This window comes from Budorcas taxicolor, chromosome 12, assembly GCF_023091745.1.
Source record: "Budorcas taxicolor isolate Tak-1 chromosome 12, Takin1.1, whole genome shotgun sequence".
In the NCBI taxonomy this organism is placed as follows: domain Eukaryota; kingdom Metazoa; phylum Chordata; class Mammalia; order Artiodactyla; family Bovidae; genus Budorcas; species Budorcas taxicolor.
This window is the reverse complement of record NC_068921.1, coordinates 14,877,403-15,165,760: the sequence shown is the minus strand read 5'-3', so window position 1 is coordinate 15,165,760 and position 288,358 is coordinate 14,877,403. Positions and strand designations below refer to the sequence as shown.

General features: G+C 41.2%; 1 protein-coding gene and 1 long non-coding RNA gene across 4 annotated transcripts; both read left to right on the top strand.

Moving 5' to 3' along the window:
* The first annotated feature begins 132,746 nt into the window (after positions 1-132,746).
* Positions 132,747-256,577, top strand: TSC22D1 (TSC22 domain family member 1). Of its 2 annotated transcripts, XM_052650206.1 has the most exons (4): positions 132,747-135,542; positions 135,906-135,949; positions 253,973-254,024; positions 255,192-256,577. In XM_052650206.1, exons 1-4 carry the CDS (start codon positions 133,083-133,085, stop codon positions 255,447-255,449), a joined length of 2,814 nt encoding a protein of 937 aa, XP_052506166.1. In that variant the 5' UTR covers positions 132,747-133,082; the 3' UTR covers positions 255,450-256,577. The 2 variants fall into 2 exon arrangements, with proteins under 2 accessions (XP_052506166.1, XP_052506165.1); XM_052650205.1 differs by having other exon boundaries at positions 132,748-135,949.
* On the top strand, positions 161,788-164,919 carry LOC128057715 (uncharacterized). Of its 2 annotated transcripts, none has more exons than XR_008200334.1 (3): positions 161,788-161,933; positions 163,105-163,251; positions 164,151-164,919. It is a non-coding gene; the product is annotated as an uncharacterized LOC128057715 (long non-coding RNA). The 2 variants fall into 2 exon arrangements; XR_008200333.1 differs by having other exon boundaries at positions 163,092-163,251.
* Positions 256,578-288,358: the final 31,781 nt, after the last annotated feature.

Sequence of the window (288,358 nt, the reverse complement as noted above, 5' to 3'; positions counted from 1 at the left end):
GGTGTGTGGTATCTTAGTTCCCCGACCAGGGATTGAACTCGTGCCCCCTGCATAGGGAGTGAGGAGTGTTAACCACTGGACAGCCAGGAAAGTCCTATTTATCTTGATTTACACGTAGACGTTCACACAATAAGGTCATGTTCTTTGCATGATGGCTTGACTGAAAGCAAGGAGAGGTAGATTACTTCCACCATCCTTTCTCTGCCCACTCAGAACGCACTCAGATGTCTTCCATTTTTCTTATGCAAAGCAATACCACACCCAAGGATTTACAAATGCTTTGGGGTTTCACTTTAGAGTTTACTAATTTCTTAGCATTCTGATTAAGGGCTATCTCTTCTCTAGTCTCTACTGGGGAGAGAGATGGTTTTACTTAGATATAGATAGACTATGGGTATAAATAAAAACATGTTTTTACACAAACAAATACATGTATATATATTGCTAGTTAAAAAATGACATTATGCTCTGTACTTTTTATGGCCTACTCTTTTTCCATTATAAATATATTTAAAGCATTTTCAGTGCCAATAAGTCTGTTAGAACATGCTTTTTAATGGTTACTTATTATTCCAGCTTATGGCTATAACGCAATTTTCAGATGCAGTTTCGACATTTATGTTTTTTTTTAATGTTTCACCAGCATAAATAATTCAGTGGAGTCTATACACTGCCGTATCCCTGACACCTATGACAGTTTCTGGCACTTGGTAAACGCTCAATAAAATATTCGTTGAGTGATTGAGTGGATGTGTCCATTCAATTTCTGTTTCAAGCACTAGCATTTGTTTTCATACTCCGTATTATGTTTTTAATGTGTTTTTAATGACTGCAGTTATTAAAAATCAAGGTCACAGTTCCAACGAGCAGAGTTTCAGTTAACATGACGCTGCACAAGGCAAAGACCGCTTTGTTTCCTGAGTTCAAAAGCAATGCATGTTGACTGCAGAGGATTTGGGAAACACGTGTGAAGAAGGGAAGAAAGGTAAAATTACCTGTAGTTACAACACTAGTCAGAGCTAACATTTTGATATACATCTAGTTAGTCCTTTTTTTCTGTGCAAATACATGGTTTTAATTTTTTTTTTAACAAAAAGGGGGAAATTATACTGAACATACTGTTTTGTTATCTGCTGTTTCTTATTAATAAATGTCTTGTGAACATTTCCTTATGAAATTAAATGTTTTTCTTTTACATGGTTTCTTTCTTTTTTTCTATACTTTTCATTTAATTGAAGGATAATTGCTTTACAATGTTTTGTTGGTTTTTGCCATACAACAATGCGAATCAGTAGTGACTATCAGTTCAGTTCAGTTCAGTTCAGTTCAATTGCTCAGTCGTGTCTGACTCTTTGTGACCCCATGAATCGCAGCACGCCAGGCCTCCCTGTCCATCACCATCTCCCGGAGTTCACTCAGACTCATGTCCATCAAGTCCGTGATGCCATCCAGCCATCTCATCCTCGGCCGACCCCTTCTCTTCCTGCCCCGAGTCCCTCCCAGCATCAGAGTCTTTTCCAATGAGTCAACTCTTTGCATGAGGTGGCCAAAGTACTGGAGTTTCAGCTTTAGCATCATTCCTTCCAAAGAAATCCCAGGGCTGACCTCCTTCAGAATGGACTTGTTGGATCTCCTTGTAGTGACTATGTATGTAGGTATGTATGTATGTATGTATGTATGTAAGTATGTATGTATATATATCTCCTCCCTCTTGAGCTTCCCTCCCTTCCCAGCCCTCTACAGGATCACTGAGTGCCAGGCTGGGCTCCCTGTGTGATACAGTAGCGTCCCATTCCCTCTGTTTCACACGGTGGTGTGTGTATATCAATGATACTTTCTCAATCCGTCCCACCCTCTCCTTCCCGGGCTTCCCTCACAAGTTTCCTTCTCCACATCTGCATCTCCATTCCTTCCCTGCGGGTAGGAATTTACATGGTTTTTGTTGTTCTTAGGATTACATTTTATGGATGGAATGAAATATTTTCAACTAAATCCCCCATTTGTTGGTGAAGTATGACATTTCCAATTTTTCTCATTATAAATACAAATATTAAAAAATCCTATTAATTTAGGTACTTGAGTAGTTTTCAAATCTTGTCCTATAAGTATACACTAATTTATAAATTTTTAAAAACCAGGAATATACTCCATATTATAGTTTTGAAAAGTAAATTAGGGAAAACTTAGGTGGCACATTTTTATGTCTTACTTGATACATTTCTGTACTGCTTGAAAATTTTTTCCAACAATGTATATTAATTTATAATGAAAAACACTAAAAAGTGTTTTTTACTTATTTATTTATTTGTGGTCTTGTCTTACGGCTTGCAGAATCTTCATACCCCAATGTACCCCAACGTACACCCCAGAGAGTGAAGCCATGCCCTTGGCAGTGAAAGTGAAGAGTCCTAACCCATGGATTGTCAAGGAATTCCTTACAAAGTGTCTTAAAATTCTAAATAATTTTCATTCAATGACCAGACCTTGGTTTCGAATACCATTCTCCAACAAAAGGAACCAGAGATCCTTGGGAAAATAGCCAATTCTAGGCCTGCGGCAAGGAAAATTCTAGATGAACCTACAATATCTTGTGATGCTAGAAAATAAAAAAAAGTTCAAAAAATAAAAGGATAGGGCAGAGGCTTCCCTGGTGGCTCAGCGATAAGAAATCTGCCTATCAAGACAGGAGCCACAGGAGCTGTGGGTTCTACCCCTGGTTCTGGAAGATTCCTTGGAGGAGGAAGTGGCAACCCACTCCTGAAAAATCCCACAGATAGAGGAGCCTGGCAGGCTACAGTCCATGGGATCGCAAAGAGTCGGACAAGACTGAGCGACTGAGCACGTATCATATGTATGTCTATCTAGCTGGATATCTATTATTTATCTACATTAGTGTGTATATGTATTTGTCTATATAAATAAAATATATAGAACAAAATGTATGAACATTAAAAAAAAAGAATAGGGCATGTCAAAGTGACACAAATGCCCATCTTAAAGAACTTCCAGTGACCAAAGCTGGAGTAATTTGAGTGACAGATAGTAGTGGATTGTAATCCAAGCTATAAAATAAATGTCCATCAATCTATTTTACTATAAATAAGTGGTTGAAGAAATAAACAAATGAGGAAGAGGGAAAAGAGGCAAGGCCCCCTCACAGATGAATTCCAAATAATTCACACAGCTACTCCCCCCTCCAGGAGGTGGAGCTTAAACCCACCCCAACCCCTAACACACACTACACTTTCAGTGTGGAGAGAGACCTATCCTTAGTGACTTGATTTCAAAATATATAGCAAGAAGTAACTTTATGGTGGAGAAGTCTAGCAAGTACTACCTCCAAAAGGCAACCAGTGTTGATTGGCATAAACAATGGTAAGTTGGGACTTCCCTGATGGCCCAGTGGCTAAGCCTCTGTGCTCCCAATGCAGAGGGCCGGGTTTGATCCCTGGACAGGGAGCTGGATCCCACATGCTGCAACTAAGACCCTGTGCCGCCAAATAAATAAATATTTAAAAGCAAACAAACAATAAGAACTCATGTTGCTAGCATGTACCCTTGACAGGTGTGATGAAAATAGTACTTCCTGTCTGTGGTCTTCCTCCCCAGACACCCTTATTAGGTTCTAGATTCCTATAATCCAGTCTAATCACGAGAAAGCATCAGACAAACCCCACCTGAGGGACTTTCGATGAATCACCTGACCAGTCCTTCCCAAAACTATTAAGGTTGTCAAAAACAAGGAAAATCTGAAAAATAGTCATGGATCAGAAGAGAGCAAAGAGACAGGACATCTAAACACAACGTGGAATCCTGAATTAGATCTGGATCAGAAAAAGGACGTTCATGGAAAAACTGGTGGAATCTGAATAAAGTCCGGAGTTTAGTATTGAGCCAACACTGGTTTCTTACATTTGATAAATGTGGCCAAGTTTAGTAAGAATGATATTAGGGGCAAGCAGGTCAGGGGTCTACAGGAACCCTCTAGACTGTTTCTGTAACTTTTCTGTAAATATAAAACTGTCATAAAATAAAAGTTTATTTAAAAAAATGGAAAATGTTTCCATCAATAAAAATGCCTATCAGCAAAAATCTTTACATATTAAAAAATACTTTTAAGCCTTTAGGTGATATTTAATCATGGTGTTATAAACACTACAAATTAGAATCTTTTCTTTAGGTCTACATAGTCCAGAGCCTACATTTTTAATACTATCTTTTTATCTTTTTCCAATAGGGTTGCCTCAGGCATGCCTGTGAGATCAAGGCTTTGTTTTTAATCCTGCCCTACAACCAGTTGAGACTTCTGTGCAGCATCTTTGCTGCCTTGACTCCCAAGGGCTAGAGTTAAGCCGAGTGGATTTTTACTGGACAAGCAACCATACTATGGATGTTTTGCATTTCAATCTACCTTCTCTCAGAGTCAATCAAGGTCTTGGTAAGGAAAAGAGTTAGTTTTGTTAAGGATCTTTGTATTCTAAGAACAACAGGAAGCTTTTGAAGGTTTTAAGTGAGAGGGTTGCATTATCAGCAGAGTATGAGATGGAAGGGGAAGGAGGGAAGAGCTTGTTTAGGAGGAAGTATTAGAGTTACCCAGTCAAGATATACAGTCGCTTAGACTACGGTGCTGGCACCATGGGTAGGGACTTGTGATATTAATACCATGACAGCTAATAATTCTTGTACTTTCTTGCATGCTCAGTCATGTCCGACTCTTTGCAACCCCATGGACTGTAGCCTGCCAGGTTCCTGTGTCTGTGCGAGTTTTTAGGCAAGAATACTGGAGTGGGTAGCCATTTTTTCCTGCAGGGGATCCTCCCGATCCAAGGATCAAACCTGTGTCACCATTGGCAGATGGATTCTTTACCACTATGCCACCTGGGAAACTCCATGATAATAATAAAAAACCATTTGTACCAATCCTGTAGCGTTTACTTTGCAAATGCTCTGACATTCTTTGTCTATTAATATTTACAACTCAGGGTAGAATTTTCATTTTGCAAATGAGGAAAATTGGAGCTGTAAGAAATTAAGTGAATTGCTCAAGGCTAAGTAGCCTAACTTTAACCCAAGCATTTTGAGTCCAAATCTGATGTGCTTTACAGTGAAGTGAAGTGAAAGTTGTTCTGCTGTGTCTGACTCTTTGTGAGCCCTACCACGCTACCCTGTCCATGGGATTCTTCAGGACAGAATACTGGAGTGGGTAGCCTTTCCCTTTTCCTGGAGATCTTCCCAACCCAGGGATCAAACTCAGGTCTCCCACATTGCGAGTAGATTCTTTACCAGATGAGCCACCAGGGAAGCCCAAGAATACTGGAGTGGGTAGCCTATCCGCTCTGCAGCAGATCTTCCTGTCCCAGGAATTGAACCAGGGTCTTCTGCATTGCAGGCAGATTCTTTACAAGCTGAGCTATGCCTGACTGCAAATTGCATGTAGGGGTGGGGGAGTGATAAATGTTCAGAATTTCTTTTTTTACCCTTTTGGGTTAATGGTTTTCAAAATTACTTAAACAAACTTAAAAAACACAGATTTCTGGGCCCTGCTCTCAGAGCTTCTGACTCAGTAGTTCTGAGCAGGGCCCAGAACTCTGTGGCACCCTTGAGTCAAGGGAAAAGCTTTGTGGACCACACTTTGAAAACCAGCACCGCTGTGGGTCTCTGTTCTTTTTCTCAATTCCCACACACAAGCGACATTGAACCTGGGCAATTGTTCTCCAAGCACATGTTTTGATGATTTGAAAGTGGATATCAGGCTTCCCTGCTGGCTCAGTGGTAAAGAATCCACCTGCCAATGCAGGAGACACGGGTTCCGTCTTTGACACGGAAAGATCCCAGGTGCTGTGCAGCAGCCAAACCCATGTGCCTGTGCTTTAGAGCCTGGGAGCCGCAGCTACTGAGTCCACGTGCCACACCTCCTAAAGTCCGAGGGCCCTAGAGCCCGTGCTCCGTAACAGAAGAAACCACAGCAATGAGAACCCTGCACACCACAAATAGAGAGTCGCCCCTGCTCGCCGCAGCTAGAGAAAAGCCCGAGGAGCAATGAAGACTCAACACACCCATAAATAAATAAATAAAACTATTTTTTTAAAGCAGATGTCGATTTTGAAAAACTATTGTTTGAGCGGTCATCTTTTCTTATCTGGACAGCATTTGCAAACTTTGCTTTGAAATGATCTTTGCTGTTTCATAATTACCTTGTCCCTTTCGCTTCTGCCTTGTATGAAGTCTCTCCCGTGGTTGCTGTCCACGTGGCCTCAGCCATTCCCTCTGTGGTTTCCGGGCAGCAGGCCTGTAACCCACAGGACTGGCCAGGGCGCCCAGGCCTCCCTAGCCTCAGCCCAGCATCACCTGCCCTGCAGTCACTTTTTCACAGCAGAAACCTCAGCCCGTAAGAGTCGGTGCTTGAGTCTTTTTGGTCACCACAGAGGAAAGAGGATGGGAAAGGCAGATTTGGGTGTTCTTCCATCTTAAAGCCCTCAGGCCACACAGAAGGTTAGGACTTCAGTGTGCCTGCCATTCTTCTTTTAATAAAAATAACTCTCCTGTCCATAATCACTCCCTGTCTTATTTTGCCTAAATAATGGATTTCCTTTCTATTTTGTTTAGCTTTCCAGCACATCTAAAATCAAATGGAGTCCTTTATGTAATGACTCTTTTTTTACTGCTCCACTGGAAGGGAGGCACGCAGCACACTGTTGATGAATTTTATCTGCTTTTCCATCACTACGTGGAAATAAATTCCCATACACTTGCACCTGAGGTTACAGAAGAGGGGCCCGGCTCATGCTATTGAGATGCTCTGGAAGAACAAGACTGCAGTGACCGTCACTGTTTTATTCTCTCACCGTTTGCCTCGGCCTCTGTCGGCTCGCTTCCCCTTTGTGGCCCATAGGAATGTTTTCCTGGAAGGCAGAGTTGGGGAGAAGTAGGAACCCGGAGAAAACTGTTCCGCGTGGCGATGGCTTTTCAGAGTCTCTCCCAGAGCCATGGCCTCAGCAGAGGTGTAGAGGGGCACAGTGCCAGCTTACCCCGAGGAGCCCTGGGTGCCATATGCTGCATGTGCCAACTCAGGGGGTGGTTCCCTCTTTCCACCGCAGCCCCTCAACTTCTGGTGGGTGGTAGCTGTGAATGTTTATTGAATGCCCTCTGTGGACTGAGCGAGGCTTCCCTGGTGGCTTAGTGGTGAAGAATTCTCCTGCCAATGCAGGAGATTCGGGTTCGATCCCTGGGAAAATCCCCCGGAGGAGGGTATGGCAGCCCACTCCAGTAGTCGTGCCTGGAGAAGAATGGGGTCACACAGAGTCAGTCCATGGGGTCACACAGAGTCAGACATGACTGAGTGACTCAACAACAGCAAAATGGACCAGGCACTGTAGACCTGCTTTGATCAGTTCCAGATATCTCTTTCTTTCAAGCAGATGGGGCTCAAGCTGTGTCTGTCTTGGTGGTTGGTTGGTTGTTTGGTTCTCTGGGATGCTTCAGCCCCAGGGAGCACACAGCTCCTCACCTGGGCTTGGCAGGATTCCCCGATGGGATCCCGAAGATCACATCTCCTGGTCATGTCCATGGCTGGGGGCACCTGTAGCCTCTACTTCAGAACATAATTGGCCCTTATAGTCCCACAGTTCCCCTGCCTCCAGCCTTGGATTTAGCTAAAAACCTACCACAAAGTGTTTTCCTCTTATAGAAAGCCCCTCAGGGTCCAGAAATAGCTCATCCCTTCCTCTGGCTCTTGCTTACCCTAAAGGGTGCAACAGGAAGGCAACTTTTCCCTGTATTTCCCTCCAAAGAATGGTCCCAGGGACACAGCCTCAGTCTCTCCATGGCAGCCTGGCCAGGAGAAGTCAGCAAACCGTGTTCACTCCAATGCAATGTGTAATTTTGGACCCTTTTCAATCCCTCCTACCTGCACGTAAGGTTGAATAACAGCCCCCCACAAACACCCCGCTTGTCTGGAGGCCTGGACACACCCTCTCTGTGGGCTACTCTCTAGGAAAGATGAGACCTCCATCGGCTGTCACAACCTTTTTAAAAAATATATTTATTTCTTTGTTTGACGGCACCAGGTCCTAGCTGCAGCTCCCAGGGTCTTCGATCTTTGTTGCCACATGTGGTATCTTTAGTTGTGGCATGCTCACTCTTAGTTGCAGCATGAAGGATCTAGTTCCCTGACCAGGGATCGAACCTGGGCCCCCTGCATTGGGAGCGTGGATCTGCTGGATCACTAGGGAAGTCCCTGCAGTCATAACCTGTTTAAGAAATGACTCAGTGGGGAGAGGGGAGGAGCCAGGGGTTGAGCTGGGCTGACCTCTTAGGGGGACAGGCTGAAATCAACATCTGATTCCCCAAGGGGTTTGGTGAACGAGGAGGGTGTAACCTTCCAGGGTATTTGAACAAAGATGTGGAGAAGTGGGATGGTTAGGTTTTCCCGGCTGAGCAACATTCATGACAGGCAAGTGGCTAGATGGGGGAAGAATGTCTGGGCCATGAGGGCAGAAGCAGGACCCCTGGGAGCAGCAGAGGAGAGGGTGTGATGAAGACTCCAGCCCTGCGGAGAGAGCGAGAGTACTCTGGAAGGAGTGGGCAGACTGTCAGGCCCCATGCCAGGCAGCTGTGGTTTGGGGCAGGGTTCCAGGGCCGGCAGGCAGCGGCGGTGCCAAGTGGGAGCCGAGCAGGCGCCCAGTCATATGCCAGGCTTGGCCCACGGGGTGCATTCAGACACAGATGCTTTGGCTGCAGGGCACCTGGGTGCCAACGAGCTTTCCTGAGGCACCTGGATCCTGGCCGTAGGGCAGCAAGGCTGACCACTGCCCCTTCCCCCACTAGTGGCCAAAGGTCCCAGATTATGAAGCAGTAGGCTTGTGTAGGGGCTTCCCGGGTGGCTCAGTGGTAAAGAATCCGTCTGCAATTCAGGAGCCGCTGGAGACACAGCTTCCATCTCTGGGTCGGGAAGATCCCCTGGAGAAGGGAATGGCAACCCACTCCAGTATTCTTGCCTGGAGAATCCTGTGGACAGAGGAGTGTGGCGGGCTACAGTTCATGGGAAAGGGCCGGACGTGACTGAAGCGACTTAGCAAGAACTCAGGCTTGTGTAGGATCAGCTCAACTACTTAACAGGACAAAGGAAGTGTGCAGGTGTCCTGGGGCTACGGGACACCATTGCCCCCATCTTTCCCACCAGTCTCTTTCTCATGACAGGCAGCCATTTCTACAAATTGAAACAGATGAAGCCTTGCAAAGGCTCCTGACAGATTTTTTTTTAAATCAACTAAATACACAGACACACAAAGAGCTGAGGGGTGATGGACAGATAGATATATGCATCCATACACACACAGAGACACTTGCACGTGCAGATAGGTCTCAAACACACAGTAGATGAATTCCTAAAAAGCCGCATTTAAATCCAGTTTTTGCTAATAACCCCTTGCTTGAAATTTATCATGACAACATCTCCTAATGAGTGTATATGTTCTCTTTAATTAAATAATGGAACTGACGCAGCCTAACTTCTTTTTTTTTTTCTTTTCTCTTTCATTGCCAGGAAGCTAGAGCTAAACTTCATTTGTAATTTCATTACTTCCTTAGCTTAAATCTCCTAGGATAATTGCTTCCTTCTTTCTTTCTTTTTTTTTTTTGCTTCCTTCTTTCAACCCATTTTATCACTTGACTTCTATATCTAGGTCCTTGATGTGATAATCTCAAGGCTATTTGTCAGATGTAATTTTTGATGGTTTCAAAAGTGAATAATGAGTAAGTAATAGATGTGCCTGTGTGCATGCTCAGTCGTGTCTGACTCTTTGTGACCCTTATGGACTGTAGCCCACCAGACTCCTCTGTCCATGGGATTCTCCAGGCAAGAACACTGGAGTGGGTTGCCATTTCCTCCTCCAGGGATCTTCCCGACCCAGGGATTTAACCTGCCTCTTCTGTGTCTCCTGCATTGGCAGGCGGATTCTTTACCCCTGAGCCACTTGGGAAGCCCAAGTAATAGACATCTGAGATGAATTTTTTAGAATCTGAAAAATACATATCAGGGAAATTTGTCCATTGATAGCTTTCTAAGTTCTGGAAAAGCAGAGTTCTGTTGTAACGGACAATATCCTATTAGAGAGCCCACCCTGATAAGAGTTTGGAGTGTAGAATCCTCTTTCGCCCTGGAGTGTGAAATGCCTGTCCATCTGGGTTGGAAGGATACATCAGAAATACTTTGGGGCGGGAGGGAAGTACTGGGCTCCGGATACGGGCATGTTCTGCCAGCATCTCTGTCCTGACACCTCTTCTCTGGGCCACATTTGCAAACAAACCTAGGAATGTTGGCCACATCCTCCCTCGGCAGTTGGGACAAAGCTTTTTGCAGCCCTGCACCTGACCTGTTTGGTCACCGCGGCGCCTGGACTCCAAGATAGCAGAGAAGAAAAAGGCCTGCACTGTCACTGAGTCCATTCCTCGGGGTGGGGCAGGAGCGGGGAGCAACCTGATCGCCGCCTCCTCCTCTGGGGAGAAGTGAGGGGTGATGTCTCCTCTTTCTACCAGGGGCAAGCCACCAGCCCCGGCCATTCCGGGAGTAACCCATTCAGTTTCTCACTCCGGCTTCTCTCCTTTACATCTCTGCATCCTTACTGCATTCTGGGAGATAATTTGTGGAGGTGTGAATGGATGTTCAGAAACCTTTCGTAGGGCTAGTGGCTGTGGGCTCCCAGCTGGATTACCACCGGTTGGGGAGACAGGTGGAAGCTGTACCTGGCTGGGGGAGGGTGGTGGAGTGGGTATCTGGGAGATTCTGCTGACCCTCTATGCTTTGGGGTGAGTGCGGTAGACAGGACGCTGTGAAATGAGTCACCCCCTTGAGCAGCTCTCCAGGTAGGGGGCCCTTGATGTGCGGTGATGGGCTGAAGATCCCCCATCCTCGGGGCAGAGAATGAATGGGCGGAGGTGTCTCCCTCTGAAGCAGCTCCTCCAGCACTGGATGTTTGTTCTCAGGCCTCATCTCGTAGATCATAGAATCAACTTGGCTTTGTTTTAAGGTAATAGAGAACTGACATGGAGAAGGGGATTCACCTTATTTTGTGTAAGTTTGAGAGCCAGAGCTAGGATCTGTGAACACAGGTTAGAAGGAAACAGAATTGGATTCAAAAGAAGGAAGGGTTTTCTAACCCAGAGAGTTGTTCAAAAGTGGGTTGGGTCCATGCACAAATGAATGAATTAAAAAAGTGTGTACATATAACTGAATATTATTCAGTCTTAAAAAGGAAGGGAATTCTGACACATGCTTTAATGTGGATTAACTTTGTGACGTCATGCAAATGAAATATGTCACAGATTATTTCCACTCAAATGAGGTGTCTGCAGTAATCAAATTCATAGAGACAGAAAGTAAGATGGTGGCTTTTCAGGTTTAGGGGGTTTGGGGAATGGGCTGATACTGTTTAATGGGTACAGTAACGCTTCAGTTTGGGCAGTCTTATGGTGGGGCATAAATTGGGAGGCGGGGATTGACACACACACTGCTATCTATAAAATACATAACTAATAAGGACCTACCGCATAGCACGGGAACTCTATTCAATATTCTGTAATGGTCCATATGTGAAAAGAACCTAATAAAGAGAGCATATATGTATATGTATATGTATAACTGGTTTACTTTGCTCTATAGCAGAAACTAACACAGCATTGTAAATTAACTATATTCCAAGTATAATTAAAAAATAAAACAAAACATCAGTTTGGGAAGATGAAAAAGCTCTGTGGATAAATGGTGAAGATGGCTGCACAACAGTGTCGACATGCTCAGTACACTGGATGGTACACTTGGAAAACGTTTAAAGGGGAATTTGTCTTTTTAATTGGCTGTGCTGGGTCTTTGTTGCTGCATGGGTTTTTCTCTAGTTGCTGCAAGTGGGGGCTACTCTCTAGATGCGGGATGCAAGCCTCTCACTGCAGTCTCTTCTCTTGCTGTGGAGTGCGGGCTCTAGGGCTCATGAGCTTCAGTAGTTGCAGTTCCCAGGCTCTGGAGCACAGGCTTGGTGATTGTGGTACATGGATTTAGTTTTTCCACAGCGTGTGGGATCTTCCCAGACCAGGGACTGAACCCATGTTTCTTGCATTGGCAGGCAGATTCTCTACCACTGAGCCACCAGGGAATTTTTATGTTACATATATTTTATCACAGTAAAAAAGTTAACCATTTGGCGATTAAAGGGCCCTGTGATACTGAAAGAAAAGTGGTTATTAGCCAGCTTATCTCATTGTCATGAATGTGCCTGTTTGGTAGTTTCCCCTGGTTTGGTTTTGGTGAAACAGTGCTAGATACCACAGCCTACTATGGAGAGGAAGAGGCCCTTTGTTCAGAGTTTTAAAGACAACTAGAAAGTGGAGTCAGAAGGCCAAGTTCCTATAGTAAAGGCGTCTCAGTTGCTTTCCTTAAGTACATGTGTGTGAGTGGCAGGAGTGGGGTGGTCATTAACCTTTGAAAGGTAGCATGGTATAGTGATGGAAGGCAGCATGCACTCTGATGAAGAAGAAAGATTCTTCCTGGGCATTCTAAGTGCTAGTTTTGTGGTTATTCAACCTCTTTGAGCCTCACTTCATATCTATAAAATGGGAATAATAGCTTTTTTTTTCTTTTTTTTGAGAAATAAAGAAGTACTCTATGAAAGAATTCGCCATGTAGTGATTTCCCACAAAAAGGGTCACTATTATTGGTCTCTCTATAATATTCATTTTTAAATATTTTACATTGAAACAGTTTTACCATGATTTGTCTGTCAGTGATGTGGTTCTTGCCAAATTCATCAACCAGGAAATGAAGTTGATACTGCAAAATATATTATCCTTGCTCTGTATTGACCTGTCAGTGTCACTTTGCATTGTTTTGGACACCCTGGAGTGTTTCACAAAAGGAAAGGTGATTTCTTCTTGTTTTGGTTTCATTGAGACTCCCCCTAGGGGTCCATCAGCTGCAGAGCTACAACGTGGTCTCCTGACCCAGGAGACCCTTGGCCCCACTGCAGGACTCACTACAGTGCACTCCAGCTCTCACCTAATTGCCTTAATTAGAGACTCTTCTGGCAGGAATCCAAGTGCTACCTCATCAGCATTCAGCACCTCTGCCAAAGTACAAGTGGGAAGGAGAGTCCAAAGCCAGCCAGGGGAAATGAAGGCAGCAACAGTTTTCCCTAATTAATCCAGCAGCAGCTTGAGGCTGTGGGTGCTCCCATGTCATAACCAATCTCTGTATATACCTGCTGGTAGTTACCCAGGGCTTGAACTGGTAAACTGGTAGATCACAGTTAAACTTCCACAAGGACTGGAGGAGTGGAAACACTGTGAAATGTGAAGCCACCACTCTGCCTTTTCTACACCTTGGAGCCACGGAGGTATTTGCCACCAAGGCACAGGAAAGGAGATTCTGGTTTGTGTTCAGGACAGCATGAAGTACCTCTGCCCATTTCCCTGCCTCCACTGACATACATTTGGCAGCTCATGGAAATGATAGAAACCTGTAGGTAGGGTTATCCAGCTGTGGCCCTCCAGTGTTCCTGGCTTGAATTTTGCCAGGTCCTTACCATCTGAGGCTCAGGTCCACTTGCCGTCTCTCAGATGAGCATAGCAGCAAGCCGTGGGGGGGCAACATCTTCAAAGTGATGAAAGAAAAGCTGTCAATCTTGGATATAATACCTAGTGAACATGTTTCAAAGAGAAAAGCGAGATAAAAACTTCTCAAAGGTAAAAAAACTCATCACTAGAAGTTCTTTGCTGCATGAAATATTAATGGAAGTTTTTCAGGAAGGATACCATACAAGAGTCTAGAATGATGGTAGAGTCCAGAACGGTAAATAGATATGTAATTTCTTTAAACAGTGATTGGCTATTTAAAGCAAAAATAGTCAGAGTGTATATAGAATTCATAACATATGTTCAGGCAAAATATATGAAAATAGCACAAAGGCAAGAAGGAAGAAATAGAAACATACTGTTATAAGATTTTTATACTATACTTCAAGTGGAATGATATTATTTGAAGTTAGACTGTGATAGTTGAAAAGTATAACTATAGAGGACCAAATTATATTACACAGATTGAGTCCTGTTAAACTCCAAAGTGCTATTTCAATGACTTTGTTATTCTCAAATTGGTGTCTTTCATTTGGATTTAATTAGTTATAATAACATGTGTAATTTCAAAATTTAACCTGCCTCTGTAGTTCAACATCTGCTCCACTTTTATTAAACATTGCCAAGCAACAGCAGAGGAAGTATTTTCAGCATTGTGCTGGCCTCACCAAGCTAAATTTGGTATTGCAGAATTTATTGGTGAGGATAAACTATGTGAGAATTCCTATGCTTGAAGTAATACTGGCTTTGAGCCATTTCTATTTAAATGATGGACTTGGAGAAAAAAGTGTGTTTTCAAACAGATTCTGCCATTTACAAACTGCACTACCTTCTGTTGGGGAAAATATGTAAAGTCTCTGTGACTTGGAGGTCCCGTGTATAGCACATAGCTAAGAAAAGAACATACATTACTCTGGTGCCCTTCGTTTATTTATTGTGAAATGAATAAGACTTTTGGACACCACGATGGAAAACTTGATTACTTAATAAGTAACCATTCTTGTCAGATGAGTAGAAGGCAATACTGACCTCATTGATTTTTTCCACCAATTTTTCTCCCTGTTCAGGGCTACAAGCGGTTCATATTTGGAACTATGAGCTTTAAACAAAGACTATTACTTAGTGGCTGGATGATTTGATAATGGCATGACATGGTAAATGCTAGTAAAGAGCTAAAGAAGTAAGGTGTATAATTAACAAGTGCATCTAGATAGAGGCTCAGGCAGCCTGGCTTACTGATAAGAACAAATAAGGGATTCAGGAGAGCCAAAGAATGTCCTAGTTCTGCCTCTTGTTTGACCTAAAGCACATAACCTCCCTGGACCTTAGTTTTTACTCTAGACCAGAGTGATGTTTCCATATGTGGAGTAAACACCACTGGTGGTATACCAGATTTTTAAAAAAATATATGTAAGTGTATTTTAGAAAATCTATTTTAGAAAATATAATTATACCCAATCATAATTTCATGAATATTATTCAATAGGATGAATTAAAATACAGAAATCAAGTCAATGGAAAGAAAACTACTAAGGAAGCAATATTCCAAACAATTTCCATCGGGAAAAAATGGAAAAGACTTTTCAGTCTAAAATGATGTATTTATTCTACTCTATATAAAATAAATAACTGATAAGGACCTACTGTATAGCATAGGAACTCTACGCAATTCTCTGTAATGACCTATATGGCAAAATCACCTTTAAAAAAAGTAGATACATGTAGAACCAACTCGTCTTGCTGCACAGCAGAAGCTAACACAACATTGTAAATCAACTACACTCCAGTAAAAATGCGTTTTAATGCTTAGAGAAAGGTAAAATAAAGTAAAATGACATGCTTAGAAGGATTTAGTTTTTGAAATTTTTATTTCGGGTATAAAGTGATTCAGTTGTATATATTCTTTTTTTGTTTTCTGTTTCATTACTGGTTATTACAAGATGTTAAGCATAGTTCCTTGTGCTATATAGTAGGCCCTGTTGGTCATCTATTTTATATATAGTAGTGTGTATATGTTAATCCCAAGCTCCTAATTTACCCCTTCCTCCCTTTCCCCACTGGCTAACCATAATTTTGTTTTCTATGGTTGCGAGTCTGTTTTGTTTTGTAAATAAGTTCATTTGTATTATATTTTAGAATCCACATATAGGCGATAGCATATGATATATGTGTTTCTCTGATTTACTTAGCTTAGTAGGATAACCTCTAGATGCATCTATGTTGCTGCAAATGGCTTTATTTCATTCCTTTTTCTGGCTGCGTAATAGTCCGTTGTGTGTGTGTGTGTTCACACACTGCATCTTCTTTATCCATTCATCTGTCTGTGGACACGGGTTGCTTTCACGGCTTGCATACTGTAAATAGTGCTACTATGAACACTGGGGCGCATGTGTTTTTGAACTACGTTTCTTTCCAGACACATGCCCAGGAGTGGGACTGCTGGATCATATACACACAGGCAAAGTTGTGTCTGACTCTGTGACCCCATGGACTGTAGCCTCCCAGGCTCCTCTATCCATGGAATTCTCCAGGCAAGAATACTGGAGTGGGCTGGCATTCCCTTCTCCAGGAGATCTTCCCAATCCAGGGATCGAACCCAGGTCGCTGGATCATATTGTAACTGTTTTCAGTTTTTTAAGGAACTTCCATACTGTTCTCCATAATGGCTGTACCGATATGCATTCCTACCAACAGTGCAAAAAGGTTTAGAAGGATTTGTTTTAAAGCATATACAATAGCACAAAATTTGCACCTAATAATGATACAAATGATCTAATGCACCTAATGATACAAATAAAATGAGAGAGATATTATGGCAACAAAATCTTAGAAACTAGACATCTAGGATGGACACTGGGTAATTGATGAGCTGGTCTGGGAAAGTTGAATCCTAAGCCAGCAGTGGGTGAAGTTGACAGGCAACCTGATTTGCATCTCAGAACTTCTGAAAGGCCTAGGGATTTGTACGATCAATTACCTCTGGAAGCAGAGGCGGGGAGGTAAGATGAAAAGCGTTTAAAAGTCTGCTCAGATCTCTCTTGGTAAATGTCACATTGCACTTGAAAATATGTGGGTTATTTTCAAGTATCTTTTGATATTCATTTCTAACATAATTCCACAGTGATAGGAGAACAGATTCTGTATGATTTCAATACCTTTAGGCCATGAAATTTTTGTACCTTCTTTTTATGTTCCGGTGTCTCCTAGTTTATAGTCTATGGAAACTTGAATAGAATTTGTACCCTACTGTCCTGTGAAAATTATATCAATCTTAGTTATCTTGGATTGGTTCAGAGTGCTTTCTAGGTCTACCATATCCATCTACTTCTCCGTACATTCATTCTATTAATTTTTGAGAGCTTGATATTGAAACTCTAACTAAAAAGCTTAATTTATCTACTTAAAAAATAATTGTGATATATAGTGTAACTACGTGTAATCTTGTTCTGTATTTTCCAAGTCTCCAGTAAATGTGTTAGCATACTTTCATAATTTAATTTTTTTAATTAATTAATTTTAAACAAAAGGAAAAAAATCTGTTTAGGAAGGAGTAGAACTCCAAACGGCCAGAAAACTGCCCACCCCCCCCCATCCAGCTGTTCAGAAGACTCCAGAAGAGAAGTCTTCAAGAAGATCAAACTGTTGTGATACCAAGAATATAAATGCAGAGAGATTTATGCAACTAAGGGAAAGTTTGGAGGTGTATTAGGGAAAACGGTATAAGAAATCTTATCCAACTCTGATACTGTTATCAACACTGCAAAATGTTTCCCAAGGAAAACAAAATTTGTCCAGAAAAGGAAAAGGAAACACACTTTACTACATGGCTCAGATGTCAATAGTGTTTTCATCCTTAAAGTAACGTCAACTGAATATTGATTTTATCCAAATGCTTCTATTGAAAGAACGGGGAAGGTTGGAAAGTAGGGTAAGGGATATTGAAATTAAGCTTGATCTGAATCTACCACAAAAGTCAATCAATAAATAATGCTAACATTAAAAGAAAAATCAAAGAGAAACATCAGGACTTGTAAAAAATAAAGAATTGGAGGTAAACAGAAAAATAATTTAGAAGTGCTAAAAGTGATAACTTCTAGATATATAGAATTAGTCAGACATGACAAATACAGAAATCTTTAACTGTTTGCGCAATATCATTTTGATACAATTTTCAAAATTCCATTGAAAAAGGTATGAAGATTTATGCACATGACTGAGCTTTGAAAAATATTAGCCTGGAAGAGTGACGTTCCAACAGTCTGTGAGCTGATCCAAAGAAACAGCGAGTAAACGCTCAATCGCCATGGGTGTTGTCACAATACTCAGACAGTTTGTCACATGCATTTGTCATTTAAATGATGGTGAATTGCTTTGGAGCTGGTGGTATAGAGGATTATAATCTGGAGACATTACAGAGTTTCATAAACCAGGGCTGAAAGACCCCTGGGACATTTGAAAAACCTCAAGTGGTCATTTGTAACAGTGTATGTATACATTTTTGCCCACGTGTTTGTGTGCTCAGTTGCTCAGTCGTGTCTTTTGCAACCCCACGGACTGTAGCCCATCAGGCTCCTGTATCCATGGAATTTTCCAGGCAAGAATACCTGAGTGGGTTGCCATTGTCTACTCCAGGGGATATTCCCGACCCAGGAATCCAGCTTGAGTCTCCTGCATCTCCTGCATAGCAGGCAGATTCTTTAGCACTGAGCCAACTGGGAAGCCCACATTTTTGCCTAGTAAATACTATTTCACACCCCATTTCTTCCCCACGCCTTCAAGCTAGAGATGATTTCTGGAATGGTGAGGACCAGGATATATACACCATAGCTGCAAGTCTTTAACAGTTTCATTTCGTGACATTTGTTACATTGAAAATATAAGAGGAGTGGGTGGGCATCTGTTATTAAATGAGATAAAGCATGTGATATATCAGTTACTGAAAGAACTTTTGCTACCCTCTTTCTCTCTCACCCCCTGGGAAAGGAGATTAGCTGGCAACCACTTAAATTATGACACATCACTCCTTGGGTTCCTGGAATCTGGGATGTGAGGAACTTCTTCCATAAAGCAGAGTCTAATGGCTGGGAGAGTCTAGAACCATATCCAAAGACAGGAAAATTTAATGAGAAATGGCTAGACTTTACATCTGATTGTTTGGAACATTCCAGAGCCAAGAAAAATCCTTCTTGTCACATGTGACCTCATAATAATTAGGGTGAGCTGTGCCTGGGCAATTCAGGTCAAACCAGATGCCAAACTCTAACTCAAGTACTTATATAAAGATCCTCAGCATCAAAAGCCGCCAAACATTCAGTAGATAATCAAAAGAAGGGGAGTTATGTTATCTCTTCGCATTCCGTCAAAATATTTTCCTCCTAAGTACTGGTAACTTCTACGGTTTTTCCTTGTGCTTCCTATCAGGGGATGATGCTACTGATGTTATTATATTGTGCATACATGAAATAATCCTTAAAAAAAAAGTGCTTCTTTAACAACTTTTCATTTCTACTAGAATTTGTTCTTGGATTACTGTCTGTCCTCATAAGCCAGACCAATTCACCCATAAGTCACACATTTGTTGGCCGATAAAGATGAAAGGGGATGACAGGATGAGATGCTTAGATAGCATCTCCGACTCAATGAACAGGAGTTTGAACAAACTCTGGGCAATAGCGAAGGACAGGGAAGCCTGGTAAGCCGCGGTCCATGAGGTTGAAAAGTGTCAGACACAACTTAGCAACTGAACAACAACATCAACAAAAGACGAACTGTCTCAGCATCTCTCTGAATTGGAGAGGAATTAAGTGGCTGAGAGGATGGGTTGTCAGAAGGGAGACTTTTATTAGGCTCTGTTGCAAGTTGTGAATTTAAATGAAAATGTGTACAATAATTTCTCATTCCAAATATTAAGCCCTATTAAAACTTTTTTAGTAGAATATGTGTATTTTTTTGCTGACTGACTCACCTTAGCTGTTGAAGTTCTAGTGGACACGAACTCTACTTTAGAAACTAAAAATGTCCTTTCCTCCAGGTCTTTTAAATTATGTTCTTGCCATTGAATTGTGGATTTCTTGGAGTACTTTAAATTGCAGGTCCTTTCATCATATGTTTCTTTTACTTCTCCTATTGCAAGACTATTTTTTTTTAAAGCAATAGCTGAGAGAGACACCCAATAAAGCCATACAGCCTTTTGCCTCGGTGTTGGGGGCTTGCCTGGTCCCAGGGCTTCCACTTAACTCACGGTAACCTGCTCCTTCTCCAACCCTTGTTCTCACCAGTCACTTTGTTGCAGCTGAAAAGGAGGTCGAACAAAAGCCGTGGCTCTACCACTTTTGCCGTGATGACTAATTTTGGGCTAAATGTAGAATTCACTGCATTCCTAAAGTTGACTCACTTTCATCCCAAGCCCTTGGGTTAGAGTTAGAACTCAGCTCAGGCTCTCCACGGGGCTGCTCCTGTAAGCTGGCCTTAAGTTATCTTACTTGGACCAGTCTGGGATTTTTCTCTACCTTGGGGACCTGAGTCCAGCTTGTTCTAAGCCAGATTGATTTTTAAAAGGTTTATATATTCTGAGATGGGAGAGAGAATTCAGAGAAGGAGACTCTGAATGGGTCATAGGCTCATCTGAGTTCCTTGACCAGAAGAAACGTCAACAAAGTAGCTTTCTCCATCTTCCTAGGACCGACCCCAGTGTCAAAGGTACAGCAGGAAGCAGGCCATCTTCAGAAGTGCAGAAAACTCACATTTAATGTGAGCCCCAGTTTCGGTTAACATCATCCTCCCCCTTAGATGTCCTCAATTCCTGCAGCAAAATTACTTTAGAGATGCAATAATATTTTTCTTAAAGGCATTTTAGCCCTTCCTCTGAATAATTCAACAATGTTAAATGGAACTCATACCATTGACCCCTAGGTTTTCTCTGCTTGGAGGGAACACAAACTCATTTTATAGATCAGTGGGCCCTAAAATGCAGTCTTTGTACCTGGTAGACGTGCAAGACAATGCTTTTGAACAGAATAAGAAAATATTCCAGCTTAGATTTATTTTTATCTAAAACAAACAAAAATTAAGCTTTAATTAGTGCTTAATAAATGAGTTGACAGAGGTCTCCTCTCTCAGCCCTCCTGTCAGAAGTTCAGGTGCTCTGGACGACAGAGGAGAAAACCTGAGGGAATCCCATAATTTGGAGACATTAATAGCATCCCCATAACATATTTGTTTTTATTGTGGGACACACTGCAGTTTATGTGTGGCAGTTTGCATGGATTTATAGATTTCTAAGCTAGTTTTGATAAAACTAACCCTGATAAAAATAGGCTAATGGCTTAAAATTATTTCTCTAATGGAATCAGAGAGTAAAGCTAATAAGAGCTGCAAACAGATGTAAAGAGCAGGAATATGGCAGAGCAGGCGCCTCGATTCCTCATTTGTCACATGAGGTGAAAACAAGAGCAATCTAATGCATCACATGGTCCCAAGTAAAAATAGTAGTGAGAGCAGAGTTTGAAATTTCTATATGAGTAAATGTTTTAAAAACATACATGAATATTAGTGGAGCTTTATATGTATATAATTTTATAAATAGGTAAACACTTTATAAGCAAGCATGCCATAACATTTTTTTTTTTTTAACCAAGGAGATGTGCAATAAAAACAGTTTGGAGACCACAGATCAAGATAGGCAAACTAAAGCAAAATAATGTTGGATTACTTCTCCAAATTCACACAGCAAATGAGTAAAGGCCAGAAATAAGTTCTGTCCCAGCCATAGCCAGCTCCCACCTCTCAGAGTCTCTGTGATTCTCTAAACTGCCACTTTCTTAGAATACTATTTCTGATATTATTTCTAATACTAATTTCTAAAAAGAAATTTATAATATTTCTAATATTAGACCCCTGAGGCAGTAAAATAAAACTGTGGAAAGAGTGAAAGCCCTGGAGTTTGAGCCCAGGGATGTAGGCCAGGCTCTGGAATATCAGTCTTCTCATTTGTCAACTGGGAGAAAATGACCTCTCAAAATGTGAGGATTAAATGAATGAATGAGTACCAAGACTCTGGCACAGGGGAACCTGCCTTCCTTCCTTCATATTATTTTAATTATAATTGATGACATTTCACTGTAGAGTGTGAGGTTGATCCAAACACTTAAAAAAACATATATTTATTGGACTGCACCATATCTTAGCTGCGGCATGTAAGGTCTTCAATCTTCACTGTGGCATGTGGGGTCTTAGAGTTGCAGCATATGGGATCTAGTTCCCTGACCAGGGATCAAACTCAGGCCTCCTGCATTGGGAGCTTGGAGTCTTACCCACTAGAGCACCAGGGAAGTCCCCAAATACTTTATAAAGTCAGGAAACCTGTGGAAATAAATCATTCCCTTCATCCTCAACATACTTACATACTTACCATCTGCTCTACCTGAGGAACCTGTATGGAAATCCTCCTAACGCCCAACATTAAGTCCCTTGAAGACGCTTCACTCTGCTGAAGGGCATGTCTAATTTCCATTAAGTCTCTTGGCAACACTAATGGGCCGTGTCACTGGGAGACAGATGCTAGAACAATATCCCTGAGGGACTCATGTCAGAATCTTAGGGGTGGTGGTTTGACAAAGTAGACCAATATGAAAGTATAGTTCTACAGTTGCAAATTTAAAATGCTTGCATGATATATACCGCAAAGAGTAAAATTCACCAAACCATCTTGGCCGATGGGGGGATACCTAAAAAGAATCTGTGATTATAATGGGGGAAAGGTAGAGACAAGGCAGCCCCCATGGGTGGGGGTGAAGAGAGACAGAAGTCGGGGTGAGACTTTCAGGTCCATAAGGTGATGAGGAAATGGACAGACAAAAGATTTGAACAGACATTTCACCAAAAAGCCATTCAGGTGGCAAATAGCCTGTGTGTGTGTGTGCCATTCCTTCTGTTGTGTCTGACTCTTTGGGACCCCATGGACTATAGCCCCAGGCTCCTCTGTCCATGGCATTCTCCAGGCAAGAATGCTGGAGTGGATTGCCATGCCCTCCTCCAGGCATCTTCCCAACCCAGGGATCAAACCCGTGTCCCCTGCATCGCAGGTGGATTCTTTACTGCTGAACCACCGGGGAAGCCCGCTAATACGTGATTGTTGAAACATGCTCAATGTCATTAGTCTTTCAGTTCAGTTCAGTTCAGTTCAGTTCAGTCGCTCAGTGGTGTCCGACTCTTTGCGACCCCATGAATTGCAGCACACCAGGCCTCCCTGTCCATCACCAGCTCCCGGAGTTCACTCAGACTCACATCCATCGAGTCCGTGATACCATCCAGCCATCTCATCCTCGGTCGTCCCCTTCTCCTCCTGCCCCCAATCCCTCCCAGCATCAGAGTCTTTTCCAATGAGTCAACTCTTCGCATGAGGTGGCCAAAGTACTGGAGTTTCAGCTTTAGCATCATTCCTTCCAAAGAAATCCCAGGGCTGATCTCCTTCAGAATGGACTGGTTGGATCTCCTTGCAGTCAAGGGACTCTCAAGAGTCTTCTCCAACACCACAATTCAAAAGCATCAACTCTTCAGAGCTCAGCCTTCTTCACAGAGATGGGCAAATTAAAATCACAGTGAGAATTACTACACACTTTTAGAATGGTTTTAAACAGAACAAGAAAAAAACTGACACCTTTATGTGCTGATAAGGATGAACTCTTACACTTCATTGGTAGAAATTCACAATGGTGCAGCCACTTTGGAAGACAGTTTGCCAGTTTCTTATGAAGTTAAATATATACTTACCATACAACCCAGCAACCCCACTCCTAGATATTTACTCATGACTGAAACCTTAATGCTTCCACAAAACCTATGCATGGATATTTACACAGCAGTTATACTGATAATTTCCCTAAACGAAACATCTGATGTTCTTCAACTGGTGAATAGATAAATGAACTGTGATGTATCCATATGTGGAATACTACTCAGTAGTTAAAAGGAACGGACTTGTGGTCCATGTAAGAACATGGATGAATCTTTTTATTATTTTTATTGAAACATAATTGCTTTACCACTTTGTTAGTTTCTGCTGTACAATGAAGTGAATCAGCCATATGTACACACATATCCCTTCCCTCTTGAGCCTCTCTCCCACCCTCCCAATCCATCTAGGTCACCACATGGGCATCCCAGGTAGCCCTAGGCATCCCATTGATTTCAGGAGCGGGGCAGTGATGATGTAAAATGAGCCTGAAACGTCTCGTAGGGCTATAAAACAAGGAAGTGCTCAAACACCAAGGTTGGGGGCTTGTTGAAACCTGAAAGTGCTTCCAATAGCCAAAGCTGAAACAATTGGAACAACAAAATAAATAACAATAACATGGGATTACAATGCAAAGAACAAAGTAAATATCCATGAGTTTATAGTGTTGTAAATGAATAAAGGAAAGAGAAAGGGCAACTCTTCCTTCCAGAATTTAAATTTATAAATTCAAAATTTTTCCTGCCTTTGAATCTGTAAGTTTTATTTTTAAAACTTACTCAGAAACATGTATACACTCCAGTAAGATATTCAGTTCAGTTCAGTCATTCAGTCGTTTCCGACTCTTTGCGACCCCATGAACCACAGCACACCAAGCCTCCCTGTCCATCACCAACTCCTGGAGTCCACCCAAACCCATGTCCATTGAGTCTGTGATGCCATCCAACCTTCTCATCCTCTGTCGTCCCCTTCTCCTCCTGCCTTCAATCTTTCCCAGCAATGGGATCTTTTCAAGTGAGTCAGCTCTTCATATCAGGTGGCCAAAGTATTGGAGTTTCAGCTTCAGCATCAGTCCTTCCAAATTAGAACCGTATTAAATTTTACATGTTGATCACCAACAGAGAAACGACCATTAAGAGGGCATTTTTATAAAGCTGAGATTTTTATAATTCTAGAAGCAAGTATAATTTCCTTATCAAGTATCTAAATGTTTCAAATGTCAAGGGCTTGAAGCAATGATCTGCTGGAAATTTTGTAATTAAAGATAAACCACCAATGAAGAGAGGTAGCTTCTAATAATAAATACTTAATTTTTGTTGTTAAACTAATGTTTGTTTTTATTTGCTTACAGATTTTAAGTTTATTAGTTTGAGGCCAATTTTGTTTGTTAAAAATTATTTGTCAGAGAGAGACTCACAGACTTAGAAAACAAACTTATGGTGGTTGGGTGGAAAGGATAGTTATGGAGTTTGGGAAGGTCATGTACACACTGCTATATTTAAAATGGGTAACCAACAAGGACCTACTGCAGAGCACAGGGAACTCTGCTCAGTGTTATGTGGCAGCCTGGATGGGAAGTGGGGTTTGGGGAAGTAGGGATACATGCTTATGTATGGCTGAGTCCCTTCGTTGCTCACCTGAAACTACCACAACGTTGTTAATGGGCTATACCCCAATACAAAATTAAAAATTCAAAAAAAAATTTTATTTACCATTTTGAAGTCTTAAAAATATCATTTTGTCAGTTTTAGATTTTCACTTTCCTGGTTAAGGCTACTTCAGATAGGATCATTTGAACACCACAGAAATAACTGCAACAGGCACAAACCACTTATGGATGCTAAAATTAGTGAGTGAAAGTTTGAGGAGAAACAGATAGTAGAGAACCCTGGCAGACAAACGATAAGGGGCAACATCACCGGGAATTAAGACATACCAATAATATCTAGTCCCTGACACGGTACAATGAGAAGGGCACATCTCATGGTGTGTTCTTCCCCAAAATTTATAACCTTAAGCTACTCAAGAAGCATCAGAAAAACCCCAATTAAAGGACATTTTACAACATACTTTACTGCTGCCGCTGCTGCTGCTAAGTCGCTTCAGTCGTGTCCGACTCTGTGCGACCCCATAGACGGCAGCCCACCAGGCTCCCCCGTCCCTGGGATTATCCAGGCAGGAACACTGGAGTGGGTTGCCATTGCCTTCTCCAATGCATGAAAGTGAAAAGTGAAAGGGAAGTCACTCAGTCGCGTCTGACTCTTCGCGACCCCATGGACTGCAGCCCACCAGGCTCCTCCATCCATGGGATTTTCCAGGCGAGAGTATTGGAGTGGGCTGCCATTGCCTTCTCCGACATACTTGACTAGTATAGTTCAAAACTGTTAAGATCACAAAAGATAAGGAAACATCAAGAGATTGTGACATATTGGAAGGGACTAAGGAGCCATGAAAACTAACTGTGCTGTGGCCTCCTGGACTAGAAAAAGGTGTAAATGGGAAAACTGGGGAAATTTGATTCAAGTCTGTGCATTACTCACTCAGTCCCGTCCAACACTGTGGTCCCACAAACACCTCTGTCCAAGGGATTTTCCAGGCAAGTTTACTGGAGTGGGTTGCCATTCCCTTCCTTAGGGGATATTCCTGATCCAGGGATTGAACCCAGGTCTCCTGCATGGCAGGTAGATGCTTTACTACCTGAGCCACTTGGGAATAAAGTCTACGGCTAAGTTAACAGTATTATAATTAGATCAATGTTTAGACAACATTGTTAGTCACATCCTGATTATGTAAAGTGTTAATATTAGAGGAAGCTAATTGTAGTTTATCTGAGAACTTGCTGGATGGACTTTTGGCAACATTTTTTTGTCAGTCTAAAATTATACAGAAAGAATAAGCCTTTTTAAAAGATGAGAATCTTGGACGTATTCCTCTGCTTGATTCCTCAGTCCAATCACAACACCTAAATTACATTCCACATGCTATTCACCATCACCACTTTTCCTCAAGTCCTGTAAGAGGTCAGATGCATACATCTTCTAGAACTGGCTACCAAAGGTCCGTGGAGGTAGCTAAGTGACTCTGGGGGGTAAACCCTGTGCACCGTATATTCTTTGGTGTCAATTATTTCTAAGGAATTGAACGTTCCATCTTATTACTTATAGATCTATAAAGTGTACCATAATTTTCCTATAAACTGAGAGCTTGATATAACCTCAAAAAGAGGATGTGGCACCAAAGGTGTGGATAGACTCATTTTGAGTGAAAATGAAAAGAGATGGACAACGTGGTTCTTTTTCCTGGTAAACCCACTTCTCCTCCTCCTCCTGTATTTTTCATCAGGTTTTCACATGGTCCACCGGAAATGTGCAACATTGCAAGAGCACACGTGGGAGAGGGGACCTGGAACCAGCAGACAAGCAGGGCAGAAGGGCAGAGGCAGAGGAGTGGAAGACTGGGGAGAACAGCCCTCTTCGCAGTTTACTTCTGCTGAGCATCCACCTCTCCAGACACTGCCCAGGGAGCTCTATGCCCATTTCACCCTTATTCTTCACTATGGGAACTTACCTCGTGGTCCAGTGGCTGAGACTCCTTGCTCCCAATGCAGCAGGTTTGGGTTCAACCCCTGGTCGGGGAACTAAGATCCCATGTGCCATGTGGTATGGCCTAAAACTAAACTAAAATAAAAATATTCCTCATAACAGCCCAGGAGGTGCTGTTGGTATTGTCCCAGTTTGGTAGACAAGAAACTGCTTCCCAGGTGGGGCTAGTGGTAAAGAACCTGCCTGCCAATTTCAGGAGACTTGAGACTCGGGTTCGATCTCTGGGTCTGGAAGATCCCCTGGGAGAGAGCATGGCAACCCACTCCAGTATTCTTGCCTGAGAAATGCCGTGGACAGAGGAGGCTGGCAGGCTAGAGTCCATAGGGTTGCAAAGAGTAGGACACGACTGAAGCGACTTAGCACTCAGAAGAGCTAAGTGACTTGCCCAGGGCCACACAGCTATGAGCAGCAGAGCCAGGTCGTAAGACCAAACAATGTCAAGCCACAATGAACACCACCACCACTTTTCCTCAAGTCCTGTAAGAGGCCATGGAGATTAAATAATCTAAGGCCAGAAACTAGAAAGTAATTCTAGAAGCTGAGTGAGTGTCTGGCCCATTAGGCTCAGAAGGAAGGCAAGGATCAGAAGTCAGATGAGACAGGAAGAGGCAAGGCTGGCCGAGGTCCTGGAGCTCAGAGGTCAAGAGAACGACTCCAGGGGCTTCCCTGTGGTCCAGTGGCTAGGACTCCGCACTTCCAATACAGGGGTCCTGGGTTCTATCCTGACCAGGGAACTAGATCCTGCATGTTGCAACTAAGAGTTCGCATGCCGCAACTAAGACCTAGTGCAGCCAAACAAATAAATACTTTAAAATTTAAAAAAATAAGAGAGAGAGAGAATGACTCCAGCGGCAGGGTGCAAGAATGGGTCTTCTCTTCAGGCAGGGAACACGTGCGCCGGAGACTTTTTTTCCTGCTGGCATCAGACTCTGCTTGGAGGTGCAAGTGTGAGCTATGCTCACACTGTAGATGTGTAAGGAAGGAGGCAGGAAGGCAGATGGTCAGGAGCATAGGGCTACACTTATGTTGACATGATGGAGCTCAGGGTCTGCGATTTCCAGCTGTGTGACATGGGGCAACTTCCTTACCCCTCTCAGCCTCAGATTTCCCATCTGTAACACCAGGATCATAATTGTGAGCCAGACCGTCACTCCTCTACCCTAAACTCACTTTAGATGTCTGCTCGCACCCAGAAAAAAATCTCTGAAACTCTAAGACCCCCATATGACTGGCCCCTGGGTCCTTCCCACCCCCTCATCCTACTTCTTGCTCATGTTGTTCCAGCCATGCCAGCCTCCTTGCTTTTCCTCCTACCCTTGGTAGGCGTTCTTGGAAGTCTCACCTTGGTAGACAGGTTAGAAGCCTACTATTCAGGTGGTCTTGTGCAGGAGACTAATGGACATGGGTTTGATCGCTGGGTTGGGAAGATCCCCTGGAGGAGGGCATGGCAATCCAGCCCAGTATTGTTGCCTGGAGAATCCTATGGACAGAGGAGCTGGTGGGCTGTGGTCCATGGAGTCACAAAGATAGGACACCACTGAAGCAGCTTAGCCCGCGCAGCATGCACGCAGGCCATAGGTGTTACCTCTGCGAGGAAGGCATGGTTCATTTCTTCATTCATCCAGGATCAGTTCAGAGGGTCCTTCCCAGCCCACCTTTACCCATCTTCTGCTGTCTCCCTTTCCTCTACTTTATACTCATCTCTTCATTTGGTACAGCAAGCTACTTAACTAGTCCAGAACTGAAATGCAATCATTTATATCAGGACTGAGATACGGAAGTGAGTTTATATAACTGAGCTCAAAGCAGGGGGTGAGAGAAAGAATAATTAAGAAAGTTACCTGGCGAGTTCCCTGGTGGTCCAGAGGTTAAGAATCCATCTGCCGACGCAGGGGGCACAGGTTGGATCCCTGGTCTGAGAAGATCCCACGTGCCTTGGGTCAACTGAGCCTGTGAGCCACAACTACTGAGCCTGCACGCCTAGAGCCTGGGCTCCTCAGCAAGAGATTCCACTGCGGTGAGAGGCCCATACACCGCAGCACGACAAAGAGTAGCCCCCTGGTCGTTACGAGTAGCTCCCTGGTCGTTACACTAAGATCCCGCGTGCCTGGGAACAGCGAACCTCATGGACCGCAACTTCTGAGCTCCTGTGCTCGGAAGCCTGATCACCACAACTTGTGAGAAGCCCTCGAAGACCCAACACAACCAAATAAATAAGTACAAGCAAATAAAAGATAAATAAAAAAGGACAATATTCTCTTTAAAAGAAAGTTACCTAATGCTAATTGGATGTTCTTTATAAAAGTAAAGAATTGTAAACAACCTAAATGTTCACCAACTGGGTCCTGATTAAATAAACTGGAGTATATTCATACCTTGCAACACACGGCACCATCATGGGAAAATCTGCAAGATAAGTAGTTTAGTGAAAAGGGCAAGTTACAAAACAAAATATGGTGTGATACAATTTTTGTTGGAAAAAAATTCTGTATATGTGCATATAAATGTAAATTAAAAGTATTAATTGGGTATACAGAAACACATATATATACAACTGTTTTTTTTTTTCCTTGAAAGAATATATATATTTTTCATATACTTTATTTTAATTTCTGTCAGATAACTACCCCAGACTGAAACCGTAGGTTTCGAAACCTGGAGAGACACAGCGAGAGCTGAAGCCACTGTCCTCAGAATGTCTCCCTCCCGCCCTGGAAGGTGAGCTCGTCACCGGTGACCCCACGGTAACGTAATCCTAGGGAGGAACCCGAGTGTTCACCTGCCGGTCACCTTTATTCCTAAATTGGGGACGAATGGTCTTCTCTCCTGTTGGAAATAGTTTCAGGAGAGAATCTGAGGGTCCACTTGGGAGGGCAGGCTGGAATTCACCCACCATTCCTCCCCTTGTCTAATCCAGGTCACTCTGCCTGGATTTCAGTGTGTTCAGTTCACACTGAAGCCTCGAGAAGGGACATCTAATCAAGACTTTTCAAAAGAAGCATTCATAAACAATTGAGAAAGATATCTCCTTAAGTTACTGTTTGGTCTTCTGTGTTTTAGGTAAAGCTATCTTGATTCATCTTTTCTCCTAATACACATCTATTGACTCTCAAGCTGTTTCTCCTCAAAGCAAAAGTTTGTCAGTTGTATTGTGTAAAGTTGGTGCACGAGTCTGACCCTGGAGGCTGACTGTGCCCAGAGTCTTCTGGACAACTGTGAATAGAGCTGTTTTCTTCTCCAGCCTTCAGTTCTCTTCTGTTACACAGAAGAGTTGTACTGGGTGATTTCCAGCATCTCTGTAAGAGCTGACATTTATATTCCAGCCTATGAACCTTTAAGTGAACATATACCCACTGCCAGACTGTGTGGGACACCATGAACCCATAAGTTTATAGGATAAATGTAGTTTAAACTTTTTTTCTTTTGACTGCTCCCCTCAAGAATATGCCTGCAATGTAGGAGACCTGGGTTCGATCCTTGGGTTGGGAAGATCCCCAGGAGAAGGGAATGGCAACCCACTCCTGTATTCTTGCCTGGAGAATTCCATGGACAGAGGAGCCTGGTGGGCAACACTCCATGGGGTCACAGAGAGTCGGACCCTACTGAGCACACACGCATGCGCACATATTAGTGCATAAATGACATCACCAGCTGAGAGACAGGCCAATGTGGTTAGAGAAAATGCTAGCTGCCTGATGGACTTTGCGGGCCATCTCCAAGGCTCTCTTGAAACCCACAGCTCTCTGATGGCCTTGAATTGCTTCCTCCTCCTAGAAGTTCTCCCAGATTGACTGAGAGTTTCCTAAGGTGCAGGAAGTAAGAAAAAGAACACTTGCCATCCTCTGAGTTGGCTATACCCCTCCACAGAATGTTCTCTAAGAGAGGCAGTTTTAACCCACCCTGAAATAGAGCCCTTTATTTTTTAATTATGGTTGGGAGGTGAAGGAATGCTACTGAAAAGGTACAGATGAAGGTTTTTCATTTTAGCAAGTAGAAGTTACTCGTTTAAAGGCAGTACACTGCATTTTATAAAAGTATTTTGAATAATACTTGAAAGTTATTTTGTTAGATTTAAGTACGTTAAACTAATCTGTCTGTATTTTGTTCATCCTTTAGTTATTTTAATAAGTTCTCTCTTCAAAGACAACACAAAGATAAATTTGAGTCAACTTAAATTTTTTTTAATTGAAGTATAATAGGAAAAAGAGTACGTCAAGGCTGTATATTGTCACCCTGCTTATTTAACTTCTATGCAGAGTACATCATGAGAAACGCTGGGCTGGAAGAAGCACAAGCTGGAATCAAGATTGCCAGGAGAAATATCAATAACCTCAGATATGCAGATGACACCCCCCTTATGGCAGAAAGTGAAGAACTAAAGAGTCTCTTGATGAAAGTGAAGGAAGAGAGTGAAAAAGTTGGCTTAAAGCTCAACATTCAGGAAACGAAGATCATGGCATCTGGTCCCATCACTTCACGGGAAACAGATGGGGAAACAGTGGAAACAGTGTCAGACTTTATTTGTTTTGGCTCCAAAATCACTGAAGATGGTGATTGCAGCTATGAAATCAAGAGACAATTACTCTTTGGAAGGAAAGTGATGACCAACCTAGAAAGCATATTAAAAAGCAGAGACATTACTTTGCCAACAAAGTCCATCTAGTCAAGGCTATGGTTTTTCTAGTGGTCATGTATGGATGTGAGAATTGGACTATAAAGAAAGCTGAGCGCCGAAGAATTGACGCTTTTGAACTGAGGTGTTGGAGAAGACTCTTGAGAGTCCCTTGGACTGCAAGGAGATCCAACCAGTCCATCCTAAAGGAGATCAGTCCTGGGTGTTCATTGGGAGGACTGATGTTGAAGCTGAAACTCCAATACTTTGGCCACCTGATGCGAAGAGCTGACCCATTTCAAAACACCCTGATGATGGGAAAGATTGAGGGCAGGAGGAGAAGGGAACGACAGAGGATGAGATGGTTGGATGGCATCACTGACTCAATGGACATGAGTTTGGGTAGACTCCGGGAGTTGGTGATGGACAGGGAGGCCTGGCGTGCTGCGGTTCATGGGGTTGCAAAGAGTTGGACATGACTGAGTGACTGAACTGAACTGAACTGATAGTTGGTTTACAATGCTATGTTAGTTTCTGGTGTACAATAAAATGATTCATATATATCAATCTATATATTCTTTACATATATACAAATAGTATATCCCTTTACAAATTCTTTTCCATTGTAGGTTATTACTGGATGTGGAATATAGTTCCCTGTGCTATATAGTAGGTCCCTTGGTTATCTATTTTATATACAGCAGTGTGTATATTTTAATCTCTTAAGTGAAATGAAATCCCTTAGTCATGTCTGATTCTTTGTGACCCCATGGGCTGTAGCCTACCAGGCTCCTCTGTCCATGGGATTTTCAGGCAAGAATACTGAAGTAGGTTGCCATTTCCTTCTCCAGGGCATCTTCCCGACCCAGGGACTGAGCCCAAGTCTCCCTCGTTGCAGGCAGACAGAAGCCTTACTGGCTGGGCCACCAGGGAAGCCTGTAAACACTGAAGTTCGTGGAGAAAGAGCAACAACCTTGAATACATATCAACATGATATGTATCTGTTAGTGTGCGTGTGTTACTTTCTCAGTCATGTCCGACTTTTCGCATCCCCGTGGACTGTAGCCTCTCAGGCTCCTCTGTCAGTGGGATCCTCCAGGCAAGAACACTGGAATGGACTGCCATTCCTTTCTTCAGAGGATCTTCCCGACCCAGGGATCAAACCCTGGTCTCACGCATTGCAGACAGATTCTTTACCATTTGAGCTACAGGGAAGTCTCTTTAATCCCCTACTCCTAATTTATTCCTTCTTCTGTCCCCCTTTGGTAACCATAAAATTGTTTTCTATGCCTGTGAGTCTACTTCTATTTTATAAATAAGTTCATTTGTATCATCATTTTAGATTCCACACCTAAGTGGTAACACGTGATATTTGTCCTTGTCTAATACTTCACTTAGTATGATAATCTCCAGATCCATCCATTTGGCTGCAAATTTCATCCTTATTGAGTAATACTCCATTGCATAGATGTACCGCATCTTATTTATCCATTCATCTGTTGAGGGACACCTAGGTTGCTTCCGTGTCTTGGCTGTGGTAAATAGTTCTGCCAATTTTCAGTTCAGTTCAGTCGCTCAGTCGTGTCCGATTCTTTATGACCCCATGAATCGCAGCACGCCAGGCCTCCCTGTCCATCACCATTTTAATGATCACAAACCCTTAAATTCAGTCATTCAAATAAACCTGTTAGAATCATTATTAGCTTTCACATCTGATTCTTCCAGAAGCTCCTACTGATTTGTGACATCAGTCTGTGTCAACTCATATTTTTCTGGAAACTCTCTGATTTCAATGTCTTTTCTTTTCCTGCTAATCCTTGTTCCTGCTAGATTTTCTAGTTTTAACTCCTAATATTTCATTGGCAAGTGGCACCAAGCTTCTATGCTCCTGGTATTTCTGAAACATCGAGTCCCCCCTCCTCACTACACTTGTGTGCTCCCAGAAAATCAAGACACATGAAGGAGGATCAAATGTAGTTTGGTCTCTTTCGAATGCCTCTTTGGGTCATGGTCAAAGTGAGAAAGAGCTGAGCAACAGGGTAGTACAGCCTAGAGGGGGAACAAGCTTGACTGATGGTCACTAGAGCAGGCCTATGCTTTTTTTTTTTTTTTTTTTGCTGAGTTGTGGCATGTGGGATCTTAGTTCCCTGACCAGGGATTGAACACATGCCCCCTTCAGTACTGCAGAGTTCCAACCACTGGACCACCAGGAAAGTTCCAGGCCTGTGCTTTAAGGACATGGGACACCTTTCCAAGTCTCACTTTCCCATTGGCCAAAAAAAAAAAAGGCTATTGAAGCTGACTGGTCACCTTGTTTTCAGTTCTGACTTTCCACTGTGTTGCAAGAGGCAGCATTTGGAAGTAGTGGGTATGATTTACAGGCCGTTTTAGGTCAATCAGAAAGAGATCATGTAAATCTTGAGAAGTACAATGACCAGGGTGCCCATGAGACTCTTGTAATCACGTCTTTTCCTGGAGAGATTGGGAAATTGTGGTTGAAAATCAAAAAGCCCTAAGTTGCATTCCTGCTTTCGTTGATTTGCCAAAGAAAAAAGCTGTCAGTATTTTCATTTTCAAAAAAGAGTATAAACAGCATGTTTTGAAGTGAAAGAAAACAAGAATAAAAAAATGTTTATTCACATTAAAAAAATTTTCAGTCCCATGATTGTTCCAGAACACAAAAGCCTTCTCTGTTTTTGTTACTAAGTGGCCTGTGATTTAAAGCTGCTGACAACACCAGCCGCTCACAATGCCCGGGTCCCCCTTTTCCTCCCTGTGCAGCCCTAACAGACATTCATTTGTATGTATGGGCTCAGCCTGTCTGCAGCGTCTGGCCAAAGGGACAGATACTAATGGCATATGTTAATTACTATCCAACAACTTCCTTTCATCAGAGTGTTTATTAACATTCTCACTTCTGCCCATTGAACCAGCTGGCACGAGGCTACGCTGGCAGCCCCAAGTTCACGGGCTGGTTTCATTCGGGGCTTATAAAACAGAATAGATGTTTCCTTTTGGATAACAAAACCTTTCCTGTTCCTTTCTCAGTCGAGAGCTTTCTGAGATGACACCAAAATAGCAGCTTGGGGGAAAAATGTCTTGTTGTTGGGGCCCATCTTCAGAACTGTTCCAGATAAATTTTGCTGCTGTAATTTGATAGGTATCCATCTGTTTAGACATCTTTGTTTTTTTAAAGCATCATTAACGGGCACCGAATAACCGTCATTCCAATCGTGGACACTCAGAAGGTATGAAATAATTTACGTATGAGTGAGAGTATGAACTATTTTAGGAGGAGTACTCAACTTCTCTAAATACATTTCTAGGCTACATTTCTCAATAGCATGACCAGATGCAGTTCACTAAAATTTAGGTGGCTGGGGAGTATAGGCAAAGTAAAATAGCTGAGGAAATGATCTGAAAAGCCAAAACTTTGGAAAGAATGATGAACTATGAAGGGACATACCTATTTTTTCTTTTTTTTAATAAATTTTTTTTAAACTGTTTTTTCGTATTGGAGTATAGCTGATTAACAATGTTGTGGTAGTTTCAGGTGAAGGGACTCTGCCATACATATACGCGTACCCATTCTCCCCCAAACACCCCTCCCATTCACATGTCATTGAGCAGAGTTCCATGTGCTATACAGTAGGTCCTTGTTGGTTATCCATTTTAAATATAGTGGTGTGTACATGTCCATGAAGGGACATATTTTTACATCGAGCAGTGACAACACCATTCACCATAAAGAACTCTAGATCTTGGATTTTCTTTGCAGTCCAATGGTTAAGACTTTACCTTCCAGTGCAGGAGATACCTGTTTAACCCCTGATCAGGGAACCGAGATCCCACATGCTACAGGGTGTGGCCAAAAAATAAAGAATAAATAAGCAAACACAACATTGGAAATCAATTTTATTTCAATTTTTAAAAATCTTTGAGAAAGAGCTCTAGATCTTTCTGTTTCGTTGGTTGCTCATGTCCCTTTAAGGTGGCCCGAGGTGGGAAGTGGACTAGTCCCCATGAAGACGACAAAGCAAGAATGATGTGGTAAACAAGCATTTTCCAGTGTTCTCACCCAGTGAGACCCCCCGACCCCCAACTAACGATCACTTGTAGAAGATCAAATGTAGGAAAAAAGAGCAGAAAGCTAAAGAGAAAGTTCTTGGTCACTTTGTCGGGAAATTACAGTAGATTCCGCTTTCAAGGGGATCAGAAGTGTTGTTGACATCTGATCAAGCCATATATGTTAGACTAATGGGCTTTTTTTGCTTTTGTATTAGAGTATAGCTTTTGAATATCACACAAAGAACAGGGGTTTTGCCAGGGAGTTTCACAGCTGTAAAAGATATGAGCTTCTGTAACTTATTTTTTTATAAGCTTTTTTTTTTTAATCTGGAGCATTTTAAAAATCTTTATGGAATTTGTTACAATATTGTTTCTGTTTTTATGTTCTGTTTTTTAATGGAGTCTTGGCTCCCTGACCAGGGATCAAATCCTTACCTCCTGGGTTGGATGGCAAAGTCTTAACCACTGGACTCTCAGGGAAGTCCCTATAATTTCTTTTCTGAAATTTATTTATTTATTTTTGGCTACACTGGGTCTTCATTGCTGCGTGAGCTTTCTCGAGTTGTGGCAAGTTGCGACAACTGGGCTTCTCATTGGTGGCTTTGGTAGTTGCGACATGCAGGCTTAGTTGCCCGTGGCATGTGGGATCTTCTGAGAGCAGGGACTGGGAATTCCCTGGCTTCCCAGTGGTTAGGACGCTGTGCTCTCACTGCAGAGGGCCCAGGTTCAATCCTTGGTTAGGGAACTAAGAGCCTGCAAGCTGCTCGGTGCACCTAATAAGTAAATAAATCAGTAAGTAAACCAGAGCAGGGATTGAACCTGTGTCCCTGCATTGGCAGGTGGATTCTCAATCCCTGCACCACCAGGGGAGAACCCTATAACTTCTTTTTAAATTAAAAGGAGAGCAGGGCTCCTTCCTCCTCTGCCCCCTCACATCCCAGTCACCAGACCAATCAGCTCCTGAGGTTATGTGTCCTGAAGCTAAGACCATGCTTACTCACTCTGCACGGGTCCAATGTCAAGGAGCTCTGGGAAGCAAAGTCTTTGGCATTTGCTGGGGGGTTGGGGGGAACAGATAATGGAGTGCCAACCACCATGAGAAGGATGCTTTAGTGAGAGGCGTTCATTTCATCAGCAAATATTTGTTATCTACAAACAAGGCTGCTATTTAGCTGTTCAGCACCAGGATGGCCACACATACCAGTTTTCGAAATATCAAAATACTTTCATACTGATTGGTAAAATGTCACTACCCTAAACCTCTCCAGTGTTCCCTTCTGCCCCAGACATGCCAAGACCGCTATACCTCCTGAATTCCCTAAGACCCAAGCACCCCCCAGGATTCTGGACCTGGGATTCACACCTCACAGATCAAGGACCTATGACATTCACACCTGGCCCCACAGGGACCTTCAAGACTCTGCTCCAGCATCAAGACTCATATTACGTGGAAAGGACAGTGCCACGGACATGGGTATAAATATTTAGACTATCACCCCTGCCTATAATATCCCAGGGCTTCCTTGGTGGCTCAGATGGTAAAGAATCTGCCTGCAACGCAGGAGACCCAGGTTGGATCCCTGGGTTGGGAAGAACCCCTGGAGAAGAAATGGCTACCCCCTCCAGTATTCATGCCTGGAGAATCGGTGGGCTATAGTCCCTGGGGTTGCAAAGAGTGGGACACGACTGAGTGACTAACACTTTCACTTTTCACCATAATGTCCCAGCACTGACCTGGGTATAGAGGATACACAGAAGAAGACAATATTGATCTCTGTCTGCCAGGATCACCTGGTGGAGATTATCATGAAAAAGGTTCTAGGGATTTTCCTAGTGGTCTAGTAGTTAAGAATCTGCCTTTCAACTCAGGGGACACAGGTTTGATCCCTGGCCAGACAAGTAAGATCCCAGATGCCCTGGGGCAATTAAGTGTGTGTACTACAACTACCGAGATTTTGAGCTCTGGAGCCCCCTTGCCACAAATTGAGGGATGCTCATGCATTGCAGTGAAAGATCCCTTGTGTTGCAACTAAGACCTGAAGCAGCTAAATATATATATGTACGTATATTTTTAAGTTCTCTGCTAAGCAACAGGAATTTTGAGGTGGTGTCGCTTTGGTGCATTGATTTGCAGACTTACTAACCAGCGAGAGTGGATCTCAGGGACAGATACACATAAGTCAAATCTCTGAGAGACAGCCATATGAACCCAAGTCACAATTTATTACTTTGCAGGGAGAAACAAGCACATCTAAGCAGAGTGGACATTTGTGTCACCTTGACTAACACGTTCTCTCCCAGCAGGAAACTAAATAGGAAGGCAAGTGGTAATGAGAACACAGCTTGAGTACACAGCCTGAGCGGGGATATTAGAGGGATGGTTGTCATGTCAAAGGTGTCAAATGTTCTTAAGCCCATGCTCTCACTCACTCTTTGGAGATGGACCTGCCAAACAGAAAGGACTGGATGTTCCTGTCAGCTCACCCGTGCCCTCTCCCCTTGGCGAGTCCTTCCCCCTGACTCCCAGGTTCTCTCTCCACGCAGACAGCCCCCTCTGGTTGACACCTTCTATCTTTAGATTTGTTACTACCACCCAGAAAGCTCCAGCCAGACTCTGCTGCTTTCCTGGCCCTGGCTTGGAAGACATTCTACCTTTTGGGTGCCCTACACAGACCCTTGGTGTTTGGGTTGGATTGTTATCGTTTAATTTATTGGTGCTCAGATTTGGCTTTGGAAGCATCTGGGAAATTTGAAAAATACCAGTGCCTGGTTCCCTCTCCCAAAAATTCTAATTTAGTGGATACAGGGAGCAATCCAGGCATTGTTTATTTTGTTTTTTTCAATTTTTAATTGGAGGGTAATTGCTTTACAATGTTGTGTTGGTTTTTCCCAGATATCAATATGAATTACCCATAGGTATACACATGTCCCCTTCCTCCTGAACCTCCTTCCCACCCCCAACCCCATCCCACCCCTCTAGGTTGCCACAGAGCCCCAGCCTGAGCTCTCTGCGCTATACAGCAGCTTCCCATTAGCTATCTATTTTACACATGGTAATGTACATATTTCAGTTCTACTGTCTCGATTCATCCCCCACCTCCAGCTCCTTCCCCCACTGGGTCCACAATTCTGTTCTCTATGTCTGCTCTGTAAATAGGATCATCAGTACCATTTTTCTAGATTCCATATATATGCACTGAGTGGTAGTTGCTCAGTCACGCCTGGTTCTGTGCAACCCCATGCACTGTAGCCTGCCAGGCTTCTCTGTCCATGGGGTTCTCCAGGTAAGAATACTGGAGTGGGTTGCCATTTCCTTTCCCAGGGAATCTTCCCTACCCAGCAATCAAACATGGGTCTCCTGCATTGTAGGTGATTCTTTACCAACTGAGCTACAAGAGAAGCCTGAACACTGGGGTACATGAGTCTTTTTAAATTATGGGCAATGGGTTTTATTAAACCTCTCTAAGCTATGCAACCAAATCTGGGGCTCCTAAAGAGTTGAAATTCAAAGAAAAGAGCTTTGAAGTTGAGCCAAATTTGAGAATCACTGATTTCACTCAGAGTTGGAGGCTGCCTCGAACTGTGCTAGCTTCTAATGCTTCTCCATGCTGTTTTCAGCCCGGGATGATGATTTATCTGGTCTGAAGTGGGGTGGGACATGGGCATTTTTACAAAGCTCCCCAGATGATTCCGTTGTGCAGTAAAGAGTTGAGATATTCAATGGTCTAAGCATTCACTTGACTGAGTTTTTGTTATCAATTCGTCCTTGGACAAGGCATTGTACAGAAGGGAACATAGAAGAAAAACTGAAGGCAAGGTCCATAGGGATGAGGTTTCCCAGAGAAAGAGCAGGAGCCCAAACACAAGAGCAAGCCCCGGGGCACCAGCAGGGGAACCATGTGGGCGGGGTGGATTGGGATGTACAGTCTTTGAGCCATTTTCTCCCGTATCTTAGAGTAACTTCAATAGAAGCCAAAGAAGTCAGTGAGCATGAATTGGTCTGTTGTATGCTTTTCTACAAGAAATCTGACTCCTTGTCTTCTCTGAGTGATCTTTTGGCTTGCTCCTCCTACCCTCCACCTGAGTCCCCTGCTGTCTGAAGGCCACCACCTTGAAAGAGGCTGAGCTATTTTTGGTCCACATTCTCCTTAGCAGCAGCTAGGTTTAGCTGAGAAGCTGGAGGCTGGAAAATCCCAGCCTGTTCTCTTCCTAAATAAGCTGAGGATTTTTCCATTTTCTTCATGATTCCCTAACTTCCTGCTGTCATTTCTAACCTTGCTGACATGCGTTAAAATCCACTGGAGTTTTCTGGGGTGTTTGCAGTCTTGTCTGATTGCAGGACATCTGGGAAAACCATCAACTCCACTTTATAAGCAACTTGGGGGAAAAAAAAATAGCATTCCTGGGAGAGGAAAAGGCAGTGGGAAGGGCAGAGTTTCACTCCAGTGCCTCCACCCGTCCTTCTCCAGGGACTGCTGGTCTTAGGACTTGGAAGTAAACGATTCTGAGTAGGGAGAAGGAGGACAGAGTAGGGCCGCCATGTGCGGCTGGGCAGGTGGCACGCAGCCCAAGACTAGGCGAGCCACTGGCACTCTTTCTTTGCTCACAGTGACTACAGCCGCCTCCTTCCATTGCCGCACTCAGCACCTATGGCAGAAGCGCTGTTCTTTGAATTTCAGCTCTTCAGCAGCTCCAGATTTTGGTGGCGCTTGTGCTTCTGAGACACGCAGCATCAGAGAAGTCCCTTGCTTTCTCTAGCCTTCACTTCGTTCATTTACAAATTGATAGGTGCTTTCCAGGTCTCAGCATGATTTCAAACGTCACTTTGTCTTGGTGTGTGAAAGCAAAAGTGTTAGTCACTCAGTCGTCTCTGACTCTCCCTGACCCCGTGGACTGTAGCCCACCAGGTTCCTCTGTCCATGAAATTCTCCAGACAAGAATACTGGACTGGGTAGTCATTCCCTTTGCCAGGGATCTTCCTGGGATTGAACCAGGGTCTCCTGCATTGCAGGCAGACTCTTTCCCATCTGAGCCACCAAATGAGGCAGCATGTGGGGGCCCAGCTATTTGTATGCCTGAAATAATTTGTGCATAATCTTGCTGGTAGAATAAAGAGAACATTAATTTGAAGATGTCGATAGCCAGATCTGAGGCTGGATTCTTCCCTCTGGCCCTCTGTTTTGCCCATCTGATAATCCCTTGGAGCCATGTCCCAGTTTATTCAAATGAAGATCCAGTATCTCTCAGAAATGGAAAAATGAAAGTCAAAGTCGCTCAGTCATGTCTGACTCTTTGTGACCCCATGGACTATAGCCTACCAGGTTCCTCCATCCATGGAATTTTCTAGGCCAGAATACTGGAGTGGATAGCCTGTCCCTTTTCCAGCGGATCTTCCCGACCCAGGAATCGAACCAGGGTCTCTTGCATTGCAGGTGGATTCTTTACCAACTGATCTATCAGGGAAGCCCCTCAGAAATGGAAGAAACCTCCATTATAAGACATCTTCTTATATCATTCAAAGAGCAGCCATGCTCAGCTCTCTATGATCATCTAAATATCCACAATTAAATGTGGTCTTTTAACATAGAGAACAGATTTCTGGCTGCCAAGGAGGGTGGTGGGTTGGGGGAGAGATGGATTGGGAGTTTGGGATTAGCAGATGCAAACTACTATGTATGGGATGGATAAATAACAAGGCCTTCCTCAATATAGCACAGGGAATTATACTCAATATCCTGTGATAAATCATAATGGAAAAGAATATGAAGAAGTGTATACATATGTATAACTGAGTCATTTGCTGTATAGCAGAAATTAACACCACACTGTAAATCAACTACACTTGAATAAAATAAATTTTTAATAAAATATGATCATTTAAGCTATTCCTCTCTCTCACCAGAACTCATAAGCTGTAAATCAGGATTGTCTTTGTCTTCAGAATGTACATATAGGTTTGTTCTCCTGGGGTAGGGTGGAGGTGGGAGTGGGGGAGGGTGGGTTTCAATGTGCCATTGTCTCATAGATCTTGTCTTTGGCCACAGGTAGATACTTTTCAAACTTCTAGATGCTGCAATGAATGGTAAGCCCAGATGAAAAAGAATCACATCTTTATATTATATTGATGGATACCCAGGGCAGGGCCTATTTGCGTGGGCCCAAGAGAGAGACTTCGACTTTTGTTACTTGATGACATTTATTTGCTCTTTATTGAATAATCTACCAAAAACGTCCAGGAGGCAGCTGTGCTGGGGGGGGTCCTGGGAGGGTTCCATGCAAGTGAAGGGTCCTGAAGCTTAAGCCTCCTGACCCTCCAGCGCTGGCTCCTCTGGGCTCACTCACCAAATCCCCCCTTTCCTTCCCACCCCTCCCTCCACTAGGCCAAAGGTTGCTCAGATAAAACTAGAACCTAGAGTGTGAGGGTGCATGGCTACTGTGGAGAGATTTTAAAAACTGGACTCGGGGTCCCAACCGACTTCTCTGTGATGCTCGCGGCATTTCCAGTTAATAAGTGGATACGTTTATGTTGGATCAAGTCACTAAGCAAATGTTAGGAATGAATGAAAGTTCCTGCGGTGTCACGCTCGCCATGTCACTCTCCTTGAATGAGCGGTTTTCAAACACAGACCCCTCAGTTTTCACAGAGTTCCTTAGGGGCTGCCTAGAGTTGGGAGGCAGGGAAGGTGGTGAAATACTCAGGGAGGGTGTGGAGGCTTTATGAGAAGGGCTCTGTCCCCCTCCAAACCCAACCAGATTCCATCAGATTCAACTGTTTTATGTACTGAGGCTCTATGAGAGATTTCCATTCAATGAAAACATTCTGTTTAAAAGAAAAGTTTGAAAATGTTTTCCAATCAGCTTATTTTCATTAGGAACAATCTTATGCATCCCTGATTTGTACTCTTTGCCATTTAGAAATATCATCAGCTTCTTTGCCAATGATTGCTAGTCAAAACTCTTACATAAATGCAATTAAATAATGTTTTTTTCTGTTTTGTGTTTCACTATTACATATTCACATAATATCTATGTCAGTTCCTTTCAGGATTGCATTATTTCTGCCTTACTTTCAGTTTCCCATTCAAAAGGCAAATGGTTGACTAGAAAACATTTTTTTTCAGTTATTTAACACAAATTCTCTGGGAATACCAGCAATTTCTCGGTACAGCGGGGACACATCCACTGGCTGGCATTTAATAAGCTTTTTTTTTTTAACTTTCCTTTTTAGCTCTCAGAGTTATTCTTGTATTCATTTGAGGTTTGCCCTAGTATTTTTCTCTGGATTTCTTTATCAAACTCTACGTTCTGCCAAGTCTCCCATTTAGGTGTTTGCTTTTGGAAGATTATTTGCGAATGAGTAATGATAAGCATTTTTCAGATATTGTTTGTTACTTTTATGCTATATCTTATTCTCTATTTTTATAAAGGTCATAGTACATGTATTACCTTTCTCTTTTTCTTCTTTCTTATCTTCAAGAACTAGTCAGGAATTACATGCCTCGGGCAATTAGTAAGTCAATTTAGACTTGAATGAGCAGATAGCTACCTGAACAACTTGGTATTTCTGATCCCAAGTTTTCCTTCCTGTTTTTGTTTTTTTTTCTCTTCTGTGGCTTCCTTGGGAGCTAATTTGAGTTCCTTCTCTTATTCTACCCTTCCTACCTGGGAAATCCTACCTACAACCATTGCTCCAGTATCATAGCTTGAGGATGACAGCTGTTGATCTCTAAGGCTCTGCCTACTTTCCTGAGTTCAAGGTCTATTTTGAAAAATTGTTTATTTAAATAGACATGTATGGATACGAGAGTTGGACCATAAAGAAGGCTGAGCACTGAAGAATTGATGCTTTTGAACTGTGGTGTTGGAGACTACTCCTGAGAGTCCCTTGGACTGCAAGGAGATCAAACCGGTCAATCTTAAAGGAAATCAACTCTGACCATTTCATTGGAAGGACTGATGCTAAAGATGAAGCTACAATACTTTGGCCACCTGATGCGAAGAGCTGACTCATTGGAAAAGACCCTGATGCTGGGAAAGATTGAAGGCAGGAGGAGAAGGGGATGACAGAGGATGAGATGGTTGGATGGCATCACTGATTCAATGGACAGGGGTTTGAGCAAACTCCAGGAGATAGTGAAGGACAGGGAAGCCTGGCGTGCTGCAGTCCATGGGGTCACAAAGAGTCAAACACAACTTAGTGACTGAACAAACAAAACACAAACAATTTAAATAAAGACCAGTCTGCATGGGGGTCTTAACTGCAGCATGCATTGCAGCATGTGGGATCTAGTTCTCTGACAAGGGATTAAATCCAGGCCCCCTGCAATGGGAGGGTAACCTTAGCCACTGAACTTCCAGGCAAGTTCCTTGAGATCCATATTTTTAATGGCTCATGAGCTATCACCACAAAGTCCTCCAGAGCCTCAAACATATGTCTAATACTAAGCCTCTTCTTGTGATAAAGGATTAATTTGCCTCCACAAAATGTGAAAAACCATCATGCTTGCTCTGTAATATTACTTTCTTTTGAGTGAAGCATAATACCAAGTCCATGAAATTTCCTTTTCAAGGTCAACCAAATTCAAAATGGTAAGAGCAAGTGTAAAAGAAAACAGCTATTATTAGAAGTAAGCTGTTATACTGGAATTGAGGTAATCAAACCAAGTCATTACTCATTGTAATGAAGGTTTGCCAACTTTCTGGTAGTCTAACAGTCAATCCTCTGGTTAAGGATCCAGGCACATGCCCACATGTGTCATAAACCATATTTATAAGACTATAAAATAAGGAACACAATTTTCTGTTAGAAATCTGATTTGGGGGAAAAAAAAGATTGAAAACCTGTAGAGATATGTTTATTTTGATTGGAGTTTGGAACAAACCTCTCTGTCTGAGAGATATACTTTTCTATGTCTGAAAGTCTAGACTGTGGGACTTTCTTGATGGTCCAGTGGTGAAGACTCCATACTCCCCCCAGTGTAGAGGGCCAGGGTTCAATCCCCGGCCAGCAAAATAGAGTGTGTACACAGCAACTTAAAAAAAAAAAAAGATCCCACATGCTGAACGAAGATTCCATGTGCCACAAGTAAGACCTGGTGCAGTCAAATAAATAAAAATCAATAAATATTTTAAAATAAAATCAAAGTCTAGACCATGTTCATCCCTTGATGACCATTTACTCATCCCACAGAGATTTGCTAGGTGCTCTCTTAAAAAAGGGGGCTTCCCTGGTGGCTCAGTGGTAAAGAAACCACCTGCAATGCAGGAAATGTGGGTACAATCCCTGGGTCAGGAAGATCCCCTGGAGAAGGGAATAGCAATCCACTCCAGTATTCCTGTCTAGAGAATCCCATAGACAGAGGAGCCTGGCAGACTTCAGTCCAAGGGGTCCCAAAGAGGCAGACATTACTGAGAGACTAAAAACCAATAACTCTTGTGCCAGGTTCCACCTTACCTGCAGGAAGCCAGTGAACAAGCAAAGAAGCACATAAGCAACACGCCTCAAAGGGTGATAGGTAAGGTGAGAAAAGATGGAGCAGAACAAGGGAAGGGGTGTGACTGGTGGACTGGGGGTGCTGTCTTCCCTAGGGGGTGAGGCCAGGACTCTCTGAGAAAGCTGCCTTTGGACTGAAGCTTGGACGGGGTGAGAGTGAGCTATGCAGAGATCTGGGGGGAGAGCATTCCAGGGGAGGAAATAGTAAGTGTAAAGTCCCAGAGGCAGGGATTTCCCTGGTGTCCAGTGGTGAGGTCTCCATGCTTCTACTGCAGGGGCCATGGGTTCAATCCCTGGTGAGGGAACTAAGTAAGGTTCCCACGAGTTGTGTGGCCAAAATTTAAAAAAAACAAAACAAAAAAACCCTCAACACACACACACAGATACAGAACATTACCTTAAAAAAATAAATAAGTTAATAAAGTTCCAGAGGTATAAAGGAGCTTGACATGTTAAGCAAGGGTTCTTCACTGAGGAGGGCCCATGGATAGAATCGGGGATCCCTGACTCAAAAGGGAGAAGAAAAATTATATCATTATTTTTACTAACTTCTAACTGAAATGTAGCATTTCCTCCACTAAGAATACAGACAAATGAACTGAAGTAGTATGAGCAGCATCTGTGACCCTGTCATTGTAGAAAGTGTGGACATTTTCATATCACGTTACAGCTCTTGCTGAGGTTTGCGTATGTCATTTGCGCACATCATGACTTTGAAATTACGATCATTTTCAGAGCTGCTGCTAGATCCTGTTATTTAACAGGTGGATGAAGAAACACAGATTTGATCTTTAATATTCTATATCACAAATTTGATCTTTAATATTCTGATAACCATATTTCAATGTAATATTATCTTTCATAATCTTCTGGAGTTTCTTTTATGCACTGAAAAGCTTTCTTCTGAGAGGCAAATCCATTGGCTTTACCAGACTGCTGAAGGGATCCATGGCATGGAAAAGGGGGAGAACTCTGGTGTTAACAGAAAGCAGGGAGGCCAGTGTGGCTAGAGCGAAGTCATGGCTTAGTAGTGGAGCTGGATAGGGTAGGTGAGGACCAGGTCACGAGGGCTGCAGAGGCCACAGTGGAGAGCTGAGGTTCTAAGATAAAGGCAACAGGAAGTTATCAGAGGCATCCGAGCCAAGAGGCAACATATTTAAGTATTAGGTCACTCTGGATGCTGAGTGGGAAAGAGATTATTGAGGTGAAGAGTGGCCTCCTGGATGGAAATCCTAACAGGCTGGGCAGCTGGGAGATGATGGTTGAGGTGGAGGTGGTCAAAGAAGTCGCTATGATGAACGTATTTTTTTAATTTTTAAAATTTTTAGATTTTTTTATGCAGACCATTTTTAGTCTATATTGAATTCGTTACAACGTTGGTTCTGTATTATGTTTTGGTTTTTTGGCTATGAGGCATATGGGACCTTAGTTTCCCTGACTAGGGATAGAACTCACACCCCCTACGTTGGAAGGCAAAGTCTTAATCACTGGACCACAAAGGAAGTCCAATGAGTAAAGTATTTTGAAGATAGTACCAACAGAATTTGGTGGGATGTGGGTGTGTGAGGGCAAAGAATCTTAGGTTTAGAGCTGCTGCTGCCAAGTCGCTTCAGTCATGTTCGACCCTGTGCAACCCCATAGCCGGCAGCCCACCAGGCTCCCCCGTCCCTGGGATTCTCCAGGCAAGAACACTGGAGTGGGTTGCCATTTCCTTCTCCAATGCATGAAAGTGAAAAGTGAAAGTGAAGTCGCTCAGTCGTGTCTGACCCTCAGCGACCCCATGGACTGCAGCCCACCAGGCTCCTCCATCCATGGGATTTTCCAGGCAGGAGTACTGGAGTGGGGTGCCATTGCCTTCTCCAAATGGAATACTACTCAGCCATAAAAAAGAATGGAATAATGCCATTTGCAGCAACATGGATGGACCTGGAGGTTATCATACTAAGTCAAATAAGTCAGACAGAGAAATACAAATATCCTATGATATCACTTATATGTGGAATCTACAATATTTTCAAATGAACTTATTTATAAAACAGAAACAGACTTATAGACATAGCAAAAAAATTAAGGTTACAAAAAGGGGAAAGAGGAAAAGACAGGGGAGGGATAAATTAGGAGTTTGGGATTATCAGATACAAACTATTACATATAAAATATATAAACAAAAAGGTCCTACTGTATAGCATGAGGACCTATATACACTATTTTGTAATGAATTATAATTGAAAATAACATGAAAAAGAATATATATATTAATATATAAAACAGAATCACTTTGCTGTACGCCAAGAACTAACACAACATTGTAAATCAACTATCCTTCAATAAAAAAAAGAATTTTAATGAAAAAATGTGCTTTATTGTGTACTTAAAAAAACCTAATTTTGTAACACAATAATAGAAGAGCAGAGTCTCCTACAACTACCAGAACTCCACTCGCAACTATGGTTTAGCCACGGATAAAGGTCTGGATTTCAGGACTTGAAGTATAGACCACGGCAGGCCTTCAAGCATTTCATGTTCTTGGGTAAGTTGTTTAGCCACTGTTTTTTTTTTTTTTCTCTCTCTTTTTCTGTCTATAAGTTGAAATCCATACTTCTGACGTATTTCACAGGAAGACTGTGTGAAAAATCCCGCAGAAGAGCCAACAGATCATGCTTTGCTTTACCATTTTAAGGTGTTTAGCATCATATGTTAACATATCAAAACATACTCAGTTCTGGGTTCAGTATGGCTCTTATTCAGATCCTGCAAGCTCATTCCAAGTCTTTATTATATGACTTAAATAGGCCCCGTTCTAGACAAAAATGTGGGAGAGTCATTGATTATGAGCTACTTTATGTCTTTTTTTCTTTTTAGTGTTTATTGGAGTATAGTTGCTTTACAATGTTGTGTTAGTTTCTGCTGTATAGCACAGTGAATCAGCTATGGGTATACCTATATCCCTCTCTTTTTTGGATATCCTTCCCATTTAGGTCACCACAGAGCACTGGGTAGAGTTCCCCGTGCTTACAGTAGGTTTTCAATAGTCATCTATTTCACACATAGTAGTTTAAGTATGTCTACAGCAGTCTCCCAACTCATCCCCTCCCTTCCCCCCTTGGTATCTATAAGTTTGTTCTCTATATCTGTGTCTCTATTTCTGCTTTGCAAATAAGTTCATCTGTACTATTTTTCTAGAGTCCACATACCAGCATTAGTAGTAGTAGTATTTGATTCTTTGTGACCCCATAGACTGTAGCCTGCCAGGTTCCATGGGATTTGCCAGGCAAGAATACTGGAGTGCGTTGCCATTTCCTTCTCCAGGGGATCTTCCTGACCCAGGGATAGAACTCGTGTAAAAAAATGTTAGTGGGTATTAACAGGGCTAACACATTTCCTCTTCCAGGTCACATTTTTGAACTTTACCTGAGGTGCCCTGGGGAATTTTGTCTTCCTTTAATCCAAAAGGTTTATTTCAATATCAGTTGTATATAAATGTTGAGACAGGTCTGTGGGAGTATATTATCTCAGGTGGTTTGGCCTTTAGTGGTCTTCAAGCCACCTTCTTCATTTGCATCCATTGCACTCCTGACTGTGAGGACCAGTAAGGGATTTGGGGATAGGTCAGTGAGAACGACCCACTAAAGTAGCATCATTCTTCAGGCGCATGGGCTACGTCTCATTCCAGAGGGGGCCCAGTTGATGGAAAAATGAAAGACTGCGATTAAGTGACTGTGAACCCCCTGCTCCACTGGCCTAAGAATAACCATCCTAGGGTCCTCTCCCATGGATGAGGGTGCAGAGTCAAGGTAATCGGAAGGTCATTCCAGACATTGCACCTGTATTCTAGCTCCCAGAGGGCAGAAAGATCCTCCGGTCTCTGTGAAATCCAGAGGGATATCTAAGCTCTTCAGAGGCTGCCAGCATCAGCATCATGACCTAAGAGGAAACGTATCAAAAGCAAGGATTTATAAGTCCCACCACTATCCTTCTCACTGCATCTCCTTGGCACAGGATGACTCCTGTGGCCTTTTTAAGGCTGGATTGTGGTGTCATTTCCAAACGTGCATAGTCTAGAGAGAAGCCCCATGGAGGAGAATGAGGAGGAAAATGTCACCTCACTCCCTCTCTTTCAAATGGGAAGTGGAATTGTAGACATTGAGCAGTGTCCTCAGGAAGAGAGAAGACATTTACCATCTCACTGGCTTTGAACTTTGGAGAGTCCAAGATCAGACAAAATGTGCCTGAGAGATAAGATAGATCACTTGAATATTCAGTTCTCTGAAATATCTACAACTTGATTAAACAACAGGGTTAATCTTGGAGCTCTTTTTAATTAAACTTTGCATCTCTTCTCTTTGCTCTGTGGAGGCATTCCAGGGTACCATTTGGCTTGGAATGAGCAGTCATTCTGGCCACCCACCATGGTTCAGAAAAGCCCCATTGCTGAGTTAACAGAATTCTTAAATGTGAATATCATCGACTTCATTTTCACCCACATTCAGAAACTTGCATTAGGGTTAATGAAACTCATGTGTTATTTCATTTATTCTTTTGTGGGCTGTCTGAATAAAATATCTGATTCTACATAGAAATCAGATGTTGATTAAGTTTCAGGTCAAATTTCAGTCCTTTCATTATAAAATGGTGTCACAGTTCTCACTTTTAATACAAAATTATGTTACACTTTGGGTTAGGACATGACAAAAAGAAAAGTTTATGACCATGTGTGGCGTGATGTCTAAAGCACGGTAGCCAGAATTCACGACAGCTGGGATACCGATTGCCCTGAACAAAAGTGAGGGCTCTGCCGCTGCAGAAATTGCTTGGGTCTAAAGTAAGTTTTACTCGTTTATTTTTTTGGCCATGTTGTGTGGCTTTCGGGATCTTAGTTCCCCAACCAGGAACTGAGCTTCTGTGGTCAAAGTGCCAAGTCCTAAGCACTGGACTGCCAGGGAATTCCCGGAAGTATCGATTTTAAAGGTTAGAGTGGAGAGAACCCCATGAGGGTAAAAAGAACATCAAATTATTACGTGGATGTTATTCTCATAAACTACTCATGCTTTTAACTGGGAGAGGGCTTTGTACACATGTAGATTACTGATTGAATCTCTGGTGGCTCAGCTGTAAAGAATCTGCCGGCAGTGCAGGGGACATTGGGGTCAATCCCTTGGCTGGGAAGATCCCCTGGAGAAGGAAATGGCAACCCACTCCAGTATTCTTGCCTGGAAAATCCCATGTATGACCATTTTCTGCTCCATAAAAACGTACTTCACCAAAACCCCATTTCAGTCAAATCCCCTACACATATATACATAATTCAAATGCCTCTGTCTAAACTCTTAGGGAAAAAGTGAATCAGGACAGCATAGATTTCAGGTTGGAAACAAAAATACCTCAAAGTAATTCAGATTATTAAACTACAAGGTCAACCACAATGCAGTTAAAAATATTACTGTAACTTTCCCAACAGATTTTGTTATAGAATGTCCTTTCAGAGTGTGGCAAAGCAAACTCCTTAAAATTGACCACCAGAATTAAAAAAAAAAATTTGCTACATGGGAAGTCTGGCAAAACTCTTTTGCTTTACTGTATGTTGGGAAACTTCATTTATTTTACAGCTGATGCTAAATACATCAGCAGTAATTGCATTACTGTATATATATATACACATACACCTCCCTGGTGGCTCAGACAGTAAAGAATCTGCCTGCATGCAGGAGACACAGACTTGATTCCTGGGCCAGGAAGATCCCCTGGAGAAGGGAGTGGCTACCCACTCCAGTAGTCTAGCCTGAGAAATCCCTTAAACAGAGGAGCCCGGTGGACTACAGTCCATAGGGTCGCAAGTATATATAAGAAATAAGAAATTTTAAGTTAGGAAGGAACCAAGAGGGTTTTCAAAGCTGAGTTTCTTCTTTCTGAATACAATCACATGATTCATATGTCTTTTTCCTTCTCCATATGAAAATAGAGTAATTCTTGCTGCTCTGTGTTACTGTCCTTGAGAGTTTGCTTCTAATCACTAGTCATAAGTAATTAAAAAAAAATTATTTTTATTTCTATGGGAAAACAATGGCCTCTCTAGAGTGTGTTTTGCTTCAAAACTGTCAAGATTATCTACATCATTAATGAACACAAGTGGCTTGAAATGTTATACAGGGAAATCTGTTCTTCTTAAGAGCAAGATCAGGAACATAGCAACAAAGAAGATAAACCCTTTCATAATAATAAATGAACAACCATGGGAGAAAAAGGCTGAGATCTCTTTCTAGTGCAAAACAAGGAACTTAGCTATTAAAGGAAAAGAGCTATTGTTAATCCTACAACCTGAAATGTAAAGTGGATCATTTTACTGAGCCTCACCTTCACGCTAATTTTCCAAACTTTTGGAAAATGGAGTTTCTAAGGAAGGCATTCTGAGTGCACAGATGTAGCAGACGTTACTGAGTAGATGCAATCAATGTTAGGATTACTCATCAACACCTTTAGCTAGTGAAGATCTGGGTAGCATTTTTACTTTATGTAGGTCAAAGCCCATTAAAAATGAACTCCAAAGTCAAATAACAAAACACAAGTGATAAATACTTTACTGTTAAAAATGCAATGTGAATGTAAGAAAGCATTATGTTATATCAAATATAGGGAGAATGAGAACGTACGGCCTGAGCTTGGGATTCATTTTTAGATGAAATTCCAGGGATATTTATTCTAAATGAAAATGACCAGCACCTTTGCCCTTTGCCATTGAATTAGAAGAAAAAGAATGAGAGGAGAAAAGCAATTAAAATTTGTATGAGTTGGGACTCTATTGGCAGATAACAGAAATTCAACTCCAACTAACTCAAGCACAAGGGGAATTTATTGGCTCATGTCAAAGTGAAAGTCCAGGAGAGCTAGGCCCACGAACACAATCACATATCATTTGACCCCTCTCTCTCTGTTGAACTTCTTTTCCACTACCAATGCCCTTTCTTCAAGAGATAGGAAAGATGGTGTGCCAGGCTTCTCCAGAGAAACAGAACTAATGAAGTGTGTGTTCAGAATCTGAAGGACGGGCTGGTAGCCAATGTTGAAGTTCACATTTCTCTTTCTTGGGGGAGGTCAGTCTTTTTTCTATTCAGCCTCTCAACTAATTGGACGAGTACCCCCTACATTCTGGGGGGTAATCTGCTTTACTCAAGTTCACCTATTTAAATGTTAATATCACCTGGAAATACCCACACAGAAACTTCCAGAGTGATATTTGACCATATATTTGCTCACTGTGGTCCCGCCAAGTAAAATTAATCATCACAGGTGGCTTCCAACAATTCTTAGTATTCCAAATTAGCAATTCAGGAAGATAAAGCATCTTCTTTCTCCTAGTATCCAGACAAATCTCAAGGAAAGACTCTGATTAGTCATGCTTTTATCCCAGGACTATCTTTGAGCCCAGAAATGCCCACTCCTGTGATCGACAGTCCCAGCAGAACCTCATGGAATGGCAAAGGGGAATTGCAAGTACTTTGTAACTGTTCGGTCATATTACTCACTGAGCACAAGATCGTCAGGACATACCGAGCCAACCTGTACGTGGGCTGGTGCTATGTAAATTTCCATCCTGTGCAGAGGTCACATTTTGGGGAAAGGTATATGCGGCTAAGGTTGTAGGATAAGAAGAGATAGGTGGTAAGGAATAGGCAAGGAAGAGCACATCTTTAAGTAAGGAGGAAGAAAGTGTGTTGCAATTATAGAATCTATAACCCATATACTGCTCACCACCAAAACTCATCCCAATAGGAAAGCTTGACAATAATGGATGCCCTTCTCAAATTAGATAAAATTATTTATATTCTTCTTTAGTCAAAAATCCCCAGGTTGATTCTTCCCTGCTGGTCCAGTGGCTAAGACTCCATGACTCACTGCAGGGGCAGGGCTTCCATCCCTGGTTGGGGAACTGAGATCCCATATGCTTCATGATACAGCCAAAAAAAAGAAAAAAAAGTTAAAAAATAGAGTCCCAAGTTTCAACATGTGGATAATTTGGGCTATAGTCTAAATTATATGTTCTTATCTCACTAGCTATCAGTTCAGTTCAGTTCAGTTCAGTCGCTCAGTCGTGTCCGACTCTTTGCGACCCCATGAATTGCAGCACGCCAGGCCTCTTGGTATATCTGGAAGGTTGTTTAAATTTAGCTATTGATCTCTATTTAAAAGTGATATAGAGATCAATGGTTTTGGAAAACTCAGCAGTGGCCACAGGACTGGAAAATGTCAGTTTTCATTCCATTCCCAAAGAAAGGCAATGTCAAAGAATGTTCAAACTACTGCACAATTGCACTCGTTTCACATGCCAGCAAAGTAATGCTCAAGATTCTCCAAGCTAGGTTTCAATAGTACATGAACTGAGAATGTCCAGATGTTCAAGCTGGATTGAGAAAAGGCAAACAAACCAGCCAACACCTGTTGGATCAAGAAGAAGCAACAGAATTCCAGAAAAGCATCTACTTCTGCTTCATGGACTACGCTAAAGTCTTTGACTGTGGATCACAATCAACTGTGGAAAATTCTTAAAGAGATGGGAATACTGGACCACTTTACCTGTCTCCTGAGAAATCTATATGCAGGTCAAGAAGCAACAGTTAGAACTGGACATGAAACAACAGACTGGTTCCAAATTGGGAAAGGAGTATGTCAAGGCTGTATATTGTCACCTTGCTTATTTAACTTCTATGTAGAGTACATCATGGCATCTGGTCCCATCACTTCATGACAAATAGATGGGGAAACAATGGAAACAATGACAGACTTTATTTTCTTGGGCTCCAAAATCACTGCAGATGGTGACTGCAGCCATGAAATTAAAAGACACCAGCTCCTTGGAAGAAAAGCTATGACCAATCTAGATATTAAAAAGCAGAGACATTACTTTACTTGTCTGTCTAGTCAAAGCTATGATTTTTCCAGTAGTCATGTATGGATGTGAGAGTTAGACCATAAAAAAAAGCTGGAGGACCAAGAACTGATGCTTTTGAAGTGTGGTGTTGGAGAAGACTCTTGAGAGTCCCTTGGACTGCAAGGAGATCAAACCAGTCCATCCTAAAGGAAATCAGTCCTGAATATTCATTGGAAGGACTGATGCTGAAGCTGAAGTATTTTGGCCACCTGATGTGAAGAACTGACTCCTTAGAAAGACCCTGAAGCTGGGCAAGACTGAAGGCAGCAGGAGAAGGGGACGACAGAGGATGAAATGGTTGGATGACATCATCAACTTGATGGACATGAGTTTGAGCAAGCTCTGGGAGTTGGTGTTGGACAGGGAGGCTTGGTGTGCTGCAGTCCATGGTTTGCAAAGTGTCGGACATGACTGAGCCACTGAACTGAAATGAACTGATGGTCATCCATGGAAAAAAATTTCCCTCTCAATTTCAGACATATATCTGCTGAACAATAGATATATTTCTATCTTGACAACTTTTCTCATCTTTCTTTTGTGACCCACCTCTCTTATTCATTGATTCATTCAATAACTTATTGAATAAAAGGCTCTGTGAAAGATACTAGGGATAAGTGGGTAAAGACCACATGGTTCAAACATATCCTATCAAGAAAGCCACATTGGAACAACCTAGTCTATGCATGTATTAGGATCTCAGGGCACATATTTGTGTGCAGTGGCCTTCTATCCACAGGTTCCACATCTGCAGATTCAACTAACTACACAGTGAAAATATTCTAAAAAAAAGGAGAAAGAAAATTTCAGAAAATACCAAAAACAAACTGAAATTTGCTCATTTGATGGCAACTATTTGTATAGCATTTACATTGTATCAAGTACTATTAGTAATACAGAGACGACTTAAACTATACAGGTGAATGTTGTAGGTTACATGCAAATCTACATCATTGCACATAGAGGACTTGAGCATCCACAGAATTTGTTATCCGCGAGGGTCCTGGAAGCATCCCCAGGACCCTGAGAGAGGACTCAACCAACCTCAATCAGGCTCCCTCTGGCTCTTACACGCTCATTTTTTTTTTTTTTTTTTTTTTGCTTTACTCTTCTCTTCTATTTTACTTTTATCTTGCAGTGTTTTACCTACATTTGAAAACTGCCTAAATCCCTTTTGGAAGAAGACAGAGCATAAATGAAAGAACAGTTCTTATTTTACAGGATGAGGTCAGCTATTATAGCCAATGCATTTTGTTCTCTTAATGAAATGCCCATGAAAGAACTCTCTGAAGGAACCTTGTAGGTAAATACATGCACCAGGTAGAACCTGCCTCACTCTTCATTCTAGATGTTAGATTCTAGATCCCAGAATGGGCAAATCAGACAAACAGCTCTCTTACAGGAATGCTTTTCAAATTTAAATAACAGATGCCTCTCTTTTGAAAGGAAGTCATTATCATAAACTTTTGTTACTGACATTTTTATTATAATATTACCTAAATATGTAAAGTCATACAATGAGATAAAAGCTCTTCAGTTATATAGTTAGTATATAACAATAAAGCCAGAACAAATATATTAATTAAATATAAGCAAAGTTACACACCTCAAATATTAACAATTTTAATGTGATTGTGATTGAAGAATGCCATTTGCAGAAATTAAATTTCAAGTGCAGTTTTATGTCTAATTTATATATCTTTTTGGTTTCCTTCCTGTGACTTCAGTAGTACTAATGTGGCTTCAATAATACTACTGTTAATAACTGTTCACCTAAGTAGATTTTTCATGACAGTATTAACATTTTCAAAACTTTAGTTTTTACTTCAATAAAATCTTATCCCATACAGAAGCAAAACTGTCAGTGAGAATCCCATGGATGCCAAATTTCACGTGCAACCGTGACTGATTCATGTCAATGTATGGCAAAAACCATATTGTAAAGCATGCTTTACACAATATTGTAAAGTAATTCTCCTCCAGTTAAAATAATTAATTAAAAAAAAGAGCAGTTCTGTAAAACAATCCACCTCTGTTGAAGATACAATTACCATCACAGAGAAATTGGAATATGTGTTAAATGGGTAAAAAAACCAGTTACTGCTTGACTAAGGAGCAGGAAAATGCTTCACTATATATTTAGTATTGTGCTGGCTACTAATGAATTTTTGCAAGTTGGTACATAGAATGAGGGGATCTGCTTACAAGAGGAATATATACTGACTGCAGTGGAGCAGATTCTTTTGAATGTAAAACTTTGACCATGGGATTAATGAATTGACTCTCTCAGCACTTTCCTCTTTTCAAACTCCTGCAGGATTTTTGTCCGCATAGCATCCTCACTGGAAGTAGACATGCTGCATGGAGATGTTCGGAGTTCCATGTGATTCTGATAATGAATTTGTGATTCTGTGATTTTTTTTTTAAGATTATCAATGAAATTAAAATGTAATATTAAAAAAAAAAAAAAAGACTCAAGACCCTAAAGAAACACACGCAGCCTACAGCTGGAGAAATACTGCCTTGCAGAATGCTTCTACATCAGACTGACTCCTGGGCGGCAGAACAGCAACATCCCTGGGTTGAGACAGAAAAGCTATTCCAAGCACCAAGTCCAGGTTTCTTCCCTTCTTTCCCTCTTCACCATTTGTCCCCGTGTGTGGATGGGCCACCCACAGCCCATCAGCCCCTGCCCTGGATGCAGAGGGCTCCTTGTCCACCTTTCCTGGAGGATCTGACGAGAGAGGGCTGAGGAGCCCTCCGGCGGTGTTGCTCATGATTGAACATGCAGGCAGATCCTATAGCTTGGGCTCAAATGCAGACTCTGACTCCATAGGTCTGGAGTGGGGCATTTCTTCTTCTCTTTTTGGCTACGCTGAGTCTGTTGCAGGACACAGGCTTCTCAAGTTGCAGCTCCTGGGCTTAGTTGCCCCAAGGCATGAGGGATCCTGGCTCCCCAATCAGGAATCGAACCCGCGTCCCCTGCATTGGCAGGCTGAGTCTTAATTGCTAGATCAGCAAGGAAGTCCCCTGAAACTGCAGTTCTAACAAGCTCCCAGGATCCCTCCAATGCTCCTGACTTGTGGCCCACGCTTCGAGAAGCCTGAGTCTAAGCCCTGCTGGCCCTTAGAGGATGTGAAATTTCCGTCATTGACTCTAAGTTACTGGAAAGTTGTCTTAAACCTATGTTTTTGCTGGGACTATGGCATTTCGGCTTCTATAAATGGAGCAGAGACTTGCTAAGCAGATTTCACAGATTACAACAGTCTCATTTCAACTGAGAGAAAGAATGTTTCAGCCCACCCAAAGGATCTTTCTATTATAGGGATTTTTCATTCCCTGGTGGCTCAGGTCTGCCTGCAATGCGGGAGACTCGGGTTTGATCCCTGGATCAGGAAGATCCCCTGGAGAAGGAAATGGCAACCCACTCCAGTATTCTTGCCTGGAGAACCCATGGATGGAGGAGCCTGACAGGCTACAGTCCACGGTGTGGCAAAGAGTCGGACACGACTGAGTGACTTCACTCACTATGAGAAGGTTAATTACCAAAGACTCAATATAGATAATTATAGAAACTCTGAATTAATTTTAATTCTACTTAGTGGTAAATCAAAAATTGGAACAATTTAGAAGTGAATTGAGTGATCTTATTTTCCTTTCTTGTTGGATTTCAGTGACTGCTGGGTAGCCTTCATATACTATTATATCAGCCTGCTCGCAGACTGATATTCATGGTTAAGAAGTATTCTTATTTTTAATTAAATGTTCTGCAGTATTAGAAGAAACTCATGACAAGTTATCTCCCTTCTGTGAAGCCTATGAAAATCTCCTGTGTCAGTTATAAATGTTAGTTGGCTGTGAGTGACAGACAATTCAACCCATTGTGATTTGGATGGTAGCTTACTGTGGTTAGCAGATGGTAGATTACTTTTCTCACATGCCAAGAAGCCTGGATGTAGGTGGCTTAGCATCAGTTGAACAACTCAGTGATGTCAGGGTCCTGTCTTGGCGATTCTCCTGGTCTTTTCCTCCTCATCACAAGATGACTGCCTCTGTTTTTGACATCAAATCTGCACTGAAGGAAGGAAGAAGGAAGATCTAAAAGCATCAGCCTTATACATTGATTAAACCACGAAAGCCAAACATTTCTCAAAAGCCCCCTGCAGACTTTGGCTGACACATCATTGGCCAAAACTATGTCACGAGACCTCTCCCTCCCCAACTCCCAGTGACGAGGCAGAATTCTGAAAAGCAAAATGCTGTTTATCTCCTTCTTAGGGTACCTCTCTGTTGGCAGAAGTTGTGATGATTTATAAAGTATGACAGATACATGAATTCCCAAAAGGAACCAGAGTCCAGAGATTTCTAATGGATAGGAAAAGTGGAACATAAAAGAATTCCCTTACTTGGCACGCCTTCTAAGAATGTGGGACCAACCCCTAAGGTCATTGGGTCATCATTAAATTCAAAGCATTCTTATGGTTTCATCCCCCTAAATCTTTCACCAAGATTACAGAATTTAGCAGAGAAGATTTTCTTTTTTTATTCAGAGCAGTGTTGGAGCTTCTAGAATGAGAACTTCCAGAAGTGAAACGGAGTGGAATGCAATGGTATAGAGCTCCCGTCTCTGGCTGCACTGTCCTCCCCTGGTCTTATCACGGCAAGTCCCTGCTCCCAGAGGGTTTGCCTACTGCTGGAGACCTCAGTGCAGTGCCTCCCCTCTTCCTGCCTGCCCATATTATTATGCAACCAAGAAAGAACATTGCAAAGATTCCAGGACCTGTTCAGTCTTTACCTCCTCTTTGTTTTGATCCGTTGATATGATACAGTAGTTTGTGACATTAAATTTTGCATATTTGAGTAATTTGTTTTGAACTAGCCAGAGACTCTTGGCTTTAACTCTCCTTAATTTCAATTTTTGTTTTTAAACACCAGGGTTCTTAGTGACTCTTTCTAAGGAAGGAGCAATTTGGGTGCTATGCATTAGTGTGTTAGGGGAGACTTCTGTTTTCGAATTTTACTAGGAATTCTGCAATTGCTATCTTTTTTTGCAGAACTGAGATGTTGAATGACTGCTCTTACGATGTGAGGCTGAGCTATCAATGGATTTCTTAGTTTACTTGTATCAATAATTCAGGTGGTGCCATACAGGATGCTGGTGCTCTAGATTATAATTTTTACCCTGGTGCCCACCACCTCCAGACGTCAGCCTCAAACAGGATGAGAAATAGGTAACCATATTTCCAACCTTATTTTCATTGTTTCTAAGGACCTCTGTTACTGAAGAAGTACTAGACTATAATCATGCAAAATTATAGCTTTAATAAAAGAAACACATTAATATGTTAATATCAATATATATTAATAAAAATTTACACAATATTTATTAACTATATTGCATTATTTTAATATATTTAATATATAACATAGTTTTGAGATTTACTTGAATGAGTTATTCTTTTTTTAAGATTTATTTATTATCTTTCGCTGCACTGGGTCTTTGTTGGGAAGAATACAGGAAATAGCTACCCACTCCAGTGTTCTTGCCTAGGAAATCTCATGGACAGACGAACCTGGTGGGCTACACAGTCCTTGAGGTCGAAAAGAGTCTGAGGCAATTGAATGACTAAACAGCGACAAATATACAACATATTTTTGAGACTTACTTGAATACGCTCTTTTGAAATATTTCTTTCTTTGAATTTCTGGCTGCGCTGGGTCTTTGTGGCTGTGTGAGTCTCTCCGGTTGTGGCGAGTGGGGTCTGCTGTCTATTTGCGGTGCGCAGGCTTCTCACTGTGGCGGCTTCTCTCTGTGGCGGCTTCTCCGGTTGTGGAGTGGCCTCTAGAGCAGGCGGGCTCCAGTAGTTGTGGTGCGCAGGTTTAGCTGCGCTGAAGCACATGGGATCTTCCTGAACCGGGAATCAAACCCCTGTCCCCCTGGCCCCATATCCCCTGCATTGGCAGGTGGATTCATAACCGCTGGGCCACCAGGCAAGGCCAATGAGTTATTCGTTCAGAGGTCTTTCAAAGAAGACAAGGGGAAAGAATCCAAAGATAGGACCCTGTCTGTAAAGGACTCAGGTCTTGGAGCATCTGTATTTAAAGCGTTGCAGGCAGGGAGTCTGATCTGGGCCACGTAAAGCATACAGCGTGGATGGAGCTGAGTCTGCCTTCTTCACCAGTTTTTTGCAAGACATGGCAACACACACATAGGATGAGCAAAACAAATGCTGCATGAGGGACCCTACCATGGAATAGCTTGAAATACCACAAGTGTCTGGGGTAGCGGGGAGGGTAGGGAGACAAGGCAATAGCATGGAAGGAGGAGGTGAGGAGCTCCCAGAAAAACTGAATCTGCCCCTCTGTTTTCCTTGGAGGGAACCCCAATATCTTCTATCACTAAATACTTTCAAAGGAGGATTTCCCTGGTGGTCCAGTGGCTAAGACTCTGCACTCCCAATGCAGGGGGCCTGGGTTTGATCCCTGATCAAGAAACTAGATCCCACATGCCCTAACTAAGACATGATGCAGCTAAATAAAGTAAATAAATAGATATAAATAAATACTAAAAAAAATACTTTCAGAGAGTAAAGACTATCATTTCTGTGGAGAGAAAATAAAATTATGAATAAAAAATCAGATTTTCCTGTTTTGTCAACTCTATTTCAATAAAAAAGAAAAATGCATAAGAAAATCAGATTTTATTTCAATTATCTGATGTAATAATTTTTCAAAAAGAGCATATTCGGGGCCCAAACTTTCTGCTATACTTAGCAACAGAAAATATCCCCATTTAGTAAATGCTTATGATGGTGATAGCGGTGAAGACGTGAGTACTTCTTTCTAAACAAAAAAACATTTCAGTAGGAAAGCAATTGAAAAGAGTATGAACCAGATATTTACAGACTGAAAGAAGCATAGAAAGGGTAGTGTCAGGATATTTGGAAATGACATAAATGGGATGACTGCCTAAATACATACAGTGGCAAAAATATACCCTTGTTCTTTGGAGCAGCAAAGATATGTCAGCTTATGGAACAAGGAAATGATGGGTCTCTAAACACTACTTTGATGAGACACAGCTGGTTGGTGACTCTGTTCTGTGGATAGTATCTCAGAGTATTTTTATGTGTATGTGTGTGTGCATGTGCTAAAGTGTTGGGAGCTGAATGTAACCACCTGCTAGGGCTTGGGGAATTTTCCTCCAAAATCCAACTGTGGCCCTCAGAACCCCTAGGAGTTGTGAAATCACACTCTTTGCACTGGAAAAGACTTTTAAATTTCTCCAGTGAAGTCTTTCCTGACCTTTTTTGAGAAACAGGGCTCCTTTCAACCTTAAAAGATAAAAATAAAAAAGCTTCAAGGACCTCCATGTACTAGTGGTTGTACTTTTAATACCTGTTCTTTGAGAAAATGCAAAGTGGCAAAAGACTTTATAGATTTATTGACAATTCATAATCAATTGGTACTCTATTGACATGACTTAGCAACTAAATAGCAACAACCCACCACTGATCATAAGATCAACTGCAAAATTTGAAAAAGAATAGTATATATACTTGCCAGACATATTTTTCATTGCATCTAAAGCAAAACTTGTCTCTGTGGCTTCAGACTCTTTTATAATAACTCCACTGCTCACCAGCGGAGAAGGTGATGGCACCCCACTCCAGTGCTCTTGCCTGGAAAATCCCATGGACGGAGGAGCCTGGTGGGCTGCAGTCCATGGGGTCGCTGAGGGTCGGACATGACTGAGCGACTTCACTTTCATGTTTCACTTTCATGCACTGGAGAAGGCAATGGCAACCCACTCCAGTGTTTTTGCCTGGAGAATCCCAGGGACGGGGGAGCCTGGTGGGCTGCCGTCTATGGGGTCGCACAGAGTCGGACACTACTGAAGCGACTTAGCAGCAGCAGCAGCCGCAGCAGCTGCTCAGCAGCCTATCCCTGGAGGCCTTTCATTCACAAACGGGGAAATCCAGCTCCAAGAAAATTACCCTGTTGTTGCTCTACAACAGTCTTGCCACAGCCAGTTATTGTCCAGCCTGTACTTGAAACCCTTCAGTGATGGGCAACTCACCACTTGAAAAAGTACCTCATTCTGTCTCCGAATCAAGACTATTAGGTGATTAGACTTCATTATCTTGAACTCAAATTCTTACTACCTACATTACTTGTTTCTAACTATTGGGTTGGCCAAAATGTTTCTTCGGGATTTTCCATAAGATCTTACAAAACACAAGCGAACTCTTTGGCCAACTTGATACTTTCTTAGGTCATGCAGACAAATCTAGTCCCTCTTCCATATACAGCCCTTCAAAAACTATAGAAAGTGCTGCTACATTCTCTGAGCTGTCTCTTCTCCAAGCTAAATGTATCTGGTTCCATCGACTATTTCTGAGCTAGCTTTTTTTTTTTAATTTGTTAAATTTGAAATCAATATTGTAACGATACTACCTCTAAATCAAGTCATTGTCCCTTTCCGCCATTTTTCATTTCACCCTGTTGTAACAGCCCATTTGTTCTCTGGGTTACTGGGGACTACTCCAGAAAGGGAAAAATTTAAATGCTGAAGGTAGGAAATAGATATGATTTTATTTTTCTAGGAACAAGAATTAAAAGGAAGAAAAGGGGGTTTGTTTGTTTTGGGTTTTTTCCACCTTGTACGTGTGTGCGTGCTAAGTTGCTTCAGTCGTGTCCGACTCTTGTGACCCCTGTGAACTGAAGCCCTTCAGGCTCCTCTGTCCATGGGATTCTCCAGGCAAGAAGACTGGAGTGGGTTGCCATGCCCTCGTCCAGGGGATCTTTCCCACCCAGAGATGGAACCTGCATCTCTTATGCCTTCTGCAGGCAGGCAGGTTCCTTACCCTGCTGCCACAAATTTCATTTACTGATTGATGCATTGTGTAGAAGTGGATATGATGGGAACATGGAGGCTGGGGCCGGAAGGTCTGTGTTCAAGTCCAGCTGCTGCCTTGATGACCTTGGATGATCTTGGGCAACCTTGAGGGAAGCTCTTAACTTCCTTGCAATCTGTTTCATTGTCTGTAAAGTCAATGGAGTAATTCAGATGCTTTCAACCCACCTAATGGTTTTGTATTATAACCTCTTGCCCTACGAGCTCTCTTACCTAAGGCTTGGTTACCGCCCTATGTCCCCCCTGAGCTGCTGGGAGGTGCAGGGAGATACTGAAATTGTGCTACCTCCTCCCTGGCGACTCATTTCTTGACTGCTGGCTCCTCGATGCATGTTCTCCTGCTCTGTTTTCACATTCCCTGACACTTTGGTTTGCATTTTTTATCATTTTCCTTAAGTGTTCTACATCTCACTGCCTCTCCTCCAGAAAAACAAAACAAAACAAAACAAACAGAGGTTGTTTTGTCAAAACTTTATCAATTTCCTTCCCCTTCATCATCAAAATGAATGATGTCTTTACCTATCTGTCCCTCCTCCTTGTCTTGGAGGAGGTTACATCTTTAACTCCTTCCAGGCCAATCCATCTCCCTGTGGTCTTGATCCTTCATTTATAGCTCACCTCTTCTCTCTCTTGCTGGCATTTCTCTAATTCATGTACATACTACACACATTTCCACCAGCCCTAAATAGAACATGCCACCTTTTCATGGCAACTGCCCCTTGCCCCCACCTGTCACTGCTGCTGATCAGACCTGGGTCCCCGCGTCTCTGGGAAGCAGCTGATGCTGGGGCTGGATGCCCTGTGGCCTCACGTGCCTTTTCGAACTTTCTCCCTAGGCCTGGACCTTGCTTCTGTTTAATTCCATTGGCAAAGGCCTGCTGCCTGAGGACAGATCCCTGACATAAGGTGGAATATGACGGAAGAAAGAACAAAGTGGCGGGGAGTGGGGGGGGTGGAGAAAGAACAAGGGCTTTGAGGCTCCACAAGTGTTCAAATCTACTCTGACATCCTGCTGGCTCCAGACAGGCAAGTGACCTTTCCGAGCCTCAGTCTCCTCATTGTCAAGCGGTACCTTGAGAAGGTGTCCAAAAGATGAAAAAAGATAATGACACGAAACCACATGAAAAGCACATTACTTTTGTTAGTGATAACTGCTCTGGGATGAAGGATTTTAGTTCCTGGACCAGGGATCAAACCTGTGCCCCCTGCAATGGAAGGGTGGAGTCTTAACCACTGGACAGCAGGGAAGTCCTTCCTGCTCCCTTCCTTCCTTGTGTGTTCCCCAGCTCTGAGAATGGAACCACCACCCCACCAGGGACACCCAAAACAGAAAATTCATTTACCATGACCCTGCAGTCCCCTGCTTCCCTCCCAACTCTCACTCCATCTGACTCTCCATGTTATCCATTTTACGTCTTCCCTGTTTTTTCACTATGCTTAGTTCAAACTCTCACATTGCTTCACCCAATTTTTATAAACTCCAAACTGATCTCTCTTGTAGCCGCCCTCCCTTCTGGGCCAGAGATAATCTTTTTCAAATAGAGAATTCACATTGCTGCCTTGCTTAAGTCTTTGACAAATGTCCTTTGCCAAAACCATCAGTGAAGAATCCCACCTCCTTCACAATTTGTCCTTTGATGCTCACCCCTTGCTGAACGTCCCCGGGTCTCTGGTGAGGGCCTGTATGGCTTCTTTTTAGTTTGCAGTTCAGTTCATCAACTGATCACTTTCACTCACACGGTCCCTCTTCCTCCAAACAGCCCAGCTTTGCTTGAATTGTCTAGCATATGTAGGTGATTCAATCCCAGGAAATTTTTTTTGGTGGCTATTTTTAGCCATCAAATGATATAAATACTGGAGTAGGAAATGGCAATCCACTCCAGTTTTCTTGTCTGGGAAATCCCATGGACAGAGGAGACTAGTGGGCTACAGTCCATGGGGTTGAAAACGAATTGTACACGATTAAGCGCACACACATACACACACACACCCCCTAATATACATGTAAGGTATTTTTTTACATGGATGGCTTTAAGTGGTCTGACTTGCAAATATACCCATTGTTTGCTGTTTTCTGTAAAGATACAAATGCCAGATCAATGCTGTGTTTCTAAGGCACATAACTCAACAGTTTCTCTTTCTTCCTACCCTTGATACTCTTTGCCTCTGTCTTCAACAAAGAGAGAAATAAGAATTATGAGCATCACTTAATGTAACTAACTTGAAAATAAAGACTATACTGTTGGTCACATCTTAAAAAAAGATATAAATACTCTACACATTAGTCATCAGTTCAGTTCAGTTCAGTTCAGTCGCTCAGTTGTGTCCGACTGTTTGCGACCCCATGAATCGCAGCACGCCGGGCCTCCCTGTCCATCACCAACTCCCAGAGTTCCTCAGACTCACGTCCATCGAGTCAGTGATGCCATCCAGCCATCTCATCCTCGGTCGTCCCCTTCTCCTCCTGCCTCCAATCCCTCCCAGCATCACAGTCTTTTCCAATGAGTCAACTCTTCGCATGAGGTGGCCAAAGGACTGGAGTTTCAGCTTTAGCATCATTCCTTCCAAAGAAATCCCAGGGCTGATCTCCTTCAGAATGGACTGGTTGGATCTCCTTGCAGTCCAAGGGACTCTCAAGAGTCTTCTCCAACATCACAGTTCAAAACCATCAATTCTAAATGGAACTTATTCAGCAAAGTAATGTCTCTGCTTTTAAATATGCTATCTAGGTTGGTCATAATTTTTCTTCCAAGGAGTAAGCGTCTTTTAATTTCATGGCTGTAATCACCATCTACAATTTTAGAGCAAACTTTTAACAATCTGACGGCATCTCAGAAATATTTGAAAGGATCATGGAATAATGATATTAGCAGAGCAATTCTGAACACATATTCTAGTTAACATTTAACTCTCTTTTTTTTCCAGGCTAAGGGAAGAGTATAGCACAAATAACTTACAGCATCAAGTATAAAAATACACCTATTTTGTTGTATATATTATGCTTTTTCCCAAGTTGCAGAGTAACTTTTCTAAGGAAGCTTTTGTTAAAGTTGGGTGAATAAAAAATTAATTCCTAATCTCAGATATCAAGCAGTTAATGCTAAATTGGCGAGTGACTCAAAAGTATGGGAATTTCAAACATCAAGCTAACTGGGAGAACCACTTTAGTTGCAGATAAGTTTACAACTATAATTTGGATGGAGAATGTGTCTTTCTGTCCCCACTTGACTGTTGATTTACTTCTTTCATACAGTCACATCTTATGTCTAAACAAAAAATGATCATTAAGGTGACACCAGCAGCTTGCTCCCTGATAGGTATACCCTGATAGGTATATAGCGAGAAGTGTAGAATGTGTGATCTGGGAGTTTTTCGATCATTACATTTGGGTCAGATGTAAAGCACATTCATAGACCAGAGTCTACAAAATATACTCATTGTTGAAATGAGAGGTCATTCTATTTTTACTCACTTTCACTTTAATTGCAAATTGTTAGTGCAGGAATTTCCACAAAAGGCTTATGCAAGCATGCCCAAATTGCTTGAAATATTTTCCACTTCTCTGACTTCCCATGGGAAAAGCCACTAGGTTGCATTTGTGGCATCTCAGTTGGTTCTAGCAGCCTAATTGGGATTTAGAAGTTTTAAACTGTACGGGTTTACAAAGGGACATCCAGGATTGGAACTCCTGTCTCCATGCCCTCCCTGGAATCTGTAAATGTGTAAATTACTGGTGGAAAATACAATGTGAATGATGGTGGCTAACATCCAAATTTCGTTTGCTTGTTCACGATCTCATTTTTACATTTATTCCTTAAAATGATTTTTTTCAAAAGATTTGAACAGTTTGCCAGGAATTTCATCAGGAAGAAAAGTACACTGTTATGTTCTTTTAGAAAAAAAAAAAAACGAATTCACATGTCATATGGGAGAAATATACTCTTGGGCACAGGTAACTTTCTTGTCTCTTGGGCAGAAACACCTAATCATTCTGTCCCATCTGTCAGAGCCACTTAATTGCAAACACAGGCCCCTCTTGCAACACAGTGAACCAATGCAAAACAATTAATTAAAGCTTGGAGGAAAGTAGCTGTTTAAAGGTATATACTAACTCAAGAAGTAAAACTCTTGCTGCAATTTAGCTTTGACTCTCTCTTGTGCTTTGTTATATTCCCCCCCATCCCTGTACCTATGAAATTTTATTTGTCTTGCTTGTCAATTTCTGCTAACATTCAGTGTGATTTAAACTAGTCAGGGAAAAGAGCCGGAGTAAGCGATCCATTGTTTGCCTCTCAAACTTCAGCCTGCAGATAAATCGCCAGGCGATTTCATCAGAATCCAAGTTCTGATTCGATTTCGTCAGAATCCAAGTTCTGATTCGGTGGGTCTGAGGAGGTGACCAGGAAGCTGCATTTCCAAAAAGCTCCCAGATGTTCTGACGCTGCTAGTTCCAGACCACAATTCGAGTAAGAAGGATCTAGACCAGTGGTCTCTAATTTTTGGGTACCAGGGACTGGTTTCATGGAAGACAATTTTTCCATGGACCAGGGTTGGGGGTGGGAGAGAGTGGGGATGGTTTCAGGATGATTCAAGTGTATCACACTTATTGTGTACTTTATTTCTATTGTCATTACATCAGCTCCTCCTCAGATCATCAGGCATTAGGTCCTGGAGGTTAGGGACCCCATGTCTAGACTATTAGGTCCTCACTCTTCCTGTTGTGAATTTAGACTTCATCTCTTCAGGTTTGCTATACAAGTTCATCTCCATCTTATCTGCTTTATACAGTACGCACAGCTCAGATTTACCTTGCCTGCTTCACCCCTATTCAAACCCATACTTATCCTTGCACCTGTGGCTATTTCCTCGGGAATCCTTAAGGACACACATCAGTGTCTGTTGCTGTTCAGTAGCTCAGTCATGTCCGACTCTTGATGACCCCTTGGACTGCAGCATGCCAGGCCTCCCTGTTCCTCACCATCTCCCGGAGCTTGCTCAAACTCATGTCCATTGGGTCGGTGATGCCATCCAACCATCTCATCCTCTGTTATCCCGTTCTCCTCTTTCCTTCAGTCTTTTCCAGCATCAGGGTGTAGGACTCTGATAGATCACACAAGGAATATGTTCATGATGTGGTCCCTCCAGGCAGTTTATACACAAAATGACACACATCTATTTTTCCTTTCCTTTTATAATTGAACTGTCATGCAGCTGTTCACTGTTTGGAAAAATGTGTTGGGCAGGTAGGAATCTGTCAAAAACTCCCTGTGGGTCTTAAGATCATGTGCCTCCATTTTCTTCACAGTGAAAAATGCCAAGGCTGAATTTGAAAGCCTCTTCCTGCTTTCATCCTTTATGATTCTAAGAGTTAGTCATTTAATCATCTGGAAGAATCTGTACTGGTTTAAACCAATGGATGCTCCTTTGGGGAGGTAGTCCTATTAATGTAGGACCCTGTTGAATTCACCAGGTTCTGCTGAGTTCATCCTTTTCTGTGCTCCCAAGAGCATATCACTCGCCCCTTAAGAATAGGGCAATGGCTCCGCATCTTCATTGGTTTACACCCACTTGTCTTTATGGCTGGACTCTGGATGTCTGGGTCTGGACCCTTTGGGTGGAAGGGAGGCAGCCAGGAAGATTGTGCCAAGTTGCTGAGACTTCAGGGCTTGGCTGGCCTGGGCAAGGCTTTCCCCAAAGTACATGAAATCAGCCTAACGCCAAACAGGAACTAGGAAGTGAATGTAAGAAGTGAACCCAGAGATGAAAGCTGGAGTGCTGCCAAGGGAGTGAGGTGGAACCATAGTCAAGAAAACGAGATGTGACCAGAAATTGGTAGGTTAGGAAGCAGAATTTGAAAGGATGTCAAGTGAATGGGTCTGGTGGAAGGCTGTCATCACTCATAGGAAGTGGAAAGAGTTAGTCACTCAGTTGTTACCTACTTTGTGACTCCATGGATTGTAGCCCACCAGACTCCCCTGTCCATGGGATTCTCCAGGCAAGAATACTGGAGTGGGTAGACATTCCCTTCTCCAGGGGATCTTTCCAACCCAGGGATAAAACCTGGGGTCTCCTGCATTGCAGGCAGATTCTTCCCTGTCTGAACCACTAGGGAGGCCCATCCCTCATCGGGGTGGGACTAATTTTTGAATTGCTAGATTAGAGGAGCCACTCAGGACTGGTCAGAGAGCTTTGTGAGCACAGACACTCTACATTACTCACTTTTTTGCTGAGTATCTCTAACAAGTGTCTGATACAATGAAAGAGATGAATTAAAGTAAGAAAGAACAAATGAATGGATGAATAAAACAAGTCTAATTGTAATTTATCTATTCTCTTCATTTTCTTTGCCACTCTCCAAGTTCATAGTCTCATTATTTCTCAAGCAAACCAAAAGGACTCCCCAATTCGCCAGTCTTTCCCAATTTCAATTCATATTTTAGACTGCAGCAGTTTTGGTCCTCTTGTTTGTAGGTTAGTTATTTGTTTATTCTGTTCTATCAAGGAAAGTAAGTCCCTCGAGATGGTTAGAAATGGTGTCTTACCAAGTTTTCTATGTCCAAAATAGCTAGCTGTGAAGAAATATTTGCTGAAGCGAATTATTACAGTCATATGTCAAGCCAGTATGAGGATTCAATGTCCTGAACATTTAAGACAAACACTTGTTTGAGTTTTTGGCTGCGCTGGGCCTTCACTGACAGGCATGGGCTTTCCCTAACTGTGGCGCGAGGGGGCTGCTGTCCAGGTGCCGTGCGCAGGCTTCTCACTGCAGTGGATTCTCTCGTGGAGCACAGACTTTGGGCACAGGCTTCGGCAGCTGTGCTGCTCAGGCTCAGTAGTTGCGACACACAGGCTTAGTTGCCCCATGGCAGGCAGAATCCTCCCAGACTAGGGATCGAACCCATGGCTCCTGCACTGGCAGGCAGAATCCCAACCACTGGGCTACCAGGGGAGTCCCTGAACATTTAAAGCAATATCTTCCTTTCCATATTATTTTTTAATATTCAAACACTCAAGAGTTACACTTGACTAAAATGTCCTCATAAAGTCTATCTCATAGAAACTTTCGTGTTCATTATTACATCAGATTTATGACTTTGAGGTTAAATTCATACTGTTTAAGAGAACTTTTTATGAAGCAGTATTTTCTTTTTTTTTTTTTAGTAGCAGACTCTATGACAGCTATTGAACCTCTTCCCCACAAATGCACATATGCATGAATGCACAATATGATTTTGAGGGATTTAGGAATTCCCTGAAGCCCCTAGGAGATCCCGAATATTGATGGAAGTCAAGCCTGGAATTTCTGCTGGAGAAGAATAAAGATTTTCTGCAGCTAAGAGAGAGGCTTCCCTGGTAGCTCAGATGGCAAAGAATCTGCCTGCAAGTCGGGAGACCTGGGTTCAATCCCTGGGTCAAGAAGATCCCCTGGAGAAGGGAATGGAAACCAACTCCAGTATTCTTGCCTGGAGAATCCCATGAACAGAGACGGAGGAACCTGGTGGGTTACAGTCCATGGGGTTGCAAAGAGTCAGACACGAGATTCCACCCTATTCCTCCCTCTCACTCTGTCCCCAGCCCTGTTACCTAGTCCTTAGGAACACAGATGACCAGTCCATCAATACCCATTTTGAGATCAAAAACAGAAAACACACAGGAGGCACCATGTATTCTGTGATCTTTTCAACAAGGGTCTTTATTCTGGGATTCTGGAAAATGAGCGAGGATTGGCTGGATGGCCACTCTTGAAACCAGGAGAAATAGACAGGTGCTTTTGAAATTGCCAGCTGATGAAAGAGAAGACACAGGGTTACTTCCATTCAACGCCGTTGGCCCCCGGGAGTTCCTAGCTGTCCTTGGAGTATCTGTTGATAGCAAGGGCTGCTTTTGAGCCTGAGGAACCCTTTCTTCCTTTGAAGATTCCTTTCCTCATTCTTTCAGCTTCAAACTTGTGTGTGGATCTGACACGTGGGAAAGTTTGCTAGGAGAAGGGTGATTAGGTCCTCAAAAATTGAAAAAAAAAAAAAAAAGAAAATAGTCTGTCAAAGGTTGATTCTAGTTTAATTTCCTGGCAGCTTTATCCCAGAAATTAGGGCTTCTAAATTTCTGTTTCGAGAGATTTCAATATCCTTTGCAATTTTGAAATAAGAGATTTCTCTGATGTAGATTGCCATGGCATGATGGAAGACGACAGAAAAATCTGCTAAGATCTCACTCACCCTTTCATGCTTTTTTCTTTTCACTCTTTTCATGGGTACTACTACTACTACTACTAAGTCGCTTCAGTCGTGTCCGACTCTGTGCGACCCCATAGACGGCAATCACCAGGCTCCGCTGTCCGTGGGATTCTCCAGGCAAGAACACTGGAGTGGGTTGCCATTTCCTTCTCCAATGCATGAAAGTGAAAAGTGAAAGTGAAGTTGCTCAGTCGTGACTGACTCTTAGCGACCCCATGGACTGCAGCCCACCAGGCTCTTCCGTCCGTGGGATTTTCCAGGCGAAAGTACTGGAGTGGGGTGCCATTGCCTTCCCCTTTCATGGGTAATCTGCCATTTTAAAGTGACGGTTTCCCCAAGATCCATCCAGTATTTGAAATAAGATCCTCGGTCTCTTTATAGAGTGGACGTAACCTTTCCTGGGCTCCACCTGTTCAGCTCATGACTGATTTCTCAACGTGTTTAGAGACATCGAGTTGGATGAGCAGCATGTTATTGCATACAAAGCACAACCATTGATGATCAATTATATAATAAAATCATGGTTTAACAGACATCATCAGTTTTGACTTAAACGCCACCAGAATAGGTATAACTAGGGGCAGGAAGAGAAAGCATTTCATCTGATAAACCTGGGAAGAAACCGAGCATTCTGATGCAGAATTCACGCTATCATTTCAAAACAAGAGGAAAACAAGTTGCAATAAGAATTGCAGGCATCAAGAGATGTACATAAGCTGAGGATTCTGCATTTGGGAGGAATATGGATTTAAAATTAATCCAAGCATCATCTAATAATAGCACGCAGAGAATATCTGTGCACAGAAAGCAGAGATTTTCCAGTAGCCTCTTCATATATATTCTGCTCAATAATTAGTGCTCTTAATTATAATGTTGTTAACAAATAATTATACCATTCTTAAGCAAAGAAATTTAATTCTGTGCCAAAAAAAATTTTAAAAAAAAGGAGAGATGGTTTACTTTAAGATATGGCTTAGTTACCTGTGGATGGAAAAAACTTCAGAGATCCCACTCCTGAAATTCAAAGTCTCTGCCTACAGAACAGCAATAAGCAAAACAAACAAACAGAAACAAAGCACCGCTGAATTAATGCCATCACCCTAATTGTTCTCCTAAGCAATGACAGGCGAGACATTGTATACACAGAACTAGACATGAACCTATCTGGGTTTGGGGCGGAAAGTTGTTGTTATTTAACTATGTGGGTTTAGACAGGCACTTGTCATGTCTGGATCCAAGTTCCCCATTTGGAAAAGGAGAGGTTTATGACTGTTAAGACCTAATGCTTATTGAAAACAGTGTCAACCACTGTGCCTGACATTTTAATATATAATCTTTAATTCTTCAAGCAATTTTCCAAAATAAATGTTACTGTATCCATATTACTGAGGAGAAAGTTGAAGTTCAGAAAGGTAAATTAACTTTCCAGAAGTGAGATTAGTAACCAGTGATGGATCTGTATTTGGAACCCTACTCCAAGAGGCTCCAAGATAGGGTTCTTGTCCCTAAGGCGCTTGCACTCATTTATTTAGGGCCGGCCATAGAAAGCCTCACAGATGGACTGGCTTACATGACAGGAATCGATTGTCTCACTGTTCTGGAAGCCAGAAGTCTGTGCTCGATCAGTGTGCTGGCAAGGTCGGTTTCTTCTGAAACTATGAGAGAGACGGTTCCATGCCTCTCTCCTAGCTTCTGGTGGTTTCTGTTCATCTTTGACATTCCTTGGCTTGTGGCAGGACAGCTATGCTCTTTTTAAAATGCTTTCCTTTGGACTGTGCTGGGTCTTCATTGCTGTACAAGCTTTTCTCTAGTTGCGGTGCTCAGGGGGTACTTTCTGTTGGCGGTGCGTGGGCTTCTTACTGAGATGGCTTCTCTTGTTCTGGGGCACAAGCTCTCGGGCAGGCAGGCTCCAGCAGAAGCGGCTCCCGGGCTCTAGGGCACAGGTTCAGTCGCTGTGGGTCATGGGCTTCGTTGGTCCATGCCATGTGGGATCTTCCCAGACCAGGGATTGAACGCATGTCTCCTACACTGGCAGGTGGATTCTTTACCACTGAGCCACCAGGGAAGCCCAGGATAACTAGGGTCTTCATGTGGCATCCTTCCTGCATGTGTGTCTGGGTCTAAATTCTCCGCTCCCCCACCCAACACACCCATATTTTTTAATAAAGATACTAGTTGTATTGAATTTGGGGTCCACTCTAACTCCAGGATTGTTACTGAAAGTGGGGTCCCACTGCTCACCTCTCAGAAGCCAATAAAAATGCAAGGTTGGTGGAAAGGAAAGTTTGCTTTATTTTGGGCATCAGCAGCCAGGGAGGAGTGTGGACTCCTGCCCAAAGGCTGACTGCCCCCACTGGCAGCCAGTGGGTAAGAGCCTTTGTAGATGGAGGAAGAGCACTGTCAGCTCTGACCATCATCTTGAAATTAGTCATTGGTGCTCTGATCAACGTCATCTTGGCTGTTTTAAGTACAGTTAGTCTTTAGCTCCAGGGTCAGCATGTTCCCATTTCTTTGAGGTCAGTTCTTAGAATTGCGGCAGCTTATGTCATAACTGTGGTCTGGTTGTCATGTAACTTCTTCCACCTGGTGGGACTTTCAGTATCTACAATACGGCTCAAAGGATGTGGCTTAGAATCTTACCTAGAGCCCTTGAAGAGGAACTAAAAGTCGTTGACTTTGCCTGATGACTGAACTATCATTTAGTCTTGTGGGGCTGTTTCCCTTTGTTTCTGCAGTTTCTTACTTCTCTCATTAAACTTATTCTTTGGCTGAAGTTTTTCCACAGACAAAAGGTAGGCTGAGGACATGGGGAGCAAGGACCATAGGGGCCGGCTCTGTTTCAGTATGACTTCAATTTCATTAATTTCATCTGCAACAACCTTATTTCCAAGTAAGGTCATATTTAGGGGAACTGGGGACTAGGGCGTCAGCATATGAACTTGGTTGGGGGATGCAGTTCAACCCGTAACAGTTGGGGGTTTAAATTTAATGTATTTATTTTTAAGTGGAGGATCATTGCTTTGCAATAGTGTGTTGGTTTCTGCCATACATCAGTGTAAATCAGGTCTAGGTACACACATGTTCCCTCCTTCCGGTTGGGTTTTTAAACTTGTTAAAGCTCCAAGAAAGAAGTATGCTGCTGCTGCTGCTGCTGCTAAGTCGCTTCAGTCGTGTCCGACTCTGTGCGACCCCATAGATGGCAGCCCACCAGGCTCCCCCGTCCCTGGGATTCTCCAGGCAAAAACACTGGAGTGGGTTGCCATTTCCTTCTCCAATGCATGAAAGTGAAAAGTGAAAGTGAAGTCACTGAGTCGTGTCCAACTCTCAGTGACCCCATGGACTGGAGCCTACCAGGCTCCTCCGTCCATGGGATTTTCCAGGCAAGAGTACTGGAGTGGGGTGCCATTGCCTTCTCCGAAGAAAGAAGTATACAAAGAAGTAATTAATAATCGGTCATGAGTAATAGTTCCAGGTGACACTTGATTTCAGAGTGCATGAGTGTTTTCTCTGGTGGATAATGAGCGCTAGCCCTCAGAAGCCTAAGGAAATCCCCTTTGGTATGGATGACCAGGGAATGCTTTATACCATGATGGGATTTTAACTGGCTGTGAAAAAATGATGTATCCCTGGGGTCAGTAGAGACAAGAAGGAGGAGGGGGTGTGTTTTTGTGTAGGGATCTTGTCCCTGTTGTCAAGGAGCTTACAATCTAGCTCTGGAAATACAGATCAAACTTGTGAGAAGTTAACTATCAAGACAAAAGTTTAAAACATGACCTTCACCAACACGTGTGAGTAGTCACGCAATACAGCAAGCTGCAACGGCCGCGTGAGTGACAAAGTGAGCTCCAGCACTTTGGGGAATGTTCATGGCAGCAGGGGTGTATGGTGATGTGAATTGTTTTTTGTTATATATATATTTTTAAGAACGGGCTTTGGATAGAAGAAGAGCAGGGAGAGGGGTTCCCAGGGAGAGAAGGGGCTGTACACCAAGGTTGTAAAGCCTGAGACCTAACTAAAAGCCAGTAGACCATGCCAGTTGGGTGGAAAAATCACATTCTTATACAGGAATGCTCCAGGGTAAGAGTGGAAAAGGCGGGAGAAGCCCCAGCAGAATTAAAGCTGCTTCTTTGAATTTTCAATTCAACGTGTAAATTCACCCTATTGGTCTCCTTTATTAAGTTATTTACTCATCTGGCGGCATCATCAGGGCTTAGTTGCAGCACACGGGATATTTCGCTGCCTGGGGAGGCTCAGTAGTCGTGGCTCTCAGGCTTAGCTCTTCCTCGGCATGTGGGATCCTAGTTCCCCGACCAGGGATTGAACCCAAGTCCCCTGCCTTGGAAAGCAGACTCTTAACCACTGGACCACCAGGAAGTCCCTAGGCTACCTTTATCTTTTCAGAATCCTGTACCAAAGCCCTTGCCTAGGAAGGCATTTACCAAAGTATATGGTCAAAATCTGTGATTCCGCAGTCTTGCGGGTGCTCCTCAACTTAGGAAAAAAGTTATGGGCTTAATAAATTAGGAGGTGATGAATAATTAACATTAATACTAGGTCAGGTCCTCAGGTACTGGTGGGAAACAGACGACACACTCAAAATTAAGGCAGGGTTAGTAAATGACTGAGCAGTGTTTGAGGAAGCCACAAAGGAGAGGTGAGTAGTCCAGGGCTGGGTCATTAACCATCCCGAGGCTTGGGGACTTCCCTGGTAGGCCAGTGGTTAAGAATCTGCCTTCCAATGCAGGGGACACAGGTTTGATCCCTGGCCCGGGAACTAAGATCCCATGTGTCTCAGGGCAACTAAGCTTGCACACCATCACTGCTGAGGCCGAGTTCTCTAAAGCCCACACCACGACTAGAGAGAAGCCTGTGCAACAAAGGGCCTGGGCGCCACAATGAAGATCTCAGGTGCAGCAACTAAGACCCGAAGTAGCCAATTAAGTATTTTAAAAATAAATAAATAAAAACTATCCATAGGCTTGAAGAGAGGGAGAGAGGAAGGTTACTGTACCAGGAGAGGGACCCTGGACAGGACCTGTATCCTTGAATTGAGGAATACAGCAGCCCACGGTCACCAGGCAGAGAGCAGGGGATAAAGTCTCCCATCTCACTCTCCTGCCTCCCCAGCTTCCTGTTCAATCCCAGCTAAGGCCAAAGGCAAGGGAGTTCACCGATAGAGAAAGTCAAGTCTTCCTCCTAGGGCACACAGCAGAGTGGGGACAATACATGAGGCAGGGATGGACAAGTGAGGGCAAATGGGAGCTTTCCTGCACAGTTACTTGGCAAGAGGACTTCTTTGAATACTTAATATGTTAATGACCCTACAAAGGAGGCTTTGGAAGGCAATATTCCTAAACTAGCTTATTAGCTTTATCAAAAAATTCCATTTTTGAAGGCTTCCTAGGACCAGTGATCAAAGGAAACCAAATTGGGAGGCTTTAATAGGTGGGATGAAATCCAAACCTCTTCTATCAGTCAACCTTCTTTCAAATGAAGGTGTCAGAAACCAATCTCAAGGTAAAGGAGAAATTTTGGCTTTCACATAATTTGTGAGTCAGAAAGAAGCTTTTGATTCAGGCAAGGATGGACGCAGGAGCTCTCAGGATGGTGAGACCTCTGTCTGTCCCTTCAGCATTCCACTCTGTCCATCACAGCTAAGCTTTATTCTGCATGCTGGCTTTCACCATGAGGTGGGCAGTACCCCTACTGACTGGCCCCCATCATATCCTCCCAGCTCAGCAATACCAGTGAAGTAAAGACTTCTCTCCCCAAGTTCATATCCCAACCCCATGATGATTCTAAGTGCTTCTGCCTAAGGTAGAGCATCCATCCCCAAACAATATTGGATTATTCACTGAGGTCCTTTGATTGACATTGCTCAGCCCTTGGGAGTTGGGGAGGGTACTGACCCTATTTTCACAGACTCACCAGGACATATTTCCCCAGAGTTTAGGGAAGAAATAAGATAGAAGTTCATAAAAAGCATGAAAATATACTACCATCTAAAACTATAGCTACCATGATCTATCATATTTCTCTACTGGATATTCATGGCTTCCCGCAAATCTGGCCTAAACAATAAGTTCCAATACCCAGTGTTCTCCTATATAACCACTCTGATTCAGTCAGACTGACTGACTTACTGTTTTTTGAAGAAGAAGTGAAGTCGCTCAATTGTGTCTGACTCTTTGTGACCACACGGACTGTAACTTACCACGCTCTTCCATCCATGGGATTTTCCAGGCAAGGATACTGGAGTGGGTTGCCATTTCCTTCTCCAGGGGATCTTCACACCCCAGGGATCGAACCTGGGTCTCCCGCACTGCAGGGAGACTCTTTACCATCTGAGCCACCAGGGAAGAACACACCATAAATTCCCATTGTTCCTCAGCCCTTTCGATTTGAATCCTGCTTCATGGGAGTCAAGTCTCAAGGCTGCAATGAAATGTGTCCACAGTGTCCCAATTTCCTTATTTCAAGCTGTAGATTTTGTTTTCCATCCTCTTAACTCCGACTGCATTAAAATGTCTGCACCATCCATTTGATCTTTATGACCCACTGCCTTTTCGTGTGTGTGTGTGTATGTATATCCCGTATCCCTGTAGACATAACTAAGCTGTAAACAACCTGAGTTCCATGACATCATTGCCATATCTTCATATACTTTGTATCTACCTGGCCTAGTACACTATAGATGTTAATCAAATGTATTTTGCTCGCTATTTCGGAGGTTCAAGGTTAGCATCCCACCTCTTCTTGCTTGCTTGCATTTTCATCAGTCTTTCACGTCTTCTATGCTAACATGTAGAGTGGCATTGAAAAATGCTGTTACCTTAGTCAGGTCCCAGGTTCTTGTCAAGTGGGTCAACAATGTTGATATGGTGGAAAAGAATAGCCCATTAATTCATTTATTCATTCATTTACTCACTCATTCAACACTTAATTGAGAACTTTCTATGAACAACACACTGTGTTAGGTATTGTGGAGCACATGAAGATAAATACATAGATTGTGCCTTGAGGGTATTCAAAACAATATGGGAAATATAAAATAAGAATAAAATTTCTAAGAGACAAGATAGACTTATTGCATGTCAAAACATTTTACCAGTCCCTGTGGAAGGGAATTTGAGAATATCTAGCAATACCTTTACCCCCAACCCAGCAATGCCAATTCTAGGAATTCACCCTAAAAATGGACCTCCATCTATATGAAACAACATACGTACAACGTTTTTCAATGTGGCAATTCTGTAGTAGAAAAATTAGGGAACAACATAACAATCCACCCTTAGAAGACTAGTAGAATAGATTATCTACCTAAAAAGACTGAGGAAGATCATTACACGTTGAGTGAAGTGATTTCCAATATAATATTAAGAGAGAAAGGGAGGTAAGGAACAAAAGTGTATATGTGGTCGCTCTTGTCTATAAAAGGAAGAAAGATTTTAAATATGTTTTTCCCACGATGAAACACAGAAGGAATGAACTAGAAATTAATTAAAATGGCTACTAATAATGTCTCTCTCCCTCTCTTTTTTTTTTTTTTTTTTTCCCTCTCTTTTTTTGAAAGAGATTTCCTGATTTGCCCTGTCCACTGAAAGGGGCTAAAAACAATGACTTCCTGGTTGAAATGAGCAAATCTAACACTCAGATTTTTTTTTTCTAATTACCACTCCCCAGTAAAAAGAACCAGGGTTTCTTGAGAAATGGCTCATTTCAAGTCTGTACAATAGAAGTTTAAGGTAAACATGGAACATCTAGTAGTGCCATAAAAGCAAAGAAATACTCAAACTTTAATGGGGTTAAGGTCAAAATACCATAGGAATGAACTTCAGGGTTTCCTGAATACATTCATTAAGCACAGAACACACAAAGCGTAAAAAAGCAAATGGAATATAACATTTTGAATAAGAGGGTGGGACGAATTGAGAGAGTAATGTTGACATACACACCACCGTGTTCTTTTAAATAGTATATTGTCATTTTCAAATAGACTCATTAACGGTTGATGTTTTCCCTCTACACATTAAGAAACAGCAACTTCTACTCTATCCATGTGCGAGTCGTTACTTCCAATTTCAGCACTTGATCATGTTGAATATTTACTGAGTTCTGCAATAAATCATGGAGCTTGTAAATACTGTCACAAGAAAACAAATTTATAAACTCATGTTATCACAGAGATTTCTGGAGCGTTCTGCTGTGTGGAGAACCCATCTCATCAGTCACTCAGGAATGTTATATATAAGACTTACAGCCCTTGAAAATGGAGCTTTAGAGGTTTTCATAGGTGTCCATCCATTATAGCTGTACAGATGGTGCTGTTGGCTGAGTGGCAAGGTGAGTGGGGACCCAAAGGCACTCTCCTGGTGTCTGCAGAGGTCAACACGTGTGCTTGTGAACAGAGTAGGAGAAGAGAACGCAGCCAAATTCAAGGTCTGACCCTTCAATCAGCATGTATCCTGTTCAATAGAGGAGTGCGGCAATACACTGTCTTCAAGGTTTTAGATTGATCAGTGCCCCTAAGGGAACATTAGCTGCACTGTGACCGTGACCACTGTAACTGAGCCCACCCATGAGGTAAACCGCTCTAAGTTCTCTTGTAGCAGAGGTGGGTCATCCACCAGGGCTCTTCTAGATCTTTCCCACAGAAATATGGGCTTTCACCTCTGTGCGTCTGTCTCCTCCCTGGGAAATGTAGGACAGCACTTGCAGGAGGAAATAGCAGCTTCTCCTTTTTCTGCTTCACTTTTAAAAACAGTCGGGGGCGGGGGTGGAGTATCAGTTCAGTTCAGTTCAGTTGCTCAGTTGTGTCCGACTCTTTGCCACCCCATGGACTGCAGCACGCCAGGCTTCCCTGTCCATCATCAACCCCCGGAGCTTACTCAAACTCGTGTCCTTTGAGTCGGTGATGCCATCCAGCCATCTCATCCTTTGTCATCCCCTTCTTCTCCTCCTGCCTTTAATCTTGCCCAGCATCAGGGTCTTTTCCATTGAGTCAGTTCTTTGCATCAGGTGGCCAAAGTATTGGAGTTTCAGCTTCAGCATCAGTCCTTCCAATGAACACCCAGGGCTGACCTCCTTTAGAATGGACTGGTTGGATCTCCTTGCAGTCCAAGGGACTCTCAAGAGTCTTCTCCAACACCACAGTTCAAAAACATCAATTCTTCGGCACTCAGCTTTCTTTATAGTTCAAGTCTCACATCCATACATGACCACTGGAAAAGCCATAGCTTCGACTAGACAGACCTTTGTTGGCAAAGTAATGTCTTTGCTTTTTAATATGCTATTTACGTTGGTCATAGCTTTTCTTCCAAGGAGCAGGGGGTTGGGGGGGAAGTATAGTTGCTTTAAAATGTTGCATTAGTTTCTGCAATACAAAGAAGTGATTCAGTTATATGTATACATATATCCCTTCCCTCTCGAACCTCCTCCCAACCCACCTCCCCATCCTACCTCTCTAAAATCGTCACAGAGTGCCGAGCCAAGCTCCCTATGCTATACAGCAGGTTCCCACTGGTGATCTGTTTTACACACGGTAGTGTATATATGTCAATCTTAATCTCCCAGTTCATCCCACCCACACCTACCTTCTCTATGTCCAAATGTCTGTTCTATAAGTCTGTGTCGCTATACCTGCCTGGCCAAAAGGTTCATCAGTAACATTTTTCTAGATTCCACATACATGCATTAATAGACTATATTTGTCTTTCTCTTTCTGACTTACTTCACTCTGTATGACAAACTCTAGGTCTGTCCATATCTCGATGAATGGATGCATACAGAGGAATATAAAATGGAATGAAATTCAGTCATTTGTAGAGACCTGCTTCACTTCTTAACCCATCACTCTCTTTGATAAGATACACACTCCTCTTTCATTCAGATTGTTATTGAACGACAGTGCACAAATCTAATCTTTAAAGTCTAGCTTATTTAAAGTCCCTGGGGAATACTTAGGATTGGAGGAAAGCAAGTGGCAAATCCTCGAAAAACATGAATAATTACAACATTATTGACTTATTCTGTAAACTCACATCTTATTGCACTTATCATGAGGCTGGAGTGAACAGCTGTCTTTTTCATTTAATTTTCAAAAGCAGAAACTAGTTCATTCTTTCCCAGGATGGCAAGTTGTTGATCAGGAGATGACAGTCGCCCTGACAAGTGAGCTGAGCTTTCTTCCTGTTGCCCTCTGTTGCCAGGATATTTCCTTTGGGTTTGGGGCAACCATCCCCAGCTTGCTTGTCTTTCCCCTCTTCCTACATGACACAGTGACTTAACAACCTCCAAGGGGGAATTTGGGAGGAGTTGAGAGTGTTTAAATGGGGCTTTGTACTCATAATTCATATCCATTAGCCTTACATAGATGATGGATGGCACCAAATATATCCAATTTTTGAGGCTTGATATTTGCTAACTATAACCATAGCCAAGGCCCTTTGGCTCTCACTGAAGGGGAAACTTAAGCTATTAACTGAGATTAAGTGACTCATTTTGAGGTCAAACAGTAAATCTGGGATAGACCGGGAATTAGAACCACAGCTCCAAAGAGCTACAAAAACAAAGACTTAAAGAGGCGGGGGAAAAGGATACAATTTAGGAAGATGACCCTTTCTCCTCCGGCTATAGTGACAGACAACCCTGGCTCTGGATTATTCCCAGGGATTCATAACTCTTTTCGAACCTCAATAACGAATTCGAGTGTCACTCACACATCTTTGTGAGACAGTTCTGTGCCCTGCTCTAGAAGAAAACGGAAATGGATTGGAACGGCTCGCCGACCCCCTCCCACTCTGCTGTCTGCGGTGTGTGGATGCAGTTCAGTTTATTTCAGCAAGAATTTATTCAGCACACACTGAGTGCCAAGCATGGTGTCCATCCTCCAAATGAATATCGGGGAATTGAAACAAGACCCACTTCCCACAGGAACTCGGAGTCCAGTGGTCTATTCACTTACTGCCTTAAATGATTATTTGTACCCTTCTCTTTCTGACTAGCAAAATTACAAGAAGAACACAAATTAGACTTTAACTGAAAAGTATCAAGAACACGCGATGTTCCTGAGGACACGACTGGTTATTTTTCATTCAACCAGATGAAGCAGTGAAAGCCAGCACAGTGACATCGGCGGCTGCCCTTCAGTTGTAGACGTGGAAAGCAGATCCGAAATCCTCCAGTGAAATGTTTTGGCAGGCATTTCATCCAGATATTATTAACAACAAAACGAAAACAATCCATTTATCAGTTCTGTGTCCCAGGGAGGTCCCTGATGGGAATGTTAGCAACTGCAGCTTCGAATGTTCCTGCCCCACGAAATCTCATTTCCCAATCAGTCATAATCTTTTAAGTAGCTTTTCTGTTTGAGGATAAATAAAGCATATGCATGTCCTTGTCCAGCCACTTCTTGCATTTTTCAGTAGTGTGACATTCTGGGGGGTTATGACTGACCCATGACTCAATGACATAAGGACAGTCTCAATAGGGAAAAGGCTGTTTGGCAAAAACATCACACAAGTACACAACCCACTGGAGATGAAAAAGAGCATGATAAGGGCAGTCCATTCATTCAACAAATAATGAGTACTCCGCTAGACCTACATCTTAGACTAATGACTCCATCTCTTAGAGCCTCAGTTTTTCTCATCTGTGAAATGGGAATAATGACATCTACTTCAAAGGATGGTGCTGGGGATTCAGGACAGCAACCAGGTGAAAGTTCACAGCCCAGGGCCCACCCAGGGGAGGTGCTCAGTGAATCTGGATTTACTTCACTGCTAGGGGAGAAGAGGAAAATGTATGTTTTCTTCAAGTTGCCTACTTCACCTCTGCCCTCTTCATCTTTAATAGCTGCAATCTTGGGGTCTTCGTTAGAGACAAAACAGATAGAGGGCATTGCTTGGGACTGCCTTCACGTTTCTGTCTTGTGACCCCTCCTCAATGTATCCTCATCCTTACTTCAGTGGTCTCAAGAGTATCACCATCCTTTCCATTGATTAACTCACCCTTCTGTGAGTTAACCCAAAAATCACTTAGCCCATTCCTTGACAGTTCCTGAAAACATCTTGCTATCCAAAACTTTCTCTTCCTGTCCTCAGGCATTGTACTTTCTGCATACAAACAAACTTGACTTTCTTCTTGGCCTGAACCCTCTGTGTCCACGGGTCTCTCTCCCTTGGACGTCAAAGCCAAGTCAAGGATGGAAGATGGCTCCCTCTATTCACTTTCTCAACCACCATTCACTTCTCAAGCCCTCCTCCTCTGACGTCTGTCTTCCCCACAACACAGAGAGCGCTCTTGTCAAAGTCATCAGTCATTTCCAAGCCTACTGAATATCTTTTCATCTTTTTTTAACGGTTTCTTTAAAAAAATATGTATCTTTGGCTGCACGCAGGCTTTCTCTAGTTGTGACAAGAGGGGGGCTCCTCTCCAGTTGCAGTATGAGACCTTCTCATTGCAGTGACTTCTCTAGCTGTGCAACACAGGCTTAGCTGCCTCATGGCACGTGGAGTCTTCCCAGACCAGAGACCAAACCCGCATCCTCCACACTGGCTGGTAGATTCCTAACTAATGGACCACCAGGGAAGTCCAGTATTTTTTTTTTTTTTTCCCACTTCATTCTTCATGGCTGTTTATGACTTTTGAAACTGTTTTCCTTCTTGAAACTGCTGCTCCCCCGGCTTTGTGGTGCAAGATTCTGGTCCTCCTCTTCTTTTCCTGGATACTGCTGCCTGCTCTAGGGGCCCCTCATCCATTACGCCTGATGATAATAGCCAGGGTTTTTTTTTTTTTTAACCTTTTATTGGAGTGTAGTTGATTTACAATGTTGTGTTAGTTTCAGGTGTACAGCATAGTGATTAAGTTTTACATAATTTCATTTTTATTCAGATTCGTTTCCGATATAGGCTAACAAATTTTACAGAGACCTCAATATATAAAAGTAGTTTTCTAACTACTTTCACAAGAAATCTTTAACAAATATGAATATCCCCCCTCTCCTTTTACATACAAGGAAAGAGGAGCTTAGAAGGGCTAAGCAATCTGCCTAGAGGGTCATGCTAATAATAAGTGGTCACTGTCGTTCTTGTTTAGTCACTAAGTCATGTCCTATTCTTTGTGACCCCATGGACTGTAGCCTGCTAGGCTCCTCTGTCCATGGGATTTCCCAGGCGAGAATACTGGAGTGGGCTGCCATTTCCCAGCCTTATTCAAACCCAGGCAGCCTAGCCCCAGAGCCCCTCTTATCACTACCTAAAGGTTAGTATTCTCTGTAACCCTTTCTTTCATTTTAACATTTCAATGATTTTTTTTTTACCCCTCATTCTGTAGGTTCTTCCAGATATGTCTAATTCACTCCCGTTCTTTTAATAATTACTTACCTGTATATTGGAGAAGGAAATGGTAACCCACTCCAGTATTCTTGCCTGGAGAAGTCCATGGACAGAGGAGCTTAGCAGGCTCTTTATGGGGTCATAAAGAGTTGGACACGACTGAAGCGACTTAGCATGCACATATATTGATGACTCCTAGGTTGCTGCAGGACCTCCAAGAAGCACACACTCAGATGGAATTAGATGTGCAATAAATCTGTTGGAAGAAATGCCTGTAAGGGTTAAAGGAGAGAGGGAGAGCCTTAGGCCTTTGTGCTGATGGACTTCAATGCAAGAAAGAATAAGAAGGAAGGAGGTTGGGTAGAAAGAGCCTCAGCTCCCAGTACAGCCCTGAGGAAGCCTGTGTTAGAGAAGCCTGCAGGCCATGGCCAGGCTCGGTCACTGGTGGCTGGGAGCCGCCCCAGGAGAGTGGAGGGTGTGAACATTGTCCCTCTTGAAGGTGAAGGAGCAGAGGGCAGTCCGCCAGCCTAGGTTCCCATTCTCGATGGGAAATCTGAGCAGTACCGATTTCCAATCACTGCCAAGCCCCAGTCCCCAGTTTCTGTCCTATTCTTGTTTCCTTTTGTTTTTTATTTTTGGCCGCACCATGCGACATGTGGGATCTTAGTTCCCAGACCAGGGATCAAACCTGTGCCCCCTGTGTTGGAAGTGTGGAGTCTTCACCTCTGGACTTCCAGAGAAGTCCCCTAACCTGTCTTTGAACTTCAGTCTTAACCCCACCTGCTTGCCTTCTGTGTCCATCCTTCCCCCCATGGCACCTCAAACTGAGCACATCCAACACTGAACTCCTCGGAGGGCCTCGTCCTTTTCATATTCTCTACACCCCCTGCCTCAGTGTGGTCCTACCATCCACTCGTCATCCAAGTCACCCCCTTCCTTTCCCTCACGTCTGCATGTACAACCAGGAACCAAGTTCTGTGCATTTTAGGTCCTACATTTCTGTTAAATTTGTGGGTCAGTTCTCTCCATATCTACTGCTGCCGCCTTTGTTTAGACCCTCAACCCTCTCTGTTGTAAGATCTTTATATCTTGCTGGTCTCCTCGTTGCCACCATCTTCCCATGATGCTGCCAACAGAGCAAGCTTCCTCCACAAAACTGACCTCATGGGGAGAGGAGAGGGTGGGATGAATCGAGAGAGCAGCATGGAAACAAATACATGACCATGTGTGAAGTTACAGCCGTGAGAACTTGCTGTGTGACATAGGGAGCTCAACCCAGTGCTCGTGACAACCTAGAGGGGTGCGATGGGGTGGGCGAGGGGAGGGGGGTTCACGAGGGGGGGACCTGTGGTTGATTCATGCTGATGTATGGCGGAAACCAGCACAATACTGCAAAGCAATTCTCCTCCGATGGAAAATTAAGAGAAAAAAACTGACCTCATGACCTAGTCATCTCCATGTGACATAGTGCAGTTTAAAGCTGAGCTCTGAATACTTGAAGAGTTCAGACAGGTGATGATGGGCCTCTGTTGGAAATACAAGGAAGACTTTCTAGACGAAGTCACCTGAAAAAAAAAAACACAGAGTAGATGACCAGTCCCTGGTTTTCTTTGTTGAATATTTATTTATTTAGCTGTGCCAGGTCTTAGTTGTGGCACCCAGGATCTTCATTGCATCATGGGGAATCTTTCCTTATGCCCACAGACTAGTTGTGGTGTGCAGGTGTGCAGGCTTAGTTGCCCCGGGGCAGGTGGAACCTTTCTCCCCTGACCACGGATTGAACCCACGTCCTCCATACTGCAAGGCGGATTCTCAACCACTCGACCACCAAGGAAGTCCTCACCAGTCCCCGTTTAACAAGATAATTATTCACTCGGTCATGGCTGCTCATGGCCAAGAAAAGTCTAGTCGGAAAGAAGTTTCATGCTGCTATGAAAACAGTGATTTGTTGACGACAAAGAAGGAACTCTTCATTTTCCCTGAAATGTGAGGATCTTAAGGTTTGGGATTTCTGTCTTTCAAGTACAGCTGACATTGACACGTATCTGTTGGCTGGCCTTCAAGTTCAGCCACGGCCTTTGCCCTGGTGCCCCCTGACCTCGCCTCACACCTCCCATCTCCTTTTAACTTGAGAGGCAGAGGCATTCTCACTTCTCTTCAGGGAGGGATTGTTTCTTGTCTCTTCAAAGAGAAACTTGAGAAGGCCAACAGTGTGGGCCTCTCCTGCAGGTACAGTGCATTCTAGATGAGTCTGAGAAACAGCGGAGTCGATTTCAGTTTTCAAGAATATCAAAGAACTTTAGGAAAGCACCCAATTTTGGGGTATTTTGAGTTCAATTTCTGGACATGTCGATAGAGATATGACTACAAAATGCTCTGAAGGACAGTAGATATTTTGCTCGGTAAACTGACTTGTGAAAGTTTAATCAGCTAATTTATCCTTCCTCCACCTCAGCCCATCCAGGATGTAGAAATGAACATTTTCCTTCTTTCAGAAGAAATTTACTCCACATGCTCTGTGAGACAATGTAAGAGAAACTATAGTAGATCAGATAAACTGATCCACAAGAAGATGCTGTCAGCTACAAATGATACCTTTTAATTGTGATACCTAAACATAATTTCCCTAGAAGATATCATTTTACTTAAAAATTATTTATTTATATATTTGGCTGAAATATATATATATATTATGTATATATTTGGCTAAAATATAATATATATTTATATATTTAGTTGTGCATGTGAGCTCTTAGCTGCAGCATGTGGGATCCAGTTCCCCCGAGCAGGGACCGAATCCAGGCTCCCTGCATTGGGAGCGGGGAGTCTTAGTCACTGGACAACCAGGGAAGTCCCCAAGGAGGTCAATTTAGTAACAGTTTTATACTTGCTTTGTATGAGTGTTTACTTTCTAAAGGCAATGATCCCATTGCCATCCTTTTGCCTGTAGGAGAGGAGGGGCAGCAGGAGAAAGACAGCTTAAGGAAAAGGTTGTGGAAATGGATCCGATGGTTTGGGCAGATGATTAACTGCCTCTGCACAGGCAGCCCTGAGGGCTACAAAAGCCCTTCCTCAATTTAAGACTTTCCCCGTTTCCCTCCTGATTGTTGAAATCTGATCTTTGTTTCATAGTCATACATCAGTAGCTTGATAACTTTAATTTGTTGACTGTAATTTTCCTCCTGTATTCAAAACTAGAGAAGCAGGTAAAAGCTCTAGGCCAGGGTTGCCTTTTTTTGCCGGTCTTCATCTTCATGTGTTAAGGTGGAAAGAACAAGAGCTGGGAAAGGATCCCCAGAGAGCTCAGACCACGGAGAAGAGAGGAGACGCAACTGCCTCCTTTGGGGGCCACTCATTGATGCTTTTGAACTGTGGTGTTGGAGAAGACTCTTGAGAGTCCCTTGGACTGCAAGGAGATCCAACCAGTCCATTCTGAAGGAGATCAGCCCTGGGATTTCTTTGGAAGGAATGATGCTAAAGCTGAAACTCCAGGACTTTGGCCACCTTATGTGAAGAGTTGACTCATTGGAAAAGACTCTGATGCTGGGAGGGATTGGGGGTAGGAGGAGAAGGGGACGACCGAGGATGAGATGGCTGGATGGCATCACGGACTCGATGGACGTGAGTCTGAGTGAACTCCAGGAGTTGGTGATGGACAAGGAGGCCTGGCGTGCTGCGATTCATGGGGCTGCAAAGAGTCGGACACGACTGAGCGACTGAACTGAACTGAATTGAACATCATCTTTTGGAGTACTGGATTAACCCTAGTATAAAGGGGCACTTTGCCAGTTAAACCAAACTCTCGGTTTTCTATTGGGTTGGCCCAAAAGTTCATTTGGGCTTCTCCATAAGACGTTACAGGAATACCTAAACAGAGTTTTTGGTCAATTCAACATGATCCTGGGTGTCAGGATCAGTTGTGAAATGTGTGTCACAAACACATTACTAATAATAAAGTGGTAGAGTTTTCTTAGTAGCAATGGTTATTATTCCTCAAGAAATGTGAGTGGATTAAGGGTTAATCTTTATGTTCATTGCAGCACTGTTTATAATAGCCAGGACATGGAAGCAACCTAGATGCCCATCAGCAGATGAATGGATAAGAAAGTTGTGGTACATATACATAATGGAGTATTACTCAGCTATTAAAAAGAATACATTTGAATCAGTTCTACTGAGGTGGATGAAACTGGAGCCGATTATACAGAGTGAAGTAAGCCAGAAAGAAAAACACCAATACAGTATACTAACGCATATATATGGAATTTAGAAAGATGGTAATGATAACCCTGTATGCGAGACAGCAAAAGAGACACAGATGTGTAGAACAGTCTTTTGGACTCTGTGGGAGAGGGAGAGGGTGGGATGATTTGGGAGAATGGCATTGAAACATGTATAATATCATATAGGAAACGAATCGCCAGTCTAGGTTCAATGCAGGATATAGGATGCTTGGGGCTGGTGCAATGGGATGACCCAGAGAGATGGTGCTGGGAAGGTGGTGGGGGGGAGGGGGGGGTTCAGTATTGGGAACATATGTACACCTGTGGCAGATTTGTGTTGATGTATGGCAAAACCAATACAGTATTATAAAGTAAAATAAAAAAATAAAAATAAAAATAATAAAAAACGTCTTCCTCACTCAGGTCCATTCTAACGCGTTTTCCTGGGGGAGAAGCCGAGGGAGGGAGATTACTAATGAGTTACTAATGAGACACAGGGGTCACTCTACGGCAGCTCCAGTGGTTCGTGCCCAAGGACCTCCTTTGTGTTGGGCGCCATGACTAGATGAGGCTGAGAAATACTGGTCCCAGAACCATCTCTCAGGGAGACCTCTGGGCCTCTAAGTTGGTGAACGACTGTGCTTGCACGTGGCATCTTTCTCCCCTCTTCCTTCCCACCTTGCAGTTCAACCCCAGGTACTAACACAACACAGTGTTTGCTTGGTTCTTACATGTCACGTGGGCTTCCTCTGAAACCTTTCGTCGAGTTCTCATGGACCAAGCTGCTCCCTCCAACTTGTCCAGCTCTGCCATCACAGCTCCAAGCATCTACGGAGGAATGGGGAAACAGACTCCATCACCCACCCATCTGTTAAAAAATCCACCAGTCTTGGGTACATAGCACACCAAGAAAATTGGCTGTGTTTTTCTTTTTTTCAAGTCATCAGCATTTAAAGCCCACCTCTGCTGTTTAATTTCTGTGTGACCTTGGAAACTTTCTTAACCTCTCCAAGGCTCAGTTTTTCTCACCTGGAAAAAGGGAATACAATAGGGTTGTTGTAAGTATTAAGTTAAGTTGATGTTATTTGGAGGAAAAACTTCCTTTTCCAACTTGAGTTCAGCTTGTCAGGAGAAAACACAAAGCTTGCTTACGTTCAGTGGAGGTTTTAAATGAAATGACTCCCAGAGCAGGGAGAGATAGGAGTGTATAAACGAACTAAATGGGAGAGGGAGGGAAGAGAAAGAGGTTCTGTGGAAGAACAAAGGGAAGGCCTGACAGTTTCAGATCAAGTTTGTTAAGCAGTTACTCATCCCAGTGATAATGATTAGTCTCCTTTCCGGCTGTAAGTCTCCTGGACAGGGAATTGATGACAGCTGTATTTTTCAAGAGTGCTGGCTAAGTCCCCAAAAGAAGCTTAGGGAAGGTTACTTTCTGTGGCTGCTATTTGTTCAGATGTTTTTAGCTTACAATAATCTTTACGCTATTGAGGCACATGTTGGATTCCTTCAGTGAAAGACACAGGGTATAATTAGGTGTTGTTACAGAAGAGGTGAATCTTTCAGAGATCAGAGACATTACTCAAAAGGAACATCATCACCCTTGGGGGTCAATGGCTCCCTTCTGGGCACTGAGGAAGAGGTACCATAGAAATCCTAACAGCGAAGGCAGCAATGAAAAGAAGTGCTCTTCTTCTCTCAAGGGGAGAAAAGAAATCCCCACTCTCCACTCTTAGACCACAAACACAGATGACAGGTTCCTGCCCCCACATAGGATCAGCCTCTTCTTTGATCCCCAGCAAAGCAAACTCAAGCTGAATAAAAATCATTTTCCTTCTGAAGCTTTTGCTCCTGGCGTCTGTTGTTGTTCAGTCACTCAGTTGTGTCCAGCTCTTTGCCACCCCATGGACTGCAACACTCCAGGCTTCCCTGTCCTTCACCATCTCCGGGAGCTTGCTTAAACTCATGTCCATTGAGTTGGTGATACCATCCAACCATCTCGCCCTCTGTCATCCCTTCTCCTCTTGCCTCCAATCTTTCCCAGCATCAGAGTCTTTTCCAATGATTCAGCTCTTTGCATCAGGTGGCCAAAGTATTGGAGCTTCAGTTTCAGCATCAGTTCTTCCAATGAATATACAGGGTTGATTTCCTTTAGGATGGACTGGTTGTATCTCCTTGCAGTCTAAGGGACTCTCAAGAGTCTTCTCCAACACCACAGTTCAAAAGCATCAGTTCTTTGGTGCTCAGCTTTCTTTATGGTCCAATTCTCACATTCATACACAACTACTGGAAAAACCATAGATTCGACTAGATGGACTTTGTTGGCAAAGTAATGTCTCTGTTTTTTAATATGCTGTCTAGGTTTCTAACAAATTTTCTTCTAAGGAATGTCTTTTAATTTCATGGCTGCAGTCACCAACTGCAGTGATTTTGGAGCCCAAGAAAATAAAGTCTGTCACTGTTTCCATTGTTTCCCCATCTATTTGTCATGAAGGGATGGAAGCAGATGCCATGATCTTAGTTTTTTGAATGTTGAGTTTTAAGCCAGCAATTTCACTCTCCTCTTTCACCTTCTTCAAGAGGCTCTCTAGTTCCTCTTTGCTTTCTGTCATAAAGGTGGCATCATCTGCATATTTGAGGTTGTTGATGTTTCTCCTGGCAATCTTGATTCTAGCTTGAGCTTCATCCAGCTTGCCATTTTGCATGATGTACTCTGCATATAAGTTAAATAAGCAGAGTGACAATATTCAGCTTTGACATACTCCTTTCCCAGTTGAGGGCTTCCCTTGTGGCTCAGCTGGTAAAGAATCCACCTGCAATGTGGGAGACCTGGGTTCGATCCCTGGGTTGGGAAGATCCTCTGGAGAAGGGAAAAGCTACCCACTCCAGTATTCTGGCCTGGAGAATTCCATGGACTGTATAATCCAGGGGTCCCAAAGAGTTGGACACGACTGACCGACTTTCACTCACTCACTTTCCCAATTTTGAAGCTGGTGTCTGAGAGATGGTCAAAATGAGGCAAGGGATGTGGGAGAGGGCTTATAGAGTCAAGGCAGAAATTACAATCACTTAACAAGGACCAGGGGGCTTCCCTCGTGGCTCAGATGATAAAGAATCTGCCTGCAATTTGGAAGACACAGGTTCAGTCCCTGGGTTGGGAAGATTCCCTGGAGAAGGAAATGGCAACCCACTCCAGTATTCTTGCCTGGAGAACCCCCATGGACAGAGGAGCCTGGCAGGCTACAGTCAATGGGGTCACAAAGAGTCACACATGACTGAGTGACTAAACAACAACAGTGAGGAACAGATGAAAATCTACATCCAGGTGTGTGTATTTTTAAGTCCAAGGACACAGACTGTGTCAAAGTAAATAGCTTTATATAAAGGTGTGATAAATCTTTAAAAATAAGAGATAAATCTCTACTTGGCTTGTTAGAGAACAGAATAGTGGAATACTTCATATTGCATAGATTTTCAGGATTTTTAATTCCATTTTTTTGGGGGGTCTAATTCCATTCTATGTGTGGTACATGTAACTCTAGGAGTGAAAACTCATTAGAAAATTTTATGTAATACATAATTGCATTGACGATGGCTATACCAAAAGAGACTGACTCCCAGTGAGAACTATTTTTTAATTTTACTATTTATTTTATTAATGATTTATTAATTGCATGTATTACGAAAGGGACTGCTCCAAACCTATGAATATTATTCTTATATAATTGTGCAAATTATAAAAATGATTTATGCAAAATAACTCAAAATGGCTAAATCTGAAAGTTTAATTTGGAACATATGACCAATATTTTCTTTGGTAAGGTATATTTTCCCTCCCCCAGTCCAAGTGGTACTTAAATAAGAAACAAGGGGAGTAAGGTACACTGGAGGTTAGAAAATGAAGTTTAATTTTCATTTTATTTATTTATTTACTAATTTTTAAATTTTTGGCCCTGCCCTGTGGCATGTGGGATCTTAGTGCCCCAGCCAGGGAAACCAGAGTTGCCCAAAATAAAAATAAATAAAACAAATAATAAATAAATAAATTCATAACATTTTTATTAAATCTGAATTTTCAAAATTATTGAAAACCATGTCTGTTTTCTTTTTTTTTAATTTTTATTTTTACAATACTGTATTGGTTTAGCCATACATTGACATGAATCCACCACAGGTATACATGAGTTCCCATATCTGTTTTCTATATCCATTCATTGTGTCATTCAGTGACTGTTCCATTACCTTTTACTATGGTCTTGTGGTGAAGGACATAATGAAACAGAATATCCAGCAGTGACTTAGTTCTTCAACATTTGCCAAGAGCTTTACACACACTAGTTGAGGCCCACAAGAATTCGCTGAAATGAGTATTATCATTACCATTTTACCAATGACAAATCTTAGGCTCAAAATGATTGTCCAAATGTCCATAACCTGATTCCAAGTCCAGGGTTCTTTCCACCAAAACATGAACTGTATCTTACCCTTGTACCTTGCCTTTAGATCTCAAGTCTGGGAGAGGAGGTATCCATACATTTAAAAGGAAAAAAATAAGATTTAGTCAGCAATGCAAAATAGGGATTTGGAAAATATTATGGGGTAGTAAGTGGTTAAATGGTTAATATGCAAGGCAGAAAGAAAGGATCACTCAGGAGGAACATATCACTCTTGATGGAGAAAGCAGAGTGTATGTTTATTACAAGTGGAAAATAATCTTTACCACACAAGGACTAACAGCCTGTATGTGGAATCTGATGTAATCATATAAAAACTATTGTTAACTTCAAACAAGCAAAAAATGCATAAATCAGATCCATGTTTCTTATCAGATCTGTGGTACCTACTTTTGGCACCTGCAAATAATTCTAAGTGTGAAAAGCTTTGATAAACTAACTTCATTTGAAAAGCAAAAACATACAGATGGTGAGACTATCAGAGGAAAAAAGATTTAGGGTAATCTCAATTTGCCCCAATATCAACTGAAGTGAACGAAATGGATTAACAACAGACACTTACCTTTACTAATCCACAGAATTCATGATATGTACTCAGGTCCTTTAAAACTCTCTGTTTCAGTAGTCAGTGTCCACTAGATGTGACTATTTGAATTTTAATTCATTATAAGTTAAATTTAAAATTCAGTTTCTCAGTTGCAGCAACCACCTCTGACATACTCAATAGCCATATATGGTGATTGGCTGCCATATTGGACAGTGCAAACATAGGACATGAGTTCATCTTTGCAGAAAGGTCTGCTGAACGTGGCTGCTCTAGACTCTGGCAAAGGATAGATTTTGATGAGGATGTAAAATTATTTTTTAAAGGAAAAAGGGGGAAAATAAGGAGTTCTTATTATTATACTTTTGCCTTGTTTTATACAATGGTAGCACTAGAGTTGCTGTATTCATTCATTTTCGAACAAATATTTGCATTTTGCTAGGCATTGTGTAATTGCACCATTTCAGTTCTGCTAGGGATTAGCAGTTGTTTCTCCCAGAACCTAGCACCTAGAGTTGTGCAGGAAAATAGTTCTACTCAATAATCATTTATTGCTGGAACAATGCAGGCCTTCAAACTCCTTCCTTTGTCCTTGTACAGGTCAGGAGTGAGACGAGCAACTCCAGTGCTGAAGATAAGGCAAATTCTTAATTATCTACCCGGTATCTCTTCCCTTCTTCTTTGTGCAGAGAATTCCAGTTTTATTACAGTCATGTCCCCAGCCAGGGCGATGGATCAAGACTTTTTTGTGGAGGTTGTGCACCGCACAAAGGTGTCAGGCCCAAAAGTTGAGTGATGGCTGAAAAATAAGTCTTTTTTAAAGTTTACATAAATGTTTTATTAGCCTACTGGCTGTCCTGCCTGAGGCAGTCAGTTTCTCAAATTTTTCAGTCTATCAGCTCTCTTTGCTGATATTTCATTGCATATTCAGTGTACAATGCTACCCTTCACCCCATTTTCTTTTTTTTTTTTTTTCATCTTTGATGCCTTAAATCATTGTCCCTAATCCAACTCTTGGGTCACTCTTCCCCCCTTCCTCTTTTAATAGACTCTTCTTTCCTGTCTCTCAACAGAAATAGCTTTTCCTCATTATATACAATAATTGCCTATTAAAAAAAATTAAACTATACATAAAAGTATAAAGGAGAAAGAAAAATACCTGAAATCTCATTTTTGGGATAACATTAACATTTTGGTGACTTTTTTTTTCATGTCTGTATATACAAGGGATTTTCTGGCTCATTTTGTCTGCTTCCTCCAGTCTTTTCCCCACATGATAAATTAAGAACCATCTCATTAGAGCCCACTACAAATTTAGTTGTCAGACTTTGCTTGGATGCTTACACTGCTTGGCAATGTTTTAAAATCTGTCGCATTTCCTTTTTACTACATTGGATTAATGGACATCTTCCCAGTTCTCCTCAAGCTCTACCCACTTGGCCGCAAAGAGTGAGTCCCTCCTCAACTCCCCTTCACCTCGGCGGACTTCTGTCATGGCCCATGCGTAAAAAAAAAAAAAAAAAAAGATGAAGAGGGGCAAGGAGAAAGGAGGCAAGTCATGGTTACTTTGGGATGGACAGCTGGCACGCTTAGGAAACAGAAGCTGGGAAGGCAAAACGTAACAGACCAGGAAGGCACGTTCACCGAGAAAGGCCAAGTCCGGATGCAAGAGCCAGAAAGGAAGGTTGCAATGGAAGCCAAAGAAGAGCCTTAGAGATTAGTCACCTGAGTGTGGCTCCTGGTTTTTTTTTTTTTTTTTTTTTAAATTATTTCTTTATTTTTGGCCCCACCAGGTCTTCATTGTTGCATGTGGGCTTTCTCTAGTTGTGGCGAGAGGGGGCCCCTCTCTAGGTGCGGTGCACAGGCTTCTCATTGCAGTGGCCTCTGTTGTTACAGAGCACAGGCTCTAGGAGCATGGGCTTAGTTGCTCTGTGGCATGTGGGGTCTTTCCAGACCGGGGATCAAAGCTGGCTCTCCTGCATTGGCAGCCAGACGACTCCTGTTAACAGGGCATTATGACAACCAACTCCAGGTGCTAAAGTAGCTCGAGGTGTCATGTGGCTCCTGATAGGTTGGAGTTCTGGCCCCCAAAGAACAAACCCCACATGCACCCTTGGCCATTTGGTCCACTCACTCCACTTGCCCGACTGTGAACCTTGGAAGCAGCTCATGTCCGCATGAAGGTTAAGCCAGTGCCAGTTTATGTACGATGGCTTGTCTACAGAACTTCTCCTTCCAGGCCAGAGCTGCTCAGGGTCCTGCTCCGTCCTGATGAGTTGTTCCCTTGAAGCAGTCTTCTTGATATTCCTAAAACCCTCACCAAGCTCTGGTGAAAGATACTACGTTTATTACCAGAAGCCATGTTCTAAGATGGGAAGGCATCCTATGTTTTGATGCTGTTGTGTAGAAAAGAGAGGGGAACAAAGCCTTTCAGAGTCCTGGCAAGATTGAAAGGCTGCCAGGATGGGTACAGAGGGGAGAGTTGGGGAGAGGATCTGAGGTTCTAGCGGCTTCTTATGTGGACTTTAAAGCAACTGACTCATTTTTCAGCTGCATGTTCATTGTCAAAGCCCAGGGTGCTGTGATTCCAGTTCCTAGGCATTTCAGAGATACTATGCCATAAGTCAGGTCACTTCTAGACTTCCTTCACTGCTGGTTTCGGGTTCAGTTTTCATGAATTTCCTGTCAGTTATGGCTCATCCACCTGCTTAATGGTTTTCAAAATGCTGATGATGTTTGTCTTCGTGGACATATGCCTATCTTTTAAATTTATTTATTTTTAACCTTTTTCTGTCAGTTTTGGGGCTGGGGAAAGTGACTGAAGTAAAATGCCCTTAGTTCATCATCTTAAACCAGAAGTTAGTATGAGAGTATTTGCCAAGGAGAGCAATATTGTAAAAACATTATTTTAAGGAAGCTCAGATCATCTGTAAAATGCAGGACAAATTAGATGGGCAGAAACTTAAGTCACAGAGTTAGGAGGGCCCCACAAAAATCCCAAAGGGAGAAAGTTAAAGGTTTAAAACGTGGTTATGGCAAGGAGAATGAAAAGAAAGAGCCAAACCTTTGAAAAAAGAGAGAGGAATTTGTTGACCAATTGACTACAAGAAAGAAAGAGGAGTCCATGTACTTGGGAGAGGATGACTGAAAGAATCCATGGAATTTATGAGAAGGAATAAGGAAGAAGAAGCATGGAAGAATTTTGAGGGGCAGTTCCTGGCTTCTGTTTTTATAATGGTCTAAGTGTTGAGAATGAGGGAAAAGTGTGTTTTCTCAGAGCAACTAAAATGTAACAGAAATTCTGCCAAAAGTCATCAAACTTGTTAAAGAAATTAGTTAATTTATTTGGTGCAGTGCTGGGTCTTTGTTCCTGTGTGCAGGGTTTCCCTAGTTGTGGCCAGAGGAGGCTACTCTCTAGTAGCTGGAGCACATGGACTTAGTTGTCCAGAATCTTCCCTGGACAATACAGGGATCAAACCTGTATTGCCTGCATTGGCATTCAAATTCTTAACCACTGGACTACCAGGGAAGCCCTTAAATTATAGCTTGTTTAAAGATATTTGGAATAGATATTCAAGAACTTCTAAATGTAACATTGGGAGCGAATGACCTCAGAGATTCAGGAAGTGATGTCCTCTCTCTCTCCACTGGAAGGTCACATCTTTTTAGGAAAAGGTTTCTTATTCTCTGGAGGGAGTAAATCAGAGGGGTTCTGATTTGGGAGTTACTAGGCATAGTTTCCCTGGAGAAGGAAATGGCAACCCACTCCAGTATTCTTGCCTGGAGAATCCCATAAAGCCTGGCAGGCTACAGTCTATGGGGTCACAAGAGTTGGACACAACTGAGTGACTAAGCACACACAGGCACAGTTTAAGTTTGGGGGTACCACAAAGTTATTTTAGGGGAAATAAGAACTCTGCAGCCTTCTTACCTCACAGGTAGCCAGGCTGTCGTTTTTAGTCAAGAGACCACAAGAGGCTTTTTAAAGAAATCTGGGGACCTCCCTGGTGGTCTAGTGGCTAAGACTCCCTGCTCTCACTGCAGGGGTTCTGGGTTTGATTCCTGGTCAGAGAACTAGATCCCCTCTGCCACAGTGAAGACTGAAGGCCAAGAGGGCTGCAACTAAGACCCAGTGCAGCCAAATAAATTAAAAAAAAATTTTTTTTTTTTAAATAAATCTGACTAAGCTAGGAGGAGAAGTCTAAATATACAGACAACAGGAGCCCCTGTGCCAGTCAAGGATCTCCAGGGAAACATAGAATCAATAGGATATAGGTATATTTGCATTAAGAGATTTGTTTTAAGGGATTGGCCTTTGCAATTATGGGGACCAGAAAATCCAACATCTATAGGGCAGGTCAACAGGCTAGAAAGTGAGGCAGGATTTCTTTGTTACAGTCTTGAAGAAAAATCACTTTTCTTGGGAAACCTGTTTTTTTCCCTCTTAAGGGCTTCAACTGATTGGATGAGGTCCATCCACATGATTGAGAGTAATCTCCTTTAGAATCAACTGGCTGTAGATGTTACTTATACCTACAAAATACCTTCACATCATGTCTAGAATAGTGCTTGATGAAACAACTGGGCTAGGCAAATTGACACATAAAACTCAGTGCTCACATTCCCTGAAGCAACTTTCCATCCAGATGGGCCCAGCACCAAAGCCTGCCATCAACAAGGCCCACTTATGGAAGAGGCCTCTCAGTCCCCCTTTCCAAATGTCCCATGCTAAAGAAAGAATCAGTAGACAACCAAGAATCAGTAGACATCTGAGCAAAGTCATTTGTGGAAATAAAAACAATTCAGGCAGAAGGAAAAAACTGAAAAACTATCATGGATATCTTTAGAGAGATAACAGAAGACAAGTCTATCATGAAACAAGAAAGAAGCTACTGGAGAAAAAAATGACTTCAGAGATCAAAAAAAGCTCTTAGAAATTACAAAAATTATAACACAAATGAAAAACTTGGTAAGAGGTTTATAAGATAAAGATAAGGAAATCACTAAGAAAGTAAAACAAAATGACAAAAAGATGGAAAACAGATAAGAGAAAAAGAGAGAGAGAGATCAGTTTGGGGGAACTGATACCTAAATGAGGTTTTCAGAAAGAGAGAACAGAGAAAATGGAGGAGGGGAAAATATCAAAGAAACAATTCAAAGAAGTTTCCAAGCATTAAAGGTCAGGAGTTTCCAGGTTGAAAAGGTTTACCCAGTTCCGCTCAGGGGTTAAATCTATATCTACACAAAGCTACCTCATCATGAAACTGAAGAAAACAGGGAGTGAAGTCTGGGTGAGAAGGAAGGACAGATTACACACCCATGATCAAAAATCAGGCTGACTTCGGACTTCTCAACAGCATCAGCAGAGAGCAATGGAAAAATGCCTTCAAAGCTCTAACTGGAAAATAATATTTTAACCTGGTATTCTAATCCCAACCAAACCTAGCAAACTGAAGGGCGCAAGGATGATATTTTCAGAAATTAAAGTTCTCCACAAATTCACTTCCCAACCATTTTTTCTCAGCAAAGAGTGAAGGATATATTCCTCCCAAATAAAGGAGTAAATAAAGAAAGAGGAGGAAATGAAATTCAGGAATCAAGGGATGTAAGGAAGGAGAGAGGGGAAAAGAATACTCAAGGACATGGTGAGGGGAGATCTCAGAACACAGCCAGAGTAGTCAGTCCAAACTGAATAAGATCAAAGGGTTCTGGGAGAAATGTCTCCAAGAATAAATTGATTGGTGGGACTTCCCTGGTGGTCCAGAGTTTAAGAATCTGCCTTCTGATACAGGGGATACAGGTTTGATCCCTGGTCTGGAAACTAAGGTCCCACATATGTGTGTGTGTGCTTAGTCGTGTCCAACTCTTTGCAGCCATGGGACAACTGAGCCCTCACACAGCAACGACTGAACCTTAGCACTCCAGAGCCTGTGCTCTGCAACAGGAGCCCACTCGATGCAATGAAGACCCAGCATGGAAAAAAATTTTTTTTAATTAAAAAAAAAGAAATTGATTGGGCACTTGGCATGTTTGAACATATTAAAAGGAGAGTTATACCTCTTGGAACAATTTGGAGACAGAAAACTAAGCAATAAAATAAAAAAACAAACCAAGAAATTATCAAATCCAGGAAAACCAAAAGGTTATTGAAGAAAGTAAAAGCAATCATGTCACTGAGAACTACTCGATTCAATTATAAACAGTATTTACCTAGTTAAAATAATGTAAATATTAAACATTGTTTAACCAAATGACATATTTGTTTAGAGGATTTATACTTGCAGTGCAGGCCAAGAAGTGGGGAAAGAGCTAAACCCTTATCTTGTATAATAAATAGAAATACGGATAATAGGCAACACTGAAAAATCAAGTAATGGTATTTATTTCCGTAGCATCCCAGGAAGGTTATTTAAAGATTTAAAGATAAATACGTTAAAAACAAAACCAAAAACAGAAAGTTAAAAGGCTTGTGTCTGGGAGGAAAAAATTAATGGTAGAAACAAGGAAAAGATTATTGTTTTTCATTATAAGCTTTGTAGAACTGTTTGATTCTTGTCCTACACACACAGTTTTAACAAAAACAAAAACTTAGGAAAAAATTTTCCAGAATAGCATAAAACCCAAACTCCTGGCTATGGAGTCAGAATCCTGGATTCCCCTTACTAGCTTTGCCATTCACCAGCTATGTAACCTTGGGCAAGTTTTCTAAGTTCTCCAAATTCTGTGAAAAGGGGATGGTAATAGTTCTCATGGGCTTCCCAGGTGGCTCTGTGGTAAGGAATCCACCTGCCAAGCGGGAGTTCCATCCCTGGGTCAGGAAGATCCCCTGGAAAAGGAAATGACCATCTGCTCTAATGTTCTTGCCTGGGAAATCCCATGGACAGAGGAGCCTGGTGGGCTACAGTCCATGGGGTTGCAAAAGAGCTGGACGCGACTTAGAGACGATGCAACAACAACAATTGTTCTCATGGTAACGGTACATACTTACTGATTCACAGCCCTGCTTGTAAACTATGAATGAAATAACCCATGTGAAGTCTAAGCACTATGATTGCTACACTTAGTGCGTTGCATAAACTTTGGCTAATTTTTTAGCCATTATCAGGCTGATATCAAAGGCTCTTTGTATGAATAATCTCTCCCATCTGCTTTTCCAACCTCAAGTTCTACACTCTTCAATACAAAGTCTATGCAAACTATAAGCGTGGCCTGCAGTGTTCATCCTTTGGGAAATACACCACACTCCTTTCTGCCTCCTTGCTCTTGCTTGTGCAATTGTGTGTTTTCCTATTCCACAACCTATTTTGGTTGAAATAACAATAGAAAAGAAATGCGTTACACCCTGTAAATAACTGGACGATATTTGCATTCATAGGGTGAAAATCCAAGATGTAAATATTTCCTCTAGGAGCTGAAAGCTGAAAGAAGGAGCTCCATTTTTGTTTGAGACATGTTAATCTTGTCATTGCTCAAGGTTGCCATGGTTCCTGTTTCGGTGCTTCCAGGACTTAAGCTTAAACCACTACATCTGAACAAGTGAAAATAACCCTATTCGATTGAGACAGAGTCAGGCAGGGTGAGATTCTTGGGAGATAGGTCAATGCTGTAACTAGAAATATAAGCCAGGATTTTTGTGTTTCTGTGACACACCAATTCTGGCTGCCCCTGACACTGCCTATTTCTAGCTTTGTATTTTCCAGGGAATCAAGGAGAAATTTATTTTGTAAACCAGGGAGATTCTTTTCCCTTTCCTGTGGCACAATTTAAATGGAAAAAAAAAGTTACCATTTGCTTCTAGTTTTCTAAACTAGTTGTCTAATTTATTAATATGAGTCAATTATTTCATTAGTGAGAGAAAGAGGCTTCATTAAAAAAATAAAGATTAAGCCAATGAAAATAAAGCTATTTGACTTTGGTAAATCATACTCTTCTGTCCACTTCACAATCATTTTCAAATTCACAGTCATAGACAGAACTGTTCCTTGAACAGAAATGAAAATTGCGTTTGTATGAGACTCACTAAGAAATGGCAACCCGCTCCAGTAATCTTGCCTGGAGAATCCCAAGGACAGAGGAGCCTGGCAGGCTATAGTCCATGGGGTCACAAAGACTGAGCAACTAACACTAACACAACAAGTCATTTCTGATGACATTTAAGTACTTTCTTAGAGACTTTTGTTTGCTGCTGTATACAGGAAATAAACAGCATTATAATATGTGTATATTGTTCATTGCTCTTCATTGTTTCAAATGGTCACAAGATTTCAAATTTTATGATTGCATAAATCATTTTATGCTTTTGCAGATTTAAAGTAAGAAGATGCATAATATTATCTTCTTTCTAACCATCATTCCAAGTTGAATTCAGATAGACTATCCAGAAGCTTATGCAAATTCATCAGCATTTCATCATTTATTATCGTCACCAACAATATTTTACTGATATCTGCTAATACTTTATCAATGTCCCTAAGGCATATGAGGATAAATCAGGGGTACTTTTGTATGGACTAGGAATATTCTCTGTTCTTAAAAGGTAAATAATTCGTGAAAGGTTGTTTCTTGCCAGCTGTATTAGGTTTTCAGGTAAGGAAGTGAGAGATGAGAAAATTTTCATGTAAAATAGAAAACCTGAAACTCTCAGGTTAGGTTTTGAAAACTCTGATTCCCTTAGCTTGAAGGAAGGATAAAGTAGAAGACATTTAGATGAGCCAAGGACTTCCAAAATGCACACTTTGGTTTCACCTTCTCTGTATCTTTCCTATGTCTTCTCTTCCAAGCCAAATACTATTGCTTAGGACACCTGGGGAACAATTAGAGCACCACTGAATCTCTATTTTAGATAATTTCTTATAAACTGAGTTTTAACTCATGACCTCCCTTAATTTCTAAATACATTCTTGCTTATTAGTATCTATGTTAATTTAAACGTACATGGGGACTTCCCTGGTGTTCTTGTGGTTAAGAATCTGCCTTTCAGTCTAGGGGATATGGGTTCGATCTCTGGTCAGGAAACTAAGATCCTACATGCCATAGGGTGACTAAGCCTGTGTGCCATAACTACTGAGCCTGCATGCTGCAATGAAGATCCAGTGCAGCCACAATAAATAAATAGAAATAAACATACATGGCTGCTAAATCTCATGGAAACAGTCCTAGACGATGGACAAGATATGTTGCCAAGGCAAAGTTGCCAACTACAGGGTGGGACTGTTCTCAAAACAAGAAGGTCAAGTCCAGAAAAGTACCCATGAACCAAGTCTCTGGGACCCTCTAGTATGTGCTGGATACCAGCAATTAAACATGGAAGTAATAGCAACCTGTTAGGCTTCTAAAATTTCATCAGATAATGACATCTTCCTTGGATTCAAAACTACAATGGCTTCAAACACTATGGTTGCCAACTTTTCAATTAACAGATTGACGGGTATATTGAAAAACTGGGCTGCTCTCAAGTGGTAATCTCACTAATGAATATTATGCTTGATAAATTAATTCTGAGGCTTAATTTCCAGTGTGGAATGGAAAACAAGGAGAAAATCAAAGAGAAAACAAAAATGAAATGACAATAGCACAAGATACAGATTTCAAAGAAATAGTTTGTAGCCTCTCCTATAGAAGAGAATAAGAAGAAATAGGTATTTCCAGAAATGTAGCAGGTGACATAAGAAGACGACCTTATCAGTTTGCCTTGACTGGCATGCAATGTCGTCTCGCACACGCACGTGACTTGGGTGCAAAAGCTTTTTGTTTAATGATGGTTTTATTGGTATCCCTGCAGGACTCAGTCAATTACATGTGATGCTGCTGCTGCTGCTGCTAAGTTGCTTCAGTCGTGTCCGACTGTGCGACCCCATAGACGGCAGCCCACCAGGCTCCCCGATCCTTGAGGTTCTCCAGGCAAGAACACTGGAGTGGGTTGCCATTTCCTTCTCCAATGCATGAAAGTGAAAAGTGAAGTTGCTCAGTCGTGTCTGACTCTTAGTGACCCCATGGACTGCAGCCTACCAGGCTCCTCTGTCCATGGGATTTTCCAGGCAAGAGTATTGGAGTGGGGTGCCATTGCCTTCTCCGTTACATGTGATGACCATGTGCTTTTTCCATAGCAATGTCTATAAGAATGTTTAATTTGAATTTTCCAGGACAACAGTCTAATGGCTAACAAGGCCTCACACCCTTTCCCACTGAGTGGTGCCCAGGGAACCCCTAGTCCTGATTGTGGTTGATAACTGACACTAGGTTTAATATTTTCTCAATTTCTTTACTTTTCTCATTCTACTCCCTCCCCCTTTTCAACTACATGTCATATACAGATTGGGGTAAAACACTTCACAAATGATTTCTGGTTTAATATTTCTCATTTTCAAATGCGCTTTTCAGACTTTAATTAAACCAAGTCTCCCTAGGGGGCTACTAGGAAGCACTGTTTTTTTTCTGCTTTCCAGAAAGGGACAAAGAAATAGGAATAATGACTTCAGACAGTAAAAGTGGACAGAGACAATAAAGAAGAAACTCTCCTGACTGTGTCTGAATTTAGAAGCTTTTCTGTGTTTCCTCAGAGCTCAGTTCATACTATTACACCTTTTAGGGAAATCTGATTCCTTGAAGAGGTTGATAGGTATTATATTCTATTTCATGATATGTGGGAAAATATCACTTACTTAACTTTTTTAGGTGTAATATCACATGTAAAGTAAACTTTGAAAATATGTCTTCCTTCAGCTTATTTGCTTAGACAAAAATCGTTATTTATTATGAAGCAATAAGATCATTATTTTTCAGCTTTAGGCAAAATTCATTCATAATTTGGCCAAAAATAATTATAATTTTACATACTGTCCTTAAAGTCACATAATTTGATAATCTTGTATTAGAAAAATTTATTGAGATAATTTAAAATATAACAACTTGGGGAAGTTCCCTGGTTATCCAGTGGCTAATACTCTGTGCTCCTAGTGCAGGGGGCCTGGGTTCAGTCCCTCGTCAGGGAAGTAGATAATCACATGCTGCAATTGAGACTGCATGTGCGGCTAAAGATTCCATGTGCTGCAAATAAGACCTGGCACACCAAATAGATAAAAAAAAAAATTTTAATGTTGTACTTTACATATACATACACACACACACAGATGTGTGTGTGTATATATATATAACCAGTTTGTCTTTAAAATGCAGCCACTTAGTTTTGACTGCATTTACTGAGGCCAAAGAGAACATCTGCAGTCAGCATATATTAAAAATACATCATAGAAAACTTGTGGAAGAATAATAAAGTAGATCTTTGAAGAAGCACTTATCCTTTCTTCCAAATTCCACAGCAAGGTAAAGAGAAGTTTATTTTTAAAGGCAGATGCTGTAGATTTTTTTTACAGAAAATGCTAAAGAGTTCCCCTCCTTGAGGTGTTGTTATTGTTGTTCAGTCACTATGTCATGTCTGACTCTTTACAACCCCACGGACTGCAGCATGCCTGGCGTCCTTGTCCTTCCCTATTTCTCAGAGTTTGCTCAAATACATGCTCATTGAGTCGATTAGGCAATCTAATCATCTCATCCTCTGTTGTCCCCTTCTCTTGCCCTCAATTTTTCCCAGCATCAGGGTCTTTTCCAATGATTTGGCTCTTCACATCAGGTGGCCAAAGCATTGGAGCATCAGCATCAGTCCTTCCAATGAAAATTCAGGACTGATTTCCTTTAGGATGGACTGGTTGGATCTCCTTGCAGTCCAAGGGACTCTCAAGAGTCTTCTCCAGCACCACAATTCAAAAGCATCTATTCTTTGGTACCCATCCTTCTTTATGATCCAGCTCTCACTATCTGTACACAACTAGTGGAAAAAGCATAGCTTTGCTGTGCAGACTTTTGCTGGCAAAGTGATGTCTCTATTTTTTAACACAGTATCTGGGTTTGTCAAAGCTTTTCTTCCAAGTAGTCTTTTAATTTCATGGCTGCAGTCACCGTCCACCATGATTTCGGAGTCTAAGAAAATAAAATCTGTCACTGCTCCCAATTTTTCTCCTTCTATTTGCTGTGAAGTGATGGGACTGGATGCCACCATCTTAGTTTTTTGAATGATGGCTTAGTTTTAAGCCAATTTTTTCACTCCTCTTTCACCTCTTCAAGAGGCTCTTTAGTTGCTCTTCAATTTTGGCCATTAGAATAGTGTCATCTGCATATTTGAGGTTATTGATAGTTCTCCTGGCAATCTTGATTCCAGCTTATGAGTCTTCCAGTCCAAAATTTTGCATGATGTACTCTGCATATAAGTTAAATAAGCAGGGTGACAATATAAAGCCTTGATGTACTCCTTTCCCAATGTCTGTCCTTTCCATGTCTGATTCTAACTGTTGCTTCTTGGCCTGCATAAAGATTTCTCAGGAGACAGATCAGGTGGTCTGGTATGCCCATCTCTTTAAGAATTTTCCACAGTTTGTTGTGATCCACACTGTCACTTTCCTTGCTTTTTCTTTGATCCAACGAATGCTGGCTATTTGATCTCTGGTTCTGCGTTTTCTAAACCCAGCTGGAAGTTCTCGGTTCCTGCACTGCTGAAACTTAGATTGAAGGATTTTGAGCATAAACTTATTAGCATGAGAAATGAGCACAGTTGTTCAGTAGTTTGAATATTCTTTGGCACTGACTTTCCTTGGGATTGGAATGAAAACTGACATTTTCTAGTCCCATGGCCACTGCTGAGTTTTCCAAATTTGCTGGCATATTGAGTGAAGTACTTTAACGGCATCATCTTTTAGGACTGGAAATAGCTCAGCTGGAATTCCATCACCTCCACTAGCTTTGTTTGTAATAATGCTTCCTAAGGCCCATTTGGCTTCATACTCCAGGATGTCTGGCTTTAGGTGTGACCACACCATCATGTTTATCCAAGTCATTAGGACTTTTTTTTGGTTAGAGTTCTTCTGTGTATTCTTCTTAATTTCTTCTGCTTCTGTTAGGTCCTTCCTGTTTCTGTCCTCTATCATGCCCATCCTTTTAATGTTCCCTTGATATGTCCAAGTTTCCTGAAGGGATCTCTAGTCTTCCCATTCTTTTAACTCGACTTCTTTGCGTTGTTCATTTAAGAAATCAAAAAAAGAGGGGATATATACATATACATGTATGTGTATATTGGATTTCCTTCCCATTTGGGGGGTGATACAATTTTTATGTTAGGGTCTCTGCTAAAGAAGCAAGAGCAATGAGAAAAGTTCTAGCCAAGATAACAAGTTTTAAAGGGCAAGGAAAAGGAAGAGACAAGAAAGACAGAGAAGATAAAGGAGAAATGAAGAGAGGAAAACATACAAAAGGAGAAGAAAAAGAATAGAATGGGAAGGGAGGGAATGGTACTCATTTGTTCTGTTGTCGTTGTTGTTGTTATTTGGGGTTTATTTCTTTTAGCTTTCAGTCCACGTTGTTTCAGTAATAGCATCCTCCATTTACCCTTTGCGATTACATCCTCCCATTCGGATACCATCTGCTGGGACTATTGTTCAGAAGGGAGGTGCCTTCCCCCAACCAACGAAAGAAGAGTTGACCCTAGTTAAGCCAGATTCTTTGGAATCTGAACCATTGCTCCTAGATGCAGCTGTTGAGACTTTCTTGCTGGGGAGACTCATGTGAGCTGCTTGGTTCAGTCCCTTCCAACACTGGATCTTCAGTCTTCTCTCTTCAGTCCTTTCCCGACTTAGCCTGATAAATTTCTTTCTTTCTTTCCTTTTTTTTTTTTTTTTGACCTTGCTACTCAGCATATGGAACTTCCCTGCCCAGGGATCGAACCCATGCCCCCTGCATTGGAAGCATGGAGTCTTAACCACTGGACCACCAGAGAAATCCCAATAAATTCCTTTCTTGCTTAGATTTACCAGAGGCAATTACTGTTGCTTGCAACCAAAGAACTCTACCTGGTATAGTCAAGGAAGAAGATAAGTGAAAATACATGAGGAAAATAAGATCTGAGTGAGATCCACTGAGAATATATTTTCACATCCTGAATCCATAGGTACTGGGGAAAACAATTTTAGCTTAAACCTGAAAAAGATGTGCAAATTTGTATTCAGTCACTGCAGCTCTCTAGAAGCACATATAATCACACTGTAAAGTAGCAAAGGGTTTCTAAAAGGTGAGGGTAATATTCTCTTTCAAGGATAACCTGCTGCAAGATTGACATCACAATTTTGAGCAATGAAAAGAGAATGTGCTTCCTGCAAGGCAGAGGTTTACCTGTTTTTACTGTGTATGATCTTTCTGTCTTTGATGATTTCACATCTTTGGCATGACTAAAGGATTTTTCAATTCAAATCGAACTCCTTCAACTTAGCTAGTCCCTCCCACCTCCCCCCACTTGCCCCCTGGGATTCTTTCTTTTCACTGCCAAGGATTAAATTCTCTGTGAAAGCCATGAAGGCAATAGAAATCTGTACGAGAAATGAGACACAAAACTGTCTGAAAAGAGAGACGCAAGCCCAAAGCTTGAGTGAGAAAAATAATCGAACTCTTATTCATACTGGAAAAAAGTCTAGTTTCAAACCGAGTTTTTTATCGACTTTTTTTGTCCAGAAAAGTATCATTTATGAATAAGAAATTATTATTCTTCTGCTTTACCAAAGATGCTAAGTTTTGCATGTTTTAAACACCAAACAAACATATCCATAGAAAATGGCTTGCTGCCAGTTTCTGGTGAGCATGCCAGACTTTCAAAACAGCCCAGATATAGCAGAGTCGGACACGACTGAGCGACTGAACTGAACTGAACTGAACTTAACTGTGTTGATGGGTGAGTGATTCAAGACAGAAGGCTGAATTAGAACTCTGTCCTGATCCTGCCTGAGATGCTGGTTTTATTGGGTCATAGCTTGGTGATCAGAACACAACCTCCCATGCCTACAGCAGCACAGATCCATTGCTCCCTCCTCAAACTACATGCGTGAAAGACACAGTGCTGTTAGCAATGTGGAAACATCAGATGTGATGAGTACAAATGAAAAGGGCCAACAGGACACACTGTAGATCTGAACTATTACCTTGTTATTTTATCAGTCTTGACTCTCCCCAGTGGCTCAGAAGGTAAAGAATCTGTCTAAAGTGCAGGAGACCAGGGTTTGATCCCTGGGTTGGGAAGGTTCCCTGGAGAAGGAAAACAGCAACCCACTCCAGTATTCTTTCCTGGGAAATCCTATGGATAGAGGAGCCTGGTGAGCTACAGTCCATGGGGTCACAAAGAGTCAGACACAACTGAGCAACTAACACTTTCCCTTTTTTTTACTCTCTCCACCTCACATATGAAATATCTTCTATTAATTTTATATTATTTTTTAATTAAAAAATATATATGTATGTATTTGGCTGCACTGGGTCTTTGATCTTCCTTGTGGCATGTGGGATCTCTAGTTGTGGCATGAAAACTCTAAGTTCCAATTTGTGGGATCTGGTTCCCTGACCAGGAATTGCACCCAGGCCTTCTGCATTGGAAGCACAGAGTCTTAGCCACTGGACCACCAGGGAGGAACCATTACATTAATTTCATATCCTTGTAATTGGTGTGTGGAGCTATAAGTTGTGCCCAACTCAACTAAAGAGATTGCCAGTTTAGACATGATGATGAGGGGGTTCATACAAGAATGATATATTATCAGAACTGTATCATCTCATTTTCTGTCTGTTAACCCAAAAGCTCACCAAAAGCCTGAGGCTGAATAAAACGGAATATGATCAATTGACAAGAATTGCACTCTATATATTAACTCTCTAAAACAGTCCCTTGAAAATGTCTTTCCTTTATGTTTATTTGACATGGGAATTTGTTGTTGTTTTATGTTCACTCACACATTTTTACTCTGTGTGACAAAAATGAGCTTGGGGGAAAAATCACAGATTATTATGTCAGGGCTCCCAAATGGGTTAGATGACCCTATCCCCCCAAAAAATAACCCTAAGAGTTCTTTGTTTTTCTTATAACTGCTCAGGCTTTAATTCTATTGAAAAATGACTAGAAAAGCCAATCTACGAAACAACTCTTTAGGATTTGATAAATGAGTCAGTCTGATGGGCCTCCACAGTCACATCAGTCATGCTTCTCAGTTAACACTGCATATTTTCACATGGGACAGTCATTAAACAAACCTTTCGACACGATAGGCCTTCAGTCATTCTGTCTCATTTCCCAGAAGGAAGAATAACAGAATAAAGCCTGGAGAGGCAAAAGAAAAAGGAAAGTGTATTACACACACACACACACACACACACACACTTCTTTCTAACCTATATGTCTTTGCAACTTAATTTGTTACAAAGAGAGACTGTGGCCTATGAAGTGGCCCAAAAAAGTGTACAGGAGACATTTATTGCTAAATCCTCAGGACACTTTAATGAGATAGCAGGAGATATTCTGCTAAATAATAATATTATTATTTAGCCCTTAATGATTGGGAAAATTAAGCAAAGTGAAGCTGAAAAATATATCTGATATTACACTACCAATCTGATTTAAAAGGCCAGAACTTGCTCAAATAAACTTGTTTGGGAAAATGAATCTAAGATGGAGAGTGACCTGGACCAGATAGCTTCCATGTGGATCCAGATGTTATTTCCATTCTATTCTAAATAGCACTGCCTTTAACCATAGACTAAGAGAGCTCTGGTACCTCCCAGGACCTCTCCCTGGGATTACTGTGCGCCCCCGGTACCCCCCTGCACACACAAGCCCCTACACTCGTGCTCTCTACACAAACCTACCAGCTGCCCACCAGAAAACCAGAAACAGGTGCCTCAAGACAGGGCTGGAAGGGAAGGCTTCTTGTGGATGGACAACCCTTAGCAGCCGCAGGAACCTTTCAACAAAATCATCCCTTTGGCTTCACTTCCAACTTTTGGCTCTGATTCAGATAAATACATAAAACATATATGTTTTGCAGAAAACATAAAAAATACACAGAAATCTTTTTAAAAAAATTATTCATAATCTCACTACCCAGAGTGATGTCTGTCAATATTTTGGGATAGTGTAAAACAAAACATGTTTCAATAGTCATTTGGGTTCCCACTGTACTTAGAATTCTTCTTAATATTTTATTTATTTGGCTACATTGGGACTTAATTGCTGCACACAGGATCTTCCTTGTGGCTCGAGCTCACTAGCTGTGGACTCAGGCTTAGTTTCTCTGCAGCCATGTGAGATCTTAGTTCCCCAACCAGGGATTGAACCCACACTGCCCTGCACTGCAAGGCGGATTCTTAACCAGGAAGTCCCTGTACTTGCAATTTTGAGTTCTGCTTTATCTTATTTTTTTGAAACTTTATATTGTGAGCATTTCTCTGTGTCATAAAGCATTCTTTGTAATCACCATGCACATCTAGTGCATAAAAAATAATGATTATAGAGATCAAGGAGATACCACAAAGCCAAAGGGGGAAAAAATAAACAATCTAAAAGTTGAAGATGAAAGAATGATTGTTCCTATTACTAATTTTCAAATCCTAAAGGGGAAAAATGTTCAAGAAAAAAATTAGAAACTAGTAAAATAAGAATGATGTTACTTTGATCAACATATCAAATAATGAAAAGATAGTATAAATATTATACTAGTATATAATATAATATACTATATATATTACATACTTATATAATATACTATATATATTAAATATATATAGTATATATATAATATAATATATATACTACTATATATATAATATCCATCCATGGGATTCTCCAGGCAAGAGTACTGGAGTGGGGTGCCATTGCTTTCCCTAATTTCCAAAGGGCAGATTCTAACAGTTGCTAATCAGGGGAGGAGCAGCCAAGAAACCACCTGAGGCAAGATTACAGGGACTAGAGAAGTTCAAGATTGGGAGACCCCCCACCTGAGACAAGATTGAGGGAGTGCAAGCCCTTGTTGTTGTTCAGTCGCTCAGTCAAGTCCAACTCCTGGCAACCCCGTGGACTGCATGCAGCACAACAGGCTTCCCAGTCCGTCACTATCTCCTGGAGCTTGCTCAAATCCACGTCCATTGAATCGATGATGCCATCAAACCCTCTCACCCTCTGTTGTCCTCTTCTCCTCCTGCCTTCAATCTTTTCCAGCATCAGGGTCTTTTCCAGTGAGTCGGATCTTCGTATTAGGTGGCCCAAGTATTGGAGCTTCAGCTTCAGCCTTGCTCACGCACTAATCTTGTCAGAGGCCCCACTTATGAATCATTGTTATAAAACCCATCCTCAAATCCTCCCAGGTTGGGACACAGTTTTCTGAGGCAGGAGCCTGATGTATCTCCCTTTGCCTGGCAAAGTAGAAGAGCTATTTTTTCCACTTCACCCAAAACTCTGTCTCCAGAAATTAATTTGCTCTGATGTACAAAGAGGCTGAGCTTTCAGTAATACTATTATTGTTAGGGGACGCACACTAACTGAAACGGCCCACCCTGGCCAGGCATCCTAGTAACCATTTGCATGAGTCATTTTACAACAGGAAGTCCTGGTAAGGAACACAGAACTAATAAGCCATCACCAACAGGGAGAGTTCAGTTCAGTTCAGTTCATTTCAGTCACTCAGTTGTGTCTGACTCTTTGCGACCCCATGGACTGCAGCACGCCAGGCCTCCCTGTCCATTACCAACTCCCAGAGCTAACCCAAACTCATGTCCATTGAGTCAGTGATGCCATCCAACCATCTCATCCTCTGTTGTCCCCTTCTCCTCCCACCTTCAATCTTTCCCAGCATCAGGGTCTTTTCCAATAAGTCAGTTCTTCACATCGGGTGGCCAAAGTATTGGAGTTTCAGCTTCAGCATCAGTCCTTCCAATGAATATTCAGGACTGATTTCCTTTAGGATGGACTGGTTGGATCTCCTTGCCATCCAAGGGACTCTCAAGAGTCTTCTCCAACACCACAACTCAAAGGCGTCAATTCTTCAGCACTCAGCTTTCTTTATAGTTCAACTCTCACATCCATACATGACTATTGGAAAAACCATACCTTTGACAGGATGGATCTTTGTTGGCAACGTAGTGTCTCTGCTTTTTAATGGGCTGTCTAGGTTGGTCATAACTTTTCTTCCAAGGAGCAAGTGTTCAGAGATGCTCAGAGGGCTCAAACTTTGTGTGCACCAGGACCCAGAGACTCCACAGAGACTGAGACAGAACTGTATTTGAGTGTCTCCTGCAGAGGTATGGGTCAGCAGTAGACTGCTGCAGGGGTAGAGGCTTTGGGTGCAGTGGACCTGGGTATGGCATAAGCCCTCTTGGAGGAGGTCACCATTAACTCCACCATAGAGCCGCCAGAACTTACACAGGCCTGGGAGACAGACTCTTGGAGGGTACAGATAGAACCTTGTGCACCAGGACCCAGGAGAAAGGAGCAATGACCCCACAAGAGACTGACCCAGACTCGCCTGTGAGCATCCAGGAGTCTCTGGCAGAGGCGTGGGTCGGTGGTGGCCTGCTGCAAGGTTGAGGGCACTGAGTGTAGCAGTGCCTGCATGGGACCTTTTGAAGGAGGTCGCCGTTATCTTCATTACCTCCACTGTAGTTTGGCCCCATGTAAATATCAGGGAGGGAACACAGCCCCACTCATCAACAGATAATTGGATTAAAGATTTACTGAGCATGGCCACCTCATGCGAAGAGTTGACTCATTGGAATAGATTCTGATGCTGAGAGGGACTGGGGGTAGGAGGAGAAGGGGACGACAGAGGATGAGACGGCTGGATGGCATCACTGACTCGATGGATGTGAGTCTGAGTGAACTCTGGGAGTCGGTGATGGACAGGGAGGCCTGGTGTGCTGCGATTCATGGGATCGCAAAGAGTCGGACACGACTGAGCGACTGAACTGAACTGAACTGAACCGAGCATGGTCTCACCCATCAGAACAAGACCCAGTTTCCCCCTCAGTCAGTCTCTCCCATCAGGAAGCTTCCATAAGCCTCTTATACTTCCCCATCAGAGGGCAGACAGACTAAAAACCACAATTACAGAAAACTAACCAATCTGATCACATGGACCACAGCATTGTCTAACTCAATGAAACTATGAGCCATGCCATGTAGGGCCACCCAAGACGGACGGGTCTTGGTGGAGAGTTCTGACAAAACGTGGTCCACTGGAGAAGGGAATGGCAAACCACTTCAGTATTCTTGCCTTGAGAACCCCATGAACAGTATGAAAAGGCAAAAAGATAGGACACTGAAAGACAAACTCCCCAGGTCGGTAGGTGCCCAATATGCTACTGGAGATCAGTGGAGAAAAAACTCCAGAAAGAATGAACAGACAGAGCCAAAGCAACACCTAGTTGTGGATGTGACTGGTGATGGAAGTAAAGTCTGATGCTGTAAAGAGCAATATTGCATAGGAAGCTGGAATATTAGGTCCATGAATCAAGGCAAATTGGAAGTGGTCAAACAGGGCATGGCAAGAGTGAACATCAACATTTTAGGAATCAGCAAAATAAAATGGACTGGAATGGGTGAATTTAACTCAGATGACCATTGTATCTACTACTGTGGGCAAGAACCCCTTAGAAGAAATGGAGTAGTCATCATAGTCAACAAAAGAGTCCGAAATGCAGTACTTGGATGCAATCTCAAAAACGACAGAATGATCTCTGTTCGTTTCCAAGGCAAACCATTCAATATGACGATAATCTAAGTCTATGCCCTGACCAGTCATTCTGAGGAAGCTGAAGTTGAATGGTTATATGAAGACCTATAGGACCTTCTAGAACTAACACCTGAAGGAGATGTCCTTGTCATTACAGGGGACTGGAATGCAAAAGTAGAAGTCAAGAAATACCTGGAGTAACAGGCAAATTTGGCCTTGGAGTACAGAATGAAGCAGGGCAAAAGCTAATAGAGTTTTGCCAAGAGAACACACTGGTCATAGGGAGAGTTCAGGATCAAAAGGAGACACCATGTGTCCAGTCACCTCCCGGAATCCTTCTCTCTGGCATCCATCTTGGCTGAGTGATGCATGCCCCACCAGGAAGGACTCTGAGTCAGAATGATTGGCTAAAGACAACCTGGAAACTAACCCCATCACCATAAAACCAGGACTGCAAGCCAGGACTGTGGCAGAGCAGTCCTCCTGGGTTCCCTTACCCTACTGCTCTCCATCTGGGCACCCCTTCCCAATAAAATCTCTTGCTTTGTCAGCACATGTGTCTCCTCAGACAATACATTTCTGAGTGTTAGACAAGAGCCCACTTCCGGGCCCTGGAAGGTGTTCCCCTTCCTGCAACACTATCAGGAAAATAATTATTATTGTGCAGCACCAAATTATATTGGTAAGGTTAATTAAGGTAGTTTTATTAAATAATAAAGGCTTTCCAGGTGGTGCTAGTGGTAAAGAACCTGCCTGCCAATGGAGAGACATAAGAGAAAATGTGGGTTTAATCCCTGGGTTGGGAGGATCTCCTGGAGGAGGGCATGGCATCCACTCCAGGATTCTTGTCTGGAGAATCCCAAGGACAGAGGATCCTGGTGGGCTACAGGCCACAGGGTCACAAAGAGTTGGACAGAATTCAAGTGACTTAGCACGCACACATTAAATAATGAAAGGGAAATGCCTATATTTTGAAAAGATGCCTAGAGAAAATATGCATAAAGGATCTCATTATTTGTGAGTATGGTATTCTTTTTTTTTTTTTAATTGACAAGTATATTTGTTTATTTTTGGCTGTGCTGGGTCTTCGTTGCTGCATGGGCTTTCTCTAGTTGTGGTGAGCAGGGGCCACTCTTGTTGCAGTGCACAGACTTCTCATTGCAGTGGCTTTTCTTGTTGTGGAGCACTGGCTGTAGGCTCATGGGCTTCAATAGTTGTGGTGCACAGGCTTAGTAGCTCCACACCTGTGGGATCTTCAGGGACTAGGGATCAAACCCATGTCTCCTGCATTGGCAGGTGGATTCTTAATCACTGGACCACCAGGGAAGTCCTGAGTATATTTTTAACAGAGCACTGCAACTTCTGACATGAGATCTCCTATGTGAGCTTTATAAGGACTTAGGAAAAAAAGGTGGACAGTATGTTAATAGCATTACGCTAATAGGAAGTTCTTAAAGAGATGGGAATATCAGACCACCTTACCTGGCTCCTGAGAAATCTGTATGCAGGTCAAGAAGCAACAGTTAGAATCAGGTGTGGAATAACAGACTGGTTCCAAATTGGGAAAAGAGTACATCAAGGTTTATTTAACTTCTATGCAGAGTACATCATGCAAAATACCAGGCTGGATGAAGCACAAGCTGGAATCAAGATTGCCGGGAGAAATATCAACAACCTCAGATATGCAGATGACATCACCCTTACGGCAGAAAGTGAAGAGAAACTGAAAAGCCTCTTGATGAAGGTGAAAGAGGAGAGTAAAAAAGCTGGCTTAAAACTCAACATTCAAAAAACTAAGATCATGGCATCTGGTCCCATCACTTCATGACAAATAGATGGGGAAACAATGGAAACAGTGACAGACTTAATTTTCTCGGGCTCCAAAATCACTGCAGATGGTGACTGCAGCCATGAAATTAAAAGACACTTGCTCCTTGGAAGAAAAGCTATGACAAACCTAGACAGCATATTCAAAAGCTGAGACATTATTTTGTCAACAAAGGTCTGTCTAGTCAAAGCTATTGTTTTTCCAGTAGTCATGTATGGATGTGAGAGTTGGACTGTGAAGCAAGCTGAGCACCAAGAATTGATGCTTTTGAACTGTGGTGTTGGAGAAGACTCTTGAGAGTCCCTTGGACTGCAAGGAGATCCAACCAGTCAATTCTAAAGGAAATCAGTCCTGAATAGTCATTGGAAGGACTGATGCTGAAGCTGAAACTCCAATACTTTTGTCACCTGATGTGAAGAACTGGCTCATTGGAAAAGACCCTGAAGCTGGGAATGGTTGAAGGCAGAAGAAGAAGGGGATGACAGAGGATGAGATGGTTGGATGGCATCACCAACTCAATGGACATGAGTTTGAGCAAGCTCTGGTAGTTGGTGATGGACAGGGAAGCCTGGCATGCTGCAGGCTGTGGGGTCTGAAAGAGTCAGACACGACTGAGGGACTGAACTGAATTGAATTGATGTTAACAGCAGAACTGTCCAATTCCTCCCCCTGGACCTCACCAAAGAGTATTCTCAAGGACAAAAAAAAAAAGTGGTAATATTTAACCTCTCACAAAATATTTTGTGTTCACTGGAGATTGATCCTGATACTACCAGCCTTTCCCTTTGCTTCAGAGCTATCTCTCACTTCCCAATTACAGCCAAGGGGGTGGGCTGGACCTGGGCTACAGCTGGGAGGAAAGAGCTCAGATAAAGGACTTGGAGAAGATTGTGGTTTACTGCTAAGAGGATGGGCTGTGGAGACAACTGCATTCCAATGCGAAGTTGTCACCTGTAGCTATGTCACCTGAGCAAGTCACCCAAACTGTCTGCAACTCCATTTCCCCATTTATATAGTAGAGGTAATAAAATCTATTTCTCACAGATGTTTCATGAAAGTTGGTTACTGTCATTTATACTTTATTTTTTATGTTTTCACATATTTCTACTGTCCCTTTTTGACCATGGAATTGTAGTTCAACAGCGATTCTGGCTTCTTGTTTTTTTGTTTCAGTTTTATTATAAACTCACTGGACTTGTGTTATGGTAAGCTGGAAAGTATCCTTCCATCCTTGTCATTTGATGTTTAATAAAGCTCAGATATGGCACTAACACCACTCTTTAAACATTCATTAAACAAAAGTTCCCTAAATAAACTTTTTATTGAAAGTCTAACATTGTGCTAAGCACTATGCCAAATGATGTGGCTAGAAATTAATGAATCCTGGCGGGATGAGAAGGTAAGAAAATTGTCTAAATATATTTAGAAAAAGGCTTAGGCAAATATTTTAAAAATGTATAATGAATGAGGCTAATATAAAAGTAGATTTCTACTTGTAATATGAGTTAAAGATGTTGGCTTAATTTCAAGAAGCTTTCTGACAGAGTAAAGAATATGAATTAAGAATTTGGAAAAGCAAAGTGGAGTATTAATCAGGAGATTTTGTTTTCAGCCCAGGCATTAGTGATACAGTTTTGAGCAGGACATTTAATTTTTCAGGACTTTAGTTTCTTTACTTATAAAACAGAATTTGGAGGTTACAAATTGAAAAAACAAATCTTCTACAGAACTCATGGACTCAAGGGGAAATCACAATGGAAATGATAATATTTTTATATGTGCAACAACATATCAAAACTTGGGGTAATTAGAAAAGTAATAGTAATTAGAATGAAATGCATATGTGTAAATGAATTTATTTAAAATATAAGACAGCTTGAGTTACATGTTCAATTCATAAAATTAGGGTTAAACAAAGTAGAAAAGAAAAATAATGAAATTAACTATGGAAATTAAGGAAACAGTAGAAAAGAAAAGGCTGGTTTTTGGAAATAATCCAGATAAGGCAATTTATGGAAAGAAAATAATGGGCCAATCTCATTTACGAATTCAGACGCAAACTTTCTGAACTGACTACTAACAAATCATGTGCAAAAAATGTATGAAAAATACATTGTGATCAGAGGTAGAGCTACTATGGAGAACAATATGGCGGTTCCTCCACAAATTAAAAACAGAATTGCCATATGATCTAGCAACCCCATTTCTGGTCATATATCCAAAAGAATTCAAAGCAGGATCTCAAAGATATATCTGCATACTCATGTTCATTACAGCACTATTCACAATAGCCAAGAGGTGTAAGTAACTTAAATGTCCATAAACAGATGAGTGGATAAAGAAAAGTGGATAATTACACACAACGGACTCTTTTTTTTGGCTGCTCTAGGTCTTTGTTGCTGCGCTCAGGCGTTCTCTAGTTGTGGCACGCAGACCTCTTGCTGCGGCGGCTTCTCTTGTTTTGGAGCACCGGCTCTAGGCCGTGTGGGCTTCAGTAGTTGAAGCTGTGGGCTTAGTTCCCTGCCCCCCGCCCCTCCCTCTCCCCCCTCCCCCCCTCCCCCTCCTCCCCCCCTCCCCCTCCTCCCCCCCTCCCCCTCCTCCCCCCCCTCCTCCCCCCCTCCTCCCCGCCCCAAAGGCATGTGGAATCTTTCTGGACCAGGGATTGAACTTTTGTCTCCTGCATTCGAAGGCAGATTCTTAACCACTGGACCACCAGGGAATTCCCCCTAATGTACTTTTGATGGCAAACTCTCCATAATATAGTTCTGACTGTATCTGTCATTCAGACCACTCAACTCTGTATCAGGGTTATTGCCATTAGGAAATCAGCTTAGGTTTCAGCAGAAGGCAGTAATGATAGAAAATGATGTTCAGGAGTTTAGGTTCTGTTATGTCTGGGCTTCCTCTTTCTTTGAAGAAGACGAGACTTCCTGTCTACCTACTCTCCTCACCCCAAATAAATAAGAATTAGGCAGCCAATTCAGGGACAAAGGTGGGTCCCTTAGAGACAAAAAGATCTGTTTACTCTTCCAGAGACCTCTCCCAGGTGCTTTCCAACCACACATAGGCACCAAAGAATTCTGTGTTATTTCTATTTTCATGCAGCCTTTGAAGAATCCTGTATGTGATCTCAGTACCCTTAAATAAGTTCTTGCTCCACGACTCACTCTATTACTTTTTTTCTTCTTTTTCCCCCCTTACTTTTTGATAACTTGATTATATCATATTTCTGCTGGTTGTATAAGTGTGATAGAGTTGACTGAAATGTATATTATAATCATTCTAGCATATTCTGTTATAAGGTATGTTGGCACAAACATGCCTTTTCTGTTCCACACTAAAATGACTTACAATTTAGGCAAGTCCTTAATAAATGTTTGTGGGCTGAGAGACCTCACTGAAACAATAGCTTTTTAATTATCTTTGCTATTAGAAGAAAGCAATGACAGAATTCTTCCAAAATAGTAGACAAAGTATAGCAGACTTAGACGTCCACTTCAATAGAGTTACATGCCTAGACTTTTTCTCTTTTGGTCTAGACCAAATTGTAAATGATTTGCCATCCCTCACGCACACATTGTAGTGTGGGGATGGGGGAACCCAGTGGGGTTGACTGGGAGGTTTGAGATGGTTGAAGAATGCAAACTGCCCAGGGGACAAGCATATGCATATACTCAGGCGGTGGTTGTCCCTGAAATACTGATTAAAATGCACTTTAATCTGTGCAATCGACTTCAGGTTCTGCTCTCACCCCGTTTCCCTGTTGAAAATGGGACTCAAGTTCATGTTTCAAGATTTTCATTTTAGCAACCTACATGTCCATTGACAGATGAATGGATAAGGAAGATATGGTACTTATGCACAATGGAATATTAGCCATAAAAAGGAATGAAAAACTTCATTTCAATGCTTTAAAGGTGAAGCTGATAACATTGCTTTTATTTATTTTTAAATATAATCCCCCTTTCTAGTTTTTCTACTTATGGAATGTTCTATCTGTCACCATACAGATAATGGGCTGCCATAGAATAAAATCGATTAATGTTAAACATATGAGATACAGACATAGTTTTTTTCTGTGCTTGGCTGTTGGCTATCATGTCATTTGTCAGAGGATAAGTAGCCTCAAAGAACACTTTTGGATGTTGTTATTGTCTCTGCTTTCTGCTAAGTTTAGTATATTTCCCTGGTCTTACTAGTAATATTGCCAGATTCAGTTACACCAGGAACATAGAGGCTTTTTGCCTCCCAAACATCTGCTATTAAAAAAATGAACAAAAGCAAAACCCCAACAACTGAAAATTAGACAAGCAGCAAAACTCATACGTTTACTCAGAATCAATTATCATACTAAAGAGCCATAACTGCAGGTTTTCTTTACTTCTGTTCTGGGCACCACCATATGCTCATTCCCCAGCAGATGTATGCATCAGTGAGGCATCATGGTTCTAAGCTATAATGTTGCTATTGTGTTACATTAGAATTCTTTTTATCTAATTTCCAAAGATTCATATGGTGCCTATATGGAATTGCTGGATTAAGACATGTTTGCAATGACTTAGAAGTCTCTGGTTACCTTCAACCTGGAGGAAAAATATCTTTGGTGAAACGTGAACCAAATTGTTCTCCTGCTGCTTCCCATTTGCTCTTTGTTTACAACAAAGTTATATAAATACACCTTTGAGCTGGAGGTGAGGGTCCATGGTAAGGCTGGCCTTCGTTTGTGCCCTTATTGACACATAAAAGAGCACCGCCTAGACAATTTTGTCTCCTTAAAAAACAGGTAGTAGATATTCAATTAATGATATTGAACTTCAGTCAATCTTTTTATTTCCTATTTCTACTTCTAAGGAGAGCTTCCCTTTTCTCTCCCAGGTGGCTTAAAATTCAAGATTAAATATCATCTTACTAGGAAAGGGTAGGGGGGATGTAGATCTCTTAAGGCAGACTCAGTGACTTCTAGGAAAGATGAGTGGACCCTTAGAAGAACACATTGGAAGTATGATAGCTTGTGAAGAACTTTTGTCTGAGTGTGGTGCTGACTTCCACTCTCCTCCTGTGATAAGTCCATCTTCCCTGGTTAATGAATTAAAGAAACTCCCGGGGAGGGGATTTTTGACAATGGAATTCCTTCTGGAGGATCTGTCTTTAGGCAGATAAGGGGAGTTCAGAGAAAGCCTGTTCCTGCACTTGCTGTTTTTTAAGTGCCTACATCACAAAATATTAATATACCAAAGCAGCATATTTTGGGAGTGGTATGCCATGCTACACTTCACAATCATAAATAAAAGGAAAAAGTGTTTCATATGGTGGCAAATGCAAAAATAATAGCAGAACCCTCATTTGGTATTAATACTTCAAAATGGAAGGTTTTCTTTTTTTTTAACTATTTTATTATTTATTTATTTGGCTGCATTGGGTCAGTTGCAGCACACAGAATCTTCATTGCATCGTGTTGGCTGTTTTGTTGCGGCATATGGACTCTCTAGTTGTGGTGCATAGCTTCAGTAATTGCACGGGTTTAGTTGCTCCGTGGCACGTGGGATCTTAGTTTCCCCAACTAGGGATGAATCCAAGTCTGCAGCATTACAAGGCAAATTCTTAACCACTAGACCACCAGGGAAGTCCCCCAAATAGAAGTTTTGACCAATGAACAGGTAGTAAGTTTTTTAGATGTGTTAACTAAGCTTTATAAATTAACCATTTTATCTGAAATTATTCATTGTAGTCTTTGTGTGAGATCTGTGATGAGTCATGCCAAGTTAAGTTTCTTAGATACTAGTTCTGGAGCTCGTCTGAGAAGAAGAAGCACCTGAATTCTCCATATCCTGAAGCCAGGATGTAAGGAATGAATCTCCAGAATCCAGAGACTAAGGATCTCAGTTCTCAACAGTATTTAACATGATGCTCTGCTGCTGCTGCTGCTAAGTCGCTTCAGTGATGCTCTATCCCTAAACAAATGCAAAGCTATCAGAAACGGAGATGCAGATTCAACTTGTATCTTCTTACCATTTTCACTGAACTTTGCTTCTTACAAAAAAAAAAAAATGCTTTGGGCATGATATTCCATGAAAAGGAGTAGTCAGCAAATTATCATAAGTTTAGTTTGGGCAAGGAGAATTTTACAGAGATCAAGCAAAGAACAGAGAAGGAAATGTAATACCATTGGATGCCCTTGACTGCAATTTTAATAGTGAGCTTGTTTCTTACTGTCATAATTTCTGAACCTGATGTTCTGCAGAAACATCCTGTGAAAAGTTCAGTAATGAAAGTTCATGTGATAAATTATGTTGACAATATTATTGCAAAATGTGGGATCTAAGAAATTCTTTACAAGTTCTTATTGAGTTCCTATCATATGCTTGACAGAATAAAGAGAACTTACATCCTTTTTCAAGATGTTTTTCACTGGAAGTATTCTTTTCAAAATGCTATTTTTCTTTTATTAAGTAATTTAGGATCAACACTGGGGTAAAACAGTACTATCCCATACAGTATTATCCCAGTATACATTTTAATCAGTGTAATCCAACAACTATTTTTGTGTGTGTTACTTATGCCTTGGATAAAAGGGGTGTTTAGAAACTCTCTAAAATATCAAAGTTAAACCACTGAGTTGGCATTATGGCATGATCCCATTCCTGTCTATAAATAACTGGAGCAAGAAAGCACCTGAACCTTCACTTCTAGTTTTTGATGGAAAGCTTTGCTGGCATCCTTGCAATTAACTTTATGTTTACCTTCATGAAGGGGCTGAGTCAGCTATACATTTAATTTTCTTGAATTTGACAAGTGTGTATACACTGCATGTATTAAATCAGTTTTGTTAGGCTCTTTTCTCTAAATCCTATCTCATGTTTTTCTCTGAAATTCCAACCTTTCCCATTTAATTGTTCTAATTATATCACTCACATAGGAAGGTTTTGTAAACACCTTATGCAAACAGTTGCATTTAGCAGTCAGTGGTCATACGCTTAAAAGGATCTTATCTTGTGCTTCTGATTCTAATTTAGCTTGCACATATCCAAGATTTTCTTTTATTTTCCATCAAAGGTATAAAAATCAGACAAGATTTTGGCCTTTATGACTACTGATTTCCTGTTTTCTTCCACAATGAAATTAACTGGGAATGTCAATTTAAGTTACTGAAAACTATTTTATTGTTTTTCTCCTGAAAGATAATTCAGAGTAGGAGAAAATGAATGACCAAAGGAAAATTCCACACTCAGGAATGATTTCAAGAGCCATTCTTTTTTCCTTGAGCTCTGAGACTTGAAATAGACCTGTGTTTGTGGACCTTATCTTTAAATACAAAGAAATATTGGCTGCCATGATCTGTTTGTACTTCTTGACCTGGTTTTGGTTCACATATGGTGGAAGGACAGAGGTCTTCTCAGAATTGTAACACAAAGAAAAATAATGAATTTGCTTATTTCAATAACTTCAGTATTCAAAAGCATGTGCAAATACAAATTGGTTCTTAGAACCTGTTGGAAAGACTAGGTTATTATTGTCTCTATTTTATAGGCTCTCATGTTCAATGAACACTAATTGCTGGGATGGGAAAACATTTATCTTGTCCTGCATAGACAGTGTTCCCCAATTATGTGTGATTAATGCCTTCCCCCCGCCCCCCCCAGCATTTGACATCTGTTTTTGATCAGTGAAGGATCATCCAACTTATCAAGCCGTGATTCTGTTCATTTATGTCCAATTCCTAGGCAGCTGTAGTAGAGACTCTAAAATGTACATTCTTTCCTAGAATGTTTCTACATCAGGAGAAAATGGTGTTCCCAGAGTCTGTGGACAAATTAAAACATGAGTATTCTGTGGAAATTTAACTTGGGAGCTAGAGTTGGCAGAAACCTGATTTAACAATGTGTCTCAGAGGCAGCCCTGAAGGAAGAGAAGGTTACACTGCAGGAATTTCTATCTTAGCCCCACATTTGCTAAATTTTAAGACCACAAACTCTCTGAACCCCATTTTCCTCATTTGCAAAATGGGGTAATTACAGCTCGTACATGATACAGTTGTGAGAATTAGAGATAAAACACTTAAGCAGTTAGAAAATGTGTGGTAGAGAGTAGTCATTAAATAAATATTAGCTATCATCTGGGGAGATTTGGAGGGTTATTTGATTATAAACTTAGAAAAAAAAACGAAGTTAACAAATTATTTCTTTTTTTTTTAATGTTACTTAGTTCTGTAGCAGAAGTTAGAAATTTTTTTTAAAAATTTATTTTAATTGTGAGGAAATTCTCCAAATTAGCACATTCCTTAGAGAAGACTGACTGTGGAAGCGTCTGTATCATTTATGTTGCTTCAAACAGGGAAGAAGTCTTTCATCCCCTTCATGTAGAAGAAATGCTGTGTGCAATTAGTGTGTATGCTGAATTATCTTCCTTGGCATTCAAAAGCATTAAAAGAACACTCATTAATTTCCAAAAGAGCTTTGAAAACTATTAGTCTCTAGAGGTCATACTGTGTTTGCAGGAAAATCCTCAGCACAGAGGCATGGAATCTGCAATGAGGAGGGACCTGAGTACCCAGATTTAGGCATAAACCTTGGACAAGTTACTTAATCTCTCTGTGATCACTTACTTCTAAAATGAGAATGATAAAACCTTCTCCCTCAAAGGGTAGAATTTAACGAGCTAATGTATATCAGTGTGCCCGCTGAACCATAAATTCAAATTTCTATACTTAAAAAAAAAAAAATCATGTCTCCTTTGAGGATATAAAATTGTTTAGCTGACCAGAAACATATTTATATTAAAAGTTTAACAAGTGCTACAAAATTGAATCAGTTATAAGTTAAGCTATACTCAGTGAAATGTGAATGAAAAGTTTCAAAATAAATATTTTGTGCAATTTGCAAAAGTCAAAGAGCACATATGACTTCTGGTCTCATATTAACAATTTTCTAGAGAGCAAACTGATTTAATAAATATGCTGTACTATCCCCATGCATAAATTTCATATGTAAAAATGTATGACTTTTTTTCATGTTTATAACTCATTATTTAAAAATTTGACTTTTTTAAGATGACATTTAAAAGTTACACATAACTACAGCAAGACTGAAGCCCTGGGTAGCCAGAATAATTACTGGAGTGGATCAATGCTGTATTTTCTGCTCCCATTTCTCTTTAGTATTTATCTCTGCACTCACAGCCATTCTGAGTGCAAGTATTCTCTTCCTGTTCCTCAAGGGCACTTCTTTTGGAGAATTACTTGGTTTTATTTTATTTAAAAAAATGTTTTTTTTTGGCTGTGCATGCAGCATATAGTTTCCTTGCATGTGGGCTCTTAGTTCCCTGACCAGGAATCGAACCTGCACCCCTTGCATTGGAAGGTGAAGTCTCAACCACTGGACTGCCAGGGAAGTCCCTTCTTGGTTTTATTTTTTAACTTATTTATTTTAATGTATTTATTTTTGGCTGCGCTGGGTCTTCCTTGCTTTGTGCCGGCTTTCTCTAGTTGTGAGAGGGGGCTACTCCTTCTTGCGGTGTGCAGGCTTCTCATCGTGGTGGCTTCTCTTATCGAGGAGCACAGGCTCTAGGGCATGAGGGCTCCACAGTTTCAGCGCAAAGAAGTCTGTTACTTGGTTTTAAATGCCCATCTATTTCACAGTTCTCACAAATAGGTAAATTAAGTTATAATGGTCAGGAAATTTTCTATTTTATGGTAGAAAAAATTCTGGGATTCTCCAGGCAAGAATACTGGAGTGGGTTGCCATGCCCTCCTCCAGGGGATCTTCCCAACCCAGGAATCGAATCCAACCTCCTGCATTGGCAGGCAGGTTCTTTACCACTAGTGCCACCTGGGAAGCCCACCAAAAACTCCTGACATGGTGAAATTTATGTGCTTGTTTGCAATGTTATGATAACGAGATTTAGGTGAACAGTGCACCTGGGACTAATATGAACAATAGAGAGTAATTCAGAACTACTTCGGAGAAGGCGATGGCACCCCACTCCAGTACTCTTGCCTGGAAAATCCCATGGATGGAGGAGCCTGGTAGGCTGCTGTCCATGGGGTCGCGAAGAGTCGGACACGACTGAGGGAATTCCCTTTCCCTTTCAGAATTATACCTTCAGAATGTAAATAGGTGAAATGTAGGCTTTCAAAAGACAAAGGATAAGTCCAAGTACTGGATTCGAAGGAGTGTTAATGACTTCATTCCACATAGCAGTGGGCATTTGATAATAATGTAAAAAAAATCCAGACTTTTCAAATTGAAAGGTGGGAACATGGTAACACCACCAGGTTGGTTCAAGGGCTTCTGTTTGTTTTTAGGGACTCATATTTATGTATCACTGGTCATAGAAATGCTGGCTACTGGAGAAAGAGAGAGACATTTCTCAAACTCAGGATTTCCATATTTGCAGACTTGCTCGTCATATCTCAGTGGGACTTGAGGCTGCCTCACCAGGAATTCGAAGGTGAAACGGCAGATAAAAGTGAAACATGTTTCGAAAGACCGTGTTTTCTTAGGTCTTACTGTTATCCTGGAAAAAGGAAAACAAGTTTCTTCTAAAAAAAATAATACACTCACCCATGCACCCCCAACATCAAAACAGCACAAAAATAACAATATTCATTATTACTAGTTATTAGAAATATCTGCGTTTACAGGGTTATCTCAATGAGTCATTCTGTCCAACTTTGAAAGACTTGATTATGTGTTTCTTCTGCTTCAAACTCTATCAGCACAATCATGGTGGGTATTTAGGTGATCCCAGGCATGTTAAGTTGTTGTTTGGGGGTAATTTAAAACTTTGACCTAAAAGCCAACTTGTGAGGGACTGTGAGTATTTTCTTTCACACAGTAGCTCAGAGACACATTTAGCCCCACTATATTCCACTGCACTTTCAATTTTCTGGGATACTTACTTCCTATTTTCCGTTCAAAAACTATTTAAAAAGCATGTCAGAGTTTCATTTCAGCAATGAATGGTGGCCATTAATTGGGTGTATCTCTTAAAGCAAAGGCTGTTGTAGTCTTAAAACAATAATTATTTTTGTAAATGGCCATCAGTCAGTGAGTCAGTTCAGTTGCTCAGTCGTGTCTGACTCTTTGTGACCCTATGAACTGCAGCACGCCAGGCCTCCCTGTCCATCACCAACTCCCCAAGTTTACTCAAACTCATGTCCATTGAGTCAGCGATGCCATCCCACCATCTCATCCTCTGTCATCCCCTTCTCCTCCCATCTTCAATGGCCATAGTTATGTAAAAAAATGGCCACAGTTATGTAAAAAATCCAATTATTCACCTATCAATTCATGAATATCATAAAACAAGTCTGATGTTTTCAAGTGAACTTGATTTTTACTACCATCTCCCTTTCAGTATTTGTGACCACCTACCTTGTACATGAGGTTATTGATATTTCTCCCGGCAATCTTGATTCCAGCTTGTGCTTCTTCCAGCCCAGCGTTTCTCATGATGTACTCTGCAAATAAGTTAAATAAGCGGGGTGACAATATACAGCCTTGACGTACTCCTTTTCCTATTTGGAACCAGTCTGTTGTTCCATGTCCAGTTCTAACTGTTGCTTCCTGACCTGCATATAGGTTTTTCAAGAGGCAGGTCAGGTGGTCTGGTATGCCCCTCTCTTGAAGAATTTTCCAGTTTATTGTGATCCACACAGTCAAAGACTTTGGCATAGTCAATAATGCAGAAATAGATATTTTTCTGGAACTCTCTTGCTTTTTCGATGATCCAGCGATGTTGGCAATTTGATCTCTAGTTCCTCTGCCTTTTCTAAAACCACCTTGAACATCTGGAAGTTCACGGTACACGTATTGCTGAAGCCTGGCTTGGAGAATTTTGAGCATTACTTTACTAGTGTGTGAGATGAGTGCAATTGTGTGGTAGTTTGAGCATTCTTTGGCATTGCCTTTCTTTGGGATTGGGATGAAAACTGACCTTTTCCAGTCCTGTGGCCACTGCTGAGTTTTCCAAATGTGCTGGCATATTGAGTGCAGCACTTTCACAGCATCATATTTCAGGATTTGAAATAGCTCCACTGGAATTCCATCACCTCCACGAGCTTTGTTCCTAGTGATGCTTTCCAAGGCCCACTTGACTTCACATTCCAGGATGTCTGGCTCTAGATGAGTGATCACACCATCGTGATTATCTGGGTCGTGAAGATCTTTTTTGTACAGTTCTTGTGTGTATTCTTGTCACCTCTTCTTAGTATCTTCTGCTTCTGTTAGGTCCAGACCATTTCTGTCCTTTATCGAGCCCATCTTTGCATGAAATGTTCCCTTGGTATCTCTAATTTTCTTGAAGAGATTTCTAGTCTTTCCCATTCTGTTGTTTTCCTCTATTTCTTTGCATTGATCGCTGAAGAAGGCTTTCTTATCTCTTCTTGCTATTCTCTGGAACTGTGCATTCAGATGCTTATATCTTTCCTTTTCTCCTTTGCTTTTCACTTCTCTTCTTTTCACAGCTATTTGTAAGGCCTCCCCAGACAACCATTTTGCTTTTTTGTATTTCTTTTCCATGGGGATGGTCTTGATCCCTGTCTCCTGTACAGTGTCACGAACCTCAGTCCATAGTTCCTCAGGCACTCTGTCTATCAGGTCTAGGCCCTTAAATCTATTTCTCACTTCCACTGTATAATCATTAGGGATTTGATTTAGGTCATACCTGAATGGTCTAGTGGTTTTCCCTACTTTCTTTAATTTAAGTCTGAATTTAGCAATAAGAAGTTCATGGTCTGAGCCACAGTCCGCTCCTGGTCTTATTTTTGCTGACTGTATAGAGCTTCTCCATCTTTGGCTGCAAAGAATATCATCAATCTGACTTTGGTGTTGACCATCTGGTAATGTCCATGTGTAGAGTCTTCTCTTGTGTTGTTGGAAGAGGGTGTTTGCTATGACCAGTGCCTTCTCTTGACAAAACGCTATTATGCAGATGACATCACCCTCATGGCAGGAAGTGAGGAGGAACTAAAAAGCCTCTTGATGAAAGTGAAAGAGGAGAGTGAAAAAGTTGGCTTAAAGCTCAACATTCAGAAAACGAAGATCATGGCATCTGGTCCCATCACTTCATGGGAAATAGATGGGGAAACAATGGAAACAGTGTCAGACTTTATTTTTTTGGCTCCAAAATCACTGCAGATGGTGATTGCAGCCATGAAATTAAAAGACACTCCTTGGAAGGAAAGTTATGACCAACCTAGATAGCATATTCAAAAGCAGAGACATTACTTTGCCAACAAAGGTCCATCTAGTCAAGGCTATGGTTTTTCCAGTGGTCATATATGGATGTGAGAGTTGGGACTGTGAAGAAAGCTGAATGCTGAAGAATTGATCCTTTTGAACTGTGGTGTTGGAGAAGACTCTTGAGAGTCCCTTGGACTGCAAGGAGATCCAATCAGTCCATTCTAAAGATCAGCCCTGGGTGTTCATTGGAAGGACTGATGTTGAAGCTGAAACTCCAATACTTTGGCCACCTCATGTGAAGAGTTGACTCACTGGCAAAGACTCTGATGCTGGGAGGGATTGGGGGCAGGAGGAGAAGGGGACGACAGAGGATGAGATGGCTGGATGTCATCACCGACTTGATGGACATGAGTTGGAGTGAACTCTGGGAGTTGGTGATGGATAGGGAGGCCTGGCGTGCTGCGATTCATGGGGTCACAGAGAGTCAGACACGACTGAGTGACTGAACTGAACTGAACTTTGTACCTATGTCCTTTGGGTTGCACAGTGGTTAATGGCACAGTCTGCTTGCCAACACAAGAGACTTGGGGGTTTGATCCCTGTGTGTGGAAGATCCCCTGGAGAAGGAAATGGCAACCCACTCCAGTAGTCTTGCCTGTTAAATTCCATGGACAGAGGAGCTTGACAGGCTACAGTCCATGTGATCACAAAGTCTGCTGCCTCTGAGCAGGCATGCACTTCCTACTGACCCCAGAACTCGTTAAAAACACGTAGTCCTACTTCTGAATTTAGTGAAGGAGAGCACAGAAAAAGCAATATATCAAAACTGGTACAAGCTATACAGGGGTGTTGAGCATGTGCTTCTCTATACTGCAATAGAATGGTGAGGTTCCTAACCTTTTAGGGGATGGAAAGAGGGGACAAGTTTAGAGAAAGCTAAAAGGTAACATGCTGAATCTACTATTATGCATCTTTCAAACCCTGCCATGTATGTTTTTAACAAGCTCCTGAAATAGGACTGCTAGATCTGGTCTGTGAGATTTAGTGAATCAGAGGTCTGACCATAAACGTTTAGTCCCTCAACACTAAGTTGAAAAAAAACATTTCTGAGGTTTCCTAAACTGTGTTTTTGTTTTCTTGGTTCCTAGGTGAGAAGTACATTTTGTTTAGTGGTCAAAGGAATGCTTAGGGCTAGAACGTTTTGACTTGTAATGGCCAGAGCAGCAACTTCCAGTTAAGTTGCCTCCAATCAAACCTAACCCTGCTTCTGTAGAACTATGCAGGTGTTTCTTTTTTTTTTTTTCCTTTCTTTTTTCCAAACTGGAACTGCAGACAGTTCTTTTTCTAATCGCAAAGGTGGTCTTCATTGATCATTGTCCTCGCGTTGCCACCATGACCAGGCCACTTTGTCTTTCAAGTCAAAACCTATGCGGCCTACAGCCTGGACAATTACAGGGAAAGCTATCCCTGTGGGCGATTAGCTCCACCTGTTGAGGTCAGTTTTTTTTTCCCCCCACTGGGCCGGGCTGCTGGGCTGCTTCCCTCCAGGTAACGACGGATTGCAAGCGCTCCCTTTCTGGAGATGAGCTCCTTCTGGCCGTTGAGGGCAGAAAGCAGCAACATCTGCAGGCTCGCTCGCCCCTGCCCGTCGAAGGGGTCGAGGGGACCGCATGGCAGCTGCCACCGCGCAGCACAAAAGGGGGCGCCGCTCGCGAGTAGCCACCGGCCTTCCGCGGACCCCGCGGCTCGGGGGTACCCTCGGAGCCGGCGAGGGCGGCGCGGCCCGGGGGGCAAGCCCAGGTGCGGCGAGGCGAAGAGGAGGGCCCAGCCGCGCGCCTAGGAGGAACGCCTGACTCATGTCGTGGCGGCGGCGGACTCCTGGGAACTGAAACTCGTGATGCTTTTGCTGCGGAGAAAAGCCTCATTACCCATTCCACAGGCGGGGGCTGGCGGGGGACACACCACCCGGGGCGCGGACACCCGAGCCCCGGGGACCCGGCGGCCTCCGCGGGCCCCTCCGCCCGCCGCGTGCCCGCGCGCGCGCCGGCCGCGTGTGGAAAAAGGAGTGGACACGCCTAACAGGCGCGCGCGCCCCGCCCCAGCCCGCTATGGGCCGACCCGGATTCTCTCCCCCGCGGCCGAAATTCCCCACCCCCCCACCGCCGGCGCCTCAGTCAACCTTCGGCAATTTCCGCCGGGACACCCGGCGCTCGGCGAGGCCCGAAGACCCGCCGCCGCCGCCTCCTTCTACCGCCAGACCCGGCTTTATGTCTGCGGCGCCGGGGCGCATGCGCAGACGCCATCTTCCCTCCTTCTCCTCAGCCGGCCCCCTCCCGCCGCCGCCGCCGCCGCCGCCTCCGCCTCCTCTCGCCGCGGTCGCCCCTCCTCCTCCTCCTGCGCTCGGGCGCTGGTCCCTCCTCTCCCGATGCCGCGAGAGACCGGGGGATACGGCGGAGCCGGAGAAGAGCACTAGTAACAACCACCACAGCCCCCTCCTCGCCCGCCGCCCTCCCTCGGCACCCACCCACTCACCCGCCCCGTTCGCCGACACCGACCAAACCCCACCTCTCGTTCCTTTGAACGGCGTCGGCTGCAGTCGCTGCACCAGCCCCGTCTGGCCACCAACGCCGCCGAGAGAGGAGTCGCCGTCGCCTGCGGCCCCCTCCCGCCCGGGCCGCGGGAGCAGCGGGGGTGAGAGGACCAACCGGCTGCGGAGGACAAGGACGAAGCGGCTCGCACCACCGCCGGCGCTCCTCAGCGCACGTCCCGCCGCCCTCCGGGGAGGCTCGGGCGCCGGCCCCTTCCTCCCCGAGGACGTGTGCCGAGCTGAGGCGCCTGCCCGGAGGGAGGAAAATGCTCGGGCTCCATGGCTGCCAGTGATGGAGCGGTCCCTGGGCTCCCGCTGCCACCGCCGCCGCCGCGCCCCGGCCGTGCTCCGCGAGGACCCGGCGTCTCTGCGCGCCCGCCCGCGCCCCGTTGCTGGGCTCACCGTACCGGGCGCCCCGCCGCCCGAGCCTCGCCGCGCCGGCCCCAGTCGCGGCCAGCGTTTCCTTACGGAGCAGCAGCAGCCGCCGCGAGCCCAGGGGGTTTGAAAGGGTCCGCGGGGCCGTGGGGGGAGGAGGCCCGAGCCGGGCCGGCGGGGCCGGGAGCGGAGGTTTGAGCGACACTGACTGAGCTCGGGGCTCGCCGCCGGCAGCCGCGGCGGCGCTGGGGGGCGGCGAGGGGAAGGCGACACTCGCTCGGCGCCGCCTTCGTGCAGGGCGACCGGGAGGCTTTTTGCAGCGGCCGCCGCCGCCGCCGCCGACGGGAGGAGGGGCGGAGGTGGCTCCGGAGTTGTCCGGAGAAGGTGGGCATTTCTTGGCTTTTCCCACCCCCCTCCCCTCGCCTCCCCGCTCCCCTCCCCACCCCCTCCCTCCCGCCCCGCACCCCACGTGAAGCGGAGTATAAAGGGGGTGTGAGGCCAGAGGGGAAAGTGGATGGCGAAGGACTGAAGGGGTGCCCCCCTTCGGGTCCCTGGCCGCTCCGTTCACCCTCGTCCATCCTCCCTTCCCGAAGCTCGCCCTCGAAGGCAGGAACGGCCGGCGCCTGCGGCTGAGGAGGAGGAGGAGGAGGAGGTGGGGGAATCGCGCCGGGCGGAGCGTCAGGTCCCGTTTTCCTCCTCGGCGTCTTGAATACAAAGATTACGGTGCAGAAGGAAATTGCACTCGCCTTCTCCGCCCCCCGCCCCGGTACCCAACACAATGCACCAGCCGCCCGAGTCCACGGCGGCCGCGGCCGCTGCAGACATGAGTGCTAGGAAGATGGCGCACCCGGCAATGTTCCCTCGAAGGGGCAGCGGCGGGGGCAGCGCCTCAGCTCTCGGTGCAGCAGGTACCGGCGTCGGTAGTAGTGCCCCATCTGCCGAGGATTTTCCGCCTCCGTCGCTGCTCCAGCCGCTGCCTCCTGCAGCATCTTCTCTGTCGGGACCACAGCCTCCGCCTCCACAAAGCCTGAACCTCCTTTCGCAGGCTCAGCTGCAGGCACAGCCTCTTGCGCCAGGCGGAACGCAGATGAAAAAGAAAAGTGGCTTCCAGATAACGAGCGTGACCCCGGCTCAGATCTCCGCTAGCATCAGCTCGAACAACAGCATCGCAGAGGACACGGAGAGCTACGACGACTTGGATGAGTCTCATACGGAAGATCTGTCGTCTTCCGAGATCCTTGATGTGTCGCTTTCCAGGGCTACGGACTTAGGGGAGCCTGAACGCAGCTCCTCGGAAGAGACTCTCAATAACTTCCAGGAAGCCGAGACACCTGGGGCGGTCTCTCCTAACCAGCCCCACCTTCCTCAGCCTCATTTGCCTCACCTTCCACAACAGAACGTTGTGATCAATGGGAGTGCTCATCCACACCCCCTCCATCACCACCATCCCATTCATGGCCACCACCTGCACCACGGGCACCACCATCCATCCCATGCCGGTGTGGCCAGTACATCCATCCCTGGAGGGCCGCCCTCAAGCCCAGTGTCCAGAAAACTCTCCGCCGCGGGAAGCTCTGACGGTGTTATGCCAGTTGCACCAACTTCTGCTGTATCATCGAGTGGCTCGCCGGCATCTGTCATGACTAGTATCCGTGCTCCGAGTACTACCGGCAGCCTAGGTATAAATTCTGTTACGGGCACCAATACGATGAATAACGTTAACATCACTGCTGTGGGTAGTTTTAATCCTCCTGTGACCAGCAGCATGCTTGGTAACGCTAATATAAGTGTGAGCAGTATCCCCAGTGCTGCTAGTATGAGTGTCGGGCCTGCAGTGAGCAGCGGGGTTAATGTGAATATCTTGAGTGGCATGGGCAATGGTACGATTGCTTCCTCCACGGCCTTTAACAGCGCTGCCAGTGCAGCAGTGGGCATGACAGTGGGGGCCGTTTCGAGTCAGCAGCAACAGCCAACCGTTAACACGTCCAGGTTCAGAGTCGTGAAGTTAGATTCTACTTCTGAGCCTTTCAAAAAAGGTCGATGGACTTGCACTGAGTTCTATGAAAAAGAAAACGCCGCCGTACCTGCCACCGAAGGGGTGGTGGTAAATAAGGTGGTGGAAAGTGTAAGACAGAACACGACCGAAGCGACTTCCGAGAGGGAGAGCACGAGTGGGAGCTCCGTGAGCAGCAGCGTCAGCACACTGAGTCACTACACGGAGAGTGTGGGCAGCGGAGAGATGGGCACCCTGGCGGCCCCGCCGGTGCAGCCGCAGCCGCCCCCGACCCTTCCAGGGGTGGCCCTTCCGCAGATGGACTTCAGCAGCACCGCTCCACAGGGCATTTCAGCAGTTAGCATCCCTCAGAGTATTTCTCAGTCGCAGATCTCGCAGGTTCAGTTATCGTCTCAAGAACTGGGCTATCAGCCGAAGCCAGGTCTTCCACCAGTACCTCTGCAAGCCGGTATTCAGCCGTCACCTGTTGGCGTGGTGGGCGTCACTTCGGCTTTAGGTCAGCAGCCTTCCATCGCCAGCCTGGCTCAACCCCAACTGCCGTATTCCCAGGCGGCCCCCCCAGTGCAAGCTCCCCTGTCAGGGGCGCCACCCCAACAGGTACAATATGGCCAGCCGGCGCCAGCTGTGGCCACTCCGATGGCCCCAAGCCACGGTACATCAGTAACTCCGAACCCAGCCTCCGAGTATGTTCAGCCCTCACCGCTTCTCCAAACAGCGGTATCCTCTGGACAGCCCACTTCTGCAGGGGTGGCCGTGGGAGCCACGGTGATTCCTATGGCTCAGCCACAGAGCATCCAGCTCCCAGTGCAGCCCGCGGCAGTCCAGGCACAACCTGCAGGGGCAGCTGGCCAACCTGTTGGCAAGGCTCACACGACAGTAGCTGCGGTACCTCCCGGCAGTCAAATCGCAAATATTGGTCAACAGACAAGCCTACCATCGGCACTGCAGCAGCCCTCCACCCAAGTCACACCTTCAGTTATCCAGCAAGGTGCTCCTCCGTCTTCACAGATAGTGCCACCTGCTCCAGCTGCGATCCTTCATCAGGGAGTTCAGCCCAGCGCTTCAAGCCTTCCTCAGCAACTGGTCATTGCACCCCAGAGTACCCTGTTACCTGTGCCTCCCCAGCCACAGGGGGTCGAGTCGGTAGCTCCAGGAGTGGTTTCGAAGCAGTTGCCTGCAGTTAGTCCTTTGCCCTCTGCTAGTAGTATTTCTGTTACAAATCAGGTTAGTTCAGCTGGTCCTTCTGGACTGCCTTCTGCCCCGACAAACTTGGTTCCGTCAAAGAATATAGCACAAGCCCCCGCCACTCAGAATGGTAATTTGGTTCAAAGTGTCAGTCAGCCTCCCTTGCTAGCATCTAATATAAATTTGCCTTTGGCACAACAGCTACCACTCAGTTCTGTTCAATTCTCCGCACAATCATTAGCTCAGGCAATTGGAAGCCAAATCGAAGATGCCAGGCGCCCAGCGGAACCCTCCTTAGTTGGCTTACCTCAGACCATCAGTGGTGACAGTGGGGGAGTGTCAGCAGTTTCAGATGGCAGTAGCAGCAGCCTTGCAGCCTCTGCTTCTCTTTTCCCGTTGAAGGTGCTACCGCTGACGACACCCCTGGTGGATGGCGAGGACGAGAGGTAAGCTCACGCCGTGTTTCTGCAGGCATTCAACAGATTCAAGAGTTCCTCTATTTAGTCACTGCATATGCACAGGGTTAGTCTAAAAGCATTACCTACTTTTTTCCTCTTTAGAGGTGAACGAGCATTTTTCTGGTAAGTTTTCTAGAGCAGGAGTGTGATGGAATGGTTTCAAACTGCTTAGGAAGTGGTCCAAGTAAAACGTAAACAATACTTGACAAAATAGTTTTTGAACATTAAGAGTAGGTATGGGAGCCCCAAGCGATTTTGTTATTTACGAGGTGGTTTTTTAGAATTAATTATGAACAGAAGCTTAATTTCTGCTAACCCAGCTTAATAGTTCATATCTTCTTTTGACTTACTAAAATCATTATGGTCATCTCTTGGGGGCAGGAGGGGAGGTTGTGGTTCCCACATTTGTTTCTCCTTCACTGAACTGGATGACCCAAAGTTCTACTGTGTTTGCTATTAGTCTGAAAAAGATCATGTTACTGCTTTTCCTAGTCAGATATTATAGGAAAGGTGACCTAAGCTGGGTTATACAGGTTGCTCTCAAACTAATTGACCGACTTTTGTGTACTTATTTAATGGTCGTTTTATCTGAGCAGTTAAGAAATGGGAATGGTAAAGTGTTTTGTGGGGGAGGAGGGGCATACACTTAAAAACAGCCCAGTTTATCTTTGACAGTAGTATGCAGTATGTTTTTCCTTTTGCATAGTAGATCAAGATGGTAGCTGTTTTAAAGAGTAAAGGAAGAGAATGTCTTGGAGGGTTGAATTTATAGAGACATGAAACTGATTTTGTTCTCCTGCTAATCTACTCCGCTTGTTCTCTTCTCTGACCAGAGAAATACAGAAAGCCTAAAATACATTACTAGACCATTGTTTTCTTAATAGGATTGGTAATAATATGGTGATTTTTTGAATCAAATTGTGTCTTTGAAGCTGGCCAGCTAGAAGAGTTGTGAAATCTCTCATGATACTACATGGCTTTAAATTAAGTCGATTTTTAAAGGAATGTTCTTTTCACAGATTTGCCTTACTAACCTTGATCAAAATAATAGTTTTGATCAAGGAGTTTTGACAGAGGCTATTCATTTTCACTGTGGAACTTGGAATAAATGTGAAAGATACTTAAATATTTTAGTATTGGAGATTTTTGTGATTGAACTTTTATTAAGCCAGTTGGAACATTTACATTCTAAATGTATATCTGTGATTTTTACTTTGGAAAAATTGAGCATATTTCAAAAGAATTGCCATTTTAGAAAAACAAAAGCCAAATGTTTCAGTGAGGCCTTTTTTTTTTTTAATTACTTAAAAGATAGAAGCTAAAGGCATGGTTAATTGAAATAATTTAAATTCTTGCCTTTGAAGATTCTTATTTTTCTAAGTCATGTATAGAATCTTGTTATCTAGCCACATGTATTCTGTATCATGTATACAAGGCTATACTTTAAAAGAGAGACCTCTTCTAGGAGGTGGTTTCCTTAATAGTTGTATTATAATTATTGCTAAACCTTTAAATTTATCAAATCATGCTAATACACATCTATAATTTTAAATAATTAACTTACCTCAGATATTCAGGTTTTCTAAATCTAGTGAGTGTGATCTGAGTAAAACCCCTATAAGAACAGGTATATTATGTGGATGCTAAATTTACAGAAGTAAAAGATGGGTGGATACACAAATGAAAACCACACTTTGAATTCAAACCTGCCATGATTTTTACTAATTACCATTGTGGTCTCCTGGCATGACTTTTTCCTTTTTGTTTTCTCCTCCTGGTGGTAGGGCATGATAGAGCTTTCCATAACATGGTGTTCCAGACGATTAAAGTCAGATGTTGCTACTTACAATTCGGTTTTTAACTATAGAGCTAGAGTCCCAGTTTAAGATATTAGAACAGAATCAATTTTTCCATATAGCAGCTGAGATGAGGACTAATTAGGGGCAAATTATGTAGAATGGTTTGAAATTAAAGGGGCAAAACAGATACTGAGAAATATGATTCAATATTGGTGTACAGTAACTTGAGTTGACTGTACCTGTTTTGAATTAACCACATATTTGAGCTTTTGTTAACATCCTTTAAATTCTGTAATATCAAAATGACCCCTAAAATAGCTGTAAAGTTCAGATCTGGTAAATTTGTGTATTATTTTCTTGGCATTTTACTGCAGATTATCACTGTAGTTTGGAAAAAAAATTGTTAAGTGATAATGATTTAAAAAATTGTTTTTACCTTTTTCTTCCCATGTTTCTGTGTCGTTTGTGTCTTCTGGGCTTCACCTATGGATCTCATGGGAGAAAAGGATACATTGTAATGTCGGTGTTATGACTTAGAAAACACATTAGCAATAAAACTTTTAGGTGGTAGGATACATGAAGATTGGCTGTTCTTTAGTCATCTTTTGAAATAATATTGACACACGGTAAATTTTAAAATGTTGGTAACACGTGTCTACTGGTGTTGGCTACTGGCAGAGACTATAAAGATTAGAAAACATGATCAGGCCTTAAGATTATGTATGATCTTTAAAAAAAAAATCATTCTCATTAAAAAGGTCTTAATGTCTTAATGTCTTCCATGGCGGCTCAGATGGTAAAGAATCTGCCTGCAGTGCAGGAGTCCTGAGTTTGGTCCCTGGGTTGGGAAGATCCCCTGGAGAAGTGAATGGCTACCCACTCCCATATTCTTGCCTAGAGAATTCTGTGGACTAGGAGCCTGGTGGGCTACAATCCACGGGGTTGCAAAGAGTTGGACACAACTGGGTGGCTAGCAAACAAAACACGTAATGTCTTAGGTTAGCCTTTAATGTGAACTTACTGTCACAACACAGGGAAGATGCAGGTATTTCACACTGATGTTTTCAGTGTTTTGTGATTGTTAATACAGCCTCTTCTGTGAAATTGGTCAAACTTCCATTCAACCTTTAAGACTCAGCTCAGATGTTCCCTCTGTAGCATTCTCCTCAAGAAATGTTTGCCTTAGCCCTTTTTAGTGGTCCTCTATTCAAGGCACTGTGCACATTCAATTAAAATTACGTTTACCCATTTTCCCCACAAGACCGTGAATTCTTCAAGGGCAAGAGCTAAGTGTTTTTTGAAAGAATTAATGAGCAGACCTTTCTTTGCCTTTTGTGTCGTTTAAAACTTGTATTGTCTCTCACCTTAAGCATAACTGTTGGAGATTCAGGATCATATAATTTAATGCCACAAAATGAAAAGAAATTTCATACCTTAAGGTAAATTGATATTTATCTTCTAAATACAGTACCTGTATATAGAGTAGTTCCTCAAATAGATATTAATGAGGAATTTGAGTTTTCTTATCAAATAGGAGTAATACTCATTTTTGCCAACTTCTTAGGATGGTTGCATGAGATAAAATACTTTAACTGTGAAATACTGGATTATAAGATCTAATTTTTATTTATGTTGTACCTGCCCAGTTTAAAGAGCCAAATAGTTTGCGTGCTTATCAAAACAAACAAAAGCTTCCTGCCCTCTTTATTTCCCTGGAAGCAGTCACTTTCACCTCTTGGAGATGACGATTGTGATATTTATCTCCTAGTCTCTAAATAACCGCCTGTATTACTACTCGCCGTGCAGTGCAGCCAGGTGGTTAGGAGAGTGGACTGCTTAAGTCTGAGCCACCCTCTCTGTCGTTCACCAGCTGCTTAACCTCTCTGTGCCTCAGTTTGCTCACTTTAGAAAGTGGGGAGAATAGTATCTACCTACCGCATAGGATTTTGTAAGAATGAAATGAATTTGGAAAGTCCTTTGAAATGTCTCTAACTCATATGCTCTATATTACTGTTCAGTTGCTAAGTCGTGTCCAATTTTCTGCAACCCCATGGACTGTAGCATGTCAGACTTCCCTGTCCTTCACTGTCTCCCAGAGTTTGCTCAAATTACGGTCCATTGAGTCAGTGATGTTGTCTAACCATCTCATCCTCTGCTGCCCTCTTTTCCTTTTGTCTTCGATTTTTCCCAGCATCAGGGTCTTTTCCAATGAGTTGGCTCTTCCCATCAGGTGGCCAGAATCTTGGAGCTTCAGCATTAGTCCTTCCAATGAATATTCAAAGTTGATTTCCTTTAGGTTTGCTTTGTATAAGTATGTGTTAGATACAAATACTTGCTTTTGTTTTTGGCTTTAGTAACTTCCTGGGTAGAAAATGAAGATTAACTTTGTCATGATCTGCTCAGCTGGTCCTACTTCCTCCTGGTCCCCCCTTCATCTTAATAGTTACGATTGCATCACTGTTGATTATTCAGTTTTCTTGTAAAATATAACTTTTCCTAGCCTGTCTAATGTCCTGCACTTGCCTTCCTCCTATCCCAGCCATCTAGTATGTATAGTATACTTGTATGTATATTTCTGTGTATTGTTTAACATTTACAAATGTTAGTAGTGGGTTCCCTTACCCCAAGTTTTCCTCCATCATCATCTGTTTCCTCCAGGTTGCCTTTCTTCCCATTTTTTTGGGTTTTGGGCTTAACCTTTTGTGATAGAGCCTCTCCTCAGATGTCTGGCAATTCTTGATCTTCTGGGTGTACTTAAATGTAGGAGACTTAAGAGCTGATAAGCAGTTCTCAGTGTGACTTGTTGACTGTTAGCTTTTCCATAGGCTGATCTGGCTGGAAATCATTGTCTCCACGCCTCCCTGCCGCTTTAGTTTTCTCTGTAGTAATCACTGACTCAGCGTTTCATCATATGTCCCTGGAGATGTTCAGACATATCAGGTATTGTTACCTCTTTTATCTTTCTGAGGAAGTCTCTCGTATTTCTCTGATCTTCATTCTGGACTAATTGCCTTTTAGACTTACTAATATTGTGGGGTGCTGTGGTTGGGGCTGCATTTTTCAGTGACCCACGTCGTATTCTTCCTTGGCTTGCTCGATATTTTAAAATGGCTTTATATTACCCTTATACAGTTAGGTAAAGGATATTGGATTGGAAAGTGTATTATTTCATAATTTTGCTCCATAGCTTTCTAGCTTCCATGTTGCTTTTGGGAAGTTTGAAGCTGTTCTGATGGCTTACAGATATTACATGTGGCCTGTGTGTGTTTTGTTTTTCCTTTTTTACCCCTGTCCTCTTATTTATTCTGTTTTCTTCCCTTCTCTCATTTTTTTAAATCTCTGAAAGCTTTTAAGAGTGTATCTGTTTTTAGCGTTCTGAAATTTAACAGTGAGGGTTCGTTATGTGGATTTCTTTTCATTCAGGGTGCTGAATACTTGGTGTGCCCTTTCAGTCTGGAAACGCCTTTTAGTTTTGGGACTTTTTCTTGAATGAGGTTGTTGATTATTTCTTTCCGATTTCTCTTTTCTTTCTCAAATTCCTTTTATTGGGATGATAGACCTTCTTGACCAATCTTCTGACTTTCTCATATTTTCTTTGCTGTTTTTCATCATTTTCTTTTGCTCTACTGCTGTTGAGTTTTCATCTATTATCATAATTATCATATATTAAATTTCCAAGAGCTTTTGTCTTTGGTCCTTGTGAATAGTATCTATCCTGTTCTAGTAGCAATTGTACTTTCTCTTAGCTGAGTGTAAGTATTAGTTTTTTGTTTTTTTTTTTTTTTTTCATTAGGGTTTCTTCTCCATGTGTGATCTGTGTCCTCCATTTTTTACTCTCATAGTTTTTATTTGTTTGGTCTTTATCTTTTGTGTTACAGCCTTTCCTTAGGTGGTGGTTGTGTGTGAGAGTAGGGGAGTAAAATGCTGATTTGAAATTCTGAGAGGTTTTGTTAGCTTCACTCTATGGTAACCTGTCCGGGCACCTCCGTATGTGTTTCTTCACTCAGTCAGCTTGTTTTCGGTATGCTCTCCTGCATATTGCTGTGCCTCGTTTTCTCAGTCCCAGGATCTTGTGTTTTATATTCACTAGACAATATATTTTCAGTTTTTTGTTGGGGTTGGGGAGGGGTGGTTGGTATCTGTGGGGCTGGTTGCTTCTTAAACAGACTTTTAAACAATCTTTCTTATTTTAGCACTCTCTCTCCCCCACATCCCACTTCAGATGTATGTGGTACTGCCAATTCCTGAGTCTTTTGGGGATTTTACAGTTTAAATTGGGTTTGTTCTTGGCTTTCCCCACTGTTTGCTAAAGATTTGATTTCCTAGTGTTTGCTAAGTCATTTGTCACTCAACCATCTGCTTTCCAGCTTCCAAATTTTTGTTGCTATTGTCTTTTCACCCATTCTCTCAATTTTTGTGAGCTCATGGCTTTTTATATCTTAAAAATTCCTTTTCTGTCATTTTTAGTGAGGTTTTTAGGAAAGGAGTGTAAAATAAATGTGTTTAACTACACGTCTATTTCAGTTGTAGAATGCTATGCTATTAAATCTGAAGAAGGATGCTAATTTTAATGATTCATGCTCCAAGATTTGATCTGTAATTAGTACATAAATTTTGAGTGGAATTGCTTGGCTTATATTCAGCAGAAATAAGAATGGCATATAACTTGGTATTTTAGTTCACAGAAGTGATTTAAAATGTTAGGATTAGATTCAGTTAATACGTATTATCGCATTTAATCACTAAACAACCTTGTGAATTAAGTTTTTTCTAATATACTGGTGCATAAACAGAAGCTTATTTGGTTTATTAGAGAAACCGAGTGAGTTGTGTAAGGTTACACACACAACAGTAAAGCAGAGTAAGGATTAAAAGTCGTTTTTCCAACTCAGAATCTGGTGCTGTTTCTACTGCTCATAAAGCCAACATGAGGTAAGCCCTTAAGGAATATTAGAGTGGCTGAAAACCCGAAAGAAGGCAGGCCTCGTTGATTTGTGTCTTAGTACAAATCATGGAATTGCCTTAGAACATATCAGCATTTACCTGTGACCCTTTGATGAGGAAAAAAGTGGGCAGAGTCATAAGAGTGATGTACCCGGAAAATACAGTAGACAGACAAATGTTAGCTGAATTAGTTTTAACATTTTGGGGGAAAGTTGTATGAAAATTATCTTTTCAGGAAAACCATTTTAATTTTCTAATCTAAATTCTGTCTTTGTAACATTGACTTCAGTATTGCAAAGCAAATCGATTTTATTTTTTGTTTAGAAACTTCAATTTAAAAATATGAAACTGCAGAGCATGCCCTGTTCTGGTGTGGCATTATCTGAGCCATAGTGGTTGATTTTTGCTGTGTCACTGTGCCTTTAGGGTTGACTATGTCATGGTAAGAATATGCTTTAGTGGCTTATTAAAAGAAATGACACGAGGGGGAAAATGATAAAGGATGTTTATGTTATTTTAAAAGAGTGATCTGTCTGTACTGAGTTTTGGATTCCAGGTTGACATTTTTCCTAGGCTCGCATCCCCAACCCTTCACTTCTTCCTTACCTATCAGCTAGACCCGAAAATCTTACTGGACCTCTCATTAGGTCTAGTTGAGCTTTGTTTTCCTTCCTTGAAGCACCCATTCTCTTTTACTTTCAGTTCAGCTCTTCTATCAGACTCATCGTTGGAGTTTCTTTGGGTTTGTGTCCTCTTCCCATCCCCTCCCTTTTCCCTAGGTAGTTGGCTGTTCTGTGGCTTCAGATGTGATCTGTATGCTCTAAACTTCTGAATGCATATCCCTAGACCACACTTTTCTTCTTAGCTCTAGACTGATGTGGTCCTTTGCCTTAATGTTACCTCTACTTGCGTTCTCACAGCCTCTCAGTCTCAACAGATCTTAACCTTAACCTCCTTATTACTTGACCTCTCAAATGTATGTCACCCTCATTTTAATAAATGTTACTTCTCATTCTAGTTCTTCACTTTAGGAGCCTGAGTTATTTCTTGATAGTTTCCTTTCTCTCACGCTCTACATTCTGACCATTACTTTCTAAATATATCTTGAATTTATCTTTTCTTTCGCTATCTCTGTTGCCACAACTCTAGCCTAAGATAACATACTCAACTCTTAAAAAGTACTGCCGTTGCTTCTTCACCAACTTTCTGCATACATTCTTGCCTTTCTCTGATTTTATGTCTTGTAGTCAGAATGACATTCTTAAAATGGAAATCTGTTTCAGTTACTCACTTGTCCCAAATCCCTAAAGCCTTTCCGTTTCTTTTAAGGTGATTCCATTTTGCTTTTGCTCCCTTCTGGCTTCATATGCTCCTTCCCCTCACTTTTTGAGTCCCATCTGCCTCCTTTCAGATCCTCAGGTTGTCATCCTTACTTGCTCTCTCCTCCGGGCTTTGGCTTGGGCTGTTCTTTTAGCCAGAACGTGTTCTATGTCATCTTTCCTCCTTTCCTCCCTAAAGCCTCACTGTCACCTTAAGAGGCCTTCTCTGATACACCAGTCTAAACTTAGATTCTTTGTTAACACTGTTTAAAATCACCTTGTTATATTATAGTGCTTAGTACAGCCTTTAATTTGTGTATGATTATCTGTTTGATTTTAAGCTTCACAAACAAGTTTTTGGTTTGCTACTATATATACAAAGTATATGTTGGTATCTGACAGTAGGTACTCAGTAAAAATCTGCTTAACAAGTGAAAAAAAATTTAATGTTGGCATAAGGACAACTTCTTTTTAAAAACACTATTATGACATACTTGAAAGGTAAATAAGTTCTTGATACATCATGTGATAACACTATTTTCTCCTTTAGTAGAGGTGATTGAGAGAGAGTTGATTGAGGATTGATTGATTACTTTTTTGTGTTTATGAGCAAAAAAGCAATGCTTACTTGCTTTTAACAAGCATCTCTGTTTATTTTTGCACATATGTTTTGTTTATGTATGTTTATGATGAGTTCTCCAACTTAAACCCATTTATTTCTACATTGTATCAGTATTTTTCTTTATCTCCTTTTGACTGGTTCACTCTTTAGCATAAATGATTCTTGAATATCTAAGTATTACCTTGAAAGTTCTTAGCAGTTTCAGCTGTTTAAAATATAAACGTTTAACTGGCAAAATGCCACTTGTTTGTATTAAGAGTTTCCTTTGTTAGTGTAGTAAGCATTGAGTTAATTACTTGTTTAAAATTCCTAATCACTCTGTTTTGCTTATGGTCAATGTAGTTACTTGTTACTAAACTAGTAAGTTATGGTTTCTGTTAAGGGCAAAGAATCATGAAAAATATGAAGCAGTGATTAGAATTAGCAATAAGTTTAATTGATTATATATGGATATTAAATGGGAGTAAAAAAGTTAAGAGATGAGCCCTTTTAAGATTGGGGTTATTAAAAACAGAAGGGAAAATACAAAATCTGTTGTAGTTCAGGGGTCATCAGAGGCTAGTTCTGAGAGTCTTTAAAGGTTTTCATATTCTTCTGTGAACATACTGGTGTTAAAACTGGCTGTGTGGCTTAAAACTGTATTTGTGTTTACTGGGGAGAAGATTCACTGTGGCTTGATTCTATTCAAGGATTAGATCGTGGTGAATGGTATTGCCTTTTCTCATCCATGGAGCCATAGAGTAAAGAGTACTCTCAGCTTCCTGGGGGTAAGACAGATGAGATAGCATCTTGTTTTTCCAGGCGGCCCAGATTATTTTTATAATACTGATTTACTACCTAGACGAGGAGCTCCTGGTACTCAGTGTACGTGTCTGAGTATTCTTTTTCTGAGTAATTGTAGATGGATGGATTGATTATAAAATTGCTCACTGTTGATGAGACTTTATTCTCTCTCAGCTCTCCTAGTTACCTAATTTCTTTGGTTATTAGGGTTAGTGTATATCTCCATGTCAACAAGCCGCATATTGACTAGTTGGTCAAACAACATATAGATGTACAGTTGAAATGATATCTAGCATTACATTTTTGCTATCATATGGGTATGATATATTTCTAGTGGTGATAGTAATAAAACCTTACTCTTGTATTATTTTTGTGGGGCAAGGGTTTAATAAAACCATTTGAGATAGATTATGTGCTCTTGAGTCATAGCAGTCTTAAAGTTGTCTTAAGGCAGTCTTAATGAAAGGAGGAAATTAGGGGGATTGTAGTGTTCATTGTAAGATGATTCAGTTCAGGAACCCTTTGGTTAGCAAATTTCTCAACTTATAAAAATACTGTATTCACTTTTCTAGCTTCTCCTCCCTCAAAGCAATGTTTCATTTCTCTTATGTCAAAAAGGAAAAAGACAACCCTGATTTTCCAGAAAAGCTATTGATTTATAGCTGCAGTTTTAAAGATCTGAAGGATAAGTGGTTCTAACCTTCAGGTACGATTTTGGCAGTTTAATGTCTCCATAGGTTTTATCTGTGTTTGTAATCCAAAGCAGATGTGTCCTAAATATATTTAGTAGTGGAAGGAAATCCAAGTAACTGTGAACTAAATATCTAGGATGGGTTCTTTACATTATTGATCATAGGTGCTTTCTTTGCGTACTAACCAGAGTCCATTGCCAGTTTCTTCCAGGCACTGGAAAGAGATGAAATTATTTCTTCCTATCCCCTGAGCACTCCTAGTGAGTGAAAAGTTGCTCAGTCGTGTCCCGACTCTTTGTGACCCTATGGCCTGTAGCCCACCAGGCTCCTCCATCCATGGAATTTTCCAGGCAAGAGTCTCTACCAAAAAGGAAATGGTATAGATTTATTTAAAGTGACAAAAACATTAAGGCTGTCATTGACAGTAAATGTAATTTGATTATTTTATTGACATCTAAAGTGCCACAAAACTTATTCCTTTGTATGTTAGTGCCTTTTTTCATTTTCATTTGCCATTTCAAAAGTTTGGGAATATGCACATATATGTGTGGGTATACAAGGTGGCTGAGATGGTAAAGCGTCTGCCTGCAATGCGGGAGACCTGGGTTCGATCCCTGGGTCGGGAAGATCCTCTGGAGAAGGAAATGGCAACCCACTCCAGTACTCTTGCCTGGAAAATCCCATGGACGGAAGAGCCTGGTAGGCTACAGTCTGTGGGGTCGCAGAGTCAGGCACGACTGAGCGACTTCACACATACAAAGGTATATGCTTTTTTAAGAGGACACTTTAAAATAGTCCTTAGATTACAGAATCTCCTGGGTATTTGAAAGGATGTAATTTATTTACGTGTATATACATAGCACTATTTATATCCTTAAGGAGAGCCTGCAGTTGAATTTAAGAATAAATAAATATATACACACACACACACACACATGAAAGGAAGAGATAACAGGTAACAGATTCAATATATATTACTCTTCTCCTATTTTTGGTCCTTTGTGTTAGTTTTTTTACCCATTTATAATTTATTTTATCTTGTAATATTTACATCTATTTTTGCAAGCTTCTGGAAAGATTTTAGGGAATGACTTGAGATAGAAAACCAGTAAACGGGAAAAGTATGACAAGGTAGGATATGGTGTGTCATGAGAGATATTATTAAAGCTGTGGTGAGAGACAGAATGTAAAGATCACATGCTTTTGAGAGAACTTTGATAGCTGTGGGGGTTGTAATATAAGTCACATTAGCAGAGAAAACAGCCCAAAAGGCTCATGGTATGGAGAGTGTTTTATAGAAAAGAACACAGGACATAGTCTGAGTTGGTAGGAGATAGTGTCTGTATACAAGAACATGGCAGATGAGGCTAACTTTGAAAAGCCTTAAAGGCAGGGTTGCCAAGTTTGGACTTAATTGGGCTTGGAATGGAGGGCCCTTCTTGTGTTCGTGTAGTGGCCTGATCAATGCTGTGTTTTAGGAAACACATCCTTACTTTGGATGTCTCGTTGCTTCCTTTCTTAATGGGGTATGAGAAGTTCAGTAATTCCTTTTCCATCGCTGATGAAGATAGAGGCACATTCTCTTTTTGGTTGCAATATGAGATAATGGTTTGAACCAGTGACCTTGGCCTCATTAGGAAAGCTAAGAAGGTAAGGACCCAGTCCACACACGGTAACACTCCACGTATCCAGAGTGGGTAACTTAATCATTTAAGAACACAGCTCTGGCTTCCAAAACTGCTTGAAATTGCCATCATAAAATAAAGCTCTGTGGTTTTTTGTTTTGTTTTGTTTGTTTCCTCTTCTTGCATGGTATCTCTGGTCCTTTTTTGGACTTTTACTAGCTCTGTCATGTTAAAGGAGATGAGGGGAGGGGAAGGGGCGCATGTAGGATGACAGTAAGAAAGTAGCAGTTCATAACCTGACAGCAAAGTCGGAGTTGGAAATTTTAAGAAAACCCCAGAGAAATTTGATACCGTATTGAATGTTCACTAGTTGAAAGTTAGGTTATGTTTTGTATATTATTTTAAGGAAGCATGAACCTGAATAAATTCCAAATGGTGTTAATTACTGAGCTATGGATAAGTATAAAGAGATGGTATTTTTAGTTGTATTTGCCACCATTGTATCATTTAACCATGGACTGTTTAATATGCTGCTCTATGTTGCTTTTTTTTCCCATTCTCAAATAAGGGAAGTGCTTCACATTTTCCTAGTCAGAGTCTTCTGTAAGAAATTCAGAATGTGTTATAAATAAATGTTAGGCCTCTACAGACAGATATTACAGAGAATATTTTCAGTACTAAAAAGTCCCTAATACATGCTATGGTTTAAGTAATTATCAATGATTTTTATATTTTATATATTATAAAATATATATCATACTGTATATATTTTTATATAATTTTATATTTATATTAGTGAAATTATTGATGAATAAATGGCATGTCAGTTACCTATCAGTTTAAGGTATTGTGTAGATACCTACTAATTTGGATATTTTGTTATAATATTTCCCCCTCAGTTTTTTCTTTAAAATATTTTTATCATCTTTTCAATGCAGTGAATCAAATAATTGTATCAAAGCTGATTTCTCATTTTAGATGTTTTAAATCTCTATTTTAGGAATGGATAATACAACCACTTTCTTTCATAAGGAGGTATTTGCTTATGCTTTTAATGTAGTTTTGTTTTCTTGGTTGTATCCTTCTGGTGTGCTATTTTCAACAATGACTAGGATTCTTTATTGAGGGAAATACTCTCCTATTTTAAAATTTACTTTTGAGAGATGGTGTTGGAAGGATTGATGCTCAAGCTGAAACTCCCAATACTTCGGGCACCTGATGCGAAGAACTGACTCTTTGGACAAGACCCTGATGCTGGGGAAGATTCAAGGCGGGAGGAGAAAAGGGGACAACAGAGGTTCAGATGATTGGATGGCATCACCAACTCGATTGACATGAGTTTGAGTAAGCTCCAGGAGCTGGTGATGGACAGGGAAGCCTGGCGTGCTGCAGTCCATGGGGTCACGAAGAGTCAGACATGACTGAGTAACTGAACTGAACTGATTCAGTGAAACTTACCTTATTAAATTTATTTTGGAAAAAATGCTACTTTTTTGTTAACCTTTTTTTGCTTGAATTTTGTTTTTTCAGCTGTATTGTTTGGGGTGCAAGGTGATGAGGTGAATTGAGTAAATCTCTGGTTTTGGCTCCAGTGCTGTCTGCTGATCAGGTGCTAATGAGCCATCACATGTCTGAGTCTTTCCTTCTTGTCCTGTTTTAAAAGGCTTGATCACTTACAGTTGATCTTAACTTCTCTTCCAGAGTCAAGCATGGAGCCTTATCTTTTGTCTTTGGTGGATATTCCATGATATCATAGAATCTTAACATAAGGGGTTTCACTGATTCCTAAGCTGTTCTTCATTTTCACTGTGTTATTCTCTTCTTTCGGGATCTATCAAACATTACTTACCAGTTATCCTCCTATGTAACATCAGGATTTATGTTTGTACAACTGGATATATATCTTATTAGGAATTTACCTGTTTTGAGATTCTAGGGAGGAAGGGTAGATCTAGAATGAGGAGGTGTAGGGAGAGTCCAAGCTAGGTATCTTAACTAGTTTGCTGCCTCCATTCTTGAATCCCATAGTAATAAACCAAATATTAAACTGGATCCCAGTCCTTTTTTAAAATTTATTTTTAAATGGGGGATATTGCTTTACTATGTTGTCTTGGTTTCTGCCGTACAGCAGTGTGAATGAGCTGTAAGTATGCATATATCCCCTCTTCCCAGTCCTTTTAGGAACAAGCATACTTGGGTGTGTGCTCAGGTGCTTCAGTCTTATCCAACTCTGCGACCCTGTGGACCGTAGCCTGCCAGGCTCCTCTGTCCATGGGATTCTCTCAGCAAGAATTACTGGAGTGGGTTGCCATTCCCTCCTCCAGGGGATCAGCCCATCCAGGGATCAAACCCGTCTCATGTCTCTGGCATTGGCAGGTGGGTTCGTTACCACTGGAGCCACCTAGGAAGCCCCAGTATCAAGTATGTGTAATATTTACTGAAGGTAAAGAATATATGAAGTAGCAACTTCTTTAAGTTTTTTTTTTTTTTTGGTAAATTTGTATAAGGTTGATGATAAATTCATAGGGGACCTGAGGATTGTATGACAGATGATTCTAAAATTTCTTTCACTATATTATTGGCTGACATACTCCTACAGGTAAAATATTGTCAAGGAAGTTGGTCACATAACTACTAAGTGATGGAGCTAGTATTCCATTAGGTGATTTGATTCCAGAGCATGTACCACTCTGGCTCTCTGTCTTTGTGGGTTCCATATCCATGGATTCGGCCATTCTCTGGTGGGTTGAATCCGAGGATGTGGGATCCACAGATGGGGAGGGCCAGTAGTATTGATACTTAATACTATTTTGGACCTAGGGAGTGTCATCATAACAAGTGAAGTAAGTCAGAGAAGGAGAAATATCCTATGACATCCCTTATACCTGGAATCTAAAAAGAATTGATACAAATGAACTTATTTACAAAACAGAAACAGACCCAGACTTAGAACAGGAGCTTATGATTGCCTGGGGGAAGAGATAGTTAGGGAGTTTGGGCAGGTCATGCACACACTGCTATATTTAAAATGGATAACCAACAAGGACCTATTATATAGCACATGGAACTCTACTCAATGTAATGTGCCAGCCTGGATGCGAGGGGTGTTTGGGAGAGAATGGATACATGTATATGTATGGCTGAATCCCTTTGCTGTTCACCGGAAAGTGCCACAACATTGTTAATTAGCTATACCAATAAAAGGGCTTCCCTGGTGGCTTAGATTATAAAGAGTCCGCCTGCAGTGTAGGAGACCTGGGTTCGATCCCTGGGTTGGGAAGATCCCCTGGAGAGGGAAATGGCAACCCACTCCAGTATTCTTGCCTGGAGAATCCCATAGATGGAGGAACCTGGTGGGCTACAGTCCATGGAGTCGCAAGAGTTGGACACGACTGAGTGACTTCACTTTCACTAATAAAAAGTTTAAAATTTGGAAAAAAAAGCACAAGTGCAGGCCACCAAAAAAGCAGTCTTTAGCGTATGAGTATGGAGCTCTTTGGCCTTATACACTTCCTGATGGTTCTTCATTATTGAGTGGTACAGTGACTGGTATTTCAAATGATCCTCTCAATCTTAATTTTGTTTTTTTCTTAATACGTTTGAAAGCATTTTCTGCTCAAAATTAAAGTTCCAAGTTTTTGCTAAAGAATAAGCCTTTAATTAGAAAATCTGCTTAAGTGGAATCCAGTTTCTGAAAAATAAATTGATATAGAGGTAGTTTTATGACAAACATTTTATAGATCAGATGGGTAGCCTTGTATTGATCTCAGTGAGCTTTAAATACAAGCTTATAAGCTATTGATACTTCAGATTATTTTTTGTTTCATGTGATCAAATTACAGTACTTTTCAAAATAGAAAACTCTAATCCAATTACAATAGCACTTTGTGACTCAGATCTTTAATTTTGTACAGTGACAGCTTATGTTCACATTGTATGATTATTATTGGAATAAAAATTATTAATTTACATGAACATTTTAATATTAAGTTAAAAAAAAGGTTTACTAGTCTTTTTTGCTCATTAACCTAGGAGAGTATTATTTTTAAGTCTTAGACAGTTGCATTAGTTATTCTTTTAATTCATATGTCTTATAGTAAAGCTGCTTTCCTTAATTTTTATATTTTCCTGATTCACTTATAAACAGTGGAACTATAGAAAACAATTGGAATTTTTTAAAATTGTAGTTAACAGTAAAGGATATCTTAAAGGATATCTTATCTTAAAGTAGATCTTAAAGGATATAGTAGTAATTTATCATTTAATAATATAGTACAAATCTTATTCACATGTTCCATAATTTCACTTTCCAGTAATATGAAATAGCCAAAGCTGCTAAAAGTCAGTAATTTTCACATCTTGTACAATTAATTGTATTTCTAGACATTTTGCTTATTGATACGCTTTCAAGAGCCTAAATTTGCCACTCTTCCCAATCCTTGAAGCAGTCACATTGAAAAAGAGAAAATTATCAGTGAGGTTACCCTTCTGAAATAGATAGGCTAACAGACTCACTTTGTTTTTTATTTATATAAAAGTTTAGGTATGTCTCTAGTTACATTCAGATTCTTAGCTCATGAGAATCTGCCAGTAGCTTCAGTTAGCTTGTTAAGAAATTGATCCATATGCAAAAAAAAAAAAAAAGTGAACACATCAGCTTAGCAAAAACCTGGTTGTGTTATGAATATATAACTTAAATGCAGTTAATACAAATGGTTGAGTTAGAGGTTCAAAACATGAAAAGGGGGGCGGACAAAAGTAGAAAGGCCAGTAAAAGGGATGGTCAGGCAAGAGGACGATCTGGTGATAGTTTTTAGCTGTATGAAGTATTTTAGAAAAATAAGCAGTTTAAGCAATTGTCTGTTAGCCCAGAAGTCTTTTTATATTTATCATATTTCTGTTCTTTCTTGATATTTGTGGTGATTTATTTATTTATGAAATATTTATTAAATGCTTGTTATACACATACGTTCACACTGAGCAAACATTACTAAGGATGCAAAGGGAAAAAGACATGATTTTGGTCTTGAACAGCTTTGTCTTGTACCCCGAAGAAATATCCTAAAATCTTGTACATCTTCTGACTTATTCCATGTTAAATTATGCTTAGTTATTCTGCATGTGATGTGCATGACAGCTCTTCTGTTCACACAGGTTGATTAATCTAGGCTGTAGACTAATGAGCATAGAGCATAATGAGGTGGAGTTTAACGAGCATTATCCTTGGCCTCAGATCAGGTGTCTAATCTTGTTTATGCTATCTCTTCATTGTCTGACCTTTGTAAATGTGCTTGTAAGCCCAAATTCTGTACCTGTTAAATGGGAGTACTAGCTGCCCTTGCACTGTTACTGGGAGGATTAAAGGAGACAGTGTAGTGCAGCAAGTGCACGTCTTTGTTCGGTAAACGGTAGCTGCTGCTCTTACTGTGCCAGATAAGAATGATTCCTTTCTTACCTACTGTAAATTGAAATTACAAACTTGTCTGTGTGTTTAGAGACTTTCTTCATACTACAGCCTTAGAAACAAGTGATGCTGTACCTTTGTGACATTTTTTGGTAACCTTTCTCACCTGGAGCTCCATTAGAGAATTAATGCATGCAGGAGGAGTGAATCCCTTCTCAATTCTCTTAAGAGTATATCTAGTATCACCATTCCAGATACATAAGAGAAAAGTGATTTATAATGAAAGCATCGCAATTAATTCTTTTGCTGAATCCCAGGGTGCTTGGACTGTAGCTTGACTATTGGAGAAGTGCTTCAGAGTTCTGGAACTCATGGAAATAAAAGTTGTTAAAAGCATACTTCCCTCTTTCTTAATGGGGGCAGGGAATATGTAGAAGGAATGTAGTGTCATGTGGCAGATTGTTGATACTCCAAAAATGAAACCATTTCCCTAATCAAATGGTTCTGAAACTTTTTCGCTGTAAGATTGTTTTAGACGGGCGTAATGTCCTGAAGACCATCTGTTCCATACTCAGTCCCATATGGAACTGAAGATTTATCTGCTTAGAATGAATGGAATTAATCAGTTTATTTTAAATAAGATAATGAGTCAGTACCTGGTTTCTAAGTTTCAGAGATTCATTGAACTGGATTTTGAAATCTAGTTTAAAAGTTTCAAAACTAATGTTTTGGGAATGCTGGTTCTTCAAGTAAAAAGAAAAATGTTCTAGAGCCCTGGAATTTGGGGGAGAATGCTTTTTGTTGTATACATCTTGGAGACTGACATTGTATTTTAATTTATTGAAGACAGAGATTCTGTAGAAGGAAGACAGTTTTATTTCTTGACTCCGACTCATTTGAACATATAGCACCTATTAGTGTCTTGTAGACCCTGTGTTTTTTGGAACATACTTTGGGAAATGTTGATCTGTTTCATTTTACATGTGAGGAATATTCTGGGTCGTATAGCTAAGTGATGGCAGGCTTCAAGTGCATCCCGTCCCTTCATTTATTCTATGTGAGCGGTTCTTTTTCTGCTATACCACCTTGTTTTCTCTTAAGTATTTGATTTATATTAGAAATAAAAGTATAATTGTTGTCATGTGAAAGTATATACCAAGTATATATACCATCTGGCAGAAGCTTCAGAACATATTGTGAAAAGTACAGGCTGACATCTTTGCAGCCTCATTTAATTGGCCCTGTCGTTGTAAATGGTTTGCAGACCTTAAGGATGGGCCTCATATGAGGTAGCATATTCCTAGGGGAAATCTGTAATAGGAGAGAAAAAACTAGTTAACTCCATGAACTCAGAGATAGGGACGCTAATCAGAATTTGTTCTGTGCTTCAGTTAGTAAAACATAGGACATTTTACTTACTTTACTTTGTTTTTCTTAGGTTTTAGAGTTAAAACTTGACATTGCTAACAAAGTAAAGGACCCAATAAACATTTGCACTCCCATTTATCTATTTCATGTGTTAAACATTTATTTCAGCAATGGAATAAGTAGTACCAAAAAAGATGTCAAGTTCTGAGAATAATGGAAGTCTTTTGGAGACTAAAAGATTTATCAAAGAGGTGAAAAGAATGGATATTGGAGATGTTCCTGAAGATGTGTTGGTAGATTAAGGTATTTTCTGGCTTTTTTGGGAATAACTTTTGACGATAGACCACCATAAAACAGCAGGAAGTCAGAATTTTTAAAGTACTGTCTGTATTTATCAGACTTGATTCAAGTTTTGAAGGAGGAATAGAAAAAGATTTTCCAACTCAAACACTATAATCTGGTATTCTGAATAAAACTTAAAGAAGTGCCTTATTTAAACATGTGAAGGGGTATACAAGAATTTTATTTCTTGAAGAAGTTATATTCACATTTGTTGTTTTCTCACTGACTAAACTGAAAACTTGAGTTGTGGTAATAGTGGCACTTACAAGGCCTTCATCCAAGATTTGGGGTGGCCTTTAGAAACTTGTTGGAGAAGGCAATGGCACCTCACTCCAGTACTCTTGCCTGGAAAATCCCATGGATGGAGGAGCCTGGTGGGCTGCAGTCCATGGGGTCGCTAAGAGTCAGACACAACTGAGAGACTTCACTTTCACTTAGAAAGTTGTATGGATAATCCACATGGTATTAACTAAACTTCATGTATCTCTTTTATGTCAAATCACATTTCTAAAGTTGATTTGATGGTAATGATGTTCTTTTCCTTTGATACCATTTCACCATTTTCTTTTCTGGCAGTATTTTCATTTTCACGACCTGGATCATGACTATAAAATCTTATTTCTAAAATGTTTGAAAAGTAGGATTGTCTGTGAAAGCTGTGAATGGTTGGTAAAATATCTGGATTAATGTTTTTTTTTTTTTTCCCAGAATATAAATTTAGTATAGCATATCAGGTTGGGCATTCTTTATTTTCCTGGTTTGTAGTTTCATTACTGTGTAGGTATTAAATACCTCATGAGTATTTGGCAAACTTGGGCTTTCTTAATTTCTGATTGTTTACTGACTGATATGAGCCTGGAAGTTCAGGATACCATCTATGACTCCTTTCTGTCACTGCAGGCTCAATGGCCAGACAAGTTATATAAGAGTAAATTAAAGGTGTTATTTATAATGAAATAATTCTCCAGTCTTTTAAAAAACCTTCCTCGCTTTGTTGATAAGGAATTTGAAAGCATCTTGTTCTTGTATAAACTACTGAGTGCTTCTCATATCATACTCACAAATAGATATGTTGATTTTTATTAGATTTCATTGGAATGAGGAAGGGAATGACCTTCCTTTGATCTTGTTTTTATATACAGAAGAATTTGAGTAGAAATAATGAAAGCCATCTGTAAATAATTTTTAAAATACATTAAAATTTAGGACAGCTACAACAGCCATACAAAATATTATATATGCTAACAAATGAAAGACTGTTCTCTAAGTAGCAGAATTGAGCTCTGAATTAGTAGAGAATAAAATCCAGTTGTTACTGCTAGATCATTATTCTTACATTGCTCATAAGTGATGACTTAATATAATGTTTATTAATTTAATGTTTATATTTATTGACTTAAATATAACGTTTAAAGTACATTAAGATAATTAAACTCATTGAACTTTTTATGAGATTTTTATACATTTAAGAGGCTGTCTTATATATTTGTTAGGCAGGTTAATAGATACATGTGACATATAAACTAGAAATTAAAATTCTGCATCTTGCTTTTTTGGAGATCCTTTGAAGATGAGAAGAATTTTGAATTACCATTTCAACAGATTTTAGATACAGGCCTTTTAGGTTCTGTAGAAACATCTGTTTCTAGATTATTTATGGTGCTGATACCGAGTTTTGCTATACTTTATTTCTAAGTCTTTTTGCCTTGGCAGACTTGCCTGGGTTGGTAGAAATGGCAAAACAAATAGGAGAAAATTTCCGTTCTACTTAAAGCATTTATTCTAGCATTTTATCACATTCCAAGTATTTTAAAAACAAATATTGGTAATCAAAGTAATATAATTTGGAAAAGTATAAAATTAGTTAAAACTCAGGATCTTGGAGACAAATTGGTTCTCTGTTTCCTAGTCTCCAACTTACTAGATTTGTGATCTTAGATGAGTTAACTTTACTGCTTTGTGCCTTAGTTTCTTCTCAGTAAACTTGTGATGATTGTATTATATGTCATTGAGTTGTGAGGTTGAGTGAGGCCATATGTATAAAATGCGTACTATGTTGCTGTATACTAAGCTCTCCATAACTGTTAAAAAAACAAACAGGTTACTAATATTTACTTGTAACTGATTTTTTAAGTGAACGTTTATTGAGAATTTTGTAATTTGATTTTTAGGAAAAAAAAATTGTAAGAGGGATATTTATGGCACTATACTTTCTTATGGAAATTTTAAAGAAAATGAGCACAAATTTTTATTCCTTGCATTTTTTATTATGGAGGAATAAAAATTCCCATGTAGTAACTCAAAATCTGAAGACTTTGTTTTTTAGCCAATTACTCCTGTATGCTTGCTTTAGTCCAAAGTTCATTTCCATGCTAGTTTAACATAAACATAATTCAGTTTCTCTGTTTGTAGATTTTTTTTATCTCTGATTTCTTCCAAATCAGAGTTCTCTCTATAGAACTGTTTATCAAAAAAATTAAAAAGCATAAGCAAGACTATCACTATCTGATTAGTATTCTGATGTTAGTACAGAACATTAATGCTGTTATTTCTACTAGAGTTAGTTTTTAAAGAAAGATTGGAGTGCACTTTATGTCAAATTATTCAGAACCTTTTGTTTTATTTCATATTTTTAAATTTTATTTTAAAACAAACTTAGGTCTACCAAAAGTTGCAGAAATAGTACATAGAATTCACCCAGCTTTTGCTAATATTTGTAGAACAAATGTAGACATCAGGAGTTAATACTAACCATCTGTAAGTTTATTTGCATTTTGATCATATTCCATTAAATGACCTTGTTTTGGTCCAGGATCCTATCTAGAATTTCACAGTGTATTTAATTGTCATGTCTGTTTAATCTTCTTCAGTCTGGGCTTGTTCTTCATTCTCTTTGCCTTTTGTAACCATGACATTTTTGAAGAGTACTGGTTGGTTAGACTATTTTCTAACTTGTGTGTCTGATGTTCTTTCATAATCAGATTGAGAATTAAACATTTTTGGAAAAGATTCCACCGAAGTGATGTTATGTCCTTATCAGTATATTGTATCAGGAGGTACGTGGTACCGATTTGTCCTGTTACTGGTGGTGATAAAAGTTAATTTGGCTAAGGAAGTGTCTGTCAGGTTTCTACACTATTAATTTACTTTTTTCTGATGTAAATAATAAGTGTCTTGTGGGAGATATTTTAATACTGTGTCAGTATTGTTTCTCATCATATTTCCATTAATTTTAACATAAAATTACTTTCACTAAGGTTTTCTTTTTTTGAAATATAGAAGCCTTTTTCATTTAAAGGAGGCAGTGGTAAATTTAAATGTTTCTGTGTTTAGTTGTCTTGACCCTGAAGTTGCCTTTTTAAATGCAGCTTGACTCTGAATTTGACTTTTTTTATAGTTGATATATAGTTTTGGGATTGCCTTTTATCTGTCATTCTATAGTGCATTAACTGCTCTAAAAATATATTGCACATTTTCTTTTCTTTTTCTTTTTTTTAACCTTTTTTACTTTCCTACCTTATAGCTAGTAGAACCTGAAGACACAGTTGGATTAGCTATTGCTTTTCTCTCTTTTAACAAATACTTAATATTTAAACCTAAAAATAGAGAAACTTGAGCCCCAAATTTTGGGATTAGTATCTTTTCCAAAAGGATGAAGAAAAAAATATATTGATAAATCTTGGAATTTGGTTAGAGTCTTAAAATAATCTAATAGGTTTCTTTCTCATTATATTTTCTTCTCTGTTAGGTTATTGCTTTCCATGCTCTATGTTCCTCAATTTCCAGGCTTTCTTTCTTATTTTAGTATTTATAGGGTGTATCCCCTTTGATAATATATACAGGGTTGTGGTTTAGCTATAACCTTTTCTCGGAAGCTAAGCAGGGTCAGGCATCATTAGTACTTGGATGGGGGATACCGCCTTTTCCTCCAGATACAACACAATACTGTGGCTAACTAATTCTTAGGAAGCTGGGCTTTGTCTGTCTGTCTGCCTTTTTGACAAGATCTCTCACTTTTTAAAATTTAAAAGTGAAATTGGATGTTTTGGCAATATCCAGTTTGTTTTCTTACTAGTTTTGATCTGGAAAAGAACATTAGAAAATTTATAATGGGTCTTATAATTTAGGTAAAATTTGTGTCACCTCAGGATAATACCTGTGAAGTTTCAGGTGATTGATCATACGTAGAAATTAACCCTAGAAGCTGATGGACACCCCCCCCCCCCCGCAAAAAAAAAAAAAAGAGAATCCATGAAACTCATACTTATGATGATTTTTATTCCCTTTAGGATAAAAAAGCCTAACTTTAGACATCAGCTGCTTGACAGAGTTCTCCTTAACTTTTTGTTTTTTGACCAATGGGCTTCATTCATTTATAAAACCTTGACTGAATTTATTTAACTCAAGTGTGTATAGGGGCTGGAGTTGCAAAGACTCACTGCTTCTCTTAAAGATGTTCTTTCATTTTCTTCTTAATGCCAGTTGGGCCTGATTTGGACATGTGAAGGGATTTGTGGGAAATTCTTATTCTTTCCAGAAATGCCTTAGAACTAGTAAGAATAAATGAAAAAAGAAGAAGATATTTCTGTGTCACGTTCCCAGTTTAGAGTGAAAGTGAAGTTGCTCAGTCGTGTCCGACTCTTTGCGACCCCATGGACTGTAGCCTACCAGGCTCCTCTGTCCATGGGATTTTCCAGACAAGAGTACTGGAGTGTGTTGCCATTTCCTTCTCCAGGGGATCTTCCCAACCCAGGGATCGAACCCGTGTCTCCCGCATTGTAGGTAGACGCTTTACCATCTGAGCCACCATGTGACTCTTAGATGTTTTGTTTTATGAATTATCTGTAAATTTATAATTTAGACTTAAATTAGTCTTCTATGACACAAGAGAATAGAAATCATAGTCTTCGTAGAAATGTGTTACCTTCTATTTCATTGCTTAAAAATGATTTGGTGAATCTTTCTCTCTTTTCATTGATATTAGAAATGGTTAGACCTAATAAATATTATATGCTTATTTAGTAATTTAGTATTGAGAACAAATATTGCAAATAGTCTGTACATTTCAGGAGAGTTTCTTAAGAGTACTATTTATATATAAAATACTTAGGTTGTTTCCAATTTGAATGTAACTTAATATTCAGTAAGAATCTTTAAACTTTAATAATGGAAAATACTAAAATGATAGATGAATAGACCTTCTGCCTCCTTGTTTGAGTTCTTTTGTGACATTTCAGCATTGCTGATTTTCTTAGCTTTGGTTTGGAATTTCTTCTTTACTGGTTGAACTGTAAATCCTGAAGCGGAGTAATTTCTTTTTTCCCTCTTGAAACATCACATTGAATGCTGTCTATTAAAACAGAATTAGGTTAGGTCCTACTGTGTCTTTCTTGTGAGCCTCAATCAGTAGTAGTCTTGCAAAGGCTATTCTTTGTTGTTTGAATAATGGTCTCATTTTGAAAGTGCCTTTACATTTTTCTGTGTAAGTGATTATCAATCCATAGTCTTCATAAATTAATTCCTGAAGCAAGAGAGATACAGTTCTCCCCAGTGATTCAAATAATTCCTATTTAAGGAAATCTGTTTAGTTCATTTTTGAGTATGAATATGTTGAATCCACAAGTTTTGGCATACTTTAAGCAAAATAGAGAGGTGATACCTTGAAAGTAATCTGACTTAGGAGAATTGCATAAGTGGATCTATTTCCCCAGCCAGCTCTCTTATTTAACTTGCCCTATAACTTAACCTAAGGATATTGGGTGGTTTTAAATCTAAGTTTGTTGCCTTTTTAATTTATATATTCTGTGGGGCCTGGTAATTCAAGGATTTGGAGTTCCTACTTAAGGAGAAACTGTAAATTTAGACCATTATTAATCTGAGCAAGATAATGATTTCTCGGGAGTTGTTTCTCATTTTCAAAGTGAAGTGGGCTTCTAAATTTAAATTTAGAATTGAGTAATTTTTTTCCATAATGGAATTCCCTGAGTAAATTTTTTCCATAATGGAATTTTTCCTTTTTGCATGTATTTTCAATCAGGTATATTGCTATACTACTGATTAGTATTTATAAAATGAAGAAAAACTAAGAAATTTGGAAAATCATATCTTTATAGTTTCTGAATATATTTTAAACTGTATCTTAGTTAAGTTTTACTTAGCTCTCATTCATTTGGGAGTCTTTAAATTTTCATGATTAATATTGAAATACTATTAGATATGAAAAATAACTTGTCAAGAAAATTGATTAGAAAAGGGTAGAGGCTGATTGTTTAATAATTTAAAAAGTGATTTTGTCATACCTGTTTCCATGGTATAGGTCCACTGTAAACAAATGAGATACCTCTGATGTATCAGTTTTAAGCCTTTCTCAGCTGTTAAAGAGCCACTCCTTAAGAACTCCAGCTGTGGAATACTTTGTTAATCTATTTGTGATTTTTGACCTTTGAAAATACCTATTTAGATTTTGTTTTTTTTGAGAGACTGAATATTCAGATCTTTTGGTGCTCTTTTCCTCTTGTTATCCCTCACATTCCTCCTAATGTGATTTTACTGTAAAATACTGTTTAAAGACCCTGGGATTTAAAGTCTGTTGGAAATTTGAAATGAAAAGATAGCTGCCATATAAACTCATAAAATACTGTTGTAGTTATTTATTTGATATCTTGTTAGATGACAGTTTCACCCCCTTGACTTCCTTTTACTTCTTTTTTCATTTCTTTAAATTTTGGAAATTATAGATTTGATGGTTAAATTTTTAGGTTTTCTAAATCTGAACCATTTTTATTTCTCACTTGTACAGAATTGAATATGTTCCTAAGGTACCAAAGGGTTATTACCTCATTCCTTCATCTTCAGGCTTAAAAAAATTTTTTTTTACTCTAATTGTTGTTAGGTAATGGAATAACCATTCCTTTTCAGCTGTTGGCATTTTTCCAAACTGGCCGGCAGAGCCAGAAGGAAGTGAAGGCATTAAAACTAACTTTGGTTGGTTGCTACCTTCTTAGTGCTGAACCTATAACCTTTGTGAGTTGATTGATAGAGAACAAGAGAGCGCAGTCCTCGTTCCACTACCAGGTAAGGAACCCTTGTGATGACCAGTTGGGGTGAGAGAGAGAGAAATTATTTGATAGCACTTTTTCTTAATTTATCCCTAAATACAACATGTCCCTGAAGTCGGACAGTGACTGCCCATGTTCCATACAGTAGGAGCATACAGCACCTTTCTATTTAGAATAAGATCTGAAATTTAATAGGGATGTATCACTCTGTACCACAGAATACAATTGATCTGTTTTCCACTGTTAAAATATATCCTGCAGTCCCTCTAACTTTAAATATTATATATCTGCCTATCTTATTCTCCTTTCAGCCTTTCCTTGATCAGATACTATGTGCTTTGAACTTCCTTCTCTTGTTCACCTTATTTCTATAATAAAGTGAACTATTTTCCAGTATCTTTATCATCATCTATTATTTGGGTATATCTTAACTACTTTAATTTCTGCATTGAAGCCATTAATGATTAGTTCCTGGTCCTTCTTGACCCCAAACCAAATGATCATGTGTTTGAAAAGGACTTCTAGTCCGTATTGCCTATGTCCACTATTCTGCCCTCCCACTTTAAAGGATGAGTGCTTGAAGAATAAATCTTCTTCATTGACAGTAGGCATAGCTTGATAAAATTCAGGTTTATTTTTATATTGCTATAATAAGGGACTGTAGTCTGATTAATTCTTTAAATTACTGAAGAATTAAAAAATTGAGAACAAATTCCGCTTCTTAAGGCAATTCCCAAGGTTTAGTGGTATTCCTGTTAATATGCTTGATTATTCTATTTCTGCTTTTCAATCCATCGTCTTCTCTTTGACAGCAGAATTAATTGGGACTCCTCCTTTAATATATCTGAGGTCAAGTGCCTTTGCCTGTCCCTTTAAGACACTTATGATCTTGTTTACCAGTCCTAATTTATCATTTTTGTATTTGGTCTTCCACTTGACATTGAGTGGTTTGTCACACCCTGTGTTATGACTTAGACCAAGCTAGTTCCCTTCTTAGTAGTTACTGAGGAATTAATCATTCCTGGTGAAAGGCTTCTAAAATTCAAATTAAGAAGGCATGGAAGAATGTGTGCCCAGAGGCAGCCCCTTTTTGTCCTGAGGATAAGTCATTACAAGCTCAATGACCAGAGAATGTAATTTCTTAATAAGAGTTTTTTCTTAAATCTATATTCAGCTCTCTATTTCAGTGCTTCTCTCCTACCAGAGGTGCAAGGAGTGATCCTAGAACCACAGATACAGCCAAGACCACGGAGAGCTTTTGACGTCAGGGGTCCACTTTCTCCACTGAACCTTTGGAGGCAGAATATCCAGCTTCTGGAGAGAGTTGGGAAAGGGTAATAAACAAGTGGGTGCTTTCCATTATTTACTTGGGTTTATTTATAGACTGGAGTGTTCTTCCATTGCCCATATAATTCTGTTGTTTACTCCCTGGGTTCATAGAAGAACCAAGTGGGGCTGCAGTCTGTTTGTTTTTCTAAGAATGCTAACTAGTGCCCTTTCAGAAAAGAGACTTAAGATGTATTTAATTTTCTCTCCAGATAATTAAAGCAGTGGCTGATTTGGGGGCACTGATTTGGTGAATGCCTGTGTAGTCCACAGGAATTTTTTAAAGGAAATATTGGCGCATTTTAACCTTTACTGGTAGTAGTGTACTTCTCAGTGTTCTTTTATATTCCACTATTTAAGAAGTTTCTGTATTTTGTCTTTGGGCAAACTGGACATCTGAATTTTCCTGATATACATATCTTATGTCCAGGTGTTATCCTACCCTATTAGTGAGAACTTTTTGGTCTGTTTTCCTATGTTGAACTTTAGGACTTCATATCCGGTAGATCTTTAACAAGATGCAATGATAGTACCATTATGGTTTTACTGTCAAATTTAGGCTTCATTCTTTAATACGATACAAACAAATGAATATGTTTCAGGAGATACTATCCCTGAAAGCTTTGTTAAATGTACTCACAAGTAGTTTTCCAGTCCCTAGGAATAATGTTATTTGTGGCAAAAGAACCTTGTCCTAGATTTTCCCCATGGCATTAATACAGTTTTCTGTTAGTATCTTTGATGCCAAGGGTAGGATTTGATTTTAGAAGTTCTTATCATCTATAGTGGGTAGAACGTGAACTTTGGTGCCTTTGGCAAGTTTTCATTTTTTCCTTGGTGGATTCCTTCTGTGACTCCAGGTATCTTGATAATGGGAGACCGGTTTATTTGTTCTCTAATTGCCCAGATTTCTTTCAACTGGTAAACATCCTCCTTCAGCCAAAGGAACTCTAGCAGAGCCTTCATGGATGATATCTGTCACACATGCAGCAACTGCAGTTTGGAAGGCAGTGGTGAACGGAGCCATGCACTATATCTAGAAGACACAAGGATGAGAGAGCCACCTGATCTTGTCATTGATAAACTTTGAGATTTTCTCTGGTGTACTCTTGATCTGGAAATGGAAAGGCTCAAATAATGACGTAATTTTTTCAGATTGGAACCTTACATGACCATGAAACTATTCCTTTCTATTCAGAAGACTGAACTAGAGGAAGCATGAGAGACTCCTTTCTTTAAAAAAACAGCTCTCTGTCTGTTTCACTTAAAAGATTTGTGGGATTGAAAATCACCCTAATGAAGCAGGCAGATTTTTTGGTAGTCTCAGAGACCCAGAAAACTTAATGAAACTTGCCTTTTGTTGCCCAACACTGAAGAGAACTAGGAAGTAAAGGGTGAAAATCTTAATTATTCCTAAATTACTTTTAATATTAGAATGTACTTTTTTGGTTTATCTTTTTCTAGCCTTGAGCCTTATTCTTGTCCAATCAACAGATTCCAGTATAGAAGTAGAGGCACCTTCTAAGTTAAGTCTTTCAAAGTAAATACCTGTTAAACTTGAGGTATTATTCTCCGTTTGCAGGCATTCTAAAGTTGAATGATACTGAAACAAAGAGGTATTTTATAGAGCAAAGGCAAGTAGTAGTAGTAGAATAAGCCTCTGTGTGTGAATTAAGTGTTGCAAGAAAGTTATCCAAACTATGGATTTGATAAATTGATGGAAGTAGCTATCAAAATGTTTTATTTCTCTTTTTAGTATCTATTAAACTAATCAGTTGAAAGCTACTATAGAGGTTTTTTAAAGTTACTCGATGCTGCCAGTTTATTTGGTTTAAACTTTTAAGAATAGAAATTCTAGAGATAACACTGTGGAAGCATCTAACTGTTTTAGGAATCTTAAGAGGCTTTAGAAACCACACTTGCTAGGTTATAACCTGGCCTTTAGTCTTTGTTGGCTATGTGTGGGACCCATTTTCCCCTCATTAATTATACATAAACTTTTGTGTATATGGTACTTAAAAGTAAGTTTAAAAGATCAGTTTGAGCTAAAATTTCCCAGGAGAGCTCTGAATTTCCATAAACGATTACAACTTTTTACTTTTGATTTGCTTTTGTTAAAAGTTAATAAGATAGTTTTTACAAGCACATATAAATTAAAAAACAACTACTCAACATTTTAGAAAGAACTCAGGGACCTGAAGGCCAGTTTATGGCCTTTTGTTTCAGTTTTGAAGAGAAATGATTTAGTCTCTTAATCCCATTCATCTCATGCTTTGATTAAATTTTAGCTTTGTTCCTTAAAGTGTGCAAAAGAAATGTAAGTGCATTTCTATTCATCTCATGCCACTGAAAGCTATTTAAGAGTGAAACTTCATGTATATTAATGTGAACTGATTTGTTTAAACTTTTATTTTGATTCATTCTCTTTCAGATTTTAAAATATTTCATGTCACAATATGCAGTCCTATATTTTTCAGTGTTTATTTTATGAATATTAATATAAGCTAATTTTTTCTAGAATGACTAATTGTGTAACATTTGTATTATGTGATCATTTGAAAAACTAATAAATATTTTCTCCATGAAAAAAATGCACTTACTGATAAATGCCTTATTTTTCTTTCAGGAGTAGAAAATGGAAACTATAACAGTATTTTAAAATGTATTTTAATTTTATGTGTCTTCCTCTAAGTATTTCTGAATATATATCCTTGTATGTCTTAAACTTTTTTGAGAAAAAAATGATTTAAACTGTTGAATTAAAATGACTTTTCATTGGGTCACACAGTGCCAAATTAAGGAAATAGATGATCTATTTAGTCTTGTTTTTGCACTTTACTGATTAGCTTCACCTTAGCTTTGTTTCCAGAATTGGATTTTTTTAGATGCCATTTTCGTATATCGATTTTGCAAACCATTAAAACTCTTGAGTTAATATTGGAAATATCAGGAGTAATACGCTCAAGTCTTTTAAAGTGAGATCTTGCTAAACATAGACCCTTAGAAAATTGCATACAGAAGACAGTTCTTCAAGTCAGAAAAAGAATATTTGAGAATAATGACTTATTGGAGAACTATTCTATTAGTGGATACTGTTAATAGGAGAAGAAGGTATTTTACATTTTGGTATTCTACTTGAACAAGTAGTTGTAGAAGGGAAAATCTTAACAATTACAGAGTTTCTTTTCTTTTATCAAGAGAACATGGGAAAGGATAAAATTTGGTTTTTATGATTCTTGTCTTTCTATCTACATAAACTTAATTAGAGCCATTAGAACAATTTACTTTTCTATGAAGAGTCTGCTAGAAACAAGAGGAGATTTCCCTTTTGGATTGATGAAAATTTGTAAGCAGACTGCTAAACTTAAAAAACTTTATGGTGGGTTCCTAGGTGACAAATAAGTTTAGTTAATGACAACTTGTGGATTAAAATGACCTAATTTGGCTCTCTAAAGAAATTATACTCTGAAAAAAAGAATTATAAAAGGAAATTATGATTTAGAGTAGCTACTGTAGTTAGGGTATGGGAGAGGAGCTAAAATTCTTGGCTTTATTAGTCTAGTAATTTGGAAAAGATGAGTAAAAATACTGTGGATAAAATTTTGTTTTTAGAATTAAAGCTATTGAAAGATTCACAGACAAAATGTATTTCTATGGAAGATGGGAGGCTATATTTCCTTGAGTACAAAAGAATTTAAAAGACTTAACTATGTGTATTTAAAAGATGTAGGACAGGGAGTGTTAAATAAAAGCATTACACTAGAAATTTCAGACATACTGTAAAAATAGTGGTGAAATGAGAATTTTAAAAATAATTTTCATTACATGAACTCTTCCCTACACTATCAGTAGCTTCAAAATAAAAATGTTTATGAATATTGAACATGGCTTTATGTTTGAGGTATAAGAACTAGGTTTATTGTTTCACTATGATTTGTAGGACTAACTATAAAATAAAATAGTTTTCTTTATTTGAGTAAAGAAAGTTTATTTTAATAACTTCTGTTTTAAAGAAGATAAATGTCAATAAGAAGTGTGACTACAAGTACTGACCTTGTAGCTTATTGTAAATATATCCATAAATCTTACTTGATTTTGCTTTATTGAAACACTTGAGCAAAATGTCAGTGCCTAGATGCAATTTCTTGATTTTAAAAATTCAGATATTTTAATTTCCCATTTAAAAAAGTTCACATTAGCTTAGTCTTGAAATGTGAAAGGTTTGTATTTTCAAAATAAGCACATAGGTGCTCTTTAAAGGTTTTCCCCACTTAAATGTACATCTAAGGTAATCAGATTACTGCAGTAAAAAAAAAAAATGCTAGGGAACTTTGAAGTGTGCATCGGAGTTTTCAGGAATTGTGATCCAAGTGATCTCTACTCAAGAGGTAAGGTATGGCATGTAGGTAGAAAATGTTCAAAATATTTTCAGTGTAATATCTGATGATAAAGTGACCTACAACAGATTTCCTTGGATTTTCAGACAGATGCAGAGTTAGGGAAAGAATTTTTCTTTAAATTTGCCTGAGAGAAGAGCAATGGATAAACCACCAATTTGTTTGGAGTGAATTTAGGAACATACATCTATCTACATTGTACTCTATGTACCTCGCCTGCTGTATTCCAAGCATCTCCTGCCCTTGTTCTCTTAATGTTTATGATCCAGACTTAATTTAGTATTTCTTACGTGCTGAGCACTGTTAAAATACTGCACAGGGAAAGTTGAGTACAGGTTATTCCCTGGTTGTTGGTTGTGTATGCCTATTTTTATTACATAAACCTAAAATGTAGAAAACTGTAGCTGTACTCAGTAATTTTAACTTTGGTTTGAGAATTTAATTTGAGTTTTATAAACATTCACTTTCACTGTAACTCAGAGGAGTCTTTAAGAAATAATATTGTTGGCTAGCATATACAGAATTGTTCAGACAAGATATTTATAAGGTTATCCCATAAGGTATATTGAGTGGGTTCAAAGAATCAAAAGTTAGCATAATATTCAATATATCTAGAAACAAAGGAAAATGTAATATTCAGTACAGATGAGCTAGAAATATGACTTAGGATTTTTTTTTCCTAAAATTACATTATTATAATTTACTCAGTAGATGGCAACATAAAAATAGTACTCTTCCATCCTATCGTTTCAATTCTTTTCATAAGAATACCAGCTTGTAGATATTTGGCTTTTACTTAAAATACTGTGCTATCTGTTGTGCTTTTTGCTTTATGCAGAGCACATGATCGTGTTGCTATGAACTAGTGATAGCACTCGTGACTTCAGTGAGATAGCTCATTCCATGTTCAGGATGCTCTGTTGGTAAGAAGCTGATCCAGAATATGCTTCCATGTCATTTTTTATTTGAAGATTACCTTGGGAATTAGCCAAGTGAGAACCTTCATCTTACGTACAAGATTAATTGATGTCTGAGAATATCACATGTATTTCTAATATCACATAGTTTATTAAAGGTCTACTGTAGGGTTTGAGTCTCTTGAAGGCTCCGAGATCTATACTTATCCTGTACTTTATTGCTGCCTCATGTTAGTCCCAGTTCTGGGAACATCGAGCAAGTCTGATTCCCTTCAAATACCATAGCCTGCAGGTGATTTAAGATGGCTCTTATACTGCATCAATTTCAAATGCAGTTTGTTTTTTTTTTTTTCCTACAGGTTAAGCATACCTCCATTTCTTGCTCTTAGGTAGCATGGTTTTGAAGTCCTTAAGAGTTCTTTAGATCTCTGAACATGCTTCAGTATATTTTTCTTATTGTGTGACACAACACAGTACAGGTGTGCTCAGCCTCTGTTTGACCTTGTGACACTCATACTGTTTTGTTTATCCTTACATATTTATCCAGTCAGGTGCTTAATTTTATGAGATTCTCTTGGACAAAAGAGTTTCATATTGATATGCAAATTTTGTTTAAAAAAAATCAGGGCAGTAGTCTCTTACAGACTAACATGCGCAGTTCAGTGGAAAAGAAAATGACTCAAAGTCAAGCCAAGACCTTGAGAAAGCAATCAAAAAAGTGTAATCTTCATTTCAGTTATTGCTTGCTTAATTCTGACTCACAGAGCTAAAAATTCTGTATTAAACAGTTTTTATTGTTGTTCAGTCGCCAAGTCTTGTCTAACTCTTTGCGACCACATGGACTGAGCACCCCCAGGCTCTGAGCACCCCCCACCTCTCCCCCACTATCTCCCAGTTTGCTCAAACTCAGGTCCATTGAGTCAGTTATGATATCTAGCCATCTCATCCTCTGCTGCCCCCTTCTTCTTTTGCCCTCTGTCTTTCCCAACATCAACATCTTTTCCTTGCTTTTTGCATCAGGTGGTCAAAGTATTGGAGCTTCAGCATCAGTCCTTCCAGTGGATGTTCAGGGTTGATTTCCTTTAAGATTGACTGGTTTGATCTTGCAGTCCCAGGAACTCTGAAGAGTCTTCTCCAGCACCACAATTCAAAAGCATTAATTCTTAATGCAAAATGTTATTTTTCAGGTTGTCCTTTAGTAATTTAAGGGGAAGCAGGCCCTTTGGAGCTAAATTGTTGACACAAGGACTGACATTGAGACGAAAATGAACTTGTGTTTAGTAACATAATTAAAACTGGAAATGAAAGGCAGTGCTTTAGTGGAAAAATTTGAGATATATCCCAAACGGCTGAAGATGGTGGAGAAATGCCCTGGAAGCCTGTGTGGCCAAAATTCTCATGCAGGCAGGGTTTCCTGTTGCCTCTCAAAATAGCGTGCAAATACTTCAGCAACATTGTTTTGGTATAACAGTGTTTTAAGTTACCAGTTAAATAGCTTCCCCCCTCCCCTCCAAATTTTAAATTGAGCTCCAGGAAGACATGTATTTAATACCTTTAAGGTATGAGTAGCCTAATGGTTTGTTTAATGGTTGATTTCATGTACCTTTAGGGTATGTGTTACCTGTTTTTGAGAAATACTCAGGGTGTGTTCTACCTTACCTGAGTTAAAAAGAATTTGAGGACAAATGAGCAAGAAAGAAAAGAACGATTTACATGCCTACTTTGTGCAACTTTTGCTAGGTGAATTACGTATATTTATGTGATTAAATCCAGTTGACCTTTTAGGTAATTTTTTATTTTACATCCAAAAATGCCCAAACTCAGAAATCACAAAATCTTCCCAAGGGCACATAGTCAATAAGCAACAAAAGTAGCATTTAAAAGAAAATTTGTCAAAATCTAAAGAATTCTATCATGCTGTTGATTGTCAAACATCTTTGCCAAAAAGAATGGATATTCTTAGGAAAACTTCATTTTTAAAAGGGATATTTTACTTAGTATGCATTTTTAAATTGAGAGTAGTTTTAGTCTTTACAGGAAAATTCACCAGAAAGTTCAGAATACCTCCCTCCTCCCCAGGTACACTTCTGCTTATCACAGTTTGCTCTATTGACATCTTGTTTGGTGTATTTTATAATTCATGAACTGGTGTCGATACCTCATTATTAAGTGAAATGCATAGTTTAGGGTTCACGCCTGTCATACAGTTCTGCAAGTTTCCCCATGTACATAATGTCATGTATCATAGTGTCATACAGAAAAGTTTCACCAACCTATACATGATGCACGCCTATATTCATCCCTGTGTTCCCTCCCCACCCCTGGCAATCACAGATATTTTCCTTCTTTCTGTAGTTTTACCTCTAACCGTCTCAGACTGCCTTCTTCCAGTTAGCAATGTACAGTGTCTCTTTGTGACTTGTTAATGTACTTCTTTTTATTACTGGATGGTATTCCATCATATAAATCTACCACTGTGTGTTTATCCACTCATCTTTGAAGGACATCCTGATTGCCTCCAGTTTTTGGCACTTAGGAATAAAACTGCTGTAAACATTGGTCTGTAGGGTTTTTGAGGACAGAAGATTTCAACTCATTTGGAAAAACACCCAGCAGTGCAATTGCTGGATCTTACGGTAAGACTATGCTTAGCATTGTAAGAAACTGCCCAGCTGTCATTCTTCCAAAGTGGCTGTACCATTTTGCCTTCCCACTGGCGAGGACCCAGAGTCCCTGTTCTGCATCCTTGCCAGCATGTGGTGGTGGTTGTGTTTTGGATTGTAGTCCCTCCAGTAGGTGTATAGTGGCTTCTTACTGTTTTATTTTGCAATTCTCTAATGATACTGTTTACCATCTGTATATCCTTTCCTGTGAGGTCTCCTTTCAGATCTTTTGCCCATTTAAAAAGTTATTTTTTCCCTTTTGTTGAGTTTTAAAAGTCCTTTGTAAGTTTTAGATAGCACGCCTTTACCAGAGAAGTATTTTGAAAGTATTTTCTCCTAGTCTGTGACTTGTCTTCATTATCTTAACCGTGTCTCCTAGAGAGCAAAAGTTTTAATCAATTCCACATCAATTTTTTTTCCTCTAATGGATTGTGCTTTTGATGTTGCATCTTTTAAAAACTCACTGTTAAACCCATGGTCACCTACACTTTTTCCTATGTTACCTTCAGAAGTTTTACAGTTTTGAATTTTACATTTAGGCCTGTGATCCATTTTGGATCACAGTTAACGTTTGTGAAAATTGTAAGGCAAAAGTTTAAGAAAAGACTGTCCTGTTTCCTTTGTATTTTCTTTGTTCCTTTTTCAAACATCACTTGACTATATTTGTATAGGTGTGTTTCTGGGCAGTTATCCCATTTCATTGACCTGTCTTTTCTGCTGATACTACACTGTGTTGAATACTGTAGATTTTTTGGTTCATCTCAAAATTGGTTGTCAGTTCTCTAATTTTCTAGGTCTTTTACTGAGACTGAAACTAGGTCTTTCATATAAATTTTAGAATCAAATTGTCCACAAAATGAGTTAGCTAGGGTTTTCATTGGGATTGCATCGGATCTAAAGATTAAGTTGGGAAGACCTGACATCGAACCATCTATGATCATTTATTAGTCTTCCATTTATTTAGATCTTTGATTTTTCATCAACATTTTGTAGTTTTTTCCTCACATAGATCCTGTATGTATTTTGTTAAATTTATACCTAAATATTTCTTTTTTTTTGGTGCTGATGCAAATGGTGTATTTTCAACTCCAGTTGTTCATTCCTGATATATAGGAAAACAGTTAACATTACCTTTATCTTGCAACTTTTTTATAGTTGCTTACTAGTTAAAGGTGCTTTTTCTTTCTTTCTTTAGGGGCTTTCAATATACAGTATGTCAGCTGCAAACAAAGACAATTTTATGTTTTCCTTCTTAGTCTTTATACCTTTCATTTCCTTTGCTTACTGCACTGGTTAGGTGTTGCAGGTACAAAGTTCAGTAAGGATGGTGAGAGGGGACTCCTTGTCTTATTCATGATATTGGGTGGAAAGCATCTGGTTTCTTACCAATAAGCATGATGTTAGGTGTAGGTTTTTTGTAGATGTTTTTCACATTATGGAAGATCCCCTCTAATTCTGGTTCCTCAGAGGTTTTTTGTTTGAGTGTTGTGTATTTTTTTAAAATCATGAGTTGATGTTGCCTTTTGTCAAATGCTTTGCATTTATTGATAGGATCATATGATTTTTCTGTAGTGTTTATAATTGATTTTTGAATGCTAAATCAGTCTTACATATGGGGGTTAAATGGAGCTTGGCCATGGTGTATAATTCTTTTTACATGCTATTGCATTCAGTTTGTTAATATTTTGTCAAGTATTCTTGTGTCAAGGTTAATGAAACACTGGTCTGTAATTTTCTTTTTTTGTAATGTCTTTGACTTTGATACTGGAATTGTTTCATAGAATGAGTCAGGAATTGTTCTCTTTGTTTCTACTTTCTGAAAGAGATTGTAGCGAATTGGTGTTATTTTATTAAACATTTGGTAGAATTCATCAGTGAAACTGTGTGCGCTTTGTGCTTTCTGCTTGGGAGGGTTATTAATTGTTAATTCAGTTTCTTTCAATAGATACAACCTTTCCAGTTTGTTTCTTGTAAGTTTTGGTAGATTATATCTTTTATATTCATTTAAGTTAACAAGTTTGTGGAGATAAGAGTTCATAATATTCCTTACTATCCTTTTAATGTCCATGGATCAGTAGTAATGGCTCCACTTTCATTTGTGGTGTTAGTGATTTGTGTCTTTCTTCTTTTTATTTGTTAGCCTGGTTAGAGATTTATCAGTTTTATTGATAAAATTACCAAACCTTGGCTTTGTGGATTTTTCTGTTTTATTGTTTTCAGTTTGTTTCATTGACTTCTCTAATTTTTATTTCTCTTCTTCCACTTGCCTTAGGTTTATATGGCTCGTCTTTCTCAGCACTGCTTTTGCTGTGTTTCAGAATTTTGATAAATTGTATTTTCACTTTCTTCAGTTTGAAATATTTAAAGATTTCTCTTGAGCCTCTTAAAACCAATGTATTATTTAGAAGTGTTGTTTAATCTCCATTTTGGGGATTTTCATCTGTCTGTAAATATTTGGTATCTTACTAATTTTTGGTTTAGTTCTATTTTGATCCGAGAGCATACTCAGCATGCTTTCTATTATTTCAAAATTTTGTGGTGTGTATTATGGCCTTTAATCTTGGTGAATTCTCCATGTGAGCTTGAGAAGGTATATTTTGCTGTTGTTAGATGAAGTAGTCTTTAGATGTCCATGAGATCCAGCTGATGGATGGTGCTGTTCAGTTCAGCTGTCTTTCCTGATTTTCAGCCTGCTGAGTCGGTCTGTCACTTCCTGGTAGAGCAGCATTGAAGTCTTTCAGTATATTAGTTTGTTCATCCATTTCTCACTTCAGCTCTGTCAGTATTTGACTCACATATATTGATGCTCTGTGGTTAACCAGATACATACTAAGGGTTGTCATCTCTTCATAGAGAATTGATCCCTTCATCATTGTGTAATGTCCTTCTTTAGCCCTGAACTTTTCCTTCTTTTGAAATCTGGTTTCCTGAAATATATGTGGTTATTCTAGTGTTCTTTTAATTAATGTTATGGTATATTTTTCTTATCCTCTTACTTTAAATCTCCTGTATCTTTATATTTACTGTGAACTTTTCTTACAACATACAGTTGAGTCTTCTTTTTTTTTCAATCCATTTGATAGTCTGTCTTTTAATTGATGTATTTCAACCATTGATGTTTAAAGCAATGTTTTTAAGTTGCATTTATATCTATCTTGTTTGTAACTGTTTTTTGCCTTTGTCCTTCTATAATGTGTTTTGCCTTACACTATTTCTGCCTTCTCTGGCATAATTCTAGCCTAGGGTCCTAACATTTACATATGCTTTGCCAGGAGCCTTCTAAATCATTTCACTTCTTTAATTTGATTCATTTAATTCTTTTGAGCATCCACTTACTAAATTTCATGCATCTCTCAAGTGCTGAAGATAAGATGCTTCCTACCCTATACCCATCTTTTCAAAGGCTTCCCCTCCTTGTTCTCTGGAGCCTGGATCGATCTATTGTGTCTTGTCAAAGACTTCGTGGCTTTAGTATTTTCTCTTTGAGCCAGTCTCCCTCTCTACTGGATCATTCCCATTACCATCTAATTATGCTTTCATATGTCATCTTAAGGAAGCCATCTTGACCTTTTCCCTCACCCTCTAACTTCTACTACAGTCTCTACTCACTTTTATTACCAAGAATTATCTACTCATATTGTTGTAATTTCGCAAGTTTTATTTTTTTCTTAGTCTGTCCCATTGTGGCTTTTGCATCTAACATCGTGTGGCTGCTCTTATCAGAGTCTCTCAGGTTCTGTGGCAACAGCAGGTCTACTCGGTGCTTACCTGTGCGTTCTGACCTCTTAGCAGAGTTCACTGTACCTGAACCTATCTTCTGAAATGCCCTTCTCAGTCCTTGATTTTTCCTTTTGGTCTCTTCTTTCTTTGCACTTGGATGACTTCATCCTTTCCCATGACTTAATGCTTTTTCTTTTTCTTTTTAACTCCCCTAATGGTTATCTCTTGCCCAGCCACCTCCTCAAAGCTTTGGTCTTGATACCCACTTGGAAATCAAGTGGATTAAACTACATTAAAAAAAAAGTCCCAACCCCCAGGCTATTTTTTCTCTGTGTCTTCTTCGTTTCAGTAAAGAATGATATTGATCTCACATCAAAAACAATGGAGTGGTTTCCCTTACCTCCCGTATGCAGTCTGTTATTTGTTAGTCCAGTTGTTTGTTTGGGGATTTTAAAAAAACTTTGGTTTTTTTTTTTTTAATAGCAGTTTTAACGTTTATAGAAAAATTGGCCAAAAAATACAGCACTTCTGTATTAATTTCCCCTCCCTAGTTTCCTTTACTAGCATCTTGCATTAGTTTCGTGTATTTGGTGTAGTTGAACCAGTTTTGGTGCATTGAAGTTCAGAGTTTACATAAGGATTTGCTCTTTGTGTCAGCAGTGCTATGGATTTTGCTAAACGTGTAATTTCACCTGTCCATCATTAGGGTGTCCTGTCACCACCACAGTCCCTGGCACCCACTGATATTTTTACTGTCTCTCAAGGTTTGTCTTTCCCAGAAGGTCATAGAGTTGGAATCCTGTAGCATTTCCCACTGGTTTCTTTCACTCAGCCATATGCAGTTAAGGTTTGTCCTTACCCTTCTGTGGCTTGATAGCATATTTCTTTTTATTACTCTATAAATCTGCCACAGTTTGTTTGTTCTTCACCTTTTGAAGGACATCTTGGTTGCTTTCAGTGTTGGGGACTTACGAGTAAAGAAAGCTCCTATAAACATTTGTGTGCAGGTGTTCTGAGGACACATTTGCAAGACACTTGGAAAAATACCTACTAGTGCAACTGCTGGATCTTAAACGGTAAGCCTCTGTTTAGGTTTGCAAGAAACCTCCACACTCTTCCAGAATAGCTGTACCGTTCTGCATTCCTACCAGCAGTAAAGGAGAATTCCTGTTGTTTTACGTCTTTGTCAAGTAGAAAATAAAATACAGCTCAAAAGCAGAGCCGAAAAATAGTATCCAATTTTTCACAGAGAAATTATGAAACAGAGTTTACATATAAATATCTCCACTTCTAGTGGAGTTTTCATGTCGCAACAGTTGACTATATTTCCCAAGAATGTAAGAGGTGTTAAATCCTTTAGGATAAACTCCTCTTCATTATAGATATCCTAGTTCGTAGACTAAGTGAAAAAGGTCATAGATGGTGTGGTGGTATCTCATATTTTAATTTGCAGTCCCCTAATGGCATGATGTTGAGCATCTTTTCACTTGCTTATTTTCCATCTCTGTATCCTCTTTGGTATTTAGATAAGGCCAGTGTTTTTAGATTGATCTGTTTTTTCCCCATGTGGATGTTTATTTCTTCTAGCACCAGCTTTTGAGAAGACTGTCCTTTCCACCTTTGAATCACTTTGGTTCCTTTTTCAAAGATCAGATTTCCCTCCTAAATCTGTCTCAAGCCTGTCCAGCTTCTCACTATTTCCATCTACCAGCCTCTGCTCCAGGCCGTCCCTAGCCTGGACTCTTGCAGTAGCCCTCTCTGGTCACCTTGACTTCTGTGTTCTTTATAGAATAGGATTTATTGCATCCATCCGTATCTGTTTCCTGTTGAAGACTCAGTTGCTTTTCTTCATTAAAACTATAAAATCCAAATTCTTTCATCATGGCCTGTGATCTTGCCTCCAGCTTTTCCCTAATTCCTGCTCTCTAGCCAACCTTGGGTTTATTTCATGAAGTCTTTAAATTGCTTATCCTCTACTTTAGAGGATTCCCAGTGACTGGAATGTCCCTTCCTCTGATTGTAGGTCTCAGCTTCAGTGTTTCCTTTAAGAGATGCTGTCTCTAGTCACTAGATCTAAACATCCCGTTTTGCTTCTTAACCTTCATTCTTTGATATCAATTCCTTCCTAGTATTTTTCTCAATTTAAAATATATAGTTTGTTTATATATTGCCTGGCTTCTGTTACTCATACTGTTTCTTAGCACTTGGCAGAGTAGCTATCACACAGTAGGCACTGAACAGATACTTCAGTGAGGAAGATGTAGGCAACTTTTGAGGTGTCCACATCTAGTGAGGGAGATCGACACAGAAATAGGTGAATCGCAGGGCCACTTCAGTGCTGTTGGACAATTGTTACAGTTCTGGAAAATAAGCAATAGAAGACTTAAAAATCTTTGGGATTCTTTCTCAGTAGTGTGAACTAGTGACTACAGTAATCAGTTTCTGAAGTCTTATTGCCCAGGCTTATTTATGAATCCTTATTGCCTTGGCCATAAGTGAGTTAAATATTTGGTAATGCAGGGTCAACATAACTTTCATCCTAGCAGTACGATCCCAGAAATCATCCATCGGTACTGACAGTATGGGTGCTTTAGGGACAATCTCAAGCCCACCGAGAGATTGTCCAGCCTACTGACTGAACATGGCCTGTAGGGTGAGTGTTGGTTTTGAGTGCCCAGTGCAGCCATTCACCTGGGCAAGTTTAACCTCCATGTGCCTCCGTTTCCTCATCTGTGAAGGAGCTAATAAATGCTGCACGGGGTTGTGATGAGGGATGAATAGACTAATACGTAAAGCATTTTTTCATGTGCCAGATAAAGAAAAAGTGCTTATTCTGTCATTAACATTTTATGATGCTAGAGTACCCTGAGTAATATGCAGCTTTCTCAACAGACACTTCCGTTCCCACTTTTTCTTTAGACTTCGTTCCGATGCCAAACATAAATCTTAACCTTCTCAGCAAGCACCCATCCTTTCTCCTCCATCTATGCTCTGCATCCAGTCACCTCTGCTTTCTCAGATGTCTTATGACTTAAATTCCCTCGCATATTTCTTCCTTACAAACAAATCTTTCTTGTATGCATACAAACACATTCAAGTCTCCAATTAAAAAAATAAGTAACTGCAGGCACTGGCCCACCTTTTCCTCTGTGTAGGCAAACTTAACTCTCTATAACATTCTCTCTCCATTTCTGTCAGTGCCACTCATTTCTCTCTCTATTCCAAACTTGTTTCTCCCTCTTAACTTCATTGAAATGATACCGCTGAGGTGATCAGTGACATTATCACCGAATCAACTGGACCTTTTCCATCCCTCGCCACGAGTGCTCTCAGCATTCAGCACAATTGACCCTCTTCTAACATTTGGATTCTGAGAGTCTTCAGTCTGAATTCCTCCTACCTTTCTGGCTGATTCTGAGTCTGATTTGCAGACCCATTCTTTCCCAGGCTTTATTTTATATATTGAGAGTTTCTGAGGCTGGATCCTTGGTCATTTAATTAACTTTATACTGATGATTCAAGTTCAGTAATAGTGGTCCAGCTTTAGAGACAGAATAACCTACTTGGCATCTCTTTCCCTTTCTTTGTGCCCCAAGGGCACTTGAAACACACTTTGAATTTTTGATCTGTCTCCCCTCAAATGTGATCTTAGCGTTCCTCCTTTTAGTGACTAGCACCCCCGTGCATCCACTTATGCATGCCGGAAACCTAGATGACATTCTGTGTGTGTGTATTCCTCACACCTCCTTTACTCCATCTGTCATCCTCTCTTGTTGACTTTTGTGTCTGAAATCTCAGCATCTATTTCTCTGTTATCAGTGTCCTCAGTCTATTACTTCCTAGCTTGCACTATAACAGTTCTAACTGGTCTCCTTGTATACAGCCTTGTGCTAATCGAATTCATTTTCCACAGTGCAGCCAGATTGATGTTTCCCAAGATACAAGTTTTATTGATACTATATCTTTAATTAAAACAGTCAGCTTTCTATTTTCAGTTCGAATCCTTGGGTAGGTTAGAGACAAAATCATTATAATTTGTGAAACCCCAACAGACCAAGTTCCTGTTCACCTCTCCGCTCATGCTTGGCCGCTTTTTATTTATTCGTTGTTTTTTTTATACTCTGCCTTTCCCTCGTCTTTTTTTGCCTTCACTCCGTGGTCATTACCTTGCTTCAGGAATACCTCTGATGTTCTTGACCAGGTTAGACCACCATCCTCTTTGCTCTCATAATGCCATGTTCATATCATATCAGTGGTCACAGTCTTACATTTCTGTGTCCCACCTCTCCCTCCAGCTAGAAACCCCTGAGAGACCAAGGATCGTGTTTGGTTTTGCTTACCGTTTGTGGGTACTTAGCCCAGTAACTGACTTATACCCTTTGGTTCATCAGATCTTGAGATGGTATCTTTCTTTCACTAAGGAATAAAAGATTTAAAAAAGGAAGGAAAAAAAAATGAAAGATAAGCTCACAGTAATGTTATTGAAAGAATTTTCTATAAAATTAGCTTGAACTATTACATTTTCTCCCAGCCCCCTGGCTTTCTTAGATAATAAAAGAATGTTATTTAAGAAAAATATCCTAGAGTTTATTTCTAGATTCTTGATACTATACGAAAATAATTGGCACTTAGTCATAGTTCCATTCTTCAGGCCTTCCGAAACAGAGAAATTAGATTTGTTTCTAACTTTGGAAATAAAATATTCAGGCTGGTTTTGATTTGTCTTTAAGTGCAGGTTTCCTGAACTCCCAAATGATGCTGCCTGTGGTCATCTCTGGGAAGGGATACTTGGTCATAATTTGAGTTCAAGGGCAAGAACTACTTTTTAACTGTAGGGTGATGTGAAATGAGTCTTTGTCTAGCTCTTCATTTCGTTAATTTACCCTTTCTTTTTCTCTCATACTTTTGTTTCTTATAGGAAGGTATCAACTGTCAGCATTTCTCTCCATTCCTTAGTTCATGAGGTTCTCTGCACCGTTCTATTAGGGGGTCCAAGAGGATAATTTCTATAGCAGACTTAATTTTTGTCTTGACTCAATGTATGCTTTGTATTAGAGAAATTTATAATGGAAAAAATTCAGTTTGTCATTTAACATTGTATTATTTCTCAAAGGAGTTTAAATTTAAAAATCTAAAAAACTTAAATTTCAAATTAAATCTATCCAAAATTTTTGTAATTTTGGGGGCCTTGTTTTGCTAGATGCTGAATAATCAGCACTCCTGGTAGCCTGGCATTTGGTAGTTGGAATAAACTAATCACTTCAGGCTTTTGCAATCACTTGAAATACTCATTAACTGTGAGTCATTGTTTTGAAATAATGTACATTATATTCCTTTTGTTTTTCTTTCTTGAATGCCTAACAGTGTTAAGAGCAGCTTTGTGTCATGAGCTTAGCATACATTTTTATTTTCTGAAAATCGAGTGGTGCCAAAGTACGTTGCAGGACAACAATTTATTCCTTTAACATCAAGTTGGTAGTAAGATGTTCTTTTGTAGAGCAAAAAGTACAGCAAAGTACAGAACTTTTTTTTTTTCTTAGTGAAGTACTTATAAGAAAGTGTCAAGTACTTATAAGAAAGTGTATATGTCTGAAATAATAGGGAACTAATTATCTCTCAGCTTCCCTGGTGTCTCAGATGATAAAGAATCTGCCTACAATGCTGGAGACCTGGGTTCAATTCCTAGGTCAGGAAGATACCCTGGAGAAGGGAATGGCTACCCCCTCCAGTATTCTTGCCTGGAGACTTCCATGAACAGAGGAGCCTGGAGGGCTACAGTCCATGAGGTCACAAAGTCTGACATGACTGAATGACTAACACCAACACAGGCATCTTAAAAATTTATATACACATATCTTTGCTAAGAATGGAACTTCATTTCTTTATTTTCAAAATTGTTTACAGTAGTTCTTTGAAAGCTTAGAATAATCTTCATATTTAAGAGTTAAAATCAGTTACTGCTGCTGCTGCTGCTGCTGAGTCGTTTCAGTTGTGTCCGACCCTGTGCGACCCCATAGACGGCAGCCCATCAGGCTCCACCGTCCTTGGGATTCTCCAGGCAAGAACACTGGAGTGGGTTGCCATGTCCTCCTCCAACACATGAAAGTGAAAAGTGAAAGTGAAATTGCTCAGTTGTGTCTGACTCTTTGTGACCCTATGGACTGCAGCCTACCAGGCTCCTCTGTCCATGGGATTTTCCAGGCAAGAGTACTGGAGTGAGTTGCCATTGCCTTCTCTGAAAATCAGTTACTACTATCATATTAATTAAAATATATCTGTATAAAGTAGCTTATTAAATGCTTTCTAAAATTTCTAGTTTTAATAATAAAGGACCTAGTCATTTTTACATGAGTAAATTCAAACATTTTAAGTATTACTGTTTTTAAGTTGGGACATTCTACTTTTCTAAATATAAAGCCTTTTATTAATGGAAAATGAGACTTAATGATGAACTCTATTTTCAATGTTGTCTTTTAAAAAGTCATTAAAAACAATCCTGTGACGGCTATCAGGGTTTTAAAAATGAGCAGCTTTGTTGCAACTTTGCACATGAACCAGAGCTTTGATATTTTAGTTGCACAGTTCAGTGCATTAAAGACAAAAACAAACCAATAATCATCTCCTAGCAGTTGTCTTTGTTCTCTGAACTGTTTGTGTTGGTGGTGAATGTAGGACTATTTGAGGACACATTTTGTGTATGTTTTCTAATTAAGTACTCTAAATTCTGAAACCTTTGTTTAAATATATTTATCTCCCTATAATAGAGTTTCTAATAGGCCTGTATCAGTATTCGCAAATTTAGATGACACTTCTCAATCTACTAAATAAGTCAGGATACTATAATGAAGAAGGGATTATCCTAAAGGCTTTAACACCTCTTACATTCTTAGGAAATATAGTGAATTGTTGTGACATGAAAACTCCACTAGAAATGGAGATATTTATATGTAAATTCTGTTTCATAATTTCTCAGTGAAAAATTGGATACTATTTTTTGGCTATACTTTTGGCCTATATTTTCTATCTGAGTTTGGCTTCTAAGATAGGAAAAGGGGGATGAAATTTGTCATATAAATTAGAGTTTTATTCTTTACCTCTATAAATCAAAATTTCTTTTTAAGCTCTTAATTTTTCTTTCAGCCTTAATTTAAGCACATATTTTCAATGTGCAGATATGAGAGATTTTTAAGATTGCTCTGAACATTTCAGTACAAACCACAAAATGGTGAGGATGTTTCTGAACATCCATCTATAACATGCTTCATAATTTTTTAAAAATCTTGGTTATTTTGACAGCAATATGAATCAGATTTGATGGTCATTATTTCGACACTTATAAAATGGCTGTCAGAGATGGTTCACAGAGATACATTGATTGAATTGACAGTAATTCCTAAATCATGGTACTAAGATTTTAATATCATCCAGCAGTTATGCAGAGGTTTTGGTGATACTTGGCTGGTTCCTAGTAGTCTGACCTTGCACCTGATGGAATGGATTTTAATTACCATCATTTTAAGAAATTGATTAGAAACCTGATGTTCTTCTGGAAGGTTTTGGAAGTGGTTAAACATGGTTCCAGGCTTTTAAATGAGAGATTTTTAAAAATTATCTCTCTCAACAGTTTTAGTACCGATCACACAATGATGAGCTGTTTTGAGACATCCATCTTTAAAATTCCCATAGAAGTTATTCCTGGAAAGCAGTCATTCTCATGAATTGTTGAAACGTTTTTACATCAAAGGTACAGGTTCAGTGTGTTTGTACTGAAGATTTCTGCTTGGTAGCTTATTAATCTCTTGTCATCACAGGAAAGCTCAGCAATTGTGAATGATTTTTTTCATAAAAGAAAAATCCATAGCTCATCTTTTAAGTTCAACAATTCTTCTAAGTTTTTCACAATAGATAGCTAGCAAGCCAAATAGAGGAAAAAGGATTTTTTTTTTATGTTCTCTGTCTCATTGAAAATACCCTTATGATTCTTTTGGGCTTTGCTGGTGGCTCAGTGGTTTGGTCCTTGGGTTGGGAAGAAACCCCTCAAGTAGGAAATGGCAACCCACTCCAGTATTTTTGCTTGGGAAATCCCATGGACAGAGGAGCCTGGTGGGCTACAGTCCATGGGCTCGCAAAAGAGTCAGACACGACTTAGTGACTAAACAACAACAACAAATGATCTTTCTACTTTAAATGATTTTTTTTTAATGGAATTAACGACGTTGATATCCTGGGGCATTTAGTGCAAACTTATAATTTCAACTTCTTTGTTGCAATAACTTGCCTGTGACTGGATGACTCATTGATTTTCACATGAGTTGATGTCTCTGATTTATCTGCAAATCCCTTTTCTAGCTAAAGCAGCTGCTCCATCGGAAGTTGCAATTATAAAAGAAGAAATTTGCGGTTGAGATTACATCTTCGCCAGTAAAATTTTTCTTTAATTCATCATATACACAAACACAGTGTTTTATTTTGGAAACAGAATCTAGCAAACACCACAGGCTGAGCCGTGTAAGAAATGTGTCTTCTTTTTATCTTCTATCCGACCTTTTGGGACTACATCATTTGCAACAGTGCTGCTTTCTTCAGACATTATGCAGTCTTTCTCTTAACCCCTTCTGACAATATTTATTGATTGAGGATTGCATTTTAATTTGTCACTAGACTTTTATTTTTAAAATTCAGTTTTGCCACAGCAAAGTATTTTCCTAATGTAACATAACTATTTGTTAGGGATATTTAGTGAGTTGTAAAATGTTGAGCCAACTGGATTTGAGTATTGCATGGCTTTAAACATATCTTGAAAAAATACAGATATTTGTCTTGGTTCTGAATTTTTAAAATTTTAGATGTCTTGTGAACAGTGATGGCTTCATATTCTCATTAATTAAGCACAATATATATTGAGGACTGTGATTATTTGGCAAGGGACATAAATCTGTATTTCAAATGAATAGTTTCGTGGGGTTCTTTTTTTGCAGATCTGATTAGCGTGATGCGTTTGTCAACTGTTGTGGTTAATATGATGTTTGTGCTTAGAGAGTTATTCAGCTCTGCCATTTTCCTTTTATTTACCTGTTTGTGTTATCAGTGGGCTTCCCCGGTGGTGCAGGTGGTAAAGAATACACCTGCCAGTGCCAGAGATGTAAGAGATGTGGGGCTCAGTTCCTGGGTTGGGAAGACCCCCTCGAGGAGGGCACAGCCCCACTTGAGTACTCCTGCCTGGAGAATCCCATGGACAGAGGAGCCGGGCGGGCTACAGCCCATTGGGTCACAAAGAGCTGGACACGACTGAAGTGACTTAGCATGCATGTACATGTTATTCATTATCATCCTAGTCCTATATTCCTTTGCAGAAATATTTTAAAGCCATTTCTTTATTTGGTGTGGATTACTTAGTTAATATAACTCACTTAATCAAATGCCCATAAACTGCAGTAAAATTTAAAGCATTGAAAGTGATCAAGTAAAAGTGCTACTGAAAATTCCTATACCTTTGTGGAATTATTAATACAACTGAGGATACCTCAACGGGAACACAACTTGAACACTAGTTGATGAGACCATCTAACCAAAGGGTAGACCGGGGTCACCAGTGTCAATCTATATGTGAGATGTCAGCGCATCTCAATGTCTGACTTCTAAAATGAAAAACTTTTTTCTTCCTGCACCAAGTAGATCATCTTTTATACTCTATTCTGGAGTTTACTGGTTTAAAGTATGGTTTTAAAAATTGGGATTTTTCTCTCTCATAGTCCTTTAAAACTGAGATAGTTTGCATGTCCATTAAAGTAAATATTGGCCTTATTTGACAGTGCACGATTATTTCCATCACCTTAGCTTTTCATTTCCAAGGTGATTGAAATCTTTCTAATTAGACCATTGTACAGTCTTAGATAAATATTAAAGCAAAGTTTGATGAAAGTAATAATATTGTGTCCATGATATGTTGATAGTTAAATGTTATAATTAGGACTGTCTGTAAGCAATTGTCTTAATTAAATAAGCAATCTGTTTTTAACTTTGTCCTTGGGATGGGATGAGAAAATTTGTTTAGAAATACTCTCTGTGAGTTAACATATAATTTGTTTACCTCTACTTTGAAGGAGGATATTTGTTTTCTTTTGGGATGCTCAGTCATGTCCGACTCTTTGCAACCCCATGAACCCATGAACAGATGCCCACCAGACTCATCTGTCCATGGGATTTCCCAGGCAGGAGTACTGGAGTGGGTTGCCGTTTTGTCTTCCAGGAGACCTTCCCTACCCAGGGATTAAACCCTCGTCTCCTGCATTGCTGGCAGGTTCTTTACCACTGAACTACCTGGGAATCCCTTTCTTTGGGATATTTAACTTCATTTTTTGTCAAAATTATTTTTGAAGGTGCTAACATATTCTTGAGATTGATTTAATTGGTAGACATTTAAAGAAAACAACAGCGTTAGGATGGAGAATACGCTGAGGTCCTGATAGATCCTGCACATTTAAGATAGATTTTAATGTTCCTGCACATTTTCAGTGTGAAATTCAGTGCTTGTTTTCTGTTAGTGTCTTAGAAATTATAAGGGATAATCAAGTCTTCTGAAAAGTTTTCTAATGTATGGTCACTGTTCATTTTCTCCAATTTTTACTTGGCATTTTAGTGAGTAGGCAACCATTTTTTTTTAATCTGTAACGATGCGACCATTGCTCTTGATTTTTTAAAATGTAATGCTTGTGGACCAGTGCACATTCTTTAAGAGGCCATGGCATAGGATGAATTAAGTTTTGAAAATTTGCTTCCGTTTCAGTTGTTGCCTCTAAAGACTGAAAGCTGTGTGTTTTGCATACAGTCTGGATCTACTTATATTAATACACATGTATGTGTGTAAGCATACAGACACATGTGCACACATACATATTTGTGTGTATAAACAGTTCATTTATCCCTGACCGGAAGGAAGCACAGTAGTCAGACAGTGTAATTCTGGGTTGAGGTTTTAGATTGTTGGAGCCCAAAGAGCCTCTACTATACTTTTGACTAGCAACGTATGAGCATATTCATTCCCCTTGCACAGATTACTCTTGTTTTAATTTTTTTGTTAATTTTCTAATTTGATATGTTTTAATGTGAACTTTGGCTAATGAAGATAAACATGTTAGAAGTACAGTTATATCTCTCTTTTTTTTAGTTATCTTCTTTTTTCCCCTCTTTTAGTCCTGGTAATTAATTCAGTGAGCAATTGCATATTCTTACTTGATCTGTTGTGATTTAATAGATCATAACCTTCTTAGCTTTTATGACTTCTCAGAGAAAGGAGTTTCAGACTTTCTAGCCTTAAAGATGTATTTGATACTTTCCTACTCCTTTCATCACATATTACATACATTACATAATTACATTACTACGCAGTATATAAAATTGACTATCTTAACCATTTTTAAGTATTCAGTTGAGTAGCACTGAGTACACTTATATTGTGAATCACTGTCATCCTGCCCTCTTGGTCATTTTGATTGCTCTGCTAGCATAATTAATTCAGTTGGCTTAAAAGGTAATGTTGGCTTTAAAATCTCACTGGTGTTGCCTGTAGCATTCTTATTGTTAGTGAACCATCCTTTTGGTTACTGTTTTTATCAAAATGTTGTGTAGATTCGTTGACTTCTCTGGGTGTGGAAGCATACTGTCTAGGTACAGAAGCTGAGATTTCTAGTTTATATTGAGTCTTGGTTACTACTAGTAGTTTAGAGTCCATCATTCAGTGAATGTGGCTGACTAACATGAATTTCAGTTTTCCCTAAACTTACTCTGTTCTGGTTAGACTGATGCTCAATCTGCCAGTTTCTGCTTATCACATGGAACCTCCTGAGATAATTCTATAATTGTTCTTTTCAGTTAGACACTTTGGGCTGTGTGTCTCTCTTTCTCTGTGTTTTGGCCAAAGGTACAGGGAGTACAAAAGCTCAGATGGGGAAGGAACTTGATGTTCTCAGCGGACAGAAGGGCAGCTTGGTGGCTGGGCGTGAGGAGCCCAAGGACATTGGTGTGAGATGCAGGGGCCAGATACTCTGGGCCCCATGGGAGTTAGCTTCCTGTTGCACTGTGAGTAGAACTCTGCTGAAGAAGTGTAAGTGAAGCTGGAGTGGAGTGAGCAACATAGTCTTTGTGTTTTATAAAAGAACATACTGGCTACTGGGTGGGAAAAAATGGATTCTAGGAGAAGAGTAGAAGCAGGGAGATTGTGTTGGGATGTGGGATGTATAGTCCAGGTGGCAGTCTTACCCTGATATACTTCCCTTCTTTCAGTCTCTCTTTAAAACAATCCATGTTGTGACCATCTGCAGCACATCTGAAGATAGCTTGCCAGGTTTAGTCCGTGGAAAAGTGAGGCTTATCGATAAGGATGTATTATAAACATCAGAGCAATGGGTTCATTAGTATCATACTTTAATCAAGCTAACTAACCCCAGGCTAAATATAGTTTGCCTGTGAATCTCAGAAGTTCGCTATCAGCTATCTTTGAACATCCCACTGAGGTTAAATGAACTTTAATCATGTAGGAGTTAGTGAATTCAGAAAGATAATAAACATGCCTATTTTATACATGAAGAACAGGACGTAGGACTTTAGTAGTACTAGTCATTGCTGCTGCTGCTGCTGAGTCGCGTCAGTTGTGTCTGACTCTGTGCGACCCCATAGGCAGAAGCCCACCAGGCTCCCCTGTCCCTGGGATTCTCCAGGCAGGAACACTGGAGTGGGTTGCCATTTCCTTCTCCAGTGCATGAAAGTGAAAAGTGAAAGTGAAGTCGCTCAGTCGTGTCCAACTCTTAGCGACCCCATGGACTGTAGCCTATGAGGCTCCTCCATCCATGGGATTTCCCAGGCAAGAGTACTGGAGTGGGGTGCCATTAGTAGTACTAAAATAAAACCAAAACATTTGCCACTTTATCCTAACTGCAAGCAACATTTTGTCAACATCATCCTTCTAGTTTAACTCCTTCCAAATCCATTATAACTTCAGAGTATGGATGAAACTTGTTTTATACACAATTTTGGCACTTATTATTGTGATGTCTCAGATAAAAGGTCATGAAGTTCCTCTGTGTATTTGCTTCTAAATCCGTAAGACTGGAGACAGGCCCCTCTTATGTGCTTTTATCAGAGAAGGCAATGGCAACCCACTCCAGTACTCTTGCCTGGAAAATCCCATGGACAGAGGAGCCTGGTAGGTTGCAGTCCATGGGGTCACGAAGAGTCAGACACGACTGAGGGACTTCACTTTCACTTTTCACTTTCATGCATTGAAGAAGGAAATGGCAACGCACTCCAGTATTCTTCCCTGGAAAATCCACAGATGGTGGAGCCTGGTGGGCTGCAATCCATGGGGTCGCTAAGAGTCGCACATGACTGAGCAACTTCAGTTTCGCCTTTTACTTTCATGCATTGGAGAAGGAAATGGCAACCCACTCCAGTGTTCTTGCCTGGAAATCCCAGGGATGGTGGAGCCTGGTGGGCTGCTGTCTCTGGGGTCGCACAGAGTCGGACACAACTGAAGCGACTTAGCAATAGCAGCATACCTTCCCTTATGTTAAGCATTTATTCTACTTAATTATAAGGCTCTGAGAACAAAGGTCAAGATTGGGGAGAATGAAGACAAATGGGGGAACTGGAGAAACAAACGTGAAGGAACTTGAGGCAAGTGTGAAATCTCTGTGAAGTCTTGTGAATATTCATTTTCACTCCATACTACAGCTTTGTTATTTGAAACTGCATTTCAGATTAGCAAACACTGAGGGAGGTTGACATGACAAGAAGCTATGTATTGTTTACACCGTGGCTTTATCTGTTTTCAGCATACTATTGTTTCCTCTAGTGTGAGGAATTAAGTTCTGTAGTGTTTTGTGAACTTTTAAGTTTCTTATGTTGGCTTTAGGGGGATAACATCAATTGCTGTTGTTTAGTCACTCTGTCGTGTCCAACCCTGTGTGACTCCGTGGCCTGTAGCCCGCCAGGCCCCTCTGTCCATGGAATTCTTCAGGCAAGAATACTGGAGTGGGTTGCCATTTCCTCCTCCAGGGGATCTTCCCAACCCAGGCATCAAACCTGTGTCTCCTGCATTGGTAGGCAGATTCTTTACCAATGAGCCACCAGGGAAGCCCAATAACATCAATACATACCTGATTGGACCTTGTAGACTTTAGAAAGTAATATATTTTTACTTTTTTTTTGAAGTATAGTTGATGTATAATATAAGCTTCAGGTGTACAATATAGTGATTCACATTTTTTAAGCTTATGTTCCATTTATAGTTGCCATGAAATACTGACTATATTCCCCGTGTTGTACAATATATCCTAGTAGTTAATTTTATACATAGTAGTTTGTGCCTCTTAATCCCCTTTCCCTATGTGAGATATTTACTTTGTAAAATTTTGGAAGGACTTCGGATGCTTAGTTCTTCAGTACAATATTCCTCTGACTCCTTGCCTTTTTGGACTTCTCTAAACTTGGTCTTCCACTTCTTTTGAATCTTTCTTATTTTGATACTGCACTTCCCTGGTTTGCTCCTTACTTTAAAAATCTCATTTCTTGGCTATTTACCTCCCCTCCCATAAGCTATGTAGAAATATGTAAAAGCTTTGTCCTTAGTTCTGTTCCTTTCTGTCAACTTACTCCTGGAACATCTGTGACAGTTCTTAAACTCTAAATACTGCAGATGACTCCAGATCCTTGTCTTCAACCTTGAGCGCTTTCCCATTGCCCTGTCCTGTGTTGCTGACCAGTTGCCTTGTATCCTGTATGTGTTCCTTCTCATGAGCTTGGAGCTTCTATTAACCATCACCCTGGAGTTCCCATCAGCTAGACTCCAAAGCTTAGTCACTTTGACTCTACTTTTCCTGCTTGAGCTTGCTTCTGAATCCCCAGTGCCTGGTTCATAATGGACACTCTGTGTTATCTGGTTTTGGAATTTCTTATTCTGTAACATCTTGCTTTTTTTTTCCCCCCCATTGCTATTATCACCCCCATACTCTTGGCTGTTATCAACTCTTTTGGACTATTTGTAGGAGACGCCTTACTGACTACCCAGCCTCCGAGCCTCCCCACCTCCTTCCCAGTTATAGGATTAATCTCACTGAAACATCCCCTCCCAATACCCAGTTCAGACATCTTTAGTGGCTTCCTGTTGTTTTCTTCTAGCTGACCACTCACTCATACTTGTAAAATATCACCTTTACATAACCCCTTGCTTATTCATTGTTGTTCAATCACTAAGTCGTGTCCAGCTCTCTGCGACCCCGTGGACTGCAGCCCTGCAGGTTCCCTTCCTTCACTGTCTCCCGGAGTTTGCTCAACTTCATGTCCATTGAGTCAGTGATGTTATCCAACCATTTCAGCCTCTGTCGCTCTTTTCTCCTCTTGCCTTCCGCAGCGTCAGGGTCTTTTCCAGTGAGTCAGTTCTTTGCATCAGGTGGCCAAAGTATTAGAGCTTCAGCATCAGTCTTTCCAATGACTCTTCAGGGTTGATTTCCTTTAGGATTGACTGGTTTGATCTTGCTGTCCAAGAGACTCTCAAGAGTCTTCTCCAGCACCACAATTAAAAAGCATCAATGCCTATGCTTATTCATATGCATCCTTTTTACCAAGAATTCCCATTCCACTCTTCCCCTGAGGCTTATGTGTCCTGGGACCACATTTTGAGTTCTACCCATTTGGATGTGATCTTTTGGAAGCTCAATCCATATATGTGTGTCTTGTACTTTAAAAAAAATTATCACTCACTGACAACCTGTCTTAATTATTTTTTTGAGTCATCATGGGCAGAGTGGTTAAAAGAATGGACTCTGGAGCTGCACTGCCTGCATTCTAATCCCAGTTCCACCTCTTACTAGTTCTACACCTTGAGCTGATTACCTAACCTCTCTGCGCTTCATTTTTCTCATCTGTAAATTGGGAGCAGTAATAGTACCTGGCTCACAGGGCTGATGTGATTAATAAGCAACTTAATACATATTTAAAACATGGCCTAGTACCATATAGATATTTTCTATTATTACGTGTTTCCAAAAGATTTATCCTATTCCATCAGCTCCCTAAGGGTCGGGGATGTCTTATTCTTATTTGGAATGCCCCATGGAAACTATTAAGGTATCTTATACTTAGTAGGCATTCAGTAAATTACTTATGGAATGAAATTTAAATTTATTGAAAGATCTAGTTGTCTAATAACAGCTACTTTTTTTTCTTTGAAATAAGGTTCTTTAAACTTTGTGCCAGGGGAGTTTCAACAGTTATAGTGTGAGGTCACAGAGTTTTTCTGGGATGGTTTAGCACCAAAGTATATGGTTTCCTTGTTTAATTAGATGGTTTGGAAAGTAAACCAACTATGTACTTTAAAAAAATAGATTTTAAACAAAATCATACAAAGATGATGAACTAGTGAACCACTGAACACTAAAACTCTTAAGACATAAACTTTGGTGTTTTAAAAAGTAGCAACAGCAACTAAGAATCATTTTGGATAACAATTAGATGCAACAGAGACAACCTTCTAAGTGAAAACACCCCAGGGTAGAACTTGGCTGGTTACATATAATTTTAGACTCCATCCTGGCATTTTTTATGTATGCATTTGGCTTTTCCAACATATATTTAACAGTGTTTTTGAGTACTGAATTGAATAAGAGATGGCCAGGGCTAACATTTGCTGTTGGTCTTGTATGTTGACTGTAAATTGGGGTAGTGATGTTTCAGGCTTAAATATGTGAAGGTGTATCATGTAGTAGTTTTGTTTATATGGTGTTAAAGAAATAGTAAACATTATCATTTGAGACTTTAAATGGGAACTTAAGAAGCTCTAAGACTAGACTGCAGGTAAAACACAGAGTAATGTTTGGTTCTGATGGGAAAAAGGGAAAAAAATCCATTAAGTATGGGCTTAATTTTTTCTGGCTCCAAGATAAGAAAAATTGAATTTTCACCAGTAAATAGAAACCTGTCTAAATACCCCCAAGAAAGTAAAATTATTTGCCTCAGATTAAAATATTTCATTCCATTTGGTGATAAACTAGCTTTTTTTCTGTGGTTTAATAACCACAGAAGCAACAGCGGAAGAACCATTTGAAGTGCCATGTAACCCTGGATCTCAAATTCGCATCAACTAATCATCATTTTATAGTCAAATCTAGGTATATTATCTTGGATATTTAACAGAGTAAAAGACTAAATTTCCATCTTTTTATGTTAATATGCTCTTAAGATGGATTCAGTTAATGTCTCCTAATTTTGTCATGAATTTATTTGAAATAATTTTTAATGTTTAAGTGTTCTAAGTATTTCTAGTCCAAATAAAAACATAAATATACTCAAGAATCTGTAAAACTAGGTTTTGTAATGGATCAGTATTTAAGTAAAAGGAGGAATGGTATCAGGTAATTGTAATGAAACATTCATCAGCTGTAGAATGCTGTATTTATCCACTAGCCAAGTCTTAGCCTGTGTTTCTGTTTCATTTGTCTTTATAACCTTTGTGTTGAAACCCTGAGGCTTTATGCTGTAAAGTCTCTCTCTCTCTGCTTTAGAGTTGAAAATACTGATTTTTATATTCTAGATTATACCTTCTCCTCCCCCACCAAAAAAAAAAACTGATGAAAATTCTTGGAAAAGTATTAGCTCATTTACAAACTTAGTAGCAATGGCAGTTTGAAAATTCAAAGGTATTTATGTTGGCATCCTGGAGTTTGGTGGCAATCATTTATTTTCCTTTCTCTTCTGCCATGTTAACTTTAGTCTAGATATATATATTCCTAAATAGAGCCCCGGCAGATTTCTAGAATCTTTCATCATGTACTACATCGCCTGGCTGCCCTCTATTCTCCCCGTGTACTTCAGGGTATTTGTGTGGGTACATTAGAAGCTGTCTGAAGGAACTAGAAAGTAAAATTGCTGAAAAAGCAACCTTCATATTAGTAATTATATGATAACTTAAAAATAAGTAATTGTAGATATGTCTGTGTTGTGTGCATTTTCCCCATATTTTTATCTTCAATTTTCATTATGTTCAGTATGTACATCTTAGTGTATCTCTAATGACTGATGACTGTACTTTGGCTCGAGTGAGGCTTATATCAGTAAGCCTACGCTTAGTTGACTTTTTTCAGGAGCCTGGGGCTATAGGAATACAAGGGAAGTTTGTTGTGGTCCTTATTTTAAACAGCTTGCAGTTTTGTTGTGATAAGTGTGTATATTTGTAAAATAACTATAAAAATAGTACATCATTAAGGATTAGTTCATAAGGTGTTGCTTACATATGAAGGCAGAGCTTCCCTGGTGGCTCAATGGTAAAGAACTTATCTACCAATGCAGGAGGTGCAGGTTTAATCCCTGAGTCGGGAAGATCCCCTGGAGGATAAGATGGCCACCCACTCCAGTATTCTTGCCTGGAAAATCCCATGGACAGAGAAGCCTAGCGGGCTACAGTCCATGGGGTTGCAGAGTCAGACATGACTTAGGGACTAAACAACAACGTATGTGAAGGGAGAGCTCAGTGGATTCAGAGCTGTAGATTCGGAGTTATTGAAATAGTAAGGACTCTGGATTCCTTACTCTGAATCCTGGTTCCTCCACTTACTTCACTAGCAATGTGACCTTGGTCAGGTAATGCAACCTCTGCCTCAGTTTCCTCATCTGTCAAATGGGGATAATAATATAGCTTACCTACTGGGATTGTTGACTTATGGGCTTTCTAAACAGGAATTTCTTGAGAAAATTCAGCAATAATGACCTCAGTTATCTATTTATGTGTTGATTTGTCTCCTACGCATCTGAAATGGCACTAGTTTTGAACCACTGTTGGGAGATTTGAGAAAACAGGCATCAGATAATTTTCTGTGTATAGTGCTTCCAGTAAGGAACCTTGGTTGAGGATTAAATGAGCAATCAGTCATATGGAACAGGGCTTGAAAGTGTTAACTATCATTGTTGTTGGCCTCTGAAAAGAAAAAAAAGAGGATTTAATTAGAGGAAAAGGGTTTTTTAGGCTGAGAGAAGTTAAAGGTTATCTGAAAGTGTTTTCCATCTCAAATAAGTATCTGATTACTTGTGTCTTTGGAACCAAGATGGGACTTGGAAAAATCAGCAACTTGGTTATCAGTCAGAAAAGCATGGAGTGTTTGAAAGGAGGATTGTGTATTAAAAAAAAAAAATGCTTCTTAACAAGCATTTAGTTGAGTTAGTCATATAAATTTATAAGTATCATATTGAAACTAGAAGAGAGATACAAGTTTTCAGTGAGCAAGAGATGGCAAATGGAAAATAACCATGTACCAAAAAGGTAAATCGACATACCTTTTTTGGGGGTGGTTACATATATTTTTTGTTGCATATAAAGACAAATCAGAGAGAGATTTTCATTTGATCTGCTAGAGGGCTGTTGGAGCACAACTTTAGGTAGGTTAAGTACAGTTGGCTCTTGAGTATAAAGGTCATTGTTAACCCTGGCAGAGAGTCATTTCAATGGAGTTCTCCCCACCGTGCGTGTGCGCCACTCACTCCCCCCCCCACCCCCCACACAGAGTTTCCGTATGTTTGTAAATTCATCTGACTTTGATACAGTTAATATGCGTGTTCAGAAGTTTGTTGTTTTTACTACCCTAGACTGGTCATCCCACATTCATAGCCTCTCTTCTTATATTTCATCCGTCATGTCACACCTCTGATCATTTTCTTTCATCTGTCCCACTTGACTCCCTCTAACATGCGCACCCCTTCCCCGCCTGAGCCTCTGGGAACAAGTCTGACCTTAGGGAGGATTTAAAATGGCAACCCACTCCAGTGTTCTTGCCTGGAGAATCCCAGGAACGGGGGAGCCTGGTGGGCTGCCGTCTATGGGGTCGCACAGAGTCGGACACGACTGAAGCAACTTAGCAGCAGCAGCAGTAGAAAGGTCCAGCTCAACACTGGAGGATTCAGCAGTTGGGATGGCTGTTGCTGTCTTAACTCTTTATCATGTAGTAGTATGCATAATCAGTGTACTGCTTTGTTCCAGTGATCAGTTCCCCGCCTTCACCCCACTTTGTGTACCTGGGCTGCTTTTATTTCTCTTCGCAGAGTAGTTTGATAACTCTAGGCCTCTTCGTGAAACTCAGAGGCTGATTCTCTCTGATGTGTGACATTTGCAGTGTCCCATCTGCTGAGTCATCTCTTAAATGATACTGAAACTCCCTAAGACTAATCTCTTACCTTATTACCTGTTGCCTGTCAGGGTTTTATCTGTTTTCCTTCTGCTGAATTTTCCATTGCTCCCCATGGTTGGGTCCCCACCCCGCTGCTTCTAGTTCCATATCCTTATCCCTTCTAGCTTCTCACTGCAGGAACCACTGCTGCTGCTGCTGCTAAGTCGCTTCAGTCGTGTCCGACTCTGTGTGACCCCAGGGATGGCAGCCCACCAGGCTCCCCCGTCCCTGGGATTCTCCAGGCAAGAACCAGAACTGTAGGTACTGCCTAAAACAGAACAGTGGCAGAGGGTGAGATGTTGTTTAATAAAACTTTTCTGGCAAAGGAAGAAGCCAGCAGAGGAGACGCCATTAAGTATATGAGATAAAGTAAGGCCATAGGGAAATATTGAGCAGGTTTTAGCATTAAGAACCCAGAGGGAAGCCTCTTCCTTCTTTTGGTTGTGATTATAATTTACACATTCTTAAGATGCAGTCTGAGGAGGACAGTGAGGGAATTTAGTTGATTGTCTCTATCACCTCTGAAATTTAGGTAGAGACGTTGCTTGTTGATAGTGAGATAAATTGCAATGGCTCCAAAAAAATGAAAAACAAAATATAGAATGGTTTATGTGGAGTATGGATGTATAATCAAATAAGAATGTGTATGTGGGTTGCCAAAAAGCTGTGAAATAAATATGATTAAGTCTGGCTCCTATAACATTTGGAAGCCCAGAAGCAGACTGGCTGATAATTAGTCAAGTGATATGTAAAGTTTTCCTAACAGTATATTCCATAAGGAGTTAAAGGAAGCTTACAAAAATATATCCAGCATGACAGAATTATAAAAGTATACACATTTAGAAAGGATAAGATGGGGCTCAGAATGAAAATGTGACCCAGACAACATACACAGAAGTCTAGAAGTGGGGCATAAATTAGCTGAGGGCTTTCTAGCTGCCTATCTAAAGATGGAAATAGTAATTGCTAATTCCAACTCTGTACGAAGTAAAACAAATGAGCTAATTAGGCAAAACACAAGACTTGTTGGCATTGAGAAAATATTTTCCCAAAGTCTTTTTTGGGATTTTATAAAATGATGAAAACAGGGAACATGTTTGGGGTCAGCAGAAATAGCTCTAGGTAAAGTCAGTCTTGATCATAAGAAGTAAGTTAGTTAACGGCAGCGTTTCTTTCTTTCCAGGGTTGGAAGTCTACAGATGATAAGTGGATAGAATTCAATTGAATTAGAACAATTAGAGTAAAACCCCATTACCAATGAAAACACAGAACTGTAGTTTGTCATGCAAGTACTATTTTTTGGGAAGTATTTGTAAATTATAGATATTTCAAAATATCAGTTTATACTTAATAAGGCAGTCTAGAGGTACAGCCCTGCTCACCCTGGGTACCTTCAAATTCAGATTGTTGAAACAGTCTTAGATATCAAGTGTTTTCAGCAGAAACAAGTAAAAAGAAAATACTTTCTTTGAAAAATACTATGCAAGCATTTAGTTTCTAGCATAGTATCTAATGGCATCCAGATGATTTGCTGAGGCTAAGAGCGTGGCAGTGTGCCCAGGGAGCTGCTAGCCAGTGATGCCAGAATGAGTGAAACCGACGTCCAACTCCACAGGCCCAAGCCGAACTGTATTTCCAGTGAGGGAGAGAACCGTTCTGTTAGTTAGATTTTTATATTTAGGTTTTTCATCTCAGAACTAATTAAGGGGTTTTACCTTGACTGTGGCCTTATTTAATAAGAAAAAGATTTACATTTCCTTAGATTAACTTAGAGCAGTTTTTTCTTTTTTTAATAAGGAGGATTAGAAAATATTTCTTCGTGTATTAAATGCATTAATCAACTCAGAAGCTCTTGTTTTAATTAGTTTGAGGATGGATTACGAGGCAGAAACATTGCACAAACAAGTTGCTAATTATTCCCTCAGATACTGGCCAGCCATGAAGACCTAACGACCAAGTAGCAAAGGGTGAGCAAAGCTGTGAATTATTTTTTGTCTGACCAAGTAAAGGACTAAATGCATGAGCATTCGCTAAGCGAGGTACCTGGGATATAAATATGATAAAGTCACGGCCCCTGCCCTCAGAGTCTGGTCGAGGGTTATCTGGTCTATAGGAAAGCAGGCAAGTGGTAAGAGCTCTGATAAATGCTTCAAAAATATGCTGTGAAACAGTAAAATAACCCTTTCTAGAGGATGAGACACTTTAGTTTGAATTTTGAGGGAAGTTACTTGGGAAAGGATTTTCCAGTTAGAAAAGCACAGACCCCTTCAGCAGAAGTGTAATTGGGAAATAAAAGTGTAAGTGGGAAAGAACTGACGCTCCTGTACTTTGGCTGCCTGAAACAAAGAGCTGACTCACTGGAAAAGACCCTGATGCTGGGAAAGCTGGAAGGCAAAAGGAGAAGGGGGCGGCAGAGAATGAGATGGTTAGATAACATCACCGACTCAATCAATGGACGTGAATCTGAGTAAACTCCGAGAGATAGTGAAGGACAGGGACGCCTTGCATGCTATAGTCTATAGGGTGTCAAAGAATTGGATAGACTAGTGACTAGCAGCTGACCACCACCACCACCACCACCACCAAAAGGCAAGGGACAGCAGGAGATGGGGCCCGAGGGCTAGGCTGTTGTCCAGTCACTCAGTCGTGTCTGACTAGGAGAGGCCTACAATAGGGAAGACCTGTTGTGCTAAGATAAGGACCTTCACTTTATCCTAAAAACTATAGGGAAACTATGGGAGGATTTTGGGTAGAAAAATTACATGATTAGATTTGCATTTTGGAAAGATGGACCTGGCAGCAGTTTAGAGAAGAGCTGAGTTGTGGTGAACAGTGCTTTAACTATTTTAAAACAAATTAACTATTTTGAAATGTGATATTAAGTACATTCACACTGTTGTATAACTTGTCAAATTCTAAAACATTTTTATCACCCCAAAAGAAAACTTCATACCTAGTGAGCAGTGCTTGCCGTTGGCCTCTGCTCTCAGGCCCCAGCAACCACCAATCTACTTTTTGTTTCTATGGATTTACCTGTTGTGAGTATTTGGTATGAATGGCATCATATAACATGTGACCTCTTTTGTTTGGCTACTTGGTATAGTGATTCCCAGGCTCACCCACGTTATAGCATGAATCAGTACTGTTTTTATGGCTGAAGTGGGTCCCTTGGGTGTCTGCCGCATTTTGTCTATTCTTCTATTCCTGAACATTTGATTGTTTCTACCTTTTGGCTCTTGTGAATAGTGCACGTTAGTGAACATCAGTGTGTAAGTATTTGAGTACATGTCTTCAGTTCTTTTGGATGTGTACCTAAGAGTGGGATTGCTGGGTCATGTGCTTTTTCTTTTAAGTTTTTGAGAAACCACCCAACCATTTTCCACCGTTGCTACTCCATTTCACATTCCCACTGGCAAGGTACACGTGTTCTGATTTCTCTACATCCTCACCAAGACTTATTTTCTATACTTTTAATTATAGCCATCCTAATGCCTAGAAAATCCCATGGACGGAGGAGCCTGGAAGGCTGCAGTCCATGGGGTCGCTGAGGGTCGGACATGACTGAGCGACTTCACTTTCACTTTTCACTTTGATGCATTGGAGAAGGAAATGGCAACCCACTCCAATGTTCCTGCCTGGAGAATCCTAGGGACAGGGGAGCCTGTTGGGCTGCCGTCTATGTGGTCGCACAGAATCGGACACGACTGAGGTGACTTAGCAGCAGCAGCAGTGGGTGTGAAGTGGTATCTTACTGTGGTTTTGATTTGCATTTTCCTAGTGACTAAAAGATGTTAAACATCTTTCATGTGCTTAGTAACCATCAGTATGTATGTCTTCTTAATTCCATTCTTAGGTATATACCCCAAAGGTCTGTTCAATACATACTAGACCCTTATTGGATAGTATTAATCACAAGTATTTTCTCCCATTCTGTAGGCTGTCTTTTCACATTCTTTTTTTTTTTTAAGTTTTATTTTTATTTTTATTTTTTTTGTTTTATTTTATTTTATTATTATTTTTTTTAACTTTATTTTACTTTACAATACTGTATTGGTTTTGCCATACATTGACATGAATCCACCACGGGTGTACATGCATTCCCAAACATGAACCCCCCTCCCACCTCCCTCCCCATAACATCTCTCTGGGTCGTCACCGTGCACCAGCCCCAAGCATGCTGTATCTTGCGTCAGAGGTAGACTGGCGATTCGATTCTTACATGATAGTATACATGTTACAGTGCCATTCTCCCAAATCATCCCACCCTCTCCCTCTCCCTCTGAGTCCAAAAGTCCGTTATACACATCTGTGTCTTTTTTGCTGTCTTGCATACAGGGTCGTCATTGCCATCTTTCTAAATTCCATATGTAGGTGTTAGTATACTGTATTGGTGTTTTTCTTTCTGCCTTACTTCACTCTGTATAATCGGCTCCAGTTTCATCCATCTCATCAGAACTGATTCAAATGTATTCTTTTTAACAGCTGAGTAATACTCCATTGTGTATATGTACCGCAGCTTTCTTATCCATTCATCTGCTGATGGACATCTAGGTTGTTTCCATGTCCTGGCTATTATAAACAGTGCTGCGATGAACATTGGGGTACATGTGTCTCTTTCAATTCTGATTTCCTCGGTGTATATGCCCAGCAGTGGGATTGCTGGGTCATAAGGTAGTTCTATTTGCAATTTTTTAAGGAGTCTCCACACTGTTCTGCATAGTGGCTGTACTAGTTTGCATTCCCACCAACAGTGTAGGAGGGTTCCCTTTTCTCCACACCCTCTCCAGCATTTATTGCTTGCAGATTTTTGGATTGCAGACATTCTGACTGGTGTGAAGTGGTACCTCATTGTGGTTTTGATTTGCATTTCTCTAATAATGAGTGTTGTTGAGCATCTTTTATGTGTTTGTTAGCCATCTGTATGTCTTCTTTGGAGAAATGTCTATTTAGTTCTTTGGCCCATTTTTTGATTAGGTCGTTTATTTTTCTGGAATTGAGCTGCATAAGTTGCTTGTATATTTTTGAGATTAGTTGTTTGTCAGTTGCTTCATTTGCTATTATTTTCTCCCATTCAGAAGGCTGTCTTTTCACTTTGCTTATATTTTCCTTTGTTGTGCAGAAGCTTTTAATTTTAATTAGATCCCATTTGTTTATTTTTGCTTTTATTTCCAGAATTCTGGGAGGTGGATCATAGAGGATCCTGCTGTGATTTATGTCGGAGAGTGTTTTGCCTATATTCTCCTCTAGGAGTTTTATAGTTTCTGGTCTTACATTTCACATTCTTGATAATGTGCTTTGATCCACAGAGGTTTTAATTTTGACCAAGTCCAACTTACCTATTTTTGCTGTTGTTGTTGGTTGTGCTTTTCAGTGTGTTATATCTAAGAATCTGTTGCCAAACCCAAGGTCATGGCATCTTATTCTGTGTTTTGCTCCAGAAATTTTTTAGTTTCAGCTCCTGTATTTTGATCATTGGTCTGTTTTGAATTTGTCGATGGTATGAATAGAAGTCTAGCTTTATTCATTTGCATATCAGTATCCAATGTACCAGCACCATTTATTGAAGACTGTTCTTCCCCTGTTGAAGAAGGCACCCCTTTCTAAAATCAGTCGGTGAGAGTTGTATGGGTTTATTTCGGTATCTTTGTTGTAGGTGATCTCTGAAGTGTCTATAGCATTCATTTGAGGTCAGCTAGTGTTTTGGCAGTGGAAAAGGCAATGGCAACCAACTCCAGTACTCTTGCTTAGAAAATCCCATGGACAGAGGAGCCTGGTAGGCTGCAAGTCCATGGGGTCGCGAAGAGTCAGACATGACTGAGTGACTTCACTTTCACTTTCATGCATTGGAGAAGGAAATGGCCTGGAGAATCCCACGGATGGCGGAGCCTGGCGGGCTGCCGTCTCTGGGGTCGCACAGAGTCGGACACGTCTGAAGCGACTTAGCAGCAGCAACATCAGTGTTTTGGCAGAGATTGCCTTGAGTGTCTGGACGCACCCCCCCCCCGCCCCCCCCCCCCGCCCTGCCAAATAACCCCAACTCTCCCACTCTTTGCAGATTGGCCCTCCACTGGGACAGCCTTTAAAGCTGAGCTAGGCTGTTTATAGTTCTCCCTTAGCCTTTACTTCCTCATGTGCTGAACCTCAAGATCTGCCAGGAGTAACATTTCAGGATCTTCTCACAACCTGTCCCGGGTGTGCATGCTGGCTTTCTGATTGCCCAGTATGATGGTACCTTTCCAGTGTACTAATTTTCCATAGCGTCTCTCTCCCCGGGCTGTCAGCCTATCTTTTGTGCACTTTCCCTGTAATCTTTTCGTGTTTTCTAGGAATGCCCTCTACTTAGCTACTTTTCCACCTGGAGTGAGTGAATGTCAGTTGGTCTTTCAGGTTGTCCACAGATAGGTCAACACAGACACGATTCTTTGAGAACAAGGTCTGCTCTGCTGCCGGTGCCACACCGTGAATGAAGGCTTCCATCATCAAGACCGCAGCAGAGCCAGGGAGTTGGTGGGCAAGGAGAAACGCTGCCAAGCTTATCTACCATTTTTGTGTTCCCCCTTATGATTCACTATTTGCTTGGTTGCTTATAAGCCTTTGACTCCTTTCCAGAACTCCTACCAAGTTGATTCTGTTCGTTTTGCTCATTTTGGAGCACGGTTCTTAGAGGGACGTGCCTTCGGAGCCACCTACTTTGCTATATTTGCTGCTACTACAACCACAGGTGGCCTTTTGAGGAATATATTTGATGGGAGAGGTAAAGAGTACCTGAGAGATAATGGACGTAGATAGCTACCCAGTGAGAGTATATCTCCTGAGCAGTTTTCAAGGGAAATTAAATGGAACTCATATTTTCATATTTTAAGGAGTTCTTTTGGTCACTGGATCTGGGAGTCGTGTAAAAGAATTACATAACATTTAAGCTAATTATGAAATAAAATAAACTGCTGTGAATCTACTTTATTGTTTAGTTACTAAGTTGTGTCCGACTCTTTGCTACCCCATGGACTGTAGCCTGCCAGGCTCTGTCCATGGGATTCTCCAGGCAAGAATACTGGAATGGGTTGCCAGGGGATCTTCCTGACCCAGGGATTGAACCCGCTTCTCCTGCATTGTAGGCAGATTCTTTACTGCTGAGCCACCAGGGAATAAAACATTAGAGTATCTTTGAAGCTATTTTTTATCGCTCCCCCCTCCCCCCAGCATCCACTTCCCCCTGTGTTTTACATCAAAATAGATCCCACATCAGCTTATCTAGATAGGTACTCTCCCTAAACAATGTGTTGTTAGTTTTGTTTGTTTTAGGAGCCTTATAAAAAATGGAATCCTGTGGGGAGTCTTATCTGGATTATGTGTTTCACTCAGTGTTGTTTTAAGAGTATCCATGTATAACTGCATTGTTCATTTTCATGAATACATGAAACTTAGATGTGTGAAAGCCCACAGTTTATATAGTCTTCTCTTGCTCAGCGTTGTTTTAGGGTTGTTTCCAGTTGTGTTTTGTTTTTATCTTTGTTTTTTTGTCAGCATGGACAGGGATGTTGTGAATATTTTTTTCCATACATGCCCAGACCTGTATAGTATTTCCAGCTGGAATGGAGTGTCCCAATCATGGAAGAGACACGTGTTCAGCTTGTAAAGGGACTTTCCACAACTATTGTTCCAATTTGCCCTCCCACCAGCTGTGCATCAAAAGCTCACCGATTGTAATTTGATATTATAGACCTTTTCAATTTTGCTAATACAGTGCATGAAAATGTTAGTTCATTGTGGTTTGCAGTTGAGTACATTACCAGCATTCTAGAATCCCCTTTCAAATACCTCCTAATTACTACCCTCATTCATCTAGGTAAAGATACTAGTCTAGTATCAGTTACTTTTGTCCATTTCAAGCTTTATATAAGTGAAATTGTATGCTATATATGCAGTTACTTCTGGTTGTATTTGTGAGATTCATCCTTGTTGAGTTTAAGAGAAATTTGCTGATTGTCGTTAACTGTGTAGTATTTCACTGTATGAGTATATGACATTGTATTTTTCTATGGATAGACTTTAGATAGTTTTTATTTGGAGACTTTCATGATTATTCAGCTATAAACATTCCCATGTATATCCTTTTGGTGCACATATCTTTGCATTTCTGTTGGGGGTAGTCCTAGGAATAAAATTTCTGGTTGGTTTGTGTATGTTGATTTCTGGTAGATATTACCAAGTTTCCTATTTGCACATCTACCAGCTATGTATGAGTGCTCTGTTTGCTTCTAACTCCATCCATCCCATTTAAATCTGTTCATCAGTCTAATTTTAGCCAGCTTGGTGGCTGTGTAGTGTTACCTCATTGTGGTTTTAAATTGCATTTCCCTTATGGACAATGAGATTGAGCATAGATAGAAAGCAGACAGCCATGCTATTGGGATATATTATTTTGTAAAATATCTGCTCAAGTCTCTTGTTTATTTTTTCTGTTAAGCTGTCTTTTTCTTATTGATTTTAGAAGTTCTTTAAATATTCCTGAAATAAGCTGTTTGATGTATTACAAATAACTCCTCTCACAATGCAATGTGTCTTTTCATTCTTTCATTGATGTCTTTCCCAATTTTGATGTAGTTCAGTTTGTTTATTTTTCTCTTTGTAGTTAATGCTTTTGTGTTCTATTTAAGAAATGTTTGCTTATCACCAAGATACTCTCCTATGTTATTTTCTAGAAACTGTTTAACACTTAGAGCTATAGTCCATCTTATTTAATTTTTTTAAAAAATATGGTTTGTGATAGAGATCAAGTTTTACCATATAGAGGCAGCTAATTAGCTCAGTACTAATATTTGAAAAGACCGTCCTTTTTCTTCTTTGCAAATCTGTCTTTGTCATAAATCCAAATAACACAGGGGTGCCAGTATCTTTTTGATTTCATGTTTTTAAATATCTAAAAGTAGAATGGCTGGGTCATATGGTAGCTGTATTTTTAATTTTTTGAGTAATCTCTGTACTATTTGCCACAGTGGCTACACCAATTTACATTTCTACCAAAATGCACAAGCATTCCCTTTTCTAGACATCTTTGCCAACATGTGGTATCTCGTCTTTCTTGCTGATAGCCATTCTAATAGATATAAGGTATATAGGTAGTCCCATTAAAAATGTAAAGAAATAGGTGCAACTACTTTGAATAATATTTTATTTAATCTAATATTGTTATTTCAGAATGTAACCAGTATAAAATTATTAATGAGATATTTAACTTTTTGGAGTTATTAAATCTTCTTAAGCTAGTATATGTTAAACATTTATAGCATGTCTCAATTTGGATTAGCCATATTTCAAGTGCTCATAGTTGCATGTGGCCAGTGGCTACTGTATTGGTGAATATAGGGCTAGAATTTCTAGTAGACTGCTAATACTGGCAGACTTGTTCCTAACTCAGAAACAAATGTTTCTGACGTTTCACTGTAAGAAGGATATGGTCTGTAGGTCTGGATAGATATCTTATATGTGGTTAAGGAAGCTTTCTTACATTTTTAGTTACTAAGTTTTATTAAATTTTGTCAATCTTTTTCATCTCTTGAGATAATCTTTTTCTTTTAATTTTTTAAGGTGATAAATACAATTTTAAGATTTTCTAATGATTAGCCAGTCTTTTATTGCTAGAATAAGCCCAACTTGGTCATTGTATCTTTTTATTCACTATTAGATTTATTTTGTAAGAGTAGCATCTTCTGTACCTTGGCTGTTTGATAGAAATTCACATGTAAAAGGTTCTAGGTCGGATGTTTCTTAGTGTTGCCTCAAATTTTATAATATTCTAATATATTTTAATTTTTGATTATATCCTTTAATTCCTCATGCTATTTATATTTGTATCCCCTTTTCTTCATTAATGTTTTCAGTGAGTGAGTGAGTTATAGTCACTCAGTCATGTCCGACTCTTTGCAACCCCCTGGACTGTAGCCTGCCAGGCTCCTTTGTCCACGGACCTGTTTTATTAGCCTTTCAAAGAACCAAATGTGTAAGAATTGTATCTTGTTTTAAAGTTTTACGAATTTTTGTTTTATATTCATTTTCTGTTTCTCTCTGCCTTTAGGCTTATTTTAGTTCCTATTCTATTAAGTCGAAATTTCTATTCTTAAATTTAGAATAGCTCTTAATTTTCAAGTTTTCTTCTCTAACGTTGTAAGCATTTAAGGCTATAAAATTTCTTCCAGGTTGTTACTTTGGCAGCATATCTTACAAGTGTACATTTTCTTTTCATTTGAATTGTTTTTATTTATTTGGCCATGCTGGGTCTTAGTTGTGGCATATGGGATCTAGTTTCCTGACCAAAGATCGAACCCAAGCCTCCTGCATTGGGCACATGGAGTCTTAACCACTGGACCACCAGGGAAGTCCCCATTTGCAGTGTTTTAAATCACCACTATATTTTATTTTGACACAGAAATGATCTAGGAGTCCTTTAAAATGTAGGTGTTTTTACATTTTTATCATTTTTGTTAGCAAATTAGGTATAAATGAATTATGCATGGTGATCTACAAACTTGGTTGTATGATACAGATTCTTTGAAATTTGTTTAGTCTTGCCTTATGGTTTAGCACATGAACAGTTTATGTAGATATTCCATGGATGCTTGTAGAGGATGTGTGTTCTTTAACTGTGAATTTGGGAATTCTCTTTGTGTCCATTGAGTCAAGTTATTTAATTGCTTTTACCCACTCCAGTGTTCTTGCCTGGTGAATCCGAGGGACAGGGGAGCCTGGTGGGCTGCCATCTATGGGGTTGCTCAGAGTCGGACACGACTGAAGTAACTTAGCAGCAGCAGCAGCAGCAGCAGATGTTTAATACCTTAACTAATTTTGTCTGCGTGATCTAAATATTGTAAAGAGAGGGGATTTGACGCATTCTCCCTTATGATTCTATCATTTATGCTTTATAGATTTATATGTATTCGGTGAATACAAGAGGAGAATTCTTGTGCATTTCTGGTGCATTGAAGCTATTATTTCTTGATTCTTTTTATCCCTAATGATGCCTTTTGCTTAGATCTATTTTGTGTTATTTTAATAAGGTCGTTCCAGCTTTCTTGAGTCGATATTGCCAGTGATGTCTCTTTTTTCCATTTTCCATCTTTTAGTATTTCCATGCCCTTATATTTTACTGTGTCTCTTGTAAATACTGTATAGTAGGATTTTGATGTGTGTGGGGAGAGGTTTTTTTTTCCCCATTTGGGTTTGAGAGCTATATATGCTACTTACATTCTTTTAGTTTATACTAGTCAGACATTGTTATTGACCATTTTAATTTCATTTTTTTAAAGTTCCATAAATTTGACATTATTATTTATGCAGACATTGACATTATTATTTATTATCTAAATAAATAAATATTATTATTACAGTAGACAGTGTTTCTTTAGTATTATGTACGTGTCTACCAGCTTCTCTGCTTACTGTTCCTTCTTGTAACTCAGACCTTTTAAAGGGAGCATTTTTTTTTCCCTAAAGGAATATTTTTGGGGAGTTTCTTTAGTGAATGTTAAATGGTGACAAATTTTTATTTTATGTTTATCGGAAATGGACTTTATTTAACTCTAATTCTTGAAAGGTCTTGGGTACCCAGTTCTAGGTTGAGAGTTATCCTAGTCATTTGTTCTTTCTGCAATAGTAGGACATTTTTGAAATGTCTTTCTAATGAAAAATGTAATAAATCTAATATTTAATATGTGTGGGCTCAATAAAAATAATCTTACTAAAAAGTCTCTTAATAACTATGTACACAGTTGGCATTAGGTTATATACAGGATTGCTATACATTTAAAGATTGAAATATGACTAACAGGAATTTCTGTACACATATGTATGGGGACTGCCCTCAGGTTTGTAGCTGGAATCACTAGTTAAACTATTCGTATTTATGACTTTAAGGCTTTATTTGCTTATACTATGTGCCCATTTTTCAGAAACTCCTACTTTATTAGTTCTTGCTGATAAGAGGGCAGGTTGTCTGGATTTCAGTGTTTTAAAGCCTTATTTTCTGATTATTGCCTTGATGAAGTGATTTTATTATTATTTCTGCCTGCTCTTTACTGTTTCTATAATATGCTAGAAGGAAAATGCAGTCTTACGTTCTCTGTATCTTTGTATGTCACCTATGCTGTGTATTCTACATAGCTTTTATTTTTTAGTTCTCATTATACTCCCATTTTATACTTACATTATAAAGGGGATTTATATACTTCCATTTTATAAATGAGGAAATTGAGTTTGAAAATTGTTTAAATGACTTCCTGGGGTATCACAGTATGTAAATGTTGGGACTAGGAGTCAAGACACAAGCACTCAGGTATTGTCTGCAATTCTGGTCTCACTTAAGATACCCTGCGATAATCAGTCATCCTAATGCAGATCAGTGGGCAGACTGAATAACCACCTGTGTAGCTTGATGCTCATGTGCCAGAGCCCCTCAACTAAAAATAGAGCTGTACTGTTTCGTGTTGCATCAGGGTGTATAACTAGATTTCCTCGCAGGATTTGAGACTGCTATCTTATGCCATAAATCATTTAATATATTTATCATGAGCATCATTTGTACTTAAAATAATTTCTGTCATTCCCTGTCTTCCCCTATCCCAGCTCCCATTCTAGACTAACATGGCAGGTAATAATAAGTAACTGTGCATTTTATCTCTTCCAGGCTAATTAAAATAACTTTTTACATACCTATGTATGCCCAACATTCAGAGACATTATTTACCATTGGGTTGGCACTATTATTGTTCAGTTGCTCAGTTGTGTCTAACTCTCTGTGACCCCTTGGACTGCAGCATTCCAGGCTTCCTTGTCCTTCACTATCTTCTGGAGTTTGCTCAGACTCATGTCCATTGAGTCGGTGATGCCACCCAACCATCTCAGCCTCTGTTGTCTTTTATGATGTATAAAAGGTAGGCTGGTATGTGAAGGGGCGGGGAAGAACTATATTCCCTTTCCTGTCAAGGAAGTTAGAATATTCTGCAGAGTTTTAAAGGATTTCATGAACAGATAGAAAAACTGATTATTGCAAATACTAGAGGTTTTAGAGGGCTGTTTGAACATTTCTATGGTTGGTTGACTGTAAAAGTAATTTCACTTTCTGGCTACTCTAACCTCAAAACATTCACATACTATTTTTGAGTTTCTTTTATCTGTTATTTTTCCTCAGTTTTTCAAATTTTGTGATAGTGTATCTGTTATATTTGTTAACAAATTTTATAAATTTTAATCGTATATTAAAGCAATACATTTTAAAAAATTGTCCAGATTTGTGTATAAGATGCCTGTGTGTTCAGGTTTAAATAATTAGATTAGAAATTAAATTATATAGAATCATACTTAATTTAAATTAACCTGGGTTGTCTATATAAAAATATTCTTAGAAGGGAATGGACACTATTAAAGAAAAGAAAAAGAATACGATGTGTTAGCGCCATCTACTGTTGAGTAAGAATAATCTCTTTGTGTATACTTGGATTTTTCCCAACCCCCATTACTGTAGGTATCCTCATTTAGTTGACCACTCTGTAAACTCTGGATGTTTGGGAATATTTAGATGATATTCTTTGTTCAGAGTTGACCAGTTTTTGGAGATCTTGCTCATAATTCTCATCAAAGTAACAGTAGCAAATTTCCTATAATATTCTTAACAGTTAAGGATTTTAAAAGGAAACTAGCTGGTTATTCTAGCTTCCCATATAGCATCTTTGGTTTAAAGTTTACTGATTGATTGGCCATTGCTATAAAAAGACTGGAGGATTAAAAGTCAGATTTTAAATTGAATGTGCCATTTGTAGTTGAAGGACTATCCATGGAATACTATGTTTCCATATGTTGTTTGTTTTATAATGAATGTCCAAATCTGCATAGCACAGTATTGAGTGTGTTTGTCATTTAGAGGAAAAGCTGTGTTTAAATAATATATTAATTTTCTTGTAGTTTGTTACTGGAAAGCACATTACAAAAATAGGTTCCTGTAATACTATTTACTTTGCCACTTATGATCTTGAGACCGTTAACTTCTCTGAGTCTCATTTTTCTCATTTGTAAATGAGAATATCAGTAACACTACCTATCTCTTGAGGTTACTGTAGAGCATAAATAAGACATACCTTCTAAAGCACTAAGCATAGCTTCTGGCACCTTATAATAATAAATACTAGTTGTTACCATTATTTGTCATTAATATTTTTATCACTGATTATATATTTAAAGTAAATACAATGTTTCAACAAATATTTTTTTTATCTTAGTAACTAATACCTTTAAAAAAAACCCTGTAATGTTTGAATATAACTTGCTGCCTAAGAATAGAAATGTTCAAAATGTTTACTGTTTCTGCACATCATTTATAATGGAGGATGCTGTGTGGTTGGGTGGAAAGTAACAAGGCCTTTTGGGTCTATGGTCCTGGACCTTAAGTTACTAGCAGTGTAACCTGCAGTAAACTATTTAACCTCTCTAAAAAACTCAGTTTCTTCTTCTGACAAATGGGGGGCGGGTGTTACAAGGATTAAATGATACCGTGTATATATGGAACCATTAGTCATTTCCTTTTTGTGGACTAGCAGACAATAAATGTTCATTCTCCCTTTCAAAAACAACCTACTACAAGTTTGCTAACATGAACCTATTTCTCTAATTTTTCTTCGCATTATTTACGCTAAAATAAGAAGAGGAGATTTGCTTCCCTGGTAGCTCAGATGGTAAAGCGTCTGCCTACAGTGCGGGATACCCGGGTTCGATCCCTGGGTCGGGAAGATCCCTTGGGGAAGGCAATGGCAACCCACTCCAGTACTCTTGCCTGGAGAATCCCATGGACCGAGGAACCTGGTAGGCTGCAGTCCATGGGGTTGCAAAGAGTCGGACACGACTGAGCAACTTCACTTCACTTCAAGCATCTTTATGTTTGAGAGACATGGAGTTTGAGGGGATACAAAGAAATTGTGACATCTTTGAGTTGTCTAATTGAGATAGGATCTAAATATGTGAAGGTTTTCTTTTTAATTTGAATAATGTAATCTGTGTGCATCATTGTTAAATAAGTTATACAGGAAATATTTGGGGGGAATTCAAAGGAGGAATCTTTTTTCTGCTGGACCCAGCTGACCTGCCCCCTTCCCATTATCGTGATTGTCACCATCATCAGTCACCATCATTGTTTTAGTAATTGTCGCCCCTTGGATATTCTAAGAGGACATAAACAAGATAAAATCCACTCATGGATTAATAGAAATACTTAACCAATTGCATGTTGTTTAGCAGCATTATGGACCAAGTCTTCAAGGTAGGGCAGGGGTTGTATGTGGTGGTAACTGATGAACACTGAAAACATAGTGAGTGTGTTTGTGTGTGTGTGTGTGTACAGCTCTACTGGGTATGTGCTTGTAAATACATGAACAAATGAACGAAAGCCTCTGCATCACAATAGTAACATCAGCTGAAACCAGTGTTCTTATCACACTCTAGTTTAAATTTCTGTGCATAATTATAAACAGCTAATTCCCTCCTGTGTCCTCTGGGTCTTTACTTCATAATGATGCTATCAGTACATCATCCCGTTATCTTTCATCTTTTCCTCTTTACTGGCAACTTGTGTGGATCAGCAATCTACCCCCTGCCCACCCCCGAACCCAGACTGTGTCTTCCTGATCCCCATTCATCGATGTGGCTGTGGGCCGACTCTTCCCTCTTCCTCACCCCCTTAAACAGCACAGGTTCCTGAGACTGTCGTTTTGCACACATGACCAGTGACTTCCTAACTGTCCAGTCTCAAGTCTGAGAAATGCTTTTCAGTCTTACCTCCTTCAGTCTCTTGTCTTTGTCATCATTGTCTGATACTCTCCTCCCTTGGTTCCCAGTTCTCCTCTTTTGACCTTCTGGTTTTGAGTCTCATGTATTTATTTTAAAATTTTTCCTCGCCCAGGCTTCTTAACTGTTGGTGTTTCCTTAGGTTCTGCCTAAGGTTCTCTTCCTCTTACTCTGCAGATTTTCTTTGCACTGCGAGGACCCTGCCCAGATGTGATGATCGGCTGCCTCCACTTGAGTTTTATCTGTGGGATCCTAGGTCAACCTCTGGTAGTGCAGGGGGCAGAGGGTGGTGGGCTTTAGCCCAGGAAACCCCCCCCCCACCTGTCAACGCACGAAAGCTTCCCTGCGTGAACATAAAATCTCTGTGAGACAAGCAACTGAAAACCACGGAAACATGGACAAGTAGTGTGTTTGGTGTGGAAACTCAGCCTCAAAAGTGTCTCTAACCCTTTCTGCTGCTGATGTACTCCTCTGTAGAAATTCCGGGGCTGCACTCGAGGGGCCTCAGTTTCCCTGTGAACGCATCTCCTTGCGTGTCCCATCCAGGCTGCGCTCCTCAGTTATCACCCCTTTACAGGGTCTGCTCCTCCTGTATTCTGCCAGTTAACAGGACCAAGATACACTCTGTGGAGGAGCCAAACCCCTAATCATCCTAAACTCAGCTGCTGCTGCTCTTATCGTATGTAACCAGCCAGCCCCGGGGTAACTACTGCTTTAGTATCTTTCCTTAGCAGTGGAATTTACTTTGTTAAAGTTATTTGATCAATGTCTGTTTATTTCACTAGAATTTTTATGTCCCAAGTCCCTTGCATATTTTCACATGATAATATTTTTATATGTAGAAATACATTTAGCAACAATCCCTAAACCCCAAGGAATATTTAATAGCATCACCCTCCTATACCAAAGAACCCAGGTCTCCCGCATTGCAGGCGGATTCTTTACCAGCTGAGCCACCAGGGAAGCTCCACTAAAGAACACTAACGTACCATAAAACAATAGGCCTTTTAATCTTGATTTGGTCAAATGTTATATTAAAAAATATTAAGATTATATTAAAGTGAAATACTTTAAGGTTTTCTTTTGTAGTTTCTCAGTTTAAAAGAGTTGTTTTTATGTTGCCGATACCTTCTAGAACTTGCACACTTCTGATTGCTTGAGTTTAAAAAAATGAAGATCAAACTCCGTATGAGTTTTATGTTATTATCCAGTTCTTCTCATTTAATATTACTCAGTATTATTTTTGTTCCTTAGATGCTCTCCAGCAGTGGTTCAGTAGTTACATTTTTGTGAAATGTATACTGTACTTCCCATTTATTGTCATTTTTAAAGTAAACTGTCCCCATTATCCTTTCAGGGCCAGCCTTGGAGGTGTAAACTTTTGCCATTTTAGTTCTAAATAAATAACATGAGAAAATGGCATGTTCCAAACTCTATAAACGGTTACAACTTATTCATGTAGGTTTTCCAGTGGTTCTAGTGTTTGACAGAAGAGAAGTATTCGGGCTAACTGAGACAAACTTTGAGATGCCTAATCTTGTTTTAACCTTCTGAGATGGTTACTGTTTGAGGATGACTCAGGCTCAGGTCCAGGGCCATGACTTGTCTTTATGGATGTGACTACTTACCTCTCAGCCTAACAAGACAGAAAAGTTACCTCTTCTTGATACTGTGTATAACTGGTAACCGGTTGCCCTTTTCATTTAATTTTTTTAATCTCTTGAAGCCCAGAAAGCCTGATAGTCAGATTTTAAGAACTGTATGATGGAAGAGTCAGTAATTCTCAAACAAGATCTAAGGTGGTGGTGGTTTAGTCCCTCAGTCGTGTACAGCTCTTTGTGAGCCCATGGACTGTAGCCCGTCAGGCTCCTGTATCCCCGGGGTTTTTCCAGGCAAGAATACTGGAGTGGGTTGTCATTTCCTTCTCTAGGGGATCTTCCCGACCCAGGGATCAAACCCACGTCTCCTGGTTTCCTGTATTGGCAGGCATGTTCTTTACCACCGCACCATCTGGGAAGGCCGAGAACTAAGGAACAGAGACTTTCCTAGGAGTCAGATGCTAAACCTTACTCAAAAAATTATCTGCTTAGGCCTATGAATTTGGGCATGTTTCCCGGTCGTTCCGTGCCTCAGTTTTCCTGCCTACGAAATGGTAAAGTTAAGTTCTTACAGGCTTCCCAGGTGGCGCTGGTGGTAAAGAAGCCACCTGCCATTGCAGGAGACATAAGAGACGCAGATTCAGTCCTCGGGTCGGGAAGATCCCCTGAAGAAGGAAAAGGCACCCCACTCCAGTACTCTTGCCTGGAGAATCCCATGGACAGAGCAGCCTGGTGGGCTACAGTCCATGGGGTCACAAAGAGTCAGACACGACTGAGCAACTTAGCACAGCACAGAGTTCTTACGGGAATTACATGAGATACTGTATATATAAAGTACTGAGAAGAGTGTGTGGATACTAGTTCCTCAATAGTGCTAATGTTATTGTCTATATATTATTTTTATTATTTTCTTTTGTTGTTTTTCAGTCGCTAAGTTTCGTCCGACTCTTTGTGACTCCATGGACTACAGCACACCAGGCTTCCTTGTCCTTTACTATCTCCTGGAGTTTGCTCAAACTCATGTCCATTGAATCAATGATGCCATCTAACCATCTCATCCTTCGTTGTCCCCTTCTCCTCCTGCCCTCAATCTTTCTCAGTATCAGAGTCTTTTCCAATGCGTCAGCTCTTCACATCAGGTGGCCAAAGTATTGGAGCTTCAGCTTCAGCGTCAGTCCTTGCAAAGAATATTCAGGATTTATTTCCTTTAGAATTAACTGGCTGGATCTCCTTGCAGTCCAAGGGACTCTCAAGTTTTCTCTAGCACCACAATTAGAAAGCATCAGTTCTTTGGTGCTCTGCTTTCTCTATGGTCCAACTCTTCTTACACCCATATATGACTACTGGAAATACAGCTTTGACTATACAGATCTTTGTAGGCAAAAATGTTTGTTTGTTAATACACTAGGTTTGTCCTAGCTTTTCTTCCAAGTAGCAGGTGTCTTTTAATTTCATGGCTGCAGTCACTGTCCACAGTGATTTTGGAGCCCAAGAAAAGAAAATCTGTCACTGTTTCCACTTTTTGCCCTTCTGTTTGCCATGAAGTGATGGACCAGATGTCATGATGTTCGTTTTTTGAATGTTGAGTTTCAGGCCAGCTTTTTCACTCTCACTTTCATCAAGAGGCTCTTTAGTTCCTCTTCGCTTTCTGCCATAATGGTGGTATTATCTGCATATCTGAGGTCTGTATATTTCTCCCAGCAGTCTTGATTCCAGCTTGTGATTATCCAGCCTGGCATTTCACATGATATACTCTGCATATAAGTTAAATAAGCAAGGTGACAGTATACAGCCTTAATATACTCCTTTTCCTATTTGGAACCAGTCTGTTGTTCCATGTCCAGTTCTAATTGTTCCTGACCTGCATACAGATTTCTCAGGAGGCAGGTAAGGTGGTCCGGTATTCCCATCTCTTTACAAATTTTCCACTGTTTCTTGTGATCCACACAGTCTAGGGCTTTCGTGTAGTTTGTGAAGCAGAAGTAGATGTTTTTCTGAAATTCTGTAACTTTCTGTATGATCCAGCGGATGTTAGTAATTTGACCTCTGGTTCCTCTGCCTTATCTAAATCCAGCTTGTACATACATTATTTTTTACATTATTTTTCCTGTGGCAGACGTGAAATGTTTTCATGTAAATTTAAAATGTAAATTTTAAAATTTCCTCAAACTTAAGAATTCTGGAAACTTCTGGCATCTCTGAGGGAATGTTGTGATTTAACTATTTAAGCAACTTAAAGTAATTCCAATCTTAAGTTCTGTTCCAGCTTACACAAAGAACCTGTTGAAATTCTTTTACCTTTTATATAAGGCCTTTATTTAAAAACAGGAATGACGCTTGCCGTGTTCTCCATAGTCCCCTCTTCCTTCTGCTTCACACACATCTGACTCCCGCCAGTGCTGGATGCTGGAGGCGCAGCAGTGAGAAAAGCGCCTGTGCTCCGTGTCTGCTGTGCGTGGGGCATACAGGTGTGCCACGCTGTCCTGTCTTCAGTTACACAGGCGATTAAATTCTGTAAGGCAGCTGTATTCATGTCTATTGCTGGGAAAGACTGAGGGCAGGAGGAGAAGGGGACGACAGAGGATGAGGTGGCTGGATGGCATCACCGACTCAATGAACATAGGTTTGGGTAGACTTTGGGAGTTGATGATGGACAGGGAGGCCTGGCATGCTGCGGTTCATGGGGTCACAAAGAGTCAGACACAGCTGAGCAACTGAACTGATTCAGGTCTATGAGAGCATTTCACAGGGAGACCTCACCTGATCTAAGTGTTCAGGAAAAGACTCACTTCAGGAAGGAACCTAGAGATGAAGTCCAGAGGTTGATCAGTATCATTAACTAGAACGAAGTGAACAGGGCAGGGCATGCGTTTTACACAGATGTGATGTGCTTGAGATGGAAGGGAGCCATTATAAAAAGGTGTGTTCTTAAATGTAATGAATTCTTATTTTTTTGCAGTTGTGGTATTTTACTGTTAAATATATTCTGTCTAGGAAGATCTAAGTATTATAACAGTCTTAAAATTTGTAATCAATAACTGCGACAGTCTAGTCTTTTCTTAATCTTTAAGAAAATGTAAAAAGATTATTTTTAAGGTAAATTGTAATTACTAAATATTGAAAATAGTCATAAAATTTGATTAAAGAAGCTGTGCTTCAATATTAAAGATTATTTAAGTTTAAGATAATTTATTCTTGATTATGTCAGGGGTCAGATCATGTGGCTAATGAATAATTTTCATCACTTTGATTTTTAAAATAGAGCACATCATCCCTGTTTTGGGGAGGTTTCCCTGGTGGCTCAGCTGGTAAAGAATCTGCCTGCAATGTGGAAGACTTGAGTTTGATCCCTGGGTTGGGAAGATTCCCTGGAGAAGGGAAAGGCTACCCACTCCAGTATTCCGGCCTGGAGAATTCCACGGGCTGTGTAGTTCATGGGGTTGCAAAGAGTGGGACACGACTGAGTGACTTTCACTTCACTTTTCCCCTGTTTTTATAAATTGCACCGTTTATTATTTGGTAACCATAAAAAGGAGGATCATTTCATCAGTTATTCAAAGTTTATTTCAAGTGACAAATAATGTATGTTTTGGACTGATTTAGAACTAACCATTCTGTTTTATAATATTTTGAGTGTATTTTTTTTCTGTACTTGTATTCCTAGAAATAAACTGCACCAGTTGTTCTGTAGTTTGTTTATAGTTTAGTAATTGCTGAAGTAGAAAGTTGAATAGATCTTGAAGGATACCTAATTTATGTATTCTGTCAGCAGTGACATTTCAACTTTTTTATGCCTTCATCCACTGATGCCCCCTTCTCCAACAGAGTTTCTCACATGGACTCCTGTGGCTTATCTAGTGTCAACCACATGGCATTAATTTTAATTTTCTCCATCTCTTTGGGCCACCCACTGACGTTCTGTTCTGTTCACAAGGGAGTGCCTCTTTTGGTGGTTTCTGTTGCTGATCCTTTCTTGGTCGTTGCAGGAACCGCCCAGGGCTGGGTCACTGAATCATATCTAGGACTTCATGGTGAAGCTGTCTAGCCTGGGAGTTTTATTTATAAAAAGGTTTTTCACTGTTGATTTAATTTTATTTAGTGGCAATAATGGGCTGTTCAGATTTCATATCTCTTCATCAGTCTGTTCCAGTAAATAATGTTTTTCTAGCAATTAGCCTATTCTGTATTTTTAAAATGATGGCTGTATTCTTTTTTCTCTCTTGATTTTGCTTATTTCTGCCTTCTCTTTTTTTTCTTAATCATACTGGGGGTTTGACATTTTAGGGTCTTTTTCACAGGGCCAATTTTTGGCCGTGTTGATCTTCTCATATATGTTTTCTGTTGAAATTGGTTTTGCTATTACCTTTGTTATCTCCTTTCTTTTATTTGGGTTGATTTTGCCAAGTTTTCTCCTCTGTGATAAAGCCTCATATCAGTTTAGTCTTTATTCTAATGTTCAAGACTGTTACTTCGGTTACATCCTACGAGTTTTGAGATATACTATATTCATTTTAATCTCATAATTTAATAAGAAATCTGTGATGTTGATCCCTTTGCTTGTATTTTTTATTGCAGATGTTCCTGAATTTTCTAAAGTTTAATCTATTTTCTGAAAGCTCCAACTTGGACATTTACTGGTTATTTTCTGTTTTATAATTGATACCATCCAGGTTTTGCTGATGATCACATCCTTTCATTTTGATTTTCTCAGTCCTTTTCTACCTTCTGAAGTAGTATTGTGTAGGAGAAAACAAATGAACTATGTTTTTCTCTTTATTTCCCACCCCACCCCCATGTCTGCTCCAGTAAAATGGTATATTTGTAAGGCTAGAGTAGAATATCTTGGATGTAAGTTGTAGGAAGTACCGGGCCCTCTTGGGAATTGAGAAGCTGCTGGGCAGGAAGTTTCTCTGTCTCTCCCCGAGCCCTCCCTCTCCCTCAGTCCTCCCTCTCCCCAGCCCTCCCTATCTGCTTGTTTCAGTTTTGCTTTGCGAAGCCTCTTGAATGTTCCTCTCTTCCCTCTCGTTCTTCTTCCTTCCCTCCTCTGGCCCTTCTCTCTCTCCCTCCCTCCCTCCCCAGCTTCTTCTCTCCTGTCTTCATCCCTCCCTTCATCTTTTTCCTTCCTCAAATCTTCCTTCTATTCTTGCATCCTCATTGCTGCCCCCACCCCCCAACACGTTTCAAAAGTTGGAAAGCCCCCCCCCCCCCCCCCCCACTGGATACTCCTGATTTTTGGATCTAGAATTCCCACAGGAGCCATATGGCACTGACTTGTTACACTCTAAGAAAACCTAAAGAAAGTCTCCTATGCCCTTTCAAATCCTTGAAGCAGAGCAAGTCACTGTGTGCATAGTGTTACTGTTCTTTGGGAAGCTGGGTCACCCTAAAGAAACTGGGTCACTGTCCCTTTAAATAGAAACTGCCTTGAGGGAGGGGTGGAACTCGGGACACTTGGCTGGGTCCCCCAGAGCGTCAGTTGGGCCTGAGTGCAAAGAGAGGCCCTAGGAAAGCCCCGTGGTATGTGTACCATGAAACTTTTTCTGTAGTCTAGCGGTAGACCTGCTGTGAGTACTCAACTGTCGTCAAATAACTGTGTAAAGAATTGCCCCCTCAGTGGTCCTATTCTTTATTACCTTGAAAGAGGGTTGATTTCTAAATACCCATATTGGAGGGTGAAATGAGGTTCAGTTCAGCCATTTTTATGTCCTGGTTGGAACATTTTAAAAGATATATGTATTTTTTAAACCACTTGGAAGATTATTTGGAGATTATCAAGGAAATAACTTTTTCCTTCTCTTGTTAACTGAGGTGAATTCTGTAATGTCCATTTTTTAGTTTAAAATCTTTAAAAGCTTAGTTGCATAACAACTTTTAATTTGTTTGATTCCCCACGTAAAGCACTAATGAATTGACTTAAAATTGTAGATGATTTAGGACTTTATATTGAACTTTTCTATCAGAAAATGTCAGTATCCATTTAGCTACTTAAAAATGATGTTAGCTGTACTTTATAGTATGTTTTGAAATTAAAGATATTTAGATTTATATGTCAGTCAGTTGCATGGTTCTTTTGAGTTGCTCAGATTGTTGTGAATGCTTCCTAGAGCTGGTGAATTCTAGCTTAATTTAAATATATGTTGTATATTATGTATATTTTATGAGTATATGTATGTATGTATATGTGTGTATATATATGTATATATATACACACACACTGTCTCTACTGTTTCTATAACTTAAACTGATTTGAATGCTGGCAAAAGTCCTTATCCAGTTGTATAGTTGTACATAAATTTAAAGTACTTCAGAGTAGTTGGTATTAACTTTTAAAATTTAGAATTCTAATTTTAAAAGTAAGTTTCAAAAAAAAAGTTGTTCACTAGCCTCAAATTAGAGAAAATAATTATAGGAATTTTGCAGTTGGCTTAGGTGACTTAGACGGTAAAGAATCTGCCTGTGATGCAGGAGAGCTGGGTTCGATCTCTGAGTTGGGACGATGTCCTGGAGAAGGGAATGGCTACCCACTCCAGTATTCTTGTCTGAAGAATTCCATAGACAGAGGAGCTTGGTGGGCAAGTCCATGGGATTGCAAGAGTCAGACACAACTGAACGATTAACACCTTGACTTTCACTACTTTACTAAACAAAGACACAGATTGTGGTTAATTTTATTTAAAGAGAGGTGAACCAAAAAGCTAATGGACAAAGAAACTTTTAAATCTTTTAAAATTAAATCTATAGATTTCATCAGTACTAAGTTTGAAGAAAAGTTACACATCAGAGCTGAAATTACAAAGGGAAATTTTCTGCTTAGCATAAATGAAAATCCTTGAATCTTAAAGGAGAAACAATCTTTTTGCCTAAATTAACTCTTACATATGATGGCAATTTTTTCTAGATATTTTTAGTGAAAAACGTATGAATCCAGTTTTTTAAATTCTAATTTCTGTTTGATTTATGGATTCCCGAGGTGTGTGTAAACTTTATAATAGAGTCATGATCTGACTGCTAATGGTCAAATAATACTTGTTTTCATAACAATACAGATACAAATGGAAAGCCGGTTTTTAAAAAATCACTGGAATAACTTAGATTTTAGTTATTGATTAAACAGATGACCAAGAGTTGTTATGATGTAATTTTTTTTTAGAGCTGGTTGATGATGATTTAAAAAAACAAGCATACTTTTGTTAAGCCAAATAGCACTAATGATTTACAAATGAAGAGCTCACTGAAATTAATGGTTAATTGAAGATGTTTTAGATATATAGGATGAATTTCATCTCAGTTATAACATTAAGTGATCTTATTTGCCCACTTGTTTGGTCATATCACTTGCTTCTCTGATTCGGCTTTAGAAATAATACTTTATAAGTGTTTCTGCATGTACTGTCTCTTTTGGGTCCTTAGAATAACTTGTGAGGAAGTTAAAACAAATGCTCTTATCCTTATTTTACAAGTAAAGAAATTGAAGTCAAGAGATCATTACCAGTCAGTCAGACCCAGTCCTAGTCTTTCAGCTGCTAAGTTTGTACTTTTTATATGTATGTAGTACAAATAAAATATGCCTTATAAATGTTTGTTGAATGAGTTCGCATAAATAATTTCTTTATAAAGTAATAGACTTATTCATGATTAATTAGAAATTTCTTTAATAAATTTGGATGATATAAGACATTAGAAGGGAAAAGTCATCTTCAAATTCATCTACAGTGCATTTGATGAAAGATAAAATTATCTCACATGTTATTTGTATGTGATTATAACATAAAAATATAATTCTATATATAAACATTAAAAATACATAATTATAGTGTATAGTATGGTATATACACTTAAATGCTGCCAAGTTGCTTCAGTCATGTCCGACTCTGTGTGACCCCAGAGACGGCAGCCCACCAGGCTCCCCCGTCCCTGGGATTCTCCAGTCAAGAACACTGGAGTGGGGTGCCGTTGCCTTCTCCGATACACTTATATACGTATATGTATTTGACTGATATCATACTTCATTGACAATTTAAAATCTGATAGTTGACCTGGTATCAGTGAAGAAGCATTTCTAGAGGAATTTATGTCCAATTTTAGGAAAATTTAGGGAGAAAGTTAAGAAAAGGTATTTATTTTGTCCAGAAAACTAACAGAGGAAACAGAATGCAAAAGGACTGTGATAGAACTTTAAAAAGTGGCATTTGGTTCAAAGGAATTTGAAGCAAATTTTAAAAACCTTACTTTAATTTTCTTTAATCTTCTATTTTTCTGAATTTGCTTATGGAGTTTATATATAATACTGGCATCCTGTAGCCATTCAGTGGGTTGTTTGGACATTTTAACTTTAACAGAAAAGATAAAAAGATTGTGAAAACATTTATCTGCATAATCATTATCCCTGATACAACTTGTTTTGTACTTTTTTCTATTAACATACTACAAAACTTTCTGTTACAAAAAGAAGCAATTAGCAAAGCTGTGCTATTAAATGTGAAGCTTATCTGGAGAATGGCTTTGAGGATGGGAGCAGTGGACAAAAGTAGATACCTCAAAACAAAATTAGCTGCCATTCTTGCTAAATTCCATTATTCTCTCTACACACTGGTCTTGAAATACTTATTAACACTGTCTCCTTGCCTCTCCTATTAAACAGTAATTTGTTTGATGGTAAAGACTGCATTTTCATGTCTCCTCCTCAGTACCTGGCACACACAGCAGGGTCTCAGATATTTGTGGGATGGAGAGAGAAATCAGATAATGCCAGTGGCTTTAAATTTCTGAGGCATTGCTATCAGCATGCAAAGTAGAAACTGCTGGTCTACATGGAAAAAAGAGAAGGCACAGTTCCGGGGCTGTGAGGATAAAAGAGATGACCAGTTTGTTGTTAAAGAAGTAAATTCAAATGATGCCGCAGAACTGAAAAATGCCTCAGTCTGTTTGCCTTCTCTCCTGAGAGTTTTAATTGTTAAAAGGAAACATAAATGCTATTTAAAGTCATCATTAACAGAAAAACAAAAACCAAAAAAATACTCATTATCTTTTTCAGAAACATTTAAAGCAGACATTCTGTTTTAACTATGTAAATATCTGTTCTATTGGATATGGTGCTTGGAAACTGGAAGCAGACAGGCTCTGTCACTTGGGGCAGGTTATTTGACCTCTAAGCCTCAATGACCTTCTTAGTATCTTAGGGGGATAAGAATGGTTACCTCCTTCACTAAGTTAACATGAGGATTACTAGATGAGAGAGGTAAGGTGAAGTACATAGCACAGATTTATAGGAAACTCTCAATAAATGTTACTTATTACAGTAAACTAAATTACAGTCGAGCTATCACTTTAATAATATTTTTAAAATTATTAAAAACAATTTAAATTTTTATTAATTTAAATTTAATTAAATAAATTATTTTTAAAAATAATAATTTTATGGATTTAATAATTTTGACCTCCATATATAGAATTTCATTTAGTGCTACCTGATTGTAATTGGTGGTCATATTTTCAGAGTAAACTTCCAATCCTTTATATTTCAAAAGTGACTTAATCTTCACTGAATAATTTTCTTAGATGGAATTAATACAGATGGTGCTCTGAAAATGTCAGGGGTTCTGTATTTTTATCCACTATTTTAAAACTAGGCTTTGTATGTCAACATGATGTTAAGAAACTTCATAATTATTTAGGCTCATTAAGGAGTTTGAATAATTTAAGAATTAGAAAGTGTATGTAGTTAAGGTACTATAGAAATTTACCATACTTCATTTATGCCTACTTCTTTGTTTAAAGTTGATCAAACAATGCTATCTAGTGGGCAATAAAAATTTGTAGTTCCATGTATTTAACAGGATGGTTATTTGATTACCAGAAAGGAAAATGTGATTCCTAATTGATGTGATGAATTTGTTGGGAACTCCAGGTGCTCACAGTTAAATTTGTGGGGAACTCCAGGTGCTCACAGTTGAATTTCTACATCTTGTATTTGAAGAGAACAATTTAGTTTTGACCTTAGAAACAACTTCATTAAATCAGACATTGACAATTTAATAATTTTCACAAATTTTATGAACATTAATATCAGTATTAAAGATTTGAAAATAAGTCTTACAATATCTTGATTAATGTTTTTCTAAATAAGCAGTTTTAGAAGTCACAGTTTGTTTTAAAGTTTGAAGTGGTGAAGGTCTTTTGAATAGGTACCACAAGGTGGCAGGAGTGTGTTTTCGTAGATTCTTTTTGCTTTGCTGGCCTGCAAATTCTTGGTTATCTGAGATTAGTGTTTTCCATGGTTAACTGTTAAGCATTTTATATACCAGAACTTTTAAATTTTAACTTTTCTAATGGAAAACCTTTAAAGTACATTCCCTGTTTTCCTGAATTCTTAAGCAGAAAAATATAACTTAGCCTTTATCAATAGGCCTTTTGAATACCAGTTATTGGATTGCGATTAAGATGAAGTGCGAGATAAAGGTGGTGTGTGAGGAATGAGGACTTGGCCCCTGCAGAAACGCTAGAACTCGTGCTGTAAAAACTTGTGCTGTTTGTGTTAGCTTGCTTTTCTGCATATCTATATTTTTTCCTGGCGAAGTGAAGTCAATCATGTCGAGTGCCAGACTCTGGTGTAGTAGAACATAATTGCTTTCTGCAAAATTAAACAGCAATGAAGACAGCCGTGCCTTTTCCCCAGGAGTAGGGTGGAGAGCAGAGGGGAGGAAAGAAAATAAACTATGAGCCTTAAAAAATCTTCATCAAAGACTGCTCTGGTAAAGCAACCCCAGACCATGAGGACTAGGATTCTGTAGTTACGAGGGACATTAGAAACTAGTATAGCTGCTTGTGGAGCAACTTTCAGAAGTATTTCCTGTGTTTTAGATTCTGAGTTGTACATAATGTGTATGAAAGAGATAATACTGATTATAAAAGATATCTCTAGTTATATACTTAGAGGTGGATGTATTTCCATGGTGACTTGTTTTCTTGCTCTGGTCCTAGAGCTGTTTCAAGGCGGTTTGTGCTGTTACTGGTGATACAACAAGTGTTGGGTAAAATCTTCAGTATCTTGAAGGCTTCATTTTTTGCCAGAACCTTTTTCTCCCCTCCCACACACTTCCAGTTGTTCCGTGAATCTATTACAGCAGAGGTTTGGGCTAAAAATAGGTTTTCTTTTGGATTTGTTTCCTTCACTAATTATTTGCATATTTTTTGTAATCTTTGGAAAGATATGGGTAAAATTCATGGTACCAAATTTCAAAACAAATCCATTTAACCTCCCATAAGCCCTGAGAAAGCACTGTTGAGCTCTGGTGATGAAGCTCATTGAAGAAGAAGATGTGGCTTCCTTCAGCACCCATTTATTTCTCTGGCTTTCTGGAATGTTCCTTGACCTGCCTTCTGAGTTAATGAGAGACCTCTGAAAGGGCTGCAGAGAAGCCCCTGGAAATGACCATTAAGTTAGCTCTGTCTGAAATAGGTATCAGGGCATAGACCCTCAATCCTTTCTTCTCAGTTCTCCTCAATGACACGACCGTTTTTAACCTATAGTAGATGAGAAAGTAGGAGTTTCATGACTAAATATATGTATAAACTTCCCTACCTTGTAGTTTAAGCTTGTACATGCTTTCCTCCTGGTAAGGTATTATACGTTTTTAAGTAAAAGTGATGTTTAAGATTTGCAAACTGGTTTTGTGAATTATATAAAAGATTCATGCTCTACGAAATAGCCAGAACCCTTCCGGTTACCCAAGGGCAGTTTTTGTGTAACTGTACAGGCTGGAGCAGAATTAACTGTAATTTTGAGATTACCCGAAAGATGCAAGAGGTTAGCTGTGTTAAGAACATCCTGCTATACATTCTGCCAAAAATTGAAGAACTGTGAGTAAAAGCAGCATGTGTGAAGTGGTACCAAGTTTGAACATTTAACTCCAAGTTAAACATTTAACATTTAACCTCATTTGTACATGAGGTACAATCTCATTAAAAGTATTAGCCCACAGTTAAAGTATTTTTCTCCTTTTAAATGTAGTTTTAAGATATATTTAATTTTTGTTTTGGTGAAGGAATTTGGGACTAAAAATGCATTGCAGTTGAATTAAAAAAAATTTTTTCAAGTCTATTAGAGAATATTTTATTTTTTATTTATTAATTGGAAGATAATTGCTTTATAATGTGTTTTAAAAAAATTAGTGATAAGTTAAAGCAGTTACCTACAGACTTTGAACACCAAGCTAAAGGTTGGGATTTTATCCTATATGCAGTGTGTAATCATTAAAGGACCTGTAATTGAATGAGTGACAGGCAAGAAAGTTAAAATTAAGAATATTAGCCTGGAGGCAGTATACAGGATGGATTTGCCTGGATCCAGGTGGATGGTGATTAGAGCCAGATTGACCAGTGGGGATAATATGGCAATAATCCAGAAATCTTATGAGTCTGGGTTAGGGTATTGATAATAGAAATAGAATTAAAGGCAGAGATATTAGCAGGGAGGAATGGACAAGACAGCAAATTGCTTATGTTATATAAAATTTCTGTTTTTGTCAGACAGAAGTCTTAGGCACAAGCCCGTCTTTCTGCAGGAGAACTATTTCTGTACATTAATGTATTGCAAATTCTTCGTCATAAAGAAGATAATGCTCCTTGATTTAAAGTCCAGTAATGGAAGACTGTTGGTGTTAAGCCTGATTTCACAGAATGATATGCTGAAAGTGACACTAAAAGATTATAGTCCAGTGGTTCTCAAAAATCCAGCAACCTCAGAACACTGGTTTATTGGAGAGGGAGAGGATGTTTTAAAGGATGAAGAATGTCATGGTTATAAGCATAGGCTCTATGCACCCCTACAAGTGTGAAGCCTGGATCCACCCTTGACCATGGGCAAGTTGGGTTTCCCTGGTGGCTCAGCTGGTAAAGAATCTGCCTGCAGTGCAGGAGACCCTAATTCAGTTCCTGGGTCAGGAAGATCCCCTGGAGAAGGGATAGGCTACCCACTCCAGTATTCTTTGACTTTCCTGGTGGCTCAACTGGTAAAGAATTAGTCTGCAATGTGGGAAACCTGGGTTTGATCCCTGGGTTGGGAAGATCCCCTGGAGAAGGAAACAACTACCCACTCCAGTATTCTCAGGCTTCCCTTGTGGCTCAGCTGGTAAACAATTAGTCTGCAATGCAGGAGACTTGGGTTCGATCCCTGGGAAGAGCCCCTGGAGAAGGGAAAGGCTACCCACTCCTGTATTCTGGCCTGGAGAATTCCATGGACTGTATAGTCCATAGAGTCAGACACGACTGAGCGACTTTCAGTTTCACTTTTCATGGGCAAGTTACTTAACTTCTCTATGTCCCAGTTAACTATTTAGGGTTGTTACAGGTACTAAATCCAGTGATACATACAAAATGCTTAGATTTCCTGGGACATTGTTAATACTGAAAAACAGCTATGGCTGTTTTTAGTTTATCATTTCTGACCTCTGAAAATTCTAATTCATACCTTTGATTTGGGGCTCAAGAATCTGTATTTTTAAAACTTCCTGCAGCTCTGATCTCCCAAGTTTGAAAATTGTTGCCACCTGCTTTTCTACCTCCATGTAATAGGACTGTATTTAGATGTCTCTATCCATTTTCGTCTTCGTTTTCTTTTGACATTCCAAAGATGGCCAGGTTTTTAAATGGGATGTGAGACAGTGTCCATGTGCTCCATCAGGAACTCCTGTTGAATAGCTTATCTAAATCCCTTTGAAAATTCCTCCAAGCACCCCCACCACCATTCCTCATCCCCTGGTCTCTCAGTGGAATTGAGGATCCTAGCCATAGTTGTCAGCCTTCCCTGCTGCCTCGCCTGGAAGCCAAGATTAGGGCTCCCTGGTCTCAGCCCTCACGCTCCGGTTCTGCCTGTTTCCAGCCCTATCTGTGCCCTCAGAAATTCCTTTGTACCCCCCCCCCCCGCCCCGCCCCGTCTTTTTTTTTGGCTACACCGTGTAGCATGCGGGATCCTAGTTCCCCAACCAGGGATTGAACTCACACTCTCTGCAGTGGAAGCACGGAGTCTTAACCACTGGACCACCAGGGAAGTTCCTGTACACTTTGTTGGAGAAAATGAATATAGAATCTTACGAAGAATAGTGGAGCAGCTTGCCATTCCTTTCTCCAGAGAATCTTCCCGACTCAGGGATCAAACCCAGGTCTCCTGCATTGCAGGTGGACCCTTTACCATCTGAGCCACCAGGGAAACCCACTTAACAACTGCAGAGTTTTTTGAATTATATCAAATAATATCAGGTTTGTTTTTTGTAAAAAAAAAAAAAACTCCTAATACCTTTTCTCCGATCCTCTGATTGTTGCTGGTGTCTTACTCTGGTCTAGTGGTTCTTAGCCCATGCCTCATTTGATATTACCTGGGGAACTTTTAGGACTTCCCTGGTAGCTCAGAGGGTAAAGCGTCTGCCTACAATGAGGGAGACCAGGGTTCAGTCCCTGGGTTCAGATCTCCTGGAGAAGGAAATGGAAACCCACTCTAGTATCCTTGCCTAGAGAATCCCATAGATGGAGGAACCTGGTAGGCCACAGTCCATGAGTTCGCAAGAACTTTTAAAACCTACCAATGCTCAGGATTCATACAGGGCCAATTAAATTAGGATGGACTTGAGGCTCTCTCTTTGTGAAAAGCCTCTCACTTGAGTCTAAGGTTCAGCCAAGGTTGAGAAGCATTGAATTAGTCTGTCTCATCACAGACAGACCCCACCCCACCCTGCCTGGCACAGTTCTGTTAGACAAAGGAATGCCTCAGCCATGTGAAGTGAAAACAGCTCTCCTGTCTAGCAGAGAATTTGAGATGGTAAAGAGAAAGCTTCCTGAAGCCTGTGTTTTTCCTGGTGGGCTATCCTTGTTTTCCTGTCTCTGTGCTTCAGGCCTTCGCACTTGCTATTCCCATATTAGATCCAAGTTCTCTAGAGCTGTAAGAACTGTCCTTAATGGTGCAGGCATTTATTCTATACTATGACATGGATGTTTCTAAAGACCCCACTTTGCAAAATTGCATGCCAAAAATAAGGTGGCTTCTGGAGAAAACCGAGTCAAGCCGATCACTCAACACTTAAGCAACTTTGGTAACTAGAGCACTGAGAAAACAAAAATTTGGTGCCAGCTCAAGAGCTGAACTTCTCATGGTAGATATTAAACACACACACACACAAGTAGGGTGAAATGCCAGCAACATTTTAATTAGCGCAGAGGCAGTGGGTGCTAAGATAACACTGAAGGAAATTGAGCTCTAAGCTAGGCAGGCTGCTGTGGGGTGGGGTGCAAGAGGCAGCTTCCTTGGCAGAAGCTGAAAGCCTCACAGAACTGAGGGCTGGCTCTCCTGGGGAAGCACTTGCTTTGAAGTTTTGTTAAATGCAGCAGCAGGGCCTGGGGCTCTTTGTGTGCCTGCTCAGTCGCTTGGTTGTGTCTGACTCTGCAACACTGTGGACTGCAGCCCGCCAGGCTCCTCCGTCTGTGGGGTTCTTCAGGCAGGAATACTGGAGTGGGTTGCTATTTTCTCCTCCAGGAGATCTTCCAGGGATCAAACCCACATCTCCTGCATTAGCAGGTGGATTCTTTACCACTGGGCCACCTGGGAAGTCCCTGGAGCTCTTCGTTTTCTTGCTAAAGGTTGTAGTTGACTGACTATGCTGGCTGTTTGGACTTCCCCTCCTGGGAGACATTTGCTGAATGGATGAATGACTCAGAACTTCTCTAATGAAAGTGGTGGGAGCAGTCAGAGATGGGAGCATTGCATATACTCTTTGAAAAGATGGAACAATGCAAGTGACAGCCTTATGGAAAGTTTAGGAAGCTGAGGAAGACATCATCCTCCATCCTCTTCTACTGCAGTCATACTCTAGTACTCTTACTATTGTTGCGGTATTATTATTACATGACCTTTTGAAATATACATTCTATCAGTTTTCTATTGCTGTAACAAATTACCCTGAAATTTAGTGGCTTAAACCAACAATAAATGTTTATTATCTGTTCAGTTTCTGAGGGTCAGGAATAGCTTAACTGGATGGTTCTGGCTCAGGGTCTCTCAGGAGGTTATGGTCAAGATATCAGTCAAGGCTACAGTCATCTGAAGGTTTAACACTGGGCTGGAGGATCCACTGTCAAGATGGGGCACTCAGATGGTCGATGTTGGGTGTTAGCCAGATGTCTCTTAGTTCCTTGCCATGTGGACCTTTTCTACACAGGGCTAAGTGAGGGTCTTCATGACATGACAGCTGGCTTTTCCCAGAGAGAGTGATCAAAGAGTCTTAGAAATCACACACCATTGTTTGTACAGTATTTTTCCCAGGTCAGCACTCTTCACTGTGGAAGAGGGCTGAGCAAGGGTGTGAATATCAAGATGGGATGATCACTGGAGGCCGGCTGGAAGGCTGGGTACCACATATATGCATTCATGTTGATAGCTGTCATTGTAAAATAGGTGCAGTCTGTATGTTTGTTCACTTAGTACTTTCATGTCGTTTAGTTTCTATTATTTGTGGTATCTATAACTCCTTAGTTTCTTTTGTTTCTAAACATGAGATTATAAAATGTAATATACATAATTTTCTCTAAAATTCAATTCAGCAGACATTGAGTACTTTCTGTATACATGCTGCTGCTGCTGCTAAGTCGCTTCAGTCATGTCTGACTCTGTGCGACCCCATAGATGGCAGCCCACCAGGCTCCCCCATCCCTGGGATTCTCCAGGCAAGAACACTGGAGTGGGTTGCCATTTCCTAGTTAAGCATGTAAAATTTGCCACTATATACCTGAATATATGAAAATGTAAGCCGTGTACATACATTTAAAAATAACTCAATTATGGGCACAGTCAACAGTACAGAAAATGACTGATTTTTCTTTTCATTTTTCTTTCATGAATTGACCTACTTTCCTGGCATTGCTCTTTGACAATTACTGTGATTGGACTGCAGGTAAGGATTCTTTTAAACTTTTTCTCTTTTATTATAATCTTAAGAGCAAATGAATGTACATTTGCAAATATATTTTAAATGAAGTCCTTGAATGAAATACCACACATTTAAGGATTTAGACATTTCTTTCAAAAGGCCATTTTCAAAGAGAGAAGTAGTCTCTTTATATCAACTTCCATATGAAATTCAATAGTTAATCTGAATTCCCACTGACCCATCTCTGAGTTCAAGTGCATAGTGTTAAACCCTTGGGCTGGTCACCAGCTGAACTTGTAGTTCAGAGTCAAGAGTGCTGCAGTTTAGCCAAAGATACTGTTTCTGTAATTATGGGTAGAATGAAGATTAATACAGGTACGTGAGAAGTCTGTGAGTGTGTCAAATAGTTGAATGTGATTTACAGATGTTAGGTTACTGTTGTTGTTATTTGATTGCTATGACGTGTCTGGCTCTTTTGTGACCCCATGGACTGTAGCCAACCAGGCTCCTTTGTCCATGGGATTTCCCAGATGAGAATGCTGGACTGGGTTGCCACTTCCTTCTCCAGGGGATCTTCCTGACCCAGGGATCCAACCCGTGTCTCCTGCATTGGCAGGCAGATTCTTTACCACTGAGCCACAGGGAAGCTCCAAAGAAATTTCCATGGACTTTTAAACTGAAATTTCATAATTTTAGGAAGTCATACATAATTTTTATAGTTATTTATACTTTCTTCCTTATGTTTATACATAGATGATGATGTCTAATTTTGTTACTTTATCAAGTAAAACTGAACCCTTTGATCAACACTTGAGAATTATAGAATCAATTTTATTTTGTTTTCTTCAGAATTAAGATTAGCAGGGATATGGACTGAAATTATTAAGTGGATCTTTTTTATTGAAAAGAGTGACATAATTTGAATTATTTTTCAAATTTCTTAAGCATTCAATGTGTATAACATATATCTAAAATCTTATTTATAGTTATGTACATTAACTTAATTTTTATACATTATGTATTTTAATATAAGCTTTACTTCTCACAGATAAGTAAATAGTATTTAAATATTTCCTGACAACATTCACCATCTTTTTTTAATTGAAATATAGTTGACTTATAATATTAGTTTTTAGTATACACATAGTAATTTGGCATTTTTACAGATTACACACCATACAAAGCTGTAATATTGTTGACTATATTGCTTGTTCTATACATTTCAGTGACTTATTTATTTTTAAACTTGTGCTTTGTACCTTTTAAAACCCCTTCTCCTATTGTTCCCATCCCCACCCCTTCACCACCCTCCAGCCGCCCACAGCCACTCGTTTGTTTTCTGTATATGTGAATTAATGTTGTTATATTTGTTCATTTGTTTTGGTCTTTAGATTCTACATATAAGTGAAAACATACAGCACTTCTCTGTCTCATTTCACTAAGCGTAATAACTCCAGACCTATCCATATTGTTGCAGATGGCAAGATTGTTTTCTTTTTTGTGGCTGAGTGATACCCCTCCCTCCCCCAGCCCCCCGTGTGTGTCACACCTTTATCTGTTCATCTGTCAGTGGGCACTAAGATCGCTTCCGTATCTTGGCTGTTGTAGCTGATGTTGCTGTGAACACAGGCACATATTTCTTTTTGAGTTAGTATTGTCACTTTCTTCAGATAAATACCCAAATGGTACTCTGGATTGTTTGGTAGTTCTATTTTTAATTTTTGAGAAACCTTCATAATATTTTCCATAGTGACTGTACCCATTTACATTCCCAACAGCAGTGCACAAGGCCTTCTTTTTCTCCAGATCTTTGCCACTTGTTATTTCTTGTCCTTTTGATGAGCGCATTTTGACAGGTGTGAGGTGGTATCCCCTTGTGGTTTTGATTTGCATTTCTCCGGTGATTAGTGATGTTGAGCATCTTTCCATGTGCCTGTTGTCCAGCTGTATGCTTGCTTTGGAAAAATGCCTGTTCAGGCCCTCTGCCCATCTTTCAGTTGAGTTGGTTTTTGATACTGAATTGTATGAGCTCTTGATATGGTTTGGATAGTAACCCCTTATTGGATGTGTTATTTGCACATGTCATCTCAAGTTGTCTTTTTGTTTGCTGATAGTTTCTTTGCTATGCAAAAGCTTTTTAGTGTGATCTAGCTCCATCTGTTTAGTTTTGCTTTTGTTGACCTTGCCTGAGGAGATAGTTCCAAAATAATATTGCGAAGACTGATTTCAAAGATTGAACTACTGATATTTTCTTCTAGGAGTTTTATGGCTTCAGAGCTTATATATTTAAGTCTTTAATCCATTTTGGATTTATTTTTGTATGTAGTATGAGAAAATGGTCACATGTAGTTGTCCAATTTTCCCGACACCACTTATTGAAGAAGCTGCTGTCTTATCCCCGTTGTATATTCTTACCTCCTTTATTGTAGATTAAGTGACTGTATATTTGTGGGTTTATTTCTGGGCTCTATGAAGGAGGCTATTAGTTTGGGACATCAAGTAAATAGGTGAGGGGAAAAAAAAGAGAGGATTCTCTAAAGATATTAAACAGAAGTATTGGGAATCACTCTCTGAACTAATTCATCATATGTGCATGCTCAGTCACGTCCAACTCTTTGTGACCCCATGGACTGTAGCCTGCCAGGCTCCTCTGTCCATGGGATTTTCCAGGCAAGGATACTGGAGTAGGTTGCCGTTCCCACCTCCAGGGGATCTTCCCAACCCAGGGATCAAACCCACATCTCCTGCATTGGTAGACAGATTCTTTACCACTGAGCCACCTGGGAAGTGCTTGATCATATTACAGAGATTAAGGCAAAACTTTCGCTGTCCTTTTAACAACTTAATGAAGTCTTTTTTAGGATGATGGTTATGAATTGGTTCTTGGGATAATTTTTATGTGTTAGGGATTCTCATAGTTGAAAAATTTCTTTTGGGTATAATCTATAACAATACTATTTATTAATTAGGCTATTCTCAGGCAACTTCCTGTTTTAAAAAGTAAGTGGAGAAATTTACTGACCTTTCGATTAACTCTAGTTATGTCTGAAACCAAGTAGTTGAGAGCACGAGGTCATGACTTTAATTGCTTGATTAACCTGATTGATGTGAGAAATGCTAGGTTCTTTCCTTGTGTTGTCTCCCCATTGTATATAGAAAGAAGTGATTTTGGGAAATTTGAATTTTCATGGGCTCCAAAATCACTGCAGGTGGTAATTGCAGCCATGAAATTAAAAGACGCTTGCTCTTTGGAAGAAAAGCTATGACCAACCAAGACAGCATATTAAAAAAGCAGAGACATTGCTTTGCCGACAAAAATCTTTCTAGTGAAAGCTATGGTTTTTCCAGTAGTCATGTATGGATGTGAGAGTTGGACTATAAAGAAAGCTGAGCGCTGAAAAATTGATGTTTTTGAACTGTGGTGTTGGAGAAGACTCTTGTGAGTTCCTTGGACAGCAAGGAGATCCCACCAGTCCATCCTAAAGGAAATCAGTCCTGAATATTCATTGGATGGACTGATGCTGAAGCTGAAACTCCCAATCCTGTGGCCACCTGATGTGAAGAATTGACTCACTGGAAAAGACCCTGATGCTGGGAAAGATGGAAGGCAGGAGGAGAAGGGGATGACAGAGGATGAGATGGTTGGATGGCATCACTGACTCAATGGACATGAGTTTGAGCAAGCTCCAGGAGTTGGTGATGGACAGGGAAGCCTGGCGGCAGTCCATGGGGTGATAAAGAGTTATACACAACTGAGTGACTGAACTGCACTGAACTGAATTCCAAAGTAGGGTTAGATAGCATCACTGATTCAATGGATATGAACTTAAGCAAACTCCCAAGAGACAGTGGAAGACAGAGGAGCCTGGTGAGCCTGGTGTGTCCATGAGGTCGCAAAGAATGGAACAACTTAGCAACTCAAAAACAACAAATTTCAAAGTATAAAATCTTTAAAGCAGCCTTAAAAAGACATTACCGATCAAGGAATAAATAGATTTGAAATTTTACAATAACGTATCTGAATTCAAAGGACTAAAATAGCATCATAGTTGCTTTTAAGAGTGTTTTGAAAGTGATAACTTTAATTGGAATTAAAAAGGCTAAGTCAGCATCATTTTGGCGTCTCTCTCTTAGGCCATAAGAGGAGCTGGTGAGATGTATGGAAAGACTAACATGGAAACTTACATTACCGTATATAAAATAGATAGCCAGTGGGAATTTGCTGTATGGCTAAGGAAACTCAAACAGGGGCTCTTTATCAACCTAGAGGGGTGAGGAGGGAGATGGGAGGGAACTTCAAAAGAGGGGATATATGTATACCTATGGCTAATTCATGTTGAGGTTTGACAGAAAACAACAACATTCTGTGAAGCAATTATCCTTCAATAAAAAAAATGTTAATTAAAAAGAATAGAATTGTGTATGCTATTAGGAGAATGAGGAGAACTTTCATTGATATCAGAACCTTAGAAACACAAAGAGGCTCATATTTGATAGAATCTAGTCTAGTCAAGGCTATGGTTTTTCCTGTGGTCATGCATGGATGTGAGAGTTGGACTGTGAAGAAGGCTGAGCACCGAAGAATTGATGCTTTTGAACTGTGGTGTTGGAGAAGACTCTTGAGAGTCCCTTGGACTGCAAGGAGATCCAACCAGTCCATTCTGAAGGAGATCAGCCCTGGGATTTCTTTGGAAGGAATGATGCTAAAGCTGAAACTCCAGGACTTTGGCCACCTCATGCGAAGAGTTGACTCATTGGAAAAGACTCTGATGCTGGGAGGGATTGGGGGCAGGAGGAGAAGGGGACGACCGAGGATGAGATGGCTGGATGGCATTACTGACTTGATGGACGCAAGTCTGAGTGAACTCCGGGAGTTGGTGATGGACAGGGAGGCCTGGCGTGCTGCGATTCATGGGGTGGCAGAGAGTCGGACATGACTGAGCGACTGAACTGAACTGAAGTGACTTGGGAATAATCAGTCTTCACTAATCCATCTGAGAATTGGAATTGGATCCTAGAATTCTTCTATTTTGATATAAACAGACTTGTACATCCTTGGAAACTTAGTTTTCTAAGTCCATCCAATAGTATAAAACAGTGTCAGTAGCCATAGTTCTTAGACTTAGATCAAATGTATGCACGTATAATAATATATATAAACTCCTTTTTCCATTAACTTGTATATCATTACTGGAAATTCTTTAGCAGTTTTCTCTTCTTCATTCTCTGCTTCACAGAGAATGACAGCTGGAAACTTTAAAATTATAGAGATTTTTGAGACTACTAGTCATTAGTAGCACTGTTAATAAAAGAAGCAACTTCTGCAGCATCTAGTGATTTCCATTTAAGATCTTTGTGTAGAGACAGTGCTTTCTCTTTGATTGTGAGGAAGGTTGTTCTTGGTTTTTTTTGTTTCATTTTGTTTGGAAGCCAGGAAGGTTTCCATTTCTTCTGTTTATTAGGAGCTTGTCCTTACTGGCTTCACATCACTTGAAGTTGCTGTAGCTGTAAGTGTTTCTTTTATGTTCAGGTGCTCTTCGGTGGCCCACAATGTGGGTTCCTTTATGCTTGTTGCTCTGGAGAGATTTCACGTACTCTCATGTCTTTGAAAACATCCTATTCTTAGCTTCTTCCTCATTAGTTAAAACTTTTTCCTTTTTCATGCACTGCTTGATTTTTTTTTGTTTTTAATTAATGTATAGCTGATTTACAAAGCTGGTTCGGTTACACTCACTCACACACACACACACACACACACACACACACACACTATAGTCTTTTTCAGATTCTTTTCCATTCTAGGTCATTATAGGATATTGAATACAATTGCCTGTGGTATGCAGTAGGTCCTTGTTGTTTATCTGCTTTGTATATAGTGGTGTGTATCAGTTAATCCCAACCTACTGCTTGGTGTTTTTGAACCAGGGTCGTTAGACATGTTTGGGATTTGAATGAGTGCTTTTTTTTTTTTTTTTCCTTTAATATACAAAAGTTAGAAAAGTTAAGATTTGCGAAAGAATAGCAAACAGTCTTGTAAGATATCAAACTATGAGTAGCTGCTAATATGCTTGAGATGTGTGTGTGATTGTTTTTCCAGGCAGCCTGATCCAGCTGGATGCAGTTTCCTGTGTTCAGCTAACATTGCTTGAGCACCTAAGCCTAAGCAAAGTGTGAAATACGAATTGTGCTCAAGTTGTTCTGTAATGTATAGGCTGTGTTGGAACAATCTGTGTTTTCCCAATATGCTTTACAACAGAACAGATTGTGCCTGATAGTCTCTTCTAATTTAAAAAAGCATGATCTGTAGCTCTAGGAAATTTTCTTGCATTATTTTATGATACTTTCTTCTCCTTCATATTCTCTGTTCTGTTTGCACAAATTTTGAGTTTTTATTGAACATTTGCTGCGGGTGTTAGTCCTTCTAAACTGCTGTCCTGGGACTTCCCTGGTGGTCCAGTGGTTAAGACGCCTCACTTCCGATGTGGGGCAGGGAGGGCGGCACAGATTTGATCCCTGGTTAGGGAACGAAGATCCCACATACTGCGTGGCATGGGCAAAACATACAAATAGAAAAGAAAGCAATCCAGCTTTTGAAAAACTGCTGTTTTTTCTCTTCTTTCCTATTTTTCCCTTTTTGGTATTTGTTCTGGTCCTGAGATATTTCTTCAGCTTTACTTTTCATACATTCTAGGAAATTTTCACTTGTGCTTTTATAATAGCAGTTTTTCAATTTCCATGAGTTTTTGTAGTGTTTTTTTTTGTTTTCTACTCCACCCCTCTCCATCTCCATTATTTTATCCACGTAATCTTTTAGCGTCTTTAAAGCTTCTTCATTCTCTTGGTTTCCCCCAGGTTCCTTTTTCTTTGGGTGGTGGTTCTATTAGAGAGTAGTTAGGCCTTGCCCAGTTATCAGTGTTCTTGCCTGGAGAATCCCAGGGACGGGGGAGCCTGGTGGGCTGCTGTCTGTAGGGTCGCACAGAGTCGGACACGGCTGAAGTGACTTAGCAGCAGCAGCAAGGATAGGTAAGGGTCTGTTTTTCTTTACAGATTCTCATTTTGCCTGTAACTTGTACTTTGAGAAGCCTGTGCTTTAGAAGTATTGGATTCTTCAATGCATATCAGCTATCTTCTGATATGTCTTACTTTGTCTTGCTTCTGTATGTCTTGCTTTGGTTTCAGCTTGATGAATTGCCATCTTTTTTCCAGGCTGTTGAAATCGACATCTCTCACATTTACTCTATCCTTCTGTATTTAAAACCAGATTCCCAATCTCTTTAGTGGTTTGTTGGCAGCAGTAGGGGTAATATAATTGACTGTATTCAGTCTACCATATTCACTCGGAAGTAGCTTTGAACAGCTTTGTAGCTGAAGGAAATAAACTCTGTGAGATTCTTATGGCTTCATGAAACTGTATAAACGAAGATTGAGAGAAGAGAGCTGTCACTATATTTCTAGTACTGGAACTTTGTAGGCGGATGATTCCACAAAAGGACATCACTTGTGTATAGTTCCAGGCAGGAAAAGTTTTTGAGGTTTTATTGAAAGGTGAAAAGCACCCCTAAATAATCACTGAAGAAACTAGTTTAGGAGCATACCAAATGGTATGTAATATGTATGGCTATATTGCTATTAAATGCTCTGCAGTGCTTCTTAAATGCACTGTGTATCATAATGCTGATTTCAGCCACGGTTCTGCCAGAGAAGAAAGGAGTCTTTCGGAGTACCAAGAAAGCCAGGGCCATCCCTTGCATTGTGTACCGCTCACCACACAACCCCATGATGCTTCATGATGGCTTGACATTGTATGGACTCATGACTATCAGATGAGCATTGCCTCTTCCTGTTCTGTCTCTTTGATATCCTTTTCCATGACTGATTCCTTCATTTCCTTCAGGTTTTTACTCAAGAGTCACTTTCTCATGGAGGGCTTTCTTGATGACTTTATCTGAAATTTATCCTCTCTGATCATGGACATTCCCACTTCCATTCTTTTTCTCCTCAGTATCATCACTATCTCCTATACTATTTAAATTAAAATTTTTTTAAATTTATTTTTATTGAAGTATAATTGCTTTACAGCGTTGTTTCTGCTGTACAACAAACTGAATTAGCTATGTGTATGGCAGAAAGTGAAGAGGAACTAAAAAGCCTCTTGATGAAAGTGAAAGAGGAGAGTGAAAAAGTTGGCTTAAAGCTCAACATTCAGAAAATGAAGATCATGGCGTCCGGTCCCATTACTTCATGGAAAATAGATGGGGAAACAGTGGAAACAGTGTCAGACTTTATTTTTTGGGGGGCTCCAAAATCACTGTAGATGGTGATTGCAACCATGAAATTAAAAGATGCTTACTCCTTGGAAGAAAAGTTATGACCAACCTAGATAGCATATTCAAAAGCAGAGACATTACTTTGCTGACTAAGGTCCGTCTAGTCAAGGCTATGGTTTTTCCTGTGGTCATGTATGGATGTGAGAGTTGGACTGTGAAGAAGGCTGAGCGCCGAAGAATTGATGCTTTTGAACTGTGGTGTTGGAGAAGACTCCTGAGAGTCCCTTGGACTGCAAGGAGATCCAACCAGTCTATTCTGAAGGAGATCAGCCCTGGGATTTCTTTGGAAGGAATGATGCTAAAGCTGAAACTCCAGTACTCTGGCCACCTCATGCGAAGAGTTGACTCATTGGAAAAGACTCTGATGCTGGGAGGGATTGGGGGCAGGAGGAGAAGAGGACGACCGAGGATGAGATGGCTGGATGGCATCACTGACTCGATGGACCTGAGTCTGAGTGAACTGCGGGAGTTGGTGATGGACAGGGAGGCCTGGCGTGCTGCGATTCATGGGGTCGCGAAGAGTCAGACACAACTGAGCGACTGAACTGAACTGATAGATATATTTGGTCTTCCCTGGTGGCTCAGATGGTAAAGCGTCTGCCTACAATGCAGTAGACTGGGGTTCAGTCCCTGGGTGGGAAGATCCCCTGGAGAAGGAAATGGCAACCCGCTCCAGTATTCTTGCCTGGAAAATCCCATGGACAGAGGAGCCTGGTAGGCTACAGTCCATGGGGTTGCAAAGAGTCGGACATAACTGAGCAACTTCACTTCACTATACATATATTTGGAAATGGCAACCCACTCCAGTATTCTTTCCTGGAGAATCCTGTGGACAGAGGAGCCTGGTGGGCTGCTTGCTATCCATGGGGTTGCACAGAGTCGAACATGACTGAAGCGACTTAGCAGCAGCAGCAGCAGCATACATATATTCCCTCCCTCTTGTGTCTCCCTCCCAGCCCTCCCCCATCCTACCCCTCTAAATGAATATTCCTTGGTTTAGATCTCTATTGAATCAGAAGGTGGTTCTCTGCCCCATCCTACAGTAGATGAGATAAACGCTGTACAAAGCACACAGTGTCTTTGAACTTCACTTTCTAAACCTACAGAAGAAGGAAATTAGAACTAGATGATCTCTAAGGGCCATTTCAGCTCTAAAATTCTGCAGAGACCAGTAAAAGAAACCCTCAGGCCCAATGAAGTCACAGAGTTGGAGTCCGAGAGACTGTAATATGGAAATACATCCCTTGATCAAAGCAGAAGGTATTTATTAAACACATAGTGTCCCTAGCACAGAATTATCTTTTCCAATTGCTAATGTTTACCTAAGTCTGCATTTGAAATTCAGGAGCTATGTAATCCTCTAGTATTTATCTTCACCTTTGTAAATAAAACTGCTCAATTGAGCTTCATCTACTTGTTTCAAGGTCACCAGGGACCGACTCTAATGGCCCTAGGTGGTTCTCTGTGTACAGAATAATGGTTAATATACTCCCCACTGGCTCTTCTTTCTCTACTGCTTATCGTTGTTATCATAGGGAAATTAACATTAAAAAATAGCTTAAAGTAACTAGTTACTTTTAAAAAGTTAAAGAAGAGCCTGAAGCATCTGTTTTCCATAGCTGTGCAAAGGTAAAATAGAAATAGTATTCATTCCTGATAGACTTGCACAAGGTTCTTGAAATAGCAAATCATAGTCAGGGTAACTTTTCACTTCTTCAGAGTTTTATGTTTTTTGATTCCAAAATCTTTGATGCCCATTTTGCCCGTGGCTTCTGATTTTCATAATCTACCACAATTTAGCAAAAGCAGTGATTTATGAAGAAGCTTGGCTTTGAGGAGCTTATTTTTATGACGATAAAAAGGAGAAAAGAGAATGTTAATCATTTGAATCCTGTTGACTCTTTTAGCATAAGGGCATCATTTTGGAATTAATAGTTATGTTAGGGACTTCCCTGGTAATCCAGTGGTTAAGACTTCACCTTCCAGTGCAGGCCTTCCCGTGCAGAGGGTGCAGGTTTAGTTCCTGGTCAGGGAGCCAAGATCCCACGTGCCCTAGGGCCAAAAAACAGATGCAGAACAGAAGCAGTGTTGTAACAAATTCAACAAAGACTTTAAGAATGATCCACATCAAAAAAGTCTTAAAAAGATAGTTATATTAAATAAAACAAATTATATAGAGAGAGGCATGTGCAGACAGGTATGGAAGAACCAGAGATTGCTTCTAGAACTTTAATTTAAAAGTAATTGTACATATTTAGAGAGAAAATATACAGAAAGAGACAGGAAAAATATATTTATAGAGAGCCTTATGTGTGTGTATAAATAAATAAAAGGTTAATTTAAATTTGCTAGTATTTTGTTAGGATTTTTGAAATTCTTCCTCTGAGCAAGTAATTTGTTGAGTCTTCTAATCCTCATATGGGATTTAGGAAACCTGTAATATCAATATACCTCTGTTCTTCTGCAGGTTAATTACCAACAAATTTGATAGCTTTAAAACAAAGCAAAATTGTAGTTTAAAATTCAAGCCCAATAATACATTTCAAATAATTATAGAGCAGTTAGTTCTGAAATAGACTTTTTTTTTTAGTTCTGGTCAGTGAAAGTATTCAAGTCCTTGTATTATAACTTTTTAGTAGCTTTTTTTTTAACTCTTTGCTTTTACTTTAAAATATTTTTAGTCAAAATACATGCATAGGTAACTAGAGAAGTAAATTCATAGAAACAGTAGCATGATGATTACTGGGGCCCGCGTGGGGGATGGGTGTGGGGAATTATTTAATATGCATGGTTTCAGACTTGCTAAAAGAAAAAGTTGTAGAGATCTGTTTTACAACAAGGTATATACTCTTAACAATACCGAACCTTACACTTAAGATGATTAAGTTGATAAATTTTAGGTTATATGTGTTTTACCACAATAAAAAAATACACATGCATTTATAAAGATCAGGTAGAATTAATAGAGAAAAATATTAGCTGTTCCTTTTTTTTATCCTCTCGGCTGCTACCTAGCCACTCTTTTCTTTCATTTTTTTAAAGTGTGATTTACATACAGTAAAGTTTCTCTCTTTAGTACACAGTTCTACAAGTTTTGACCAACACAAACAGTGGTTATACCATCACCACAATCAAGAAATGAAACAGTTCCATCTTCTACAAAAACCTCTCCTCTCTTACCCCAAGGCTCTGGCAACTTCTGATCTGGTTTGTTTGTTTGTTTGTTTTTTGTCCCCATAGGTTTGTCTTTTCTGGCTTCTTTCACTTAACCATAATATATTTGAGATTCATTCGTGTTCCTGGGTGTATCAGTACTTAATTTCTTGTTATGGCTGAGTAGTATTCCGTGGTATAGGTGTACCTTGATTTGTTTATCCATTCTGCAGTTGAATGACATTTGGGTTGTTTCCACTTTTGAGCAATTATGACAAAGGGCTTCCTTGGTGGCTTAGCAGTAAGGAATCTGCCTGCAATGCAAAGAGCCACAGGAGATGCAGGTTTGATCCCTGGGTTGGGAAGATCCCCTGGAGGAAGGCATGGCAGCCCACTCCAGTATTCTTGCCTGGAGAAACCCATGGACAGAGAAGCCTGGCAGACTGTAGCCCGGCAGGCTTCTCTGTCCATATGGTCGCAAAGAGTTGGACATGACTGAGTCGACTTAGCACGCACTCACTAACTTAGACTGGGATTATTGGGTTTTATGGAGAATGAGTCTAACTTTATAAGCAACTCCTGAACTGTTTTGCAAAGCAGTTATACCATTTTGCATTCCTGCCATCAATACATGAGCATTCCAACTGCTCTGCAGCCTCATCAGCAGCTGATATTTTTAGGTTAGCTTTTTAAAAGATTTCCCCCCTCTGATATCTCATTGGGGCTTCCCTGGTGGCTCGGATGATAAAGAATCTGCCTGCAATGCAGGAGACCTGGGATTCAATCCCTGGGTCGGGAAGATCCCCTGGAGAAGGGAATTATGTTGCTGTATCTCATTATGGTTTTAGTTTGCATTTCTGTAATAATTAATAATGTTTAACATTTTTTCATGTGCTATTTACCAATCTTCATCTTCTTTGATAAAGTGTTGTCCATTAAAAAAAAAAATTGGGTTGTTTCCTTGCTATTGAGTTTTAAGAATTCTTTATATATCTGGATATAAGCCCTTTATCAGATGTGTGACTGGCAATATTTAATTACAGTCTATAGTTATATTTTCATTCTTGTAACCATGTCTTTCAAAGAACCAAAGTTCTCCATGTTAATAAAGTCTAGTTTATTGATTTTTTTTCCTCTTTTATGGATGGTGCTTCTTGTACCATATGTAAGAAACTTTGCCTAACCCAAGGTCCCAAGGAATTATAGTCTGAGATTTTACATTTAAGTCTGTGGTCCGTTTTAAGTTGATATTTCATGTGGTGAAGAGGAATGGGTCAAATTGGGTTTTGTTTTTTCATATGCATCTAGTTGTTTCAGTACTGTTTGTTGAAAATATTATCTTTCTGCATGGAGTCAGTTTCACATCTTTGTCAAATCAGTTTCCATAGATGCATGAGACTGTCTCTTAACCTTTCTGTTCTATTCCATTGCTCTGAACATCTGTCCTTTTACCAACACCATACTATCCTGACAAGAGTAACTTTACAGAAAGTCCTGAGTGGGAGTCCTTCAGCACTTTTTTTAATGTTGTTTGGCTCATTCTAGTTCTTTTACTTTCACATATAAATTTTAGAATCACTTTATCATTTTTTATAAGATGTCTTGCTGGAATTTTGATTGGGATTACATCGAATCTATACATTATTGTGGGGAGGGATAATTGACATGTTAGCCATGTTGAGTCTTTCAGTTGGTGAACACAGTTTATCTCACCATTTATTTGATTCTCTTGGATTTCTTTCGTCAGCATTTCTTAGTTTTCAGCATACAGATTTTATGCATATTTTGTTAGATTTTACACCTATTTCATGTACTTTTATTATATTGTAAATGGAATTTAAAAAATATCAGCGTTTAATTGTTTATGCTAGTACGTAGGAATACAATTGATTTTTCTGATTGAACTTATATCCCATGACTTAGGTAAACATGCTTATTGTTAGTTCCTGTAGTTTTTTTAATGCATTCTTAGGGATTTTCTGTATAGGCAATCTTGTGCTAAGTTGCCTTAGTCATGTCCAACTCATTGCTACCCTATGGACTGTGTAGCCCGCCAGGCTCCTCTGTCCATGAGATTCTCCAGGCAAGAATACTGGAGTGGGTTGCCATGCCCTCTTCCAGGGGAGCTTCCTGACCCAGGGTTCAAACTTGAGTCTCTTAGTCTCCTGCATCGGCAGGCAGGTTCTTCACCTCTAGCACCACCTGAAAAGCCCCATAGACAATCATATTATCTGTTAATAGGACAGTTTTATTTTTTTCTTTTTAATCTGGATATCCATTCTTTTGGTCTTCCTTCCTTCTTTTGTTTTTTGCCTTATTGCCTGCCTGTTACTATTACCTCCAGTGTCATATATTGAATAGTATTGCTGAGCTTGGCCATTCTTGCCTTTTTTTCCAATCGTAGGAGGAAAGCATTCATTCTTATATTGTTAAGTGTGATGTGAACTGAATGGTTTTTATTAGGTTGAAGAACTTCAGTTCCTATTTTGCTGAGAGGTTTTTTTTATTATTATGAATGGATGTTGAATTTTGTCAGATAGCTTTTTCCCGCCTCTATTGAGATGACCGTGTAATTTTTCTTTAGTATGTTGTCTAAATCATACAGTGAATCATATTGATTTTCAGATGTTTACCTTGCCTTCTCAGAATAAATGCTGTTTGGTCCTGATTATATAACTGGTGTCAGGTTGCCAAAACTTTTTAAATTTAAATTTGCTTATTTTAGTTGGAGGCTAATTACTATACAATATTGTATTGGTTTTGCCATACATCAACATGAATCCACCACAGGTATACACGTGTTCCCCATCCTGAACCCCCCTCCCTCCTCCCTCCCCGTACCATCCCTCTGGGTCATCCCAGTGCACCAGCCCCAAGCATCCTGTATCCTGCACCGAACCTGGACTGGCGATTGATTTCTTATATGATATTATACATGTTTCAATGCCATTCTCCCAAATCATCCCACCCTCTCCCTCTCCCACAGAGTCCAAAAGACTGTTGTATACATCTGTGTCTCTTTTGCTGTCTCGCATACAGGGTTATCGCCAAAACTTTTTGAAGAATTTTAGTATCTCTGTTCAGTAGGGCTATTGGTCTATAGCTATCTTCTCTTTTTTTTTTTATAATATCATTGCCTGATTTTAGTATTAGGGTCATGCTGGCCTTGTAGAATGAGTTGGGAAGTATTTTCTTCTCTTTAGTTTTCTGGAAGAGAGTTTGTATAGAATAGGTATTATTTCTTCCTGAAATGTTTACCAGTGAAACAAACCATCTGGGCCTGAGGGTTTTGGCATAGGAAGATTTTAAATTACAAATTAAGTTTTAAAGGAGACCATTTAGGTTACCTGTCTCTCCTGAAGTGAGTTTTGGTAGTTTTTGTTTTTCTAAGAATTTTTTCATTATATCTAAGTTGTTATATTTATTAAAATAAATGTAATATGCTATGTTTCTTTTTTTTCCTCAGTTCAAAATATTTCCCAATTTCCCTTTTATTTGACCTCCATAGGTTATTTAGGTATGTGTTATTTCCAAATATTTGGAGATTCTCCAATTAATTTTCTGTCATTGATTTCTAATTCAGTTCCAATATGTGTATACAGCATGCTTTGCATGATTTGAATTCTTTTAAATTTACTGAGACTTGGTTTGTGGCTCAGAATGTGGTCTCTCCTGGTAAAAATGCCATGTGTGCTTGAAGTGAATGTGTAGTCTGCTGCTTCTGGATGGAATGTTCTCCAAAAACCAGTTAGGTCAAGTGCTTGACAGTTACTCAAGTGTTCAGTATTCTTATTTTCTGTTTATTGTCTTTCAGTTACTGAGGATTGTTGAAAACTACAGTTTTGGATTTTTTAAATTTCTCCTTACAGTTCTATCAGTTTTTGCTTAATACAGTTTGAAGCTCTGTTATCAGTGTTTAAACACTTAGGATTTTTATGACCTCTTGATAAATTGATCCTTTTATTCATTAGGAAATGATTTAGCTTTGCACTCTACTTGGTCTGAAAAATGTAGCCTTTTCAGCATTCAGCATCTGATTATTTTAACACAGAGGATCTTCTTCCATTCTCTTATTTTGCCCATTTATGCCTTTATATTTAAAGGATTATTTCTTAAAGCCAGCAGTAGTTGTGTCTTGCTTTTTTATCTAATCCAACAATCTCTACCTTTTAAGTAAGGTGCTTAATTGAGAACATTTACATTTAATGTGATTATTGCTGCAGGGTTTAAGTGTACTGTCTCATGGTTTGCTTTTTGTTCAGCCCTCTTTTCTTTCCTTCTCCTTCTTTTAGATTGTATTTTCTCTAATGATTCCATTTTATCTTCTTTATTGGCTTAGTATTAATAGGTATTACTCTTTGTATTGTTATTTCAGGTATTACTTTAGAGTTTGTAGGGTCCATCTATAGTGTTCACATCTACTTGTTAGTAATCTTAAGAACTGTACAGCAGTATCCATTCCTTCTTCCCTCCTGGTCTGTGTCTTACTTTGTCATACATTTTACTTCTATGTATGACATAGCCCCTCTTCACTCATATACTGTTACTAATTTTGCTTTAAACAGTCAGTTATTTTTTTAAAGAGATATAATGGGTTTTTTTTTTAAGAGAAATAATAGTTAAGGGAAATATTTTTGTGTTTAACTACATAGTTCCCACTTCTGACACTGTTCATTCTTTTGTGCAGAATTTCTTATAGTGATAAATTTCTTATCCCTGGCAGTGATTGAGTCCTTCCAGCTTTCTGAAAAAGAATTTCATCCTCATTTTTTTTTCCTTTTTTAAAATATTTATTTATTTGGCTGTGCCAGGTCTCAATTGCAGCACGCAAGATCTTTCATTACCGCATGAAAGATCTAGTTCCCTGAGTAGGGATTGAACCCAGGCCTCTGTGTTGGGGGCACAGAGTCTCAGCCACTGGACCACCAAGGATGTCCCTCATCTTTATTTTTGACAGATATTTTCACCGGGGACAGACTTGTAAGTTGGTAGACTTTTCAGAATTTCCTCTCAGTGCTTGAAAGATGCTGCCACACTCTTCTGTCAACCAGAGGTCTGCTTCCAGTCTCATCTTTGTAGCTCTGTGTATAATCTAATTCTTTCCTCTGGGCAGCTTTTAGGATGATCTCTTTTAAGCCATTTGATGATGATATACCTTGCTGCAGTTTTCTTCATAATTCTCTTGCTTGAGGTTTGTTTAACTTCTTGGATCTATTTTTTTCAATAAAGTATGGAGAAAATTGCCATAATTGCCTCAAATATTTTTCCCCTTCCTTCCTCTCTTCTTCAGGGACTTCACTAGAGATTTATTTGGTGGTTTGAAATTGCTCCACGGTTCAATGATATGGAGCAATATTAATTTTTTTGTTTTTTCTCTGTTTTGTTTTGGTTAGTTTCTATTGCTAATATATCACTAATATTTCTGCCCTGTTTAATCTGCTGTTAATCCCATCTTTTTTCCCAAATCATATGTTTCATCCTGTAAATTGGGTTTTCTGCAGTTAATATGCTAATGTTTACCTGTACTTTCTTGAACATATAAAACATGGTTATAATAATTTCAGTGTCCTGGTCTACAAATTATATCATCTCTGTCATATCTGGGTCATATTGATTGATCGATTTTCCTCCCCATCATGAGTCATATCTCCCTGCTTGTTTGCATGCCTGGTACTTTTCATTGGATGCCAGACATTGTGAATTATTGGTTTATCTCCGAGCCTTATTTCGAGAAAAAATTAAGTTACTTGGAAATAGTTTGATCTTTTCAAAGCTTCCTTGTATATTTATCTATTTTATCTTTCATTGAAGTCTAGTTGAATTACAGTGCTTTGTTAATTATTGCTGTGCAGCAAAGTGACTCAGTTATTCACATATACACTCTTTTTCATATTCTCCTCCATTGTGGTTTATCATAGGATACTGAATACAGTTCCCGGTGCCGTCCAGGCGGACCTTGTTGCTCACCCTTTCTATATATAATAGTTTGCATCTGCTAACCCCAAATTCCTACCCTTACCCTCTCCCACCCCCTTTCCCCTTGGCAGACACCCGTCAGTCCAGAACGAACTTTGCATCATGACTTCGGCACTATCCTTCTAAATATCTGGCGTCCTGTGTTTACAAGTGTTTTTTTTTTTTCTTTCTTACCCAGGCTGGTGGCAACACCAACCCTGTGTGATTTCCAGAAGCTGTTCTGCTGCTTCTGTTGCTGGCTCTTCCCCAGCCTCAGGCAGTTTCCTCACCTGTGCTAAGTACTCACCTGAAACCTGGGAGCAGAGCAGCTCCTGGAAGACCCCATTCTCCCTCTTGAAAATATTTTTTAATCAAAGCAATACCCGTACATACCTAAAAATAGAGTGAATAGAAACAAAAGTTAGCAATTTTCTTTTTTCAGTCCATAAATTTATGCCTCAGCAAGCAGCCACTTTTAATTTCTCAAATTTACCCACACATGTCCATGTAATAATATATTTGTACTGTTATTTCTTGCTCTGTCAAGAGCATTGTAGGTATTATATAATCAAGTCGTAGTAGAGGAGGATTTAGCACTTTTACACCATTCTTAATAGACATTGTTTTTTCCTACCATGCATTTCTTCTTCCCACAACCTTCCCAGTAACCTTAACTTTTTAAAGTTAAACCAGTAAAACAATTTTAAGAATTATTATAGTCAAGTTTTATCTATGAACATTCTTTTCTTTTCCTTTACTTTTGATTTCTGCAAAACTGTAAAACTGTCTCTGAACTTACTTAGTTGTTCCATGAGATCTGGTTCATACCTGGCTTTAGCCCCCTCCCCCCACAAATGCTCAGATCTATTATATCATGTCTCTGTTTATTCGCACCAAAGTGCTGCCTCCCAAAGGCTCTCACTTCCCCCCACGATTACATACCTGTTGCTGCTAAGGTTTGCTTATTGGCACCTGCCATCCCCAGATTTCCTTCCCCATCATCTTCTTTTGGGCTTTTTCATTACATCATGCAGCATCTTAGTTCCTGCACCGTGGATCGAGCCCATGCCCCCTGCAGCCCTAACCACTGGACAGCCAGGAGCGTCCCTCATTATCCTGTTGGTTCCCTTCCTCCTCTCCAGCATTTGAGTCCCTGCTTCATGTTTCTCATGCCATCTTTTCTTTCGGGGGAATGTATTTTTTTTTTTTAATTTTCATTTTATTGTGGTAAGAAGACTTAACCTGAGACCCACCCTCTCAAAGTTTTACATTTTCAACATCATATTACTGATTTCAGGTGCAAGGTTGTACTGCCAATCTCTAGAACTCATTCCTCTTGCTTTAAACCCTTTTCCCTGATTTGCTCCTCCATTTCGGTTTCTAAAATATCTGAAAATGTTCTTGTGATACATTTACATTTAAATGATTTCACCAAGTAAAAAACCTTTCTCTCTTAGAATTTTATAAGCAGCTTCTCCATTGTTTCCCAGTGGCCAGAACAGCCATTCTGATACTGGTACCTGTGTTTGTACCTTGCTTTATTCTGTTTGGGAGCTTTTAGGATTTTTCTCTGTCCCAAATGATCTTTAGTTTTGTCATGACACGCTTTGGTGTAGGGCTCTTTTCATTGATGGCGGTCGCCATTTGGTCATCTCATATAATCAGGAGACTTGCACCCTTCAGTTCTGGACATACTCCCAAATTATTTCTTTGGTAATTGCCATCCCTCTGGTCTCTGTTTTTGGAATTCACTCTGTTTTGCTCTTGGCCCTCCTCCTAGATGGACCCGCTTAGTGTCTTGTATCTCATGTTTCCATCTCTGTTTCTTTTGTTCTGTTGTTTTGGGTAAGATTTTCTCAGCTTTATCTTCCATCTTTTCAATGGAAATCAAGGAAATTTAAAGTATGGTTGAATTTTTCTTAAATTTTTTTGACGTTCTTTCTTGTTCCAACAGTGTGCAGGACCCCAACAATAAAACATTATTCATGGTTTATCTGCAATTCAGCTTTAACTTGGAGTCCTGTAGTTTCATTTGCTAAACCTGGTAAAATGACCCCCAGCACCTAGTGAGAGTGGACCAGAAAGGGAAGGTGGCGAGCAGTCCCTAGACAACAGCTGTTTGGTCAAGCTCGGGGTTCTGTGCTTTAGCCTCTTCTGCGGCAGTCAGTTTAGATTTGCAAGGACTTTGGATAGAGGGACAAACAGGTTCTCTTGTTTGAGTGGTGGGTCACCAACTGTACCTATATTGTTGTTGCTGTTGTTTAGTCACTAAGTCCTGTTTGACTCTGTGACCCCGTGGACTGCAGCACGCCAGGCCTCCCTGTCCATCGCCAACTCCTGGGGTTTACTCAAACTCATGTCCATCGAGTCAGTGATGCCATCCAACCGTCTCATCCTCTGCCTCCCCCTTCTCCTCTAGCCCTCAATCTTTCCCAGCATCAGGGTCTTTACCTATATTGTACCTATCAAGTTTGGAAGAAGAGCACATGCCACTGAATTAGCATATGTGCTATTAATATGCAGAAGTGATTGAACTGGAATCCAGGTAAAAAGGCACTTAGGCAAAACAGAACAGAACAAAATCAACAACAGATAACCACCCAGTCTTAAAGGTCTGGGCCTTTTCCTGTGATCGGATTCCCCACTGGAGTGAGACCTCTTGACCTCTGCCCAGTGTCTGAAGGGGACCAGTATCATCCATGCCTTCAGGGGTCTCTCCTGGAGGCATGCGAGTGTTTATCCTGTCCTTGGTTAAACTCAGGGCACTAAACTCACAGATGTTCTATTTTGCAAATGGAAGAACCTTTCTGTAATAGCTGGAAAGTAATTTTAGTCCTCTGGGCCTCAGACATTCCTGACCCGTGGACTCTCCTCTAGAGAGATCTGTAATCTTGTTGCCTTCTTTTTGAAATTACGTCTTTTTAGTTTTCCATTTAAAATCTATCTTATCCAAGCTACCACATAACATTGAGCAGAGTTCCATGCTCTATACAGTAGGTCCTTGTAGGGTATACATTTTAAATATATCTCTGTGTACATGTTCTTTCCAAACTCCCTAACTCTCCCTTCCCCTCATCCTTTCCCCCAGGGAGAGTGGATACTTGTTTGTCTATGTATGGCTGAGTCTCTTTGCTATTCACCTGAAATTGTCACACCATCATCAATCAGTTGCACGTGTGTGTGTGTGTGTGTACAGAATTAAAAAGTCAAAAAAAAGAAAGTCAGACTTAACAGATCTAACAAAAGGTATAACATTCATAGAGATTAAAATTTTTTCTCTAATTAAAAAGAAAATCTATCTTAAAGGAACCTAGCACATTTATCAGAGAAAGCAATGGCACCCTACTCTAGTACTCTTGCCTGAAAAATCCCATGGACGGAGGAGCCTGTCGGGCTGCAGTCCATGGGGTCGCTGAGAGTCGGGCACGACTGAGCGACTTCACTTTCCCTTTTCACTTTCATTCATTGGAGAAGGAAATGGCAACTCACTCCAGTATTGTTGCCTGGAGAATCCCAGGGACGGAGGAGCTTGGTAGGCTGCCATCTATGGGGTCGCACGGAGTCGGACACGACTGAAGTGACTTAGCAGCAGCAGTATATTTATAGAAAAGATAGGAAAAGAAATAGATTTCTAATTATCTTTTTTCCCAGCAGATTCTCCAGAAATATATTACAGATGTTCAAGGGTATATGTGCAAGGATGTTTCTTGCAAGTGTGTCTAAAATAGCAAAGTGTTGGTGATGACCATAATGTCCCACTGTAGAGATATCGGGTAAACAGACTGCAATTCGGATATTGGCTTCTATTAGGTTAATACTTGGATGATCAGTTGGAATGAATGAAATGAAAACATGACCAGCTTGTAACTTTCTATTTTCAAGAACATCACGAATAAATAAAATTCAGTTAATTTATTAATCTTCTTAAACAAGTGGGAATTTAAAATTCTTTTCTATATATGATCTTAGAGTTTTGGTTTTTTAAGCTCTTTTTACAACTTAAGTGATGCTTTACTTTTTCCTGTGTCGTTGACATTCCATTTAAATTTGTAAGTGACTTAATCACATAATGATAACTAGCGATTTAGCAGCTTAAAATTTCCTAAAGTAAAGGATTCTGCTTACGAGAGAATGTTTGAGAGAGGGAAGACCATATGTGGGTTTGTGTGTGTGTGTATGTAACTTCTAAAATATATAGAAACTGTAATGTAGTGAATAATAATTGTGCCTAGATTCATAGACACACAGACCACATATCTGCTTCCCAAATAGTGATTTTTGAGCTTCTACTTACTGTTTTCCTTTTGAAAATAAATTTGTATCATAATATATAATTTTTGTAAATTGTAAATATGCCAACACATATTTGAATAGCACTTGAATATCATTTGTTATTCAAAAGCAAAGCTTTAAAGTTTAGAGAACAATATAAACCTTACAATGACAAAGAATGATACTGCCGTGGTGTTTTAACCCCAAAGAGAATTAATTGCCCTTTCATCAGCTTCCACATTCACCAGATTTGGTACCTAACCATTTTGGACAGTTTCTAAAACCAAACACACTCTGCCAACATTGGGTCAACTTCAAAGACTATCTAAGAGGCTCCACTAGCAACTTAAAATTTGCTGAAGTAAAGGATTCTGCTTACGAGAGAATGTTTGAGAGAGGAAAGGCCATATGTGGGGGGGGGGGGGTGTGTGTAAATAGAATACGTACCTATACATGTTCTGTGGTCAAGTTTTATGTTGGAATTATTTGTGATGATACAATTTGCTTATTTGAAAGTCTTTAGTATTGAAGCTTTTTGTTTCTGTTTTTATAGGATTATGCCATTAGAGGGCAGTATTGTAGAGGCTTAAATGTACCTTCTTAAACATACTGAATTGCCAGCTGTTTATAACCGATAATAATCAAGTGACCCTAAGGCCTTAGACTTATAGTATAAACTTTAAACTCAGTTGGTACATTCTTACAAATATTTTAAATTAATAGAAGAAAATTATGTAACGGGTTAAGCTATTTCACACTCAGATCTTTTAATTTTGGTTTAGAGAAGGGAATTATTTGGTCAGTGTGGCTATAATGTTGACATACAGACTTTACAGTATCTCAGTTCTGCTGATGTAAGAAGGCTCAAAGGACTGACTCTTACAGAAATTGCACTTAACATCTAAAAACTTTCACTTAAAAGTGAAAATAGATGTATGTAGGAAGCACTCCAATCCTCTTGCCTGGAAAATCCCATGGGCAGAGGAGCCTGGTGGGCTGCAGTCCATGGGGTCGCTAAGAGTCTCGGACACGACTGAGCGACTTCACTCTCACTTTTCACTTCCATGCATTGGAGAAGGAAATGGCAACCCACTCCAGTGTTCTTGCCTGGAGAATCCCAGGGACGGGGAGCCTGTTGGGCTGCTGTCTATGGGGTCGCACAGAGTTGGACACGACTGAAGTGACTTAGCAGCAGCAGGAAGGATTCAACCTGTGGGGTTTTTCTTTACCACCCCCCCCCCCCCGCCAGCTATACACGGAAGGAAATGCAATTTTAAGGTTTATGGCAATGGGAACTTTTGAGATCTCATTTCATCTGGTAGATTCCTTTTGGCCTCAATTTATATATGTGTAGCAAAGACTATGTACTGTTTTTTGTTTCTACACATAATTGATAAACTCATAGAAAGGCAGAATCTCTCAAGGAAATATGACTTTTTCCCTTTAAAATTCACTAGGTTAAAAAAAAAAGTATTATTACAATATAGTTATCTTTATAAATTAAACCACCCTTAAAGTCCTCCAATTACTGCTGCCTGTTACAAAGAGATAATTGAAATCGAGATACTCCAGCTCCTGCGAGTCTTTAAGTGCTGGGACTGGGCATGCCCAGTAGCTCAGACGGTTCTGGTTGCAAATAAGCAGCTTTCGCCGTTCGGCAGCCACGGGGACAGGCAGCTCCAGGGACGGGGTCTGACTCCCTTAAACGTAAGCACGTGCGGAGCCCTAATCGCATTTTCAGGACCCCTCGGCGTTTTCCGCCTGAGCACTGCTCGGTTTTTCCTTGATCTTGGAGGCCCCTGCGGCCCGCTTCTCAGCCCCTGAGGCTGCGGCCTGTGCCAGCCCACCCGAGGAGCCGGTGGGGAGGCTGGGGGCGGGGTGGGGGTGGGGAGGGGGCGGGGAAGCGGGAGGAGGGCGGGAAAGGGAGGAGGGGGCGGATCTAGCGGCGCACTGGCCAATCGGCGCGGCTCTTTCCTGCATATATTTTGCACGGAGACTGGGAGCCCTAGACTGGTGCCTAGTGGAGCCCGGCTGCTGACCAGGGAGCCTTCTCCGCCCAGCAGTGGGATCTGCGTCTTCCCGGAATCTCCAAGCCCCAGAAGCCGGGCTTCTTTCAATTAGTGCCGCCGTTTCTGTTTCTCCCTGAGCTAAGTAAAGCTAGAAGATTTTTATCTAGCCCCAACCAGGCGGCTAGTATTCCCTCTTTTTTTTTTTTTTTTTTTCCTGCGAGGGTGTTTTTGGCTGCAGTTGCATGAAATCCCAATGGTGTAGACCAGTGGCGATGGATCTAGGAGTTTACCAACTGAGACATTTTTCAATTTCTTTCTTGTCATCCTTGCTCGGGACCGAAAACGCCTCTGTGAGACTTGACAATAGGTAAATGTCGGCTGGGATACTTTTAAAAATTTACTCGTGAGATCCTTGTAATAATGCAGGTGAAAGATAGCCCGGCGAATTCCTTTGTCCATTGCTGAGAGGCTACGGTGACATGGATGTTGCTTTTTGAAATGTTCCGAATAGCCTTGTTTTTGCAGGTCTGGCCAGAGCAGTGTTTAACCACATTATGTAATTTAGCCTTTGTGGCTCACTAAAATAGGGAAATGTCTGGATATTCGTTAGGAAGAGAGTGGCTGGTGTTTTTCTGGAGGATGATATATTACATAGCATTAAAGAATGTTCAGAAAATGATGTTAATAACACCACAGAATTAAGGAATTCTTTTTGTCTGGGATAGGAAAAAAAGATCTCATTTATTGATTTTTTTTTTCCTTCTCTTTTTCAGCTCATCTGGTGCAAGTGTGGTAGCTATTGACAACAAAATCGAGCAAGCTATGGTATGTACTGTTTTAAAAATCGTTTGTACTAAAAGTGGGCACAGTACAAAATGCAGGGTGTCTTGGGATGAAAGGAGCGCATCTGTAGAAGATGATGACTGCTCTCCATACATTTAGAAATGCCGGCACTGTCTCCATTCTGCCAGTATGAAGCCACATACCGGGTCTGCTAAGGAGAGAGAAAGGGACCCTGCGGGTATTTGATGTTCTTTCCAGGACCGATTTCAAACAACCATCGATTTTGGCGGAGGTGCCTGCCCCTTTTTTGCTGGGGAATTGCTGGGAAAGCGCTGGCCCAGCGTGTCCTTTGGTCTCGGGCACATCGCTAGTGATGTGGCTTTCCTAGGGATCCTAAGGTTTACCGCGGAGCCGGGAGCGGGGAGGGCCCCAGAAGTGGGGGTCTCGGGAAGGAGCCTCCTCCACGGGGCCAAACGGATCCCCAGTGGTGGAGGCTCCTGCACAATGAAGAAGAGCCGGAGAAAAGTTTCGCCGTCTCAGCCTGCGCCTGGATTTCTCCCATTTTTTATTTCCGCCTTGGCCGTTCTTTGTTATTGGAGCAGCGCCTGTGGCTCTTCTCACGGGATTCTCTGCCCACTGTTGCTAGGCAAACTCCGAACCTTTAATTCGGAGCTATAAATAACTCGAGCGCCCATTGGCTGCGACGGCTGCCCAGGTTTCTGTGATGTCAGCTTAATCACGAAAAGGGGGGGGTGGGGGGAGGAAAATGCGGCAACACGCTCTGTAGGAACTGGCTGCAGCCGGTGCTGAGGGAGGCGGTCCAGCGGGCGGAGGGAGGGGCTTGGGGGCGGGGTCGTGGCTCCCGTTGCTCGGGGCTGGACATCCCTGGGCCCGGCTTCCTTCTGCACCGAGCTGGAGCCCGGCTGCGTTTTGCCATCTCGAATAGGAAACCTGAGCGTAGGCATTCCTGGCCAACGGCGGCAAGGAAAGCAAAACCTTGATCAACTTATACGTTAAACTGAAGTATTGTACAGTTAGGGTGGTATTCCGTCTTTTTCCCCTGGAGCCTGTTAAATGAATCTCTAAAGGCAGGATATGTCAGTGGTTAGGGAGAGACTTGCAAAATGTTTTAACAATTCAGAGTCCGGGAAACAGTCAATAGAACGTTAAACCTTTCTCCCCCACCCCGCTTCCTTCTCTCCCTTTCAGGATCTGGTGAAAAGCCATTTGATGTATGCAGTTAGAGAGGAAGTGGAGGTCCTCAAGGAACAGATCAAGGAACTCATAGAGAAAAATTCCCAGCTGGAGCAGGAGAACAATCTGCTGAAGACACTGGCCAGTCCCGAGCAGCTTGCCCAGTTCCAGGCCCAGCTGCAGACTGGCTCGCCCCCTGCCACCACACAGCCACAGGGGACCACACAGCCGCCGGCCCAGCCAGCATCCCAGGGCTCAGGACCGACCGCGTAGCCATCCCGGCCTCCGAAGAACTGGCTGCTGTGGTCTGAACTGAACAGACCTGAGAAGATGTACTAGGGGAGGGGTCCGCCCCCACCGTCACCCATTTCATTGCTCGCTGCAAAAGAGACGTGAGACTGACATATGCCATTTTCTCTTTTTTCCAGTATTAAACACTCATATGCTTTCGGCTTGAAGAAATTTCTTAGTTGGGTGAGTTAAAGGTTAATCAGAGAACTAGCATGGATATACTGGGACCTCATGCAGCTTGGCAGAACCGTGAGAAGTGGTTTCATTCATTCTGAGGAGCTGTTGTGCCTTTCCACTCCCCGCCCCTGCTCCCCACTCCCCCCCACCTCCAAGAGTTCTTCCTGCTTGCACAGTAGTGTACTCCATGGGGTTCCAAAGCAGAGGAGCTTGCCACTGGACTTTCCTCTCCTCCCCCGAGAGGAACTGGAAAGGGAGGTGAAGGTCAAGAGTGAAGCTTAGTCTCACCTAAGATGAGGGGAAAACATAGTTCATTGTACAAACGACGACTGTCACCAGACTCCATTAAAAAAAAAATCGTACTGTGCCTCTTTCCGAAACAGTGACACAAAACTATTAGCGTGACTAAATGGTGACAGGTAGCTGGGACCTAAGCTCTCTTACCATGAAGGTTGTTTTGCTTATTGTATATTTGTGTATGTAGTGTAACTATTTTGTACAATAGAGGACTGTAACTACTATTTAGGTTGTACAGATTGCAATTTAGATGTTTCATTGGCTGTCTGAAGAGGTGTGGATTGTCTTTTATATAGCGATCTCCGTGAAAAACCCATGAAGCAAAACACACCTCCCTAAAGAGATTTTAAGAATTTGGCACAGTTAGTCACTTTGTGTAATCTGCAATCTTCTAGCTGCTGAGTATCTTGAAGTCACTCCCTGTTCACTGAAATCCTTGATTGAACTGGTTGAATACTTTGAAAAATGCAGAGTTCTAGCTAATGGATTTCCCAGTAGGGGTTTCTGCATATTACCTGTATAGTAGTTATCTGCATATGTTTCTGTGCATGTTCTCTACACAGTTGTAAGGTGTCACTGTATTTAACTGTTGCACTTGTCAACTTTCAATAAAGCATACAAAATGTTGATAAACAAGTGTTTCTACGTTACAGTATTAATGTAATGGTAGTCATTTCCACAACTATTTCCAGGCAAAGTTAAAACAATTTGGTGAAATTCTGAAGGGGGGTGAAAGGGTTGGGCAAAGCAGTGATGCTCATGGTTTGACTGGAGAAGCATAAGGAATCTGACATTGCATTCTTTCAGGTAGAAAGGGAAGAGACAAGAAGGCAAGAGCTTGGTCCTTGAGACTGGTTGTGTGACCTGGACAAGCGGCGTTCCCCATTCACAGCTGACGTGAGGGAGCTGAGAGAAATCTCTTGAGTGCCTCTGTGGCTTTAAAAGTCGGAGTCCATGGAAGTCTTAATCTTCTAGTGTTTACTGGCTGAGGGGAATGAACCTTACTCCATGTATAATCCCAACAAGCAGCTCTAGGATCAGAAGGTGGGGCTTAGAGAGAGAATCTGATTTCCGCTTCAAGAACTCTGAGAATGGATGCCTTTCCTAGTGTGGATTGAGTTCCCAGCTCCTAGGGATGCCCAAACAAAAGATAGGATAATTCCAGTGGCTTCCTTTATACTGAGTTTGAGAAAGGACCAGATGAACAAGGGAGTCCCCTCCCACTTGTTTCCTTAAGACTAAAAGAAGTCAAAGTTCTAAACATGGAATCCTAAAGCAGGTTGGCACCTGAGAAGTGAGCCTGCAGGGTCCCATTCTGTTGCAGGAGCCACGCCACTGAGCAGAGATGAACAGGGTGAGTTTTCAGCCCTGCAGTCTGCCCCCGGCACCTCAGTAACTACCCCTCCACTAGAGAGAAGCGGCAATCAGCTCCAAGGTTTCCTCAGGCCCTTGCAGGACAGGACTCAACTTTGCTGAATCCTTCTCTAATGTAGAACTGATGGGAGGTTGATGGGCGGATGAGGGGAACATCAGAGTCCCCGGAAAGGACTGGGCTGCGTGCATGTGTGACGGGGCTCAAAGTGACCCGCTGGGCAACCTAGCTTCTACTGAAGCACTGAACTGCCAACTACCGTGGGAGGGGTTGGTGGCCATGAGGATGGTTTGGGGAAACTTGGAGAGGGCTTAAAACAATCCTTGTCATACTCATGTGAAGGTTATATATTAATAACTGACAAAGGGATACTCATGTAGTAATCCCATTTCCTTTAAAAAGAAAGCTACGCTGATTCTGAATCCTTAACCATTTCATCTTTTATATTTTTAATGACGCTCTTCAATAGCAAAGGTCGTAATTTGTGAGAAATTTGAAAAAATTCATGTCAATGTATCATTAAGGCAGAACTTTCTACATTATTTAATGGAATTGGGGGCCTTTTTTATTAAAAATGCAAGACTCCCATGCTGTTTGGGAGCTGAATATTGTACATGAAATAAGAATTATTAAAATCAAAAGATGTTTTTTCATGCATGTTCATTTTAGTTATTAGTAAACATGTTTTAAGTAATTTTAAAGGGCATTTTTACTGTCTGCTTACAGACCTGATTAGGCCTTTCTTGGCTTGTGGGTTGTTATTTAATTGATTATATCATACTTAGTTTCTCTGGAGCGGGAGAGACTTTTTAGGGGGATGGAATGTTGTCCAGCCTTGGGTGTGCCTGACATCATCAATTGCAGCAGGAGAAACCATCATTCGGGGAAGGAGAGACAAGGAGTCTTACGTGATTTTAATGAATGTCTGCTTTCTGTTTCAAATCCACAATGCTTATAACTCGTTAATTCTGTTCCTCTTTTTTTGCATAGCTTAAAAACAAAAATTTATATTTCGTTATGTGATAAATACATAATGCTGGGATCAATTTTAAATTGATACAAGATATGTATAGATATTCATTATAACTGAAATGGGTAAAGAATTTGCCTGCAATGCAGGAGACCTGGGTTTGATCCCTGGTTTGGGAAGATCCCCTGGAGAAGGGAATGACTACCAAACCAGTATTTTTGCTTGGAGAATTCTGTGGACAGAAGAGCCCAGCCAGCTGCAGTCTTTGGGATTGCAAAGAGTCAGACACGACTGAGCGACTAACGCACGTAACAGATTAGAAATGAAAACTTAATTTCCACAAACACTGCTCTGCCTTTACTTTTATGTAAAATGAGTAGCTGAAGCTACCAGGGGCCTGGCAGCCTTTAGCCATCAACTTCACAACCATTCCAACAGCAATCATGGCCCAAAAATTAGAAATGGAGGCAGAGAAAAATGAAGTTTCCTCCCTCTTAAATAAGAGCGCCTGCCACAGAGCAGAGATGAAGAGCTCCACCTTCCAGGCCTGGCACTCCAGAAACTAGCTCTTCAACCTTTTGAATGGGACCTTCTACCCACTTTCTCATCAGTAAAATATGGATCTGGATCAGATTACGAAGATGCTGTCCTGCCGCAAGATGCTACAGTCTTCCGCTTTTTCCAGTGACTTTATTTCACTGGAACTTTTGGGAGGAGAGTGTGCTGTTTTATTTATTTGTTTAACTTCATGGGCTAAATTAATGTGGTGTGAATCCTAACTTTGCCGTTTATTAGCAAGGTGGCGTTGGGCAGGTTCCTTTACATACTGGTCTGTGTCCTCATGCTAAAATGAGGACATGCTATCTCCATAGGTTTTATTTCTTTTGTAAGGGAATGCTGTAAACACAGATTGATTCAAAGCAAATGGGTCAAGAAATGTTAGCCTCTGTCTTATTTTTGAGTCATTCATCCTCTTATTTATTTGTATATTTAATTTTGTATTTTTTTTGCAGGAATAAAGGTGTGGCAGTTTTATTTTCTGAGCTTCCCTCATAGCTCAGTTGGTAAAAAATATGCCTGCAAGACAGGAAACCCCGGTTTGATTCCTGGGTTGGGAAGATCTGCTGGAGAAGGGAAAGGCTACCTAATCCAGTATTCTGGCCTGGAGAATTCCATGGACTGTATAGTCCATGGGGTCACAAAGAGTCAGACATGACTGAGTGACTTTCATTTTATTTTCTATTAGCTTTTATTTAGCATTGGGATAAGAGTGGTGGCTGTTAAAATTTTATTACAAAAATGCACTAAAAAATGCCTTTTCTGGAATGGGGATAGGAATATACCATTCCTTCTATATCTAAGAAATTATACTTAAGGCAGCTATTTGCTTAGAAAGAATTTATTGGGAATTGTTTGAAAGTCATTGGTACAAGTAAATACACAATTACAGGTGGAATGTATGTCTTACATGATTGATTTCCTTATGGAAAGAAGTTCTAGGTAAAACAGTGCTATGGATGGCCGGGCAGGCCAGAGTCACTGGGGTCGGTAATGAAGCTTTATCAACAGCTGTTTTAAAGGTTTAGTGGCCATTTTAAAGTGTGCAGAAATTACTGCACTGTTGCAACATAAATCTGTGCTTTAATCCAGGTATTTTGGACCCAGATGTCTGTAGCATGTGACAGAGAAGTCCCTTGAGTGAAGTGAGGCCAGACAGTGGGAAGTGGTTGATGACTGTGGCCTCGAGAATACACTCCATCCACACACGCCCGGAGCCTGTGCTGCTCAACTCCGTGCAATCGTTGCTGTGTGCGAACTCAAGCTCTGTGTTGCCAGATCTTCACGTTTTTCAAGATCCAGAAATCCAGGCTCTGTCTGAAAATTCCTGATTTTAGACATCATGCAGACCAAACAAAAGCACGGCTGCTCTGCTGATCTGGCCCACGGGCTGCGAGTGCCCGCTCCCTGCTTTCTAGATCTGCAAGAACCAGACTCCTACCCTAAATGGCAGCTCATCCCTTCAGCACAAAACAAAGCAGAAAACTTCTCTTTTGAGTAGAGAAAATGGGCACAGGCTGTCTGGGGAGCTATGTGTGAATTTCTTCAAAGACCCTTTCCCGAGTACCCTCCTGGCTTTTTTTTTTTTTTTTTTCAATGTGGACCATTTTTGAAAGTCTTTATTGAATTTGTTAATACTGCTTCTATTTTATGTTTTGGTGTTTTGGCCATGAAGCATATGGGGTCTTAGCTCCACATGGGATCAAACTCTCACCCCTTGCATTAAGGGATGAAGTCTCAACCGCTATACCGCCAGGGAAGTCCCCTGTGGCTTGTTCTTTATACTGGAAAGGAGTACAGAGTCTCAGCCCTAAAGGGCAGCCCAAATACCGCCTGTTAGAGATATGAGGTGCTTTGTTTTCCGAAGAAATTTGCCTTATGTGACAAAATACCTGAATCACTCTTCTCTTTTCATATGAATCCTTCGGCAAAAATATTTCTGGGAGTTCTTTTAGGAACTGTTGTTAAGTTGGTAGCGATTCCTCAGGGGAGTATGACCCCTCCACTACAGTTTACAACTGACTCATTTAAGGACAAAGATGTTAGTGGATGTGTGTACTACAGCGTTATATCACACATGCTTCACAGTTTCCAGGAATAACTTGTATTTCAGTAAAACAGTCTGCCCTATTGTGTCAGGTATACTCAAGGATGTCTGGGTAGTGGTCTGCAGTCAATGCAGACTGCTGCTGCTGCTAAGTCACTTCGGTCGTGTCCAACTCCGTGCGACCCCATAGATGGCAGCCCAGCAGGCTTCCCCGTCCCTGGGATTCTCCAGGCAAGAGCACTAGAGTGGGTTGCCATTTCCTTCTCCAATGCATGAAAGTGAAAAATGAAAGTGAAGTCGCTCAGTAGTGTCCGACTCTTAGCGACCCCATGGACTGCAGCCTACCAGGCTCCTCCATCCATGGGATTTGCCAGGCAAGAGCACTGGAGTGGGTGCCATTGCCTTCTCCGCAATGCACACTAGGGGACCAAGAAAACAGAAGTCTGTGTTTCTCTCCTTAAGGGGAGAGAGAGATGGAGACAGACTGACCCACTGTCCTGGTTTGCTGGGGAACTGAGAGTGATTCCTGGAAGTGGGACTTTCAGTGCTACAACCAGGAAAGTCCCAGGCAAGCTGGTAGAAGCTGGTCTCCCTGGAAACCATTTCCTCTCTACTTGGACACACAGCTGAATCATACCTCCCAGCCCTTTGAAATTCGGTGCCACCTGGAACTCAGTTTTAGCCAACGGATTGAGAGCTGAAGTGATGAACACTCGGCCATAAGAAAACCAGTCTGAGGACTTCCCTGGTGGTCCAGTGGTTAAGATTTGGCACTTCCCCAGCAAGGAGTACAGGTCCGATTCCAGGTCCGGGCATTAAGATCCTGCGTGATGTGCCATAAAAAAAAAAAACAAAAAAAACAAAATCACAATCTGCCATGCTTGTTCCACTGACCCAGTGGGGAAGATCTGGGGCCCTTGGGTGAGACAGAGCCTCTGTCAGCCTGGGTGTGTGAATGACTGAGTGTCCTCCCCCACTAACCTGGAACCAGCCTGGAGTGTGTCAGCCTTCAGACATCTGAGAATCTGCTTGTCTCGGGGGCTGACCCGAGGCTAACACAGAAATGACGCTGAACTCGGGTGTTGCCGTCAGAACAGAAATGTTGACTGTGGCATCAACGGCAGCCAGTGATAAAACCGTTGGAGGTATGAGAGGTTGAGACCCATACTGGAAGTGGTAACGCATTTTGTAAAACTGGTGCCTGTAGCCACCCAGGTGCCCAGGGAGCCTGTATTTCTGAAGAGTCAGAAAGTTAGTAACCTGTTACTATGTTTGATGAAGGCTTTCAAGAAAAAGGTGGGCTCAGGAAAGAATGAGTCTAGTTTTTCAATAAAAAGGAAAGGGAAGAAAAGGTACAGAAATTGGGAAAGTCAAAGTCAAAGGGTTCAGTCGCTCAGTCATGTCCAACTCTTTGCAACCCCATGGACTGTAGCCCCCCAGGCTCCTCTGTCCGTGGAATTCTCCAGGCAAGAATCCTGGAATGGGTTGCCATTTCCTTCTCCAGAGGATCTTCCCGACCCAGGGATCGAACCCGGGTCTCTTGCATCTCCTGTATTGGCAGATGGATTCTTTACCACTAGCACCACCTGGAAAACTAGAGGATCCCTAACTAGTACAGATCTTTCCTCTGTTTCCTTGTCAACAGTTTGGAATTCTGTTTACTTTTCTTTTCCCCATAGGAATAATTACTGTAGTATACTTTACTGCAAGGAGATCCAACCAGTCCATTCTAAAGGAGATCAGCCCTGGGTGTTCTTTGAAAGGAATGATGCTAAAGCTGAAACTCCAGTACTTTGGCCACCTCATGCAAAGAGTTGACTCATTGGAAAAGACTCTGATGCTGGGAGAGATTGAGGGCAGGAGGAGAAGGGGACGACAGAGGATGAGATGGCTGGATGGCATCACCAACTCGATGGACGTGAGTCTGAGTGAACTCCGGGAGTTGGTGATGGACAGGGAGGCCTGGCGTGCTGTGATTCATGGGGTCACAAAGAGTCGGACATGACTGAGCGACTGAACTGAACTGAACTGACTTTGAATTTTGGAAGAAATAATCATTGCTGTATACTTTGAATTCTTAAAATTCCATAGGAGTGATAAATCTGTCTCACAATAAAAGATGGAAGGGAAGGAGGGAGGGAAAGAAAGAAAGAGAAAGGAGGGAAGAAAGGAAGAAAGAACCACCTCCCACGGTTTCAAATTGAGTTTATTAGCATGTAAAAATTTTACTTGTACTGTAGATGAAGGACACGATGTTAAACTGGTCCACGTGGTTGAGTCCACTCTGTTAGTGACCACCTATAATCTATGTGGAGGTGGTGCTCAACTCCATCTGGGGAGGACCTCGAGGGCTCCCTGGGAATGTGGTACTTGAGCTGTGCCTTCTATTAATAGGACAAGTTGCCAAGAGGGAGCGGGCAGCAGTGTTGGAGGCATCTTGTGAGCATGTTAAGAGGAGTGGCAACTTGAGGCTGATTTCCTCTAACTGAAGTGCAGGCTGGTGGGGTGTGAGGCAGGAGAGGGTGGGCTCTAGCCTCTAGGTCTCCTCTAGCCTTTGAATTGTGGGAGAGGCTCCCATAATCACGCTAAGGAATAGCAGCAAGGAACACACTGTAAGGTACCTTTTAGAAAAAAATCGAGGTGAGATGGCCTATACACAGAGAAATCTGTTATTCAACCGCTGAAATAGATCAGGTGCAGGAGAGAAGTCTAAGGAACACACCAGTGGTGGGGGAAGAGTGTAGGAGCGTCGAGGTCAGGGAATTGGATGGGTGAGTGATCGCACCACCCCCTGGATGGGAATAAGAAGGCAGAACCAGTCTGGGAACCTTACAGAGTTCAGTTTTGAATGTGTAGAGTGGGGAACTCGTAGGGAATCCAGGCGGAGATTTCCTCTAGCCAGCCTCACCTCTGGCCTGGGGACTAGCTGGTGGAGATGCTTGTGTTCATCATGCCCATGTTTTCCTCTTCTTTCAGGGCACAGCCAGACTACCTTCCCACCTCCCTGTTGTATCATGCGCCTTGCCTTGCCCATGGATGGCAAGCAGAAGGGATGTGTGACACCTGTAGGTGTGGCCCCAGGGGATCTTCCACGCTCTCTGAGTGTGCAGCCCCAAGAGGAGGGGGAGGGTGGTGAGGGCGTGGGGAGGACTGCAAACTGTGCTGAGCCTCAGACATTGTAGGGGGGTGGGGGAGTCGTTACAGCCTTTAGTCCACCTTGTCCATTGCAGCTGAAGAGAGCAAGAGTCGTTTTGTGACCAAGTCCAAGCCTGTACTGCTGCCCACACAGATCAATGAATCGAGAGATGAACTGTTAGGGCGAGGAAAGGCGGCTTTATTCAGAAAGCCAGCAAATGGAGAAGATGGTGAACTACTGTCCGAGGAACCATGCTACCTGAGTTAGAAGTCAGGCTTCTTTAATACTAAAAGGGGAGGGGTTGTGGCTGGTTATTGCAAACTTCTTGGTACCTGAATCCTTTGTTCTTACAGTTGTCCATGTAGGTCTGGTCACTGTGTTCCTATAAACCTCCAACAAGACAAATGGTGTTCTCTGTTCTGCCACTTCTTATCTCTGTATGAATGGAAAAATGTCATACCTTTAAAGGTCAGAGCCTTGACAGTGGGCTGTCATGTGTATTTCAGGCTATCAGCAACATCTTATGGACAAAAGGTCCAGCCTGACTAAGCACAGGCAACAGAGCACAAAGGTTAGGGCTAAAGATCCAGTATGGAGTCAGGTTTGTTCTGGACCACAACGCAGGGGGAGGAATCAGGTCTCAGAGAAAGGGCAGGAAAGAGTGAAGGTGGAGGCAAATACAGATGGATTCGCAGGTGCTGAGAAGCTGAAAGTCCCTCCTACTAGCCTAATTTGTCCCCTGTGGATTAGGAAGAGGGTGTTTGAACAGAAAGTACAAACGGCAGATGCTGGGAGTTGGAGAAAAACACGGGAGGTAGAATCACACAGCCTTGTGGAAGGAAACGGTTGATGTTGAGGACTTTGGGTTCCAACAGGAAATCTAGACCTTGCAGGCTCCTGCAGAAGCCTCTGCCCCCAGATCAGGTGGCCTGGGGCCCAGGCTCTGGGGCTGGTGGTCTGGGGCTGTGCAGAAGATGGACTTGAACGAGACAGGAGGTCCTGGGGGCAGTGACTTAGAGTCCACGTGGGAGAAAGTGGAGAAGGGATTCAAGCTGTGGTTTAAGGAAAAGGTGGAAGGGGGGGTGGGTGAAAGTGTTTGTCGCTCAGTCGTGTCCGACTCTTTGTGACCCCCTGGACTGTAGCCTGCCAGGCTCCTCCTCCATGGAATTCTCCGGGCCAGAATGCTGAAGTGGGTTGCCATTCCCTTCTCCAAGGGATCTTCATGACCCAGGGATCAAACCTGGGTTGCCCACATTGCAGACAGCTTCTGTACCATCTGAGCCACCAGGGAAGCCCTTCTGGGGCAGGTGTAGGGGATTTGAAGGCTTGAAAGCTATAGAGTTGAGAGGACAACGTGACCAACTGGATACCAGAGTTCCTGGGAGGAATCTCAGGGCAGAGAGTGTGGCCTTGGGAGGTTCTTCTAACCCAGGAGTGCTGACACCTACAGAGTCACACAACAGAATCACCTTACACAGGATCAAGGGGAGGGGGCTTCCTACATAGCCTCTGGCTCTACCCCACCCCTTTCCACTTCCAGAAGGGACACTGAGTCCCAGGGACATGAAGTCACTTCTCTATGATCACAGTTAGTGGACAAAACAACCCTGGACCCACATGTAATTGCAAAGGAAAGGGAAAACTTGGTGAAAGAGGAAGACAGGAGGGGCATTCATTCATTTATTCATCTGTCCACCTTTTCATTCAACAAATGAGTATTGCCTGTTAGATGCTGGGGCCACAGATATGAACACGACCTGGTATCTGCCTCTAAGGAGCTTCTAGCCAGGGAGGCGCCGCCAATGGCTTTTGGAATCAAGCACACAGGATAGAGGGACAGAAGGAGGAGTCATGTGTGCCTGGGTTGTTGAAGCGGGTGGTTGATGAGTATCACGAAAAGCTTCCAGAAGGAACAAATGGACTGAGTCTTCCAGGATGAGGTGGACTAGTGGAAAGGATGTGTCAGACGCCCGGCCAGAAAGCAAGCTGTGTTCTAAGGTCGCCCTCGGGCTGGAAAAGCCAGCGCTCCTTGGAAATCATGTTTTGATTGACGGGGGAATTGGGAGGAAAGGTCAGAGAGCAACGTTCTCAGGGTAGCACATGTTATAGCCTTGCCCCTCGGAGGCCTGGCTAGTGCACACTGGCCAGTGGAGCGGGGAGTAAGTTGCCTCCATCTCTCGGCTAAGAACGGGTGCTCGGGAGCAGACCCCTGGGCTCCGGGACCGGCTCCATGGCACCACCAGGCACCAGACACAACGGGCTGAGGGCCAGGATCCTGGAGGCGAGGTGGACTCATAAATAAAGCCAATAAAAAGTGATAGCGCTAAAATCCAGGAGAGAGCGTTGGGGGAGGAGCGACTACCTCCAGCTTGGAAGGGGCTGTAGAGCCAGGAGTATTGAGGCATGGGCAGGAGTTTGAAAGAGTGGATGGGGAGTCACAGAGTGAGAAGACGAGGCTGGGGTGGGGGACTCCGAATGACTCTGATGGAATCTCTACCTTAGGGAGGAGCTGCCGTGGATTTCAAAGCAATGACTGGCTGGAAGCTGGGTTTTCTGTAAATTATTTATTTATTTTTGGCCGTGCTGGGTGTTCACTGCTGCTCGGGCGTTTCTCTAGTGCTGGCGAGTGGGGGCTGCTTTCTAGGTGCGGTGCTTGGGCTTTTCATTGCGGGGGTTTCTCTTGTTGCGGAGCACGGGTGCATGGGTTTCAGTTGCAGCACGTGGGCTGAGTAGCTGCGGCTCCTGGACTCTACAGTGCTGCTCGGAGTTGCTGCTCCGAGCGCAAGCTCCGAGACTCATGGGATCTTCCCAGACCAGGAATCGAACCCATGTCTCCTACACTGGCAAGCAGATTCTTTACCACTGAGCCACCAGGGAAGGCCTGGAACCCGTGTTTTCTCAGAGCCTTGATTCCTTGTGTCTACCCAGCCCTCATCCTCTCACCTGCTAGGGTCAGGGATACTCTTAACAGGTGTTTTGTTTTTTCCCCCAGTTTGCCTGGTACTTTATAGAAGTTAGATAAATGCCTATTGAATGAATGAATAAATGGAAAAGAGTGTTGAGAAAAGATTTGGAAGGGCTTCATCTTTAGTAATTCTGGGATTATAAAACAGAAGGTTTCATTTACCCAGAGGACCCAAATCTTAGCTTCATCTCCCAGGCCTCTTAATCCTTTTTTATGCCTTGGATCTGCTTGGTGCCTAGTGATCCCTTCTTAGAGCAAGGTTTTGTTTTTGTTTTTTGTTTATAATTTTACATTCTTTGAAAGGGAATAGATTAATTCTTTCTGGTTTGTTTGTTTTCATGACCACTGCATTTATTTCAAAAAGCATTTCTCGACAAAATGGGAACTCAACATCTCCTAACAGTGTGAATTCAATGAGCATAACTTTAAAAAAGAGAGAGGAGAGAGAGAAGGAAAGGAATGGGGGGAAAGAAGGGAAAGGAAAAGTCTGATGTGTTTGCCAATCTCATCATCCATGGTGGGACTCTCTGGCAGGGAGGTGGCATCATGACCGTCCCCTTGAGGTCCCCTCACCAGAAAGCAGTAATGCTGATGGGTAGACAGGGTCTACGCTGCCTCGGCCACCCACAAGTGAACATGTTACCTGCAAACGGACACGCAGGCTGGGAGTGCTGAGTGTCTCAGGGGCTTAGGGGCCCCTGGGCTCAATGGACCCCTCCTTACTCCTGAGCCCTCACTTTCTCTTCTCACCTCGAAGAGACAGGGACCCAACTGACTCTGGCCAAGGAACACACACTCCTTCTTCAAAACCCTAGGCTTCTGGAAATATGTGAACATCTGTGATGCTTTGTTCTGTCTTTACAAGCGTTTTCTTTCAGAGGTTGATTGCATCTCCCTTGTAACAAATATTTATAGTCCCCTTTATGACTATTATCATATAGCTCATGCCTTTGGTCCACAAATATTTGCCGAGTACTCACGTCAGCAAGAGCAAACCATCCATGCTCCCTCCAGGACCGTGGGGCCTCTGTCACCGTGTGGGTAGATTCCAACCATTCTTCCCAGTTTGGTTAAGGGAGGCCCTCAGAGTGGGGATGAGGAGCGTTGAGGGGAGAGATTCCAGCCCTGGGCTGACAGAGCCTCACTGGGGGCCTGTGGGAGGTGAGAGGGTGTCAGGGTGGATGAGGCTGTGGTGCGTAGGGTTGATGTGAGCACAGTGGCAAGGAGCTCATGTGGGGTTCGTGGGGGGCGGGCCGGGCTGTGGCCCTGCAGGAGTGAACTGGTTTGCATGCAACGCTGGTTGGCAGGCTTTCTGCCATTCATTCCTTCCCCTGATCCATCCATCCACATATATCTAAAGAGACCTTCTCTACCTGTATACCTTCTTTAGGTTCCATGCAGCCTTGAGTGCCAGATTCAAGCCCCTGCCACCTGAGAGGAAAAACAGAGAAGTCAGTGATTGGAACCTAGAAAAGGACTGAGTGAGCATCAGCCAGAGGGGCTGCCTTGGAGCAAAGGAGGAAGTGACCAGCTTTACTGGAAGGGCAGGGAGGAGAGGAGAGGGGATTCCAAGGAAGCAGGAGCGGAGAAGCATGAAGCAAGACTGCCTGGCCCGGAACTAGGTAGTTCGGCCAGAGCCAGGCTGCTTGCCTCAGAGGTGACCGGCTGATTGGCAGAGAGAATCGAGGTCACGTTCAGGGCCACCAAGGGCTGGGGCCCAACCCGATGTACTCAGAGTGGCCTTTAGGAATCCTGAGTGACGTTCATAGGGAGGGCTGGTTATGGGGGCAGGGCTGGGCTGGGATTGATTCTGTGGCACTGAGTCCACCCGGGACCCTGCAGCCACGTGCAGTGGCGGAAACCCTGGGAGGAGGAGGCGGACAGTCCTGTCCTGATCAATGAGACCAGCTGCAGAGCTGGTGAGGGGGCTGCTGGGGCTACCACCTGTGACCTTGGGTGAGTCCTTTTCCTCTCAGGCCTTGCCTTCCTCTTCTGTCCAGTGGATTGGGTAGTGGTACGAATGTGATGATATAACCTATATATTGTGCGTAGAACAATGCCTGCCACACGTGCATGCAACGCACACACACACCCAAAGCGTGGTAGCTACTGTGTCCCGGACTGCCTGGGACCCCTCGCACATTAAGAGATGGTTGAAGCCTTATGAATGGATGAGATGGCTCAGGGAGAGAGTGCTGTGAGGCTGAGGACAGCGTGGCCCTGAGCACGTAAGGCTGTTTTCTTACTTCGCCACTGTTTCTGCATCTCTGAGTCAGGATACTGGTCAGAACAAATCACGGGGCTGTGGTTTAAAATCTTTTAAAAACAAGTTCTCATCGGACCTTCTAAATATATCAAACCATTTAGTTTTATGAGCGAGCCAAATTAAAGCTTTACTCTTTATATTGCAAGAAGAACAAAGTGACACTGTAAATACCATACAGGGCATTTCTAAGGTACGTGGGAACCGCGGTTGGTCCCAGACTTGCTGTTAACCAGCAGCGTGACCTTGGGGAGACATCCACTCTCTCTGAATCTGAGTTACTGTAAAATGAGTCACTCAGATGATAATGGTCGCTCAAGTTTCTTCCAGTCCCAAAAGTCTAGTTCTAAAGGCAGCTAGCTAGTTATTTGTTGTAGTTACTTAATATTGGAGGAGGAAATGGCCACCCCCTCCAGTATTCTTGCCTGGGAACCCCCATGGACAGAGAAGCCTGGTGGGCTATGTATGGTCCATGGGGTCACAAAAGAGTTAGACACGACTCAGAGACTAAACAACAAGTTACCTGATGTACTTGAAAGTTAAATGGTGGATCTTCTTTAAAAACATATATATGTGGTGGGAGGGGTTATCCACAGCAGACAGGATGCCACAGCAGTTGGGGAGAGGACATTGGTTGGGGGTCTGGGAATCCTGCAGCCCTAGTTGGGAAGGGAAGCAACTCAGGCTGCGGCCCCTGTATGTGCTGGAGGTGGACACCACCCCCCGCAACCATATCAGACACTATCTCTGCCTCCGATGTATTTAAAATCTGTCAGGCAAGTGAGATAGTGAACAAGTCCCAGTAATGAATGAAATGATGCTAAGACCACAGGCAAATTCCTCAGTCTCTTCAAGATTCTCCATAAGATGGGGAAACAGACATTTTACTCAAGGGGTGTTATGAGAGTAACTGCCTCAACATGGCTTTTTCCCTTGATTTTTGATGGGATTTGCAGAGATGCATACAGTATGTGTATGCTGTGCTAAGTCACTTTAGTTGTGCCTGACTCTTTGCGACCCTATGGACTGTAGCCCGCCAGGCTCCTCTGTTCATGGGATTCTCCTCGAGGCAAAAATACTGGAGTGGGTTGCTGTGCCCTCTTCCAGTGGATCTTCCCAACTCAGGGATCGAAGCCATGCCTTTTATGTCTCCCGCACTGGCAGGCAGGTTCTTTACCACTAGTATCACCTGGGAAGTCTGTATAGAGTACAATAGAAGCTAAAAAATAAAGACATGGGAGTGAAGGGATAATAAGATGAGAGAAAGGTAAATTAATCTCCAATGGCACATCGATGGCCTTCTGTGGTTGCTAGCAGTAGGCGGCAAATTCAGTTCTGAGCTTCTAAGCTATCAAAGTGAAGTGAAGTGAAGTGAAGTCATTCAGTTGTGTCCGACTCTTTGCGACCCCATGGACTGCAGCCTACCGGGCTCCCCCATCTGTAGGATTCTCCAGGAAAGAACACTGGAGTGGGTTGCTATTTCCTTCTCCAGGGGATCTTCCCAACCCAGGGATCGAACCCAGGTCTCCAGCATTGCAGGCAGACGCTTTAACCTCTGAGCCACCAGGGAAGCAGAAAATATGATCAGCCTGATCACATCACTTCCGGTTAGAGTTTTTCAGTGGCCTCCTACTGCCCGTAGAAGCCAGGCTCCTCCATCACCTCACATCTTCTTCTGCTCCCAATAGCTGCTCACATTCTATGGCAAAGAGCAGCCCTCCTTCTCTCTTTCTTGGGCCAGCCGGGTTCCTGCTCTTATAGTCTTTCTTTCCGGGCTCAGCTCACCGTCTCTTCCTCTAGGAAGCTTTCCCTGACCCCAAGGCTGGTGAGAGTGTTGCTGTCTGCTCCCCAAGAATCCTGCACCTCTTCTCTGTACTTGCTGGTCTGTCTTCTCTTGGTAACCCATCTCCTTCCCCTGGGCTCCCTCCCTCCAGAGTACTGGGTGCACAGTGGATGCTTAGTACTTATCAGCAGAATGAATGGATCTGCTACACGTTGCACAGTCCTGAGATCTGTGTGTCAGGCTCCCCCATGGATCTTCAGAAAGAGGATGTCCTGTGGTGTGGGGGACACCCTGGTGGCATGACTCACAGCCTGGCTGGCTGGACTGAGTACAGTAAGTGGTGAGCTACCAAAAATGGAAAGAGGTTGACGGTGGTGGTTCCAGTAGGAATCTCAGATGATGAGAACTGACGTGGGAGTTTCCTGCAGGGGAGGGAAGGCGAGGGGGAAAGAGTGAGCTGAAGGTTGTTTACAGAAAACCTGCAGAGGCCATTTTAAGGAGCCTGCTTTCTCTGACCACTCCTTGGAAGGTGGATCTGCAGAAATTAGTGAGATTTTTTTTTAAATAAACAAAAGATCAGCCCCAGAAAACAGAAAGCAGAGGATGGTACCAACCCATAGCCCCAGGGGACATATTCTAGGACAAAGGTCGCAGAGGTGAAAGGCTAGTGACTAATCTGAATTATCCAGGCAATGAGTTCACGTCGTGAAACCTTTCAGACTTGCTGAGCTGTGAAGACGCTGTGATGAACTTCATGGAGAAATCAGAGAATCGCAACCGTTCACAGTAACATTTCACAAGTAGACACTGGTCCAGAGATATTTGGACATTTAATCATTTTATATCTACATGCCTCATCTTAGGCATATATAGACTTTCCAGGTGGCACAGTGGTAAAGAATCCACCTGCCAATGCAGGAGACGCAAGTTTGATCCTTGGATGGGGAAGAGCCCTTGCCTGGAGGATTCCACGGACAGAGGAGTCTAGTGGGCTGTAGACCATGGGGTTGCAAAGAGTCTGACGTGGCTGAGCAACTAAGCACACACATATGTTTATGTAGGTGCCTTATTTAAATTATATATACGTATGTGTGTGTGTGTATCAATCATTGGGTTCTAAGTTATTTGAAAAGAGTAAGAATATGTCCATTTCGTGCATTTCCCACAATATCTGCCCTAGAATCTTCATACCATACTTGGTTGTTGAATTAAACTGAATTAGAAGTATTAGAAAGGCATGGTTTGCAGATGTAGGGAAGTCGTGCTAAGCTTAATAGTATAGGCTTGTACTTCAGATGGCTTACAAAGGATCACTTATTTGTATAATTGTTCACTCCCTCATAAAAAAAAATGACCCAGAGCCTCCGTTTAAAAAAAAAAAAAACAATTTTAAGAAAAACAACTCAGGGATTTTACACAATAATATATTCCATGCGAGTCATCACTATGAAATGACTTCCAAGGAAATTGAAGGACCCGTGGGCTGCATTCATTAAGTGCGTATGGTCCTCCCCTCCACTGGTCAAACCACAGCTGGCATAATTCTGTTCGGGGCCCCATGTCTTCTATAGAAGATGGATAAACCCAGAATAGATTCAGGAAATGATGGCCCGGAGAGAAAAGACGCTCAAAGTTGTGAAATGTAAGAAACAACCAAACGATGATTACATTTATGCTTTCATTTCCCTACTCATCCGAACTGGAACCTTGATACTAATTCGAGACTGTTTCACCTCCCTCAACCCCTCTTGGACCCTGGCATTGCTCTGTGTTCCCCAGTGTCCTTAGCTGAGTTCTGGAGCCCCTTGTGTCTCCTGAGGCTCTGCAGCAGCTCCCATCCTCCGGGCCTGCTCACCTCTGCCCATATTCCACCTGACTCTCAGGGCGACCTTTCCAAAATGCACAGCAGTTTGTGCCACTCCCTGCTGAAAATCTTGATAAACACGCCTGCATTCAGCGCCTGACTCAAGCCCACTGTTAGCCATATCCTACTCTCTCTAGGTCACAAGCACCCTCAGCTCTGGCCAGGCCACAGACCCAGCAGGTCTTCCAGTAGACCATGCACTTTCTCATCTCCCACTTTTGCACATCTTGTTTCATCTCCATAGTGAGCTGGGACAGAAACTCAACTCTAGCTCACACACAAGAGAAAGTATCATGAATATAATAAATGTCTGAATATAAAGTAACCCATAATATAAAATATTTTCCAGTAAGAAGATTCTCTGCTCTGACTCAATTTTTCCTCCAGTTGAATATTTACATTTATTGGGGAGAAGGGGAAGATGGCAGCAGATAGTTTTAACTTTACAACCACCCAGCCTCCTGATTTCAAAGGCGAGAGACAGTTTTCCTCCTTAGCAGAAGACCCCACCCCGGGAAAACTCTAAGGGGCTGGGCTTTAGACCTTCCCTGAGCCAATCACTGTGCTCAAGGGATGGGGACTCACTCTGATTGGTTCCTGCAACAGAGAGGGGCAGGGCACAGTGTCTGGGACCCCGAGTCCTCTGCAGGGACTGAAGCAGAGGAGGAGTTCCCAAAGAAAGGGATGCAGTGGAGATGGACCACTATGCCTTCTCTCTTCCCTCACCTTCTTTGAAGAGTCAAGCGCTTCTTCCCAAGTGCATTCAGAAGTCCTCATGAACACCAGTCTCAGCAAGGGTTGTATCACTATGGTTTCCTTGGTTGTATAACCTTCTCACTCATCAGATGTAAATTCTGAGAGGGCAGGGTTTTGGTTTGCACTGGCCATCTTCTGTCTACTCTCCATGCTCACTCATCACCCTCTTCACCCCACTTGCCCATCTGGACTGTATCACTGGGCCCCTGGGCCTAGTTTGGCCTGGGGATCTCACCAGCAGGAGATGATGGGGGGAGAGGAAAGAGGCTGAGATATTTGTCACTCTGGCTTCTTGTTCTGTTGTCCACAGCCCCGGGTTCTGCACTATCTCTTTAGGTTTCCCTATACCCTTTCCACACCAGATAAATAGCTCCTTTATTAAACTCTCCTCATATTACCCAGTTAAAGCGTGACACCTGGTTCCTGCCAGACCATTCCTAACACAGTGCTCCATTCATCTTTGTTTCCCCAGGACCCCGCATTGAGCCTTCCACACCATGGGCCCTTAATAAATTCAGGAATTAAGGAATGATTGAGCATTGGCTAGATCTAGGAGGGTTGAGTTCTATATTGAAAATGGATCAGGGGAATAGGTTTCAAATATTTTTTGGTCAAGACTCAGAGAGAAACTCAACTCAGATTGGAGTGCAGTGGACGCATATATATTTTTATTTAGCTGAGTGAGAAGTTTTGTGAAGCAATGCTTACTTTCATGATTTGCAATGCACTGTGGTATTTTCCATTTAATTCTTCTCTGTTTCAAGTTCAAATTCTCATTTGCTGTTGTTCAGTCACTCAGTTGTGTCTGACTCTTTGTGACCCCATGGACTGCAGCACGCCAGGCTTCCCTGTCCTTCACTATCTCCTGGAGTTTGCTCAACCTCATGTCTATTGAGTCGGTGATGCCATCCAACCATCTCATCCTCTGTTGCCCCCTTCTTCTCCTGCCCTCAATTTTTTCTAGTATCAGTGTCTTTTTCAGTGAGTTGGTTCTTTACATTAGGTGGCCAAAGTATTGGAGCTTCAGCTTCAGCATCAGTTCTTCCAATGAATATTCTTTAGGATTGACTAATTATGGTCTGCTAAACTGTCTTCTGTTTCCCCCAAATGGTTGCAACCATGGCTTGAGAAGCACTGTTCCAGTAACATTTAACTTTTACTCCCTGCTGGAGACTTTGGGATTCCAGAGGGAGAATTCTAAGGCACAACAGGTGACAATGTAATAGCGTCATAGGGACAATGCATTTAGTGAGAATTGGCTTCATTGCCTTGAAAAATCAAACAAAACTGCCATTTTATCTTCTGTTTTTCAAGAATTCTTACCCAAAGTAATGTTTAGACTAATTTGGAGGAAGGAGTGGATGAGAGCTCTTAAAACAGCCTGGTGTATGTGAGCAATGGTAAGCACTGTCCTCATAAAGTCAGTGTGGGGACCACAGGCCTGGGAGCTCAAGAGAAAGGTAAAAAGAAAAGCTAATCCTGTAGGCTTGTCTAGGGTCCCTGGGCCTCTCCTCTGTCACCTGCTGCCATCAGCAACTCTGTCTCCTTCTCAGCAAAAGCACATCTTACTGGCTTATGCTGTGCTTATTTGTATCCCACTCTTTGCGACGCCATGGACGGTAACACACCAGCTCTTCTGTCCCTGGGATTTTTCAGGCAAGAATACTGGAGTGGGTTGCCGTTTCCTCCTCCAGGGGATTTTTTGCAACCCAGAGATCCAACTCTGTGTCTTCTGCATTGGCAAGCAGATTCTTTACCTGCTGAGCCATCAGGGAAGCCCAGCTTAGAGGCTTGGTCATTATGTAAAGCTTGACTAAGAAGGCACCATCAGCCAGTCCCGGGCCATCAGGGGCTGGTAGTCAGCAGGCCATCCACTTGCAATTGGATATTGTCTCCCTGTCTCAAACCCAGCCCAAGTCTGTGATCCCCTCCACCTCAAAAATTGTATGATTCCATTTTAAAAACTATGTTTTATGTTCTCTAAAATTGACTCTCCCCTCTCAATTCACCATCTGTCATTCTCCTGGTTTCTGGACTGTAACACCAACTTGGACTCGTGGAAGATGGTAAGAGATGTTATTTAGCTGTGATTTGGTATCAAATCCTCAAAACCCATCTTCCGCATCATCTCTCTTTGAGGTTCTTGAGAGAGAAAAATGCCAAGAAGATAAGCCCAGATGGGGCTCCAAAGTGGAGGCTTGGCCTGTGATGCAGGCGAACTGTCATGTATTTGTTTGTCTTCATTCTTTCCAAAAATTCCTACCAGCACCTGGGATATGTTGGGCATCGGGGAGAGAACCGTGGACAGAGTCCCTGCCCTGGTGGAGCCAATGTCCTGGCAGGGGAATCAGAAAAGAAACGAATGAACCAATGTATAGATACCAATGGGCTTCCCCAGTGTCTCAGTGGTAAAGAGTCTTCCTGCAATGCAGAAGATGCAAGAGATGCAGGTTCGATCCCCGGGTCGGGAAGATCTCCTGGAGGAGGGCATGGCAACCCTCTCCTGTATTCTTGCTTGGAGAATCCCATAGACAGAGAAACCTGGCGGGCTATAGTCCATGAGGTCGCAAAGAGTTGGACACGACTGAAGTGACTGAGCATGCATGCATGCATAGATATCAGCATAAAAAATGGTGGTAATGGAGAATAGAGATTCTCCATAAATCCAGCTAAGGTGTGTGCCAGGCAGTGTGTGTGTGTGTGTGTGTGTGTGTGTGCGTGCGTGCGCAAATGGGAGCATCACTTTAGTGGTATCAGTGAGGGCTATTTGAGAAGAGAGCTGCGTGGATTTGAGCCAAGGAAATAGTAAGGGAAAACTTCTGCCCTCCAGTCCACACCAAATCTTGGCCACCATTTTAAAAGTAATAGGCTCAAGGATTTTAAAAATTGGTTTTAATTGTGGTAATACATATATAACTCAAAATGTTATATATAACTCTCTTAACCATTTTTAAGTGTCCAGTTCAGTGGTATTAGGTATATTCACGGTTGTGCAACCATCCCCACTATCCATCTCGAGTACTTTCCATCTTGCAAAACTGAAACTCTATATCCATTAAACAATGCTCTGTTTTCACCTGCCCTCCAGCCCCTGAGAACCACCGCTCTACTTTCTGTCTCTAGGAATCTGACAGTTCTAGGTACCTCGTTTAACTGACTTCCCTGGTGGCTCAGTGGTAAAGAATCTGCCTGCACGGCAGGAGACCAGAGTTTGAGCTCTGGGTTGGGAAGATCCCCTGGAGAGGGGAATGGCAACCCACTCCAGTATTCTTGCCTGGGAAATCCATGGACACAGTCCAGGGGATCACAAAGAGTAGGACTTGACTGAGCGACTAATACATTCACTTTCCTCAGGCAGCAGGAGGCCACTGGGCAGCATCTAGGAAGAGGGGATGTATTAGGCGGGATGTATTTCCCCTCTTCCTAGAGCGAACCCTCTCCCTGGTGAGAGAACACAAGGGCTGCCTGGCCCGCAGGAGGAGGACAGGGTGCAGCCTAGGGCAGGACTGAGGGCGAGATGCTGGGGGAGCGGCTGGAGGAGCCTGCAGAGGCAATGCTGTGAAATTCCTGAAAGCCAGGGCAGAGAATGCATCATCTTGTTAGAGAGCAGAAATTGCTGCTCCTTTGAGAGAGAGACAGTGACCAAGGCATCAGGAGACAGCCTGGCATCCACTGGGGATGCGGTGTCAAGGAGAGCTTCCTAGGGAAAAGCCCAAGATTCAAGGCTATTTTCAAGGCTGGTCCTCCGAGGCCTGCACCCGGCCTCCCTGTGCAGTAATGCCGAGCAGCCAGGCCATGCACCGGCTTCCTCCAGTCTCCGTTACCATGGGCAACAGAACCCAAGCTGAGTTATTACATCGGCGACTTTTCCCTTCCTTGTCTCCCTGGGAGCCCTGCCAGGTTGGATAGCAGCAGGAACCTTTTCCAACACAAATAAATGTTGATCTCAGGTAATAGCGCTGATATTAGAAAACAGGGCGAGACTCCGTGCGGGTTTCACTCCGATTGAAAGGAGCGGGAGCCAAGCCCGGTCCTTTCAGGGCTGCGGCCCAGGCCCAATCTGGGGACCCAGAGCTGCAGAGATGGCTCTGGAAATACAGGTTTGGTGACTTCTGACAGCAAGTGCCCTTAATTCACGGGGGAGTCTTTCTGCTTCTCTGCCATTCTTTCCCTATTGGCAATATTTGCTCTAAAATAGAAACACCCAACTAGCATCTCCTGCCCTAAAGGCAGGGAATAGATAAAGTGCTTTCCTGTTGTGCAAAGAGCTCACATTTTCCCACATGCAGACCATGGATCAATGTCATCAACCTTTCTCACTTCTTTCATTTTCCCAAATCACATTTCAGAAGAGAGCAACAATGCCAGTTTTGTGGATGTATGTCTAATATGGAGATACTTTCTGGGTCACCCTCATCAGTTCAGTTCAGTTGCTCAGTCGTGTCCTACTCTTTGCGACCCCATGGACCACAGCATACCAGGCTTCCCTGTCCATCACCAACTCCCGGAGCTTTGTGTCACCCTCGTAGTGGATGCCATTGTATTCCGGCAGCCACCTGGCATTCTCAGGAGGAAAATTAGATGATGTGTCCAGCCGCTGAGTGAAAGGAAGGGCATGGAGAATGCCCAAGGTGACTGTGTACCCTGGAGCCTTCAGGAGCCCATGCGACTAGCAGGGGGTGGCAGCCCCCAACCCACCCCGGTCTCTGCTCTTCCTGGGTTCCCAAGACACATTGCCCTGGTCCATGGGACCAAGAAAGCTTCTTTTGTGTGTGTCTTGCTCCCTGACAATCCTATTCACACCTTGTCACCAAAAATGTATCTTTATTTTACTCTCATTTGTTCCCTGCCAAACCCCAGCTTATCCAGTCTGAAGATGGTTTATCCAAACAACACTAGTCAGAAGAAAAACAGGGGAAAAAAATTAAGCCCCTCTCTCAGGTCTTGTGTGTGTTAGTTGCTCAGTCGTGTCTGACTCTTTGTGACCCTATGGACTGCAGCCCACCAGGCTCCTCGGTCCATGGGATTCTCCAGGCAAGGATACTGGAGTGGGTTGCCGTTCCCTTCTTCAGATCTTCCCGACCCAGGGGTTGAACCCGGGTCTCCTGTACTGCAGGCAGATTTTTTTACCTTTTGAGCCACCAGGAAAGCCTGCACAAATTTCTACCATCCCTCCTTGGAAACATACCCCTGCGGAATGTGGTTCTGAGAGTGGAGATTGAGTGTGTGGAAGGGGGTCGTGTTCGAGCCCCTGTGGCCTAGCCCAGGCACCACAGACGTGGAGATATTGTGTAAATGATAAAGTGACTCACTAAAATGGCAGGAAAGTCCTTTCCTCCCTTCCTTTCCTCCTCCCTCCCTTCCCTCTTCCCTCCTGCTTTTTTCTCCCTCCCTCCCTCTCTCCCTTCCTCCTCCCTTCCCTCCATCTCCCCCTCGTCCCCAGCCATTCTCTGTCTGTTTGGAATTTCCAGTGCTGTGGGAACTGATTGCATGTCCTGTCTCCATTCTGACATATTAGGAGGTTTGAAGATAACAAGCATAATGAGGACAAAACAAGCAGTAAGTCAACCTCTTCACAGGTGCCATCAGAGAAGGCGATAGCACCCCACTCCAGTACTCTTGCCTGGAAAATCCCATGGACAGAGGAGCCTGGTAGGCTGCAGTCCATGGGGTCCCAGAGAGTCGGACACGATTGAGTGACTTCCCTTTCGCTTTTCACTTTCATGCATTGCAGAAGGAAATGGCAACCCACTGCAGTGTTCTTGCCTGGAGAATCCCAGGGACGGGGGAGCCTGGTGGGCTGCCATCTATGGGGTCACACAGAGTCGGACACGACTGACGTGACTTAGCAGCAGCAGCAGCATAGGGCAGAAGAATTTTAGAATCTTGCCTAAAACTCCAGGAATTACTATGAGCAACAGTAGTAATAGAGGAAACAGGGGCAAAGACAATACCATATACATTTTGAGTTCTTTCTTCAACAGCCTGGATGGATTGTGTTGACCCATTCCACGCCTCCCCTTCTGGGCATTCTTGCTGCTGGAGCATGTTGTTCTAAGATAGGGCCCCAGCAGAGGTAGGATTTTGAAAACGTAGCAACGTTTCTCTGTATAGTCCCCACCTGTCCTGAGTAGCAATTACTCTTATATTATTATATGATTGCCAACAATAATTACATATAATCGTATATGTATATATAATTATATATATAATTTGTATAGCATTCTACAGTTTTTTCAAAGCAGTGTCACATACATCATATCATTTGCTTCCCACAACAGCCCTGTGATGTGGGAGGGAAGGAGATCTTCAAATGGATGAAGGAGGAAATCAAACCAGAGAACCAAGTGATAAACAGAAGCCAGGAACTCGGGGGCCTGATTTCTGGACCTGGGCTCTTTCAGTTCTGCCTTCTACAGCTCCAGCCTCGCTGAAACTATGCCCTCACCAAGAAGCTATTGTTTGCTGACTTATTTAGTCATTCATTTCACGAACATATCTGTTGTTTAGTTGCTGAGTTGTGTCTGACTCTTTGCGACCCCTTGGACTGTAGCCTGCCAGGCTCCTCTGTCCATGGGATTCTCCAGGCAGGAATACTGGAGTGGGTTACTATTCCCTTCTCCAGGGGATCTTCCCAACCCAAGGATCTAACTCATATCTCCTGCATCTCCTGCACTGCAGGCAGATTCTTTACCACTGAACCACCAGGGAATCCCCTCATGAACATATATGCTCAGTCAGTGGGTTGTCATTTCCTTCTCCATCATGAACATGTATATTGAGCAACAAATTTTCAATACAAATTTTTTTTTGTATTGAAAATCAGAACAAAATCAGCCATTCCTGTGGAGCAGAATCAGGTGGTGGTTGAGGTTAGTGCAGTGGTGAAGAGTGCAGATGCAGGGCGGCCTGCTTGGGTCTGCAGTCCAGCTCATCTGTTTACTTGCAGCGTGACTTCTGGCAAGTGTTTCAAACCTTCTGGTCTGTTTCTTCATGGGTACACTTCAGTTCAGTTGCACAGTCATGTCCAACTCTTTGCAACAGCTTAGACTGCAGCACGCCAGGCTTCCCTGTCCCTCACCAACTCCCAGAGCTTGCTCAAACTCATGTTCATTGAGTCAGTGATGCCATCCAGCCATCTCATCCTCTGTCGTCCCCTTCTCCTCCTGCTTTCAATCTTTCCCAGCATCAGGGTCTTTTCTAATGAGTCAGTTCTTTGCATCAGAGGGCCGAAGTATTGAAGTTTCAGCTTCAGCGTCAGTCCTTCCAATGAATATTCAGGACTGATTTCCTTTAGGATTGGCTGGCTTGATCTCCTGGTAGTCCAAGGGACTCTCAAGAATCTTCTCCAACACCACAGTTCAAAAGCATCAGTTCTTTGGTGCTCAACTTTCTTTATGGTTCAACTCTCACATCCATATGTGACTACTGGAAAAACCATAGCCTTAACTAGATGGACCTTTGTTGGCAAAGTAATGTCTCTGCTTTTTAATATGCTATCTAGGTTGGTCATAGCTTTTCTTTCAAGGAGCAAGTGCTTTTTAATTTCATGGCTGCAGTCACCATCTGCAGTGATTTTGGAGCCCAAAGAAATAAAATCTGTCACTGTTTCCATTGTTTCTCCATGTATTTGTCATGAAGTGATGGGACCAGATGCCATGATCTTAGTTTTTGGAGTATCGAGTTTTAAGCCATATTTTTCACTTGGTAGGTAAGACAGGGGTAATTATAGCTTTTACCCAAGGGGCATTTTGTGAGGCTTCAAACAGCAGATACTCATAGATACCAGAATAGGACCTGGCCCACAGTAAGCCATATGTGTTGGTCATGAGTCTAAACTACCTTATGGGGGGACTGAAATAACACAGCGATGACAACAAACGTTTGTGCAGGACTATGAAATGCGTAATAATGCGTCATGGTGAAAGGGAAAAGCAAATATCGTATATATATGGAATCTAGAAAAGTGGTACTGATGGACCTATTTGAAGGGCAGGAATAAAGACACAGACATAGAGAATGGGCTGTGGACAGAGCGGGAGTTGGGGGAAGGGAGAGGAGGGTGGGAGGAACTGAGAGGGCGGCAGGGAAACACACACACAGCACCATATGAGAAACAGATAGCGGACGGGAAGTGGCTGCATAGCGCAGGGAGCTCAGCGGCGTACTCTCTGCCAGCCTGGGGGGGTGATGGGCTGGGGGTTGGTGGGAGGTTCAACAGGGAGGGGACATATGCATACTTACGGCTGATTCTTGTGGTTGTGTGGCAGAAGCCAGCACAACATTGTGAAACAATTATCCTCCAATTAAAAATTGAAAAAAAAAAAAAAGAAAAACAAAGAGAATGCTTTTCAGCAAATTTGGGGTGATTACTCCAAATGCTTATTTCTTTCTGGATCTTTCTTCTGGTTTTTTTTTTTTTTTCCAGATTTTATTGATTGATTTATTTTTAACTGAGTGGGGTCTTCATGCAGGCTTTCTCTAGTTGCAGAGAGCAGGGGCTATTCTCTAGTTGGGGTAGTTTTGGCCGGCAGGCTTAGTTACCCCAAGGCATGTGGAATCTTCCTGGACAAGGGAGCAGATTCTTTACCACTGGACCAGCAGGGAAATCCTGGACTTTCTTCTTAGTAGTAACATATTTTGTCTCCCCCATAGTTGACCTCCATCTTGCTCCCATCAAGAAGTAATGGATGGGTTATAAACATAGGACCAACCAATGTTTGTAGTTTTGTTTTATTAATTTATTTTTTGACCATGTCAAGCAGCCTGTGGGATCTTAGTTCCCTGACCAGGGACTTAGTTCCCTGAGTCCCCTGCATTGGAAGCAAAGAGTCTTAACCACTGGACCATGATGAGGGACGTCCCCAGGGCCAATTTTTAAGCCATTCATTTGGAACTCTCTTCCGGAGCTCTATGCAGCTCTGCTCAGGTCTCTTTGTTCTCCTAATGCAATATTTAAAGTTTGTATCTGCCACAGTGAGATAAACTAGAAGTCTCTGTGTACAGGCTTCTATCTTGGGGACTTTCGAGATGTCGAAACATAGTCTGTGCCTCTGTTTTGAACATTCAAGGCTGAGAATCTCCAGTTACTTCTCAGAAACAGCTTGACTTCCTGGCTCCACCTTAAATTTGGCTTTGCCTTCAAGGTCTCACCCTATCACTCCAACACTCCAATCATGCCTTGGCACTGATAGAATTAATATCCTTTCTGTTCATCCTGAGAGAGCCCTCAGAGCTCTGCCAAGGCAGATCAATTGCGTATATCACTTTTATTATTTAGATTCTAAATTCCTTCTTCGGAGATCTGCCTTCTGTCATGAGCAACAGGCTTGTGGATATGCAAAACCTTCCAACATAATCCAGTGTTCCAGGGGATGAGGGCTTGTGTACCACAATCTGAGATTTGTTGTTGTTCAGTTGCTGAGTGGTGTCTGACTCTTTAGTACCCCATGGACTGTAGCCCTCCAGGCTCCTCTGTCCTCCACTATCTCCTGAAGTTTGCTCATATTCATGTCCATTGCGCCAGTGATGCTATCTGACCATCCCATCCTCTGCTGCCCCATTCTACTTTTTGCCTTAAATCTTTCCAAGCCTCAGGATCTTTTCCAGTGAGTTGGCTGTTTGCATCAGGTGGCCGAATGATGGGAGCTTCTGCTTCAGCTTTAGCATCAGTCCTTCCAACGAATAATCAGGGTTGATTTCCTTTAGGATTGACTGATTTGATTTCCTTGCAGTCCAGGGAATTCCCGAGTTTTCTCCAGCACCACAAATCGAAAGCATCAGTTCTTCGACACTCAGCCTTCTTTATGGTCCAACTCTCACATCTGTACATGACAATCTGAGAACTGCCACTCAAGAGCAGGGCTTGGCAGGACTCACTGGCTTGTTAAATAAAGTTTTATTGAAACAAAGCCTGTCCATTCATGTATGCGTTACCTATGGCGGCTTCCAAGCTACAAATGTGTAGCTGAGTAGTCTCAAGGCTGTATGGCCCACAAAGACTAAAATATTTGCTCTCTGGCCTCTGCTGAGAAAGTCTGCTGACCCCCAGGGAGAAAGGCGGACCCACAGGTGGCAGATGGAAGCCTGAGGACTGGATGATTTTCAAAGAAAGGAGCTGAGACTTACTGCTCTGTCTTCACAATTTGCAGCTGAAACCTGATGATGAGTTGTGAATGATAAAGGAGATCACTCAAATGATATTTTGCCTCCAAAGCAAATGTGATCCAGAGTGGAGTAACTGCAGGCTGCTAGGACATTCTCGTGTCTGGAAGGAATGAGAACTCTCTTCCAGCCCTGTGCAGCCCAGATGTCTCTCTGTGTGCTTTCTTCCCCTCTGAAGCTGTGAGTACACTCTGTGCACGGCCTTCCCAGAAACAGTGTTTGATCTGTCATGATGCCCTGGGAGGTGAGAATCTGGAAAAAGCCCTTTGCATTTCCACTGCAGATGGCTTCCCTCTTACAGAGTTTTTGAGGGTCAAGTCGTAAGCACTCTGTGCCCCTGTCTGTGTTCTTCTTAATGACAGAGATGTGCAGGACCTGGAGCGAAATAAGACACAGTCTTAGAGTCGCTGAGCTCTGCAGAGGGTCCCAGATGCTTCCAATGTCAGAGGAGGGAGGCGTTCTCATGCATCAAAGTTGATGCCGTGTTAGGTTTGGGAATATTGCCTCTGAGTCCCCATTTGATTTAATTAAACTAAGTCTGCTGGTGAATTGTTTCCCAAAGGCTAAATGAGTAGATGGGCAGCATTAAAATCATATGGATATTGTTTTAAAAATACCTCATCCCTCCCCTCCAAGCCCACCCCACAATAACTGTGCTGCACAGCAAGTGGATGCTGACAAGCAGGATCTGGTGTTTATGTCCCAATGTGTCAGTGGATTCAGGGGGCACCAGTTCTCTCTCTGAAGGATCTGTACCATAAATCTCCAAAGAAGAGCTGCTTAATGTGCTCCGGGAGGTACTGCTTGGGGGTGACCGAGATGAGAGGTGAGGTTCTAATCAGGATTCAGGGTTCTGACTTTCTCACCTCACAAGCCCTGCTTCTCTGTTTCCCGTGAAGGGCTTGATTTTCTCCTGAAGAGCAATGTTTTTCACACTGTGGGTTGCAATCTACTCATGGTTTATAACGTCCTTTTAAGAGGGTGCAACCAGCTTCTTAAAAAAAAGGACTAGATAAAAACCAGAGTGCATCATATGTGTTAAGGATAAGAGTTGTTCCGTGATAATTGCTTTAGTAGGTGTGTTGTATACCCAGTTGCCATGTGTTTCTTTTTTTCTGCTATTTTACTTATTTTGGCTGCACTGGGTCTTCATTGCAGTGAGCAGGCTTTCTCTAGTTTTGATACGAGGGCTTCTCTTGCTGCAGAAGCAGGGATTCTAGAATGTGAGGGCTCAGTAGTTGCTTCATGGGCTTAGTTGCCCCGTGGCACGTGGGATCTTAGTTCCCAAACCTTGGATCGAACCCGCATCTTCTACATTGGAAGCTGGTGGATTCTTAATCACTGGGCCACCAGGGAGGTCCCTACCATGGGTCATGGCAAAAAAATGTTTATAAATCTCCCTTGTACAGCCATGACCCTAACTAACTTAGCTGTGGTCTCCACGAGTAGAGGGCTCAAGGAAGAAGTCACCAGGGAGGGCAGATTGTCAAATACAAGAACTTCTGGGAGGTTCCCTGGAAACTGACAGAAAGCCAGTTGCATAACCCGGGGAGATAACTCCACGACACTCCACGACAGGAAGTTTTACGGATGGCAGACGACTCAGCCCACCACACCTGTCACCTGGCGACAGCTGGGTTTACCTAGAGCCCAGTCTGGCCAAATTTCAGTTTCCATTTCCTTGAAATGGGGATAATCACCCTATTGATTATTATTGTTGTGGGAAAGACCAAATGAGGCAGGGAAAAGACTCTTTCCAGTAAAGGATAAACCTCAAAGCTCAGAACCGGCCGTGGAATTCACGATGGTCTGATGGGTGTGTTTTGTTGGCATTAAGGCGGGGAGGAGGAAGCCTCTTAGATCAAGTCTAGGCCCCATGGGAGTCAGAGAGGGTGTAAATGGGAGCACAGACCAGGGGACCCTTACAACAGGGCCCTGGCCTTCGGCCGGCTTCTTGGCAGGCAGCCATGGGGTCTGATCTCACACTGATCTTAGTCACCAAGAAGAGGGTGGCCAGACAGAGCCCAGATAATGAAGGGGCCAGCTAGCAGAGCACCTACCGAGCACAGCCCTCAAGTGGTGGAGAATGTCTTTTGCCAGCTCTGGAGGGGCTTAGGGTGGGGGTGGAGGTGGGCACAAGATTGATAGCCTGTCCTTGCAGCAGCTAATTTCAGAACAGCCCTGACACCCTCTCCTCAGTGCGAAACAAAGAGGAAGGAGGGGAACTCGGAGGACGGGAGAAAAGAAAGCTTTCAAGAACATCACTAAAAGGTCTGGGGTGAAGGACTCTTGTGGACAAAAAGCCCCCGCCCTCTATTCCGAAGGGCCACTTATAACAAAGACCCTTTAAGTGGTAACGAGAGGTCCTGGCTGTTTCCTCCATTTTTGTTTTTAAAACTCTCACACTTATTAGGGCTTTTCTGATGGCGCAGATGGTAAAGAATCTGCCTGCAATGTGGGAGACCCTGATTTGATCCCTGGGTCAGGAAGATCCCCTGGAGAGGGGAATAGCTTAACCACTCCAGTATTCTTGCCTGGAGAATTCCATGAACAGAGGAGCCTGGCGGGCTACGGTCCATGGTGTTGCAAAGAGTGACTAAGTGACTAACATACCCAATTATTAAGGGATGAAATAAATAACTAAGAAAGCAAAAATGGAATTAAAAAAAAAAAAAACCAGCGAAGGCCTGTTTAAAGTTGCATGGCAAGCCTCTTTTATCCTGCAGGTGATCTGGGCATCTGTGACCTCTTTAGGCAAAATTAGAAGTCCCAACCAGGGGACAGATCCAAAGATCCCCTCTGCAAATTGTCAAATGTGTGGAAAACACAAAGTCCTTAAGAACTGCCCAGGCCTTCCTTTCAGGTGTAGACCTTGAGGGTGGGTAAATCTAGCCCTGGTTCCAAGTCAGATTCCCTGACTTTCCCCCGTTACATAATTAAGTCCCCCCACCCTACCCATCCCCCTGCGGAGCTATCTTGACACCTTTTCTCACTGGAAGATGCATGGGACATAAGGTTGAACAAAGACATTTATTTGTAAAAGCAATTCCCAATGGAGCAGAGACTGTCTCCATAGAAAGTAAAGCAGTGATCATGGGGGGTCCACATGCAGACATTAGTGAAACCCAGGGCGAATCCAGACAGACAGCACTGCTGCAGACACCAGAAAGCTCCCCATCCTGCCAACTGCAAAGCAAAATGTCCTTTCCGCTCAAGAACACGGATGTACCGAGATGTCCTGTGAGAAAGCAATTTGGTCTGACGTCCACGATGAAGTGATCAGGGAACAGCTGAGGGAGCCTGTGTTTGTTTGTTTGTTTGTTTCTTCCTCTTCTGGGTGACTTGTCGGCTTCCCACAGATACCCGGCTAAGAGCTGAAGTGGTCCTCCACCCTCCAGCGGGAGGGGGCAGTGTCAAACCCCCAGGGCCGGCTCACATGCCCATTCTGATGCTCTGAATGATCTGGAAGATAGCTGGACAAGGAAAACAAAACAGTCGCTCAGACACCCGACAGCACACAGCTGGAAACCCAACCCCACCGCCAGCCCCGCTTTGCTGACCCGGGGCCCTGGGCCTGTTAGCACACAGCTGATTAGAGATTTCCTAACAAGGAGTTAAGTTAACAAGAGGTCAGTGAACTTCTTTAAAGGCAGTCTTGCTCTGTCTGCTGATGGATGCCGCAGGGATTTATGGATAACTCCTGCTAATTCTACCGAGAGTGAAGGCCAGCAAGCCCTCAGATGCTGAGAGATTTGCCCCCACTCCTCCGTCCCCAGGAGGTTCTGTTGCTGCTGGGGAGTGGGGAGCAGGGCTTGCGTGCGGGCGGGGCGCTCGCTTAACAGGTCATCGACGCTGCCTCTTCCCAAGGGCTGTGACCTGGAAAAGAAGCTGCCCTTGAACAGGAAGGAAGGCCAGGTGCTGGAAGCAGACACGCAGAGCTGGGCCCCCCGGCTGCTGATAACCTTTCTATACAAGTGCATCTTCAGGCGGCCTGGAACTTTCTGAAATTCAACTTGAAATACACCAAGAGCCACACTGATTTATTCAGGGCGCTGTCCTCACTAAGTGGAACGAGCTCCTTCCTGATAAACCGAAGGGTTGGGTAGCCTGAATGTCCAACAAACAATTCCTGGGGCCCATCCCCTCCTTATTTGGGTTAGAGCTGATTGGATAGTTCCCAGTCTGGTTTGGTCGAAAGGGTTTAAATGTGTCCCAGGAGAGGAAGGTCCAACTTCTTTTTCACATCTTTCCCAGATGTAAAATATACAATATGGGTTCATCGTGGTGAAGACAATCACAATGATAACTGCAATGAACATGTACGGAATGATTTTTTTTTTTTTTTTGAGGAGCATCTGGGTACCATGTAATCATCTGTAAACACAGAACAAGCAGAGGTCATTTCAGGGGTTTACCCTGTCTCTCCTTCATAAAGTCTTCCTGGAATAGACCCAGGAATGCTGCATCCTAAGTAACCAGAGTGAAAGAGGCGACTCAGAACCCTCAAAAAACAACGTGTTTGATTTTATCATCTAACTT

Coding starts and splice junctions, on each gene's coding strand:
- TSC22D1 (XM_052650205.1), top strand. CDS start 133,083: ATGCACCAGCCGCCCGAGTCCACGGCGGCCGCGGCCGCTGCAGACATG. Junction 135,950..253,972: donor GTGGATGGCGAGGACGAGAG/GTAAGCTCACGC, acceptor TCTCTTTTTCAG/CTCATCTGGTGCAAGTGTGG. Junction 254,025..255,191: donor ACAAAATCGAGCAAGCTATG/GTATGTACTGTT, acceptor TCTCCCTTTCAG/GATCTGGTGAAAAGCCATTT.